General features: G+C 44.1%; 3 protein-coding genes, 3 long non-coding RNA genes and 1 pseudogene across 13 annotated transcripts; 4 read left to right on the top strand and 3 right to left on the bottom strand.

Moving 5' to 3' along the window:
* Window positions 1–26,908: 26,908 nt before the first annotated feature.
* On the top strand, window positions 26,909–27,460 carry LOC309371900. The gene is made up of 2 exons (XR_014169330.1): window positions 26,909–27,114; window positions 27,337–27,460. It is a non-coding gene; the product is annotated as an uncharacterized lncRNA (long non-coding RNA).
* A 7,964-nt stretch (window positions 27,461–35,424) lies between these two features.
* LOC309371890 lies at window positions 35,425–87,434 on the bottom strand. Its single transcript, XR_014169318.1, has 4 exons — window positions 87,348–87,434; window positions 80,553–80,647; window positions 54,366–54,431; window positions 35,425–35,548 (listed from the first exon to the last, which is right to left on the bottom strand). It is a non-coding gene; the product is annotated as an uncharacterized lncRNA (long non-coding RNA).
* Window positions 87,435–96,352: 8,918 nt separating this feature from the next.
* Window positions 96,353–117,605, bottom strand: LOC309371827 (prostaglandin G/H synthase 2-like). Of its 5 annotated transcripts, none has more exons than XM_081914881.1 (10): window positions 117,583–117,605; window positions 109,604–109,720; window positions 108,061–108,204; window positions 106,687–106,830; window positions 105,350–105,531; window positions 101,927–102,010; window positions 100,624–100,870; window positions 99,762–100,048; window positions 98,395–98,542; window positions 96,353–97,400 (listed from the first exon to the last, which is right to left on the bottom strand). In XM_081914881.1, the coding sequence occupies exons 2-10, from the start codon at window positions 109,674–109,676 to the stop codon at window positions 96,997–96,999; spliced, it is 1,713 nt and encodes a 570-aa protein (XP_081771007.1). In that variant the 5' UTR covers window positions 109,677–109,720; window positions 117,583–117,605; the 3' UTR covers window positions 96,353–96,996. The 5 variants fall into 5 exon arrangements, with proteins under 5 accessions (XP_081771007.1, XP_081771008.1, XP_081771005.1 ...); XM_081914882.1 differs by lacking the exon at window positions 117,583–117,605 and adding an exon at window positions 113,435–113,610; XM_081914879.1 differs by lacking the exon at window positions 117,583–117,605 and adding an exon at window positions 110,183–110,293.
* A 5,458-nt stretch (window positions 117,606–123,063) lies between these two features.
* PTGS2 (prostaglandin-endoperoxide synthase 2) lies at window positions 123,064–143,996 on the bottom strand. 2 transcript variants are annotated; one of them, XM_081914889.1, is made up of 10 exons: window positions 143,975–143,996; window positions 129,232–129,348; window positions 128,997–129,140; window positions 128,107–128,250; window positions 127,083–127,264; window positions 126,328–126,411; window positions 125,733–125,979; window positions 124,647–124,933; window positions 124,205–124,352; window positions 123,064–123,823 (listed from the first exon to the last, which is right to left on the bottom strand). In XM_081914889.1, exons 2-10 carry the CDS (start codon window positions 129,302–129,304, stop codon window positions 123,420–123,422), a joined length of 1,713 nt encoding a protein of 570 aa, XP_081771015.1. In that variant the 5' UTR covers window positions 129,305–129,348; window positions 143,975–143,996; the 3' UTR covers window positions 123,064–123,419. The 2 variants fall into 2 exon arrangements, with proteins under 2 accessions (XP_081771015.1, XP_081771014.1); XM_081914888.1 differs by lacking the exon at window positions 143,975–143,996 and adding an exon at window positions 131,171–131,407.
* Window positions 143,997–162,597: 18,601 nt separating this feature from the next.
* LOC309371751 (small nuclear ribonucleoprotein Sm D2 pseudogene) lies at window positions 162,598–162,960 on the top strand (annotated as a pseudogene). The gene has a single exon. The product of its transcript is annotated as a small nuclear ribonucleoprotein Sm D2 pseudogene (transcript).
* A 15,423-nt stretch (window positions 162,961–178,383) lies between these two features.
* Window positions 178,384–259,537, top strand: PLA2G4A (phospholipase A2 group IVA). 2 transcript variants are annotated; one of them, XM_081914864.1, is made up of 18 exons: window positions 178,384–178,501; window positions 211,544–211,673; window positions 222,453–222,534; window positions 227,088–227,236; window positions 231,576–231,689; window positions 235,164–235,201; window positions 236,588–236,717; window positions 237,623–237,759; window positions 238,805–239,027; window positions 241,722–241,836; window positions 243,286–243,423; window positions 244,427–244,519; window positions 247,679–247,747; window positions 249,647–249,889; window positions 252,753–252,937; window positions 254,508–254,703; window positions 254,986–255,143; window positions 257,633–259,536. In XM_081914864.1, exons 2-18 carry the CDS (start codon window positions 211,641–211,643, stop codon window positions 257,759–257,761), a joined length of 2,232 nt encoding a protein of 743 aa, XP_081770990.1. In that variant the 5' UTR covers window positions 178,384–178,501; window positions 211,544–211,640; the 3' UTR covers window positions 257,762–259,536. The 2 variants fall into 2 exon arrangements, with proteins under 2 accessions (XP_081770990.1, XP_081770991.1); XM_081914865.1 differs by lacking the exon at window positions 178,384–178,501 and having other exon boundaries at window positions 211,571–211,673; window positions 257,633–259,537.
* LOC309371892 lies at window positions 208,346–262,675 on the top strand. The gene is made up of 2 exons (XR_014169320.1): window positions 208,346–208,559; window positions 260,700–262,675. It is a non-coding gene; the product is annotated as an uncharacterized lncRNA (long non-coding RNA).
* Window positions 262,676–285,406: the final 22,731 nt, after the last annotated feature.

Below are 285,406 nucleotides of genomic sequence, written 5' to 3'. Positions count from 1 at the left end.
GCACCCAAAAATGAGTATCTTAGGGTCCCGCACAAGACCTAATAATAATAATAATAATAATAATAATAATAATTTATTTATACCCCGCCCATCTGGCTGGGTTTTCCCAGCCACTCTGGGCGGCTTCCAACAAAATATTAAAAACAATACAGCTTCAGACATGAAAAACTTCCCTAAACAGGGCCACCTTCAGTTGTCTTTTAAAAGTAAAATAGTTGTTTATTGCCTTGACATCTGCTGGGAGGGTGTTCCACAGTGCAGGCGCCACTACCCAGAAGGCCCTCTGCCTGGGACATTCCGGGATCCAATCAGAAGCCAGGATGGCATCTGTAATTCCAGGATCTCCCCGTCAAATCGTGACAGTTGGGGATGGGGTATGATACCATGCAATCGCAATGCCACCTCAATTTGTCTCCTCCACTATCGATTTTCATTCCACCTGTAACTAAACAGAGAAGAAACGATAAGGGAGAGGAAATGACAAGGCAGACATACAACAGGAATTTCCCTTATGTGCCAGGAAATGACTGAAGATCCAAAGTCTTCTGGGAAAGCTTGCAGTAGAAGGAGGGAGGGAGGGAGGGATTTGAAACATGCACAGGTGTTTTAAATAGGATCATACGATTGCTTTAGGGACTTAGGAAGGACTCTCCAGTGGCTCCCTAACATCTGTCTCACTTGCATCGTGGAAGAATTTCCTTATCTTCACTCTTCCCCTGCCAACACAATAAACGGAGGCCACCTTCGTCCTTGAATGCCTAGCACAGATTGGCCTGAGCTGGCTCCGTATATGCAGAATATCCTAATGTTGCCTTCTAAAAATGCGCTGAACATATAAAATGAATATTATTTGGGGCAGACATATACCGTACTTGCAAATCATGTTTAAAAGGGGGGAGTGTCATCTAATATATGGGTAGTGCATAGGGTGGACGTTTGATTGGCTGCTACTGTGGCTGTAGGCTGCTATTGTCCGTGTTATTGGTTGCTGTGTCAATGCGTGGTGTTGATTGGGCGATGCTGCGGCAAATGAGCAGTCGATTTGCAGCTTCTGCTGGCGAGGAGACAGATGGGAGGCGTTTTTTGCTCAACAACTCCCCCCCAAAAAGCTTTTTGCCATCTCCCCCCATTTTCTGAAATTTCAGTCCCCCAAAATAGGGGGGCGTGTCTTATAGATGGAAAAGTACGGTAGTTTGTCCTAATAACATTAATTATTTAAATAATATTATTATTATTATTTATATGTCGCCCATTGGATAGGGTTGCCCGTGCCAATCTGGGTAGCGCCCCACAAAATATTCAAAACACAATAAAACATCAGCTATTTTAAAACTTCCCAGTGCCTTCAGAATTAATCGTAATTTGGGTTTAGTCTGATTTGGATTCATAGTTACCTGAGCATAGTAATATCTTTGGCTCAACGTTCATCAGTCTTTGTATGTTTGCTTCTAGGTTTGGAACGTGAAATCTCCATTGAATGTAGAGATATCAGAATTAAATTTGGAACTCATAGTAGGGACAACAGCATACTTTTCAAGTTTAAACATGACACAGAGACCACCACTCTCACCCCAGAGAATGAGAAAGGAAGATATAAATAGTGTGATGTGGTAGTTTCATCGACCCCTTCATTGATCCCTTCATTGAGTTCATTGATGCCTGTGTTAAGAATGAGAAATGATGGAAAGAAGACAAAGTCCCTATCAGAGAAGAATGGCAAACTAAGCTGTTGGATTACGCCAAAATGGCAAAACTGACCGGAACGCTCAGGAACCAAGAAAACCAAAACTTTAAGAAAGAATGCGGGAAATTTCTAACTTATCTGGGAGATCACTGTAAGCAGATGAAAACATTAGCAGGACTACAATAACACTTGTAATGTAGCAAATATTATGGACAAAATGGAGTGACATAAAATATGGATGACAGTAGTACCTCAGGTTACAGATGCTTCAGGTTACAGACGCTTCAGGTTACAGACTCCACTAACCCAGAAATAGTTCCTCGGGTTAAGAACTTTGCTTCAGGATGAGAACAGAAATCATGCTCCAGCAGTTTCAGGTTAAGAATGGACAGGTTAAGAACAGTTTCAGGTTAAGAACGGACCTCCGGAACGAATTAAGTTCTTAACTTGAGGTACCACTGTACTGAATAATATGCAGTTGAAAAAGTTGACAATAGGACCCATAGACTGGAGGTGGAAAGCCCAGAGATTTGGAGGAATCTCTAAATATGGATATGTATTTTGTATTGTTCGAATTTTATACTTGTAAAACCAAATAAAAATTATTTCCAGAGAGAGAGAGAGAGAGAATGAAAAATGAAAGTTGCTATTCGGGGCATTTCACACAGGGTGTGAACTCCACTGCCCCACTCCAGCCCATATCCTTCTTGCTATCTTTAGGTTTTTTGTCGCAGAACTTTTGTTGCAGAACTCAAATTCTTCACAATGCACTCTGCTGCGAAGTTCAAATTGCAAAGTTCAGATTGACCTCGTAGATTAACTCCCTGCTTAGTAACACAATATCAGAAGTGAGGCCTCTTGAATATTGTGTTTTAGTACTTCATTCAATGTATGCCCCATGTTCTCTCCAACGAGTTTGGGTAGCATGCAAGGACTTGCTCCATTTTATCACAACATTCCCTTGAGGTTTGGCTAGACTAGAAGAGATCACCGAGTGCTAGTAGTTTTATGACACAGTAAAGGATTTGATCCCGAGTCTTCCACAGTCCATAAAAACTTTTACTGGTTAACACAGGTTTTCCTTTTGCTATGGAACCGCACTTCATCTGATTATTTGGGATCAGAATTTTATTTCACAAGAAGATGAAAGGGACAAGCCTTGCGATATTGAGAGATGTGCAGTCTTTTCAAAGCTGAAGCTTCTTGCAAAACCGAACCACCGTATCACTTGTGGTTCCCTAAGCCCTCTACAGGAAAGGAGGGAGAGTGTGCAAGTGAAAGATGAGAAGCCCTAAAATGGAAAAGGTCACCCAGTTCAGTTCCCTGCTAAAACCAGACTTGCAAAAGAAAACAAAAGTTTTGTCCAGTCAATGACTCAACAAATGGCAGGCCGGTCAATATGAGGCTGTGATGACGAGTCTTTGATGATAACATTGGCTAGGAATATCTACCCAACTGTATTTTATGCTCAGAGTTCAAATTATTATACAGGGCGTTGGCAACATCTGACAACAAATACGGTTGAGCTTGAAAGCTATTTTATGAAACATTTTATGACTTGCAATATTATGGAAGCAGGCCAAGAAAAAGCAATTACTTTACCCGCTCTGGAGGTTTTTGTAAAAAGCAGAATATACTTTGCTATCTGACGTTCAGCATGTTCATGTCTAGGTCATGCTATCCCTAAGATCATTTTTCTCTTTTTAAAAAAATTAAGATAAAATTTGCTTCTAGTTTCAATGCCGCTACTGTCCATTTACTTCACTTGAAAAACAGCCATTAAATATCTGTTTTATTCTGCTGCTATTTATTTTGGGTGTTTATTGTTTTGCACTTTGGAGAGGCAGAGTTTATGCTCTTTAAAGCCCTATACCTTTAAAGCCCTATACGGCCTAGGACCCTCGTACCTATGGGACCGCCTCTCCTGGTATTCCCCACGGAGGACCTTACGGTCTTCAAACAAAAACATCTTGGAGATCCCGGGCCACAGAGAGGTTAGGCTGGCCTCAACCAGAGCCAGGGCTTTTTTGGCCGTGGCCCCGATCTGGTGGAACGCTCTGTCACAAGTGGCTAGGACCCTGCGGGACTTGACATCTTTCCTCTATTTCTATGGTCAGAGGCAGGATGACTCCAAATGCCAATTACTCAAATCACAAGCAGGGATTAATAATAATAACAATAATAATTTTTTATTTATACCCTGCCCTTCCTGGTTCAGAAAACCGGGCTCAGGGCAGCTAACAGCAAATTTAAAACACTTAATTGACAAAAAACAACAAAAAACAGCATAAAATACAGTATAAAACATGAATAACAATAAATTCAGAATTAAAAAATTAATTTGGGGGGAAATCCATCCAATAAACATTGGATGATCACCAGGGCTAGCTGGCTAAATTAGTCCTATTTGGAACAGCGAGGAGACCAGAGGATTATTCAAACATTCTCTCTAAAAATGTTTTTGGTTTCATTTTGATCGCAAGCATGCAGCCTAGAAATCCAGATTTGTACCCTTGAAAAGTGTTTCTATAGTAGAGCAGCATGAATAATGACCAATCCCCACCCAGATAGGCTTCCTTGTTTTCCATCCTTTCATCATTCTGCAGGTGGCTTTGATAGTTGTCCCCATGCCCTCACACACCAAAGTACATAGTCTTATCGCAATGAATTCTGAAGCTTTTTTTTTACAGTTCAATTTTATTTGCCTATGACTCTGTAATCTGCATCCTTCCTTATTCTGTACGTGCCGTCTCTCCCGTACAACAAAGAGGCTAAGCTGGGAAGGGGTGTGTGTGTTTGTGGAAGAGAAAGGGAGGGAGGGAGGGAGCGAATATGCAGTATTTGTATAAAATGGTACAATTCCCAGACTTCCCTGGGAAGAGGGATCGACTGTTAAACCACTTAGGAAATAGTAGCTGGCGGCGGGAGGGTCTCTTAACAGCCCCTTAACAAACTACAGTTACCAGAATACTCTGTAAGTGTTTAAAGTGGTACGATATGGCTTCCTGTTAATGTATGGTGCAGATGATGTCTAAACCATGTGTGTGGTGAACATTCCCTTACCACTTCATAGAATGACATACAGAGTCCATCAGGATGTCCAAACTGTCCAGTAAGTGACCTCTAACTTTGGAATGGCTTGGGGACCTCTATTTCCCTGCCAAGTGGCGAGATGGGATTTTACATCAGGGAGGAATATGTGACAACCTGGTTCATTAAACAAGAAAGCAGTAGCAAGATATCACATGAGAAATGGACCTCTGTATACCTAGCTATGCATCTGCAGTAGTCGTCCCCCCCCCCATTCTGTGTCGTGTTATATTTAAAGCACAGATGGACAATCTTCAGCTCTAGGTTTCTTGTAATTTACAGCATGTTTTCCTGGAAAACATGCTGGAAAGTTGTTATGTTTTCATAACAACTGGAAAGGGCAGGACTTTATTTTGTAAAAAAAGAAAAGAGGGAAAAAAAAACCACACACAGTTTTGTTGCTTGGGAAAATAAGTTTTTGCCTCAGCTGTCTCAGAACAAATTGGTACATTTCTGCCATATGTGGATGTGTGTGTGAAAATGCAGCACACTAAAGTCAGAAAGGAACTACTTCCATCTGCTTTCCACAACTGCAGATGTATTGGTTTGTTGTACTGAAAAATAATTCTCTGTATATTTATTTGAGCGTAACCCCATCAATCCATGAATGGGGCTTACTTCTGAGTAGACCTGCCTAGAATTGCGGATTCTAATCTGAATTATTTGAATTATGGTGCTGGAGGAGACTTTTGAGAGTCCCGTGGACTGCAAGAAGATCAAACCTATCCATTCTGAAGGAAACGGCCCTGTGTGCTCACTGGAAGGACAGATCCTGAAGCTGAGACTCCAATACTTTGGCCACCTCATGAGAAGAGAAGACTCCCTGGAAAAGATCCTGATGTTGGGAAAGATTGAGGGCACAAGGAGAAGAGGATGAGATGGTTGGACAGTGTTCTTGAAGCGACCAACATGAGTTTGACCAAACTGCGGGAGGCAGTGGAAGACAGGAGTGCCTGACGTGCTCTGGTCCATGGGGACATGAAGAGTCGGACACGACTAAACGACTCAACAACAACAATCTGAATTATCCATTGTGAAAAATTGGAGTGGGAGAGGGCCTTTATTCTGGAATAGTTCATCCCGAACAATTTTATCTCCTGCTTCAACTATCGTCAACTCCCAGCAGTGGCTGGCATTGAGCCTTCGCAAGATATAATCTCAAGCAAATATGGCCTGTGAGGAAAAGTGTTTGTCCAGCTCTTGTTTTAAAGATTAACTTTGCTTGTAATGATTTTCATTGTTTTCACTTCTACATACACAATCCTTGAAAAAAGTTGAAGACGCCCAACCTTCCCCCTAAACTGGTTGCATGCATGTGTGTGTTAATTAAAATAAATATTCTCCCCCTCTCCAATAAAAAATTCTGAGGCTTTTGAAGTCTACTGGGGTTTTTCTGCACGTCAGACGTTTTACAGCCAAATACCATTGGTTCCCACATCAGCCCATTCCCAACTTTCATCTTTAAATGTCAAATATGCGTTGTTTTATTTGCTCCTCTCCTCAGGCTCATTTTTTTAAAGCTTTGTGTCGCTATCTCTCATTTCACTGAGCAAAGAATGTTACTTATGCATGAAGTGGAATGCCTCACCTTAAGTCACTTAGGGGTATATTCATACTGTCTACCAAACTTCCCATCAGTCCAGCAGTAAACCTTCCCTCTAGGAGATATGTGAAGCTTTCTATTTATCTTTCCATGTGTATCCTGCTTGCCCGACCCCAGGGGCCACAAGGGTGACTTTTGATGGATTTAATAAGCTATTGGGGAACTTAAAGTGGAAGACGTTAATTGACATATTCAAGAGAGTGGAACCAAGGGATGGGCATATCTATCAGTTTTGGTTTCTCTTTATTTCCTCATTCTCTCCATCTTAAATTCAGTCCTTCACATTTCCACGTTCTTTTTTGAAAATTCAACCATATTTTAGTGTGAATTTATCCCAATAAACACATTTTTTTTTGTATGCTGGTTTGCCCAATATACCCATTTTTGCAAAGCACTTGTCCCCTAATAGGGTGCATTACTTTTTGTGTTATGTTCACAAATATATGCGTTTTATGCATATTTTGCAGTCTTGTACACATTACTTGGCACTGCAAAATTCAGAGCAGTACAAATTTTGTACGGCTGCCAGTTTTCGGTTCACATAACGTTTCAGAAATTAGGTAAATTTGCCTTTAAATGGAAATGGGCCCCCATATTCTGTTTATCCTGCTATTGGTGGTTTTTAGATTGGCATGTACCCAGAGTTACAGCATCACCCTGGGTGAGTAAGAAAGGACAGGTCCATGCTTCCCTTACCATGAGACAAAGTGAGGGGGTTTCCTCAGGCAGCTGATTTTGAGTACCATTAGTGTACAGGAAGAGGTTTTAAGCGTTTGTTTTGTTTCCTACATGTTTGATTTCTTCCAAATTGCCAAAATGTCTTCGGCTGACCCTGCATGATAGCAATAATACTATTCAAGCTACATACAGTGGTACCTTGGGTTAAGTACTTAATTCGTTCTGGAGGTTCTGTACTTAACCTGAAACTGTTCTTAACCTGAAGCACCACTTTAGCTAATGGGGCCTCCCGCTGCCGCTGCGCCACCACTGCACGGTTTCTGTTCTCATCCTGAAGCAAAGTTCTTAACCCAAAGTAATATTTCTGGGTTAGCGGAGTCTGTAACCTGAAGCGTATGTAACCTGAAGTATATGTAACCTGAGGTACCACTGTATTGGACAAATAAGTCTGTTGTAGCAGAAATGCTTCTACAATGCTTCACTAGTGACTCACCTTGAGCCCCACCCTTCTACCACCCAGGCCATGCCCAGGCCTTGCCCAAACATTACGGTGTGTTTAGATTCTGCATTGGGCTCTTACAAACCCAGACTCTTATTAGCCGTTTGAGTGCTGTGCCTTAGTTATGCTGTCAGGATAAGACTTTGATCTTTGCATTCCATCCCGACCACTTTCTGGTTGATGCAACTATGATTGGACTGTAAGCTCTTGATGCATTATTTTATCACGACACCTCAAATACTTATATACCTGCTCACCATTTCCTTTGTCCATTGGAGCCAAGAAAAAGGAATACAGAGAAACCCAGAGAGCTAATGCAGATTCCTGCCTGCCCCAGAACTGAAGCGTATATATTTCACATTTATTAAACTGTGAAGATTCAGTGGTGCCTCGCAAGACGAAATTAATCCGTTCCGTGAGGCTCTTCGTATAGTGGTTTTTCCGTCTTGCAAAGCAAGCCCATTGACAGCTTAGCGGATTAGTGCTATTAGCGGTTTAGCGGCTTATCAGCGGATCAGCTGATAAGCGGCTTAGCGGCTTAGGAAAAGGGGGGGAAGGGAAAAAAACCCGCAGGAACTTGCAAGACATTTTCGTCTTGCGAAGCAAGCCCATAGGGAAATTCGTTTTGCGAAGCGCCTCCAAAACGTCTAGCGGGTTTTCCGTCTTGCGAGGCGTTCGTCTTGCGGGGCACCACTGTATTGCCATACATTAGCAAACTTGTCTGACAACAAGGAGGAGTAGCTACTCTTTTGGACCACAAATGTCTGCACAGACAGAATAACTGGGTTAAGAACTGTGACTTCAAAAAGTTGGGTTGAACTTTGCTTCTTCCTCCTGCTCATCTTCCTTTGTCCTTATGTGTCATGCCTTTTAAAATGGTGAGACCCAGGGCAGGGACTGGCTTAGCACTAATTGTAGATCTGGCATGTGGCCATGACTGGTGGGTGGGGCAGTGTTGTTCACTTGGTTTTCAAACATAGAGGTCGCTGCTGGTAACCCAGAAGGACAGGTGGCAAGAGATTGGCTCAGTAAGGTAAAGGTAAAGGACCCCTGGATGGTTAAGTCCAGTCAAAGGTGACTATGGGGTTGCGGCGCTCATCTCGCTTTCAGGCCGAGGGAGCCGGCGTTTGTCCACAGACAGCTTTCTGGGTCATGTGGCCAGCAGACTAAACCGCTTCTGGTGCAACGGAACACCGTGACAGAAACCAGAGTGCACGGAAACGCTGTTTACCTTCCCGCTGCAATGATACCTATTTATCTACTTGCACCGGCGTGCTTTCAAACTGCAAGGTTGGCAGGAGCTGGGACAGAGAAATGGGAGCTCACGTCGTCGTGAACCGCTGACCTTCTGATCGGCAAGCCCAAGAGGCTCCGTGGTTTAGATAATCTTGGGTGCAACAATATGTTCTCCTCCTCCCCTCCTTTAAACACTTTCTAAAGACTGTGTAAATTGGCAGAAGTGTACAGTACAAGTGAGCTAAAAACGACATAAAGAAATCGACCTGGTTAGAGCACAGCGCCACCTGCTTCCCATGGTAACCAAGAAGGAGAGGTGGCAGGGAGATGGGGCCAGTATGGGTGCAGCAGGTAGAGCATTGGATTGTCCTTGCTGCTGCCCCCATAATGTGCCAACCTCCCTGATACCTCTCCACTCCCCCTCGGCTCAGCACATGGGCAATGCTGCCCCACCCTGCTGGCTGGTGTTTCTCTAGAGGTGCTCACACAGTCTTCTGCAGACCACAAAACAAGCTCACACCAGAAATGGAAACCAGCAAATCATCTTCAGAACCTGCATGGACTGGCTCAACTAGCACTGCAACCCTGTTCTCTCAAAGGGTGCTTCCCATTTAATGCTGAAGACCTGAAACAAGGCGATGAGAAGCACTATAATATAGTGCTAATTGTGACAAGTAATAAAAATGAGACCTGCTGGACTAATCTGTTAGGATTTCTCCTGCCAGGGTGTTTCTTTGGTGTGCTACTTTTGTTTGATTTATCTCGTCCGGTGTAGCAAAGACTTTGTTCCACGCTCATTCTTTTAAGGTCCTCACTGACATCTTGTCAAAACTGTTTGCGCATTTTTCCATGGCTCTGTCATCACTTTAAAACACACACACACACCTGTTGGTTTTTAACTCTGATCTGTTAATGCTAAATTCACAGAGAAATTGTTGCACACAATGTTCAGATGGAAAAGGACATGGTGTTCGGGAGGAAATATCTCATTAATGGGGCTAATCTACCATACTATTATGGGTTGGTAATACTTCCTGTATGCTAGATAGATGGGGCGAATGCTTCCATTCAAATATTTATGTTATTTATTAAATTAATAGGGCACCATTCCTCTCAAAGGAACCCCGGGCAGTAAACACATCCACATTTTTAGAGGTGTTCTAATATAGTTATAATTAGAAACATCTAAGAATTAGTTTCAGTTAAAAACATTTCATCATCCAGTGATCTCAGGGCTGCCAGGAACAGTATTCTTCAGCCATCAAATTCCTGGATATACAGGAGTGTGTTCAAGTTCTTCCTGAAAGTTAATAAAGATGGAGCCAGATATGCCTCACTAAGGAGGATATTTTAGTTTAACTCTATATTTCCCTGACGTTTCACAATAAAATCTCAATAAAAACAGTAGAAGGTGGTGATCAGCCTAATGACAGCAGGTGGGGGGATACATAAAGTTGTGCATATACCTGTGTATTCTCTTAAGGGTTATTTTTTTTGCTTCTCATGCCCTTCATTCAACCTCTCTTAAACTGTTCCATGACTTCTCACAAATTAGTAATTATAAATGAATCTCCATCTGCTATTGTAGAATAAATTGGGTCCTCCCTTAAAGAGGGCACGTATTGCGGTGAGACCTGGAAAACCGACACCCTGTGTTGTGGGTGGGTACGATTGGATAGCCACAACACCTGATAGGTCCCTCGAAGCTGGGTACAATCTGGCCAATGGGACTCAGTCCAAACGGTTCGAGGGACCTATTTATGCCCATGCACGTGACCCAGAGCTTCCTCTTTCGGCGCATGTATTCGGAACACTTGCCCACCTCTCCCTACTTTTAGGGCTGTGTGCTTGACCTTGCTATGCTGTTGTGTGTCGTCTGTCGTTGGGATAGGGACACGGCAGGAATTTCCCCCACTTGGCTGATTGGCTGTTGCCATTTGGGTTTCGCCTGCCACGTAGCAAATCGTTACCACTTGTAAGGTTGCGGATAGGCACTGGTTCATGTGATAGGGATGGGAGAACGCTCTCGCCATCCCTATGCGAAGGGTATTCTGTTAAAGGAATCCAGGGACTCGATGGTTTGGTCAACCCCTGAGAGGGGGTTGTGCCCATGCCTGAGTCCCTGGATGGGACATTTGGGTGGCGGAGTTAGCCCGTTCCCAGCTTTCCGCATATCCAGGTGTTCACCCTTGGCTGACCTATGATAGAGCTCTGGGTCAGCGCTACCTCCGAGGGTGTAGGGAGCTAGTCAAACCAGAGCCTATGCAACCAACTCACTTTCTGTAATCAATAAAGTTGTACCCTAAATTCTGCCAAAAACCAAACCAGAATTTGAGTCAAGCGTGAATATATTTAGGGGGGAGGTTTCTGGGTCTGAACATGCAAATAAACCATTAATATGTTTGAGTGGAACATTTTCCAGTGGCCTTCTCTGGTTTCTTCTTGTTCTTGGTTTCCTTGAAGGAGAGGGTTAAGAATGTCTGCCATGCAGAATTCCCAGGTTATAGTTTGTATATGTGTATTTGTGCAGGGCTATCGGATATAAATATAGAATGGCAAAGTGGGAAAAGCTCAAAACCAGAACAGAGAGCTTCCTCTTCACTCTGTAAATAACAGAAACCCTAATGAGAACCATGCAGAGTTTAGGTTAAAGCATGTGGGTTGTTTTTTTTTTTTAAAAAATCTAATTACTAGCTAAGTCATAAAATGGGCTGGTGGATTTTGTGCTGAAACTCACATCCTAAGAAAGGCATTGGTCATGTTAGACCTCAAATTCACCAGCAGAAATAAATGCCACCGAACCGCACTTGAACCCTCACTTTTTGTAATGTTAAATACCAAACATGCTTTCCTTTGACTGATGTACACTTTACGTTTGAGGGGAAAGCACAGTTACCTACAGTAGTATATCCTTGTACAGTCATCTCTGTGTGGTTTAACTAGGCCAAGATTATACATCATTTCGCAAGTCTGTAGTAGTCTTGGTCATCTGACCAGTCAAAACGTACTTTGTCAAATATGGTCACATATTTTAACCCATAATTTAGTATAACCGAAGTTAGCATCAGTGAAACTTGCTAATTATAATCTAATTGTCACTTTACCATGAAAGAACGCTGACATTAAATGCTAAACTTTTTGTAGTCAATTAATACAACACTAAAACTATCCTCAAAAATTGATTTTAAAGAAAAGGGAATTGGCTACGCTAAAAAATAATATCAGTGGGAGAATGCTTTCTGTTCAGCAAATAATATTCTAACCATAATATTAAATGTTCTAAACTCTTGTCACCTAGGTTAATAAGGAAAAGGGCCATGTGGAAAATTATGGCAATTAAATTCACAACAGGAAACGAGCTCCATACACCCCAAGAGATTTTATTTTCTGTTTTACTAATATTTACACTTTACTGAAGCTGAAGGAGGCCATAGAGAAATCATGTTATGATTAGAAAACCAAAGCATCCAGGTGATCTCAGAGGAGCAAAGGCTTCAAAAATAAAATAAAAAATCAGCCAGTGTAGAAAAAGAGCCCGTGTAGAAGAGCTCAAGAATGCCATTAAAAATTTCAAGAAATGTAAATATTCAGGCCCTGCTGGGTTTTGCAAAGAATTCTGTAAACAGTATACAGAAGTACTATCTCTTATGAAAAAACTGTTCATTGGGTGGTCAGATGCTAAAGGCTTGAAGACACTCCAAAATAGTCTTCATCCCAAACCTAGTAAAGGCACCAAGCAATTAGACATGTGTAGGTCTCTTGCAGGGCTCAATAATAGAGTATAATATTTCTTTGTTAACAGGCTTAAGGTGCTTATCCTACAATATATCAGTTCAGATCAGGCCCGTTTCCTACTAAGTTGACACACTGCAGATCCATTCAGAAGACTCCTAAATTTAGTGCACCACTCTGAAGAATATAAAGCACCCTCAGGAACTTTAGATGCCTTCAAGGCACTTGATTGTGCAAATTGGAGGTTTCACCTACAGTGGTTTCCAGCTTAAATTTAGGACCTAAATTGACAAGAGCCATTCCTCTTATTTGCCTTCATATCAGTAAGCAAGATGAATGGCTATGACTCTAAAACAACAACAACAACAACAACAGCAACAACCTTATATTTATACCCTGCTCATCTGGCTGGGTTTCCCCAGCCACTCTGCGTGGCTCCCAATAGAATATTAAATACACCACAAAACATCAAACCTTAAAAACTTCCCTAAGCAGGGCTGCCTTCAGATGTCTTCTAAATGTCAGATAGTTGTTTATTTCCTTGGCATCTGGTGGGAGGGTGTTCCACAGGGTGGGTGCCACTATGGAGAAGGCCCTCTGCCTGGTTCACTGTAGCTTTGCTTCTCGCAGTGACGAAACCACCAGAAGGCCCTTGGAGCTGGACTTCAGTGTCTGGGTTGAACAATGGGGGTGAAGACACTCCTTCAGGTATACTGGGCCGAGGCCGTTTAGGGCTTCAAAAGTCAGCACCAACACACTGAATTGTGCTTGGAAACGTATAATGTGAGCCAATGTAGGTCTTTCGAGGCCAGCGTTATGTGGTTTCGGCAGCCACTCCCAGTCACCAGTCTAGCTGCTACATTCTGGATTAGTTGTAGTTTCTGGGTCACCTTCAAAGGTAGCCCCATGTAGAGCGCATTGCAGTAGTCTAAGCGGGAGATAACTAGAGCATGCACCACTCTGGCAAGACATTCTGCAGGCAGGTAGGGTCTGGAGATGGAGATGTTAGACAGCTGCCCTGGACACAGAATTGACCTGTGCCTCCATGTACAGCTGTGAGTCCAAAATGACTCCCAGGCTGCACACCTTGGCCTTTGTGACGGTTCCCTACTTTTTATGTATAGCATTGATGGTGGAAGTTGCATGTGCTGATTTACTTTTCATGAAGTAAAGGCGAGAAAAATCTGCAAAGCTAAGTAGCAGCAACCGAAGAAAGCATATTCTTTCCTCTGGGCAGTATGAAGGAAGAAGAATGGTTAAAACTATCACGTCAGAAAGCCTGGCTGGCTCCAGAACATTTCCAAAGCGTCTAAAAATGTCACAGCTTATTTTAAGGGAAGAAAACCTCTGTGTGAATTGCCTGACTAATAGTCAGCCAACACATCATACATATAGTGTTCCATATATTGATCCATAGTGGCTTCAAATATATGTAATTGTCAAAGCAGTGAATCATAATCTACTGTAGTTTTTTCTCTCTTTCATTCAGCTGATTCATTCATTTGGGAAGTGTTTCCCTCAGTTTCTGGGAAAAAAGTATCAGAGGTGTTAAAAACAACTTTCTCTCTCTCCCCCCCCCCCCGGTGATTTGACTAAAATTTTCTTGGACGAAATGGTTTCCTTCTCTGAAATCTGGAAGCTGGAAACAATTATTGCCAGCCAAACATTTCATGTTATTATTTCCATGCATCATATAAATGTCAGATTTATACAGACCACCTGGGCTACTGAATTGTGTTTTGATTTTATTTTTGCCCTTTAGGAAGTATTTACATGGGAGGGCCAGCTTTCGCAGTTATTTTCCCAATTAGCTTGGACAGTATTTTAATGTACCAATACTGTAATTTCCATTGCTCGGTGGAAACAAAAGAGTACCAGTCATGGGATAAGCTGAGTCAAGAAAGGACACAATTGAATGGGCAAAAAGGCCATGGACCTAGAGTTAGATGCAAGGTATGGGTGGATGAACAAGAGAAGCATGATGAAAATATGGGTCTGCACCAACTGGGGGAAATTTGGAAATGCAAATCTGTGGGTAAAGGTTGAGTGCCCATTCAGTATCCCCACCTTTCATGGTGATACGGGGCATAGCTAAGTGACAGAGCCCAGGATATGCATGCAAATGGACCTCAGGTTCAGTCTTTAGCATTTCTCAAGTTGGGCTTCAGGGCATAGGACCTGCAATTCCATGTCTGCTTACCTGGGAATAGGCCCCACTGAACTGAATGGAAGTTACTGTACTTTTGAAAACACAGCTGCTGCCAGTTTAATAACATTGGGCTAGAAGGCTGTTCCAAGAGTTCATAGATCTATATTCACTTTATAATTACTCTCAGTGGAGAGAAGTGGGGTTTCTCAACAGGTTGAGGAGGTGTTTCCACCTTTTGACAGGGAGAGTGAGACAAGTCCAAGGACTCCAGCAGAGGGTGCCTGGCTGGTTTGGTTCTGGGAACATAGGTTAAAAAAAAAAAAAAGGTAAAGGACCCCTGGACGGTTAAGTCCAGTCAAAGGCGACTAGGGCATAGCTGTCAATGTTTTCCCCTTTTTAAGGGAAATTCCCTTATTCTGAATAGGATTTCTCACAAGAAAAGGGAAAAGTAGGTTGCAGTGCTCATCTCGCTTTCAGGATGAGGGAGCTGGTGTTTGTCCACAGACAGCTTTCCATGCCATGTGCCCAGCAGGACTAAACTGCTTCTGGTGCAATGCGACACCATGACGGTAACCAGAGCGCACGGAAACACTGTTTACCTTCCCGCCGCAGCGGTACCTATTTATCTACTTGTGCTGGCATGCTTTCAAACTGCTAGGTTGGCAGGAGCTGGGACAGAGCAATGGGAGCTCACTCCGTCACGGGGATTTGAACCGCTGACCTTCTGATCGGCAAGCCCAAGAGGCTCCGTGGTTTAGACCATAGCGCCACCTGAATCCCTGGCTGGTATGGTCCAGGGAACATAGGTAGCTCCAGAGCAGGAACAGAGGGGCGCAGCAACCCTCAGGCAAGCAACTTTGCATCGCAAGACCCCCACTGGCTCCTTGAAGGAAAGGCAGTTTCCACAAATTATAATAAACTAAATGTTAGAAATAAGGCTGCAATCTTGAGTTTGCCACTTGAACCTTAACTCCACTGAAATAAGAGAAAATACACTTACGATGTAAGTGCAAATATGGAGATAGAGTATCTCTTTTCAGAAATAAAACATGTGGGATGAAGCCTTCCCTGTCCCTAAAATACACATTGCCCCTTTTGTGCTTCCCTAGAAATATTTTGCCACTTCCTGGAATTAAATGGAGAAACATTGTGGCTACCTGGACCTCAATTGACAATGTTGGATTCAGGAGTCCCCTCAAAGTTATGAACCTGCTTCTTCCAAGAGTGTACAATCCTGTCCAGAAAATGCCGTCTTCATCCACTAGACTCAAGAACTTGGAACCCATAATACAGTGGCACCTTGGGTTACATACTTCAGGTTACATACGCTTCAGGTTACAGACTCCGCTAACCCAGAAATAGTGCTTCAGGTTAAGAACTTTGCTTTAGGATGAGAACAGAAATCGTGCTCTGGCGGCGCGGCAGCAGCAGGACGCCCCATTAGCTAAAGTGGTGCTTCAGGTTAAGAACAGTTTCAGGTTAAGTACGGACCTCCGGAACGAATTAAGTACTTAACCCGAGGTACCACTGTACCTCTATTTTTTAAGGATTTAGTTCAGGGGTCAGCAACCTTTTTCAGCTGTGGGCCAGTCCACTGTCCCTCAGACCATGTGGTGGGCCAGACTATATTTTTTGGGGGGTAATGAACGAATTTCTATGCCCCACAAATAACCCAGGGATGCATTTTAAATAAAATCACACATTCTACTCATGTAAAAGCACCCTTATTCCCAGACTGTCTGTGGGCTGGATTGAGAAGGCGATTGGGCCACATCCGGCCCCTGAGCCTTAGGTTACCTAGCCCTGATTTAGTTGGTTCACATCCAGTCCATCATTGTCTCCAAACACCTGTCTGGCTACCTGTCAGCTACTTTTCCTAATTCAGGTGGAACAGAGAGATAGAACTGGGTGTCATCTGCATATTCGTTACATTTCATGCTGAAACTCCAGCATCTTCGCTAAATTGTTTTGAAGCCGCAAATACTGGCAAAAGGTTGTGCCTTCTTTTCCAACCTAATGCCTGATTTTGAGTGGTATCTTTAATTACATACTTACATGTACTGTGACCATTTAATTAATACCTCTGGGGAATTCCAGCGAGGTGGTGGAAGCTGGAAACCACTGTAACTCATCTTAAATACTTGGTTATGAAATGTATAACGAGTGTAGCCCTGCAACAAAATGAAGGTGGGAAATTGGGGGAAAGATTGATTATAGACACAATGTTCTTTGCGGAAACCTTGAACTTCCCTTCCTAAGACTTTAGCGTAGATGCTTCCAGCTAATTTACCCACACCCTAGACATGTTTTTTAAAATAAAATTTAGCCAGAGGCTTTCTTTTCTCAAATGTTTATCTGTTTTCTCATGTAATGGGGATACCCCAAATTAAGAGAATCTCTTATGCTATTTTTAAATATATACTTTGCATTTATTTATCTGATGTGCTCTGCCAAGCAGGTTCTTTAGCATGAATCACACCGTAGGTATGCATGCATGCGCTCAAAACAAAACAAGTTGGAAATTAATGGTACAATCTCATGCAACATCTGGAACTGTTTTAATGGAAACATGCACAAATATTGAATGACTGATATTCACGCAGTGTTGATAGCACTCAAGCAAATCCAAAAGGGAAGTGTTCACTTGGATTTTCAAACTTCAAAAATGAATGTGCATATCTGAAAGTGGAAAGATTTCAAACCCTCTTTTTTAAGCTAGTTCCTATTTTCATGTACGTTTTCAGCTTTTTTGCTAGCTATCTGACATTGGTGGACTATATGCTAGTGCTCAAGTCTGGAACATCAGTAAACATATATACTGTGTGTGTGTCTATCTATCTATATCTATCTATCTATCTATCTATCTATCTATCTATCTATCTATTCAGATCTAATTATGTATACATGTATAGTACCATTTACCTAAAAGTAACAAATCCAGCCAAAAGTAAGTACTTTTTAGTGCTCCAATTTTAAAATAATGTGTTACGTATGTGTTGAAGGCTGCATGTTCATATGTACAGTTACCTGGGAATAAGTCTCATTTAAAATAATAGGACTTACTTCTGAGAAGACCAATGCTTAGAAGAACTAGTTCAAAAATCTCTGAACTACACCTGAAGATAGTTCCCATAATTGCCAGGTGAACTGAAGGTGAATTAAGTTCAGTGTGCAGTAGGACTTTGAACAATTTCTAGTTTATGTTCATGTTCAGCCCTGCCCTCACCCCCAGAGCAGGAGGCAAGTTTTTTTAGTTTTCTTTTTTTAAATGAACATCTATAATCTGACATCTATTAAGAAAGTTAGATAGCAAACTGTGGAGGCAACAGTTGAAGGTTTATTAGGCAGATGAAAGGTGCTGCTGCTAAGGATGTTGAGTTATTTAAGCACTGTTGCTAAGCAATCACAAGGAAGGAATATAAGGCATTTCCTGTATCTTGCCTGCTGAAGATTTTTGCTGTCTTTCGACAAGAACAGCTTGCAGCAATAAGCACAGGAACAAATCAAATGACGCCTTGTGAGAAATTAAAGAAATTAAAGAGGGCAAATCTATTCTAGTATGGAAATTCAATTATGGGGAAAGCTTCACCTATTGACGTTCTGTCTGTGGCTACTCATCTGCCTTTGGACCCCAAATTCTAGCACAGCAACTTGCCATATTATGAGTGCTGATTCCTCCCCCCCAACGATGAACTTTTTATGAACTCAAGAGTTAATTTGGATGCACTAGAACTGAACTGGTTGGTTTTGTAAAAGAACTTACTAGAACTGGAACTAGTTTCTTTTTGGACAGATGACATTGTATTAGAACCTGATCTATCTCAAACATTCTGTTTTGTGTTATTTGGTCTGTAACCTTCTTTTTTATATTTTCCTTTCAATGTTAGCACAAGCTTTGATGCTTGCTCGCTGTTTTCCTGACTGAACGGGAATATTGCACAGCAAAGAAAAAACTTTGCTCATATTGTGTATAAAATTCTTGCCACTAAGGTGTCTCATATCTATTTTTATGTTTTTCTTTTTAGTTCTGTTTCTATTTCTATTTCAAACTCAACCTAACATTTCAGCAATGTGAGGATTTGGCATGGAAGGAAGGTTTCTTTTAACCTGCAATGGCTGTCAGCACAAATATTTGATACCTTTGCCGTAATGAGAATAGGCAGTTGGTGACACACTTAAGAGCCCAATTCTTTGCTTTGTTTACTTAGAATTAAATCCCAATGAATTCAGCTAAGCTTATTTCCTAGTATGTATGCTTAGGACAGCAGCCACGAAATTAAAAGACGCCTGCTTCTTGGGAGAAGGGCAATGACAGGCCTAGACAGCATCTTGAGAAGTAGAGACGCCACCTTGCCAACAAAGGTCCGTATAGTTAAAGCCATGGTTTTCCCAGTAGTGATGTATGGAAGTGAGAGCTGGACCATAAAGAAGGCTGATCGCCGAAGAATTGATGCTTTTGAATTATGGTGCTGGAGAAGACTCTTGAGAGTCCCATGGACTGCAAGAAGATCAAACACATCCATTCTTAAGGAAATCAGCCCTCAGTGCTCACTGGAAGGACAGATTGTGAAGCTGAGGCTCCAGTACTTTGGCCACCTCATGAGAAGAGAAGACTCCCTGGAGAAGACACTGATGATGGGAAAGATGGAGGGCACAAGGAGAAGGGGGCGACAGAGGTCGAGATGGTTGGATAGTGTTTTCGAGGTTACCAGCATGAGTTTGACCAAACTGTGGGAGGTAGTGGAGGACAGAGGTGCCTGGCGTGCTCTGGTCCATGGGGTCACAAAGAGTCGGACACGACTAAACAACAACAACAACAACAACAACAACAACATGCTTAGGATTGCTTTTGGGCAGGGGGGAGTGTTATATGTGCAACACCACTTTCCATATCAGCAAACCTTTGTTCTGGAGGGAGCTATGAGATCTGGGTTCAAACAGACATGGCCTGGATTAGGAGAAGTAAAACTGGGCTTGCTTGTTCAGTCCCTCCAACCAACCAACCCCATGTTTCTTGAAGGAAGGTTGGAGAAACAACCTTAATAAGAGGGGAAAGCTAGGAGTCCTTTAAAAGGGAAAGGGAAAGAGGAGAGGAAGCAAGAGGAAGCTATCATGTTGGATGCCTCCTCTATTCCATGCCTGTTGGATTGGTGAGGTGTTGTGCAACATGGAGTCTCCCTTCCTTTGACCATCCATGGTGGGAAACTTGGTTCGTCTTTACTGCCTCAGGGCTATGTTACTGCTCCTATATTGTTCGAGGCAAGGAAAGTCTACATTGTATGATACCTGTGGCAAAAGGTAAACTAGCATAGGGATGGGGTGAGATTTTAATACAAAGCTACCTAATTGGCAATGCTCGAACCAATAAACAGACCAAAACACAGCTACCCTTAGAAATTCGCACTTCTCTGAATTTTGCAATGCTGTTCTCTCCAACCGATGTGCACGAAAAGGCATCTGTTGTGTGCATGAAAATGCATATTCTAGTGAAGAAAGCAGATAGAATGTGTCATGTTAGGGAAAAACTGCTTGAAAAACTGTGCACATTAGTCAAAACTGCACACAAAAATGAGTTTATCAGGAGAAATTTGCTGTAAAATGCTGTTGAATTTTAATGATTTTTTTTAAATAAAACAAACTCAAGTTGCTGCAGAAATGTGGAGAGGCAAAATTAAGATGGGAAAAATGAGGCTTGATAGAGTCTTCCATCCTTAAGATAACCTGTCCTAAGGTAAGGGGAGCACAGTCTAGCTTCTTACAAAACACATGTGGATAATTATGCCTCTACATTTGGCCTCATATCTCAGGTTTCAGAATTGCTAAAAATGTGTTCTCTCTCTCCCTCTCTCCCTCTCTCTCTTTCAGAAATCTGAGGATCTGGGGATTATATCTGACGCGCAAAGGCACGTATTAGTGTAGAGTGACATATGCCTGCACCATAGAAAACAAGGTCAACCACCATCCCTGGCTACTATCAAAAGCTGGGGAAACCCTGCGACAAACTGCTTGTCATGAATGACTAAGCTAAAATCAGTAAGCTGCATGAGTCATACCAGATGAAATGAAAATCTGTCCCCAATTTGTATGCAGCCTGGGCCCCAGGAAAAACATTTCATTCAGTGAAATCTTGTGCGTCTTGGCACACTTGCTTTATTATATCCATATTTGCCTTCCAAGTATTCTGACAGCCCACTTCCTGTTTTTCTAACAATTCTGCCAGGGAAAGCCCCAGCTGGGGATGGAGGCAAGTGGACAGAAAATAGCCAATTTAAAAACAACAGATGCAACACGCATTGCCTCAAGCAATTTTTTCCCTACGCAAATCCGGCTCCTTGCGTAGCATAGCTGCATGAGCGATTGTGTCTCCAAGGGAGTCGCTGCTGTACCGTTACTAAACAGCTTCACTTCCAAGATCCGCCAGTTGAGGAGCAATAGGACAACTTCACCACCAGGAAATACCGTATTTTTTGCTCTATAAGACTCACTTTTTCCCTCCTAAAAAGTAAGGGGAAATGTGTGTGCATCTTATGGAGCGAATACAGGCTGTGCAGCTATCCCAGAAGCCAGAACAGCAAGAGGGATTGCTGCTTTCACTGCGCAGCGATCCCTCTTGCTGTTCTGGTTTCTGAGATTCAGAATATATTTTTTTTCTTGTTTTCCTCCTCCAAAAACTAGGTGCGTCTTGTGGTCTGGTGCGTCTTATAGAGCGAAAAATACGGTATATGCTGCCATCATGACAGATATGCCAATGCAACTGGCAGAAAGTCCTGAACGCGGCAGAATTGTGGCCGTGGTGTGGAGAAGACAGACACACAGCCGACCCTCGTTCAGTTACCAGTTACGTCTTGGCTCCTTGACTCAATGCAACTCACTTCTGAGTAGGAATGTGCAGGATTGCAAATGAGGGCTGTGATGAAGATGATGTATAGGTGGTATATGACACCAGTGCAGTTAGGAAAAATGTATAAAACTAGCTCAAATATGTGTTGGAAGTGTAAAAAAAGGAGGGGACATTTTACCATATGTGGTGGGACTGTAACGAAATTAAAACTTTTTGGGAAATGATATACAACGAATTGAAGAAAATGTTCCATCTAACATTTGTTTAAAAACCTGAAGCATTTGTTAGGGATTGTAGGAAAAGACCTGCCAAAGAAGTTGGAAAACATCTTCATGCGTGCGACAACGGCCACGAGAGTCTTAATAGCACAAAGATGGAAGACTGAGGAAATCCCGACTAAATTATGGCAAGAGAAACTGATGGACTATGCAGAATTGGCAAAATTGACACATAAGCTGCGGGACAAGGATAACTGTGATTTTAAAGATGAATGGGAACCTTTTACAAAGTATTTAAAGATGCAACAAAGTGAATTGGACTCCTTGGCAGGTTTTGAATAAACACTCACAATTTTTTAATTGATAATAACCAGTTAGACAAATTAAGGATTTATACAATTTTGTAACATGCAGAGAACAGCATTTATAGATACAGATAGGTAGCCGTGTTGGTCTGCCATAGTCACAACAAAAAAAATTCCTTCCAGTAGCACCTACCTGAAGAAGTGTGCATGCACACGAAAGCTCATACCAAGAACTAACTTAGTTGGTCTTTAAGGTGCTACTGGAAGGAATTTTTTTTTAGCATTTATAGAGAAACCAGAATCCCCATCGTGGGGATTCGAACCACTGACCTTCTGATCAGCAAGCCCTAGGCTCTGTGGTTTAGACCACAGCGCTACCCGCGTCCCTCTTAGCAAGCCTACTCCGAGTTAAATACCATCTGTAAATCATTTTCAGGTAGTTCTCCTTCAAAGAATAACATGCTGTAAACTTCAAGTCACTTTTCCAGAGTTTCCCCCACAGGTGAAAATCTATATTAGGTTAAAATCTATATATTGTATATACAGATATAAACAACCCTCACCCCTCTTAACAAACTGCAGTTGCCAGGATTATTTGGAGGAAACTGTTGAAGTGGTATGATAGCGCTTTAAATTTATAGTGTAGATGATGCCTCAGCCACTCTCTTCAACTAGTTAACTTCATTGTCGGAATGGCACATTAAATTGCTAGCTAGGACTGGGACTAATTCAAGAAATAAGGTCACCTTAGATTTAGGTTTTTGATTAAAAAACATTGTCTTGTTTACCAGAAGTGATATTGGGGAAGTTGAAAGAGGAATGCTTCTCTAGTCACGATATATTTCTCTTTGGACTTTCTTTACTTATGTAAGACCTTGCCTGTTCATTTGAATGATTCAACATGATGAAATGACTTCCGGGGAAGAAGCCAAAAGAGTAGAGTCTTGTGGTGATGCTGATGAATTCAGTACTGCATGCCTTACATCATTTCAATATTACGTATCAGTTAAACAGGGTTTCACTTAACTCTTGTCCTGTATATAGAATGAAAGCTCCTAGTCTCTCCCCCCCCACTATAGGCCACAGGGAAAGCAAAGTTTTGCTTGAAAGATACGAGGCCAAATGGTTTTAATGATTACATTCTAAATAAATCAGGAAAATGTCAAGGAACTCTTTTATAAGCACTAGGAATGGCAGAGAAATCTGCCCTACTTAGATTCCTAAGTGAACTCACCTGATCTAATCTGGATGGGTCATGACACAGATTGGATCAATGGTCCACTTCAGAATATGCAATCTGGATGTTCTCTTGCTGTGGGAGTCTTTTCAGTTAAAGAATGGGATAAAATGCTTTTTCAAAGTCAATACAGTGGTACCTTGGTTCTCAAACTTAATCCTTTCCGGAGGTCCGTTCCAAAACCAAAGCATTCCAAAACCAAGGTACGCTTTCCCATAGAAAGTAATGTAAAATCCATTCCAGACTTTTAAAAACAACCCCTAAAACAGCAATTTAACATGAATTTTGCTATCCAACGAGACCATTGATCCATAAAATGAAAGCAATAAGCAATGTACTGCAGTCACACAATCAATCAATCAATCAATCAATCAGTAGCTGAACTGGGTTCCATACAGTCACGAAAACAAAAACAAAGAGCCACAAAAACAAAAACGCAAAATAAATAGCAAAAATAGACAGACGTCAGTGTAAGACTCAAAACGGAAGTGTGGCACTTAAATCGGAAGCATAATGCACAAAGAGGAGCACGTTCGACTTCCAAAAAAAGTTCACAAACCAGAACACTTACTTCCGGGTTTGCAGTGTTTGGGTTCCAAGTTGTTTGAGTACCAAACGTTTGAGAACCAAGGTACCACTGTAAAGCAATTGAATTAGACTCACTGACATAACTTTGCTCTCCTCCCCCAGCATAAGTGATACATCTTGAATTACACGCCTCAGCAGTGAGGCAGTACTGTATCTAGCTTGATTATAATCCTGTATCCCTCCCCCCCCCCCCGCCCAGCAAAAAAATGGATCAGAAAAATATTGTTGCTGGCAAAATTGCATAGAGCCTTAAACCCTTGGGAATGGCCGCCCTGCAAGTTTTCTGGAGGGCTGCTAGTGGACATTAGTTTCTTAGATCCTTTAATTTTAACGGGTTGATGGTTAGAACATGATGAAATGCTCAGATTTTTAATGAACTATGTAGGACCAATTCAGTACAGTCCAGATGCTTCAGTACAGTTCCAGATGCTTCAGGTTGCGGTTTTTCATGTTATGGACCAGCCAAAACCCGGAAGTACTGGAATGGGTTACTTCCGGGTTTCGGGGGTCCTGCATGCACAGAAGCGCTAAATTGCGCTTTGCGCATGCGCAGAAGCACCAAATCGCAACCCGGACATGTTTCCTTTTTGGAAATGAGGCACAGCTGAGACTGTGGTGTCTTTCTGATATATAATTTATTTACTGTCTCACCAGAGTGGTGCATGTTCTGGTTATCTCCCGCTTGGACAACTACAATGCGCTCTACATGGGGCTACCTTTGAAGGTAACCCGGAAACTACAACTAATCTAGAATGCGGCAGCTAGACTGGTGACTGGGAGCGGCCGCCAGGACCACATAACACCGGTCCTGAAAGACCAACATTGGCTCACAGGTTGTTTCTGAGCACAATTCAAAGTGTTGGTGCTGACCTTTGAAGCCATAAACAGCCTCTGCCCAGTATAGCTGAAGGAGTGTCTCCACCCCCATTGTTCAGCCCAGACGCTGAGGTCCAGCGCCGAGGGTCTTCTGGTGGTTCCCTCACTGCGAGAAGTGAGGTTACAGGGAACCAAACAGAGGGCATTCTTGATAGTGGCGCCCACCCACTACGCTCTCCCATCCGATGTCAAGGAAATAAACAACTATCTGACTTTTAGAAGATATCTGAAGGCAGTCCTATTTAGGGAAGTTTTTAATGTTTGATGTTTTATTGTGTTTTTAATAGTCTGTTGGGAGCTGCCCAGAGTGGCTAGAGAATACACACACACACACACACACACACACACACTCAAAGAGGGTCTTGTTTCTCACATAGCCGTAGCAGTGGATTCAGACAGAAATCTACCGTCATCTTCTGACCCTCTCTCCAGCTTTCTTGCCTTTAACAGCCTGCAACCTATTTTTCCTTTAGGTCACCCCACGACAAACCCTAACTGCCTTTGTCTTCTAACTATGAGTCGAGGAAGGGGCACAGAGCCTCCTCTTCTTGCCTTTCCTAATAGCTCATCACTTCAGGTGATTTTCTCACAATGAAAATTGCCTGGCGTATCTTTTAACATTTGCTGAATCCAGGGGTTCAATGCCTGGCACCCAGAAACTCATAACATTTCACTTCCTTGCAGCCTAAGGAAAGCTGTTTGTTTCTTGGTAGAAGACACTGGCAGAAATTGCTAATGTAGAGTAACGTCTGATAATGGATCAGTGTGGTGTCTGTTTGAAACGCAATTAGTTAAAATGCAGATTTAAAAGTGGTTATAATGTATTTGGATCTTGTATTTTTTAAAGCGCAACGCCTATCTATAGATGTAAAAGAATATAAAGTGTTATGCTATATAGTTATGTTTAGAACTTTATAGTGTTTATAGATTAATAGTATTATAAAGTATATAAGGTATACTTTATGTATTGTGTGTACAATACATGTATATTTGCGTATTTTAAGCAGGAACCCCAAAATACTTTTTACGATTCCTGCCCATTGCTGCATCGAGGCTGGTATATGCAACCTCGCCTACACAATGATTTTTGGGGGTGGGACATGCGACGGAAAAGTTTGTTTAGTGAGCAGGTTGAGTCACCGAAGTGTTTTTTCCCCTGCCAGAAAACCGTTAACTGACAACAGCTCCTGACTGGCCAGAGTTCCAAGGGAGGCAGTTGGAGTGAGAGTCGGTGTTAGAGACCCATGGGGTCTGTGAGGGAGAAATCGGAGGATGGAATGATGGTCATGAAGGATAAGAAGGAAGCATTAGTGAAGATGAGATCACTATATGTTCAACCAAGCGACCAGGGGATGGAGGCCACCACTGCTGATATGGATGGTGTCTGTGGATCTTTCTGACGTGTCCCCCTGCTGAGTCACTTGGCTGAGAACTTTGGGAAGGGCAACTATTTATGGGTCGTTCAAAGAAAAGAGATTGTTGGTGTAAATTGTGTTTTCCGAAAAAATCTTGCCTGTAAGTATATCTCTTCTTCTTTCCGCAGTCTGCTTCTTTTGCTATCCCTTAAGGTTTCGACACATAGGGAACCAGGTCATGGTTAGATTAATTTTTAAAGATTGTCCTCAGGGCCCCCTTAGATTTTTTGAGGGAAATGGCTTGCAGTGCAGGGATAGAGAGTATCGAGGAAATAATTAGAATCCATTTCGTGACCTTCTTCCTTTTCTTCCCTAGATGTTCCGGTCTGCAAAGGTTGAGAGAGCTGCTGGCCTCTTGTTGCCGCTCCATCAAAAACCATCCCCTGGACTGTTTGAGACAAGAAAGTGTCATCGTGGAAGGAAGGAGAACCAAAGTGAGAACCATCTATGTGAGACCGAAGGACCAGGAGATGGATGCCACCAGTGATTCCACCAGTGGTGTGAGTGTTGATCTGTTAGAGACCCATGGGGTCTGTGAGGGAGAAATTGGAGGATGGAATGATGATCATGAAGGATAAGAAGGAAACATTAGTGAAGATGAAATCACTATATGTTCAACCAAGCGACCAGGGGATGGAGGCCACCACTGCTGATATGGATGGTGTCTGTGGATCTTTCTGACACGTCCCCCTATTTATGGATAGTTCAAAGAAAAGAGATCGTTGGTATGAATTGTGTTTTCCGAAAAATGGAAAGTATCTGGAACCCATTTCCTGACTATTTCCCCTCTTCTTCCCTAGATTCGAGAGCTGCTGGCCTCCTGTTGCCATTCCCTCAAAATCCATCCCCTTGTCTGTTTGGAGGAAGAAAGCGTGATGGTTGATGGAAGAAAGATTAAAGAAAGAACGATTTATGTAAGACTGAGAGACCAGGGGATGGATACCACTGGTCTACCAATGGTGAGTGTTGAGGTTGTTCATGAAGAACAGAGAGGCCAGAGAGAATCTGGCTTGCCAGGGCGGGGGGGAGGCAGCTCCCTGGTTTAAGAAGAGTTCAGGGATAGGATGAGGAAGGGAGGAAGGTAAAATAACGTAAGCCACCCGGAGATCCTTCTAGGAAAGATTGGTTATCAAAGCTATAATAGATGCAAAAATTAAGAATCTTTTCTCTTCTTTTCTCTTCCAGGCAGTGACAGCAGTGAGACTAGCAGCTCCAGCACAGCTCTCTCTCCCCTCCAAGACCCAGTTCCCCCGTCCCCCCAAAATTAAATATATATATATATAAATAAATAGTATATATTTCCAAAACACCATGAGTCTCCAGTGTGGTCTCTCGTCACAAGGCAACAGACTTTTTAAAGAGGCTACAAAAGTCACTCATAGAAGTAGAACAACAATTGAAGATATAAGACAGTTTGTTACAGACTGGTTGCAATACCTTCAAGTAAATGATGTGTTTAAAATAGATAAGAAAAATGGATTTAGTACTGAAATCTCAAGGTTTCAAAAGGAATTATTGGAAAATAATGTGAAGCTACGTTCTAAAATGTATAAATTGCTAGAGTGTAAAACTAAGGATGAAGAATTCAAAACATTAATGATAAAATGGGCACAAGACATTAGGCATAATATTCAATTTTCATAATATTATTAGGCATAATATTAAATGTTTGCTGGAAATGTAAGGAGAAGGAAGGCATGTGGTGGATGTGCAAGATAATTAAAACATTTTGGGAAATGATTTACAATGAGTTGAAAAAAATGTTTAAAATAAAAAGAGGCTTTTTTGGGGGTTAGGCATTTTAGGTATAGAGATTCTGAGGGAGCAGAAATGACTATTCATGTACATGATGACAGCACTAAGGATACTACAGGCCCAGAGATGGAAAAAAGATAAAGTTCCATCCAGAGAGGAATGGCTGATGAAGTTGTTGAACTATGCCAAAATGGCGGAACTGACCGGGAAAATCATAAACCAGGAAGAGAAATTTTTTAAGAAAGAATGGGGGGAATTTATATTGCATTTGAGAGAACACTCTTTTAAACAACCAAAAACGTTGGCAGGGTTTGAGTAACGCTTGCAATTTACGAAAACTATGGGAAAATGGATTTCTATTCTATTAGCAAATTAGAGAAAATACGATAAGCAGATGAAAAAGAGAGAGATTGATAATGGTAACCATGGAAGGGGGGAGGGAAGTCAAAGGACTCAGAGAATCCTAAATGAAGGGGTGTTTGAATTTAAATTTGTTATGCAAACTTAATAAAAACATTTTTTTAAAAAAAGATAAATAAACAGATAATTTTTGTGTTATTGCTTTACAAACATGCTAGTCTTTGGGGTTGCTTTTTTCCAACAGTTGTGAGCATGGGTGGAAACCCCGGGTCTCACTGCAGGAGTCTACAGTTTGGCTCCTTCCTTTGTGGATGCTATAATAATATAAATATAAATATAAATATAAATATAAATAATAATAAATAATTTATTTATACGCTGCCCATGTGGCCAGGGCTCCCCAGACACTCTGTGCAGCCTCCAGCAAAATTTTTAAATACAATAATTTATCAAATATTAAAAGCTTCCCTAAACAGGGCTGCCTTCAGGTGTCTTCTAAAAGTCAGACAGTTCTTTATTTCTTTGACATCTGGTGGGAGGGTGTTCCACAGGACAGGCGCCACTACTGAGAAGGCCCTCTGCCTGGTTCCCTGTAACATTGCTTCTCGCAGTGAGGGAACCGCCAGTGCTGGAAGATAGTGTCCGGGAGGAACGATGGGGGTGGAGATGCAGAGAGGAAGGGGGGAGAGCTGGTTAAGATAGATTTAGGCAATTTCTGAGAGGCAGTTGCACAGATTTGTTATTTTCACCATTACAGTGGTACCTCGGGTTACATACACTTCAGGTTACATACACTTCAGGTTACAGACTCCGCTAACCCAGAAATAGTACCTCAGGTTAAGAACTTTGCTTCAGGAAGAGAACAGAAATCGTGCTCCGGCGGCGTGGCGGCAGCGGGAGGTCCTATTAGCTAAAGTGGTGCTTCAGGTTAAGAACAGTTTCAGGTTAAGAACGGACCTCCGGAACGAATTAAATACTTAATCCGAGGTACCACTGTATCTGCTTTAAAATTAGCTTTCCTTTTGCCAGCCAATATCAGCTTTGCGAAAGTAATCTAGCAGACTGCTTTTCTTGTATTCCACCCAGGAAATCAAATACTAAACCTCAGAACATTCTCAAAAGATCCAACATGTTTTGCTGGGCATACTGTATACAAAGAACCAAACTTGCATGTTCTGGAATCTTGGATCTCTTTGAAATAAACCTCAGTACCCCCCACCCCCCTGCAAGGGAGTCCGACCTCACAACAAAGAAAAACAATGTATTTGGGGATGAAAATTGGCCACAACTTTATTAAAATTTCAGACTGTGCGCTTGCGGTTTGAGACTCCCCTCAGGACACCCTTTCTTTTCTTTTTTTATATAAGATATTTATTAAAGTTTTCAATATTAATACAATAAAAAGAAAATCAAGAAGAAAAAAGAAAAATATAACAAAAATACAAAACAGAAAATACTTAAAAACACACAAAATTTCAATAACTTATTTTTCATTAACTTATTTCCCAGACCTCCTCGTACCTCCCTTTTTTGTATTCCAATTCAATTATTAGTTCAGCAAATCCTTATCAATATTTTTTTTAACCTACTTCTGAACCTTTTTTCCGTATTCTCTTATAACATTACAGCTGAAAACCACTTAATTTCTATCCGACATCATTCTAACATTCTCCCCTCAGGACACCCTTTCAAGGTGACCCTGATACCGCCATCGCAGGTGGGGTGCATTGCGACACCACCCCTACTGAATATAAAAGAGAAAATGTGACCATCTGAGTGTGTACATTCTTAGAGCCAAGACAACGGAAACCTCCCAGGTGGGAGGAAAATTCTTTAAAGGGGCACCACCATACCCAGGCCGACAAGCATAGTAAATTGCAGCACCTAAAGATTCCATGCTGGGGCAGCACAGACGAGATGACTGTGAAACAATTCAGATATAAATTGTGCAGGTAGAACTGCAGGAAGGGACCCCAAGGATCATCCAGTCCAACCCCCCCCTGCAATGCGGAAATATTCCACTACCCCACCATAAGGATCAAACATGCAACCGTGGCCCCATCAGCATGATGTTTTAACCAGCTGAGCTGACCAGGCACCGAAGAAGAGAATTCATAAATGCAGACTCCCACATAAAGAGTACCGTAGATCACGTGCAAACTAACCAGACATTGTAACCCTGCATGGGAGCACATGCCTACGACCTCATGACTAATGAATAACTAATTAACAGTATCCTCCCCTCGTGTGACTGAAAATAGGGTTAGAAGGGGCTCTGGGTCATCTAGCCCGGCTTCACATATAAAGGTAAAGGGAACCCTGACCATTAGGTCCAGTTGTGACCGACTCTGGGGTTGCGGCGCTCATCTCACATTATTGGCCGAGGGAGCCAGCGTACAGATTCTGGGTCATGTGGCCAGCATGACTAAGCCGCTTCTGGCGAACCAGAGCAGTGCATGGAAACACTGATTAGCTTCCCACCGGAGCGGTACCTATTTATCTACTTGCACTTTGACATGCTTTTGAACTGCTAGGTTGGCAGGAGCAGGGACCGAGCAACGGGAGCTCACCCCGTTGCGGGGATTCGAACTGCCGACCTTCTGATCGGTAAGCCCTAGGCTCTGTGGTTTAACCCACAGCACCACCCATGTCCCTTCCGCCACCTGCATCCCTTTGGCTCCCCATATACCGATACCTAAAAAGATTAGCCACACACACAGGATTAACTACCACCATACATACAGAAATGTACACCCGAGCCTATTAAGTACGTGCATAGATGCCTATGCCTGTTTGTGCTATAGAATGAATGGCACATGTAGGGATGAGACCATCAGCTGGTGACCAGTATGGCGCATTACTAGCATACTTTGACTATAAAAGAACAATAGTCAGGAGGGAGGACCTCGGGCCCCTCTCCGAGCTGAGGGACTCAAAGGGAATCCTATATAATTACAGGGTTGGAACCCTTAGGGCAATCCTCGGCGATGCAGGACCATGCGCCCATTCCTTAACGGGATACCATACCCCTGCACATCATACCAGAAATCATTGGATTGTAGAGCTGGAGAAGACCCAAATGGTCTTCCAGCTCAGGCTCATGGAGAACACCATACACAATTTGGCCTTCGAATCCCACTGCCTTGTGTAGATAGACTCATAATACAATGATACAAGCAGCTCAGCACATATGCATACCGCAATTATATGCATGCATAAATAAATAAATAAATAAATACATACACACATACGGACCACATTCTATGCATGGAAGGAAGCCCACCAGCCCAGCTCCCTGCCCACCTGGCCTCACCATTAACTGGGCAGCCCCTTATGTGCGGCCACCTACTTCAGGCCCATGGCAGAATGAAACTGGTAGGAAAAATTCTTAAGACTGCAATATGTTACGAGTCAAGTCCCCATACTTCCACCGCTAGGGCCTCGTATACGGTACGCCCCAAAACTTAGAGGGAAAACAGCAGATCTAATGAGGAACAACACCAACAATCTGTTCTTCAAATTAGGCACTAACGCACTGCAATTTGGTTATCCAGTACCGCCATGGAAAGCAATGTGTACCTACCTTACTCCCCATGTGGAAGCACAACTCGTGTGTGGAAAGATGGCGCTGGCCATGTGTATGAAAGAGGGAGGGGTTCGCCCAACAACGAGGTAACTCCAGCGGTTCTCTGCTTCCTCATCTTTGCTACTTCCTTTTCCTACGTTCTACCTCTCTCTAGGTCTTCGTGTCCTGCTGACTTTCCTCCTGGATGCTCCAAGGCCAACTGCACAACTGACATCAGCTCCGGTCTCCTTTAAATCTGAGGAGCAGACCAGAGGGAAGCCTGCGTCGGCACGGTCCGCTCCTCCTAGCTGCGCCCACTGCAGATTGGCCGCTTCAAATGGCTGGGTTCTGGTGGGAACCCAGAGGTCTCTGCGGTGACCCCAGCAATGAGCAATGGCCACAGGAGCAGCATGGCTCTGAGAAGATGGTGGTGCAGTGCGCTGGGCTGCAAACATTGCCCACCACTGTGAAATGATGAGCGGCCATTAATGGTTTCTCAGCCTCCTGGAAAAAAGTGGCAAGTGGGGTGCTGCAAGGTTCTGTCCTGGGCCCGTTGTTGTTCAACTTGGATGAAGGAATTGAGGGGATGCTCCTCAAATTGGCTGATGACACCAAACTGCGAGGGCTAGCTAATGCTGCAGAAAACAGAATCAGAATTCAAAAGGACATTAACAGGTTGGAGAACCGGACGAAAGCCAACAAAATGAATTTCAATAGGGAGAAATGTAAGGTTCTGCACTTAGAACCAGATTCACTAATATAGGATGGGGGACACCTGGCTTCCTAGCAGTACCTGTGAAAAGGATCTAAGGGTCTTGATGGACCACAGACTTCACATGAGTCAACAGTGTGATGCAGAAGCAAAAAAGCTAATGCTATTCTAGGCTGCGTTAACAGAAGTATAGTTTCCAGATCGTGGGAAGTAATAAAGGTAAAGGTACCCCTGCCTGTTCGGGCCAGTCTTGCCAGACTCTAGGGTTGTGCGCTCATCTCACTCTAAAGGCCGGGAGCCAGCGCTGTCCGCAGACACTTCCGGGTCACGTGGCCAGCGTGACAAGCTGCATCTGGTGAGCCAGCGCAGCACACGGAACGCCGTTTACCTTCCCGCTGGTAAGCGGTCCCTATTTATCTACTTGCACCCGGAGGTGCTTTCGAATTGCTAGGTTGGCAGGCGCTGGGACCGAACGACGGGAGCGCACCCCGCCGTGGGGATTCGAACCGCCGACCATGCGATCGGCAAGTCCTAGGCGCTGAGGTTTAACCCACAGCACCACCCGCGTCCCTAGCGCCACCCGCGTAATAGTACCGCTCTATTCTGCCTTGGTCAGACCACACCTGGAATACTGTGTCCAATTCTGGGAGCCACAATTTAAGGAGGATGTTGAAGGAATTGGGTATGTTTAGCCTGGAAAGGGGAGACTGAGAGGAGATCTGATAGCCATCTTCAAATATCTTAAGGGCCGTCACACGGAAGAGGGAGGATGCTTGTTTTCTCCTGTTCTGTAGGGTAGGACTCGAACTCGTGGCTTCAGGTTACAAGAAAGGAGATTCTGATTAAACATTCATAAAAACAAACAGACTCCCTTGGAAGGTGGTGGACTCTGATTCCTTGGAGGTTTTTAAACAAAGACTGGAGGGCCATCTGCCATGGATGCTTTCGCTGAGATTCCTGCATGGCAGGGGGTTGGACTAGATGGCCCTTGGTTCCCTTCCAACTCTTAAGATTCTATGATTCTATGGAATGGATCTGAATTAATGACAGCCGTCCACCAGTTTCCTATTCAAAACTGCTTCCCACCCCAATCTCTAAATGACTACTATATATAAATAATACATTAAAGTAGACAAATAATAAGGATTAATAAGCCTGTTACCCATTGTCTATAAACCCTTATGATAATCACATGTCAGATTTTCTTTTGTGAATGAAATAAAATGGTTTCAATCCGTTTCTAAACAAGGCTTAGATCAACTCCCTAGATGTTCATTGTCCAGGGGTTCAGTGCCTGGCGCTCAGAAACTCATGGCAAAGGGGAGTCCGTCACCCACAAACTCATAACATTTCACTTCCTTGCAACCTAAGGAAAGCTGTTTATTGGCAGAACAGACTGGGCAGAAACTGAAAGAAACAGGGGGATGAGGAGGTCTAAGGGTGAAGTCCTGCTCCTGTTCATCGTAATACTGGACAGATTACTACAGGGTGTTGAGAAGGGGTTTTTTTAACTCTTAAGTGAGAAACAGCAGCCATAGTCAAGGCCAGAAGTGTTTTCCCTTGGTGACCCCGCCATGTTGAAAAGTGTGTGTGTTTGCAAGGTGTTTCTTGTCCTGTCCAGAAGTGCACCGCGCTAGATGAAGCCAGCTCTAGATCTTTCCTAAATAAATTGAATAAAACCACTTAAACCACTGGAAGATATATCTGAAAAATAAATATTAAGGGGAGCAATGCCCATTGTTAAGCAAGGTAGCTAAAGTAACAGAGTCATGTTTTCCATTGTGACACGTCCCCTGCTGACTGGTTGGCCGAGAACTTTGGGCAGAACATCTATTAGAGAGAGAGAGAGAGAGAGAGAGAGAGAGAGAGAGAGAGAGAGAGAAAGAGAAGCAAATTGCGGTTTGAAAAAATAATAATGAAACCATCTCGTCTGTAAGTAGGATCTCTAATTCTTTCCCCTTTCTTTAGCTATTCCTTAAGATTTAGACACATAGGTTACCAGGTCTTCCTTTTCTTCCCTAGATGCTCCGGTCTACGAAGGCTGAGAGAGCTGCTGGCCTCCTGTTGCCGCTCGATAAAAATCCATCCCCTGGACGAAGACACCATTCAGATTAACGGCAAGGAGATAAGAGTTCGAACCATCTATGTGAGGCCAAAGGACCAGGGGATGGATGCCACCAGTGATTCCAGCAGTGGTGAGTTTTGATCTTTGTTCAAGAAGAACAGGGAGGCCAGAGAGAATCTGGCTGGCTGGGGGCGGGGGAGGCAGCTCCCTGATTTAAGAAGAGTTTAGGGATTGGGTGAGGAAGGGAGAATAATGTGGGCCACTTGGAGATCCTTGCAGTAATAATCAATGAAAATATTAAGAATTTTTTCTGTTCTTTTCTCTTCCAGGCAGCGGCAACAGTGAGGCCAGCAGCTCTCTCAACCAAGACCCAGTTTCCCCCTTCCCCGATTAAATATTTTTTTTATTCTAATAAAGCTTTTTAATACAAATATGCTAGTCTTTGGTCATTTTTTTATCCCTGTATGGGTGCATCTACAGCAGCAAGAATGTTTCTTTTCCAAAAATGGAAAGAAGAAGAAGAAGAAGAGGAGGAGGAGGAGGAAGAAGAAAAAGAAGAAGAAGTCCCAGAGAAAGAAGAATGGATACAAAAACAAGAACGATGGGTGTGGAGACGCGGGGGGGGGGGGGGGAGCTGGTTAAAACAGAATAAAATAGCATTTAGGCAATTTCTGAGAGGCAGTTGCACAGATTTGTTATTTTCACCATTATCTGCTTTAAAATTAGCTTTCTTTTTGCCAGCCAATATCAGCTTTGTGAAAGTAATCTGCTTTTCTTGTATTCCGCCCAGGAAATGAAATAGTAAACCTCAGAATATTCTCAAAAGATTCAACATGTTTTGCTGGGCGTACAGTATACAAAGAACTGAACTTGCATGACCTTCTATTCCGGAATCTTGGATCTCTTTGAAATAAAGCCTTGGAATAGATTCAGTTTTAAGCTGAAAAACAAAGATGTTTGTTATTATTTTTCATAAACAAAACCACTGGCATTTTTTTAAAAAATGCCTTTTAAGTTCTAACATGCAACCAAAGCAAGAAGACTTAACTGCATCACTGAAAGCTTTTCCACACTCTTTATATTTTAAGCTGTTGATTCTCAGACATATTCCAGCTAGCAGAAAACGCAAATGATGCTACTGAATTTGTTGTCTCTGATTTTGAAGATTTTAAAAATTTTATACCACTGCACCCCCCTTCCTACGCCCCTGGCTGCAGCCCGCGGCTTTCAGGCTTTCAGCTGTCTGAGAAAAAGGCAAGTCTCCTTCTTCCCCTTCTGCCTAACTGTGCCCCCCTCAGACTGCTCCTCTTGGTTGTGTGCAGTCATGTCTAGGACACAGACTGAAGAAAAGCAATAGCTTTTATCCAGTTTTACTTTTTGCCTGTCGAGGTCCCCAGGGCCACCCCAAATAACTCACACATCACACAGAAATTTTGTTTAAGGTTTTTGGCATAATTTCGGCCGCAACTTTATTAAAATACAAAAAATGTGAGTGGTTGCTTAGGCATTGGTGACGACTATCTGCCCCCCAGTGGGGGACAGACTGACATTCCGCACGCCTGCGAAAGTCAGAAAAGGGGAATACATTTGGGGGTAGCGACGGAGCAGGGAACCTGTCCTCAGCCCTCCCCAAATGCAACCAGGGGCTCTTGCGTGGCCCTAGCCCCTTGACAAGGTTTGGACAAAAGCAATGGTGAGCCCCTGTATTCCTTTAACGGAATCGCTTGCTGCAGCATTAGAGGGGCAGGCACAGCCAATCCATGCCCCTCAACCAACCAAACCATAAACCAGTGCCTAACTGCAACCTTACAAGTTGTGACGATTTGCTACGCAGTAGGCAAAAACCAAATGGCCCCAGCCAATCAGCCAGATGGACAAAATTCCAACCTGGCCCCTGCCCCAAAGCAGACGACCCCATGACAGGCATAGCAAGGTCAAAGCAAACAACCCTAATTCTAGGGAGGGGGGGACGGGCAATCCGATGCACGGGCGAAAAGAGGAAGCCCTAGCCTCGTGCAAAGAGTTTTAGCATTTCTGGCTGTCAATCAACAAATAGCAACATTAACTTCTTCCCAACAACAAGGGAAGCCCAATCACAACAGTGGCCAAAGATCAATTAACCCGCCCCACAACTTTGGAGTGTCCTGGCGGCCCCTACCGCAACACATGCTCTCCATGAAGGAGAACACACTTTGTCGTTAGTCTTAGCTCCCCCCCCCCCAACCCCTCCAAGACCATCTATATTTGGAAGTTGCTTAAGCAACACAAACACCTGCAAAAGCTGTTTTGCCAGGAGCAATGGTGGTATAGATGAGCAAGCACACAGAGCACTCTTTATTTTTATTCTCTCTTCTGACCCCCTTTTGCAGTCTGGGCAAAATCAATACATAGCAACAGAGAAAGGAGGTTCATGATTTCTAGATGTGAAGTGGCGTTACAGAAAAATAAAAAAGACTATCAGCAAAAGCACGAAAAACGTCTCCTGGAAAAGCTTGAAATGCTTTTAAAAAGAAGTCTCAATAAATCCAGCAGGACTTATTCCTGGATACTAGTGCACAAAATGGCCGCCCCTGTCCGTTAGCGACTACGTGACACAACCATGAACATCACGGTGGGTTCTTCCCTCTTGACCTCAGTGGGATCTGGATTACATCTAAAATCGTATTACAACTAAGTGTGTTACTAAAACAAAATCATTTGGGTGGTTTCCCGAGAAGGGAAATGAACAAATGATGATAGCACTTCCTTCAAAACGTTATGTATACCTCTCCTCCTGTGGTATGAATTATGTGTAACGCTTTATCCACTACTATCCCTTTTTGTAGTGAGTCACTGAAAAGAAAAGAAAACTCACCTATGACTTCACATAGCGAGAAAATCCTATTGCAAAAAGAAGGGATATTTTTGTCGTTTCTCCTTAGGCATTTCCTTTAGTTTCCCCAGAAACAAGGATACAATCCAAAGTCAACTAAAGTTGTGGGGTTTTTGGTTTTTTGTTTTAAAAAGTGAGACTGTAATTTGTTTTAAATAGCATTTGAAATACATCCAGGCTGGGATTGAAAATGTGAGCATCAGTTCAAAATATAAAAGTTCAAACTGAAGATCCCCTGCTTATTGGCAAAAATGCACTGGGCATTAATAATATGCATTACTCTTCAGCAGGGACGCGGGTGGCGCTGTGGGTTAAACCACAGAGCCTAGGACTTGCTGATCAGAAGGTTGGCGGTTCAAATCCCCGCAACGGGGTGAGCTCCCGTTGCTTGGTCCCTGCTCCTGACAACCTAGCAGTTTGAAAGCATGTCAAAGTGCAAGTAGATAAATAGGTACCTCTCTGGCGGGAAGGTAAATGGCATTTCTGTGCGCTGCTCTAGTTCTCCAGAAGCGGCTTAGTCATGCTGACCACATGACCCGGAAGCTGTACGCCGGCTCCCTCGGCCAATAAAGCGAGATGAGCGCTGCAACCCCAGAGTCGGCCATGACTGGACCTAATGGTCAGGGGTCCCTTTACTTTTACCTTACTCTTCAGAATCTTAAAGGTTTATTGGAAATAGGCTATCAGCATGGAAGCAAAAGGTTTTTGGGTTTTTTTAACAAGTTCAGCTCCATGTTCAGAATATTTTACTAGGATTTTCACTGATGTGTGTTTCCCTTCTCAGGTACGGTCTACTATGCTTATAGCAAAATCTGGATTGGGGAGGTGTCACACTTGTGAAGAGAAGTTCCTTAGCTCAGTCCTAACACACTGCTCACAAGCACCCAGCCTCAGAACCTAGTCTGCACCAAGAGCAGTAGGAGTCCTGGCATCACAGAGAAGCTCAGAGATTACTGGCAAGGGGTCCCCAGTTTAGATCCAGAAAAGGACTTTTCATTCAAAAAACAGGAGGAGCTCCCCTCCACATGCACTGCTGGGCCAATCAGAGTGCTGCAAGCAGCTGCCACCCATTTGGTCCACCAATCCACCGCCACCCCATCCTGCTAGTTCACCTGGTCGGCCAATCATACCTCATTTGGACGTGTCTAAACCGGGAGCTGTCTGTATTGTGTTTCTATAGTAAGGTAAAAGCTAAAGGACCCCTGGATGGTTCAGTCCAGTCAAAGGCGACTATGGGGTTGCGGCGCTCATCTCGCTTTCAGGCCGAGGGAGCTGGCGTTTGTCCACAGACATATTTTTGGGTCATGTGGCCAGCAGGACTAAACCATTTCTAGTGCAACGGAACACCGTGATGGAAACCAGAGCACACGGAAATGCCATTTACCTTCCCACCGCAGCGGAACCTATTTATCTACTTGCACTGGCATGCTTTCAAAATTCTAGGTTGGCAAGAGATGAGACAGAGCAATGGGAGCTCAACCCATCATGGGGATTCGAACCGCTGACCTTTTGATCAGCAAGCCCAAGAGGCTCAGTAGTTTAGACCACAGCGCCATCGTCATTCTATACTGCCTCCTCCTTTAAGGGGTCCATGGCAGTGTATCATACACCACATACCTCAATCTGGTAATGTCTGGTTTAAATGATCCTAATTAATCAAAAATAAAATTTGATACAGGTTCATCGTGAAAACACACGTTTTGGTATAATTTTTATAAACATTTTAGGGGTGCATTTTAAAAAACCGCAGTCTGAGACAAAGCTGTTAGTCAGCCATACCACAAGGTGGCAGCCCTGAGGCCCGTTAACCTCTATATAGAATTTGACATTGTGCTTAAGCAACCCTTTCATGCAAGCAAGGGCGTTATGTACAGACCGTGCTTTGGTCGCCTGGTACAAGGAAAGTATTTTGTGCCAAGAACAGGGAGTTAAGATAAGACCCCACCAAAAACATTCCAAAGAGGGTGATAAGATCTTTCCTTTGGTTTATGTGTGGTTTGATCAGTTGTTGGACTCAGCAAATTTACAGAGCAATCGTTTGCCTCAATTTAGGGGTGTGGTGTGAATATCCAAGGAATTATGCGAGGTCTGCGCATTCATCATTGCAACCACAAGGGTCGATAATGCAATCAGAGAAGTCTTCACACACAGTCACCAAGGAAAATTTTGGGATAAACTTATCACTATAATTGATGCTGTTATCACTGAACATTGTACGAATGAGCACCAAGTTTGGGACAGCCCCTCTTTCATCCTTATAGGTCCAGTCGTGGTCGACTGGGGTTGCGGCGCTCATCTTGCTTTATTGGCTGAGGGAGCCAGCGTACAACTTCTGGGTCATGTGGCCAGCATGACTAAGCCGCTTCTGGCGAACCAGAGCAGCGCACGGAAACGCCGTTTGCCTTCCTGCCGGAGTGGTACCTATTTATCTACTTCCACTTTGACGTGCTTTCGAACTGCTAGGTTGGCAGGAGCAGGGACCGAGCAATGGGAGCTCACCCCGTCATGGGGATTCGAACCGGCGACCTTCTGATCGGCAAGTTCTAGGCTCTGTGGTTTAACCCACAGCACCACCCGCGTCCCTTTTCATCCTTATACATCAACGTAATAGATGGGAGCATCCCTGAACAAGCTTTGCTGCTCCAATTCTATTCCCTATTCCCTTATAAGCAGTGCTGATGAAAGGGTTTTTTAAGGCACATATGAATTTCTTTGCATGTGGTAAGTTTCACACACACACATACCCGCCATTGGCCCAAAATGTGACACACTATCCCAGCTCAGAGCTGCAAATTTAAGCAAATAAAAATGTGATTTAATAAAAGCCACCATCTTTTGGATAACCAATATAGAATTTGTCATCTTAAAGAGTCTAAAATGTCCACAAATATGAGTAAGTCGGGTCTGATGGCCCAATATTAGGCAGTGATGAATGCGTCCTCTCAGATCAGCTGTTTATAACAAATGAACTGCCCAGGTATGTACACATTACTGACTTAAAGTGCAGCTAGGTTGTCCTCTCACCTTCCAGTTTTTGATCAAAGCTGGTTTGTGGAGAGGGCAAACTCTCAAAGCATAGCTTTTTGTAAAAAGTAACAGGATAGTTAAAGAATAGATGTAAAATTGGTGTGTGCACTTCTTCCCAAACTTGCGGAAGGAGCACCTTGGATGCAGAGTAAGTAAACAACCTCACTTTTTTGTTTGCCTATATAGTTTTTGTGAGGGACGCAGGTGGTGCTGTGGGTTAAACCACAGAGCCTAGGACTTGCCGATCAGAAGGTTGACGGTTCAGTTCCCTGTGACGGAGTGAACTCCCATTGCTCAGTCCCTGCTCCTGCCAACCTAGCAGTTCGAATGCACATCAAAGTGCAAGTAGATAAATAGGTCCCACTCCAGCAGGAAGGTAAACGGCGTTTCTGTGCGCTGCTCTGGTTCGTCAGAAGCAGCTTAGTCATGCTGGTCACATGACCTGGAAGCTGTATGCTGGCTCCCTCAGCCAATAAAGCGAGATGAGCGCCGCAACCCCAGAGTCAGTCACGACTGGACCTAATGGTCAGGGGTCCCTTTACCCCTTTACCTTACTATAGTTTTTGTGTGCTGTCTTTTTACATTTTTATTATAGCTAGGGGCCTCAAAAGTAAGCAGCCCAGGCATCTCTGGACCTCAGAAAAGGTCCGCATGTAAGTGCACTTTTCGTGACTGACACAATGCATCTTCCAAAGTTTTTCCCATTTGCTGGAGTGAAGCATCCCCTCTGCTGGAACTGCATGTTAACAATAATTCAGAACATCTCTGTGCCAAGTGATGATTAAGATAATAATAGCAGCGACCAAGTACAGTGGTACCTCGGGTTACAGACGCTTCAGGTTACAGACTCTGCAAACTCAGAAATAGTACCTCAGGTTAAGAACGTTGCTTCAGAATGAGAACAGAAATCACACGTTGGCGGCGCGGCGGCAGCGAGAGGCCCCATTAACTAAAGTGGTACCTCAGGTTAAGAACAGTTTCAGGTTAAGAATGGACCTCCAGAACTAATTAAGTTCTTAGCCGGAGGTACCTCTATAGTCCAAATGTGCTCTAAACTGAAATGTATTTGTTAAGTTGTGGGTTGACATAGCAGCCGGTACAGCGATTTCTTCAAGTAGCTCTTTATTTTGTAAGCTGGAATAGAACTCACTGCAAACAGCTCAGCCGGCCTGCTTTTATAGGCAGCCGGCTGTCAACATTGTAACAACACCGCCCAGAGTTCCCGCCTAAAATAACTGCCGCGGACCTGAGTGAAAACTATCTACAGACCTGAGTGAAAACTATATACAGTATCCCCCTGTTGGCCCAGGGTGAAACTACACTACATAACACCCCTCCCCACCGAGATAAGGCGTTAGTTACAATCGTAATGGTTTCCTTATATACAGCACTACGCGTAATGGTTCAATTAGGCACAAAAGCATATCGGTTACATTTCTCATACTTAGACCAACAGTGATACATGTCCAACAACATAGTCCTTTAAATAAGTTGGGCGCTTGGAAACTCTGCCAGACCGCCGGGGACTGGTAGCCAAGTCCGGAGGGCCACACAGTTCTCGCTGAGGCTGTGGTGCGACCCTAGGTGGCGTTGGAACCAACTCCCCTGGATCCGCTGCTGTGGGTGGAGCCTCCGCAAGTGGAGTGGTCTGAGTCTGTTCTGAAGCGGCTTGGTTTGGCTCCACGCTGGCAGTTTGCGAGGGAGGTGTAGGTGGGGCCTCGCCATCTGTACGTGTCTCTTCTGGAGCCACAAGCGCAGTTGGGGGCACCTCGGTAGTGTCCAAGTCCCCAACCCTGCGCCTAAGCTGGTCTATGTGTCGTCGCCACAAGCATCCGTCTTCGAGTGCCACCTGGTACGAGCGAGGTCCAGTGACTCCCACTACTGTGGCTGGCACCCAAGGAATGTCCCCCACATAGTTCCGGGCAAAGTCCTGGTTTCCTGGGACAAATGACCGTGGCGCGTTGGCACAGCCTGGTGGTTCAGCCACGGCAAAGTCCGGGTGAAGCCGGTCGAGCGGTGACCTGAGGCGGCGGCCCATAAGCAGTTCAGCAGGACTCCTCCCTGTGGCCGCATGAGGGGTGATGTGTTGCACGAACAAGTATTCGGCGACCCGCTCATGCCAGTCTCCCCGGTCCAGGCGCGCCAGTGCCTCTTTTGCCGAGCGCACCATTCTTTCCACTTGCCCGTTGCTGGATGGATGAAAGGGTCCCGTTAGGGCATGGTGGATGCCCAGTCCCAAAAGATACCGCTCAAACGTGCCTGACGTGAACTGCGGTCCGTTGTCAGAGACAAGGACATCAGGACACCCATGCGTTGCAAACAGGCCTCGCAGCACCCGGATGACAGCTTCGGTAGTGGTGGAGGGCATCAGGGCGAACTCCAGCCATTTGGAATAGGCGTCCACCACTACCATAAAGGTCCGGCCGTGAAAGGGGCCAGCCAGATCGATGTGCACCCTCGACCAGGGTGTCTTTGGCGTCTCCCAGGTGTGTCCCTTAGCTGCCGGTGGTGCAGGCCTCGACTCTTGGCACGCTTGACAGGCGGACACCCAGGCAGTGATGGCATCGTCCATATTAGGCCACCAGACGTAACACCGAGCCAATGCCTTCATTTTGACAATTCCCGGGTGGCCAACGTGCAGAGATTCCAGGACGCGCTGACGGAGTCCCTGGGGAATCACGACGCGGTCTCCCCACAGCAGACAGCCACGATGAGCTGAGAGTTCATGTTGTCTGGTTGCGAAGGGCTGGAACTCCGATGCAAAAGGCCCTTGTGGCCACACCCAGTTGAGCACCCGGCTGATGGTGTGATCCTGGGCAGACGCGGAGGCCACAGTGGCAGCCGATACAGGCGCTGCCGGAAGATCCTCAATCAGAAGGAGCGATGAAGCTGGAGCCGGGTCTTCCACAAATGCTGGAAGAGGGCAACGGCTGAGGGCGTCGGCATGGCCCATCGATTTCCCTGGGCGATGGATGAGCCGGTAGTGGTAGGCAGCCAGGAAAACAGTCCATCGCAGCATGCGTGGCAAGAGGACCGGTGGAGTTGGACGATCACCGGCGAGGAGGCCCAGGAGTGGCTTGTGGTCAGTGATGAGGTCAAAAGTCCTGCCATAGATGTATTCATGGAACCTCTTCACTCCAGCCACAAGTGCCAATGCCTCCTTGTCGAGCTGGCTGTAATTCCGTTCCGTCGGAGATAGTGTCCTGGAAAAGTAGGCGAGCGGTGCTTCTCTTCCATCTGGAAAACGGTGACTAAGGACAGCACCGATGCCAAAAGGTGAGGCGTCGCAGGCAAGGACCAGCGGCCTGGATTCACTGTACTGTACCAGCACACTGTCTGAAGAAAGGAGAGCCTTGACCGCGTTGAAGGCCGCCGTCTCCCGATGACCCCAGGCCCAAGGCGTCTTAGTGCTAAGGAGTCGGTGAAGAGGCTCAGCCACTGTGGCTTTGTGGGGCAGGAACATGTTATAAAAGTTCAGCAGCCCCAGGAATGCCTGCAACTCCGTTTTGTTCTTTGGGGTGGGGGCCTGCTGGATAGCGCGGATCTTGGATGTGGTTGGGTGAAGGCCGGAGGCATCGATAAGATAGCCCAGGAACTCTACCTGTGGAACGGCGATCTGGCACTTCTCCCTCTTTACCTTGAGCCCGGCCTCTTGGAACCTGGTCAGCACGGCACGGAGGCGCTCGAACAGCTGCTGGTGTGAGTCTGCAGACACCAAAGTGTCATCAAAATATGGTACCACGCCCGGAAGCCCTTGCAGGAGACGCACCATAAGGCTTTGGAAGATGCCAGGAGCCACACTCACCCCGAACTGCAACCGACGGCAACGGAATGCCCCCCCGGTGGGTGACGATCGTCTGGGCTTCAGCAGTGGCATCATCGACTGGCAGTTGTTGATAGGCTTGGGCAAGGTCCAGCTTAGCGAAGACCTTACCCTCACCCAGGGAATGCAGCAGGTGTTGGACAACAGGAACCGGATAAGCGTGCTGCTGAAGTGCCTTGTTGATCGTGCACTTGTAGTCAGCGCAGATTCTCACCGACCCATCTGGCTTGACAGGCGTGACGATGGGGGTTTCCCACTTGGCGTGGTCAACCGGCTCCAAAACTCCTTGGGCGATCAGTTTGTCCAGTTGTTCATCCACCTTAGCCTTGAGAGCAAAGGGAACCCGGCGTGGCTTTAGCTTGATGGGGGCGACTTGTGGATCAAGGCTAAAGGAGATGGGCGTACCTGTATATTGCCCCAAGGTGCCATCAAAAACCTCGGCAAAGTCTTTGACCAGACCCTCAGTCTCTGCATTAGAGATGCAGTTGATGCCGGTGACTTCCAGGCCGAGGGCATCAAACCAGTCTAGCCCTAGGAGGCTTGGCCGCTGACCTTCGACCACCACCAACCGGAGCAGGCCCAAAAAATCTTTGAAGGCGATCCGGAACCGGCCAACGCCTACCACGGGAATGTCGTTTCCCTGGTAGTCTCTCAGGTGTACGTGGTGAGAGTCGAGTTGCCTTTTGGACACTCTGGGTACCAGTCTTTTGATGGTGCTCCATGACACGATGGACAGGGCAGACCCGGTGTCGATCTCTATGTCACATGGAGCTCCTTCAATGAGCACCGTGACGTTCAGCTTGCGTCGCGTAGGCGAGTCGGTTTGGCCAATCGTGGTTCCAGATGGGCAGCGGCAGTTGGTGAGAGCGAAACAACTTTCCTTGGCAGACTGGAGTGAAGACTTGGACTTGCGAGTCGATGAAGGGGGGGTGTCAGACGGAGCCGATCGGCAGACCTTAGCGATGTGGCCCCTTCTGGAACACTTCCTACAGATGGCGTCTCTGAATCGACACTTGGCACGGGAATGGTTGCCTCTGCAGCCGGCACATTCTGGTTGGCCCTTGGACTTCTGTTGGAACTTCCTGCGCTCCCGCTTTGTCTGGTGCACGTCATCGTCTTCACTGGAGGATGCCTCATCACTGCTGGCCTCTTCATGATGCACCGGAACTGGCTCCCTAGCAAGACACAGGCTGCTAGACTTGCGGATCTCCTGGGCGGAGCGTTCAGCAGCTTCTGAGGCCACAGCCTCCTCAATGGCTTTCTGTAGCGTGAGGTCTGGCTTGGCTAGGAGACGCCGTTGCAGATGGATGTCCTGGACCCCGCAGACGATTCGATCCATCAGGGCATTGTCTAAGTCTCGGAACTCACAGTGCATTGCAGCCTGTCGCAGGGCGGTGGTGTAGTTGTTGATTGACTCCCCCTCTGCCTGGTTCCGGTGGTAGAACGCATGGCGGGCAGCAATCTTGGATGGCTTTGGTGCGTAGTGGTTGCGGAGCTTCTCTTGGATCGTGTCCCATGGTGTTGCCTGGACTGCTTCAGGCGCAACCAATGCTCGGGCCGTCTCAAACACCTCAGGCCCACAGAGGCTGAGGAATAGGCCCCGCTTCCGATCCATTGATACTGCTGTCAGCTCGTTGGCTTGGAGGTAGCAGTCGAACCGAGCAAGGTAGGAGTCCCATGATTCAGAGGCTGGCGCAAACGGCAGTAGAGGCACAAGTGAAGCCATGATTCCGATGCCGGCGTGAAGGGCGATGGATGGAACACAGTGCTCTAGCCAGAACAGTCAGCTCTGAATTGGTTCTGCCCAGTGATTTCGCTCAGTGATTTCGCTCTGTGATTCAGCTCAGTGATTCAGCTCAGTTCAGAGGCTGGCCGCATCTGGCTGTGCTCTGATGTCTATCCATCCCACCTTCGTCGCCAGTGTTAAGTTGTGGGTTGACATAGCAGCCGGCACAGCGATTTCTTCAAGTAGCTCTTTATTTTGTAAGCTGGAATAGAACTCACTGCAAACAGCTCAGCCGGCCTGCTTTTATAGGCAGCCAGCTGTCAACATTGTAACAACACCGCCCAGAGTTCCCGTCTAAAATAACTGCCGCGGACCTGAGTGAAAACTATCTACAGACCTGAGTGAAAACTATATACAGTATCCCCCTGTTGGCCCAGGGTGAAACTACACTACATAACAGTATTGATGATTAAAAAATGAAATGATATTATACAGAGTCGTTTCTGGTGTCTGTAACAAACCACCCTGAACTGATTCCTATTAAATTTTAAGGTAAAGGTAAAGGGACCCCTGGCCATTAGGTCCAGTCGTGACTGACTCTGGGGTTGCAGTGCTCATCTTGCTTTATTGGCCGAGGGAGCCGGGGTACAGCTTCCAGGTCATGTGGCCAGTATGACTAAGCCATTTCTGACAAACCAGAGCAGTGCACAGAAACACCGTTTACCTTCCCGCCAGACCGGTACCTATTTATCTACTTGCACTTTGACATGCTTTTGAGCTGCTAGGTTGGCAGGAGCTGGGACTGTCGCGGGGATTCGAACCACCAACCTTCATATCGGCAAGTCCTAGGCTCTGAGGTTTAACCCACAGCACCACCTGTGTCCCCTAAATTTTAGAGACCCCTTAAACCTTGCTCATGTCCTTTTCCTTTCAAATGAAAGCTTTCTGGAGGTATGAATTTTTTTAAAAAAATACTGAGTGGTTTAATACATCTGCATTTTAATCGCTCCATCAGTTTAAGAGACCCATTGTGTTGTTAAATGGGTTTGTACTGTGTTGGTGTCTTGTAGACACAAGGTTTCATTCCTCCCATACGCCACACCTTCACTGTAATGAGATTCAACTGCCCCCAATGTTATTTTAATTAAACCCTTCAAATTAATCAATTGATTAATTAACAAAATGAAACCTATGTCTGTGTTGGTGGTGAGAATTGAGGCACTACAGAACAAACAGCAGCTTGACTGCAGGATACAGTGGTACCTCGCAAGACGAAAATAATTCGTTCTGTGAGTTTTTTCGACTTGCGAATTTTTCGTCTTGCAAAGCACGGATTCCCATAGGAATGCACTGAAAATCAATTAATGCGTTCCTATGGTAAAAAAAAAAGTTTAGAAATCCCCAAAGTGTAAAGTACTGTACATACATTTTCTAAGACTCTGGGGGACAACTCGAAGAAGGTTCCTCTTCCACTCTTTGCTTCTTGCTGAAGAACATGTCCACTGTCTGCTGCTTCATCCGCCTTTTCAGCACCTCCCTGAAAGATGACATGACCCTCGTATCAAAAGTGTTCGCAAGGTCATGTGTCAGGTCCTTGTCAGGGTGGTGCCACTGTGCAAAAGCCTGCACATCTTTCCACTTCTGGCAAATATCCCTCAGTTCTTTCTTCTCCTTCTTCAAAAACCTCAAAAAAGGCTACCACACCGCGTGCTATGAGTTGCTCCTCGAAGTCAAGTCGCAACTGCACCTCTTCAAGCAATGTACCCTGGGTATTAACGGTTTTAAGAAAAAGGAAACAAACTTGCAAGACGTTTTCGTCTTGCGAAGCAAGCCCATAGGGAAATTTGTCTTGCGAAGCAACTCAAAAAACGAAAAACTCTTTCGTCTTGCGAGTTTTTCGTCTTACGAGGCATTGCGAGGTACCACTGTACTATTACATGCAGTGTGATGCGACATATATGTGAAACGTTTTTACGGCCCTCTGTGGTCAATTTTAGGGTCTAAAAAGCATGCAAGGGTAAGTCAATTTCATGTTTGAGTGTATCTTCTGCTGCTGACTTGGATCTTGAACATTCTTGGTTACTCTCTCCCCCCCCCCTCTTCCTTCAAAGCAAATTGAATTCTTAGCAAAGGGAAAGGAAGACCAAGACATCCATGATGGAAAAACTGACTGCTGTTGCGCGTCGAGGTCCCCAAGACACCCCAAATAAAAACACAATGACACTTAATTTTTGTTTAAGGTTTTTGGCATAATTTTGGCCACAACTTTATTAAAATTACAGCAATGTGAGTGGTTGCTTAGGCATTGGTTGCAACTATCTGACCCTGCACGGGGACAGCTCTGACATTCGCACCCCCTGCGAAGTCAGAAAGGGTACGTCACCTGGGGAGAGAGACGGGACTGGGAACCATGCCTCACCTCTCCCCAGAATGCTCCCAGGGGTTCTTGCGTGGCCCTAGCCCCTCGCCAGGGGGTTTCGGACAAAAGCATGGTGAACCCCTGGGTTCCTTTAACGGAAAACCCTTGCAGCAGCAGCAGCATTTTGGAGGGGCAGGCACAGCCAAATCCATACCCCTCCACCAACCAATTCCCAAACCAATGCCTAACCGCAACCTTACAAGTTGTGACAATTTGCTACGTAGTAGGCAAAAACTAAATGGCACCAGCCAATCAGCCAAATGGACAAAGTTCCTACCGGGCCCCTGCCCCAAAAGCAGACGACTCCATGACAGGCATAGCAAGGTCAAGCAAACAGCCTAACATTAGGGAAGTGAGGGTGGATGATCCGAAACACACAGCAAAAAGAGGAAGTTTGTCGCTGTGTGCAATGTATTCAACAAATAGGGCTGTCAATCACTAAATGGCAACATATGACTTTCCCCAGTAACAGCCCGTCCCTGGTTAAAAGATGGCCCAACCTTTTGCCTAGCAACAATGAGATGTCTCGTCAGCCCCCACCGCAACACGTGCTCTCCATCAGGGAGAACACGCTTTACATAACCACTTCCTCCCTCCCTTTTACTACAATCATGTGCCTAATTATTTCCTTTACCTAAGATAGTTAAGCAAAAGGGCTGCAATTCGGCAAATGCTAACATTCTTGAATATGGTATGCAAGAAAATGGCAGAAACAGTAGGCCGAAAATCTGCTTAACCCTATTTTTATCCTCTTAAATGTGAATGGAGATTAAATATGAACGGACATCAAGATTTATTGATCTATTAAGTTTCTATCCTATACAATGACAAACCTAGACAGCATCTTAAAAAGTAGAGACATCACCTTGCCAACAAAGGTCCGTATAGTAAAAGCTATGGTTTTCCCAGTAGTGATGTATGGAAGTGAGAGCTGGACCATAAAGAAGGCTGATCGCCGAAGAATTGATGCTTTTGAATTATGGTGCTGGAGGAGACTTTTGAGAGTCCCATGGACTGCAAGAAGATCCAACCTATCCATTCTTAAGGAAATCAGCCCTGAGTGCTCACTGGAAGGACAGATCCTGAAGCTGAGGCTCCAATACTTTGGCCACCTCATGAGAAGAGAAGACTCCCTGGAAAAGACCCTGATGTTGGGAAAGATGGAGGGCACAAGGAGAAGGGGACGACAGAGGACGAGATGGTTGGACAGTGTTCTCGAAGCTACAAACATGAGCCTGACCAAACTGCGGGAGGCAGTGGAAGACAGGAGTGCCTGGCGTGCTCTGGTCCATGGGGTCATGAAGAGTCGGACATGAGTAAACAACTAAACAACAACAATCCTGTACATGATTCCCCCCCCCCTTATTTTATCCTCACGGCTGTGTGTCAGGTTGAGAAACAGTGACACTCCCAAGGTTGCCCTGTAGTGTTCCTGCTTGCAGACAAGAAAGGGCTACAGAAAGTAATTCTGTATTGGGCCCAAAGGCAGCAAAGGGCCAGACTTTGAGCTCCATTTTTTATTTTAAAAATGTAAGTTTCCAGCTCCTATAGAACAAAAATTATACAGCAAAATGTGTTGGCACCATTTGATGGAATTGCTTTATGAAATATGAGCACCTTTCAGTGTGTTTAGCCAACGATTAATGTCGCAGGTATGATTGATGAGTTCTATGGAAAAATTTAGATTTGCACACATTTCAGGGATGGTAATGTCCTTGAAGTCCCTTCTCTAGACAATCAATGTAGACGACCTGCTTCATTTTTCATCTGTTTGGGTCTTCCTTTCTGCATGTGTTTTCTCTAGACTTGGAGTGGAGAAAGAACTGCCTGGTTTGCTTTGAAGGGACTTTGTGGCTCATTCTGAAGCTGTTGTTTGTTTTGTTTTTCTGTTCCCTGTTAGAGATGTGATCATTGCCCAGAGAAAATAAATCGAGCAATCCAAGGTTTTGTTGCCCAGTATACAACCTACAGGGACAGTGGGTGGCGCTGTGGTCTAAACCAGAGAGCCTAGGGCTTGTTGATCAGAAGGTTGGCTGTTCGGATCCCCGTGACAGAGTGAGCTCCTGTTGTTCGGTCCCAGCTCCTGCCCACCTAGCAGTTCGAAAGCACATCCAAGTGCAAGTAGATAAATAGGTACCACTCCAGCGGGAAGGTAAACGGCGCTTCCGTGCGCTGCTCTGGTTCACCAGAAGCGGCTTAGTCATGCTGGCCACATGACCCGGAAGCTGTACGCCGGCTCCCTCAGCCAATAAAGCGAGATGAGTGCCGCAACCCCAGAGTCAGCAAGCAGGAAGGGATATCCACATTATTTGTTGTGCTTTCTATAACACTTCCCCTTTATCTGAACCACGATTCTTGTGCAGCATGCAGCCACCCACAAATACCACAATTTGGAACAACATGTTCATGTAAAACAAAGTGTTTGTTCTGCTCCATTAAAGCACTGCCAATGGGAAGGGAGATCCAGTGTTTTGGTTCCTCGTTAGAGGAAACGAAACATGTGTACTGTGTAAATCTTTCTTTTTTTAAATAGCTCCAAATAGGTCAGGTCAGCAGCTTTTCGGGTGTCTTTTACCGAAACAAACCTTTCCATGACTGACTGCTGTTTTATAATGTTTTGTGTGGCCATTGTCGTTCACCCAGACGTAAGGTGCTTTTAAAAAAATCCCCAGTTTTGCATTTGAGGTAGTAGCAGTTGACTTTCCAGGCAGGTCTGTGTCATTCCTGTGCAGGGAGAGTTTATTCTGAATAGATCTGTCACTACCTGCAAACTGATTCTGTGCATTTTTACTCAGAAGTAAGTCCCGGTTTGTTCAAAGGTGCTGACTCCATGAAGAGAGTGATCCTATCCTAACATGACCAGGAGGGAGCTGCTGGAATGAACGGCCAAACCAGGGGAGAAGTGAAGGCAGAGCAGATTTCTTGTGCATTCCTGATTTTTCCCCACAGACTTTTGTTTGTTTTGTTTGCTTCTTTTAATCGCTATTCTCCAATTATTTGTCATGGGGGGGTAAAAATATTTTCTATGGAAATTTCTGGTCGCCCGGCATGCCACCCGTCAGCCTTTTTTTGTTTGTTTGTTTTTTTGCTTAGGAAGGCGTTCTTTAAGGTGTAACGCAGAAATTTATGAAAAATCAGCTTTATATCAGCTGAAATTGGGTTTTGTTTTGGCTTTTTAAGTTTGTAGAATTTGTAGAATTGATTTTATTGACTCCCAGTACGTTTCCGAGCACAATTCAAAGTGTTGGTGCTGACCTTAAAGCCCTAAACAGCCTTGTCCCAGTATACCTGAAGGAGCATCTCCACCACCATCATTCTGCCTGGATACTGAGGTCCAGCGCCAAGGGCCTTCTGGCGGTTCCCTCGCTGCAAGAATGAAGCTACAGGGAACCAGGCAGAGGGCCTTCTCGGTAGTGGCACCCGCCCTGTGGAGCGCTCTCCCACCAGATGTCAAAGAAATAAACAACTATCTGACTTTAGAAGACAACTGAAGGCAGCCCTGTTTAGGGAAGTTTTTAATGTCTGATGTTTTAATGTATTTTTAATCTTTTGTTAGAAGCCAGCATAAATGGTTGTTGTTGTTGTTGTTTATTCTTTTTAGAACTTGTGTTCTATACTCAGAAACAAACTGGGAAACTGTTATGTACTGAAGTTCTCACCCTGGGCCAGCAGGGGATACTGTAGATAGTTATGCAAATAAGGGATCGAAAGTGATGTTCAGTGATTGGATAGTTTTAGAAAGTTGTTACAGTTACGTTGTACTGGATTTCTATATAAGCAGGCTGACTGAACCCTTCAGTTCAGTTCTGTCCTGGCCTGTGAATAAACAAGAGCTGTTTGAAGAATCGCTGTGTCGTCTGATATGTTCACCCACAACTTAACAGAAACAGGACAGATAATAAAGAATCAATCTTGTTTATATCTTGAGCTTAGTTTCAGAAAGTTGCTGCATCCAGCTGAAGTTTCATAAATTCAGCCCTCCCTCTCGGTGCATTGCAGCAATCAGGTTACCAGAGCATGCAAGAAAACAGCCAAACCTCTGAATGTGGATTTGCATTTATTAAGCATTCATCTTGATTTGTTTGTGCAGTGTATTCAGGGAGGTTGTACAACACTGACTCTTGACTGGGCTTTCATTCTGATTTATTTCCAAGGGTGTTATAGGATGTTGAAACAGGCAGTTGTTATTCCACACTTCCCACTGCATTTCCAAAAAGGCTCATTTGTTTTGAAAATGGGTTTGTTGCGCAAAAGCACCAAAACCACTTCAACTGCATGACCTGAATTTGTTTGTGCTTGAATCCCACCTGCAAAATAGCAACAGCCTATCTGATCGCCGAAGAATTGATGCTTTTGAGTTATGGTGCTGGAGGAGACTCTTGAGAGTCCCATGGACTGCAAGAAGATCAAACGCATCCATTCTTAAGGAAATCAGCCCTGCGTGCTCACTGGAAGGACAGATCGTGAAGCTGAGGCTCCAATACTTTGGCCACCGCATGAGAAGAGAAGACTCCCTGGAAAAGACCCTGATGTTGGGAAAGATCAAGGAGAAGGGGACAACAGAGGACGAGATGGCTGGATAGTGTTCTTGAAGCTACCAGCATGAGTTTGACCAAACTGCAGGAGGCAGTGGAAGACAGGAGTGCCTGGCGTGCTCTGGTCCATGGGGTCACGAAGAGTCGAACACGACTAAACGACTAAACAACAACATCTGACTGGAGCTTTAATTTGTCATGAACATCTTTGCCTTATCAGGATGGTAGCAGTTTTCCCAATTCAGTTCACGACTGATCTCTGGCAGGTCATTCACCCACACAATTGCACAATTGCATAACCTCAGGCTATCCCGAGGCTAAAGAAAAGGCAAAATGAAACTGGGTGTCATCAGACAGAGATGACAGCATGCTCCAAAACTTTGAAGTATGGATAAAAAAGACAGAGGAGTGGAAACCACTTGTGGTAGCCCCAAAATGAAGAATGAGCGAGGTCCCATCTAAAGAAGAATGGCAAGTTAAGCTGACGGAATAGGCTCAACTTGCAGACTTAACATACAGAATAAGAGAACAAGAAGAACGTATGTTTAGAGAAGACTGGAAAATGTTTCTTGAATATATGGGGGGAAATTGTGTACACTTGAAAACGTTGGCAGCATTAAGATAAATTCAACAGTGTAAATACGTTTTGATGAATGTAATAATGGACTACTGAATGGTGTAGTTTATGTAAAATATGCAGGGATTTATGATATGCAAAATGAACCATGGAAAGAGAAGAAAGGAAATCATTATCACTGATATTTGAAGGATGTTTAAATGAGTATTTTAAGTTGTAAAACAGAAAATTTTATATATATATATAATTATTTTCTGTTTTACAATTTAGAATACTCATTTAAACATCCTTCAAATATCAATGATTTCCTTGATTCTAAATTCTAAAGCATAAAAATTATATATATAATGTGTGTGTGTGTGTGTGTGTGTGTGTGTGTGTCTATCTATCTATATTCTGTTTTACCATTTAGAATACTGATTTAAACATATTGTGTGTGTGTGTGTGTGAAACCACTTGTGGTGGAACTATATTTCCTATTTGCAATACAGCAAGCAAGTTCTTGTCTTCTACTACCTCCAAAGTTGAAACTAAGAGGGTTACTGTATGTGGGTTTGAGACTACCTGGTTAAACTAGTTTCATTTTACAGTGGGTGACGTTCCATCTCACTGTGAAAGAATTGAAAGCCACACATGACTCTGATTAGATTTGTCTGTCATACATGACCCATTCCCTTGGAATTTTAAGTACTTGTTGCTTATTGTTCAAGAAAGTTGATAGTGGTTGGCTGCATGTTAGAGATTCAAATAGGACAGAACCGATAGAAGGAACACTCACCTCCGTATAAGGGAAAGCCACAATAGAAGTCCATTGCCTAATTTTGCTTCGGGTCTGCTGTTTTCTCTCTGTTTTCTGACAAAGGAGTAAACAAAGGAACATCATCATGAGTTGTCATTGAATAAAAGGTCAAAGGAAGGCTGGAAACACTAACCATTTAAGGTCACACTGATTTATATTTTTAGTAACCACCAAATTCAAAACTCTTCTTTTTTTAAACCAAGATTCTAGAATTCAAAGGATCTCACAACTTTGAAATCCACCAACATTTTCAAACATGAAATGTAAATGGAGGATTTTACCTCAATATTAGAAATTTGACTTTTGATTGGACATTATGGTTTGATTTTTTAAAAATATTTTGGCTAGTATCAAATGTAAAATGCCATAACTGAAGGCAGTTCTGTTTGAGGAAGTTTTAAGTGTTTGATATTTTATCACTTTTTTATTCTTTTGGGAGCCACCCAGAGTGGCTGGGGAAACCCAGCCAGTTGGGCAGGGTATAAATAAATTATTTATATTATTATATTATATTAATTATATTATATTATATTATATTATATTATATTATATTATTATATTATATTATATTATATTATATTATATTATATTATATTATATTATATATTATATTATATTATATTATATTATTATTATATTATTATTATATTATATTATTATATTGGGCTTTAAATGCTGTTGCATGGAAACAAATGACGTGCATTGCTAAATACTATTTGATGCCAGCTTATCTGCCCTTAAATACTAAATACCATTCCATGCCAACTGATAAATAAATAAAAGTAGTGAATGCTCAGAGTACTTGATATAAAAATCTGTGATAGTGAATTAGGAGGGGAAATTCACCTCAGCTCTCCTCCTGAAGTATATGAGCCAAGCAAGAAGTGTGTGCCTTTATAGTGAAATAGGCTGGCTACTTTTATATCAGACTATTGGGGAGTGCCTGGCACTGCCCAGAATTTGTAGAAACTAAAAAAAAAAAATGTGATTTTTTTTTTCAATAGTGCAATTTGTTATTTTGGACCTGCGACACCAAAAATGGATGAAGCCATTCCAAAGTCATATTTCGGTCGGCTATCTTGAATCACAATGGCACCCGGCACACAAACCTCAATGAAAACAACCATTCCGACCCCAGGAAACCTCAAGCTGAGTTTGGAAACGCTATCTCAAGAGGCAGTCAAACCTACTGTGTGCCAATAAAGTCACACCAAAGTTGCATTTCAGAGCACCATCTTAATTCAAACTGGCACCCAGTGTCTGAGTGGAGGCAAAGTCTGCCACTCCCACCTTAGGAACTCTTGTGCTGAGGTTTTTGTTTTTGTTTTAATGTTATCTCAAGAGATGGTTGAACCTATGCAAAACAAAAAAACCAAGCCAAGTTATGCCAAAGTCTGGCATTCCAATCCAAAACGAGATTTCTCTCTTTCTCTGACTCCTCAGAGAAGGAAATCTGATGTTGCCTATAGGATGCCCTCCTAAGGGACCATAAGGTAAAAAGGTAAAGGACCCCTGGATGGTTAAATCCAGTCAAAGGCGACTGTGGGGTTGTGGCGGTCATTTCACTTTCAGGCAGAGGGAGCCGGCGTTTGTCCACAGACAGTTTTCTGGGTCATGTGTCCAGCAGGACTAAACCGCTTCTGGTGCAGGAGGATCATGATAAATGCCAGAGTGCATGGAAACACCATTTAGCTTCCCACCACAGCGATACCTATTTATCTACTTGCACTGGTGTGCTTTCGAACTGCTAGGTGGGCAGGAGCTGGGACAGAGCAACGGGAGCTCACCCCATCACGGGGATTCGAACCACAGACCTTCCGATCGGCAAGCCCAAGAGGCTCCGTGGTTTAGACCACAGGGCCATAAGATGGCAGGTTAATAGTTAATTTTTGCATGCCATATTATTGCTTCCAAAAACAACATAGGCAGACAAAATCATAATGAAAAGCATATATAAATGGAAGTGTCAGTCCTAGTATGATATAAAATGTAACCAATTTTGCTGCCACAATGTGTGAAATATGTCAACCATTTGCTTGTTGATCTCATTTGTATCTTTAGATGTAATAAAAAAAAAACAAGCTTCCATTCCAGCAGCATCTGGAGCTGTAATTAGTGTTCTCCAAATCTCCCTGAACACGGTTGTAAAGTAATCCATAAATAGCAAGCCTGGTGATTATATCTTTATTAGAAATGCCTCCAGAGAATTTGTTGAATCTGGCAAGGCACGTCCAAGGAATGCAAAATAAACAAAGCAAAAAACAAAATACTACTGGACCAATAAAAATGGCCTGGCTGGTTTGCTCTAATTGCTTTCATAGAAGCCTTTTTTCTTCTTCTTCTTTTTTGGAACTAGGAAGTATTAGAACACCTCAAGCAAGGAATGCTTTTTACCCACACCTATTTTTTATGGCCAAGACCCAAACCTGCTTCAGTTTCGCTTCTTTATGTTCTCTTTGGGTTATCATTTGCGTGGACAGGCGGAGTCCCCAGATCCTGCGCGGTCCCCCCATCATGTGGAATAACGACTCAAGAAAACATGCTATGGGATTAAATTGGCCACACCTTTATTAAATTTCAAATGTGGGTAGACCTTGGCTCAGGCATTGGGCGTTCTCCCTCCCCAATCCCCAGCCGGGGACCTAGGGAGCATCAGGGTTATCCAGTGTGTGTGTGGGGGGATGGGCCGGCTCTGGAGAACATATGTTCAAGCAGAGATAGCCGCCCCCGTAACGCCGCCGCCGCAGGGGAGAGCAATGACGACCTTTCGGCATACAGTCAAAGCCTCCCTTCAGAAAACCCCTTTAACGGGGAACCCTGGTATCGCCGCCACAAAGAGGAAGATGGACAAAAGGATTCCGCCCAAGACCTGATACCGCCAAAGTTGTGACGTTTTGCTACGGGAAAGGCGAAACCTGCCAATGCAGGGAAATTCCTTTCCGGCCCTTTAACAGCAACCTTAACGTAGCAGCGCCCGCATACCTGTGAAGAAAAGTTAACCTGCAAAACCTGTGAAGAAAAGTTAACCTGCAAAATAAGACATTAACTGAGGGTGGGTAGGGTGGGAGAAGCTCTGGAGCCAAGTGAGGATTCCCAGGTAAGATCCTCCCTCTATTGTGTGGGCAGGTAATCCCTCCCCTACCTGGCCTGGTCTCCTTGGCAACTCTTCCCCCAGGTGGGATTGGACAACTGACTGAGGTAGGCGGAGACCTCCAGGTATCCCACCTGAGGGGAGGCAAAGCCAAGCCTATGCTGTTGGAGCTGCTCCAGATCTAGGGGCTGCACGTGTCCACGCAAAGGGCGCCCCCCGTTTTAATCGGGGAGGGGTCATTATCAATAACCAGTCAATATTAAACATTCCAAACTCTGTTGCGTTTCAAAGATATCAGCTTTGCATGGATGATGCTAATGGTTAGCTGCAAACTCTGAAGAATTTAGATGACAATCCTAAAGTTTGCTGTGGTGTGTGTGTGTGTATGTGTTTTACAGCAATTTCACCCATCATTTCCAGTACCCTGCTGGGTACTAAACAGGTGAAGATGAAGGAATGCTCTTCCTCTCTTCCATCTTTCTCTCGCTTTCTAAAAACACGATTTTCCTACCATTGTTCCCAAACCGAATGAAACAAACAGGTGTCATGGGCTGGGCTGAGGAGACATAATGGGAACCAGCGAGTGCCGGATTTACGTATAAGCTAAACAAGCTATAGCTTAGGGCCCCACTCTCTTGGGACCCCAAATGTTTTTTAAATAAAAAAAAACCATTTCCAAAATATAAGAGAAAAAACAAATAAAATAAAACCTACAAACAGCAACAGTGTTTTGTGTTGTGTAGGCTCCTATTTGTAATGTTCAAATGGCTTTAGAGACCTACTAGGTCCATAAATTACCATATAGCAAATATTCAACACAAAAAACAGCGACAATTTGTTGTTGACAAAGGACAGCTGGACATATAAAGGGCCCCATTGCCTTCACTAGCTTAGGACCTCATCAAACCTAAATCTGGCTCTGGAACCGGCCCCCTTCTTCCTGCACCTTCCAGAGAAGAGGAGGACAGTATAGATTTAGAATAGTGGTTTGCAGAAGGTGGGAAATATTGGAAGGGGAGCAGGAGGAAGATGAAGCACTGGGGAGAGACAGCTAACAGTGTTTCTTGAAAGCATTCTTGAACGCGCCCCCTCCCAGAGCCAAGCATGCCTTGAGAGTACAGTGGTACTTCGGGTTAAGTACTTAATTCGTTCCGGAGGTCCGTTCTTAACCTGAAGCACCACTTTAACTAATGGGGCCTCCTGCTGCTGCCACGCCGCCGGAGCACGATTTCTGTTCTCATCCTGAAGCAAAGTTCTTAACCCAAGGTACTATTTCTGAGTTAGCAGAGTCTGTAACCTGAAGCGTATGTAACCTGAAGCGTATGCAACCCGAGGTACCACTGTAATAGAACAAAAAACTCAGAGGCAGAAAGTGTCTTCCATTGCCTCCCACAGTTTGGTCAAACTTATGCTGGTAGCTTCAAGAACACTGTCCAACCATCTCGTCCTTTGTTGTAACCTCCTTGTCCAGTCTAAATTTGGCAGACCTTTTCAGGTCTTAAACAAGAAAGTTTCTTCCGACCCACTAATATTTGTAGAAAGGAAGGCAGGAAAATATACATATTTTTCAGACTTGTTGACAATGGAGTACTCACTTTATATTTATTTTGAAAAAGTGCTTTTCCTATCCTTCACTTCTATGACAGCAATGTTAGGCAAGCATGGGTGGATCTCCAAATATTTTCTCTACAAAGGAGATGGCCTTCAGCTGCTGTATTTTATGGCAAAGCAAAAGGAACATCACCATTTGCATGCATTTTAATGTCTGGGATTACTATATGTTTACAGTTGTAAAAGTCATTTCAATTATCCACCAGTGAACAAGTACTGGTATTTGAGACGAAAGGGAAAATGTTTCTCAGATGGTTCCTGGTGAACATTTGCTCTAAAATTCTTTCCAGTGTGTGTGGGTGACTTTATTCATGCAAACATAGATATAATCCCCTCTCTTCCCTGCCAAACATTGTAGGTCATGGAGCCTTTGCTTCACTTCTGCTCTGTAGCCAGACACCTTTAGGGTAAACTTTCACTAAGCTTGTGTTTTAATTCATGTTCCCTACTTTGGGAATAATTGGAATAATTGGAAAACACGTTATACATATAGCCTGAAAAACTACCCTGCACAGAAATGAATGTGGCTCAATTATACAGCACATGTTTAACTCAGTTGGTTAGAGCGTGATGTTGATAATGTCTTGAGCTCATCCTACACTCGAGTAGGACCCTGGCAGAGAGGCACATGCCCGACTGACATGTTCTCTCCCTCCTGGTCGATTGTTTGGGAGCTTTAAAAGCTTTCTTCCGCCCGAACATCACAGCGACCGATGCCAACAGACATCGGCACACTTAGGGATCCGCAGAGTTTGTGCAGCTTGCGTAACAGCCCTCAGCAACTCAGCATTTTGGCTAATCTACTTTATTTCCATATAAACACACACGGAGCACTGCAACATGGCTCCCTCTCTCTCTAGCATCAGACAGCAAAGACAAAAAGAACAAAGGACAATAGTCCCACTTCACGGAACACAGTAACACAAACATCCTGTCTCCGTCACTTCCCACTCTGTGGAGTCAAAACATATACCGTCATGTGATAGACAACAATCCCATGACTGCAATCATGGAGCAGGAATTCTAACAGATAATGCCAAGGTTGCAGGTTCAATCCGTGTATGGGACAGCTGTATATTCCAACACTGCAAGGAGTTGGAATATATGAACCTCAGGGTCTCTTCCAACTCTACAATTCTATGATTCTATGAACACATGGAAGGTCCAAACTTCAGTCCTTAGCATCTACAGGCCGGGCTGAGAATGATTCCTATTTGAAACTCTGGAGAGCTGCTGGCAATCAGAATAGACTAGGTATAAAACCTGTGGCGCTCCAGATGTTGTCGGACTACAACTCCCATCATCCCAGGCTGTTGGCCATGTTTCTGGAGCTGATGGGGAGTTGGAGACCATTAACATTTGGAGTGCCATAGGTTTCCCAAGCCTAGACAATACTGAACTAGATTGATCTGACTGTATGAAACAGCACGTTTCACTCAGCAATGTCATAGCATGTCAAACCATATGAAACACAGCACCACTAGGGGTGCCATCTTTTCTTTTAGTGGCCCAAATCTCATGCCTTTAGCTTGTCTCGTGGAAAATAAGCAGCTGAATCTTTTCCTTTAAAAAAAACAAATGGGGAACTCTTCACTTGCTAAATTTCAGCATCTTGTTGTTGTTGTTGTTTAGTCGTGTCTGACTCTTCTTGACCCCATGGACCAGAGCACGCCAGGCACTCCTGTCTTCCACTGCCTCCCGCAGTTTGGTCAGACTCATGCTGGTAGCTTCAGGAACACTGTCCAGCCATCTCATCCTCTGTCATCCCCTTCTCCTTGTGCCCTCCATCTTTCCCAACATCAGGGTCTTTTCCAGGGAGTCTTCTCTTCTCATGAGCTGGCCAAAGTATTGGAGCCTCAGCTTCAGGATCTGTCCTTCCAGTGAGCACTCAGGGCTGATTTCCTTCAGAATGGAGAGGTTTGAACTTAGGCTCTTCAAAAGGCACATGGGAATAACTGGTACAATGTGGAGACAGTATGTATCCCCTGATCCTGCTAAGCTGACCTAGGGATGCTTGTGTAACTGTTTGACTTGCACTGTATAGAAAAAGCCAGGTGGGTTTGTCTCAGAGCTACAATGCAGTGCTGCTGCTAAGAAAGCTTTTCTGCAAATCCTACAATGTTTTACATCAGCCAGTGAATGAACCCAAAAGCAAGACCACCCAGGTTGGCAAATACGTTTCCAATCCTTCCAGTCTTATGATAGTTTGCAGAGAGAAATAATTATTATTGTAAGGCTATTTTGGGTCTTGTGTAGTATTTGGGGGTGGGGAGTTGAAGCAACAAATAAACGTACTTTGTTCTTACAGCAGTCACATTTCTGAGCTTAATTGCCCTAAGATAATGATCAATGCAGCTATTTCGGTTGCTTCAGTTAGATAATGTCTTAATAAGGAGCTTTTCCCACTTCAAAAACGAATTCATAATAGCCTACAGCTGGCAATTTAGAAGAAGCCTCCGAGGCCAAAGGGCAGGGGTTTGAAACAGGCTGTAGCCTGTGGTTGTCATCCTAGATATCCATTATTATGTCTAGCAGAAATGCAACGTAATATATTTGCACCATTTGTGGCATGTTACTTGCCCCCATGTTTTTGCCCCCATTTGTGTACATGCACTTGGAGTTCCCACTTTCTAGTTGAGGTTCATTTGCGTCTTGATTATGTTTGTCCACTGTTGTCCACCAGGTCACAGCACTGGTAGGCTAGACTCCATCCCAAACCTACCCATGTGTGCACAACCCTCCCCCCTATTTTCATTTATGGAGGTCAAGGAGGTATACGATTGACTTGTAGGTGGTTGCCTATCCACAGTCTAAAGGTAAAGGTAAAGGTAAAGGGACCTCTGACCATTAGGTCCAGTCGTGGCCAACTCTGGGGTTGTGGCGCTCATCTTGCTTTATTGACCGAGGGAGCCACTATACAGCTTCCGGGTCATGTGGCCAGCATGACATGAATTTAGGGGTGTGGTGTGAATATCCAAGGAATTATGCGAGGTCTGCGCATTCATCATTGCAACCACAAGGGTCGATAATGCAATCAGAGAAATCTTCACACACAGTCACCAAGGAAAATTTTGGGATAAACTTATCACTATAATTGATGCTGTTATCACTGAACATTGGACGAATGAGCAGCAAGTTTGGAACAGCCCCTCTTTCATCCTTATAGGTAAAGGTAAAGGGACCCCTGACCATTAGGTCCAGTCGTGGTCGACTCTGGGGTTGCGGCGCTCATCTCGCTTTATTGGCTGAGGGAGCCAGCGTACAACTTCTGGGTCATGTGGCCAGCATGACTAAGCCGCTTCTGGAGAACCAGAGCAGCGCACGGAAATGCCGTTTATCTTCCCACTGGAGCGGTACCTATTTACCGTATTTTTCGCTCTATAAGACGCACCGGACCACAAGGCGCACCTAGTTTTTGGGGGAGAAAAACAAGAAAATAATAATCTGAATCTCAGAAGCCAGAACAGCAAGAGGGATCGCTGTGCAGTGAAAGCAGCAATCCTTCTTACTGTTCTGGCTTCTGGAATAGCTGTGCAGCCTGCATTCGCTCCATAAGACGCACACACATTTCCCCTTACTTTTTAGGAGGGAAAAAGTGAGTCTTATAGAGCAAAAAATACAGTATCTACTTGCACTTTGACGTGTTTTCGAACTGCTAGGTTGGCAGGAGTAGGGACTCAGCAATGGGAGCTCACCCCGTCGCAGGGATTCAAACCGCCAACCTTCTGATCGGCAAGTCCTAGGCTCTGTGGTTTAACCCACAGCGCCACCCATGTCCCACCTACAGTCTAGGCAAAGGTAAAAGGTAAAGGCCTGCTGGATGGTTAAATCCAGTCAAAGGTAAATATGGGGTTGCGGCATTCATCTCACTTTCAGGCCAAGGGAGATGGCGTTTGTCCACAGACAGCTTTCTGGGTCATGTGGCCAGCATGACTAAACTGCTTCTGGCGCAACGGAAACACCGTGACAGATTAAGCTCTGGGTCAAACCTCAACTTGAAGTGGTAGCCACTCAGGTGTTGCACGTAGTCTTCAATCACAATTTTGATGGTCTCTCCTGTTTCCCCACAGAAAAGAAAAGTCAGTCAGTCTTTTCATTTCCTAAACAATAAAAGGGTAAAGCACCCCTGGATAGTTAAGTCCAGTCAAAGGAGACTATGGGGTGAGGCACTCATCTCTCTTCGGGCCGAGGGAGCTGGTGTTTGTCCACTGACAGCTTTGCAGGTCATGTGGCCAACAGGACTAAACTGCTTCTGGTGCTTGTGATGGAAACCAGAGTGCACGGAAACGCCATTTGCCTTCCCACCACAGTGGTACCTATTTATCTACTTGCACTGGTGTGCTTTCGAACTGCTAGGTTGGCAGAAGCTGGGACAGAGCAACGGGAGCTCACCCTGTTGGGCGGATTCGAACTGCCAACCTTCCGATCAGCAAGCCCAAGAGGCTCAGTGGTTTAGACCACAGCACCACCCGCCAGACCCAGAACTACTTTGCAAGGTTGCTGCATTAAGTGCCCTTAGATTATACCTATTAGATGATAGTACCAGCAACTATAAAAAGCTAACTAATCCAGTGATCGGTAGCTGAAAATAAAACCATATGTCACAGCCACTTGCAGTGTAGAAGAAATAGAAACAGAGTTCAGATTTATTCATCATGCCCCTTCTCACAAGGAAGGAACTTTATAAATGTACACCCATTAGATTAGTATTCATGATCCCCACCTTGGACAGTAGCTCTGACTCCAACCTAATGTGATGGCGCTAGCCAGGTTCAAAGGATCAACACTGAAAGCTGTGGAAGGGCTATATTCAGGTGCAGGCCCTAATCTGGCCCTGCCAAGAGGATCCAGAGAGACTACAACTCTGACACTCCTAAGGAACCAACCACTGCCTCCTCTAGGACCCGTTCCTGGAATATTGCTGGCACAGGCGTGGAGGAAAGAAATAATGGAGAATAGATGCAGGGCTAGACTCCAGATAAGAAGGCTGGCTTTTTAAGCTCACCTTTTTCAAGGGAAGAGAATGAGATGCGGTAATGTGAACTGAGAAGTATAGAAGGTTGCATGTGGGTTTCTTTTTTTTATAATAATATTTATTAAAGTTTTAAAGGTTACAAAAAGAGAAAAGAGAAAACACCAAATTAAGCAAAAACAAGACAATACATCACAATAAGTAAAAAAAGAAAAAAGAAGAAAAAGAAAAAAACAGAAAAAGAAAAACAATTAAAAAACAAATCAAACCTTCTCATAACTTATCTTTCATTTGCTTGTTTCCTTGACCTCCTTACACCTCCCTTTTTTGTATTCTAGTTCAGTTAACTATTTCAGCAAATCCTTTCCATCTTTGTTTTTGTCCTAATAATTTATCTTAATATAATGTAACTTTACATTCTCTCCTTTCACCAATTAACAATCTATTTTTACTTAATCCTTTATAACATTTCTGCTAAAACCACATAACTTCATTCCAGCATCCTTCTAACATTCCTTAATTTTACAATGTTTCTGTAAATAAACTTTAAATTTCTTCCAATCTTCTTCCACCGACTCTTCTCCCTGGTCTCGGATTCTGCCAGTCATTTCCGCTAGTTCCATATAGTCCATCACCTTCATCTGCCATTCATCCAGGGTGGGTAGATCTTGTGTCTTCCAGTACTTTGCAATAAGTATTCTTGCTGCTGTTGTAGCATACATAAAGAAAGTTCTATCCTTCTTTGGCACTGATTGGCCGACCATGCCCAGGAGAAAGGCCTCTGGTTTCTTCAGAAAGGTATATTTAAATACCTTTTTCATTTCATTATAGATCATCTCCCAGAAAGTCTTAATCCTTGGGCATGTCCAGTTGCATGTGGGTTTCAGGCACTGTTGGAGCAAGTTGTGTCCAGGCCAGCTGTCTACCAGCTCCATCTGGTACGCAGGCTGAGACCCTACCTGCCTATGGACTGTCTCACCAGAGTGGTACATGCTCTGGTTATCTCCTGCTTGGACTACTGCAATGTGCTCTACATGTGGCTACCTTTGAAAGTGACCTGGAAACTACAATTAATCCAGAATTCGGCAGCAAGACTGGTAACTGGGAGTGGCCGCTGAGCCATATAATACCAGTCCTGAAAGACTCAATTCAAAGTGTTGGTTCTGACCTTTAAAGCCCTAAACCAGGCTTCCTCAACCTCCAGATGTTTTGAGACTACAATTTCCAGCATCCCTGACCACTGGTCCTGCTAGCTAGGGATCATGGGAGTTGTAGGCCAAAAACATCTGGAGGCCCAAGCTTGAGGAAGCCTGCCCTAAACGGCCTTGGCCCCGTACACCTGAATGTGTTTGCTGTTGTATTGCCCACTGCAAGTGTTGATAACATAAAAACATATGCACAGATCTTGAACTATTCTTCCACGTTTGTATGGACACCCCACGCCAATCCACTTCCCAGATGCTTTTACACTAATGGCATTTTAAGAAGCAGATACATACATGATATGTTACTTGTACTCTATATGTTTGCTGTAGTGGTGTTAAAATAAATGTTTGCTATGTATAGTGTGGAGCTGTGCACAATGTGCTCTTCAATGGCCCATCGGTTTTGCAGTTCTGTCCTTCTGATGGCCTGTGTTTCAGAAGATGCCCAGGACCTCTGCTGACCTCTCATTCACCCCTAGAGAAGGGAAACCCACCTTGGAAAACCCTACCTCCCCAAATGGCTCTTTCACAATCCATGATCTGAGCATTTCACTCCTTTTCCTAATCTTTTTTTTCACTCTTAAAATAAATAAATAGCCTCATTACTGTTTAAAATAACACCGAGATACTGTTATGTAGCAGCAACAGACTCTGGAATGTTTGATTAATGGGGCTTGTATTCAGCATTTAGGCACTTGTGCAAATTACAAACTTGTAACTTGACGAATTAATGATTGGCAATGTTGACGTCAATTGCTGCTTGAGGGGGTGGGGTGGGGGGAATCGAGCCAAAAAATGTAGTGATTCAGGCAGTAATCATGACTTGAGAAAGTAAGGGGAGTTTCTCCTAAGTCTGTAAAGTCTCTAAGAGGTGACATCCTTTCCTTGAGCTGAAACCTATCTAGGGTAGATCTAATTAGTGCACATTCCAATCAGGTGTAATCCAAACAGTCCAATGTAAACAACGAAGCAGTGCTGGTTCTTAAACTGACACGCTATGGAATGTGTGTTGGCTCCTGTTCTTTGTCTTGGGCTCACACTTCCAAGAACTGTTCCAGGGAGAACTCGGTTTTTAATGATCTGCAGGATGACTCCCATGCAACCTTTCACTAGGTCAGCTATATTTGGCTCTGACTTGTACCAAGTTAAACCATTCAACCTCCTAGGTCACTTCCAGGTTCTCAGGGAGAAGCCGTTTTCATCAGAGCCCAGTGACGGAAGCGTGAAGCTGTATTGAGACGGCACCGGGTGTTGAAATCTTGTGCCCCTAACAATTTTGTGGAAGAAGAAGAAGAAGAAGAAGAAGAAGAAGAAGAAGAAGAAGAAGAAGAAGAAGAAGAAGTTGTTATTACTTACACCCTGCCCATCTAGCTGGGCCTCCCCAGCCACTCTGGGCGACTTCCAACAGGATATTAAAATCACAAGAAAAAGTCAACCATTAAAAACTCCCCTAAACTACCCATGTGCCCCCCATGTTATGCCACTGTTTTTCATGACTGTTCTGTAATCATTCCCTTAATAATATGTAAGTTTTAAGAAAACTGTCCCTTTTTCATCCATTTTCTTTTCTTTTTCTTTTCGGTTTGTTGAACGATTGGCACGAAAGGTGGGATGGCGTTAAAGGTACAATTTGAGCTATCGCAAATCAAAATGAGAAGAGTGTCCCTCTTTATGTGTTAAAAGACTGGTGTCAAAAGACAGAGATAATAACCATCAGCTTTCAATATTTCCAGAATTGTTTTATAAAAAAAAATATCTGCAAAGAAGCAGTGGTGCTTCCACTATTACAAAGAATTCTGGAGAAATACACATACACTCAGTAAGAAAAAAAGTTATCTTTCAAGGGTGAAGAATGCAATCACTTGCTAAAACTAAATATGAAGGAGGACTTTGCAGGGCTAAGGCTGTGGTTCTGGAAGGCACCAAAATTTTCTTCCAAACTCCCCCTTCCCTGCTAAACCCTGTACATCTCTTTAAAACAAGTATTGGTTCAGTGCTTCCCTTCTCAGCAAAGAAAGTCAGCATCGCCTCAGGAAATTCAATATGAAATAACCTAGTTAGAAGGTTCAACGGATTTTTTCAGTAAATGAGTAAAAGCTGACCTGCATTCACTCCATGAACACGTTGCCTCCAAAAATAATATTCCGTTACTGAAATCTCAGTTTTGTTTCCTGGCATCTCGCCGCAGCAGTAGTTACCATTGCATCAGTGAGCAAAACACAGGAAACTCCGACAGTGGTTGTAGGAACAGAGTGCCACAGAATATAATGAATGATGCCTTGTTTTGTATGAAGGTGGAAAAGCTATGGTGCTTTTCTTGCTTGTAAAAAACCTGTCCTTTAAGAAATTAACCCATCCAGATAACCTCCTTCGAAAATACTAGCCTTGGTGGGACACACCCTAGACCAGGGGTCAGCAAAGCTTTTCAGCAGGGGGCCGGTCCACTGTCCCTCAGTCCTTGTGGGGGGCCAGACTATATTTTGAAGAGGGTGAAATGAATTCCTATGCCCCACAAATAACCTAGAGATGCATTTTAAATAAAAGCACACGTTCTACTCATGTAGAAACACCAGGCAGGCCCCACAAATAACCCAGAGATGCATTTTAAATAAAAGGACACATTCTATTCATGTAAAAACACACTGATTCCCGAACCATCCGCAGGCCGGATTTAGAAGGCAATTTGGCCAGATCCGGCCTCTGGGCCTTAGTTTGCCTACCTATGCCCAGACCAGCCTTTCACAACCTGTGGGTCCCCAGATGTTGTTGAACTACAACTCCCATCACCCCTAGCTAGCAAGGCCAGAGCTCAGGGATGATGGGAGTTGTAGTCCAACAACATCTGGGGACCCACAGGTTGAGAACCGCTGCTAAACACTTATGAAAGCAGTGTTATTTTTCTAGAAAAAGAGGTGCCAGAACTCACCTTGAAACTTGTTCTCTTATAATAGCAGTGGCGCCCACCTGAGAGGTGCCAGAACTGAGTTTTGGTGTGTCCCGGCTGAGGAAAAAAAAGCCCTGGATGAAAGGTAGCACAGAACTGTTTTGAATAATTAAATTAAAAAAACCAAATGCTTTTGGTTTTGCTGTTTTGTAAAGGCATCCAATTAGGGACGCGGGTGGTGCTGTGGGTTAAAGCACAGAGCCTAGGACTTGCCAATCAGAAGGTCGGCGGTTCGAATCCCCGTGACAAGGTGAGCTCCTGTTGCTCGGTCCCTGCTCCTGCCAACCTAGCAGTTCGAAAGCACATCAAAGTGCAAGTAGATAAATAGGTACCGCTCCGTCGGGAAGGTAAACGGCGTTTCCATGTGCTGCTCTGGTTTGCCAGAAGTGGCTTAGTCGTGCTGGCCACATGACCCGGAAGCTGTACACTGGCTCCCTCGGCCAGTAAAGCGGGATGAGCGCCACAACCCCAGAGTCGGTCACAACTGGACCTAATGGTCAGGGGTCCCTTTACCTTTTTAAAGGCATCCTAAGTCTTTGGGCTTCGTGTGCAGGTAGGTAGACTATCCCTTTTAAAAGCAAAAGCAAGAATGAACAAATTCTTGAGTTTAATGTAGATTTTACAGCGCTTTCTATTCGCTACTTGTATGAATATTTGCCTAAAGTGCATCTTGACTTTTTATTTATGCTGAATATATCAAGCCACTCAGATAATTTAACAGTAGTAGTTGCTGAACAGTTAAGGTCCAAAGAACATGCATTATTACCGAATTACGAAAAGCTAATGTTTCTGGTACTTCCTTTTCAGATATACACCAAGCCCGACAGAACATTTGCCGCTGGAAAATCAGAATGCGAGTGTGAAACGGAGCAATGAAAATATGGCTGAAGTTGGAAGGGGCCACTGACGACATACCTAACATAAAGTGGCAGAGATTTGTGCACTTTATTGAGGAAGACATTCGTCTTTCCATACAGCTGTCTAAATTCCACAGGTGATATTCGTGTCCCTGAGTTACACATTAATAGTTGAGAACTGATCACCTCCCTGATATTTGCAACAGCTACACTATTCTACACATGAGTAGTTTTAATGAATGAAGACTGTAGTGATAAAGGCTTAGCTGACGCAGGCTCGGGCAGCTCCATTAAGTTTCTGTGCAAAAGTCTCCAGCAGCGTTTTCTGGGAGCCCGGCTGCAGGGAGAGAGGGGAAACTGAGCATACCTGTTCTGGTTGGTGCATTCTGGTTTGTTCCCTCCACATATTAAGCCTCCCTGCCAGGCAATGGTTAACAGAGAGGTGCAAGGAAGCCGATGCTGAACTGTAAGTCATTGCTGTCGGCATCCCAGGTGCTGCGGCAACGCTCCTACCTCTTTTAAGGCACTATGGGGTGCCTAGATTTTTTGCACCCATAGGATTATGCTGCACCGACTTGCTCTTAGAGGAGGAGTGGCTGATTGGCTTGGTCTGAGGGCCATATTTGCCCTTGGTCAGACCCATAGCTGTCAACTGTCCCTTATTTAGAGGGAAAGTCCCTTATCCCAGCGCCATGTCCCGCTGCTGTCCCAGATTGATGATGTCCCTTAAATTTCCTGGGTTTCAAAGGAACCAGCTCCTCTCCCTGCCGGCCAGGGAGGAGGGAGGCTCCAACTGTGTTGCTTGGCTGTGTGGCTCACCCAATAAGGAGTCTAAGAACGACTGGGGGCTGGAGCTTGCATGCCTTGTGCCCATCAAATCGGCTGTGTTGCCTGGGGACTCGCCTTTGCTCAGCGCTTCCCAGCGGAGAGGTGACGGTGGTTTTCCTTGCTGCATCCCCTTTGCCGGGTTGCTGCGCTGTGGGAACCACCGCTTGAGGCTTCGTTTGGCTGCTGGCTGGGCTTTCTGCCTTTGGCTGGGAGGGGCTCAGAAGTTGAACATACCTGTGCTCTGAAAATCCCTTATTTTGGCTGCTGATCCCTTATTTTCAAGGCTGCTGGTCCCTTATTTTCAAATCTGTAAGTTGACAGCTATGGTCAGACCTCCAGGGGCCACATACTGGTACTAGGCATGGTCACAGGGACGTGGGTGGCGCTGTGGTCTAAAACACTGAGCCTCTGGGGCTTGCCAATCAGAAGGTCGGCAGTTCGAATCCCTGCAACAGGGTGAGCTCCCGTTGTTCTGTCCCTGCTCCTGCCAATCTAGCTGTTCGAAAGCGCATCAGTGCAAGTAGATAAATAGGTACTGCTATGGCAGGAAGGTAAACGGTGTTTCTGTCCGCTCTGGTTTCTGTCACGGTGTCCCATTGCACCACAAGCGGTTCAGTCCTGCCAGCCACATGACCTGGAAAGCTGTCTGTGGACAAACGCCGGTACCCCTCAGCCTGAAAGCGAGATGAGCGCCGCAACCCCACAGTCGCCTTTGACTGGACTTAACCGTCCAAGGGTCCTTTACCATTTTTTTTAACCAAACCAGCCAGGCACCCTCTGCTGGAGTCCCTGGATTTGTCTAACTCTCCTGTCAAAAGGTGGAAACATCTCCTCAACCTGTTGAGAAACCCCACTTCTCTCCACTGAGAGTAATTATAAAGTGATTAACCATCCAGAGAGACCTTTGGGCATGGTCTCTCTTGCACACAGACTTGCATGTGCACACATGAACACACTAACACACACACACACACACACACACACACACACACAAGACAAACACACATTAAAGGTGCAGTGTGCACACTAGCACCAGATTTAAGGTGGCATGCGTGGCACAGGGAACTGAGACGAGAGGGCATCATCATCATCATCATCATCATCATCATCATCATCATCATCACACCTGGATGAGCCTGGATAGCTCAGGTGGTTAGAGCGTGGTGCTGATAACACCAAAGGCTCAATCATGATATGGGACAGCTGCATATTCCTTCATTGCAAGGAGTTGGACTAATGATCATCAGAGTCCTTTCCAGCTCTGCAGTTCTATGTTTCTATATTTATATGTGTACCTATGGAGAAGATACATTTAAAAAGCAACTGTATCAAAATGAATTATTGTGAACATAAGAAACATTTTTCCTACTGTAATAATTTCCCCTTATATAATGCATTTTTGTATTTTATTTTCACCAACATACGCATTGTTTCTCACAATGTGCACATTTTTAAAAATAATATTTTTTTTTGTTTTCCATTTACAGTGGTACCTCGGGTTAAGTACTTAATTCGTCCTGGAGGTCTGTTCTTAACCTGAAACTGTTCTTAACCTGAAGCACCACTTTAACTAATAGGGCCTCCTGTTGTTGCTGCTACGCCGCAACAACAGGAGGTACCACTGTAAATACATACTTATTGTTATCTTAATTTTTTGCTCATGTGAGCTGAAGGACTTCCCTCCCTCCCGCCTCACGGTTTTCATATTTCATTTCGATGTCATAGCATTTGTACCTCTTCCAATTTTACATTTCACTCATTTCTGTTATCACAATTTTAAATAAATATAAAAAGGCAATACTCATTAACTTTACAAGTCTTTTTAAATCAACCCTGCTAGTGTTGTTAACTGTTTACAATTGTCCTTCACATATTATGTGCGCATTTTTTGGGGGGAGGGTGTGCGTGTTGGAGCACTGATTCGCAACATTCATAAAGTGCAAATTTCAAAGAATAGCTGCATGTCCGCATATTGATTCAGGAAGTACAAATTAGATTGGTTCAATGTAGCTGCATTTCTCCATCATATTTCTATTAGTGTGCTCTGCTAGTCACAACTTAAAGCTAAAGGTAAAGGGACCCCTGACCATTAGGTCCAGTCGTGGCCGACTCTGGGGTTGCGGCACTCATCTCGCTTTATTGACCGAGGGAGCCACTATACAGCTTCTGGGTCATGTGGCCAGCATGACTAAACCGCTTCTGGCGAACCAGAGCAGTGCACGGAAACGCTGTTTACCTTCCCGTCGGAGTGGTACCTATTTATCTACTTGCACTTTGACATGCTTTCAAACTGCTAGGTTGGCAGGAGCAGGGACCGAGCAACGGGAGCTCACCCCGTCGCGGGGATTCAAACCGCCGACCTTCTGATCGGCAAGTCCTAGGCTCTGTGGTTTAACCCACAGCACCACCCACGTACTGCCAATTTAAGGGGTAAATAAGGACTGACATATAGGGCAAAGCAGCATGGAGACACAGGTATAGAGCATCGTCTGTTTGTACCAGGTACCTGCTCCAAAAATTGCTGTTTCAACTGGAAGCCAGAAGAGGGCTAAATGTCATTCTTAGCTCTTTGCGTGCAATTTACTGGCCACAGGGTAAGTCTGTCATGACACCAGCATACAGGAGATTCCTCTGTGGCTACTATGCACCCAGATTACCCTTAGTCATGTTTGATATATCCCCGGTGGTCTAGGAGAAGAGAAATCTCACAGCCATATATAGCAACTAAAGACATTATTTTGTAACGCCGCTAATGCTTGCTCATCCTTTGAAGTTTCATAATCAAAGGTTATCCCCTTGGCTGTTGTTTCAACAGAATACCTGTTCAAATCACCTAGAAAAAGGCTGTGTTAAGTCTTAAGTCCCTATAAAAACCACAAACCACCAATATGACATTTCCCCTCTAATATTGTTAAGTTTTGCACTCTGACACAGATGGGTTAAAGCAGTGGTTGATTGCCCAGAATGTTGATTTTCTGGGGTTTTTTTTTTTTTTTAAGCTGTACAGTAGTACCTCGGGTTACATATGCTTCAGGTTACATACGCATCGGGTTACAGACTCTGCCAACCCAGAAATAGTGCTTCAGGTTAAGAACTTTGCTTCAGGAGAAGAACAGAAATCGGGCTCTGGCGGCGTGGCGGCAGCAGGAGGCCCCATTAGCTAAAGTGGTGCTTCAGGTTAAGAAAGGACCTCCGGAACGAATTAAGTACTTAATCTGAGGTACCACTGTAGTTTATAGCAGAGTTACGTATATGTCTGGAAGTTGGAGCTACCCACCACCCATTTTATCTCGTTCAAACATCACTAGCATTGCTTGAAATGGTTAAAAACAAAACAAAACATGAAGGTACCATTGGTTTACAAGGATGGCTTTGGATTCTAAGCCTGCATGGTGGAAGATTTTTCCATGGCTGCCTCAAGCAGGAGAGTAAGATGAGAGAGCAGGGTTTAGTAGGAAACTGCAAAGTGTATTATTAGTAGTAGTATTTATTAAATCTGTATACCAGGCTTCCTCAAATTCAGCCCTCCAGATATTTTTGAGACTACAATTCCCATCATCCCTGACCACTGGTCCTGCTAGCTAAGGATCATGGGAGTTGTAGGCCAAAAACATCTGAGTTTGAGGAAGCCTGCTGTATGCTATCCAACATCGGGAAATTTCAGGATGTTTCATCACATAAAAATATAAAACACATAATAAAAATAAATTATATTAATGGACTATGCAGAATTAGATAAGATGACAGGAAGGATTTGAAGCCTGCGGGACCAGAGATTCTCAGAAGACTGGAATAAATATGCAAACTATTTGAAAAGCAACTGTAATCAACAGATTACGCTAGCAGGACTGCAAGAAGTTTTGTAAGGCGGAATATATGAAATACTGTGAGGAAGGCTATGATGAGAGAGTCAATAGATAAGATCATTAAAAGCAACCGTGAAATTAAGAAATGTAAATTAAGTGAAAAAAATGGAAAATTTTCAGATGTGGTTGATGGAAGTCCAAAAAAACCCTGTATATGATGTAGCTTATGTTGAATGACTATTGAGAATGATATATTAAAAAATGAATTATTATTATTATTATTATTATTATTATTATTATTATTATTATTATTATTATTATTATTATTATTAATGTTATTAATGTTATTTTCCCCTGACTATCTAGAGATTCCAGGGATTGAACCTGGAACCTTTTGCATACGAAGCAAATTCTCTGCCTCTGAGCTACGGCTCTTCCAATAACAGGCCAGCACAACTTTTGATTCATTAAGCCCAATGCAACCCACTGAACCTGTATGGTGGACCACCAGGATCTCCACCACCTTGTGTGCAGAATCATGGAACTGCCAAGCACTTGGGAAGCTACACTGCATGGCTAGTTGGGTGCACTGTGCTTGGTGAGCAGGCCTGGTCTAGTACAACTTACCTCATGCTCTAACATCACAATTCTGGGTCTTTCCCTGCCTCTACTACCAGTAGTTGGTATTCTCAATGGAGTGATGCCAGTGCATGGGACATGCTGTCCTAGATATTATTAGGGGGATTTGGCATGGGGTTGCTTGCATTATTTACTTATGCTCTAACATAAGATTTAAGGAGCCAGGGTGAATTCATTTTTAGTTTTCAAATATACTAGTTCACGCTATATAGGGTGATTATAAAGCTCCATCTGCTGCACAGGCTGAGACCCTACCTGCCCATGGACTGTCTCACCAGAGTGGTACATGCTCTAGTTATCTCCCACTTGGACTACTGCAATGTGCTCTACATGGGGCTACCTTTGAAAGTGACCCGGAAACTACAACTAATCCAGAATGCAACAGTCACTAGACTGGTGACTGGGAGCGGCCACCAAGACCATATAATACCAGTCCTGAAAGACCTGCATTGGCTCCTAGTATGTTTCTGAGCACAATTCAAAGTGTTGGTGCTGAACTTTAAAGCTCTAAACAGTCTCGGCCCAGTGTATCTGAAGGAGCATCTCCACCCCCATCATTCTGCCCGGACACTGAGGTCCAGCTCTGAGGGCCTCCTGGTGTTTGCCTCACTGTGAGAAGCAAAGTTACAGAGAACCTAGCAGAGGGCCTTCTCAGTAGTGGCACCCGCCCTGTGGAACACTCTCCCATCAGATGTCAAGGAAATAAACAAGTATCTGACTTTTAGAAGACATCTGAAGGCAGCCCTGATTAGGGAAGCTTTTAATATTTGATGAATTATTGTATTTTAATATTTTGTTGTAAGCTGCCCAGAGTGGCTGGCGAAACCCACTCAGATGGGTGGCGTATAAATAAATTATTAATTATTATTATTATTATTATTATTATTATTATTATTATTATTATTTATCATCGTCATCATCATCAGTAACACAAATAACTTGCTACCTCCACAAGGAAAGAAACGCTCTCTTGCGTGGACAGGCGGAGTCCCCAGATCCTGCGCGGTCCCCCCCGTCATGTGGAATAACGATTCAAGACAACGTGCTATGGGATTAAATTGGCCAAAACTTTATTAAATTTCAAATGTGGGTAGACCTTGGCTCAGGCATTGGGCGTTCTCCCTCCCCAGTCCCCAGCCGGGGACCTAGGGAGCATCAGGGTTATCCAGTGTGTGTGTGGGGGATGGGCCGGCTCTGGAGAACATATGGTCAAGCAGAGATGGCCGCCCCCGTAATGCCGCCGCCGCAGGGGAGAGCAATGACGACCTTCCGGTGTACGGTCAAAGCCTCCCTTCAGAAAACCCCTTTAACGGGGAACCCTGGTATCGCCGCCGCAAAGAGGAAGATGGACAAAAGGATTCCGCCCAAGGCCTGATACCGCCAAAGTTGTGATGTTTTGCTACGGGAAAGGCGAAACCTGCCAATGCAGGGAAATTCCTTTCCGGCCCTTTAACAGCGACCTTAACATAGCAGCGCCCGCATACCTGTGAAGAAAAATTAACCTGCAAAACCTGTGAGGAAAATTAACCTGCAACATAAGACATTGACTGAGGGTGGGTAGGGTGGGAGAAGCTCTGGAGCCAAGTGAGAATTCCCAGGTAAGATCCTCCCTCCTTTGTGTGGGCAGGTAATCCCACCCCTACCTGGCCTGGTCTCTTTGGCAACTCTTCCCCCAGGTGGGATTGGACAACTGACTGAGGTAGGTGGAGACCTCCAGGTATCCCACCTGAGGGAAGGCAAAGCCTAGCCTATGCTGTTGGAGCCGCTCCAGGTCTAGGGGCTGCACGCGTCCACGCAAAGGGCGCCCCCCGTTTTAAGCGGGGAGCGGTCATTGCAAAAAGGTGAAAGGCAGGGTGGAGAATACCTGGTGCTAGAGAATAGAGTGAATTTGCCGACCAAAGCATATCTCTCCCACATCTTTCAAGGTGCAGTGGAACAAACAGCAATGGATGAAGGGGGAAATGGGGAATTAAGGATGAAATTCAAAATGAAACCACATAACCTAGCCTGGATTCCCAACATTGTAATTCGGTATATACCTACTTAAAACTTGTGGAGAAGGGCTTTAGATCACAGTAGGGCGTCTCCAGAACTCTACCTGAAGCCCCCAAGAGCTGCTCCCACTACTTTTTTCATAAATCTACGCAGGACCCTTATGGTCCAGCCTGACCATTTCTTGAGAATGTATTCAGATGTTAACCAACACATGTCCTACTTGAAACTCAACATGCAGAATGTTGATGAAACAGGAGAGCCCTTAAAATAGTTGCTAGGAAGAAGACACAGAAAGTAAACAAAGCAGGAACCTTCCTTTGAAGAGAAACATGCTTTGGCAACTAAAGTTAAGCCGGTTATGAAAGGGGACCAGGAAGTGAAAAGGGGCCATTTTGCCACCCTGCCCTGGGATAAGGGGGTGTGATGAACTCTAACTAGATGATATCTAAATCAAGAGATCTGCTGTGAATAAAGGTCTGCTTCCATTTGTTTTGTCATTTCTATCACTCTTAACATTTTCTAAGTACAGTGGTACCTTGGTTTACGAACTTCATCTGTTCCAGAAGTCCGTTCTTAAACCAAAACCGTTCTTAAACCGAGGTGTGCTTTCCATAATGAGGCCTCCCATTGCCAGAGCCCTTCCATCATTCTGATTCCGTTCTTAGACCAAGGTAAAGTTCTCAAACCAAGACACTATTTCCAGTTTTGCGGAGTTTGTAAACCAAATCTTTGTTAAACTGGACTGTTCTTAAACCAAGGTACCACTGTAGTTAGCAGAGCAGTCTTATACATGTCTTACTTCCAAATTGTGCATTCTGCATAGATATACCCTTGTAGATAGCCTGGAGCTCTGACACATATGGAATGTGACACTTGAGTATTAGGCAAATACCTCTTTCCATATGAACCTACCCAGACCCTGAGATCATCTTCTGAGGCCCTTCTTCATGTGCCTCCTCCTTGAGAAGTCCAGAGGGGGGCAACACAAGAACAGGGCCTTCTCTACAGTGGCTCCCCGTCTGTGGAATGCTCTCCCCAGGGAAGTTCACCTGGAACCTTCATTATATACCTTTAGGCACCAGGCAAAAACGTTCCTTTTTAACCAGGCCTTTGGCTGATCTGATCTACACCCTGTGCCCTTTTCAAATGTGTTTTTTTTTGGGGGGGGGCTATTGGGTTGTTGTTTTTATTTTTATTTTTATTATGTATTTTGTGGTTCTATATCTTGATTTTATTCTGTGAACTGCCCTGAGACCTCCGGGTATAGTGCGGTATATATACAGTGGTACCTCGGGTTAAGAACTTAATTCGTTCTGGAGGTCTGTTCTTAACCTGAAACTGTTCTTAACCTGAAGCACCACTTTAGCTAATGGGGCCTCCTGCTGCTGCAGCACCGCTGCTGCACAGTTTCTGTTCTCATCCTGAAGCAAAGTTCTTAACCTGAGGTACTACAGTGGTACCTCGGGTTAAGTACTTAATTTGTTCCGGAGGTCCGTTCTTAACCTGAAACTGTTCTTAACCTGAAGCACCACTTTAGCTAATGGGGCCTCCTGCTGCCGCCGTGCGATTTCTGTTCTCATCCTGAAGCAAAGTTATTAACCTGAGGTACTATTTCTGGGTTAGCGGAGTCTGTAACCTGAAGCGTATGTAACCTGAAGCGTCAGTAACCCAAGGTACCACTGTAAATTCAATAAGACAACAACAACAACAAAACAACAACAACCTGCCCAAGCACTGAAATCTCCTTGAGAGGTCCTTCCCGTAACTGCAGTGACTTGAGACAGGGTGTTTTCTGTAGTGGCACCTCAGAAGCTCTACCATACATGATGGTTTGGCCATGTGGACTAGGAGCTTAATAACAAAATGTTCAAAAGTTAAGATTCCCAGAAAGCTGAATGTCAAGACAAATACAAGTTCTAGTGCAGAAGTGGAGAAATCCAGCATGGTTTTGTTGACTTCTGAAGAAATATAGGTCATCTGGGGCCACTTTATGCCTTACCTTAGTGCAGAAGGCTTACCGTTGTGACTTTTTCCTGTGTCCTCACTGTAACATCTGGAAGCTGACCAAATGACTCCTTCCCACCCAGTTGCCACCTGTATGTATGGGAGGTGCCTAACATGAATGGCTCCACCTACGTGGGTATGGACCTTCAAACATTAGCTTAGTGGTGTGGGACAAACCTACAGGAAAGCAGGTCTTGCACTGCTATGGTGATATATGAAGGGGCCCTTGGGCTGTTAAGAAATAGGAGTGGTTCATTGTAATTAAGAAAGGAGCATTTAGCAGCCATATAAAGGGTTAATGGATGGAGTCATTACATGTTGTTTAGTCATTCAGTCGTGTCCGACTCTTTGTAACCTCATACACCAGAGCACGCCAGGCACTCCTGTCTTCCACTGCCTCCCGCAGTTTGGTCAAATTCATGCTGGTAGCTTTGAGAACACTATCCAGTCATCTTGTCCTCTGTTGTCCCCTTCTCCTTGTGCCCTCCATCTTTCCCAACATCAGGGTCTTTTCCAGGGAGTCTTCTCTTCTCATGAGGTGGCCAAAGTATTGCAGCCTCAGCTTCAGGATCTGTCCTTCCAGTGAGCACTCAGGGCTGATTTCTTTAAGAATGGATAGGTTTGATCTTCTTGCAGTCCATGGGACTTTCAAGAGTCTCCTCCAGCACCATAATTCAAAAGCATCAATTCTTCGGCGATCAGCCTTCTTTATGGTCCAGCTCTCACTTCCACACATCACTACTGGGAAAACCATAGCTTTAACTATACAGACCTTTATCGGCAAGGTGATGTCTCTGCTTTTTAAGATGCTGTCTAGGTTTGCCATTGCTTTTCTCCCAAGAAGCAGGCGTCTTTTAATTTCGTGGCTGCTGTCACCATCTGCAGTGATCATGGAGTCCAAGAAAGTAAAATCTCTCACTGCTTCCATTTCTTTTCTCCATTTAGCAGCCATATAAAGGGTTAATGGACGGAGTCATTACATAGTTGTTGTATTAAAAAAAAAAGTAGTCCTAAGGAAATTTTGTAAGTCCCTTTGTTTGAGTCACATTGTTGCTAGACCGAGCAAACCACTAAGATTATACAAACCGGTATAATCCTGACTCCATGGGAGGATGAAACATATGACACAATCCATCTCTCTTCCTAATTTCTGAACCCACAAATGATTTCAGCACTTCTGTTTGAAAAACAAAGACCTGAAGACTGAGAATATATAACAGGAAGTAAAAATGGCCCCATAAAGTATGAGATAGAATTTGCTTTCAGCACTGTGAATGGGCGGACCTCGTTTGCTCTGCTTTAGAGAGCAGTGCAATTTTGTAGTTCGGATTTTTCCAAGCTTCTGGAATGGACGCCAATCTTTTATTTCAGATGTCGTCTACCTGGCTCATCCTGAGAACGTGCTTAACCAAAGGGATTCTGGTCAGGTTTGGAAGCTTCAGCAATGACGCCAGCATCTGAGCATTTACGCAGAGGTCTGTCCTGATGCAACAATGATAATCGTGACACTCCACGGCCTCCAACATTGGAGATGTTTTCCAGACTGTGGCCAAATTGTGTTGGATACTGGTATCTCCTCTATCTGGCAAGGTTCCACCACGAGAAGAAGACCTGTAAACGTCTCTGAACTTCCTTTATAAAAATATAATTATACAGTGTCTTTCATGAGCACTTAGGCAAATTACATATGATTCCTGACCTGCAGCACTGCTGTTAAAATTATATGTATCATAGTTGTACGCAATTAACCTAACCTATATATAACATAAAAGGTTATTACATAACAAACACAAGTAGATTTGGTGGACTTACAGAGCACTTTACAGAAATTATTGGCCTAAAGCACTAGTTCTCAAACTCCACTCCCCACCTGCCACCATGGACTACTTGAAAATTGCTGCTGGTCTTAGCAGACCAGCTAATATTTTTCTGCTTCTTACAGCAATCGGAATGCAGTGTGCTGCATGCTGTATGATTTACTGTTGTACTTTTGTTGCTTCTTTTCTTTCTTATATTGTATTTTATTTCATCACACTTTGCATTCCCCAGAATCCAAAGAGTAATGCAACATGAGAAAGAAAAAGAGCAAAATACATTTATTTGCCTGTTTTTATTTCATAAAATGTATATGCCACTTGGTAGAGATAAAACAATAAAATCAAGAAAGAGTGACAACAATGCTTCAGAACATACAACAAGTTAAAATACTGAAACAGATTAAAATTCACCTGAATGAAGGTCATAGGATACTGGTGGTCACCTGACCACAGTCTGGGAACCCCTTGGCCTTGTTTTCTCCCGAAGATATCCTGTAAGGCAGAGGAGGCTTAGGATCAGAGTTTTCCTTCTCCTAGATGGGCAAACTTCCCAGGTTGATGAGCCCCAATTGCCCCCTACTTTCCTCTACAGCACATGCAGAAAACACCTTCTCAACCTCTGGCCCACTATTGGTCTTGTGCGCATGGGAAGTAAGTCCCTGTTCTGCCACCACTTTCTCTTTAATTCAGATGAAGTCTGCTCTCCCCCCCCCCCAACTTGCTGGAAGAGCTTCATAGTTTAGGGAGATCATAGGCAGAGATATTCATCTGTGGTCCTTCAGTTGTTGGGACTACAACTCCCATCAACTTTGCTGTTGGCCACTATGTCTGATGGAAGTTGTAGTCCAGAATCTGGAGAGCCACAAATTCACCATCCTATCAAACATATTTTCCCTGAATGAATGTGAAGTATATACAGTGGTACCTTGGGTTAAGTACTTAATTCGTTCCGGAGGTCCGTTCTTAACCTGAAACTGTTCTTAACCTGAGATACCACTTTAGCTAATGGGGCCTCCTGCTGCTGCCGTGATGCCAGAGGCTGATTTCTGTTCTCATCCTGAAGCAAAGTTATTAACCTAGTTATCTCCCATTTCTGGTTGGGTCAGTATACAAAGAACTAACATTTCATAGTTTTATATTTATTTCAAAGACCTCTGAATTGTATTGTTGGATGATTCAGTTTTATTAAAGAACTAGAATTTTATTAGAGGAACATTGTATAATTATGTGTCTTAATTAATTACTCATGTCCAGACTCTTAGCAACTCTCGTTTTCATTGCTAAACAGAGGAAGTTAGTGTTGCCTCAGTAACAGGAAACGCAGTTCTTAATTACATGTTAGAACAAGAAACAAAAGAACTGCTTCTTAACAGGGTGGTTAAAACAGTAAAATGGTAAATGCAACTGCAAAGTGATGCACAATGGGGGGGGGGGGGGAAATTATATTTCACATATATGCTCATGGGGTGGGTTAACTAATACTGGCTGTCCAGGAATGAGACCTTGGGCTTGTAGCGGATAGCTTGATGAAGATGTCAAAAAAGCATGTGGCAGCTGTAAAATAGGTGAATGCCATGCTAGGAATCCTTAGGACATAGGTAGGTTGAGAATAACCCTGCCATAATCACAATGCTATTAATACTGCCTAATGAGGGGACGGATAACTAATGAGGGGACGGATAACTTCTATCCAGAAGAAAAGGCATTAATAAATCAGTTTGGATTGTTGCCTTTCCTTGCCCAATCTGAGATCTTGAGAAGATTGGAGACCCTTAGAAATAAGCTAACAGAGATGAATGCTCAGGAAAAAGTAAGAGAGAAAGAACCGGCAACGGACCAATTAAAGAAAGAGAACCTCTCTGAAAAAGCCAAGACAGACCCCATGAAAGATTACTCTTATAATACCTCTGCAACTGCAGAGATAAACCTGTTAACAACAGATCTAACACAGTGCGCAAGGGATAAACTACCATCTAAGAAGGAAACCATCCCTATGGCAACCATGAAAGACTACCTTTATAATACCTCTGCAGCTGCAGAGATAAACCTGAGATAAACCTGACAGCAACAGATCTAACACAGTGCGTAAGGGACAGCAACAATCTACCATCTAAGAAGGAAACCATCCCTATGACAACCACAACGCGCTCTTGGACCAGCATGAGATACCTGGATGAGGATGAACTTGGTATCAGTCAAATAGAACACCTCAAGGTAGATTCGCCAAAAAAAGGAGTACTGATCACTAATGTTAGCACGCTGCACCCTTCAATTGATTCCATTGAGTACCTGGGCGATAATACATCTATGGACATTGCCAAAATGAACGAAATTCAACCAATAGATAAAAAGATAGGCCCTAAAAATCTTTCAAAGGCAAATTGACCAAGATCAACTTTTGGCAAGACAACGTGCAACCTTACCTTGCTAACTTGGAATATTGCAGGTTGGCAAAAGAGGGTTTCTGACCAATCCTTTGCTAAATATATCCAGAGACATGACATTGTGTTTCTCCAGGAGACCTGGAGCACAAGTGAAGTGGAGTTAAATGGCTTTTCTGCGTTCTCCCTCCCAGGTCTTTTAAGTACTAGAGGGGGGCGAGTTAAAGGTGGGTTAGTTACTTTAATCTCAACAAGGCTAAGGGCCATATTTAAAAAACTAGACCCACTAGACCATCTGGCCACAGCTGTGCAAGTACAGTGGAGAACCCACAGCTTGCTGCTGATTAACGTATACCTACCCCCACAAAGAGAGAAAAGACTGATAAGAAATACTTGGGCTCAGTTAGAACAGTATCTTGACAAACTATCAAATCAATTTCCTGATGCCTCTGTAGTGGTGGCAGGCGACCTAAATGCCAGAACTGGACAATCTGATGAGGCCTTGTATGCCCATTTCCATGAAACAGCCCCCATTATAGAGGAAGCCCACTCAATACCAGCTAGAATCTCAAAGGATAAAGGCTGCAATTATGCCGGCTTATGCCTATTACACTTGGTCAACAAGTTGGACTTGGTTATACTAAATGGCCGTACAGAGGGGGAGAAGGTCGGAGAATTCACATTTATATCTAACAATGGTGCCTCCACAATTGATTATATAATCGTGTCGTATGATTTTCAAAACAAAGTTCTGGAATGCAAAGTGGAGGAGCGCTTAGACAGTGACCATCTGCCATTAAGTGCACTCGTAGCTGCGGGAAAGGATTTATCCTGCGCTGAGAAAATCGAACATTCGAGCCCTACAGCTTTGGAGCTCAGATATTCTCGTATCAGATGGACAGATGAACTGCATAAGGAAATTTCAAGTAGGCTATGCTCAAAGGAATTCCTCACTAAGAGAGAAAACCTTATAACTTCCTCAAGCCATGAATTAAAGATAAATTTATTTCAGGAGTTAATTTCACTCCTTCAAGATTCCCTGAAGGAAAAAAGGAACAGGTCAAGTAGGCAATCCTCAGTATATAAAAACTCCAAACCCTGGTTTGATCAAGAATGTCAGGACATGAAGCTAAACTTACTGAAAAAATACAAGAATTATAGATCTGCCAATTTACCCCAACTCCCCACGGTCTGGTTTGAAGATAAACGAAATTATAAAATCTTGATCAAAAACAAAAAAATCCTGGCACAGAAAAGAGAATGGAAATGCCTAATAGATGCATCCAGAGAGAGAGATTCGGCCACCTTCTGGAGACTGGTAGCAAATGGAGTGCGATCTACCTCCTCAGAAGTGGAGTATACTATACCTGCAGGGACTTGGGAGGCATTTTTCCAATCTTCATATTCAGCTCTGCCTTTGACACAGCCACTAATACAGTGTGCGGCAGGTGATGAGTGGCCTCCGGTGTCGGTTGCGGAGATCAGGAGACTTATTCAGGCACTCAAACACAGAAAAGCCCCGGGAGCAGATAATATCGCTCCTGAGCTTCTCAAAGCCAATATTGACTGGTGGGCCCCAGTCCTTGCCACCCTATTCACCAGCATAGATCAAACAGCAATAATACCAGAGGACTGGGGATTGGCAATTATCGTTCCCATATTCAAGAAAGGCTGTAAACTTGATCCAGCCAATTACAGACCAATCAGTCTCTTAAGCATCATTAGCAAACTTTATGCAACTCACTTACGTGAAAAGTTTGCGGACTGGCTGGAACAGGAGCACATCCTAAAGGAAGCCCAGGCTGGTTTCAGGGCACATAGATCAACTCTAGACCAAGGACTGGTATTGCAACATCTAGTGGAGAAATACACCTCAAAGAAAGGAGGCTCCCTCTATGTAGCCTTTATAGATTTCAAATCAGCTTTCGATTTGATACCCCGGCACAGACTTTGGGAAAAATTAAATGCCACAAACATCGATAGACGTCTTTTGCTTCTTATCCGTAGACTACATGAAAATACTCGGATCCGTGTTAGATGCGACCGTTATGGGAACCTATCAAAGGAAATCCAAAGTTTCCATGGTGTCAAGCAAGGCTGTGTTCTTGCCCCTATTCTATTTAACTTCTATATAAACTCCTTAGTCGGAAAGATGGAGGAAGCAAGTACTCATCCCCCAAACCTAAATAATATACCAATCCCAGTCCTTTTGTACGCAGATGATGCGGCACTTATTTCCTTCTCTTGTGTGGGTCTAAGAAAACTTTTACGAGCTCTTACAGAGTATTGCGAAGCTGAACACCTAATAATAAATTACACTAAATCAAAAATTATGGTGTTCTCCAAGAGAAAACTCCGACATAAATGGAAAATTAATAACCAACCTATTGAGCAAGTAACATCTTTTAGATATCTTGGAATAATTTTTGATGAGAAGGGATCTTGGTGCCATCAGATTAAGAACTCCATTGTAAATGCGCAAAGATCTTCCAGAGCTATCATAAGATTCTTTTACAGAAAAGGAGGTCAATATGTTCCTGCTGCCTCCCAGGTCTTTGTTGCAAAAATACTTCCACAATTGATGTATGGCACCCAGATATTTAATTGTCAAAAACTCAAGTCCCTGGAATCTGTACAAACTAAATTTTACCGCTCCCTACTAGGGTTACCTACCTGTGTCTCCAACACAGCCATCAGGCTGGAGGTAGGTCAACTCCCTATTAATGCCAGGATATGGATCCTGAAGATTCACTTCTGGCTAAAACTCATATTTTTCCCAGTGGGAGTGGCTCCATTGACTCTACTAGACCCGTTCCAGTCTAAATGGAGATTGTCGCTTTATGAAAAATTGAAGGGCCTGGGGCTTTCCCCACAAGAACTTATAGCCTCAGGTTTTGAAAAGGCTAAAAGGATGGTGAGCCAGCGAATAGGAGATGTAGAGCTTCAGGACCATATGAGCAAGATAGATAAACACCCAGCTATCCAAGATTATGGAAAAGGGTTTAATCTAACACCATATTTGCTGGATCTACAAATCGCAAAATACAGGCGGGCGTTTACCCTTACCAGATTTGATGTACTGCCATCTGCCTTACTAAAGGGCAGATACGAGGGCACACCCTATGCTGAACGAGTTTGCCCATGTGGTCTGAAAGAGGTGGAAACGGCTTCACATGTGTTGTTACACTGCGACCTTTACGGGGATATTAGGTCACTGTTTATCTCCCCTATCGTTCAGAAATTTCCAGGTCGATCTGAATCTCAGCGGCTGAAAATCCTACTAGGAGATAAAAACCCAGAAGTAACACTGAAAGTGGCCAAATTTTCTGCGGCTGCGATCAAGCGGAGGGCATTAGCTGTAAAAAAGTAAAAGACTTGACCCCTGGACAAGCCCCCCCATTTTTTTAAGTCTATACATATACTGTAGTGCATATATGTGTGTGTGTGTGGGTGGGTGTGGGTGTGTGTGCATATGTGTATTGCTTTTATGTATAATTTTACAATTTTTAATTGACACCATTATTCCCTTTGTAAACTATTGTTGCTTTTTATGTTTTTTCTGGTCTATGACCGTAATAAATTCATTCATTCATTCATTCAATGCTATTAATACAAACGTATGGTGTGATTATGGGACACTGTGGTCTAAACAACTGAGCCTCTTGGGCTTGCTGATCAAAAGGTCGGTGGTTCAAATTCCCGTGATGGGGTGAGCTCCCGTTGCTCAGTCCCAGCTCCTGCCAACCTAGCAGTTTGAAAGCACGTCAAAGTGCAAGTAGATAAATAGGTAGCACTCTGGCGGGAAGGTAAATGGCGTTTCCGTGCACTGCTCTGGTTTTGCCAGAAGTAGCTTAGTCATGCTGGCCACATGACCCAGAAAACTGTCTGCAGAAGCAGACAAACGCCAGTTCCCTCGGCCAGTAAAGTGAGATGAGCGCTGCAACCCCAGAGTCATTCGCGACTGGACTGAACTCTCAGGGGTCCCTTTACCTTTACCTTATGGTGTGATTACACTTGGAATACTGTACTATAAACTGTTCTGGTATGCTCACCTCAAAAGGGGTATTGTAAGAGCTGGAAAAGGTTCAGAAATGAGGAAGCAAAAAGATTGAGGGGATGAAGCAAGCTGTGAGGAAAGGTTGCAACATTTAGGGCTTTTTGGTTCAGAGAAAAGGCAAGTAAGTGGGGATGTTATAGAGGTGTGTAAAATTACTCATGGTGTGAATAAAGTGAGGAAAAGATTGTGGGCCCAGTCACAAAGCTATCCTCCCCACCCCCAAGCCAGCGACCAGCTGACCTGTGGCAGAAAAGACTCAGGTAGACAACCGATGGGATTGAAAATGGCCACAACCTTATTGATTACAGGTGTCAGTGGGTCTTTGGCTCAGGCATTGTGTGTATATCCATTTCAGCCTCCTGCTGGAGGGCTAGAGGGACTCTGGTGGTGCTGTGGTCTAAACCACTGAGCCTCTTGGGCTTGCCGATCAGAAGGTTGGCAGTTCGAATCCCTGCAAAGGGGTGAACTCCTGTTGCTCTGTCCCAGTTCCTGCCAACATAGCAGTTCGAAAGCGCACCAGTGAAAGTAGATAAATAGGTACAGTACCTTTTCGGTGGGAAAGTAAACAGCATTTCTGTGAGCTCTGGTTTCCGTCACAGTGTCCCGTTGCGCCAGAAGCGGTTTAGTCCTTCTGGCCACATGACCCAGAAAGCTGTCTCTGGACAAACGCCGGCTCCCTCAGCCTGAAAGCGAGATGAGTGCCACAACCCCATAGTCGCCTTTGACTGGACTGAACTGTCCAGGGGTCCTTTACCTTTTGGGGGGGCTGAAACCACTGCAGGTCGAGCCAGGATTTTAGCACAACTGGCCCTTTTAGGTGTTGCTGCTCAGCTAGTCTTGGCTGTGAACAGTAAAGGAATTCTCAAAGCCCTGGGTCCTGATTGGCTCATTTGAACCCAGCTACTGGTCGGGAGGTAACACCCCTATGGTTGTAACGGCATTTCCACTCAGCCGGTGACTGGGCTGGCTGGGAAGGAGGTGGAGAGCGAAGGTTTGCAACTGATGCCCATCAGGGAAGCGGTGAGCATCCATTTTCACCCTCTCCCATAACATTAAGACTTTGGGACATCCAATCAAGCTGAAGGTTCGATGATTCCTGCCAGACAAAAGAAAGTGATCTTTCCGTGCAGAATTCATTGCTTGTCGAGGTCCCCAAGGCAACCCCAAATTAATTCACACTTCACACAGGAATAATCATAGAACTGTAGGATTGAAGAGTTGCAATGCAGGAATTTTTTTTGCCCAAAGTGGGGCTTGAAGTCACAACCCTGAGATCAAGAGTCTCATTCTCTATCCACAGAGCAATTCCAGCAGAGGAAGACCCAGGGGCGTCTTACCCATAGAGGGTAGTGGCGCGGGGCACCAGGGCGCCACGTTCTGGAGGGCGCCAGGGAAGAGGCAGAGGCTGGACGTGGTGCTTCCCGGCATCAGCTCGCCACCTTTGCCCGCCTCTGCCATGCCGCGCTGAAGCAGTGCTGTGCCCAGAGGCTCCATCTGCCATGGCCAACGTAGCACAAAGCCACCAGTTGAGCCAGGAGGCGCCACGTCCTGTCCCCGCCTCTTCCCCGCAGGAGAAGCTGCCCTCCAGCCACTGCCCGCCTCCTCCAGCCCCACCAGCAGTCCCGTCCTCCCTAAAAAAATATGGGAAATGGGGGTGTGGGGGGTGCTGGAGGGAACTTTGCACCATGGCACTGGATAATAATAATAATATAATAATAGTAATTTATTATTTATACCCCGCTCATCTGGCTGAGTTTCCCCAGCCACTCTGGGCGGCTTTAAAAACAATACAGCATTAAATTTTAAAAACTTCCCTAAACAGGGCTGCCTTCATATGCCTTTTAAAGATAAGATAGCTGCTTATTTCCTTTACATCTGAAGGGGGGGGGCGTTCCACAGTGCGGGCGCCACTACCGAGAAGGACCTTTGCCTGGTTCCCTGTAACTTTACTTCTCGCAATGAGGGAACCACCAGAAGGTCCTCGGCGCTGGATCTTAGTGATGGGGGTGGAGACGCTCCTTCAGGTGTACAGGACCGAGGCTGTTTAAGGCTTTAAAGGTCAGCACCAACACTTTGAATTGTGCTCAGAAACGTAGTGGGAGCCAATGCAGATCTCTCAGGACCAGTGTTATGCATTCTCAGTCACCAGTCTAGCTGCCGCATTCTGGATTAATTCTGGATATGCTTAAGATGGCCCTGGGCAGACCTTAAAAAGAACAGCTGCATTCAGAGAAGGGGGGGCACCACTTCTTAGCTGTGTCTCCCGCCCCCAATGGCTGTTCACTTAAATGCTTGTTCCCTAAGAGGCAAACACACTGTTGTCCTGGGAATGTTAAAATGCATTTCATTTCAACGGCTGCCTCCCTGTGCATGATTCAGTCTCTAGAGGGCCAAGCATGTTGGTTGACTGCAAGAGACAAGCCTGAGGTGGAACAGCAAATGCCACTGCCCGCCTGTCCCATCCAACGTGGAATTGTGGCGAGACGAGGGCTCCATAAATCGCTGAGAGGTAAGGTTTCAGGCTGAAGTCACCTTTCACTTTCGCAAGTCGCCGCTCGGAGCGCTGATTGCCCTGCAGTGGTGATGAAAGGGTGGAGCATTCACTCAAAGGAATGCGAAAAAAGAAACCCACAATAAAATGAAAATGAATGGGTGTTAAAAAATGATTAGCTAGCAGGACAGGTCTGAACAAAGAAGGCACACCTATGATTCCTGTCTCCTGATGTCCAAAATAAAGGTATACACCTGGTTACCAGGAGAACGCACAAGAAAAACAAAGAGAAAACACCTCTGGGCTCGGCTGGATGGTGATTTCCCTCTATTCAAATAAGGAGGGTTTTTGGAGGAGTTGTAGCTTCTTGGTGGGGGTGCACAGAGGAGGTTCCCGATTCAGCTTCCAGTTAAAAGGATCTCATAGAGATTCTTCAAAATATGTCTACCTGACCCTGCTTACTACCAGTGGCATAGCGTGGGTTGTCAGCACCCGGGGCAAGGCAAGTAAATTGCGCCCCCTAACCTGTGGATTTGCACCCCCTAACCCTAACCCCCAGATGTTGCGCCCGGTGCGGCCGGCCCCCCCTGCACCCCCACACTACGCCACTGCTTACTACAACGCTCTGCAGCAGGTTTGAGGATGACACAGGGTGTGGTGGGAAGAGAAGTCCAGTTGCACAAGCCAACGTCATTCCGCCTGCACATTCATTTCGTTGAATACCACCCAAAATGTTATTTTGCATACAAGTTACCTCATCAAGGATCATACCTCCTCACTGGTTGCTAAGCAATGCTCCCAAATAACCCTCTTGGTTGGCTGTCTTTAACACCAACAGGGTTAACTCTTAAATTGTAAACTGAATGGTTGCTGCTGTTGCACTTCCACAAAAATTGCATCCTTCCCTCTGTGTCCTGCATGGCAAACAAGACAACAACAGCTTCAAGGGGAAATGGAGGTAGTGAGAAGGATTAAAGCTTCTTTCTCCCAGATCTGTATGTGTCTGTCTGTCTGTCTGTCTGTCCATCCATCCATCCATGGCCAATCTCTCCAAAAACTTCCATACCAAATATATCCAGACTCTGGCTTGGCCTTTAGGAGTCCCTGAATTGAACAGTAAAGCAGCAATCATGACTTCCATTGTCACAATTCCCAGCCAGATGTTGGGGAATAAACAGAACTGATCACATGAATAATGGTAAATGCCAGCCTCACTTTAACTGCTGTACCCAGGGATAAAATCTAAATCTCCAATTCATCATCTTGCACTGGCCAAAAGAGAGACAGGTGAGCTACATGAGTCAGTAGATCAGATATGATCCAGTATGACAGTTCTTATTGAATGGGAAAGTTGGGGTGCAATGCACAATTATGCACTTGAGTTTACAGTCTGGCTCCCAATGTTTGGCTTTGAAGTCCTGCATTACCCTCATTACCCATGATAAATCACTTTCTTGCAGTACAATAGATTTTATTGCATCAAACCATGGCCTGACCCTCATGTTGACACAACGTCTGAGTTGTAATCATAACTGGTGCATAATATATGTTTCTCGGGCATGCAACGGGCACATTCTTGCCCCAGTGCATCATCCCAGGCCTGCCTATGCCCAAAGGGGAGGCGGGTCCCTTCAATAGCATCTCCATTCATCATTCTGAGATGCACCAGAAATGCAAGGCAGTGAACCCCTCTCATCCCCAAGCCTCCTTCTCAATTACCCAGATCTGAGTTTTTAAGCAGCATCTGTTATGGCTACAGAGAATTGTTGTGATTCCAGCAACTGTGGCTTGTGTGGACCATAATCATTCTTTAGGAGAGCAGCCCCGAAATTAAAAGACGCCTGCTTGTTGGGAGAAAAGCAATGACAAACCTAGACAGCATCTTAAAAAGCAGAGACATCACCTTGCCAACAAAGGTCCATATAGTAAAAGCTATGGTTTTCCCAGTAGTGATGTATGGAAGTGAGAGCTGGTCGGCTCTGGATCCATTCCAGTCTGGCTTCCACGCTGGTCATGGGACCAAGACTGCTCTGGTTGCCCTAACAGATTATCTTCGTAGACAGCTGGATCGAGGCGGGTCGGGGCTGCTGATTCTTCTAGATCTCTCAGCAGCTTTCGACATGGTCGATCATGAACTTCTGGACCACCGCCTTGCCGACGTGGGGATCCAGGGTACAGTCCTTCAATGGCTGTGCTCGTTTCTCTCTGGTCGGGGACAGAGGGTGGCGCTTGGGGGGGGAATTGTCATCGCGCCACTCCTTGGTGTGTGGAGTACCTCAGGATGCGATACTCTCCCCGATGCTTTTCAACATCTTTATGCACCCCCTCGCCTAGCTTGTTCGGAGTTTTGGGCTGGGTTCCCATCAGTATGCCGATGACACCCAACTCTATCTGTTGATGGATGGCCATCCTGACTCGGCCCCAGACACACTGACCAGATGTTTGGAAGCTGTGGCTGGATGGTTACATGGGAGCCGGTTGAAGCTAAATCCTTCGAAGAGAGAGGTCCTCTGGCTGGGGCGGGACGATATGGGATTGGGGGGGGCAACTCCCATCTCTTGCGGGGGCGCAATTAGTGCCAGCACCGTCCGTTAAGAGTTTGGGTGTAATCTTCAACACCTCCCTTTCCATGGAGGCGCAGATTGCAGCTATAACAAAGGCGGCATTTTTCCATCTCTGCCAAGCTAAGCTGTTGGCTCCTTACCTCTCTTGCCCTGACCTAGGCACTGTGATCCACACGACGGTCACCTCCAGACTGGATTATTGTAACTCGCTTAACGTGGGGCTGCCCTTGAGACTGACCCAGAAACTTCAGCGGGTGCAGAATGCTGCAGCGAGACTCCTTACGGGGTCTTCGCTGCGAGATCACATTCACCCGGTGCTATACCAGCTGCACTGGCTCCCGGTGGAGTACAGGATCAGGTTTAAGGTGCTGGTTTTAACATTTAAAGCCCTATACGGCCTAGGACCCTCGTACCTACGGGACCTGGTATGCCCCACAGAGAAACTTACGGTCTTAAAATAAAAACATCTTGAAGGTCCCAGGCCACAGAGAAGTTAGGCTGGCCTCAACTAGAGCCAGGGCTTTTTCGGCTGTGGCTCCGATCTGGTGGAAGACTCTGTTACAAGAGACCAGGGCCCTGCGGGACTTGACATCTTTCCACAGGGCCTGCAAGACAGAGCTGTTCCACGAGGCCTTTGGCCAGGGCACAGCCTGACTCCCTCCCTCGGCAATCTTTGCGGAGCTCTGCCAGTGGCTTGAATTAATTAATTTTATAATGAATGATTTTAGAGTGTTGTTTATGCTGTACTTTTGTACTGTTTTATTGTTGTTAGCTGCCCTGAGCCCGGCTTCGGCTGGGGAGGGTGGGATATAAATAAAATTTATTATTATTATTATTATTATTATTATTATTATTATTAAGGCTGATCGCTGAAGAATTGATGCTTTTGAATTATGGTGTTGGAGGAGACTCTTGAGAGTCCCATGGACTGCAAGAAGATCAAACCTATCCATTCTGAAGGAAATCAGCCCTGAGTGCTCACTGGGAGAACAGATCCTGAAGCTGAGGCTCCAATACTTTGGCCACCTCATGAGAAGAGAAGACTCCCTGGAAAAGACCCTGATGTTGGGAAAGATGGAGGGCACAAGGAGAAGGGGACGACAGAGGATGAGATGGTTGGACAGTGTTCTCGAAGCCACCAGCATGAGTTTGACCAAACTGCGGGAGGCAGTGGAAGACAGGAGTGCCTGGCGTGCTCTGGTCCAGGGGGTCACGAAGAGTCGGACACGACTAAATGACTAAACAACAACAACAACAGTTGCTGGGGTTATCTCTCTCTTTTTCTGAAGTGGGGGATTTCAAAGAATCATAGAGTTGGAAGGGACAGCGAGGGTCATCTAGTCAAACATTGCGCAATACAGTAATCTTTCACCCAACGTGTGGCTCGAACCCACAACCCTGAAATTAAAAGTTCTATGCTCTATCAACCAAGCTGTTCAGGTTTTTTCATTTCCCCAATGCTGCCTTGCTGCTCTAAAAAAAAATAATGTTATGTTAATTGGAGGTTTTAGAAAGATCAACAATGCTCTCCATGACACACCTTCTAATACAAATGAAAGTCTTTGTGTTGTTGAAGAGCATTTATTTTAACGATCTTCTGGAAAAATTACCACATGTGAAAAGAGGGAAGTAAACATCAAGCAAGGTACATGGCGTGCCTTTTGCAATTTACCTTCCTGAATCAACAATGCATGCACTATCGTCACCTCCCACACTGTTCTGCATCCATTCATCATGCGTTCAGTGTGAGGTTTCTGGTCAGCTTCCTACCAATGCACACAGGACCGCCTCTCCTGGTATGTTCCACAGAGGAACTTACGGTCTTCAAACAAAAACATCCTGAAGGTCCCAGGCCACAGAGAGGTTATGCTGGCCTCAACTAGAGCCAGGGCTTTTTTGGCTGTGGCTCCGATCTGGTGGAATGCTCTGTCACAATAGACTAGAGCACTGCGGGACTTGACATCTTTCCGCAGGGCCTGCAAGACAGAGCTGTTCCACCAGGCCTTTGGCCAGGGCACAGCCTGACTCCCTCCTTTGGCACTCTTCACAGAACTTTAGCCTAATGGTTGCCATCAATTTGAGTTGAATTCATTTTATAATGAAATGATTTTAGAATGTTGTACTATTTTATTGTTGTTAGCCACTCTGAGCCTGGCTTTGGCTGGGGAGGGTGGGATATAAATAAAATTTTTTATTATTATTATTATTAGAAGAAGAAGAGTTTGGATTTGATATCCCGCCTTTCACTCCCCTTCAGGAGTCTCAAAGCGGCTAACATTCTCCTTTCCCTTCCTCCCCCACAACAAACACTCTGTGAGGTGAGTGGGGCTAAGAGACTTCACAGAAGTGTGACTGGCCCAAGGTCACCCAGCAGCTGCATGTGGAGGAGCGGAGACGCGAACCCGGTTCCCCAGATTAGACGACTACCGCTCTTAACCACTACACCACACTGGCTCCCTTATTATTATTATTATTATTATTAGATGTAGAGGAAAATGAACAGAGGTTCTGTTGGTGTGAAGCTGGGAGGAATCAGGCAATAAAAGGCAAATGGGGGGGAGTGGGTTTGGGAGTGAGCTGGAGAATGGATGGATTGTTGAATGAACACCAACCATCTGCTGAGCCAGGTCATAGGGCTGGAGCACACAGGTGGCCACTTAGATCAGCAGTGGGGAACCTCGGGTATCCAGGACCATTCCCATTCATAGGGTTACTGCAGACAGGTCAAGAAGGTGGTTTCTGCATGTTCTGAAGAGGGAAGTGAAGGGCAGGTGGTCAACCTGGGAAGGCTTCTAGGAGAAGGAAAACTCTGATCCAAAATCTCCTTTGCCTTGTAGGATATCTTCAGGAGAAGAAAAGGCTAAGGAGTAAACCCTACAGAAATCCAGAGTGGAGTCCCTAAGATCACTGGAAGGACCTGAAGCTGAGGCTCCAATACTTTGGCCACCTCATGAGAAGAGAAGACTCCCTGGAAAAGACCCTGATGTTGGGAAAGATGGAGGGCACAAGGAGAAGGGGACGACAGAGGATGAGATGATTGGACAGTGTTCTCAAAGCTACCAGCATGAGTTTGACCAAACTGCGGGAGGCAGTGGAAGACAGGAGTGCCTGGCGTGCTCTGGTCCGTGGGGTCATGAAGAGTCGGACACGACTAAATGACTAAACAACAACGCCTCCTTCCAGCAACTCCTGCAGCCAAGCTGGTGGCAAACATATTGCTCTGCTTTCCTTTGGACCACATCAAGGAGGCCAAGAGGGGGGTCTTGTTGTCTGGGCAGCCCAAGATCTCCAGACACACTGTGAGAAGAGGATGCTGGAGTAGATGGGCCATTGGACTTATATCCAGAAGGCTCTTCTGGTATCTCATGCCTCTCTTTAGTGTTTTTTTGCTTGGCTGGAAGGTGTCATGGAACTGTAATAAAGTCTCTTCTTTGCCTGGATGGAGAAAGGAGATATGTGTGTGTGTAGAAACCTCTAAGTTTTGTAAGACTGGACCATTGCTCCATGCTACAGGGTAGCAACCCCACTAGAGAGTCGTGACTGCAGCTATGATAGGAATTGGCCCAGATGCAGGAACATGAATGTCTGTAGAAAGGGGGTGATTGCCTCCTCAGATGAGTTACGGTACCCAGATTCCCAGTTTGCGTCATCATCTTTTTTACAAAACTAAATTTATGGCATTTGTAGAACCTAAAATCTGAGGCAGAACACAAAAGGGGCTCTAGTCTGCTCAGCTTTGTGAGGAACTACCTGGGGATTCACAGTGTTTCTAGCCAATGGATAAAGTCATAACAACGTTTGATATTAAGAAAGCAGATCTAGTCGGTTAGACAAAGAAAGGCTAGAATGAAACACCAATTTTCTAGTCTCCAGAGAAGGATTTTTTTATTTTTATGCTGGTCTTGCCTTGTGGGGAAAAATGATTGCTGCACCATAGAAAACCATTCGGGTATCCAAGACTTTAAGGTAGTTGTGACTCAAAAGCATTCATGACCTTTCCAACTTATTTCATGCAAATAATGTATTTTTTCCTGTTAATTTTGTAAACATTTTTAAAATTACTCTGGTAATGCAGAAGAAGTCCATTGTCCAGGATGTGACAGGGCTCTGGTATCCTGGTATCAAAGGGGAAGAGAACTTAAAAGGGAGAAGTGAGGCACCAGAAAGAGATGAAAAACCTCTAGGTATGAACTAATCAAAAGAACCAAGAGAAATGGAATAGAGAGTTCTCAAAACAAAGAGGACAATTACCCCTATAGTCTGTGGGCACAACCCACCAGAAGTTCTCCTGAGCAACCTCCATTGAGGGCTACAAAAGCCCAAACAGCAGACCTCATAGAGCTCTCTCAAGAGTTTCCTGGTGACTTTTGTCCATATTTCCTTGGGTTACACCAATATTTCCTTTTCCAGCAATATTTTCTCCATTATCATTTCGGTTTAACAGATAATCATTATATCAATTGCCAGAGGACAAATAACAGAGGGTTTTTCAACCAATAGGGCCAGTAATGTATGGGCTTCAGAACCATAGTATTAAACATGCATTTCTTAAGCAACATGAAAATTTTAATACCTACAGTACGAGAATAAGGTTACATTTCCCAAGTTACCAATCGATTAGAGAAATTATGGTCTGATTCAAGGGCCTTGAATTTGCAAAACTGGCAATAACCAAGCTATTAATCAGAATGCATATTTAGTATATTTCTGGTTTATTTTTTACGAATTATGTTTATAGTTCTTTTTCGTAAGTGTTTATCAGCCAACTTGAAAAGTGTCAGTATCCAAAAGTTGAAATGACCAGATCTAAGCGGCTGTGTTATAAAGAAGCTCTGGAACATACAGTGCTATATCTCAAATCACATTTGTGAGGCCTAGATGGGATCTGGAACTCCACTTCTCACAGCTGAAAAGAGGAAGCATAAGCCCCTCACCACTTGCAACAGCTGAATGCAATTTATGGGTTTAGAAAGCGGCCATTTGGCTGTTAGATCTCATTTCAAACTGCATAGCTAATAAGGAATGGTTTTAGCATGATTTAATAACAGGATTTATTGTTCCATGAAATATCACTTCTAGACACCTAAAATGGTTTCATATTTAGGGTCCTTCTTGTCAAGTTTAAGAGGCAGAGTTATCATTTCTGTTCAAGTTTAAGCAGCATATCTCATGCCCTGATCCATTTTGGAATTCATCTTTCTAGTACAGTAGATATTCTTAAAAACCAAAAGGTTCGGTCCTGCAGATCTAAGATGAACATGCCTTTAAAGTGGTTTTTGTTAGCAGCAGCAGCAGCAGCAGCAGCAGCAACAATGATATAAATAAATAAATATGCAAAACACTGTTCCCTATAGTTCAGCAAACTGTTCTTTTGATCGTAATGGTGGGCCAATCTCGTCTCTTGCTGTGCTGGAGGTGCTGAAGATATTTGCTGCTGCTGTTGCAGGGTTTATGACATGGAAAGCCACGAGAGGACAGCCCTCCACATTGTTGCAGATAAGGTTTTGGATGGAGGCTGTGTTCACTATGTCAAAGCCAACTTTGCCTCCAAAGGTACTGGGCTTCCAGTACTCTGGCGAGCAAATAGCGTTCCCAAAGAGACCTTTCAAAGAGAACGGTGCCCCAATTTCTATCATGGTCTCACCAAATATACCTCCAGGATATGGTTTCTCTACAAGAAGAGCTGGGTAGAACTCCATAGCATCAATATCCCCATAGAGTTCTTCAAGTTCTGCAGCCATTTCTTTTTCTCCTGTGATAACAAGAGGCAAAAATCATGGTTAAGAAGGGAATCTCCAACAGTTGGGGGGATGGTTTTGTATATGATTGTAAATCATTAGCAGGTTCTTCTATGAGGTTCTGAGAATAAGAAAGGAAGTTGCCTTACAAAGGAGGACAGGGAGAGACCCTGACTCATTAGTGTTGCAAAAGCTGCCATGAAATAGAAATAGTATGGTGGGGAAGTCAAGCTCTGCAATCCTGAATAAATTTTGCATCAACAGGGAGAAAGTCAATGCAGCGAGAGAAGAATGAATGAATCATATAAAAATGTTTGCAAGGAAAGTTATGGTTGACACAGAATAGTCTTATGGAAAACAATCCCCTAGAAAGACTTCCCACAACCTCTGCTTTCTTCCTTTCCATCCTTAGAACATGCAGTTTCCCTTTTGAGCATCTCTCCTTATAGGTGGCGCTGTGGGTTAAACCACAGAGCCTAGGACTTGCCGATCAGACGGTCAGCGGTTCGAATCCCCGTGACGTGGTGAGCTCCCGTTGCTCGGTCCCTGCTCCTGCCAAGCTAGCAGTTCAAAAGCATGTCAAGTGCAAGTAGATAAATAGGTAACGCTCTGGCGGGAAGGTGAACGGCGTTTCCGTGCACTGCTCTGGTTTGCCAGAAGCAGCTTAGCCATGCTGGCCACATGACCCAGAAGCTGTACGCCGGCTCCCTCGGCCAATAAAGCGAGATGAGCGCTGCAGTGGAAGACAGGAGTGCCTGGCGTGCTCTGGTCCATGGGGTCACGAAGAGGTGGACACGACTGAACGACTAAACCACAACCCAACCCATTGGAGCATCTAGCCTTTAGCTGCCTACACAATCCTGGACCTGCTAATTGCTAACTAATTGGAGATGACAAAAATTGGACCCAAAACATCCTCATACAAAGCAGCGGTTTGATCTCTAAGCTGTGCAGCCTTGCCCATAAAGAGCAGCTCCTGTTTTTCTCTAAGTAGAGGACAAGTCTTACCTGTGAGCTCTTCAAATGACTGAAAGGGTTTCAGCATAAAGTGCTTCCGATACTCATTCATGGAGCGGTATCTCATGTGCCTGCTTCGATCAATGGAGGCCTTAGCTACTTTCTGCATTGCAGCAGGGACATTCCGCCCACCAGCTACCTGTTATCAAAGAAATGGAGTAATGTGAGTACCAAAAAGGTAAAGGTAAAGGGACCCCTGACCATTAGGTCCAGTCGTGACCGACTCTGGGTTTGCGACACTCATCTCGCTTTATTGGCCGAGGGAGCTGGCGTACAGCTTCCGGGTCATGTGGCCAGCATGACTAAGCCGCTTCTGGCGAACCAGAGCAGTGCACGGAAACGCTGTTTACCTTCCCGCTGGAGCGGTACCTATTTATCTACTTGCACTTTGACCTGCTTTCGAACTGCTAGGTTGGCAGGAGCAGGGACCGGGCAACAGGAGCTCACCCGGTCGCGGGGATTTGAATTGTCAACCTTCTGATCGGCAAGTATTAGGCTTTGTGGTTTAACCCACAGCGCCACCCGCGTCCCTTTTGTGAGTAACAAAATGGAGCTTAAATGCTGCATATGTTGGAACAAGTATGGCATGGCGTAGCATAATACCTACAAGCCTTGCCATATGGTTCCAAAAATAGGAATGTGAGCTTTTGGAGTTGGCCTTCTTTTGGGTAGAATGGAGAAGTAGAGAAAACACAGAAGACTGCATTAAACTTGGTTACTTCAGACAGAGCTGTATGTTCTCACTGAGACTAAACTCAGAGTCCAGTTCTCACACAGGAAAAAAAAAAACCCAGGGAAAATACTAGACTTGAATTCTTCTCCACAACTTCCAGTTTTGTATACAGAAGGAAAATTTTTTAGAAGAGAAAACTGAGGAACATTCCATCATGCAAGTTCCTTCAAGCAGAATAGTGAACAGGTTTGCCACTTCAGTGATAAAAGCTACTTTTCTATAAGTATATGTAGAGAAACTAATCATGTCTATTGTGCATCTGTTGCAATATAAACTGATCAAATGGAATAGTAGGTCATAGGAACTTCTGGCCCCTTTGAAATCAACCAGACTTCAAGTGTAAAAGATTGGACGCTCATCTCCTGATTTACAATGTAAAACTGCTTGTGGTATTGAGCCTTCTGTCAGAAAATGCAACAACGGGAAATCAATAAAAGCTGCTGCCACAGAGAAAGCTGCAGATACTGCAAAACTGTCCCCCAAATCTCAGAAGGCCCCATTGATGATCATTCTGTGTTTAAAGGCCTTTCAGACACGAGGGTGACTTACAATACAGGAGGACACTTGTATCATGTTGCCTCGAGATGAAGGCTATGCAATTTCTTAGTAGAAAATACATTCTTACCCTTCCAGCCCTTTGCCTGGAGAAGGATTCCACCATATGGGAAAGACCATGTTCTAACATGATGGAGTTGTTATGGATGAACTGCTGGTATGTGTACTCTTGGTCATGGATCTGGAAGGTATCAGGGAGGAGAGGGTGCCAGTGGTAAAGGGTGTTGAATTCTGCCGCTATTCTGTTCTGATACTGGAATCTCTGGTTGAAGAGCAGCTCTGGGTCAAACTTCAACTTGAAGTTGTAGCCACTCAGGTGCTGCACGTAGTCTTCAATCACAATCTTGATGGTCTCTCCTGTTTCCCCACAGAAAACAAAAGTCAGTCAGTCTTTTCATTTCCTAAACAATAAAAGGGTAAAGGATCCCTGGGTGGTTAAGTCCAGAAAAAGGCAATTATGGGGTGCGGCACTCATCTCGCTTTCAGGCTGTAGTCTTCTATCACAATCTTGATGGTCGCTCCTGTTGTCCCACAATAAAGTCAAATCTTTTAGTTTTGTTTCCAGAGCAATGTCAAGTCCCTAACCAAATCTGCAGCAGGCCAACCAAAATCCAGCAGGCAAACAGAAAGTTTGCTATGAAATGCCATGCTCCCAGTTAAAAGTCACAGCAACATTAAATAATGGAAGAACAGTCCTCTTGGATCAATCCAAGTGTCCATCTTGTCTGGCACTACATTTCCAACGACGGCCCACAAAATGTCCCTGAGATGCTCAGAATCAACAATAGTCAACAAACGGTGATAGAGCTATCTCCCATGAAATTGTCTCGGCCATTTTAAAGACATCTTAGATGATGGCCATCGCCACATCTAGCAGCAGCAAAAATTCATCAAGTAATTGTGTGTTAACCATGAGCAATTGTAAGAATTACCTGTTAAGATCAGCCGGGCAGTTTGGAACAGCTGCTCATCATCCCATTCTGGATGCTCGCCCTTCAGAATGTCACAGACCCGGTTGTGTTCCCGGAGCCATAATGTGGCGTACATCATCAGCCCTGGAACCAAACCAAAGACCTCTTGCCCTACAGAAAATTTCAGGTGCTCAGGGACATGTGGTGGGTAGATCATTTCTGCCTGAGTTTCTTTGACCGTAGGTGGGTAGATCTCTCCATCAATCATCTGTAATTAAAAAAACAAATAAATGAGCATGGCAACATATAGAATCTTCTATCATACTGAATTTCAGCCAAGAATACTAAAATCCCAAGATCTACCCACCTTGGAAGAATGGCAGATGAAGGTGATAGACTATATGGGACTGGCAGAAATGACTGGCAGAATCCGAGACCAGGGGAGAGAGACAGCGGAAGAAGATTGGAAGAAATTTAAGGACTATCTTAAGAAACATTGTAAAATTAATGAATGTTAGAATGACATTCTAGAAATTTAGAAATTACATGGTTTCCAGCGGTAATGGATAAGTAAAATGAAAAGAAAGGTTAAAAATTAAATGAAAAACAAGGGAAAGGATTTGCTGAATTAACAAACTAGAAATTGGAATACAGAAAGGGGAGGTATGAGGAAGTCGGGGAAGTAAGTTATAAGAAAATAAGGGATTGAAATTATACCTGTTCTTTTTTGTTTGTGTATTGTTTGTTTGTATTTTTGTTTTGTTTTGTTTCTTATATAAATCTCTGAAACTTCAATAAAAATCTTTTTTTTAAAAAAAAAAAATACTAAAATCCAGTTCAGATATAATATGGTTATATGGTACCTCGGGTCAAGAACTTAATTCGTTCTGGAGGTCTGTTCTTAACCTGAAACTGTTAACCTGAGGTACCATTTTAGCTAATGGGGCCTCCTGCCGCCGCACAATTTCTGTTCTCATCCTGAAGCAAAGTTCTTAACCTGAGGTACTATTTTTGGGTTAGCGGAGTCTGTAACCTGAAGCGTCTGTAACCTGAAGTGTCTGTAACCCGAGGTACCACTGTACTTGTCAATTTCCAGTGGATTTCAAGTACAGAGATTTTTGTGAGATTGTGGCATTGTGATATTCTATACTCCTTAAATAGTTATCTAGGGGGAAAATGGTTGCTGGTGCAGTTACTAAAATGTCTGTGGGGCTTCTATGCATCAGAGGGAACACACCATTCTTCCAAGTAAATACTTTAACATAAATACAATCTCTCTTTTTCTCAACACACTGCAGCATTTTCAGAAAAAGTCCAAACCAACCTGAAATTTCAGCTTCCCATCCTTAAATAGTCTGAGTTTCAGCTGCCTATCCAAATTCTCTCCGTAGATATGATTTAGATCGACCTGTTGAAATGATAGGAACATGAACGTCCGATTTTTAATTTGACAGATGAGACAGAGAAACAAATAGATTCAGGGTGAAGCCCTTACAAAATAGACAGAATAAGCTCAGCAGAGTAAAAGGGATTTTTAAGTTGGTTATTGTTTTGATGGAAAAGCTGTTTATAAGAAAATAATAAAAAATTATATATATATATATAAACAGACAGAATATTACTTAAATGTACTAGTTGTCGCCCAAAGAAAGTTGAACACTTCGTAAATGTCCAGTAAAATTAGTTATCTCCCTCTAAAAGTTTCAGAACAATATATGCTGCAGTGAGGGTACAACGGAGGAGAGAGTTTGGTCAGTCCTCAAAATACGTCATGATTTGAATATTCTTAATTTATAGAAAAATTGTGTTGCTATTGCATGCCTGTATTTGGGTTAAATATAGAATGAGCCATGGCATATAAAACTGATTTTTTTCTGATACACAACACAGGGTGGTGGTGATACATATCATTGTAAACAAGGTTGTTAAGAAGGGTTCCTGCTTTCTGAAGGAACTAATAGAAATTGTGTTGCATGCCACCCCAATCTCCAGCGGTACAAAAGATTCCAGGCACTTATCCAGGGTCCATATTTTCTTTTGGAAATGAGGCAGAGCGGAGACTGTGGCATCTTTATGATATAAGGCTTATTTACAAATATATACAACCTGAGCCTACGATGGAGGGTCTCACAGGATTAACAGGCCAAAAGGGTCTTGCTTCTCCCATAGCCGTAGCTTTCAATTCAGACAGATGTCAGACACCATGCTCTGCCTTCTGCTTTGTGTCTTGGTCACACAGTTCCTCTCACCATTCTAACCTACACTTTGAGCCTTCTTTTCTTAATGACACATCTCCCAGGCTTTTACCTCGACCCAGGAGGCTAGCTTGGCATAATAATAATAATAATAATAATAATAATAATAATAATAATAATAATAATAATAATAATAATATATTTATACCCTGCCCATCTGGCTGGGTTTCCCCAGCCACTCTGGGCAGCTTCCAACAGAACACTAAAATACAATTATCTTTTAACACTTGCTGATTCCAGGGGATTAAAAGTGTCTAGCACATGGAGATGCAATGAGGCTGAGGGTACGTTCTAGCATATGTGGTGGACCTGTAAAAGCGTAAAAGAGTATTGGGAAATAATTCATAATGAATTGAAAGAAATGCTTAAAAGTACTTTTCCAAAAACAAAAAAAAAACAAAAAAACAAACAAACAGAGTCCTCTTTGTTGGGGATAATTCAGCCTGAAATTCCCAGGTGTCATAAAAGGTTATTTATGTATGCCACTACTGAGTCCTGTGTTTTGTTAGCAGCAAAATGGGAAAACGAGCGAGGTCCCAACTAAAAAAGAATGGCAACTTGAACTGATGGAATGTGTGCAGCTTGCGGACCTAACACAGAATAAGAGAACAAAAAGAACATAGGTTTAGAGAAGATTGGAAAATGTTTATTGAATATATGGAGGAAATTGTGTATATTTGGAAATGTGGGCAGCATTAAGATAAATTCAACAGTGTAAATAAGCTTTGATTGATGTAATAATGGGATACTGAATGGTGTAGTTTATATAAAATACATAGGGATTTAATAATAATAATAATAATAATAATAATAATAATAATAATAATAATAATAATTTATTATTTATACCCCGGCCATCTGGCTGGGCCTCCCCAGCCACTCTGGGCGGCTTCCATAAAAACCAAAAATACAGTAAAATATCACACGTTAAAAACTTCCCTGAACAGGGCTGCCTTAAGATGTCTTCTGAATGTCAGGTAGTTGTTTATCGCTTTGACATCTGCTGGAAGGGCGTTCCACAGGGCAGGCGCTACTACCGAGAAGGCCCTCTGCCTGGTTCCTTGTAGCTTTGCTTCTCGCAATGAGGGAACCGCCAGAAGGCCCTCGGCGCTGGACCTCAGCGTCCGGGCAGAATGATGGGGGTGGAGACGCTCCTTCAGGTATACTGGACCGAGGCCGTTTAGGGCTTTAAAGGTCAGCACCAACACTTTGAATTGTGCTCGGAAATGTACTGGGAGCCAATGTAGGTCTTTCAAGACCGGTGTTATATGGTCTTGGCGGCCGCTCCCAGTCACCAGTCTAGCTGCCGCATTCTGGATTAGTTGTAGTTTCCAAGTCACCTTCAAAGGTAGCCCCATGTAGAGCGCATTGCAGTAGTCCAAGCGGGAGATAACCAGAGCATGCACCACTCTGGCGAGACAGTCCGCAGGCAGATAGGGTCTCAGCCTACGTACCAGATGGAGCTGGTACCAGCAACATCCCCAGCCCCAAGGGATCATAAGAAAGGAATAAAGACTCTGGAATTAAAAATTAGGCCACAACTTTATTAAACTTCCAAATGTAGGAAGACCTTGGCGTAGGCCTTAGGCGTGTATCCCTCCCAGCCCCCCAGCTGGAGGGAACTGGAGCTCATCAGGGTAAACGGGATATGAGGGTGCTCTGTGAGATGTAAGTGTAGCAGGCAGCCAAGCCCATATCCCCGCATGCAGGGTAGTTCACTGACAACTTTTCAGTGTGTGGCCAGTGACACCCAATATATATCACCCCTTTAAGAGGGGACCCTGGAATTGCCACCGCAGGGGGGTGAGTCACCCCTTCACGCCCCCCCCAAGGCCATAACCGCCAAAGTTGTGACGAACTGCTATGGGGAAGACAAAATGCAGGAAAAATTCCTCCCCGTCCTTCAACATCAAGCAGTCAAAGACCATAGCAGCACCCGCTAAACAGGAATAAAAAGTTAACCTGTAAACAAGAAAACATTAAACAGAGGGAGAGGAGGGAGGGTGAATCTCCGGGGCCGACTGCCTGGCTATTGTCGGCTCCACCCCCTATTTATAAATGGGGATGGCCCCACATCCCAGCAAGAAACTTGATAACTGAGGCTGGGCGTGAACCTCCAAATAATACACTGAGAAGCAAGCCACCCCCCTTTTATTAATAAGTTCCCTGGGAACCGTAGCACCGCGCGCGATCCCATAAAGGGCACCCACATTATCAAGAATGAGTGCGCATTATGCAAAAGGAACCATGGGAAGAGAAGGGAAGTCGATGATATTTTAAGGTTGATTAAGTGAAAAATGTAAAACAGGAAATTTAATAAAAATTATGAAAAAGAAAGAAAAGTGTCTAGCACATAGCTCGGCACCTCTAAGCCTTAGTTGAATTCTAACATTTATAAGGTCTACAGATTGTATTTGTCCAACACCCTCAAATGCATAACAGTTCTACTTTGTAATAGCTAACCAGTCGAAGTCATGACTCTTTCAGCTTACCCCATGCCCAAAGGCCTTTGTGAAGGCTGGTCCTTTGTCCTTTTCTGTACGGAGGTATTGGTGGCTGAAGTGTTGAGCGAAGAACGCAAACATGATATTTGTGCCTTGAGGGCTGGGAATAAATTTTCTCCTAAGTAGAACTTTCTCCACAACGAGTTTAGACTCTGGAAGTTCCTTCTTGCCTGGGATGTAAAATAATCATTTATTTTTCTGACACTTGTAAGTACTGGAAACAGAATAGCTGTTGCAGTTTCCTTTTTTCCTACAGGTAAGATTCACCTTCTGTTGTGTGGGCAGGGCGGTCCCTCCCCCTACCTGGCTGATCCCTTGGCAACGCTTCCCCAGGTGGGATTGGGCAATTGGCTGAGGTAGGCAGAGAACTATCCAGCGAGGGGAAGGTAAAACCAGCCCAAACTACCAGGAGCCGCACTGGGATCCAGGGGGCTGGGCACGACCAAGCAAAAGGCACCCCCCATTTGATGTGGGGAGCAGTCCTTCCTACAGGAATTTGACAGGGAAAATGTAAATATGCAAAACGCCAAATGTACAGTACAGTATGTTAAACTCCAAATGTACAATGTTGATAACTTCTTTGTGTTTTGGAACTAGTCTAATTCTAAAGTAGTACGCTGAATATAGTTCTGGTTTAAACCAGTTTGTTATTAGTTTGGTTCCCAATATATGCCCAAATTGGGATGCGGGTGGCGCTGTGGGTTAAACTACAGAGCCTAGGACTTGCCGATCAGAAGGTCTGCGGTTCGAATCCCCGCGACGGGGTGAGCTCTCGTCGCTCGGTCCCTGCTCCTGCCAACCTAGCAGTTTGAAAGCACGTCAAAGTGCAAGTAGATAAATAGGTACCACTCTGGCGGGAAAGTAAACGGCGTTTCCGTGCGCTGCTCTGGTTCGCCAGAAGCGGCTTAGTCATGCTGGCCACATGACCCGGAAGCTGTACACTGGCTCCCTCAGCCAATAAAGCGAGATGAGCGTGCAACCCCAGAGTCGGTCACGACTGGACCTAGTGGTCAGGGGTCCCTTTACATGCCCAAATGCATCACTTGCTAGCATCCTCTAAAAGCCTACCGTCTTCTTATTTGACAAAGTAAGACAAAACCTTTCAATGTGAAGATTTATGATGTAGCAAATGCTTGACATCTTGTGTTTCTCTTTCTGACACATTTTCTAATGTTTCAGCCCTTCTGAGGTATTCCCTGGACATGATTGACCACTGCATTGAGGGGGGAGACCAGGGTTGCCCCCACTGGCCTTGTGTACATAGAGGAGGAATAATATTTCATCTTCTCTTATCTTCACGTATTCAGATTTTTGCCCCTTCTTACCTTTCACACCCATAGGGGTTGGGCAGCTGCGTTCTACCGGCGGAAGTGCTCTGGTATAGTAAGAAAGGTTTGAATAGGCTTCCCAGCTTTTGTAACCATAACGGCTGTTATACGTTGGTGGGCTTTCTATTAAATTGGACCTTGCTAGATGGCCAAGGGATGAATAAAAGAAATTATGTTCAGGGCAAGCAATTAATGACTGTGTGACCTAAGAAGTGATAATTAATATACAGTCTGCTTTCACAGAGGATCTAAACCAGGCATAGGCAATCTCTGGCCCTCCAGATGTTTGGGACTACAATTCCCATCATCTCTAGCTAATAGGGCCAGTGGTCAAGGATGATGGGAATTGAAGTCCCAAACATCTGGAGGGCCAGAATTTGCCTATGCCTGATCTAAACCTCACCAATTAAAGATCTGACCACAGCAAGGCAAATTTCAGAAGTGATGTGAGATGATAAGCCCATTCTCAATTTTATACTCTTTGCATTTTTGCATCTTTGGGGCCATAGCAACTCTAAAAAATTATGACACCAAAAACCTCTTGTCAAGGCAGGGGAGTCTGCTGGGCAGGCCACAATTAAACCACCCCTGGGAGTGGACCCAACTGTCCCCATTGGTCAGGTGGGCCCACCACCAGGCGAATGTCCATCCAAGGTCTGCTGGCATTGGCCAATAGTCAGCAGCCAGGTGATTGGGCCTGTCATTTGCTGGATCACTTGTGTGGCCTGGCCATGATACTGCCCACTGAGGAAAGTGGGAGGACATACCACTGTCAAACCCCATGGAGAATCCTGAAATTTGTAATCAGATGAGGGTGCTCAAAACCCTTTGAGAAAGATCCCCAACTTCCCTCGCAGAAGTACAGGCAGCTATACAGACCACAAAGCTCATTTTAAATGTGTGTTGTACAAAAACCTCTCAAGAGGAGTTTTCACTTTTGCTGTCATCTTCTACAAGAAGCAAATTGCACCTAAGGTATGAAAAGGAAGACTATTGACTCAGCTATTGCTTTCCATAATGCCATTTATTAGAAAGCTTAGAGGGTAGAATTCAGTTACTGCATTAGGTCAATATGTATGGAAATGACAACTATTGTAGTCAACATATGGTACCTCAAAGAGCTCAGATATATATAGCTGACCTCCTGTTCCAAGCCTATATTCGTTCACCTGGAAATAAGGCCCATGGAACTCAATGAGACTTCTCAAGGAGTAGACATGTATAGGTAAATACCTGTCCCCACTATTAAGCCTCTAATCCAATACTCATTGACCTGGCAGCAAGCTCCATTGAACTCGGTGAGACTTACTTCTGAGTAGATGCGTATAGGACTATTCTGTAAGAACAGCATTGAAAGGTAGGGTTACTTACACATCAATATGTATGTCATGATGGTGTTGCGGAGGAAAGGGGTGTTGTTGATTACATCCCATACTGCTTTGAAGTGAGTGAGCAGATAGTAGACTGTGGCTGGAGCAGGTTTCAGCATCGCTCTCAGCCAAGTCAAGAATTCGGCTGCAAGGAATGAAGTGCAATGAAAATTAGGGAAAACATTCATGAAAAATTGCAAATAAGAACTGAAGTAAACTGGACCGCCATATGTCCAGGGAGAATCTGCGAAAGGTGGGTCTCCAGCTGTTTTTGGACTATATTTCCCATAAATCCTGACCACTGGTCCTGCTATCTAAATCAGTAATAACTTCACTGACTAGTGGCCTTTCTCCTTGGCGTCAAACAGGAGTCTTTCCCCACCTTACCTGGTGCCACCAGAAATTGAACCTGGAACCAGCTATTTGTGGGATAAAGCTAAAGGTAAAGGGACCCCTGACCATTAGGTCCAGTCGTGACCGACTCTAGGGTTGCACGCTCATTTCGCTCTATAGGCCGAGGGAGCTGGCGTTTGTCCGCAGACAGCTTCCGGGTCATGTGGCCAGCATGATTAAGCCACTTCTGGCGAACCAGAGCAGCACACGGAAACACTTTACCTTCCCGCCGGAGCGGTACCTATTTATCTACTTGCACTTTGACATGCTTTCGAACTGCTAGGTTGGCAGGAGCAGGGACCGAACAACGGGAGCTCACCCCGTTGCGGGGATTCGAACCACCGACCTTCTGATCGGCAAGCCCTAGGCTCTGTGGTTTAACCCACAGCACCACCTGCATCCCATTTGTGGGATACCCAGCCTCATATAACTGACATGCTTAAGTCTAATTAATGCATGAAGGGGTTAATACCATAGAGCAAGCTGTCCTGCCAGCCTTAAATATGTCCACTTCCCCTCATTTTGAGAGGAACGAGGTAATCAAGCCTTTGTCTATTTGAGAAGTTCAACATGTGAGAATGTCTGAGCTGGTTGCTCCTGTTTAGACCACATGACTCAGAGAAACCGCTACTGAGTTCTTATACCAATTAGTTCAACTGGTTAGCTACTACAAAGCTGAACTGTTATGAGTTTGAGGGTGCCAGACCACTACAATAATTTAGGAACCTTCATCACTTTGTAATTAAGCCAAGTTTTATTGCCTGTGCAATTTTCTGAAGCTCATGAATCTGACCTTTGGAGAGTTTGTAAGTAAACCATTTTTAACTTACCAAAAAACGTGTGGTCTTTTCCCATGCTGCAGGGAAAGTGGAACTTTTGAAGGAACTTGAAAGGGCACATTTTAAAGGTCCGATAGCCTATATTGCCATGCTTACTTTGCTACATATGTTGTGATTTTAAATCTCTACAGGAGTTCCCTCACCAAAGAGTACTTGGTACTTGCCCCAAACTTGCCCCAGAATTTCTCCTTTTATACCCATTTTTAACTTGAACCAACACTGCAAAATGATGTGCTCTTTACATCACTGGACTATGGCTTTTCTCCCAAATGTTAATTGTGCAAGTGTAACTTTCTGGAATACAGTACGTACGTGTAGTGCAGTTTTCCCCATGATAACCAGTCCGCGTACAGTCACATTCATAATGGTCAAATCCTGTTGTCATGCAGATTCCTCTGTTTTGGCATGGATTTGAGCAGCAAGGATTAACTGAAAAGGAATCGAGAGGTGTGCAATTAAGTGACATCTAGAGCAGTGGTGCCCAACTTTTTTCAAAGAGGGCCAAATTTGATGAAGTGAAGAGCCGCGAGGGCCAACCAAAGGGCCGACCAAAGTTGTTGAGCTTTTTTAAGGATTGAAGTTGTTGAGGGTTTTTTAGGATTTTACCCCAGGAAAAAATGAACTGTCACAGGGGCCAGATTAAACCAACCGGTGGGCCGGATTAGGCCCCCAAAACAGATTTTGGACATGGCTGATCTAGAGTCTTATAAAAATCCATGAACTAGTGCTAATGAATTAGATCCCAATAGATTCACTGCTGCTTGATATTATTAGATTATATTTGCTCTCACATTACATTCAGCCTTTTTTACTTTGATACTGCATCCTTCACATGTTATGGTATGGCTGTAGAAGGATGAGGAGGCAGCAGTAGGCAAGCCCTTTACCTACAAGATCCCAGCAGCTGCAAGTAGTGCCCTGAACAGTCTTTATTTTTTGTGCCTTCCCTTCTTTTCCATTTTTTGCTGCGCTTCAGCATTGTTGTTGTTTAGTCGTGTCTGACTCCAGAGCACTCCTGTCTTCCACTGCCTCCCACAATTTGGTCAAACTCATGTTTGTAGCTTCGACAACACTGTCCAACCATCTCGTCCTCTGTCGTCCCCTTCTCCTTGTGCCCTCAATCTTTCCCAACACCAGGGTCTTTTCCAGGGAGTCTTCTCTTCTCATGAGGTGGCCAAAGTACAGGAGTCTCAGCTTCAGGATTTGAGCGAGTGTGGTGTAGTGGTTAAGAGCGGTAGACTCGTAATCTGGTGAACTGGGTTCGCATCTCCGCTCCTCCACATGCAGCTGTTGGGTGACCTTGGGCTAGTCACACTTCTCTGAAGTCTCTCAGCCCCACTCACCTCACAGAGTGTTTGCTGTGGGGGAGGAAGGGAAAGGATAATGTTAGCGGCTTTGAGACTCCTTTGGGTAGTGATGAAGTGGGATATCAAATCCAAACTCTTCTTGCTCCTCCTCCTCCTCCTCCTCCTCCTCTTCTTCTCCTTCTTCCTTCCAGTGAGCACTCAGGGCTGATTTCCTTCAGAATGGAGAGGTTTGATCTTCTTGCAGTCCATGGGACTCTCAAGAGTCTCCTCCAGCACTATAATTCAAAAGCATCAATTCTTCGGCGATCAGCCTTCTTTATGGTCCAGTTCTCACTTCCATACATCACTACTGGGAAAACCATAGCTTTAACTATACAGACTTTTGTTGGCAAGGTGATGTCTCTACTTTTTAAGATGCTGTCTAGGTTTGTCATTGCTTTTCTCCCAAGAAGCAGGCATCTTTTAATTTCGCGGCTGCTGTCACCATCTGCGATGATCATGGAACCCAAGAAAGTAAAATCACTGCCTCCATTTCTTTATTTTTTATTAATATTTATTAAAGTTTCAAATGATACATATAAACACACAGAGACATACAAACACACACAAACAAAAAACAAGTATAATTTCAATATTTTTTTTCTTAAACCTTATTTCCCCGACCTCCTCACATCTCCCCCTTCTGTATTATAATTTCATTATTCTCCGCTCAGCAAGTTCTTAACTTATTTCTCAACCTTAATAGTTTAATTAGATCATGCTATTATTTTCCTTCTCTTCCCTTCGTTCCTCAATTTATTTTTAAAACCTTATATCTACTTAATTTAAAAGACCCAATTTTAACTTAATCTTAAACCTTTTTCCTAAAGTCGACCCAACCTTCCCTTCCACGATTTTTCCACATTCCATAAAAATTACAAAAAGAAAAAAAATGAAAAAAATGTACATATAAAAAAGGACTTAACAAATTATGTTTTAACACCCTTTAAATTCCCAAATCCCACCCACCCTTTCCCGGCTTTGATCCCCAAACCAATGTCCATCAGTCCATCTATTCTCAACCTGGATCCCAGAGTTCTGAGGCTTTTAAGCCTCTCTCAGTTTCTCTCTGCCGGTTTTTTTGACAATCCTTTGTTTTCAACACCCACTCTCGAAGAAGCTCTATCCCAATAATGTCCAATTTTCTTCCAGGCAGGCCTCTGTATTTAAGGGTGGAGCTCAGATTATATTTCTTAAATCTTTTAAATCTATATGTCCCAAAAGCTCCAGCCTCCATCTTGATCAAGTTTGTGCTACCAGGCCTCTGGTCTAGCTTGGTCTTCCGCAACATTGTGGCTTCACCTTCATTTTCCAGAAAGTCCTCATATGTCTCTTGGATTTTATCAAATTTCATTTCCCCAGCTGCAGCAGATTCTGTTCCAACTTCAAGAGCTTTTGGTTCAGTAACAGTAACTTGTGTCAAATCTCTTCCTGTTCCCATAAGATTTTTTACTGTTTCATTCAACGTTGTTATCTTTGTAGTCAAAATATCACTCTGGTCCTGGAGCTTTTGCAGGAGATAGAAAGTCCTATTCAGCTCAGTGAGTATTTTTCCACTTACAGCCATTTCTTGCAATATCTCAAAGTTCCCTCTAGAGGGATTCTGTTTACTTAGTGTCTTTCCAGTATCAATCCAAAAGTCCAATGTAACTTATTTTCCTTTCTTCCCGACAGTTTGTATCCAAATTAAAGAAAGTCTAGCCAGCAGAGTACCAAAAACAAAGTTTCCTTTTGTTCCCCAACTTTGACTGCTAATTTGACAGCTGTCAAAGCCTTCTGAATCTTTTGACGGTCTCTCTCCGGATCACTCCCAGATCTCGGGGGGTTACACTTTAGCCTAAACCGATTCTTATCCTCCAGCAAAATTAATTGTACTGTCCAATCGCAAAAATAATGATTTTTCTTCCAAAAAGACAAAGATGTTTCTCTCAACTTTAGTTATCTGGTCCTTGCTTTAGATTATCTACAAGACGGGGGGCGGACTTCCTTTTTACACCACCCCCGATCGTACCGAATTTAAAAGTCCTAATTTAAAAGTCCAGTTTACTTGTTACTCACGGGTTGTTGCTTTTTAGTCCGAATGTTTAAAGGAAAAAGTCAGCGCTCTCCATCCATGGCATGCGGCTTCACTCAGCAGGGGAAGCAGAAGACTCTCAGCACCGCGCCGCTCCCCGTCCCCCGTTCCGAAGCCTTTAAAAAGGCTCCTTTGTGGGTCGGGGGCGCTAATGGTGCCCGCCGAGTCGCCACGTCCACAGGCATCCGCGCCTGTGGTTTTTAAGGGTCTCCGCATCGCCGGTGCGGTAGAACCCGATCCCTACTGAGCCGATCCCCTCCGGAGCTCGGAGGGAATCCGCCATTAGATGTTGGCGCTAACCCAGAAGTCCCCATTTCTTCCCCTTCTATTTATTAAGACAGATGTGGCCGTTTCTGGACAGAAAAGCTTGACCACAGCCATCTGTGCACTGGTAACTTCCAGACTGGATTGCTGCAGTTCTCTGTATGTGGGGATGCCTTTAAGACTGATCCGGAAGCGGCAGTTGGTGTATAATATGGCAGCTGCTCAGTAGGGCAGGCTATTCCTGAAAGAATTGCCCATTGCTGAAAGAATTGCACTGAGTGCCAGGCTAAGGGCTCATCAACACTTCTGATTGTCCCACAGAATTGTAACTGGGAAGGGACCCAAAGGATTGACGCGCAGCGTAAATTAATAATGCAGAGTCTTAAAGAGCTTTACTGAGTTAAAATAAACTTCTTCATAAACAACATGGTTCCAAACAGTTTGACTGAGATTACATACTGCTCACATCTGAGGCAGACAGACTCTGACTGAAATCTTACAGAGAACACACAGAGAAAATGGCTGCTAAATCACATGGCAGAGTGATTCAACAGTTAGCAGTTAGGCCTGAATAACTTTAGTAGGCCCAAATGATTGTGCAGTTCCAGCACTTCCCAGCCTGCTTTGCTGCTTCTGCTCTCGTGTCTTTGTCACATGACAAGGATCACCTGGTCCACCCCCTGCATTGCTGGAAACCTGCCCACAGTTATCCCTGGGTGGACTTGAACCACCAACCTTCTGGTTAATAGCCGGACCCAGGGTTTTGCCTTGATCCTGCTACTTTCCCCCAGAAAACCCACTCTTTAGTGATAAATCAAAACAAACAGCCTTGTATAAGAAACTCGATTGCTCTTTGTTCTGATTCAGCACTAAAGATTGGGTTTCCCCAAGAGGAAGCAATGGGGCAAATGGAGGTGTGGGAAACCCCTAGGTTCAAGGTGCTGGTTTTGCTGTTGAAAGCACTATATGGTTTGGAACCAGGATACCTGAAAGATGGGTTCGCCCCTTATTTGCCCAGTCAGTACCTGAGCTCTGCAGCTGAGGGCCTCCAGCAGCTAACATCTTATAACAAGGTTCATTCTGTACAATATAAGAACTGAGCCTTTCGTGACACATACCCTGTAGAATTACCTCCTGTCACAACGGGTGACACTGTGGTCTAAACCACTGAGCCTAGGGCTTGCCGATCAGAAGGTTGGCAGTCCAAATCCCCACGACGGGGTGAGCTCCCATTGCTCAGTCCCAGCTCCTGCCAACCTAGCATTTTGAAAGCACGTCAAAGTGCAAGTAGATAAATAGGTACTGCTCCGTCAGGAAGGTAAATGCTGTTTCCGTGCGCTGCTCTGGTTTGCCAGAAGCGGCTTAGTCATGTGGGCCACATGGCCCGGAAGCTGTACACTGGCTCCCTCAGGCAGTAAAGTGAGATGAGCGCCGCAACCCCAGAGTCGTCCGCGACTGGACCTAATGGTCAGGGGTCTCTTTACCTTTACCTAAATATTAGACAGGTGCCACCTCTGTTGTGTTTTTGACACCTACTGAAGACCTTCCTTTGAAACAAGCCTTTGAAGTAGACTTTGTCCCAGTGTGCACCAGTATTGGAATTGTTCTTAAGAACATCTGCTGAACATCTATACCTTCAGCTAATGTTCTTAAGATGTTTTTGTTGTTCTGTTGCTTGTTGTTTGCTGCCCTGGGCTCCTTGGGGAGGGAAGGTGGGAGATAAATGCAATAATAATAAAGAAACTTCATTCAGCGTCATTATTAGCAACCTGGCAATGTTACTTTCTTCCATTGGTGCTACGGTAGTAAGACACACTAACACCGAAAGGTCTTTCTAGTTGAACTTTTAGTTGTAGAAAAACTCTGGATGAAATTAAGGGGAGTCTACTATTGGCAAAATGGAGGAAAATGTGATGGCTTTCTCCATGCAAATCTTACACAATGGATTTCATTAGTCCAAATATTCGAATCCTTGAATAAGAGTCATTCTGTATGATTTACCGTATTTTTCCGTGTATAAGACTAGGTTTTTATACCAAAAAATTAGGTTTAAAATTAGGGCTTGTCTTATACATGGGTAGTGTTGAGGGGTGTTTTCTTAATTTGGAGTCCCCAAATATAGGGGGTGTCTTATACATGGGGGTGTCTTATACACCGAAAAATATGGTATAATCTTAACTAAAACCTACAGGTAGAAATTACCGGTACTCTCATTTGCAGGAGTAAATGTAATGCAAGATCTAAATGGTTTTCATTCAGCTATTCATCTTTATGCTACTTGCTTGCCAAAATCATTTCCAGGAGGTTTGAAACTATAAAACAAATTATAAAAGCTATGCAAAAATAAAACAGATCCACCAAAGCATTAAAACATTCTTAATTAAAATACACACTGAAACAAGCCACTTCAAAAGCATAGCGATTTAAACAGTTAACGGCAATTAAAACAAGAAGATCAGAAAGTCAAGTTTATCCTGCTCTGTCGAATCCCATTCCATCGTAACCAAAGCAGGCCCCATTGGGTCGGCATGTATAATCTTGTGCACCTGGAAGAGAATTTAATTATTTCAGCAGGTTTTAATCTGATCCTATCACTTCCTATATCTTCACTGCCCCAGAATGGCATTTGATGTGTGGTCTCAGAGACTCAAAGTATAAGTGACATTGCAGTTTCTAAACCACACCCCCCTGCCCCCGAACGTGGCTCTAAAAGTTTATTATCATCTCTTAAAAGGATAATTAGCAATAAGCGCTTCCAGAACCACTGGGAATCATTTACCAGCTTTAGCCTCTGCAGCACAGACTGTTCACATATAAATGAGTAGATGTAAAAAAAGAGACAAAGCATACAGTGGTTTAAAAACAGAAGTCCCAATGCCTCTCCCCATTTTTCAGGCTACACAAATGATATAGAGGGGGAAAGGCACAAGATGTTGGACATAATATAATGTTTGCTGACTGGGAACAGTTGTGGACCACAGGTATGAAATTCACGGCATATAATGTCTTAAGAGAGAATATTATGAAAATGATAAACAGGTGGTACATGACACCAGTCAAGCTTGCAAAAATATATCATTTGCCCGATAATAAGTGTTGGAAATGTAAAGAGAATGAAGGTACATTCTTTCACCTTTGGTGGACGTGCCCAAGGATTAAGGCTTTCTGGGAGATGATCTATAATGAAATGAAAAAGGTATTTAAATATACCTTCCTGAAGAAACCAGAGGCTTTTCTCCTGGGCATGGTCGGCCAATTGGTGCCAAAGAAGGATAGAACTTTCTTTATGTACGCTACAACAGCAGCAAGAACACTCATTGCAAAGTATTGGAAGACACAAGATCTACCCACCCTGGAAGAATGGCAGATGAAAGTGATAGACTATATGGAACTGGCGGAAATGACTGGCAGAATCCGGGACCAGGGAGAAGAGTTGGTGGAAGAAGATTGGAAGAAATTCAAAGACTATTTGCAGAAACATTGTAAAATTATAAAGCTATAATATGTTAAGATATAGAATTAAGACAAAAACAAAGAGGGAAAGGATTTGCTGAATTAGCCATGCGAACTGGAATACAAAAAAGGGAGGTGTGAGGAGGTCAGGGAAACAAGTAAACGAAATATAAGATATGAAAAGATTGATTTGTTTTTAATTGTTTTCTATTTACTTTTTCTGTATTTTGTATTTTTTCTATGTATTTTTGTACTTTTTATTTTTCTCCTTTTTTTCTTTTTTATTCTGTAACTTTTTTCTTTTTGTAAAAATTTAAAAAATATCTTTTTTAAAAAAATAGAGGGGGGAAGGCTGTTATTAGCTCCAAGATCAAACACTTTTAAAGCTTCCTGCCCCTTGCTCTCCCTTATATATCATTTCCTTCCCAATGAGAAAATCAGCCAGAGATATTGAGGAAAGGATATGAATGGGGGCATAATATTTAGTTAGTGTTTCATTAATCTTTTCAGAATGAGTGTACAGAAGGCAGAATACAGGCATTTTTCTCTACATTTGACTTTTGTTAAAGGAAATTAAGCCTAATTCAGACAACACAGGTATCGAGGAGACAAAGCCAGAAATAATTATATTCAGTTAAATTGCATTCATAGATACAAGGATAAAACCACTCATGCTCTTACAGTCCAAACAGAGAGCTCTAAACTCTGATCTGTAGAGCTCCTGCTAAGTTTTCTTCTCCCCTTCAACTTCATCGTCCACCTAACCTGTCCATAAAATGCCTCTTAGGGACAGCTGTGTGAAACTTTCAGGAAACTTAGAAGTTAACCTCTTATTTCAGGATGACTTAAACATTTCCAAACACCACCCATTGTTTTCAGTTAAGAGCCACTTTGATCCATAACTGTAACCCCAAATCATTCTTAAATACCGAAGGAACTCCAGGAAGAGACTACCATGAGAAACATCTTGGGAGTACATTTTAACAGCCCAATCCCATCCTTACTCAGAAGTAAGTCCTGTTGCACTCAGCGGGACTTAGGTTGAAGCAAGAGGGCACACAACTGCAGCACAACAAAGCACTGGCTTTTGTAAATGGTTATAACTAATTTAAATGGGTCAACAGAGGAGGAGAAAAAGGAGTCACGATGCTCACCTGCTTGGCTGATGGCAGAGAGAGAAAACAGAGCAATGCAGGTTAAAAACATTTCCTAACTTTGAGGAGAAAGTAGCAGACTCAGCTTCTGTTATTTAGTATATAATATGATGATATGATATGATAAATATTAATATAAATATAATATTATAATAAAGATAAATTCCTGAGGAGTTGTGGCACAATGACTCCTACTCGTTGTTTACCCCTGCAGGATTAGCAATTTCTGCTCTTGGTGCTAATTTTGTGTCTGGAGTAGGTCCAGCAGATGATCTGCCTTTATGGACCAGTTAGTGATGGCTTATAAACCTGAAGCAAGCAAACTCCACCCCTTATTCATAACAAACTAAGGGTGGCAGAGTGTGTGTGGGGGTGATCAATTAAAGTTGGAACAGATTATCCTCGTGTTCCCTTTCAACTCTGTTATTCTTTCTCCATAAACAATTGTATCAGCCCCGTGGTTTTCCATGGATCTGGGGGCAATGAAACAATCGCTGAGATGGCTAGAGCACCGGTGGTGGATAACTCATTCTGTAGCTGACCGGACACGGGTTAGAGCTCAACGTCGAGCCTACCAAGTGGCGGTAGCGACGGCAAAGAAGACTTTCTTCACTGGCTCTATTGCATCTGCAGAAAACAGCAGCAGGAGACTTTTTCAGGTGGCTCCCAATTTAGCGGAACCACCTGCTACATCGGGGCCCAGAACGGGCCACATGATCTCCTGCAATGATTTTGCAATTTTTTTTGCGGATAAAGTCGCTCAGATTCAGGAAGAGGTAGACTCCACCGTGGGAGCAGGGCCGGGGCGGGAGAGTGCTAGAGTCCTGTCTAGTCAAGTTGCGTGGGATCAGTTTCAATCTGTTACCTCCAAGGATGTGGACAGGCTGCTTGGATGAGTGAAACCAACCACCTGTCTCCTTGATCCTTGCCCATCCTGGTTTATAAAAGCTAGCCGGGAAGGGCTGGGCGATGGGCTTCGCAGGGTGGTGAATGCTTCTCTCTGTGAGGGAGTCTTCCCAGACCCGCTGAAAGAGGCAGTTATCAAACTGCTTCTTAAAAAACCATTTTTAGATGCTGCCAATATGGCCAACTATCGCCCAGTCTCAAATCTTCCATTCTTGGGCAAGGTGATTGAGTGAGTGGTTGCTGAACAACTCCAGGCACACCTGGAAGAAGTGGACCATTTGGATCCCTTCCAGTCAGGATTCAGGCCTCATCATGGGACTGAAACTGCCTTGTTCGCACTGGTTGATGATCTCCGGGAGGCTAGGGACAAAGGTGAGAGCCGTTTCCTAGTTCTGCTGGATCCCTCAGCAGCATTTGACACCATCGACCATAACATCCTTCTGGACCGTCTAGAGGGGCTGGGAGCTGGGGGCACTGTTATACAGTGGTTCCGCTCCTTCCTCCTGGGCCGTGGTCAGAAAGTGGTGGTGGGGGATGAGTGTTGCGACTCCTGGGCTCTCACTTGTGGGGTGCCTCAGGGTTCTGTCCTCTCCCCCATGCTTTTCAACATCTGCATGCAACAGCTGGAAGAGATAATCAAGGGGTTTGGGCTGGGTGTTCATCAGTATGCGGGTGATACCCAGCTCTACCTCTCTTTCAAATCGGAACCAGTGAAAGCGGCGAAGGTCCTGTGTGAGTGTCTGGAGGCGGTTGGAGGATTGATGGCAGCTAACAGATTGAGGTTGAATCCTGACAAGACAGAAGTACTGTTTTGGGGGGACAGGAGGCGGGCGGTTGTGGAGGACTCCCTGGTCCTGAATGGGGTAACTGTGCCCCTGAAGGATCAGGTGCACAGCCTGGGAGTCATTCTGGACTCACAGCTGTCCATGGAGGCACAGGTCAATTCTGTGTCCAGGGCAGCTGTTTATCAGCTGCATCTGGTACGCAGGCTGAGACCCTACCTGCCCGTAGATTGTCTTGCCAGAGTGGTGCATGCTCTGGATCTCTCTGCTTGGACTACTGCAATGTGCTCTATATGGGGCTACCTTTGAAGGTGACCCAGAAACTACAACTAATCCAGAATGCGGCAGCTAGACTGGTGACTGGGAGCGGCCGCCAAGACCATATGACACTGGTCTTGAAAGACCTACACTGGCTCCCAGTACATTTCCGAGCACAATTCAAAGTATTGGTGCTGACCTTTAAAGTCCTAAACGGCCTCGGTCCAGTATACCTGAAGGAGCGTCTCCACCTCCATCGTTCTGCCCGGAGACCGAGGTCCAGCGCCAAGGGCCTTCTGGCGGTTCCCTCGCTGTGAGAAGCAAAGCTACAGGGAACAAGGCAGAGGGCCCTCTCAGGAGTGGCACCCGCCCTGTGAAACGCCCTCCCACCAGATGTCAAAAAGAAAAATAACTACCAAACTTTTAGAAGACATCTGAAGGCAGCCCTGTTTAGGGAATCTTTTAATGTTTAATAGGTTATTGTATTTTAGTGTTTTGTTAGAAGCCGCCCAGAGTGGCTGGGGAAACCCAGCCAGATGGGCGAGGTATAAGTAATAAATTATTATTATTGAAGCTTTTCTTATTTATCCATCCTTTTTGTGACCTCCACTTCACTGCGTTTTTCGAAGTCTACCTAGCCTAGAGATGGTAGACCTGTTCAAGCTGGACTGTGTCCACCCCACTCCCCCAGGTGTGTTTCACATCACTTTCAAACCTTGGCTAGAGATAAATGAGGAACAGCTTAAGGATTCCAACAGGTGTGATGCCTGTTTGAGAATCAGACAGTAGGACTGACCACCAAAGTGTAGGATACAGATATCTTTTGGATAACTCTCGTGTAAAAACCCGACACTGGAAATGCATTGAGTACACATAAATGGGAATGGTAACAAAGCCTTAGTCAATGGGAATCTTGGGTACATGCACCCATGTTGGAGATGTTGAGGGCCTGTAGTTGAATGTGGTACTCCAGGATAATGTTGGCCTCAGGATTCTCTCATCAGATCCTTCTCCCAGACCACATCCCTGAGTAGTCCTGCCTGGGGAGAATGTGCCCTTGAATTGCAGCAACAACTTTTGCCTTCCTGAACACAGGATGCGTGTGTGTGTGTGTGTGTGTGTGTGTGTGCGCGCGCGCAGAAACCCGACTTCTGCATAGCTACAAAAACGCCCCACCTCCTTGCACTAGTGTTCATTGCGATGGGATTTGAAAAATGCAGAAGACACCAAATAATTAGCTTCCAAATAATTTATTTGTAGAAGTACACTTTGCACATCATGGAACGTTAAAAAAACAACACCACCAAACAGTTTTAAAACTATAGTAATAAATAAGGCCACAATCCAGAGAATATGCTTAAATCCCATTGATGTTAACAACAACACAAATGTGACTTGACTTTACCTGGATTGCGGTCACTACAAAATTCTTCCCTGTGCATAATCTGGCATCATTCTAAACACCCAACCAAGACCAGCAGGCTGGGATAAATAATACTTTGGTTTTGTTTTTTTTAAAAAAGGAAATATTACAGGAAGAAAATGAAGCTGTGTGATGCATATCCAGTGAACTTAATGCAGAGGAAGACAGAATTCCATAAAACTGGCACCATATAGTGAACTACAGCTATTTAGAACACACACACGGCACTTGCAAGTAATGTACAAAAATGGTTTTGGGGTTTTTTTTTAAAGAAAGGTTCCAAGAAAAACAGGGTCACAATCTAAAAATTACAAGAGACATAGAAGAGGAGACAGCACTGAGTAGGTTGTAAAAGCTTGTGGGGAAAGAACAGTGAACACGAAGTTCAGGAACTGGCAGGACTAGTGTCCTAATTTCAAAGAGAAAGAGAACTTAAATGGGAGAAGTGATAGACATCAGAAAGAGATGAAGTAACTTCTAGGCCTGAACTAATCAAAAGAACAAAGAGGAATGGAATAGTGTGTTCTCAAAAAGGACAATTAGCTCTATAATCTGTGGGCACAACCCACCAGAAGTTCTCCTCAGCAACCTCCACTGAGTGCTACAAAAGCACAAACAGCAGATATCATGGAGTTTTCTCAAGTTTCCCGGTGACTTTTGTCCATATTTCCTTGGGTTACACCAATATTTCCTTTTCCAGTGATATTTTTTTCCTTTAGCACTTTGCTTTAACAGATAATCATTATATCAATTTCCAGAGTACAAATAACAGAGGGTTTTTCAACCAAGAGGGCCAGTAACGTACGGGCTTCAGAACCATACTATTAAACATGCATTTCTTAAGCAATATGAAAGGTTTAATACCTACAATATGAGAATAAGGTTGCATTTCCCAAGTTACCAGTCCATTAATTAGCATCTAATTGAATGTGTAAAATTGACAATACCCAAGTTATTAATTGACATGCCTGTTGGTTTACTTGAGGAATTATGTTTATTAGCCAACTTGAAAAGTGGAATAGATTTTTTTTTTTTTAAAAAAAATAGAAACTGAAGTATAATAATATTAACAGAAATGCAGTGTCAGTATCTAAAAATTGAAATGGCTTTTGTATACATAAAGTGCTGTGTTAAAGCAGGGTTTGGGAACCTACAGTACTGGTCTGTATCTCAAGTCATATTGATTTGAGTCCTAAATGACATCTGAAACTCCAGTTCTTACTTATGGGAGAGATATATATCACCCATCACATTACATAAGCATCTCAAAAGAGGCAGCACAACTATCTCACTGGCTCCTCTATGGAGTTTCAAACACCTGAAGGCACTTTAGGGTTCAGAAAGAATGAGTTTAGTGTTATATTCTACAACAGAGGTCGTCCACCCTTGTTCTGTATAGAGCCTTTGAGTCTCTGCGAGGACATTAAAATGATACGGATCCACTCTTTATAATTGAAAACTATTAATTTGGGAGGAAAAAGAAAGGACTGGTTTTTGGCTGTTGTTTTTGTGTTGGTTTTTTACATATTCTTAATTATAATGAAAGAGAAACCTACAGTTCCAAGCCTTTTTTGGAGCATTAAACCAAAAAGTAAAATTTCATCTTCCAGTCACAATTACATAGAGCTAGGGGGGAACTTTCCATTAAAAAGCAATTGAGATTCTGCAGAGACTGCAAGCTCCTATACATTTCAAGAGGAGTTACATGTGAATGGTTTCACTGAGTTGCGTCCTACACATTTGTGGTTTTACTCTTAGAAGAGGAAGGAACTGTGTGTGCAATAAAAGGGAAGTGCAGTTATAGACACACACAAAATGATGATCAGTCCATTATCAAAACCTATTGCTGTGTCACATGGGAGAGGTAGTGAAAATAAATTTTCCTTTTCCCCAAATTTGCATCCGTGCTCCCTCTCAGTTTAAGTGTTTGTGCACCCTACCGAGTTTACTATAAACAGGGGGTAAAAATCCTTAACTCTGGCTAAACCATAAGGATTCTTTTTGTCCTACATTCATTTTGTAAAGTACAAAGATTTCTGTAAAAGGACAGTATTCATGAGCACAGATTTCCAGAATTGTTCTGGATTTTTGTTGTGGTTTTTTTTTCCTTCAAAAAAACCAGAGCACTTCCAGACTCTCAGATAACAGCACGTAACATGGTTTTGTATTTAGGATCATACCTGTCAAGTTTAAGAGGCAGAACTATTGTTTATGTTCAAGTTTAAGCAGCAGATCTAATGCCCTGATCCATTTTGGAATACATCTTTCTGGTACAGAAGATAGTCTTAAAAACCAAGGGATCCAGTCCTACAAATCTAAGCAGAACTCCCCCTTTAAGTCTGGCATCGTGAGTTAGATGCCAAGGCACAGGGAAAAAAATCCATGGTGTTTGGCCTGAACTATAAATAACAACAAAAACAACAATATAATAGATATCATAAATAAATAAATATACAAATAGCTGTTCCCTATAGTTCAGCAGAGCGCTCTTTTAGTAGCACAGCTCGGCCGATCTCGTCTCTTGCTGTGGTGGAGGTGCTGACGTTATTCGTTGCTGCTGTTTCTGGGTTTAGGACGTGGAAAGCCACGAGGGGACAACCTTCCACATTGTTGCAGATAAGGTTTTGGATGGAGGCTGTGTTCACTATGTCAAAGCCAACTTTGCCCCCAAAGGTGCTGGGCTTCCAGTACTCTGGTGAGCAGATGACATTTCCCATGAGACCTTTCAGGGAGAACGGTGCCCCAAGTTCTATCATGGTCTCACCAAAGATGGCTCCAGGACGTGGTTTTTCGACAAGGAGGGCTGGATAGAGCTCCATAGCATCAATATCCCCATAGAGTTCTTCAAGTTCTGCAGCCATTTCTTTTTCTCCTGGAATAGGGAGACAAAAAAAACAACAACCACATAGTAGTAAAACTTTAGCCTTTTTCTCCACAGTTTTGTATTCAGTTCTAAATCACTAAGTAATTATTCTAGAAGATTCTGAAAAGGAGAATGGGAATTGCCTTATGGAGGACAGGGAGAGGCTTCTAGCTGTTGCAAAAGCTGCCATGGTATGAGCTTTCGTGTGCATGCACACTTCTTCAGATACACACGAAAAAGATGCACACGAAAGCTCATCTTTTGCACACGAAAGCTCATACCAAGAACTAACTTAGTTGTTCTTTAAGGTGCTACTGGAAGGAGTTTTTTTTGTTTTGACTATGGCAGACCAACACGGCTACCTATCTGTAACTAGAGGAGAAGTCTTACCTGTGAGCTCTTCAAATGACTGAAAGGGTTTCAGCATAAAGTGCTTCCGGTACTCATTCAAGGAGCGGTATCTCATCTGTCGGCTTTGATCAATGGAGGCTTTTGCTACTTTCTGCACCGCAGCAGGGACGTTCCGCCCACCAGCTACCTGTTTTCAAAGAAATGGAGTCATATGAGAAACCACATGCAGATCAGAACTTCAAGCCCCTTTGAAATCAGATGGACCTCAAACTTTTATCCATCTCTTGGATTTACAGTGAGAAATACGACAGAGAAAGCTGAAGGCAGTCTAAAACTGTGCCACAAATTCCCCCTTCCCCTAATCATTCTTCCCGTGCTCAAAACATTTTCAGATATTGGAGTGACTTAACAGGAGGACAGTTGTATCATGTTGCCTCGAGATGAAGGCTATGCAATTTCTTAGTAGAAAATACATTCTTACCCTTCCAGCCCTTTGCCTGGAGAAGGATTCCACCATATGGGAAAGACCATGTTCTAACATGATGGAGTTGTTATAGATGAACTGCTGGTATGTGTATTCTTGGTCATGGATCTGGAAGGTATCAGGGAGGAGAGGGTGCCAGTGGTAAAGGGTGTTGAATTCTGCCGCTATTCTGTTCTGATACTGGAATCTCTGGTTGAAGAGCAGCTCTGGGTCAAACTTCAACTTGAAGTGGTAGCCACTCAGGTGCTGCACGTAGTCTTCAATCACAATCTTGATGGTCTCTCCTGTTTCCCCACAGAAAACAAAAGTCAGTCAGTCAGTCTTTTCATTTCCTAAACAATAAAAGGGTAAAGGATTCCTGGACGGTTAAGTCCAGGCGAAGGTGATTATGGGTTGCGGCCCTCATCTCTCTTCAGGCCAAGGGAGCTGGCATTTGTCTACAAACAGCTTTCTGGGTCATGTGGCCAGCAGGACTAAACAGCTTCTGGCGCAAAGGGAAAACCGTGATGGAAACCAGAGCGCACAGAAATGCCATTTGCCTTCCTGCCACAGCGGTACCTATTTATCTACTTGCACTGGCGTGCTTTTGAACTGCTAGGTTGGCAGGAGCTGGACAGAGCAAAGGGATCTCACCCTGTTGCGCGGATTCAAAACGCCAACCTTCCGATCGGCAAGCCCAAGAGGCTCAGTGGTTTAGGCCACAGCACCTCCTATTCCCTTATATTTCGTAAACAATGTTGAATGCTGAAGAATACAAGAATGGCCTTCCTGATTCAGACCAAAAATGCATTTTGACTGGCAACACATTTCAAACGGTGGCCAACAAAATGTCCCTGGGAAACTCAGAATCAAGGCAAAAGGGTAATAAGCCATTCTTTCATGTTCCTATTCAGTATTCATACAACCTATTGCCTCTATACATGGACATTCTGCTTAGACAACATAAGGCAACAGATGATGTTGGGCCATAAATTTGTCTCAACCCATTTAAAGCCATCTTAGGTCATGGCCATCACCACATCTAGCAGCAGCAAAATTCCATCGAGTAGTTGTATGTTAACCATGAGCATTTGTAAGAATTACCTGTTAAGATCAGCCGGGCAGTTTGGAACAGCTGCTCATCATCCCATTCTGGATGCTCGCCCTTCAGAATGTCACAGACCCGGTTGTGTTCCCGGAGCCATAACGTGGCATACATCATCAGCCCTGGAACCAAACCAAAGACCTCTTGCCCTACAGAAAATTTCAGGTGCTCAGGGACATGTGGTGGGTAGATCATTTCTGCCTGAGTTTCTTTGACCGTAGGTGGGTACATCTCTCCATCAATCATCTGTAATTAAAAAAACAAATAAATGAGCATGGCACCATATAGAATCTTCTATCATACTGAATTTGAGCCAAGAATACTAAAATCCAGTGAAAATATAATATGTTTATACTGGTCAATTTCCAGTGGTTTTCAAGTACAGATGTTTATTGTAAATTGTAGCATTGATCTAGATGCACATAGTTATCTAGTAAGAATAGGGTATCTAATGCAGTTATTGAAATGCCTGTGGACCTTCTCTGCATCAGAGGAAACACAAAAGCTCCTCTCTTCCTGGTTAAGATGTTAACATAAGTGATGCTCTCGTTTTCTCAGCACACTGCAGGATTTTCAGAAGGAATCCAAACTAACCTGAAATTTCAGCTTCCCGTCCTTAAACAGTCTGAGTTTCATCTGCCTGTCCAAAGTTTCTCCATAGATGTGATTTAGATCAACCTGTTGAAATAATAGGAACATCAAAGTCTAATTTTAATTTGTCAGATGAGACAGAAAAACAATTAGATTCTCCCTCTAAATGTTTCAGAACATAGTATGTTGCAGTGACGTTCCAATGGAAGTGAGAGTTCTATCCACTCATTATAAGTGTTGGAAAACAATGTTATTTCTCAAATGTCATTACTGATAAAATTTCAGAAGCGCAGCTCTTTCAAGTTTTTGCGCTGTCCTCAATGACAACTTCAAAAAGCAGGAGCCCTTGTAAACAACCACTATTACAACAGTATAAATCACCACCACCCTTGCTTAAAGTATTATCTTAGAAAGTTGTGTTACAGACAAAACCTGTTTATAAACAGACACACCGACTGCATTTTTCACCCCAAATTCAGGGATGCAATAGTTATTTTTCCATAAATTGAGGAGAACCTAATTGCTATTTTAGAGACTGACCAAATAAAGTCAAATGGTTCTCCCACACAGTGGGCACATAAGATTGTGGGAACAAGCTATTCTGAGGTTATGCAAGAAAGATTTGCTGTACATTGTGCCTATCACAATATTGATGCAACTCCTTTGTGGACGGCAAGATATCCCTCTCACCGCAGGAGTTGATAAAAAGGTTTGTTTGCAATAACTCATCAGTCCAAGTCACAGTTCTGCCATCTTACCCCATGTCCAAGAGCTTTGGTGAAGGCTGGTCCTTTGTGATGATCTGTTTTGAAGAACTGGTGTGTGAAATGTTGGGCAAAGAATGTGAACATGATATTTGTGCCTTGTGGATCGGGAATAAATTTTCTCCGCAGTAGAAATTTCTCTACAATGAGCTTGGAATCGGGAAGCTCCTTCTTACCTGCAATCAAAGCAATCATTTATTTTTCTGACACCCAAAGGGACTAGAGCAGCAGTCAGCAAACATTTTCAGCAGGGGACTGGTCCACTGTCCCTCAGACATTTGTGAACAAATTCCTATGCCCCACAAATAACCCAGAGATGCAATTTAAATAAAAGCACACATTCTACTCATTTAAAAACACCAGGCAGGCCCCACAAATAACCCAGAGATGCATTTTAAATAAAAGGACACATTTGACTCATGTAAAGACACGCTGATTCTCAGACTGTCCACGGGCCGGATTGAGAAGCCGATTGGGCCGGATCCAGCCCCCGGGCCTTAGTTTGCCTACCCATGCACTAGAGACTGAATAACTGCAGCTGTTTCCTGTCTGTTCTACAGGAGTTTGACAGGAAGAATTAAAAATGTCAAACCCCAGCTTAATGCATGTTGATAGCTTCTTTGCAGTTTGGAAACCTGTCCAATTGTTAATTATCATATTAAATATACCGGTAGTTGTCTTGGTTTAAACCTGTTAGTTATTCATTTGGTTGCCAATATACACACAACTTGTTGGCTGATTAACAACCACAGCAAGTTTTCTGTTTCTTTGACAAAGGAAGACAAAACGTTTCGCTGGGAAAATATGTGCTGTAACGCACACTCAATATCGTGTGTTTCTCCTTCAGACATATTCTCTAAGATTTAAGCCGTTTTCAGGCAGTCACTGAACATAATTAACTATTGCATTGAGAAAGGAGGTCAACGTTGCCCCCACTGGCCTTGTGTACATACAGGAGGAATAATATTTCATTTTGTCTTACATTCACATGCACAGATTCCGCCCCCCCCCTTCTTACCTTTCACACCCATAGGGGTTGGGCAGTTGTGGTCTACCGGCGGAAGAGTTCTAGTATAGTAAGAAAGGTTCGAATAGGCTTCCCAGCTTTTGTAACCATAATGGCTGTTATATGTTGGTGGGCTCTCTATTAAATGGGATCTTGCTGGAAGGGGAGAGAAAGAACCAGGAAAATTATGACGATGCTTAAATGACCACAGTATGGAGACAGAGAACCTTCCTCACAAAACTTCCCACACAGTCTAATTTCACAGTCTGAGCCCCACGGGGGGTAAGCATCTGACCTTGAAAAGTCCATTTTCAGAAGTGACGTGGAATGTAAAAATCCATTTTCAATTTTACTCTCTCCGCATTTTTGTCTCTTGGGTCACAACTACGCCGAAAGATTCTTACACTTAAAATGTCCATCAATGGTTTCTCTCAGATTCCCAAGAACTGGAGTTTGGCAAGGGTGCTCAAAACTCTTTGACAGAGATTCCCCACCCCTGTCACAGAACTACAGTAACCCATAGAGAGGAAATTACCGCTAAACCTATTTTCAGTGTGTACCATACATGGACTTTGAAGAAAGGTTTGGACTTCTGCTCTTATCTTCAAAAAGAGGCAGATGGCACCTAAAGAAGCAGCTTGACTTAGCCATTGTTTTGCCTAATGTCATTTATTAGAAGGCTGAGTGGCTAGTGTGAGGCTACTGCATTAGATCAAAATAAATTGTAACCAACATATAACACTTCAAAGTGCTTGGGTAAATATCTACCCCCAAGATTAAGCCTCCAGTCCAATGCTCATTTACCCAAGAGCAAGTGCCAATGAACTCAACGAGACTTACTTCTGAGTAGACGCGTACGGGACTGTGCTGTAAAAGTAGCATCAAGAGATACGGATACTTACACATCAATACGTATCTCATGATGGCATTGTGGAGGAAAGGGAAGTTGTTGATGACATCCCAGACTGCTTTGAAATGAGTGAGAAGGTAGTGGACTGTGGACGGTGTGGGTTTCAGCGTCACTTTCAGCCAAGTAAAAAATTCCGCTGCAAGGAACAAAACGCAATGAACATTAGCAAAATCCGTTAAATGCTCCTAAATGCTAATTGTGCAAGCGTAACTTTCTGGAATACGTACGTGTAGTGCAGTTTTCCCCGTAATAACCAGTCCGCGTACAGTCACATTCATAGCGGTCAAATCCTGTTGTCATGCAGACTCCTCTGTTTTGGCATGGATTTGAGCAGCAAGGATTAACTGGAAGGGAATCAAGAGGTGTGCTGTCAAAGCGAGATCTAGAGTCTTATAAAGGCCCTTGGACCAGTGCTAATTGATTAGTTCCCTAGAGAACAACTGCCACTTGATACCATCATATTATATTTCCCCACAGAATGCATCCAGCCTTTCTAGTTTGTTAGTGCATCACGCACATGACGTTACGGTATAGCTGTTGGGAGCATGAAGAAGCAGCAGGAGGCAGATCTAACTATCTTGGGTGGAAAAGACCCCAATTTTGGAAAATAGTTCTAAATGCAGCTGCCTACAGAATCATCACTAGCACCCCTGTATTGTTGCTGGGGAAATGATTTCTGCCGTAGCTGCTGCTTCTGCAGACACACTAACACCGAAGAGTCATTTCATAGGAACTTTCAGCTGGAGAAAAACTCTTCTCGAAATTGATGGGGAGTCCGCTCTGGGCAAAGATGGAAGAGAAGGCGATTGCCTACAAACCCCGAAGAATGGATTTCACTAGTCGTGATACTTAAATTCTTGGGCAATAGTCTTTCTTATGAAACATGTACAACTTTTACTAGATCATGTTAGCAGAAATTAGTACCACTGGCAGGAACAAAGGCAGGCAAATATAACACGCATCCCTGAAATATAATAAAGCATTCATCTAGGATATTGTATTGTGTATCTAAGGCTACAACCCCTATATCTGAGAACAAGCTCCAATTAGGCTTCCTCCTCTGGTTAGACATTTATAGGTTTGTGCTCTAAGAAACTTAAGTTCACTTTCCAGTGAACATAATGATGCCAGCAGCTTCTAATAAAGTCTCAGAGTACTACCGGCGCTGATGTCTAATCCTTCCTCTATGCCACCGTGCCCCCCCCCCCAAGCGATTCTAAAAGTTTCTGGCCGTCTCCTAAGAAGATACTTAGCAAGATGCACTTCCAAAAATCACTGGTAACCGTTTACATACATTTGACTCTGCATCATGGTTTATCCACACTTAAATAAAAGAATGTAAAAAAGAAAAGGCATACACTAGTTTGAAAACAGAAGTTACGATGCCTCTCCCCATTTTACAGGCTAGGCAAACGACGTACAGAAAAAGGCTGCCCTTAGCACCAGCATCAAACACTTTTGATGCTTTCAGCTCCTTGCCCTCCTTTACATAACTTTTCCTGGCCAAGGAAGAAGAAAGAGTATGAATGGGCATAATATTGAGTTACTGCTTCATTAATCTTTTCAGAATGAGTGCACAGAAGGCTGGAGGAAAAGCACCAGGAGATACTGGTTTTTCCCTCTACATTTGCCTTTTATTAAAGGAAATTAACCCTAATTCAGACAACATAGGTGCCGAGGAGACAAAGCCAGAAATAATTATATTCAGTTAAAATACATTCATAGATACAAGAATAAAACCACTCATGTTCTTACAGTCCAAAACGAGTCCTCTAAATACTTTTATCTATAGTCCCTGACTAAGACCCTACATGATATTTTTCCCCTAACCTAACCTGACCCAAAAAAATACTTTTTGGGGGACTGTCAGCACTTTTACAAGTTAACCTCTCATTTCAAGGTTACTTAAACATTTCCAGGCTCCTTCAAAGTTCAAGCCTGCATATATTGCAACAAAACAGCATCGGTGCTCTGAATGGTAAGTGTACCATTCTTAAAAACCCGAAGAGCGCCAGGAAAAGGACAAAATGAGATAGCAATGCGCAACCCTAGGAAGCCAATAGGATTTGCACCGAAGGTAAGTGCCCCCCCATCCCAGCTCAACACAGCGCTGGATTTTTTTGTAGCTAGCACAGACTTAATTTTAAAAAGATCAGCAGCACTTACCTGCTTGGCTAATGGCCAAGATAGAAAACAAGACAACGCAGGGTGCAATCATTTTTGGCGCACAAAGTAGCAGGCTCAGCTTCCGAAATCGCGGATATGATAAAATAAATAATAATATATATATTATTATATAAATAGATATTCCCGAGGAGCTTTCACTAGCTGCCCAGCGCCGTTCAGGATCCGCAGCTGGTGCTCTTGAAGAGATCTCCGAGTCTGGAGCAGCTGGCGCGGACCTGCTTGCCTTTATGCGCAGCCGGAGTGACTCACGATTGCGCGCAGGAAGCGAGCAGGATCCGCCCCCGGAGACGCAAGTGGGGGTGGCGCGGAGACGAGGAACGTTTGGCACTCGCTTTTCCCCCGCAGGTTTGCACGGATTCTCACCGCCCCAAAGCTGGGCGATCCCTTTCGTTCCGCTTTGAAATCAAAGCCAAGTGGGCTTGTGCGTTGAACTCCCCTGCATTTGCCACGGGAAAGGGAGAGAGAGGTGGGGACGGAGAGGGATATTGCGCGATGGGGTTTGTGGAAATGTGGGAGAACGCCAGCCCCCAACATTTCTCTGATCTTTTTCTTGCCCGACATGGGACTCGAACCCACGACCCTCATATTCAAGAGTCTCCTGCTGCTCTCTGAGCGATCTCAGAGGCGGAGCCAGCGCGTAAAGAGTCGCCAGGTGGGGCCGTGAAGTTAGAGCCAGAAGCAGATCCGCAAATGCCGATTCTTGCTAGGGTTAAGTTGGTCGTTACTTCTTGCTGTGGATCCCAAGCCTGCGGAGGATCACTGTGAGGGAGGCCAGTGCCTTCCGGCAAGATCTTGCTCACCTGCTACAGGTGTTGAAGAAATGATTCTTCCGGCAGGCAATGTCTGGGTTGGCTTCCAACGCAGACGCTTCCTCGCCACCGCGCTCCTTTCTGACATTCTTAATTCGGATCTTGAAATAACGGCATGCTCCGGGTTGACTGGCAGCTCCAAAATCTTTCCAAAGCCTCCTATAAGTCCGTGCCTTCCCCAAATATCTCTCTCTCTCTCTCTCTCTCTCTCTCTCTCTCTCTCTCTCTCTCTCTCTCTCTCACACACACACACACACACACACACACACACACACACACACACACACACACTTTATTGGTGACCCAGCCCCCACTTCCGATTCACAAACTGGATCCCTGGGAGTGAGGCTCAGTCAGAAAAGTTCAGATATCATGAAAGAACAGCAAATGGTTAGAATAGATTACTATGGTTGCATTTTTGTTGCCCCAGCTATATAGCCTTGGATGCCACATGATTTGGGTTGGATAGCATTTGTTACACAATGTACAGTGGTACCTTGGGTTAAGTACTTAATTCGTTCCGGAGGTCTGTTCTTAACCTGAAACTGTTCTTAACCTGAAGACCACTTTAGCTAATGGGGTCTCCTGCTGCCGCCACGCCTCCGGAGCGCGATTTCTGTTCTCATCCTGAAGCAAAGTTCTTAACCTGAGGTACTATTTCTGGGTTAGCAGAGTGTGTAACCTGAAGCGTATGTAACCTGAAGCATATGTAACCCGAGGTACCACTGTATTGTTTTCTGGGTCCTATGGAAGAATAAGAATAAGGGTGATGTTGATAACCGCCTGACTGCAGCTGCCAATCGCACACCTCACAGAAGGCACCAATCCATAGCTGTCAAGTTTCCCCTTTTCTTGCGAGGAATCCTATTCTGAATAAGGGAATTTCCCTTTAAAAAAAGGGAAATGTTGACAGCTCTGCACCAATCGTCTGACCGAACACAGCCACAAATCGCCCGTCCAAAAGCCACAACAACAAATCCCAACCACACCTGGCCGCATACACCAATCACACGCCCAATCACCGCTGTGTAGCGCCTACCCTCTGCACCACCTGTGTATAAGTCGACCCCCAATTTTTTATATTATTTTTGGACTCATCTTATACACAGAAAAATACGGTATTAAATTCACCTGCCTTACCACTGCAAGAACCTTGTAAGGTTGACCTTACAGTAGGTAAAGCTAAAGGGACCCCTGAACATTAGGTCCAGTCGTGACCAACTCTGGGGTTGCGGCGCTCATCTCGCTTTACTGGCCGAGGGAGCCGGAGTACAGCTTCCGGGTCATGTGGGCAGCATGACTAAGCTGCTTCTGGCAAACCAGAGCAGCGCACGGAAACGCCGTTTACCTTCCCGCCGGAGCGGTATCCATTTATCTAATTGCACTTTGACATGCTTTCGAACTGCTAGGTTGGCAGGAGCAGGGACCGAGCAACGGGAGCTCACCCCGTCACGGGGATTTGAACCACCGACCTTCTGATCGGCAAGCCCTAGGCTCTGTGGTTTAACCCACAGTGCCACCCGCGTCCCTTAACAGTAGGTATCTTCCCTTTATTTGATCTTCCCTTTCTTTGTTTTGCTTGCTTACTTATTTATTAGAGAACTAGATGCAGTGAGCAGCAGTTTGCCCTGTTCACATGGGGGAAAAGGGAAGAGCATCACACAGCTTAGTGGCCAAACATTTGCCTTCTGTGTGGAAGGGCCTGGGTTTCACCTCCACTTAAAAGGGGCAGCACGTTGGCAGAGGCTGGCAGAAGTTAGATCTGGCTATGCTAACAGATCTCTGGGGATCAGCAAGGATCACCAATTGCTTAACAATCCCAACATCAAAATGGCTTTCCTCCAACCAGAGTGGATTTGATTTAAAACAAATCAATTTAAATCACTAGTCAGTAAGACTTGATTTAAATCACTAGTCAGTAAAGCTTGATTTAAATTATTTTTACAGAAAGCTTCAACCTTGCTGGCATCCTCTTAGTATTTACAACCAGAGGAAGGTTTCGTTCTTGAAATAATAAATTTTCAGAGTAGTTTTCACAGTTACATCAAAAATTACTGATTTGGTTATTCTATCAGAAATGCGTAGTCAGATAATTATGAAATTCTTGTTTATATTTGGACAACTTTTCTGCTGTGCTTTATTGGAAGGAGGAAAAATAATCATTTCCTTAAGAACAATTTAGACAATTTATTTAACTAAAACAATAACATTATAGCATATGTATCCATGTTTGTTAGCCGATGTGGTTAAACGTGTTTTTTTAAAAAAACTTACACTGTGTTTTAGTACACATGAAAAACTTAGAACAAATCCTTATTTGCTGATGAATAGCCCTTGGACTATAATGTAACTTAAATAGAAAACTATCTTTAGAAAGATTTTTCCTCCAAAAGCATTTCATTTTTAAATTCCGATTTAAATTTTTAAAAAATCTGAATTATTATTATTATTATTATTATTATTATTATTTTAAAAATCATTGATTTTTATCCACCCTGCCCCCAACTACATTCGGCTGCTGAAATGAAAAAAAGTTAGGAGCAGGCCTTTGTGCGAAAGGTCTGTGGTCTCAGTTCAGTACTGATGCTGCGCTGAAAAGAAATTCCTACTCTCAAAATGTGCTCCCTCATTTTTGCACTCGGCTCTGGTTAGCAGATCTAAACAATACTGGGCAAAATGGACGAATACCCTGGCATGCCAGCTACTTCCTTCCTTTCCCTCTCTCATCTCCTCAAAAAGGAGGAGCACATAAGCCAGGAACAAACCCTGTCCCTGTCAGATTGCTGTTCCTTTAAAGGACTTTTCTCCCAGCCCAGCTCCAATAACTTAAAGGAGTCAAGGTGAAGAAAATGTTTTTGAAGCAATGGAATGCAGCCAGGTAAGGTGAGAGCAGGTAAGAAGGGAGCTGAGATTAGCTTCTCTTAGCTGCTTGTATCTTTGGTGTGCTTAAAAAGGGAGCTACTGCCTAATATCTGTATTTCATTTTCCTCCGGACTCATGATTAACATTTTCTCTCTCTCTCCTTTAGATGTTATCCTCCTTTCACCTACCTATCTAACGTATGTGATGGAATGGAGTCCAGTCCATGAAAGTTTATGCTGTAGCAATACGTTAGCCTTTAAGATGCTTTTAAAAGTAATAACTTTTTTTTTTTTAAGTGCTCACTGTAGTAAATCCATAGTAGGATTCCTTCATGCAGCTCACTCTGCAGCTGAGGAATTTTCTTGTGCAATAATTTTTATTAGTTTTCAATTACAATAACCCAATAAAAGCCTCATTGTCACAATACCAAATTATAATACAATCAATAATGCCAATTGTTCGAATGCCAAATTATATTATTTTGTTGTCTGTCTTTCTAGTGCATGCTAGAATTGATGATTCGATAATTTACTTTAACTCTGCATTCCAGAAACTTATAAATTCCAATTACACACCAGTCAGAATAACCAGTTGAGGAATTTTCAAGACATGCTTGAACTTTCCGAAATGGGAGCGAGGGCAGAGTTAAACTGTGCTGTCCTGAATTTACAGGGAGGGTTTGCTCCCATGGTTTGGGGGAAATTTGAGAAAGTGCATACACATCCTTTTGATTATAGTGTGTCTCCAGTTTGAATCCAGGAAGGGAAAAAAGTGGATAAAAATAATAATAGGAAATAATCATAATAGTAATAGTAGGAAAATACTGGAGACTGAGTTGCCTCAATAAGGGTAACCTGTAAAGCAGAGGTCAGCAACCGTTTTCAGCCATGGGCCGCTCCACTGTCCCTCAGACCTTGTGAGGGGCCGGACTATTTTTTGGGGGGGGGATGAACGACTTCCTATGCCCCTCAAATAACCCAGAGATGCATTTTAAATAAAAGGACACATTCTACTCATGTAAAAACACGCTGATTCTTGGACCGTCCATGGGCCGGATTGAGAAAGTGATTGTCCCATGGGCCTTAGGTTGTCTACCCCTGCTGTATAAGGCATCCGGGGTGTGGATCCTGTCCGAAGCCTGGACGTGGTCTAGGGCCATGTCACAGCCCCTACGAAGACCCCTCGGGGTGCCACTATCTGATGTAAGTCATAGGGCGCCCCCTATCGGTGGTTTGCCCTTAAGTGGACTCCCTGCAGACAGGCAAGACACAGCCTGGCTTCACCCCAATGCCTAAGCCAAACCGCTCACATCTGTAACCAATAAAGTTGTGGCCTGCTTGAACCCATAAACCAAAATCCTTTGTGTCAGTGTGTTTTATTGTTCTGCTAGGAACTTTGTGGTTAGGATGCCTTGGCACACAATCTTTTGAGGGGAAAGAATGTGCTCCAAATGAGCTTTAAGGGTAGAGTGTATGTACACAATTTGTTTTGTCCGAACTGGGTATCCACTCTCCTCTGTTCCTACAGAAGAGAAAACCATGTCTGCCTCACTCATCCTCACATGCAGCTAAATTCTCTGTTGGCATGCAGGGGATCAGACATCTACTGCAGAGTGTTTCAGTACAGCCCCCCTCCTGAGGTAGATGCATTGTTATGTACTGAGCTGAATCCTAGAACAATAGGATCCAGAATGCGGCAGTCTGATTGGTCCGCAGGAGCCACCCAATCCAGCTCCAGGTGGAAGTGAATCAGCGACCTGATTGTCCTGCAGAAACAGCCAATTAGGCTTCTGGAGGAAGTGAATCTGCAACCTGATTGGCCTACAGGAGCAGCCCCGGAATTAGCCAATCACGTGGGGCCCATTGTGTGAATAATGTATATATAGCTAGATGTTTTGGGGAAAGTTTGATTCATTGCTACTACGAGATGAATAAAGAGCATGAAATTCAAACTCAGCTGCAAGTATATTTCATGCATACTTCCATGTCCTATAGTCTCCCCTTTCCTGTCAAACATTAAATAGCCATGACTACTGACCAATGGCCAGAAGGAGAGAACCCTCTCTCCCCCTCCCTGGGGAGAGCATTCCACAAATGAGGAGCCACCGCAGAACAGGCTCATTCTCACGTTCCCACCCTCCTGACAAAAGCATGAGGAGGCACCAATCGCAATTCTCCCAAACCTCTTCGCAAAAACCCATTGTACCAGGGACAATGTGCCTCAGTGACTAGCTATTGCTTCTTTATTCTCTCTCTAGCACAGCCTTTCTCAACCTGTGGGTCCCCAGATGCTGTTGAACTACAACTCCCATCACCCCTAGCTAGCAAAGCCAGAGCTCAGGGATGATGGGGGTTGTAGTCTAACAACATCTGGGGACCCACAGGTTGAGAACAGCTGCAAGTCTAGCGGGACGCGGGTGGCACTGTGGTCTAAACCACTGTGCCTCTTGGGCAGGCCTAGGCAAACTGGGCTCTCCAGATGTTTGGGGACTACTATTCCCATCATCCCTGACCACTGGTCCTGCTAGCTAGGGATCATGGGAGGTCAGAGGTTCAAATACCCGCAATGGTGTGAGCTCCCGTTGCTCTGTCCCAGCTCCTGCCAACCTAGCAGTTCGACAGCATGCCAGTGCAAGTAGATAAATAGGTACTGCTGTAGAAGGAAGGTAAACGGTGTTTCCGGGTGCTCTGGCACTTGTCACAGTCCTCCATGCACCAGTAGCAGTTTAGTCCTGCTGGCCACATGACCTGGAAAGCTGTGGACAAACACCATCTCCCTCAGCCTGAAACCAAGATGAACGCTGCAACCCCATGTGGACTAGACCTAACTGGACCTAACCTAACTATCCAGGGATCCTTTACCCCTACCTTCACCTACTCTCTCTATTGTACCTCTTCTTGCTCTCTGGAAGGTATTTGTTATATACTGAAGTTCTCACCCTGGGCCAGCGGGGGGGTACTGTAGATAGTTTTCACTCAGGTCCACATATGCAAATAAGGAATTGAAAGTGACGTTCAGCGATTGGATAGCTACAGAAAGTTGTTACAGTTGCGTTGTTGTTGAGCTCTATATAAGCAGGTTGGCTCAACCCTTCAGTTCACCCCCCACAAGGTCTGAGGGACAGTGGATTGGCCCCCTGCTGAAAACGTTTGCTGACCCCTGGAATAAACCTATTGTACAACTAGTTTCTCACAATACAACTGAGAATGGTGCTTGGACAGTTTCCTTCATATTTCAGGTTCTATAAATGCTAGAAACATACTTTTTAAAAAAATAAATAAATAATAAAGCTAGGAATCTGGAGATTACGGTTCATTAGGTGGGAAGCAATTCCCAACAGGGATCAGCACCAGGTTTAGGCAGTTGAGGCAGTCCCCCTACCCCTCAGGGTGATGAGCCGAGGACGTGCAAAAATTGAGAAGATCCATAATTGAGAAGATCCATAACTGGGGGGTACCAAGATAGATAGATAGATTTATTTATTGCGGCCATTGGCCCATATCGAAAACAATACATCAAAATTTATCCATAAACAATGCAATTTAAACAGTTCCAAGTTAAAACAATTTTACTTCAGTTAAGTAAACACTATACACAATAAGCTCCCTCTATGTAAACCGCAATTCAAATCCATCAGATTTTGGGGGGTATGCGTCTTGGTTCTGGCACTTATTGATGGTTCTTAAGTTTAGCTAAGCTGTCAGAGTCATACAGTGATCCATTTCTCCTCTTTTGAAATAAAACATTAATCAGGTATCTAGCGACTGCAAGGGATCTACACTTGTATCTTCGTCGTTTAATAAGTATATTATTTCGGCTTCCTGAGGTCCGTCAGCAATTCTCGATAAATATGGGGCCAGAAACTTGGACCGTGAAGCCGAATGTAATGGACAACAGAAGATTATATGATATAACGATTCTAACTGGGGGGTACCAAATTTTGGCCTCGCACAGGGCGCCATATTGGGGATCCACAGATGCAGAGAGCTTTCTGAGCTCATGTTCCTCTAGTTCCCAGACCAGGCTTTCTCAGCCTTGGGTCCCCAGATGTTCTTGAACCACATCTCCAACCATCCCTAACAGCTGGCTAGCGATGATGGGAGCTGTAATTCAGCAACATCTCGGGACCCAAAGTTGAGAAAGTCCCAGACTACGACAGGAGCAAAGCTTTCAGGGTGCACAAGGTAGGGTGGGTACTACCCCCAGGAACTGTCAGTGGGCAGCCAAGCCCATGAAGCCTGCAGAGATATTGCTTCTCCATACCAAGGCTGGCCTATGACAGTAAACCACATCATCCTAATTAAAGGTAAAGGACCCCTGGATGGTTAAGCCCGGTCAAATGCGACTTTAGCATTGCAGCGTTCATCTCGCTTTCAGGCTGAGGGAGCCGGCATTTGTCCACAGGCAGCTTTCTGGGTCATGTGGCCAGCATGACTAAACCGTTTCTGGTGCAACAGGACACAGTGATGGAAACCAGAGCGCATGGAAATGCCATTTACCTTCCCGTCAGAGTGGTACCTATTTATCTACTTGCGCCAGTGTGCTTTCGAACTGCTAGGTTGGCAGGAGCTGGAACAGAGCAACGGGAACTCACCCCGTCACGGGGATTCGAACTGCCGACCTTCCGATCGGCAAGCCCAAGAGGCTTAGTGGTTTAGACCACAGCGCCTCCCGTGTCCAGCATCCTAATTATAACACGTTGCAAGGGGAAAACAGTGACAGACAGCATCCACTGGCAATAAGCAGTTTGAAAAGGAACGTAAAGGATTTTAAAACCGCATAGCTGACCTTTCCAAAACCGGATGAGCATGTTCTTGAAATTTAAAAACAAAAAGAAAAAACAGCTGAAGTAAAGATGTTTTCATTGCATGCTTTCAGAGCCAATCTACACATCAAGATGAAGCTACAGCCTGCTGAGGCTAACATTTTAGAATGCAGGTGGAGACATGTATGTATATGGAGAACATTTCTATACTATCCTTTCATTCAGAAAAAAATATATATATTGGGGCAGTTCACAATATATGGTGAAATCAAAATTATCAGATCTTCAATAACAAACACTTTAAACATGTTCAGTGGCAAATTTTAAAAAGCCTGCAAAAATCAAAATCTTGTGAATTATTAGTATGCTTCATTATTCACCTGGTGTTGACACAGAAAAGCATCTCCATAACCTGTGGAAAAACTTTTTTGTGAAAAAATCTCAAATCCCTAACCAAAAATCTGAAATATCCAATTCATTCAAAAATGGTGCCAAACTGCTGCAAATACTCCCCTGCAAGGTTTGGCGGTGCAAAAAGCACGCTTTATCATAGATCAAACAGAATAGCCCTCGGTGCCTGAACCCGCAGAAAGACATTTTTTCGGGGGAAAATCCCTAACCCGCGGGGTCACAATTTCACAAAAAAAATCTGACGTTACCCAATTCACTCAAAAATGGTGCTAAACAGTTACAAATTCTCCCCTGGAATGTTTGAAAGTGTAAAAGGAACATTTTATCATAGGGGGGGGGGGAATCAGGCCACAGAAAATCTTTTTCCAAAAAAATCCCTAACCCGCGGAGTCACAATTTCACCAAAAATCTGACATCCAATTCACTCAAAAATGGTGCCTGGCAAACTGTTGCAATTTCTCCCCTGGAAAGTTTGGTGGTGTAAAATGTACATTTTATCATAGACAAAAAAAAATCAGCCCTCGACGCCTCAACCCGCACGCTCACAATTTTTTTTTGGAAAAAATCCCTAACCTGCGGGGTCACAATTTCACCAAAATTCCCTCAGCGCCTCACAATTACAGGGTTCCCCCCTTTCTTTTCTTTCATTTTACTTCCCCATTGAAGTCTCTGTCTGTCTATCATCTATCTATCTATCTATCTATCTATCTATCTATCTATCTATCTATCTGATCTGCAAGTTGGAGACCACAATAACAATATTCTTTCCCTAGTTTCCACCTGGTTCTGCCTCTTCCCCATCTCTATTTTAAGGTAAGTATTGCATGTCTGGGCTGGCCATGCATACAGATTTCCATCTAACTCTACATTCTAAAGCAATACACTTTCTCTGTGGAGACTATTCTCTGTAACCAAAAAAACCACCATGGGAATACATTTTGCTGATTACAGAAGAAATAATACTTTCATCATTTTCTCTAGAAATGTTTCACTTCTGTAGAAAACCAGGAAGCAGACTTACTTCCAGGCAAATGAACTTTTTAGATTTGATGCTATGAATTTTTTGACACATTTCTGTGTGTCTGTAATCTGTCACAAAATCTGCAGAGTCTAATAACACACATAGCATCGCTATGCGCTAGAGGCACAGTTCAGTAATTTTAGACTCTGGGCTTGATGGACTTACCAGAGGTGTGCTGTTTTTTCAATATTGTGTATTGCTTTCCTTGTTTCAAAGTGTGTTAAGAGAGCATTGCTGCCTTGGGTGACCTTCATTCTCATTCTGGTTTTTTTTAATAGAATATTTATTAAGATTTTACAAAAACATAAATACAAAAATGCATAAAAAAGAAGAAAGAAAAATAAAAATACAAAAGACAAAAGACAAAAAGATAAGAAAAAAATTAAAAATTAAAAACAAATCCATATTTTATAACTTTAAACTCATTAGCTTGTTTCCTTGACCTCCTCACACCTCCCCTTTTTGTAATCCCATTTACATAATCAAATCAGCAAATCCTTGCCCTCTTTCATTTATCTTAACTCTATATCTTAACATATTATAACTCTATATTTCCATCCATTATCAATTCCTTTTTGCATATTCTTATTAACTTTGTTGCTAATGCCACTTATTTTTAATCCAACATCATTTTAACATTCATTAATTTTACAGTGTTTCTGCAAGTAGTCTTTAAATTTCTTCCAGTCCTCTTCCACCAACTCTTCTCCCTGGTCTCGGATTCTGCCAGTCATTTCCGCCAGTTCCATATAGTCCATCACCTTCATCTGCCGCTCTTCCAGGGTGGGTAGATCTTGTGTCTTCCAATACTTTGCAATAAGTATTCTTGCTGCTGTTGTTGCATACATGAAGAGACCTTCATTCTCATTCTGGTGACTGAGGCCCTTGCCTTCTCTGTCCTTATATTCTTTCAGGTGGACCTTCACCTGTGTCAGTGCCAGATATTGGGTGGTGTGGGCAGTTCCACTGCACAAGGCATTGAGCCAAAGGGGTATAAGATTGAGAAGATCCAAAACTGTGATGATCCATTTTGTGGTGCCAAATTTTGGCCTCGTACTTGGTACTGTATTCCAAAAGATTACCAAAGTCCAGCCCTGCCTTTCTGCATATAGTCGTACCTTGGCTCCCTAACGCCTTGGGAGTCGAACGTTCTAGCTCCCGAACGATCAAAAACCAGAAGTGAGTGTTCCGGTTTTCAAATGTTCTTTTGGAAGCCGAATGTCCGACAGGGCTTCTGATTGGCTACAGGAGCTTCCTGCAGCCAATCAGAAGCTGCGCTTGGGTTTCTGGACATTTTAGAAGTCGAATGGACTTCTGGAACGGGTTCCGTGTGACTTCTGAAGTACCGGTACTTATGTATCTCTCTGCATTGTGATGGTTTTGGAGAAAGTCTCAAAAGTTCCATGATTCCAGTTAGGTATCCAATCTCCCTTTACACTGAATTTATGGATAAACTTGATATAGCTTTAATCTTATGTATTTTGTTACTAGGGATGTAGGTGGCGCTGTGGGTTAAACCACAGAGCCTAGGATTTGCCAATCAGAAGGTTGGCGGTTCGAATCCCTGCGACCGGGTGAGCTCCTGTTCTTCAGTCCCTGCTACTGCCAACCTAGCAGTTTGAAAGCATGTCAAAGTGCAAGTAGATAAATAGGTACAGCTCCGGCGGGAAGGTAAATGGCATTTCCGTATGCTGCTCTGGTTCGCCAGAAGCGGCTTAGTCATGCTGGCCACATGACCCGGAAGCTGTACACCGGCTCCCTCAGCCGCAACCCCAGAGTCGGTCACAACTGGACCTAATGGTCAGGGGTCCCTTTACCTTTACCTTATTTTGTTACTAGTTCCAATGGCAGTGGACCGTTAGGCCATTAAGCATTTTCTGAGAAACATTATGTATGTGTGAATGAACGGTAAACTTTGACGGACCAGAACATAGATCTGGGGAATATTGAGGGGACCCGGCTCCCACCATGAAAATTTGGGGCCCCTTGGCTCACCCCTAGATGGCACCTCTGGTTAGGAAAGAAAAGACCTGCTACTTTTTCTTCAATACACAAAGGACCTGGCTCTTCAGCCTAAGCGACTGCTCTTCCTGCAGTGCCTTCTGAGTTTTTCTGGACGCGCCACAAGAAATGAATTTTCTAAATACCTGCAAAATCCATTGAAATATAATCGGGGTCCTGTAGTGATTCCATGCTCTTTATTGCAGCTTGTAAAACAGTGGTTGAATTGCCCCCCATATCTCAGGCTTTTATATACATTATTTACGCAATGAGTCCCGTTTGACTGGCTGATTCTGCTTCCCTCCTGGAGCCTGATTGGTCTTTTCCTGCAGGCCAATCAGTTGTTGCATTCTATGATCCTACCAGCCTAATAGGCTGATTAACTTCTTCCTGGAGCCTGATTGGTTTTCTCCTGCAAGCCAATCAGTTGACTATTGTTCTAAGATCCAAGATTACTACATAACATCCATCTTTATAACTGGATTGACCTCTGGAGAGAACCAGTGGACCAGCCCTGGAAACTACCAAATAGCTTACATTTCAGTAGCTGTGGTCTAAACCACTGAGCCTCTTGGGCTTGCCAATCAGAAGGTCGGCAGTTCGAATCCCTGCAATGCGGTGAGCTCCCATTGCTCTGTCCCAGCTCCTGCCAACCTTGCAGTTCGAAAGCACACCAGTGCAAGTAGATAAATAGGTAGTGCTGTGGCGGGAAGGTAAACAGTGTTTCAGTGCCCTCTGGTTTCTGTCACAGTGTCCCATTGCACCAGAAGCGGTTTAGTCCTGCTGGCCACATGACCCAGAAAACTGTCTGTGGACAAACGCCGACTCCCTCAGCCTGAAAGTGAGATGAGCGCTGCAACCCCATAGTTGCCTTTGACGGAACTAAACCGTCCAAGAGTCCTTTACCTTTTTACCTTTTCTTGCATAACCATTTAGTTCCACAAGACTTCAGTTGGAAAAGTTTGATGCAGTAGTTGGCAAAGTTCATTAGGACATTCCCTGAAATGAACTAGAGTTCTGGAGAACAATGGCAGGTAGGTGTGTTCTGTCCATCAGAAGCGGAATTAAGTGACAGGTCACAAAGTAGCAAGAAAGCTTTTGAACTCATTAGCACCCATTCACTCTGGCTATTAAAAAAACGTGGGTGGGGATGAGAAAACAGAGACCGTTGATGGGTGTGATGGGAAAAAACACTGGTATGAACTGCAAAATCTGACATCACATCAAATAACATTGTTTCTTCACGCCCACTTCTTTTCTTATGTAAGTAACGTCCAGTCTGAATAAGAATTCTGGTGAACTTGAAAGCTTAGCTCTAATAAAGGCTTTTCAATCAGTTTATGTGGTAGTCTTAGCTATCTCACCTCCCCGGGAGTAAGCCCCACTGAGCTCAGTGGGACTTCCTTCTGAGTAGACATGCCTGAGATTGTGCTGTAAAGAATGCTAATCTTCACCAGAGTCTTTAGTTGTTGGTGAAATACCCACATAATTCAGAGGCTGCTGTAAGTTTGTCATTTCCAGAAGAGATGTGTCTGATTTGCAGTTGTTTAGAAGAAGAAGAGTTTGGATTTGATATCCTACTTTATCACGACCCGAAGGAGACTCAAAGCAGCTAACATTCTCCTTTCCCTTCCTCCCCCACAACAAACAATCTGTGAGGTGAGTGGGGCTGAGAGACTTCAAAGAAGTGTGACTAGCCCAAGGTCACCCAGCAGCTGCATGTGGAGGAGCGGGGAAGTGAACCCGGTTCACCAGATTACGAGTCTACCGCTCTTAACCACTACACCACACTGGCTCAGATCCTGAAGCTGAGGCTCCAGTACTTTGGCCACCTCATGAGAAGAGAAGACTCCCTGGAAAAGACCCTGATGTTGGGAAAGATTGAGGGCACAAGGAGAAGGGGACGACAGAGGACGAGATGGTTGGACAGTGTTCTCGAAGCTCCCAGCATGAGTTTGACCAAACTGCGGGAGGCAGTGGAAGACAGGAGTGCTCTGGAGTCGGACACGACTAAACGACGACAATGCTGAAGCGCAGCAAAAAATGGAAAAGAAGGGAAGGCACCAAAAATAAAGACTGTTCAGGGCACTACTATGCTACTGATCTTCTACTTCAGGCATATTCAGGAGCAGCCCATCCTGTTTCGCAGCCTGAGGCGAATTGGGAAAGGGTTGCCCTGTGTGTGCAGCCCCTTGCCACCCCTGCCAAATCCTCGCTTGCCAGGGCTCCAGCAATATCTTGTGGGTTCTCATGAGACTTGCCAGTTCTTGGAAGCCACTTTTCCTCACTTCTCTGGTGGCAGATGCCCACAGAGGCACCCCTTGAATTCCACCGCCTGAGGCAGCTGCCTCAGTCTGCCTCATAGACAGCCAGGCCCTGGTTATGTTACACTACAGTGCACTTGAATAAGTTCATTAACTTCAGTGAGTTACATTGCTGTATTAAAGGTAAAAAGGTAAAGGACACCCATGGTGTATAATAAGGTTACCAGATTTTTTTTTCAATGAATCCGGAGACACTTTTCAACTTCAATGGATTTTGTAAGGGGACTGATTTGTAAATCCTGGGACCATCCCCGGGAAACGGGGACGTCTGGGAACCTTAGCATATAATCCAGTCAAAGGCGACTATGGGTTGCGGCGCTCATCTCGCTTTCAGGCCGAGGGAGCTGGCGTTTGTCCACAGACAGCTTTCCAGGTCATGTGGCCAGCAGGACTAAAGCACTTCTGGTGCAACGGAACACCGTGATGGAAACCAGAGCACATGGAAATGCCATTCACCTTCCTGTGATAGTGGTACCGATTTATCTACTTGCGCTGGCGTGCTTTTGAACAGCTAGGTTGGCAGGAGCTGGGACAGAGCAATGGGAGCTCACCCCGTCGTGGGGATTTGAATCGCTGACCTTCTGATCGGCAAGCCCAAGAGGCTCAGTGGTTTAGACCACATCGCCACCTGCTCCCATTTACCATTGCTCCCTTTACCATTGCTATATTATCCACAGAAGGCACTTCTGATGCAATCTTAATTCAGTAATTCTCTTTCTGCACTATGCCAGAACTTCCCGCTCTCTCAAACTTCCTGTATTTTCACAGCATGCTCACACTCTCTGCATTCATTTCAATATTTCTTCTTTGCAGCACAAGGCAAATATATGGCGAAGGAGTCTCATATGCGAGCAGGTCATGCAGTTGTGTGGGGTTTCCTGTGAGAAGGAGGTTGGGGGTGGGATGGCTGCTAGCTTTACCAGGCACATCTCAAAAGACCGAGGAGAAGCAATGCAAATATAAGAATCTCACACATATTCCAGTATTTACTTCCAGTATTGATAGGTCCGTGTGGGCTGCAGATATTCTGATAAATAAATGGGAATGGTCTGCAAACAATTGGAATTTCTCTCAAGGGTCCCACTTGTCTGGGAGATGCCTGCAGTAGGTCTGCAGCCCTTTTCTACATTTACCTTCCATTTCTTTGCTGCATTCAGAGTTGTTGTTTTTGACAAAATCACAGTGGACAGGCAAGATAATTTAAGCATTCTGGGAAATGATTTATGATGAGTTAAGGTAAATGTATCTGAAGAAGTGTGCATGCACACGAAAGCTTATACCCAGAACAAACTTAGTTATTCTCTAAGATGCTACTGGACTATTTTTTTTTTTAATTTAAAATAACATTTGCGGGGAAAAACCAGAGGCTTTTTTGTTAGGCGTTTTAGGCACAGAGATTCCAAGAGAGCAGAAAAGATTTATGTACCCGACGACAGCAGTGAGGATACTACTGGCTCAAAGATAGAAAGAAGACAAAGGTCCAACCAGGGGAGAATGGATGATGAAGATGATGGACTATACCAAAATGGCAAAACTGACTGAGAAAATCAGAGACCAGGAGGAGAAGAACTTTACGAAGGAATGGAAAAAAATTATAATATATCTAAGAGAACACTGTAAACAACTAAAAACTTTGGCATGATTAGAGTAATGCTTGTAATGTACAAAATACAATGGGAAAATGGCATTTTTTTAAAAAACAAAACAAATTATAACAAAATAACATAAGCAGAGCGAAAAAAGGATTGATAATGGTAACTGTGGAAGGGCGGAGGGAAGTCAAGGGATTCTGAGAATCCTAAATGTGAAGGGGAATGATATGTTCGAATTAAAATTTGTTATGTAAAACATAATAAAAAATATTTTATACAAAAAGATTGCGTGGGGAGCGGTACTTTTTCAGTTACCTGACTTAAATAAAAACAGCGCACAGGTACCATGATAAAATCTATTGGGAACATAGGGTGATATTCAACGTAGAGATGAATTTTGGACCTTCTGAGTGCCAAGCAGGGACATTCTCACAGCTGCCTAATTTGCCTAAATCTCTAAGTGCTTCCATTGGTAGGAATGTTTTGCAGGCATCCACTTGTTTGAGGAGACTTTAAAATGCTCCTGCTCATTTCTGAAAGATGCAACTCTCAAGCTCCTTTGAAATGTTGAGAAACCAAACCAAACCCAAAGACACAAGTTTGAATAATAGCTATAATTAAACACTTTTTTAAAAAATGAAGAAAATCCAATAAATATCAGAAAAAAGAGAGAAGATGATTACACACTATATCTTTGAATCACAATTGAAGCACACGCCCCCCCTTGAAATTCTAGCCACACTCGTGTGTTAACAGTTGGTGAGAATTGTAAGTCCTGGGTATAAGATGGTATATAAATTCAAATAAGAGGAGGAAGAAGAAGAAGTCATCTGTGAGGGGTATACTGCAGCACCCAAAAGTCTTTGAAAGTGCTTCGCATGCTTTCAAGTTGTAAGAAAGGAGATTCTGACTAAACATTCAGAAAAACATTCTGACAGGGAGAGCTGTTCGGCAGTGGAACAGACTCCAACGAGAGGTGGTGGACTCTCTTTCCATGGAGCTTTTTAAACAGAGCTTGGATCGCTGAGATTCCTGCATTGCAGAGGGTTGGACCAGATGACTCTTGGAGTCCCTTCCAGCACTAAGATTCTATAATTCTCTGTGACGAATTACATGTTGCATTAACTATCTAGCTGTATCTTTAAGTTCAGGCTGCTTAAACAAAACAAAACACAAAACAAAACAAAACAAAACGCAAATTTCTAGTAGGAAGGACTCATGGCCATTTTTTAAGAGTCCTTTAGCCCTTTAGCCCCTGCTGTGGTCCTGGTCTGGGCCCAGGCAACAGCTCCCTCCCAGGTTTTCTGAGGCAAGGGATTGGGACTGAAGTCCATGATGAAAGCAGTCTTCCTTCCCACACCTGCCCTTGTTCTGCTGCTTTCGTCACCCTCCTGGAAAAAAACTGCTCTTTGGTGCTCAGTTGGAGCCAACAGGAATCTGGGTTTCCCCCAGATTGCCTTTTGTTCTGATGTATCACTAAAGAGCGGGTTTTCCCTTGGAAAGGAGCAGGGCAAGCGGAAAACTCCTTGGACCCATGCTTAGAAAGCGTGGGTCAAGTAGGAAACTGCCAGGACTTGTGCTTTCTAGGCACAGCACATGTGGAAGTGTGTATGAGCCCTGTATTATCTATCTATCTATCTATAATCTGTAATTGCAGTCACCTGTGTATGACAGCTATGTACATTTTACAATTTTTAACGTGCTGTAAGCCACCTAGAGTGGCTGGGGAAAACCAGCCAGATGGGCGGGGTAAAAATAATAAAATCTTCTTCATCATCATCATTCTGGCAGGGAAGGAATTCAGGATCAAAGAGCTAGCTTAAACGTGCTTGGCTGATGGCAAAGTGAGAAAACAGCATAGACTGGATGCTCCACATTCAGATCATAGCATTTGGCCAAAATGCTGACAATGTCCATTTCATTTTATTCATCTCCGTCTCTGTCTGCACGCACCAACAGTTCCTCTTCTTGATGTGACCAAGTCCCAGTTAGACTGCTGTCTCTTCAGCTGCGATGACTCAGCTTTGTTTTTTATCTGGAAATGCAATACTCTACCTCAGATAAACTCAATCATGGGTGAAGGTTGTGACCAAAGTTTTTAGAAACACACGAAGAATTGAACCATAAAAATAGAAGGCAGTATCATTTGAAATTTTAAAATGAAAGCAGTCCATCCACTCAGAAACCAGGGGGACCAAGAATTCAACTAAGTATATCATTGGTTTTTCTTCAGAAACATCCCTTTTTGTCAATTGCATCACGTCACAAAGAGATTTTGTGGAGTTTTCTATTCTCTGTGTGACATTTTAGACCTTCTGCTACCTACTCCTTGTTCTCCGTTTAGGGTTAAAACTGCAGTTGAAGAGCAGTCCAAAGATTGTTACTGCCCCCTTCTGATTAAGGTAGTTTATTTTATTCTTTTTGAATTGGACAAGGCATTAAGTGATGGCAACAAAAACCAAGCAGTTGCTGCTTTTGACTCATTTCCCATTGTGCCTGCAGTTCAATCGTCTACATTTATTTGTCTATATAACTCACATTTCTTATAAGGTTGAAGCATACTTTTCCTTTGTACACTATAGAACCTGGCTCTTTTCGATTTGACATTTGTGTTAGAGACCATAATAAATGCCAGACCATTAGTTGTACTATCTAAATGCCAAGCTGGGGTAACAGGAATGGTAGCAGCAACAGACCAAAGTCTATTGGTTCAAGAACCCAAATAATTATATTATATTTTTTCCAGATGTTTGGTAAAACAATCTGCCTACTTCAAGCTACTTCCCTCCCTTTATGTATCTGAACTACTTCATTTATTTTATACTTGCCATTTACCTATTTCATGCTGATTTTCACCTTGCCTTGCTCTGTAGATTCAGAGTTCTTACAAAACTTTAAAGTTTTCTCCCCTGGGTCTTCCCTGGTCTAATAATCTTTCCTTCATTAGCCTCACCACAGTCCAAACAACTAGCCCATCAAGATTAAATCTCATCTAAAGGTAAAGGGACCCCTGACAGTTACGTCCAGTCACGAATGGCGCTCATCTCGCTTTATTGGCCAAGGAAGCCGGCATACAGCTTCCAGGTCATGTGACCAACATGACTAAACCGCTTCTGGCGAACCAGAGCAGCGCACGGAAACACCGTTTACCTTCCCGCCGGAGCGGCACCTATTTATCTGCTTGCACTTTGACGTGCTTTCAAACTGCTAGGCTGGCAGGAGCTAGGACCGAGCAACGGGAGCTCACCCCGTCACGGGGATTCGAACCGCCGACCTTCTGATTGGCAAGCCCTAGGCTCTGTGGTTTAGACCACAGCGCCACTTGCGTCTGACATTAAATCCATGCTGGCAACGTGTAGCTTTTCTCTTGCCCCTCCATATTCTCATTATTTAAATTTAATTAAATTAGGGAATGCTGAGGGGGAAATCTCATGGTTTGTCCTAACGTAGACCAGAAACACTTCTGGACCATGTAATGAGGTCCCTTCACATGCCACTAGGGAACTGAGTGGTAAAGATGTGGCAAGTAATTGTGGAAAGCCACTTTTTCTATTTCCTGGTCCAGATTTTGTTATGTCTCCTACGTAGGCTGAAGCGGACCCAGACAATTACTCATACGCAATCTGTTGAGTTCAATGAAATGAGAGTAACTCAGTAATTACTAATTTGCCCTATTGATTTCCATCGGACTGAAATGTGTCTAGCCTAGTCTGGATTCACTTGTCGCCAGCGATGCATACTTAAATTCATGTCTCTGTTCTTCGTCTTCATGAGCGATACCCGGCAGTTAGTTTTTTCATGCAGAACTTATTTTCTGTGTTTTAGCCACATCGTTGTTCTTCAGATGACTCAGCTACTGAAAAGTCCAATAATCCCCTGCTTATATAACAAACTTAATGATGGTCATTGAAAGGAATGCCTGGTTTTAACTATCCTTTGAGCTAAAATGGGACTGAATTTAACATTTTTTCATTGTTTCCATGCAGTCATAGACAACATATAACTAAACAAGGTTGCACCCCCCCCCCCAACGCAGCTGATAAACTTTGCTGAAATACAACTCTACAGTTCTGGTGGTTGTCTGAATTCTGTACATTTCCACTACAGCATTCATGTGGAACAGATTAGAAGTTTATGGGGACCATAAATACAGTCCTATTCAAAGCACCTGTTAATACTTAATTGGAAGCAGTCATGGAAGAGAAGGCAAGGGCGAAGACAGTGAAGTTAGGTAGCAGAAGTGTTGGCTTCCTAGCACAGGACTTAATTTTCATGCCAAAGGTCCTATTAACAGAGGATCCCAAGTAGGCTAGGAAAAATCTTGGTGAATACAGTGCTAGGCTATACAGCAGGGACAAAGGACTCAGGATATAGGCCCATGACACAAATTTGCAGAAGTTTACATGCACTTAATACTGTATATAAAGGTAAAGGTACCCCTGACCATTAGGTCCAGTCGTGGACGACTCTGACGTTGTAGTCCTCATCTTTACTGGCCGAGGGAGCTGACATTTGTCTGCAGACAGTTTTTCCCGGTCAAGTGGCCAAAATGACTGAGCCGTTTCTGGTGAACCAGAACAGCGCACGGAAAGGCTGTTTACCTTCCCTCTGGAGTGGTACCTATTTATCTACTTGCACTTTGATGTGATTTTGAACAGCGCCACCCACGTCCCTATTCTGTTTACTATAGGGGTGCTATTTAAAATATCAGGTGGTGTTACAGAATGGGAAGGATAAGCTGTTTGTCTAGGTTATTTGTTGCTGTTACAATCAGGGCAATGGACATTTTTCACAAATAAAAAAGGTGGTTCCCAACCCTGCATGTAATCAAACAAAGGAAGAGTGGGGATGGAAAATGGAGTTTAACAGCATCTGGAAGGTTTAATTTGTGGAGAAACAGGTGAAAAAGAAAGCTGGGCTCCTGCAATTTTAACAGGTGAGAAGCAAAAGGAATTGTCATGAAGCTACAGCCGCAGAAATTCTCTATTCTACACATCTATTAAAGGTCCTGGAGCCTCTTTTGCTACCTTAATTAGTGATGAAGCCTTTTTCTGTTTCGGAAGAAGTGACTTTGAATTTGAAGGAAGATGATATGACCGATATCATTACAAGGGAGAATCAGCAGAAGTCCTGAGTCGAAGCCCTGAGAGGATTTATTTAGATTTAAGTGGCGCAAAGGAATGGAGAATTTCACCAGAAGCATTTGTTTCCCAGCTGCAGATACATGACTGAATTTGTCTTCAGTTTAGCTCTTAAGTCTCCCTCACAGGCTGGAACTGGAAATGCTAGCTTGTTGTGTGAGATACCACGGGAACGATAACATTGAATTTTGTATCATCATTTTTCTGCTACTTTCCCCAAATACGTTGCCGTCTTCATCTTGGCTGTCCTCACGACAGCTCTGCAAATGTGGCGTTAAAAAATTCCACAGGTTTACATAAGTCTTCCATTGTTTCTCATTTCCTTCTTACTGTAGTGGGAGACTCGTCATCTTTTAATGTTACGGGCATTTTGGGGCATGACCAGATATATTTCTTCAGCCTGTACTTTTCCATCCCTTTGTTGCAATACATAAATGTGTAAGAACCCTTTGAGGTGTAGCTAGAGCCCAAGGTGTGACTTTCACAATCTGAACAGAAGTCAGAATACAGTAGATTCTCAAATATGGTTTGCTTGACTTACCTGAACAAACAATCTGCTTTTCCCCCCCTAATGCATTCTCAGCAATGCCACAAGGCGGTGGAGTCCTTTCTTAAGGTACTAACTGTGATTCCAAATTTAGAAAGAAAACATTAAAGCAGAATGTAATATTCTTGCTAAGATATTGCGCCAGGCTTTTCGGCCCATCATTTATCCACTATCGAAATTCACTATAGGATTAGGCAGTATAATACGTGAATAATTAAGAATAACAAAGTGTGATTTTTGCAGCTGTTGTAAAAGTTGCAAAACAGTGAATCACGGGATGGAGCAATGGAGAATTTCTGAAACAACAATGGTATATTAGCTCCACCCAAGGCATGATGGAGAACAGCAACAACTGGGAAAAGATAGACATAATATTTTAAAAGGACATGAAGAACCGTCACAGACAGAATAACTACCACACAGAGGAAGAACAAGGATATAGTTTGAGTGCCTCACCTGTAGATTTAGAAATCATTTAATGTGTCAACACAAATGGAAGTTGTTAATATTGCAGTTGTTGTATAAGGGATTGTTATTTTGCCAGGAATGTAATTGAAATTAATCAGATTTGGGAAGGCGGAAATAAAATAATTGACAAACCATCAATTATGGCATTTTCCTTGGCCTCTACTTTTCTGGCTTTGTAGAGCTTGAACCAATATGAGATAGCTTTAACTCTGGTCTTAAACTGTCAAGTTGTTGTTTTTTTAATCATTTGTGTTTGTTACCTTTCGGGGCCTGGCGGGGAAAAATTAGGTCAGAAAAGATTAATGCTAAGGTTTCCAGCTTCACTTACCTGCTTTCTTTGCGAATTCCTATTTTTACTGCAATAATTATCTAAAAGCAGAGGACAAGGTTGTGAGCGCTATATTCAAACTCTTCCTTTGTTCTCATACAGAATTTCTTTTGCAAATGATCACGAACCAAATTCTCTCTCTCTCTCTCTCTCTCTCTCTCTCTCTCTCTCTCTCTCTCTCTCTCTCTCTTTTAAGCAAATGCAAGCAAATATAGCTGAAAGAAAAACAATCCATTCTTGTATTCGTTCTCTCTTACACTTTGCATTTCATTATTATATGGTCCCATGCACTTGCGATCAAGGCCCACTAAATGCAGTGAGGCTTACTCCTGAGTAAGCGTAGAATTTCACTTGTCAACTTTTTCGTGGCTCCTCACCTTGCTCGACACATAGAAATTGAGCAAAGGAAGCCTTTCCTGATGTTTATTTATTTCATAAACTTTATACAGTCATACCTTGGGTGACAAATGCTTCAGGTTGCGTTTTTTGGGGTGAGGATCGCCAAAACCCAGAAGTACCAGAGCAGGTTACTTCCAGGTTTGGGCGGTCGCGCATGCGCAGAAGTACTAAATCGCGCTTTGCGGATGCGCAGAATTGCAACCCGCACGTGTGCAGACGCGCGCTGCAGGTTGCGGACGCTGAGGGTTTTAAACATGCATCCCACACGGATCATGTTCGCAATTTGAGCGTCCACTGCTGGGTTGTTTTAAAAAACCGAAGAGTTGTTTGCTCAAAGAATAAAATCACGCCTAAAAATAGTTAGAAACAACCATTTAAAACATTCAAAAAGGAAATAAAATGAACAATAAAATGCTGTACAAACAAATTAAACACGTGCCAGCATTCTACATATATTTTAAAAAATCCCCTGAACTTTTATTTATGGAGAAAGTGTCATCTACTTAATTGCTAAGTGAACGTGTGTGCCCATCTCCTATTAAAGGTGCGATAGCAAGGCATATGAACTCTCTGGATCTGCTAAGATGTGCTGTGGTAGCATCTCTCCATGACTCCTGGAGCTACTGTCTAGAAAGCTGGAGGGTCTGCCTTCCTTTCTTTAGGGCAACTAAATACAATAAAGTACAATAAAATGCAAAAATCCATTCCTTATTTCCCTCCAGACTTCCTTCATTTCCGCAGCCTATTTCCGTGCCCTCCAACATTTCTCTGATGAAAATAGGGGCGCCCTAATGAAAAAATGGGACATTCCGGGATCAGAATCTGGGGTTGCTTCTGTAATTCCGGGACTCTCCCTGGAAAATTGGGGCACTTGGGGGGGAGGTCCTGTATTTCTTCTGGGGTGGGGAGAGTTGTAGGGCGGTTTCGTTAACCAGATGAGAGACAGAAATCTTTCGTGATCTACTGTAAATGATCCACAGCAGATTTCAGTATATCTCCTGCCCATACCTGCCTGCCCTAAGAGTTTGGATTTGCAGCTTAGGGTGCATCACAACAGATGGTGTTGGTGGTGAGGGGTGTCTTTTCCGAGCTTTGACTGGTATATAGGGTTGCCCTTGAATGCATTCAGAAACTTGAATTGTTGCTACCGGGTTGCTGGTTAATAATAATAATAATAATAATAATAATAATAATAATAATAATTTATTTATTTATATCCCGCCCTCCCCAGCCAAAGTTGGGATCAGAGCATCTAACAACAGTAAAAATATTTTTCTAAAAAATAAAAAATAAAAATAAAGGACAATGAAGATTAATTTTGTTTACGGAGGTGTCGAACAGGGCTGTCCTGGGCTAAACCCACACAGAGAAGCCAACTTTCAGCCTGCTTGTGAGAATCATCAGAGATTGCAAAGAAAGGAATGTACGATAACAACAAGATGAAGAAAAATAATAAAGAACTATCTGGACTGAACTGGATAGAACTGATTAATTAATGCAGTAAAATAAGTGAAGTCTGGACTTATCCGGAATTTTGGACTCGTGCGGAGCTGGATATATGGGTACCCCCCAAAAAAATTAAAATTTGGCTGTATAATTTGGAACCAATGTGATATGAATAATGTGGTGTGATTGGCTTGCTAATAAAAATTATTTAAAACAACAGTAAAAATAGCAGTTTACATAAAATCACAGTCAATTAATTGAAATACATTCTAAAATCAATTCAGAATCAAATTAATGGCAACCATTGGGCTAGAGTCCTATGAGGATTACAGAAGGAGTCTGTCTTGCAGGCCCTGTGGAAAGATGTCAAGTCCACAGGGTCCTAGTGTCTTGTGACAGAGCGTTCCACCAGATTGGGGCCACAGCCGAAAAAGCCCTGGCTCTGGTTGAGGCCAGCCTAACCTCTCTGTGGCCCAGGATCTCCAGGATGTTTTTAATTAAAGACCGTAAGGTCCTCCGTGGGACATACCAGGAGAGGCGGTCCCTTAGGTACGAGGGTCCTAGGCCTTATAGCACCTTAAATCTGATCCTGTACTCCACCGGAAGTCAATGCAGCTGGTATAGCACCGGGTGAATGTGATCCCATGGCGAGGACCCCATAAGGAGTCTCACAGCGGCATTCTGCACACACTGGAGTTTCTGGGTCGGTCTCAAGGGCATCCCCACGTAGAGTGAGTTACAATAATCAAGCCTGGAAGTGACCGTCGCGTGGGTCACAGTGGTTAGGTCAGGGCGAGAGAGGTAAGGAGCCAACTGCTTAGCTTGGCAGAGATGAAAAAATGCCACCTTTGTTATAGCTGCAATCTGCGCCTCCATAGAAAGGGAGGAGTCGAAGATTACACCCAAACTCTTAACGGACGGTGCTGGCACTAATTGCGCCCCCGCAAGAGATGGGAGTGGCCTCCCCAATCCCATATCATCCCGACCCAGCCAAAGGACCTCTGTCTTTGAAAAATTTAACTTCAACCGGTTCCCACATAACCATCCAGCCACAGCTTCCAAACTTCTGGTTGTAGCGGCGGAGCTAGCTGCTCTGGCTAGCCACTCTGGCGCCCAGGGGGGCAGGGCGTTGGTGTGGCGATTGGCGCTCACTGGGGTGATTGGTGTGGTGATTGGCACCCAGGGGGGCAGTGCAGCGATCCGCCCAGGGGGGGTTTTGTCACCCACCCCAGGGATGACACCTGGGGCAGACTGCCCCAACCTTCCTACACCCCTGGCTCTTCAGGCTTCAGGAAGCTATCCGCAAGCCTTCCTACACCGACCCCTCTCGCTCTCCAAGCTTCAGGAAGCTATCCGCAAGCCTTGGGAGCCCACGGGAGTTCCCACTGGGCTCCCAAGGCTGTGGACAGCAGCCTGCAGCCCGAAACCTGGGGAGCACTGAGCAGCGCGCCCTGGGCTTCGGGCAGATATCTGCAAGCCTTGGGAGCCCGGTGGGAGTTCCCGCCGGGCTCCCGAGGCTTGCGGATAGCAGCCTGTTCTGGGGGCTGTGGTCGGGGGAAGCTTGGGCGGGGGAAGCCCCGCGCCTGGGGGGGAAATAATTTTTTCCCCTTTATTTCCCCTCCAAAAGAAAAAAAACTAGGTGCGCCCTATGGGCTGGTGCACCCTATAGGGCGAAAAATACGGTATTTTTGTAATTTTATAGTGGGTATATTTTTATTTAGGGTGTTGCGCTCTTATGCTGTAAGCTACTTTGTAAGTTCACTCGTGTGGGGAAACGCAGGCCATGGATTTCAGTAGCAAGGAAGAGTTATTTTCCTTTTCCTTAATGCATATTTCAGAAGGTGCACTTCAAATGTCCTGTGTGGTTTCTGGTAGAATGGAATCTGTTGTGTAACGCATTTTGTGATTCACTTTCTTACCTATCAGGATATTGTTGATCATGGAAGAGTTTTTTTCTCTCGTCAGAAGGAAATTGCGATGGGTTACTACACTGATCTAAAGAATGTTATTCAAATATGCCTTACCCTGTTGCAAGAGGAAATTCATTTCAATGGATTCTTATATCTGTTTTGTGTGCTTTCTTTTTCTTGTTATAGCTTGTTAATCAGCAGACCGTCACCATTATATCATATTTCTTCAAGGGGGGAGGAATCAACCATACCTTGGAAAACTTTTATGATGGCATCTATGTTTCATATCATGCCCCTTTACCTACATCTCTGCCCCATTACGCAACAGTGGACTTTCTCCGCTAAGTCCTATAAATGCATTTGATTCCCGGCCACCTGCCCACTTTCTGGCAAAACTCATAGCGCAGCCGTTATTTATCGTTTCCGACAGTTTTGGCTCCCAGCTATTTACATTCGTTATGTGCTAAATACCACCGGAGACTGAAACATGAATAATAGAGCTAATTGTCCTTTACTAATCCAGTGGAACGACAAAATGTTAGACAAGGAATCTTTTCCGCAGGAAGCCCATAAAGATTTAGAATTTCCATGAGTGCAGTTGTGTTTTGTGTAGTTATGGCACACTTCAGTCAAACAGGATTGCACGATTCCGATAGAATAAGAATGTGGGGCCATTCTTCTGCTGGTTTAACCTTTGTCACTTCTGTAATGGCTTTCCATGAAGATGGATGTCAGGGAAGGAAAACAAAGCCGAGGCGTTATAATGGGGAAACTTTAAATGCCCACTTGGAAGAGATAGCTATTGCAAATGTTTCCCAGGTTGGGCTAGAGTGTTGTATCCAGTGCTAGTCCTGCTCCAAATAGACCCACTAAAGTTACAGAGCATGACTAAACTAGGCCCATTAACTCTGACTTGTAGTGCATGATACTCTAGGTCTCTAGGGTCATGGGTTGAGTCCCACTGTGCTGGTCCCAAGGGCTAACCATGCGGCGTGGTCCGAGTCCAGTCCGAGGTCGAGGATGCAGTATGGAGGCTGTCCGTCAAAGCTGAAATGGGGTCCAAGGCAGGGAGTCGGGTGCGGTCAGGAACTCTGGCAGAAGAGCAGGACAGGGTGCAGGCAGGAACAGGCTACCAACAATGTTGCTCCCGCAACCTGGGATTGGGGCTGGCCAGCTTTTATCTGCCCCGAGGCATAGGGCGGCCCCGGCCCACAGGTGACTCTCCTCTCCTGGCCTGCAAGCGAGCACTCCTCCTGCGAGAACTTAGTTCCCTCGGCCTCTCTGCCCTGAGCCTCTGCAGCTCAGGAGAGGCTGGAGGGTCACCGGACCCAGAGGCAACCTCCTCTTCCCCTGACGAGGCTGAGAGTGGAGCACCTGCAGGCAATGGGTCCTCCATCACCTCAGGGGCCAGAGCAGCCTCAGCTGGTGCCTGCACCTGAGGATCCAGCACAGATGAGGACCCTTCAGGCTCAAGCCCCAGTCCTGGCTCAGCTGGTTCTGGAGGCGGGGAGTCCTGTGCAGGCTGGGATTCCTCAGGTTCAGCCTCTGAGTCCGAATCCCAGGCCATCACACCCACATTAGGCAAAAGATTCCTACATTGTGGTCCCTGCCAACTCTACAATTCTTCCGTTCATTCTACTTACAATAGGAGTTAGACTGGCAAAAATGTATAAAAACTGTAGTGATGTCTGTTGGAGATGCAACAATGGGGCAGGAACCTTTCTACACATGTGGTGGGAGTACAAAGAGATAGTGGGATTCTGGGAAAATATTTATGACGAATTGAAAAAGATGTTTAGATTTTCATTTGGGAAAAAACCAGAATCCTTTCTCCTATGTATCATGTCAGAGGAAATAAAAAGAACGGTCAGACCAATATTTATGTATGCGACTATGGTGGCAAGGTTATTAATTGCCCAAAATTGGAAAAGCAGCAGTGTCCCAACTAAAACAGACTGGCTATCTAAAATGATGGAATACTTCCATATTGCCGAATTAACAGGGAGGATAAGAGGAGATATGGTACAAAAATTGAATAAGGAGTGGGCTATCTTTAAGGAATACATCAAAATCTATGTGGGGGAAATTGAATTTTCGACAGATATTGAGTGAATCCAAAAAATGATTAGAGTAATAATAAATTTTATTTATACCCTGCCCTCCCCCAGCCAAGACTGGGCTCAAGGCGGCTAACACCAGATATAAAAACTATTGATTGAAATACAACTTTAAAAACAAAATTAAAATACAACATTAAAACATTAAAATGCAGCCTCATTTTAGTGGAAACTCAAATCAAAAACTTTTTATATTATTATTATTATTATCATCATCATTATTATTAATTCCCCACCCATCTGGCTGGGTTTCCCCAGCCACTCTGGGTGGCTCAAACATTAAAAACATCAAACATTAAAAGCTTCCCAGGAGTTCCCTAAAGGAGTAGTTTTCTACAAAAACTCCTGGGTAATGTGGCCATTCTACAGCAATAGAAATTCTACATTTTCTTCCATTGCTTAACATCCTCAGGTTTTTTTCTCACCAAAGGGATGTCGGCGGCTTGATACAATTTATTAAGCTTTTGGGGTGCTATTACCCCCAGATATTGAAACTGTATAAAAGGGGTGTATAGTAAAACTAATTCTTGCTTAACATAAGGAGGGAGCGCTGCCAGTGGGTCAATTAACACGATTGCCATGTTGTTGGTAAAGAGAATCAAGTTATGCTCCCTTCTCTTGTCAGATATCTCTTTGCTATTAGGATTTACTTATCCATACATATCAACAAAAGTGAACAACGTTTTCAGAGGGCTCTTGAGATCTCTAGCCCAAATCAAAACATTAGCTGTATTAAACAGGAAGTTGCAAAAACCAGCAACAGATGTTTTCTAAGTGATGTCAGTTATCAGAGAAGCCAATTTCCAGGTGCTTAGCATGTTACAGTGGTACCTCGGGTTAAGTACTTAATTCGTTCCGGAGGTCCGTTCTTAACCTGAAACTGTTCTTAACCTGAAGTACCACTTTAGCTAATGGAGCCTCCCGCTGCTGCCACACTGCCAGAGCACGATTTCTGTTCTCATCCTGAAGCAAAGTTTTAACCTGAAGCACTATTTCTGGGTTAGCAGAGTGTGTAACCTGAAGCATATGTAACCTGAAGCGTATTTAACCCGATGTACTTTGTAGTTTGAGAACCACAGGCTTAGCAAATTCTCCGCTGAAATAATAATAATAATAATAATAATAATAATAATAATAATAATAATAATAATAATTAACAACAACAACCCTGTCCATCTGTCTGGGTTTCCCCAGCCACTCTGGGTGGCTCCCAACATAATATTAAAAACAAGATAAAACATCAAACATTAAAAACTTCCCTAAAGTTCCCAAAAGGAGTAGTTTTGTACAAAATCTCCTGGGTAATGTGGCCATTCTACAGCAATAGAAATTCTACATTTTCTTCCATGGACAATCCACATGTTTATTTTTTATTTTTTTATTTTTAAAATGTCCGTAAACAGGAATTGGAAGAGATGTGAGAGATTTTTTGCATTCCAATATATGGTTATAGATTTGGGAGGAGAACCCCCCCCCCATACTAGAAATTAATAAATGGCAGGATTTTGATGATGTGAAGGGAGAAATACAAACTGCAGACTGGGCTAGCCTATGCAGAGAATGACCTGGCCAAGCTAGCATTATTAAGAAAAAATTGAGGGTCATTGGCAATGCAGGAGAACTGTCCTTCTCCCTGCCCTGGGGTATGAACCAAGACTGGGGGTTTGGAAGGTTCCCAAGTTGTGAGGTGACAGGAAAGGAATGTTTTTAGTGGGGTAGATAAAAATCAATGATTTTTAAAAAATAAAATAAAAAATTGGATTTTTTAAAATTTAAATCAGATTTTTTTTTTATTAGAATTGGATTTTTAAAACAAAATGCTTTTGGAGGAAAAATCTTTCTAATGATAGTTTTCTATTTACCGGTAAGTTGCATTATAGTGCAAAGGTTATTTATCAGGAGATAAGGATTTGTTTTAAGTTTTTCATGTGTGCTAAAACTCAGTCTAAGGTTGCTGTTGTTTTGGGGAAATTGTTTAACCACATCAGTTAACAAACATGGATACATATGCTATAATGTTACTGTTTTAGTTAAATAAATTGTTTAAATTGTTCTTCAGGAAATGATCATTTTTATCCTTCCAATGAAGTACAGCAGAAAAGTCATCCGAATATAAACAGTTAACTTATTAAACCTCACCATAATTTCATAATTATCTGTCTATGTATTTCTAAGAGTATAACCAAATCAGTAATTTTTGATATAACTGTAAAAACTACTCTGAAATTGTATTATTCCAAAAATGAAACCTTCATCTGGTTGCAAAGATTAAGATTATACCAGCAAGAATGAGTCTTTTGGTAAAATACTAATAAAAATCAAGTCTTAATGACTAGTGATTTAAATCACTTCGATTTAAATCAAATCCACCCTGGTTTTTAGCAACATGTTCTTGGAGGATGAAGGCGGAAGAATACAGACTGGGGTCCACCTTGGGAAGGCTGGCTGGGAGAGATGCCTTGAGCTTCAGGGCTGCACTACCATGAGGTGAAAGCCCCTCTGGAAATGACCATGCTCTATGCAGACTGAAGCCATAAATAGGTGAATAAACCATATTTCTTAAAGCTACGACAGGATTTGCAAACCCGTGACGCAGCAGTTCGCCGCGCGAGTCGACGGCTAGGAAGAAGAGAAGGGCCCAGCAATGAGCCTCTTAGAATCATAGAATAGAATCATAGAATCATAGAGTTGGAAGAGACCACAAGGGCCATCGAGTCCAACCCCCTGCCAAGCAGGAAACACCATCAGAGCACTCCTGACATATGGTTGTCAAGCCTCTGCTTAAAGACCTCCAAAGAAGGAGACTCCACCACACACCTTGGCAGCAAATTCCACTGTCGAACAGCTCTTACTGTCAGGAAGTTCTTCCTAATGTTTAGGTGGAATCTTCTTTCTTGTAGTTTGGATCCATTGCTCCGTGTCCGCTTCTCTGGAGCAGCAGAAAACAACCTTTTTCCCTCCTCTATGTGACATCCTTTTATATATTTGAACATGGCTATAATATCACCCCTTAACCTCCTCTTCTCCAGGCTAAACATGCCCAGCTCCCTTAGCCGTTCCTCATAAGGCATCATTTCCAGGCCTTTGACCATTTTGGTTGTCCTCCTCTGGACACGCTCCAGTTTGTCAGTGTCCTTCTTGAACTGTGGTGCCCAGAACTGGACACAGTACTCCAGGTGAGGTCTGACCAGAGCAGAATACAGTGGCACTATTACTTCCCTTGATCTAGATGCTATACTCCTATTGATGCAGCCCAGAATTGATCCAGCCCAAGAGTGAGATGGCCCCAGAGGAGCTGCAAAACAGGGAGGAGGAAGAATTCAACACGGGGCCCCTTTCTGTTCTCACCCAGTCTGTAAAAAACAATACTCAGGTGCTGATCAACTGTCAAAACAACAAGAAGCTGCTTGGCCGGGTCAAAGCCTTTGACAGGCACTGCAACATGGTGTTGGAAAACGCTAAGGAGATGTGGACAGAGGTGCCCAAGAGTGGGAAAGGCAAGAAGACATCGAAACCTGTCAAAAAGGACCGCTACATCTCCAAGATGTTCCTGCGTGGAGATTCAGTCATTGTGGTGCTGAGGTACCCCCTAATCGCTGGGAAATAATAGTATGTCAGCAGGCTGTAGGTGCTTATAATAATAATAATAAATTTTATTTGTATCCCGCTCTCCCCAGCCAAAGCCAGGCTCAGAGCGGCTAACATCATATAAATAAGACAATGTGCATAATACAATATACAATATGCAAATAAAATAACATTCAACATTCATTAAAATAATATAGAATAATATTAAATATCAGCATTTCAAAATGAAACAGAAATCCACTCAACAATTACAATACGTAATTTCTAAACTCCAATCAATAAAACAACAGCAAACCACAGAGCACAACATAATACAATACAAAATGAGAAGCAGAGACTGGAGGGTGGGGCAAGGCAGGTGGAAAGAGGCCTTGCCTGATGGAGTCTCTCCCCTCACAGCTCTTCCTCTAGGCATAGCTTCCTTATGAAGAATCCCAGGACCAGGGGGTGGGGCAAGGCAAGTGGAAGGAGGCCTTGCCTGATGGTTGAGAGCCTAGTCCAGCAAAGAGCTGTCTTCAGGGTAACTACCAAGAGGCTGCTATGGTCTGCTGATGGCTTTAGCCAATAGCATCTTCTTAGCAGCTGCCTGCTCTTCGAGTCATTTTTGTGCCCACGAATGTACCCCAATGAAGGAAAGTGCAAGGCTTCTTGCTATTCATAGAGTTGGCTGATGAATTTTCCAATCCCCAGACACCTGGTTATGTTCATATATGTTGCCTGATGACCTTTTCTTTTGTAATAAACATTTTGTTAAAATCCTAAAAAAAAAAAAAAGAGCTACGACAGCATGTGTCATATCTCAGTTACGAAAGGATCACAGACCCTGGGTGAGTGCCTGGAACGCTATGAGCTCTGGCCACCATTCAGCAGTGGAGTTTCTAGCAGGTGTTCCTCTATCAAAGAAAAAGCAGTTGTCTTGCAAAAGGCCCTGGATAGATGTTGACCTCAACATAAAGATTTTCCTTTGAGTTAGCACTAGAGGGTGCACTATGTTTAGGACATAAATGCCAAACCCTACCTCTCTCTTCTCTTTCTTTGCCGCCAGCTAAGATCTACTCCAGGAACTCTGGTCTAAGGTAAAGCATGTTTGGTGCCTTCTGCCAATATGGTTACAGAAGCTGGCTTCTGCAAATTTGCTCCCAAAATATTGGTAAGAACAAAATGATCCATACGTATAGTTTGGCTTCCCCAAAGCCAACTTGTAGTACAAGTTGGGACATGGGTGGTGCTGTGGTCTAAACCACTGAGCCTCTTGGGCTTGCTGATCAGAAGGTTGGCGGTTCAAATCCCCGTGACGGAGGGAGCTCCCGTTGCTCTGTCCCAGCTCCTGCCAACATAGCAGTTTGAAAGCATGCCAGTGCAAGTAGATAAATAGGTACCTCTGTGGCAGGAAGGTAAACAGTGTTTCCGTTTGCTCTGGTTTCTGGCACGGTGTTCCGTTGCGCCAGAAGTAGTTATGTCCTGCTGGCCACATGACCCAGAAAGCTGTCTGTGGACAAACGCTGGCTCCCTCGGCCTGAAATTGTTTTAGCCATCAGAAGCGTGTCTGCTTACAGATCAGAGAACACCAATGGAATATTAGGAGCACGGAGAAGGATAATATGTCAGAGCATGACTGCTAAGGGAGGAAAATTCAATGTCAATGTCATAAGTAGTTGGAATTGGTAAGCAATAGATGTGGAAGGTGACTATCAGAGTGGTACAAGCCCCGAATTATTGACATTTCTTCCTATATACATAAAAACGTAAGGCTGTTGTCACGCTGTAGTTGGCATGGCCACTGATAGGCAACCACTCCAACATGACAACAGAATGGCAGGCAGGTAAGTGAGCAAGCAGGGGGCTATGGCATGGGGAGGGCATTTTAGAAATCAGTTTAGACCTCACAGAATTGGAATTACCAAAGGTGCCATGGGCTCTGAAGACGCTCAAACTCAGGACGAAAGGGAGAAATGTGCTAAGAGGAAGGAATGTTGGGCAAACCCTCACCATGATCAACTCCCACCTGGAAACCTATGTCCCCACTGTGGAAGGATGTGTGGATCCAGAATTGGCCTCCACAGTCACTTATGGAAGACAATCTTACTCGGCTATGAGTGTTCGCCAAAGAAGAAGAAGACCCTGCCCACCCGCCCAACTGCTTCCACCACCACTGGAACATTCCCCTCTCACTGAGTTTCGGAGAGAGGGTGGCATTCTGGTGGGGTGGGCAGGGTGTGGTAGAAGGCAGCATATCCACATTAGCTTCTGATGGCAAAAGGAGCTGGGCCACTCCTGCTTGCAGCTAGCAACCAGCTGAAGGAAAATTTGAAAGGCTGGATACATACATCCTGGAAATGTGTCCATTTTTCAAGTAGAAAAGCTCACTTAGGGATTATCTGCAGGTGTAAACTTATTTAAGCCATTTCCTCTCTCCGGGGAACCCTAGGAACTGTATTGCTGCTGGAGAAGGCTGGACCTCCCTAACAGAATTCTTCACATTCATAACAAACTACAGGTTCCAGGAATCTTTTATTCCATGGCACTTAAACTAGTGTCAAAATCATACCCTCCAGCATTTCTCCAATAAAAACAGAGGCATCCCATCATGCTATAACTTTAATAAACTTACAGAACCAATTTCTTTCTTGTTCACCTGTTACCTGCATTCTAAGAAATTCTGAAGTAATATACCCAGGAAATGTGTGTTTTTAACAGCTAATGGTCTGACTGAACTGTTTCCAGCCTAGGGCAAAGCTTAAGGATCTTTCTTTCTTTCTTTCTTTCTTTCTTTCTTTCTTTCTTTCTTTCTTTCTTTCTTTCTTTCTTTCTTTCAAAAAACCTCTGGAAATGACTAGTTTGTTTCAAAGTAGTGTTGGGAATGGTATCTATAGCTTGCAACTCTGAGCATATTCCTTCTGCTGCGTCCATTAATCTTTTAATGCCCTTCAAAATGTATTGGGTAGAAGCAACCTTGCCTGTCTCCCGTCGGCAGAGGGCAGGGTTGAGACTAACAGATAGTCTGGACTCTGGAGAAAATACACTTCAAGGTTTTCCATTAAATTTCCACGTTCTCTCCAATCGCCTTTCTCTCTCTCTCCCCTCTCTCCTGTAGGAGGCGGCCATGAAAGTATCTTCTGGCATGTGGGCTTAGGATCTGAAGCTGTGCTTGTAAATATGTAAGGAAATAACATTTTCCTCTTTACTAATGGAACCTTTATTTATTCTTTTTAAACAATGAGACAGAACGGGTGGTGGTGGGATTGAGTAGCTCCAGCTTCTAAGTTTTTTAAAAAACCTCTGCTATAAGCTATACTGTTTTGTTGTTGTTTAGCTATACTATATATTAGCCAATTAAAAAAACAACTGAGGAGAGGAAGGGGATTACCGTATTTTTTGCTCTATAAGACGCACCAGACCACAAGACACACCTAGTTTTTGGAGGAGGAAAACAAGAAAAAAAATATTCTGAATCTCAGAAGCCAGAACAGCAAGAGGGAACGCTGCGCAGTGAAAGCAGCAATCCCTCTTGTTGTTTTGGCTTCTGTGACAGCTGCGCAGCCTGCATTCACTCCATAAGACGCACCCACATTTCCCCTTACTTTTTAGGAGGGAAAAAGTGAGTCTTATAGAGCAAAAAATACGGTGTTTCCTCCTCCCCACCCATCAGTTGATCAGTCTGATGAGTGTGGAGAGTCAATGCACATCTGCACCAGAGCGCTGACGTGGGTGGAGGGTTTAAAATCTCTTTGCCTAGTCCAGGAACATGTTTAGGATGGAAAATGCCCTGGCTCTGCTTGTCTTCTTCGGTTCCCCATCCTCTACACCAGGGGTCAGCAAACTTTTTCAGCAAGGGGCCAGTCCACTGTCCTTCCGACCTTGTGGGGGGCCGGACTATTTTTTTTTGGGGGGGGATGAACAAATTCCTTTCCCCCATAAATAACCCAGAGATGTATTTTAGATAAAAGGACACATTCTACTCATGTAAAAACATGCTGATTCCTGGACCGTCCGCAGGCCAGATTTAAAAGACGATTGGGCCGGATCCAGCCCCTGGGCCTTAGTTTGCCTACCTATGCTGTACCCCAACCCCTGTGCCATTGCTAATGGAAAATTGATTGGGGGAGCTGGGGGAACTTAGTGGGTCAAATCATCCCTGCAGACTGGCAATTTGCTTTCTTTACATTAAGTGTTGAACTCGCTGCAGAAAGCTAAGCAGACACTCCGGTATAATACTTAAATGTAGAAGCAGCTCCAATAAAGAATAATATCCCCTGAGCAGAGGTGCCAACAGGACTTTCAGGGTCCAGTGCACTGTATGTGGATTTGGGGATGCGGGTGGCGCTGTGGTCCAAACCATTGAGCCTCTTGGGCTTTCCGATCAGAAGGTCGGCAGTTCAAATCCCTGTGACGGGGTGAGCTCTGTCCCAGCTCCTGCCAACCTAGCAGTTCGAAAGCACACCAGTGCAAGTAGATAAATAGATACCACTGCAGCAGGAAGGTAAACAGTGTTTCCTTGTGCTCTGGTTTCTGTTACAGTGTCCTGTTGCACCAGAAGCGGTTTAGTCCTGCTGGCCACATGACCCAGAAAGCTGTCTATGGACAAACATTGGCTCCCTTGTTCTGAAAAGCGAGATGAGCGCTGCAACCCCATAGTCACTTTTGACAGAACTTAACCATTCAGGAGTTCTTTGACTCTTTCACTGACCTCAAATATTCCTCTTCAGTGAGGAAGGAAATAGGGAAGTCTCCCCATTGCTCACAAATCCTGACTTAAGGGCATATTTGTGTATGAATCAGGACCCGCGCACGCACAGACACATGGACACGGGTTGCATTCGCTTCTGGTTGCGAATGGGGCTCCGGAACGGATCCCATTCGCATCCAGAGGTACCACTATATTTAGCATCTCAAAATGAATGGTCAGGGTGCCCAGGTAATGCAATCAGTGTCCATTGTCAGGTATCCTGACAAACAGGATTCTGTTATAGACCGCCCCCCGTGATGTATTTCTGTTGTGGACCACCTCCTTCAGTGATGTATGCATGATGTTTTGGGGGGTGGTCTTGAGCCACAGGGTGGGCAATTTCAAAAGTCTATATAAGGGCTGGCACACCATTGTTCTGGGTGCCTCCTCGCACCTGCATATGTTAAGTGCGGACCATGTTGCAACAGTTTAATAAAGATCAGGCTTACTAGCCGCTTTGCTTCTCAATATTCTCAATATTCTCTGGTTGGCCTCTGTTATTTTCTCCTTACCTACGTAAGGACTCTATATGGGCTCTTGGATACCCCATAAGGGAAAAGGAGAAGAATTTTCTTATAACAGATGTAACAAACTAACTTGGGCCCAGCATACCTTAAGGACCACCTGAGACCAATATGACACCCGGGTCATGAAGTTGATCCAGAGGCATAGGAGCCACCCAATAAAATATTTGAGGGGAACCAGACCCCCCAAAGTTGATGGACATTGCAATTCAAATAGAGAGTCCCTTGAGTAGTGTTGCAGGAATTTATGTATAGGTTGCGGGGGGGGGGTTTGCCCCTCCAGCAGATATCATGCACTTGCAGCCCACTACAAAAATCAGCACAATCACTTTTGTGGCTTTTGTGATTTGTCCCCACAAAACACTTCATCACAGTTTCTTCCTATCTATTCAAAGGACCTCTGCTGCACAATACCAAACGTAACAATTCACTGATCAATGTATCTATGTGCTGACTCACTGGGAAAACTTCAGAAATTCATATAGACATGTGAGCTCAGCTACTCAGCAGCCCCTCTGCCTGAGTGATAATTCCTGGCATCTTGATACCTGAGTGCCAGAAAAGCAGCTGAAATATGCTCAGATTCGCAAGGTGATTTCATGCTCTTTATTCAGCTCATAGTGGTGAGGAGGAATGAATGAAAGTCCCCTCAAAGTATCTGCTTTATATACATTATTTACACAGTGGGCTGCACATGATTGGCTAATTCCAGAATTCTACTGTAAGCCAATCAGGTTGTGGATTCACTTCTATCTGGAGCATGATTGGGTGGTTCCTGCCAACCAATCATATTGCTGCATTGTTCTAGGACCAATCAGACTGCTGCATTCTGAATCCTATTGTTCTAGGACCAATCAGACTGCTGCCTTTTGGATCCTATTGTTCTAGGACCAATCGGACTGCTGCAGTTTGGATCCTATTCAGTTCAGTACATAACAGCAGCCATTCCAGAAACTAACCCAGATGAAGACAAAAGGGTGTGATTAACTTGGCTGGGAAACAGGGAAATGTAGATATCTTTTTTGTTACACTTGACAGGTATTTTGTGGAGGGCAAGGGGAACCATGGGGCAGGGTCCAGGATGCTCAAATTACTGCCACCAGACCTCCTCTTTCATGATGTAACCATGATGTGTTAGTGATGTAGTTTTTTGGGGGTGTAACATGGGGATTAGCAGCTAATAAAAGTTTGGGTTCTCTTTTGTTCGGGGCTTCCATCTTGTTCCACCTTATGGCAGGTGGGAGTCCTGTCACGACAGTCTTCAGTAAAGACCAAGCCTACTGGCTGCTGTTTTGCTCTGATATTCCTGGCTGGTGTCCTTGTTTTTTGTTCAAGGGAGCCCTCAGATTTCTCCGTTAACAGTTGCTAGCCATTTTTATGATTGCTTCATACTGCTTTTAAAGTTTTGGGGGATTTTTTACATTGTGGAAAACCACCCTGATGTTGTAGAAAAGGGCAATACAGAACTGATTTTATAAATAACTAAAAAAAATTCTTCTGTTCTTTAGATGGAGGCCCGTGGCAGTGAGATAAAGGATGGCAAGGCCATCCTTGTCCAGAAACATTTTAATTTTTCCTCACATGTGGTTATCTCAGTGCACTTTGCTCTGGTTGAGTAGTTGAAAATGGTGTTATCTGAAAGCAAGGATTTTATATAACCTTCGTCTCTAGCTTTTGCTAGTCCAGAGATTAAAATGCTGAGCAAATGAGACCCTCGGGGCATTATGACCTTTTTGTCTCCCTTGTCAGTGTTAGTTGAAAATTTACAGAGCAAAAGCCATATTTCCTATTTGTATTTTGCCTTTTTTCCTAATGTGCAAAAGATGCTTGTGTAAGGATCTGCCTCAGGGTTTTGTGGACACTTACTGCATTCCAAGAGAGATTTTTTTTTTTTAAAAAAGTTCAGATTGGATAGGAAATTGAGACAAAAAGAGGAAATCACTTCATCATCTGTTGAAATAAAACATTTTGGCTGCTGGAAATATTTACAGGCAGGGAACACACAAACATAGAAAGAGAAAGGGGGAATGTATGCAACAACAGCAGCAAGAGTCTTGATAGCACAAAGATGGAAGAATGAGGAAATCCTGACAAAAGAACAGTGGCAAGAGAAATGGATGAATTATGCAGAACTGGCTAAATTGACATACAAATTGCGAGACAACTGTGACTTCAAGGAGGAATGGGAATGTTATACAAATTATTTAAAAACCCAACAAAATGAATTGGACTCCTTGGCAGGTTTTGAATAAACATACACAAATTTATTGATTGATAACACGGTAGATAGATAATGTAAGGATTTGCATAATTTTATAACATGCGGAGAATAATATGTGCTGAGAAATCAGAGAGAGGAGCTGAGGGAAGTCTCTGGGGGGAGGGGAGGGAGGGTTTGAGGGGGGTGGGAAAAAGCGGGGAAATAATGAATATGATATGTGTTGATAAGTTGTTATGGTGAAATTGAAGTTGGAAGTTTAACTAAATAATTAAGTTTTATTGTATTTGTGTATGTGGTCGTATTCTTAGTTAATATTTGTTAAAGGTAAAGGGACCCCTGACCATTAGGTCCAGTCGTGACCGACTCTGGGGTTGCGGTGCTCATCTCGCCGTATAGGCCGAGGGAGCCGGCGTACAGCTTCCGGGTCATGTGGCCAACATGACTAAGCCGCTTCTGGCGAACCAGAGCAGCACACAGAAACGGTGTTTACCTTTCTGCCACAACGGTACCTACTTATCTACTTGTACTTTGATGTGCTTTCGAACTGCTAGGTTGGCAGGAGCAGGGACTGAGCAACGGGAGCTCACCCCGTCGCGGGGATTCAAACTGCCGACCTTCTGATTGGCAAGTCCTAGGCTCTGTGGTTTAGCCCACAGCGCCACCCGCGCTGTTAGGTTTGTATTATTTCACTTTTTTCTTTTGCTATTTTTTTTCTTATTATTGTTTTATTGAAGTAATGTGTCTGTATGAAATTCAATAAATATTATTGTGGGGGGGAAATGAAATTGCTAATAAAAATATTTTTAAGAAAGAAAGAAAGAAAGAGAGAGAGAGAGAGAAGGGGGGGGGGAATCAAATTGGGAGCTGAAGTTGATGGTGAGCAGAGCCACAGCTGACAATGGGCAGTTTGCAGGAGCATGCATAGCATTCTCTGTGCTGTTATGGTAGTTCAGAGGGACATAGTACGAAAGGGAAGGAGAGGCCAAACGTAGTGCAAGGAGCTGTCAGCAGCCCTGGGAAGGGGAACTCAAAAGATGTGCAGAACAGATCACTCAAAAACACAATCCAAGCCAAAAAGCACAGGTCAGCTTCCATACTGCAGATCAGCTGATTCAATTATTTGCATCTGTCTCCACAATGGAAAATATTGAGCAGAGCTTAGTGCCTGAATGAACTTTGGCAGGGAGGGAGCCTGAGGAACTGAGGCAGATAGGGGTGACGAGAGATGAAGTTCTAAGCCTTATAGGCAAAATAAAAACTGAAAAATGGATGGGCGCAGAGGGCTCTGAGAGTTCTCAAGGAACTCAAATGATAAATTCTTGATCTACTCACAGTACTCAGTTCTCATAAGGATATTTGTCCTCTTGGTTTATTTTAAAATACGTATTGTATTCCTTTGAGGGTGCTGATACTAACTTCTTATTTCTGTTTGTGCAACTAACCTGACATCACTACAGTGGTACCTCGGGTTACAGACGCTTCAGGTTACAGACTCCGCTAACCCAGAAATAGTACCTCGGGTTAAGAACTTTGCTTCAGGATGAGAACAGAAATCGCGCGGCAGCGGCAGCAGGAGGCCCCATTAGCTAAAGTGGTGCTTCAGGTTAAGAACAGTTTCAGGTTAAGAAGGGACCTCTGGAACGAATTAAGTACTTAACCCGAGGTACCACTGTAATTGGGTTTAATGGGGCGGGGTAACTGGAATCAGCAAAATAGAAACGCGAGCCACTTATTCAGTGCTTAAAAAAATGTTTAGGGGTACTCTCATTTTCCTACTCATATTTAAATACTAAGGCCAAACTTAGATTCACAAATTGTTTAGGGTTATGTGTACCCCCGCGTCCCCCCAGAAAAAAGCACTGCTCTTATTTGAGAATATATTGGCAGGCCACAATATATTGCTACACGCCACCTCAATGTAAACATCAGGAAGAATTTTCAGACAGTAAGACCTGTTCAACATAGGAATGAACTCCCTCGGGAGCTCGTGGACTCTCCATCAATGGAAGTTTTTGAGCGGTGGATTGTTTTGAGCGGTGGATTGGCCAAAACAATTTGGCTGGCAACCCTGCCCTTAAATGTGATGCAATGCAGACTTGTTGAACTAGCAACACATGAAGGCAAAAGCAGACTATCTGCAGCTCACCAGGGGACTCAGTCTATAGGTTTCACTGTCTGCCTGAGACTATAAAAATGGAAATGGAGGTGGGGGGACTGTTGTCAACTGGGCAGCCCACGATATATTGTTACATGCCAGGGACGCAGGTGGCGCTGTGGTCTAAACCACTGAGCCTCTTGGGCTTGCCAATCAGAAGGTTGGCGGTTCAAATCCCCGCGACAGGGTGAGCTCCTGTTGCTCTGTCCCAGCTCCTGCCACCCTTGCAGTTTGAAAGCACACCAGTGCAAGTAGATAAATAGGTAACACTGTGGTGGAAAGGTAAACGGCATTTCCATGCACTCTGGTTTCCATCACGGTGTCTGGTTGCACCAGAAGCTGTTTAGTCCTGCTGGCCACACGACCCGGAAAGCTGTCTGCAGACAAACATCGGCTCCCTTGACCTGAAAGCGAGATGAGCGCCACAACACCATAGTCGCCTTTGACTGGACTTAACCATCCAGGGGTACTTTACCTTTATTATTATTATTGTTATACACCATCTCAAAGAAGTGCAAGATTTCAGGGGTACCAGGGTCTGTGTTTTCTTTTGGAACAATGAGACGCAGCAGAGTCTGTGGCGTCTTTATGATATATGGTTTATTTACAAATATATTTAACCTGCATTTCAGTGGAGCTGTCCCCAAAAGATCCTGTTCCTCGCATTGCTGCAGCCTCGGATTCCAAGAGACTCCAAGAGACTTTCCCCGTTTTCTGTTTGGCCCAGAGAGTCTCTGTTAATGGCCTTCTTAATGAGTTAATGGCTCGGCCAATCCGGTGATTTGTTGATCATCTGCCAGGCCGTTTCCTGGATATGGAAAAACTGGTTTAAACTCTAGCCCCCACTAGAACAGGGAACTTAGGGGTTTGCTTAAATTCGAACCCTTTGCCGAATCCAGATGTTTTAGGGGAGTCTTGCCGCCCCACAAACTTATAACAATATTTGTGGCCTGCATCTGGCATGGTTTGCCACATGTTGTGCAGGCATTGTGAAGAGTGTCTTGATCTAGGTAATGGTGCATGCTCTAAGGGGAAAACATGCTTCTGGTCATTTTAATTTAAATGCATCTTTTTAGGAAGTAAAATAAGTGTGCTGTTATTCTTTAACTGTAATACATGCATCAGGAAAGCCAAACAGTATTTTGAAAACTAATGACCTGTGTTGCAATTAATAAAGTGCTAAGAGGCTACCAAATGTCATACAAGGTTATTCATACAATTCATTGAAGTAAATATCCAATAATAGAAACTGCAACCGGCATCAGCTGGAGAAATTTATACAACACTGGGGCCCAAGTGGTGGTTTTCAGCAGCCCAGGCTTTGATGAATGAAATCTCTGCCCATAGCAATGTGTGAAATGTGCATTTGAAAGTTTCACTTCAAATCAGGGAAGTTATAGAATATATTTCAAACGTGGAGGAAGCTGAATGCGTATGTGTTTTGCTCTAGCTTAATTTTAAAATAAAATTTTAGTCAGTATAAATGCAGCTGACACTGTGATGCCATGCAATTGTTTCAAAACACTAACAGAAAGAGAATTAATCTAAATAATCCTGTCAACCAATAGGGATTATTCTCACTTTCTCACTAGAAAATTTAGATTAATTCTTTTTATGTTAGTGCCTACAGTTGGGTTTTCCACTCTCTTTTCTGCCCACTTTTTCTTCACTTGACACCACCACAAAATCTGGTCAGGCCCTTAAGGAAGATGAGGGCTCTGTGCCTCTCAGGCCTCCTTCCCTTTGCTATTGATCTATTGCCACAAAGTAGGCCATGGAAGACTGGGAATTAATCCAGGGCCTGCAACAGGTGGAGAAACAAAATAATAGCGCCCCAATTAAATTCTGTACCCTGGAATTAAACGGTACCCTTCCAAACAAGAATATTTATGGCAGGCTAAAATATTGACAGAAATGATGTTGTCTTAATAATATTTGTAAGTATTACACAAGTCTTTCAAAAACTCCATCCAGTATGTAAGAGACCATTTCATACGGAATGACGTTTTTGAAAAGAATTATACCCAAACAAAAGTCCTGCAGAGATGCAAACAGTCTTTAGGGCATGTGATGGTTTTCTGATCATGGTTTGCAGACTGGTAGATTTAGGACAGGAAGTTGATGTTATCTGCCCACAAATTTCACAGATGACAGAAACCGATCTGTGAGTCTAGCGAGAAAGAAAGAGCTAAGTTAGTCCAACAGCAAATGACAGAAAACCACAAGCTAAAGGCCACCTTTGTGACTACTTCTTGTTCAGCAGGATAATTAAATTTTACATTTGCATTCCTACTACTGAAGAACTTCTTGTTATCCCCCCCCCCAAGATGTTCCCACAGGGATACCTGCACCATTAGTTTCACATTTTCATAAACTCAAAACTCTCAGGCTACAATGGCCATTGTCTAAGGATGGAAAGGGTTCAGAAAGACAATGTTATATTGCCAGGAGGATATGGCAACAATTCTCCAGCATCTTATTTTCCTTCCAAAAAAGGTTACTTGTTTAATTGAGCTCTGATTTCAGCGAATGCAGCTTTGGTTCTCTACATAACATCACAGACACCTCCTTTTCAGCTGGCAATTTCTAGAGACAGCCTCTTTCATTTTGTACTCACATACAGAGAGGAACGTACAAAATACCATAGCACAATCTTCGATGTGAAGGACACCCACATGCAGATAGCGCTGCTGGTTCCTTAAAACGCACACACAAACACACACAGAAAAGAATCACGAGTACCTCTTAAGTGAATCATTCCAAAATAATCCCCCTATGAGAAAGTAGACAATATAGCCCCCAAAATAATTGTCACAAAGATGCATCTTCACAGTATGAAACCTAGGTGTGACTGTTACCTGTTTCTTCCTTTGGGCTGATCCTGACTATAACATCACAGATGGCGTCAGAAGGTCATGTTTGCGTTCAGCCTAGGGTGTCCTCATGCCAAGAATAGTTGGCATTCAGCTTGATTCTCCAGCAAGTTTGATCTCAATCTATGACATGTAAGCAGCAAGGATTTTAGAGTCAGGTGACACCTCTGTTTCTAGGGAGAAAAAAAAACCCACTAGCTAAACCCAAGCAGGCCTGTCTAGTACCTCTTTGGGGCGCTAACTGAAGCACCCTAAAACGTGGATTACCCTGCCTCCCTCCCTACAGGGGCAGACTTTGGTAATATGTTGTTGTTTTGTTGTTTAGTCGTTTAGTCGTGTCCGACTCTTCGTGACCCATGGACCAGAGCACGCCAGGCACTTCTGTCTTCTACTGCCTCCCGCAGACTGGTCAAATCCATGTTGGTATCCTCGAGAACACCATCCAACCATCTCGTCCTCTGTTGTCCCCTTCTCCTTGTGCCCTCCATCTTTCCCAACATCAGGGTCTTTTCCAGGAGTCTTCTCTTCTCATGAGGTGGCCAAAGTATTGGAGCCTCAGCTTCAGGATCTGTCCTTCCAGTGACCACTCAGGGCTGATTTCCTTAAGAATGGAGAGGTTTGATCTTCTTGCAGTCCATGGGACTCTAAAGAGTCTCCTCCAGCACCATAATTCAAAAGCATTATGTATCATAGAACTATATCACAGCAGTCTACAACAATATGGAAACAAACGTTCACATAGAAAAAAAAACAAGTTTAAGGCAAAAAGAAACAAAGCGTGCATCAAATAGACCATTGTGGTGAGTGAAGATCTACATCAGAGCAAGAGAGGACTAATGGCAGGAATAAAGATTTCCACTGGGATCTTCTGCCCTTGTGGATCCTGCCACCTTAGACGGAAGCTGCATGGACCGGTAACTCATAATTGCTGCTTTCATTTTGTTTTTGCTGTGTTAGCAGCACCAAAGTGATCTCTCCAGGGCACATGCCTGAGCAGTATGTAAAGGACCCCTGGATGGTTAAGTCCAGCCAAAGACAACTATGGGGTTGTGGTGCTTATCTCGCTTTCAGACCGAGGGAGCCGGTGTTTGTCCCCAGATAGCTTTCTGGGTCATGTGGCCAGCAGGACTAAACTGCTTCTGGCGCAACAGAACACCGTGATGGAAACCAGAACGCACAGAAACACCGTTTATTATCCCGCCGCATCAATACCTATTTATCTACTTGTGCTGGTGTGCTTTCGAACTGCTAGGGTGGCAGGAGCTGGGACAGAGCAATGGGAGCTCACCCTGTCTTGGGGATTCGAACTACTGGCCTTCTGATCGGCAAGCCCAAGAGACTCAGTGGTTTAGAGCACAGTGCCACCTGCGTCCCCTCTTGAGCAGTATGTATGGAGGTCCAGGGCCACGCAGACGACAAGAAGCCCCTCTTGGCCTTGTTGATGTGGGCCAAAGGAAAGCAGAGCAAGGCGTTTGGCAGCAGCTTAGGGACTCCACTCGGGATTTGTGTCGGGTTTACTCCTTAGCCTTTTCCTCCCCCAAAGAGATCCCGCAAGGCGGCGGGTACAGATTTTTCCTTGAGGTTTACTCCCAAAGCCTTTCTCACATAGCAGCACAGTAGAGTTTCTCTTCTCCTAGATGGGCTCCCTCTGCAGCTTGACAAGCTCCACCTGCCCCTCACTTCCCTCCAGAGTGCATGTAGAAACTGCCTTCTTGACCATTGGACCCAAGTGCCAAGTGTCAACAAAAATAAATGTATAAAAGAGAACCTACCCACAGGATACTGACACCCAAACCTCGCACACACACTATGTAAAAGAATGAAAGTTTACGTCCTTCTCTCTCTCCCCACCTCTCTTCTCCCCAGCTTTACACTATACAGTGGTACCTCGGGTTACAGACGCTTCAAGTTACAGACTCCGCTAACCCAGAAATAGTACCTCGGCTTAAGAAATTTGCTTCAGGATGAGAACAGATATTGCGTGGCGGCGGCACAGCAGCAGCAGGAGGCCCCATTAGCTAAAGTGGTGCTTCAGGTTAAGAACAGTTTCAGGTTAAGAACGGACCTCCGGAACAAATTAAGTACTTAACCCGAGGTATCACTGTATATAACATTAAAGTCTTATGTTGCATGTAACTGATCTGTAAAAAGGACTCTTCTAATATGAAAACAAAGACAATGTATGTGCTTTTGTAACCAAAGGGAATCTTTAATAAAAGCAATAAACAAAACAAAAAAGACAGAAAAGAGGGGCGGGAAACAGTAACATAGAAAATCTATAAACAGAAAAGAAAATACAATACATTCATTCATCAGCTTTGAGTGGCAGCTTAGGTTCAGGTGAGCAGGGGGGGCAATTTGAATAAAATATTGGGGGGCTGTTAAGTCCAAGCTGGCATAATGAATTGCATGATGCAGCACATGCACACTATTTGAATGGCAATGTCCATCAACTTTGGGGGTTCTCGGTGCTCTCAAATATTTTTTTGGGGGGGGCAAAGGGACCTCGGCCCCTAGGAGTTGGCTCCTATGAAAGTGAGCCTGGAGCAAGGATGATAATGAATGAAGCTTAAACGTTGGCAGCATTAAGATAAATTCAACAGTGTAAATAAGTTTTGATGGATGTAATAATGGAATACTGAATGGTTTGGTTTATATAAAATATGCAGGGATTTATGTTATGCAAAACGAACCATGGAAAGGAGGAAGTCAAGGATATTTTAAGATTAGATGTGTTTGGAGCTGCCCCCCCCCCCCGTTTTAAGAAGGATTTCCTTTGTCTTTTTCAGAAGCCCAAAGCTGGGCTGCCGGGGCTTCTTCTCTCCGCAGCCTGAGCGCCTTCTCGCGCCGCCTTAAAGTTGGAGGCAGCGGCCAGCTGACTTGGCCGGGGACTCCGCCCGCCCCCGCTCGGCTCGCGAATGGCAATTCTTCCCGGGCAGCCCGCCTGAGAAGGGGAGGAGAGAGACCTCGAAAGAAAAAGAGAGCCACAGAGACGCAGTGCATGCGTGTGCGCGCGGCTCGCAAAGCGGAGATCTGCGCGCCACCGGAGGATCCCTGAGCGCTCCGAGACGGCGCTGCAACTGTAAGCAGGGCGACTTTGGAGAGGAAGGAGGCGCGCGGGGGCGCACGGGGCTTCCTTACTGAGGTTTGGGTTGGCTTGGGTTCGGGGTGGTTCGTTCGCAAGAAGCTGGGACGGGAAGGAAATAAGGAAGCGCATCGCCCGGTCCCTTAAAAATAACTTGAGAGGAAGGAATGCAAAAATGAAACACGAATTCTGCGGTTCTGTCAGTTATTTTTTGCAAACAGCTGGTCAGATTGCGATTGGCACGGGCTAGATGAGATGTTTGGGTCGCCTGGGCAGTTGCAAACGGGATAGGCTCTCATGCCTTGGGTATTACGGAGCTTTGATTTGATGTGTTTCTTTGCGTGGGTCAAGGATGGGGGGGGGGTGAAGTTGCATGTTATTTACCTGTCTAGGGACCAGAGAAAAGTAAGGAGCCTGTCATTATGGAGCTAATAATCATCGATTTGTAGAGTTGGGAGGGACCACGAAGTCATCTATTGCAGCCTCCCTTTACTGCAGGAATCTTTTGCCCAACGTGGGGCTCGAACCCACGAGCCTAAGTCTCATGCGCTAACCACTGAGCTATCCCAGGTGCATCCCAGCACGTGATGCTGTTCTCACGTGCTTTCGTGGGGATGGCGATCAAGCGCGCAAAGTATCCACAGCCTTCCTTTCTACGCGAGTGCAAGCCTCTGTAGGGTGGCCTCAGCTTCTCCGCCTGCAAAATGGGAAGAAGCGATTCGATTAAAAGCCGCCCTTAACTGATGCGAGGCAAGCGCACGCATGCCTTGGCTGAAGCAACTGCTCAGCAGGGAGACTTCAGGCCAGGAGGCAAAAGGTTTCGCAACGGCCACGGAGATGTTTTAGCAAACGAGCTGGCAGTTTCTTCATTCGCTCTGCGCAGCTTCCTAATGCAAAAGGAGGGGGGCGGGGGGAAGCCAGGATTTTTGAGCGTGAAATTGAAAATATGCCCAGTGCCCAGAGAGCATTTCTGTCACTGAGACTGCAACTCTGCACACACCAAGAGGAAGTTAACTCCGTGGAATACAGCAAGCAGTTCTGAATGAACTCACAAGGGGCTGAAGTATGAAGGATTTTTTTTGTGTGTGTGCGCACACACACGTGCAAATATTGTTTATTATCTGCCTCTGCTTACTCTAGCATCCACATAATTTGTAGATTGCTTGTGTGTTCTTTCCCTCAGTTTATCTGGTGACCCTGATGTTTCACATTCCAAGCGTGATTTCATTCTCCTTTGATAAAAAACAGCATGCAATCTAATATTAATATTTGCATTTCTAGGTGCTGCAGGAAAGACTCAGGAATAGTGTGCAAAAGTGTTTTGATGCCTGAGATCTCTGTGTGGAACGTAGAATTTGAAAAGTGTTTTCAGTGCAGAGCTAAACCCAAGCCAATGTGTGCAGCCTTATAACCTAAGGAGCTCTAGTCTCTGTGGCAGGGCCATCTGAAATAATTGTGCATTTTTAAATTTATTTATTTTAATTTTGACTTTACTCCACCTGTCCTCCCTGACCTACATTGTTCCTTCCTCCACCCACTTGTTCCCCTCACAACAATCCTGTGAGGTAGGTTAGGCTGAGAGAAAAAGAGTCCCTCCGAGTGGGCTGTTTGACAGCTGAGTGAGGATTTGAAACCAGGCCTCCCTGATTCTAGTCAGACAGTCTAACCCAGGGATTGGGAGCAGGTAGATCTGCTGATCTCCAGGCATTTGGCAGTAGATCAGCAAGAGTTTCTGACTCCCATTAATTTAATACAGTGGTACCTCGGGGTACAGACACTTCAGGTTATAGATGCTTCAGGTTACAGACTCTGCTAACCCAGAAATAGTACCTCGGGTTAAGAACTTTGCTTCAGGATGAGAACAGAAATTGCGTGGCCGCAGCAGGAGGCCCCATTAGCTAAAGTTAAGGTTAAGAACGGACCTCCAGAACGAATTAAGTTCTTAACCCAAGGTACCACTATACCAAGTGAAATGGCAAGTGAAAACAAAAACCTGTGGCTTAGCCTTGTGCTAATTGCTTGTCAACCTTTCTGTACCTCTCCTTACTGCAATTTTAGGAATGTAACTTGGTTTGCCTTTGATCAGTTATTTTTGCACTTCCACTGGCCTGTTGGGGAGTTTGGTTCTCAAATCCCTGATCTGTTGCAACTCTGTAGTCAATTCGTACAAATACACACAGGTTGTTTTGCTGTATGCCTTCTGGCAGTTGTAGGCAGACTCGGCCTTCCAGATGTTTTGAGACTACAATTCCCATCACCCCGACCACTGGTCCTGTTAGCTAGGGATGATGGGAGTTGTAGTCCCAAAACATCTGGAGGGCTGAGTTTGCCTATGACTGCCTTCTGGGATGCAGGAGAGGAGTGGCTCCGCCCCCTTTTTGGTTTTGCAGCTGGCTCTGATTGGTAGATATTGGTAGTTTAAGCAGAAATGCAAACTAGGTCGCATAACCCGAAAACCTGCCCACCCTGCTCTAACCACAGCACCACATTGGCATAGGTACCACCTCTAAGCTTATGCCAGTTGCACATTTAAAGGCACAGCTGCTGCCAATTCATAGAGTGATGCTGGGATAATAAACAGAATCAACAACTGCATCCTTAACTCAGGGATGGGAAATCAGACATCCTTGGACCACAGCTTCCATCATTCAAGACCATTGGCTTTGTTGGCTGGGGCCAACAAAGAACATCTGGAGTGCCACAGGTTCGCTACTCCAGGGATGCGGGTGGTGCTGTGGTCTAAACCACTGAGCCTCTTGGGCTTGTCGATTGGAAGGTCGGCGGTTCAAATCCCCGCGACGGAGTGAGCTCCTTTTGCTCGGTCCCAGCTCCTGCCAACCTAGCAGTTTGAAAGCACACCAGTGCAAGTAGATAAATAGGTAGCGCTGTGGTGGGAAGGTAAACGGCGTTTCTGTGCCCTCTGGTTTCCGTCACGGTGTTCTGTTGTACCAGAAGCTGTTTAGTCCTGCTGGCCACACGACCCGGAAAGCTGTCTGTGGACAAATGCTAGCTCCCTTGGCCTGAAAGCGAGATGAGCACCGCAACCCCATAGTCACCTTTGACTGGACTTAACTGTCCAGGTGTCCTTTACCCTTATCTTTTTTAAAAAAGCTCCAGCTCACTTTTTCTGTTTTACACAGTTTATAAAACCTCTCTTTGGTGTGCTTGAGACTAACTTATAAATAAAAAGGAGAAGGCTATGGTCTTTGGTAGTCTTGCTTCTTTACTTCTAACAGTTGTTGCTGGCATAGTATTAATGACATTCTCCAGATCATCATTGGCATTTTGCCTTTGTTGTCGTCTGTCTCAAGAGACAATGCAGTGCGCCTCTGGGAGTGAAGTCAAACCAAGGTGACCTCTTCAGGGCGCAAGCCTGGACAGTGTGCGTGGAGGTCCTGGGCTGCGCCCTCACTGATGTGGTCTAAAATAAAGCAAAGCAAGACATATGAACAGCAGCTAAATCAATTAGATCAGGCTTCCTCAACCTTGACCCTCCAGATGTTTTGGACCAGTGGTCAGGGATGCTGGGAATTGTAGTCTTAAACATCTGGAGGGCCGAGGTTGAGGAAGCCTGAATTAGAAGGTGTGGAAGGATATGAAAGACCTACATTGGCTCCCAGTACGTTTCTGAGCACAATTCAAAGTGTTGGTGCTGACCTTTAAAGCCCTAAACGGCCTTGGTCCAGTATACCTGAAGGAGCGTCTCCACCTCCATTGTTCTGTCCAGACACTGAGGTCCAGCCCCGAGGGCCTTCTGGCGGTTCCCTCACTGCGAGAAGCCAAGTTACAGGGAACCAGGCAGAGGGCCTTCTCGGTAGTGGCGCCCTCCCTGCAGAACGCCACTTTTCTACATGTATAGAATCATAGAATTGCAGAGTTGCAAGGGCTCACAAGGGTCGACTAGTTCAACTCCCTGCAATGCAGGAATCTTTTGAACCCACAACTCTGATATCACATTTATCATCTTCTAATAATAATAATAGTAATAAATTTTATTTATACCCTGCCCTCCCCAGCCAAGACTGGGCTCAGGGTGGCTAACAACCGATATAAAAACAAATTGATTGAAATTGTTGCTGTTGTTTAGTCGTTTAGTCGTGTCCGACTCTTTGTGACCCCATGGACCAGAGCACGCCAGGCACTCCTGTCTTCCACTGCCTCCCGCAGTTTGGTCAAACTCATGCTGGTAGCTTCGAGAACACTGTCCCACCATCTCGTCCTCTGTCGTCCCCTTGTCCTTGTGCCCTCCATCTTTCCCAACATCAGGGTCTTTTCCAGGGAGTCTTCTCTGCTCATGAGGTGGCCAAAGTATTGGAGCCTCAGCTTCAGGATCTGTCCTTCCAGTGAGCACTCAGGGCTGATTTCCTTAAGAATGGATAGGTTTGATCTTCTTGCAGTCCATGGGACTCTCAAGAGTCTCCTCCAGCACCATAATTCAAAAGCATCAATTCTTCGGCGATCAGCCTTCTTTATGGCCCAGCTCTCACTTCCATACATCACTGCAGTGGTACCTCGGGTTATATCAAAACATTAAAATGCAGCCTCATTTCAATGGAAACTCAAATCAAAACCCTTTTTGGGGATGAAAACATCAGGTCTTCACCAAGGCCTCACTAAGGATCTCAATGTGGTGTACAAGTTCATCCTCAGAACAACCTTGCGAGGTAGGTTAGGCTAAGAGATGCTGACTGGCTCAAGGTCACCCAGTTAGCTTCCTGGCTGGGTGGAGATTCAAACCCTGCTCTCCCAGGGTTCTGCTCTCCCAGACTAAGTTTCACATGCTATGTTAGATGTGCAGTTTGCAGCCATGCCTGGTTGTTTTTTCTTTTTTCCCCTTTAATTAATTAGAGGAAGAGGAGGTGGGTTGTCATTGGACCACCACCAGCATGCAGGAGACAGAGGTGTAAGCCTCAAACCCGTTTGAGGGGGTGGAATTTTGTCCTGGATCTGTTGGAATGGGATAAACCACCTCTTCTGCCAGTCTCTGTGGTCCCAACGATTGTTGGCTCCAGTGCCTGTAATTAAATAAAGTAAAACACAGATGTTTCTGCTTACTGCACAAATTAAAGTTAGCACCTCGTTTGGCCTTTAGCGTCAGCTGTTCAGCAATGTTCAATTTATGTGGGTCAGTAATAATCTTATCCCCCCTCCTGCCCCAACCCCATCTCATCTCTTTTGAGGACAGTACAGCAATTCAGCAGCGGAGTGGACTAGACAAAACAAAACATTATAATATTTAACATGCATTTTGCTTCATTCAATAAGATGGTCTTCATTAAAATTGACAGATTCAATGGGTCGGGAGTACTTTTTTAAAAAAGTACTCTACGTTGTGTTGATCTGTAAAAAAGAAATATTGATAACTACATTTTTTTAAAAAAGCTTCTTTTCAGTGGTCTGATTCAGCTCTTTCACCACTGACGTGAAACAGTTTATTGTGAAATATGAAGAGAAGCAGCAGGGTGATTCAATGAAGAAAGAGTCTTACAAAATTTCCTGCTGCGTAAATTATTTGTGAGGGAGAGAAAGATCTCGACAGCTGCTGCTGATGGCTTCTCAAAGATATCTTGTAGTTTAAAGTAAGCTCACAAGTTAGGTGGGAATTATGTTTTCAGATCACCTCTAAACATAGCTGTCGACGTTTTCCTTTTTTTATTTTTTTATTTTTTTTAAAAAACATTTATTGAGAACTTATACAAAAACATTACAATTAATGTGTATTCATGAGTACATAGTGTCAATATTGCAAGCTCAACACAACATACTGTAAAGCATTTGATTTACCTCACGTCCAAGCTGCATGTCCCTAAGATACTTCCCATCACAGTAGCCTTTAAAAGACAATCTTTACACGGGTAGTTTCTGTAGCACTATCTTAGGACGAAAATGCATCTTGCGTTTTCCTTTTTTTAAGGGAAATTCCCTCATTCCGAATAGGATTCCTCGCAAGAAAAGGGAAAAGTTGACAGCTATGGCCCTAAAGCCCAAATGGTGTATAGTAAAAACACATTGGGTGCAATGGTGTCTGGGATTACCAAAGTTTCTTTTCTTGGAAGCCTGCCCCTTTCTATTTATTATTATTTCTTCTTTTCCTTCTCCTCCTCCTCCTCATCCTTCGCATATAAAGCTGAATATGCACAGGTTAAAATCACAAAAGTTGCAAACTAAAGCAGTGCTTCTAAAAAAAATTGAACTACCTCCACCAGGTTGCACTCTCTTCTGGAATTGCCTCCTAAGACTCTGATGAAATTGGGAGAGCACTACAGTCAAACCTCGGTTGTCAAACTTCATCCGTTCCGGAAGCCCATTTGGCTTCCGAAATGTTTGACAACCGAGGCACAGCTTCCGATTGGCTGCAGGAGCTTCCTGCACTCAAGCGGAAGCCGCGTCCGGCACCCAAGCGGCTAGCAACGCTGCTGGTTGGGGTTTGACTGTACTTTACAGTGGTACCTCAGGTTACAGACACTTCAGGTTACATACGCTTCAGGTTACAGACTCCAGTAACCCAGAAATAGTACCTCGGGTTAAGAACTTTGCTTTGGGATGAGAACAGAAATTGCACAGCAGTGGCGTGGCGGCAGGGGGAGGCCCCATTAGCTAAAGTGATACCTCAGGTTAAGAACAGTTTCAGTTTAAGAACGGACCTCTGGAACGAATTAAGTTTTTAACCCGAGGTACCACTGTATTACAGAATCAAACTGGTTCAGCAGTCATTCCTCTTCTAGGGATTCCAGTTTTGGGTGTATGTTGGGATCTATAATACAGTGGTACCTCAGGTTAAGTACTTAATTCGTTCCAGAGGTTCGTACTTAACCTGAAACTGTTCTTAACCTGAAGCACCACTTTGGCTAATGGGGCCTCCCGCTGCTGCCGTGCCGCCGGAGCACGATTTCTGTTCTCATCCTGAAGCAAAATTCTTAACCCGAGGTACTATTTCTGGGTTAGTGGAGTCTGTAACCTGAAGCGTATATAACCTGAGGTACCACTGTACAGGCTTCCCTCAACCTCAACCCTCCAGATGTTTTTTGGCCTACAACTCCCATGATCCCTAGCTAGCAGGATCAATGGTCAGGGATGATGGGAATTGTAGTCTAGAGGGCTGAGGTTGAGGAAGCCTGCTCTAAAAGATCATTCTTAATAACCGTGCCAAACTACAGATCCCGGGACACTGTGGCAGAAGCCGTGGCTAAAATTGGTATGAAGTTGATACAAGTTTGTCATGTAGATATACGGAGGGAGATCTTCCAGTTCTTTCTCCAAGAGGAATTGCCCCATAGTTTTAGAAACTAGGCATTAAAGAAGAGATGTCTTTTTTAAAAAATAAGATAAAATCTCCAACTCAAGGAGTTCTTAAATTTCTAAAGAAATGTTGTACAGTGGTACCTCGGGTTAAGTACTTAATTCGTTCCGGAGGTCCGTTCTTAACCTGAAACTGTTCTTAATCTGAGGTACCACTTTAGCTAAAGGGGGCTCCTGCTGCCGCTGCACCGCCGGAGCACGATTTCTGTTCTCATCCTGAAGCAAAGTTCTTAACCCGAGGTACTATTTCTGGGTTAGCGGAGTCTGTAACCTGAAGCCTATGTAACCTGAAGCGTATGTAACCTGAGGTGCCACTGTAAAAGGAAAAACAGCCCACCTATCATTCATCTCCTGTCATACCGCTGTCAGGTGATTGACAGGTGGACAGGACCACCCGCCTGTCAAAGATGGTCAGTGTGGGTAGGATTAAAACCCTGCCCATCAGCGGATGGGTGAGAGACCAGTTCTGCTTTCTTCAGAAACAGAGTTTTGTATGGGGAGCAAGTGTGCACAGCAGAACCAAGCAGGGCTGAACCCTCTGACCCTCAGGTGATGTCACCTGATTGATAGGTGGTTAAAAAAATGGCTGCAAGGACCAAACTGGAAACTTGGGCAGGCCAAGATTAGCATGTATACTGAGGATTCCTCACCGGTGTTCTAGCCTTTGAAATGCATTCCACTTCATTCTGCAAATTCCTCTACATTTATACTGCCGGACTAGATCCTTTTGGAGCACAAAACTTTGTTTTAGCTTTGCCTAAGCTGTGCTAAAATTTATTCAAAATGACTAGTATCGGTCTTTGCCTTGCACAGATACTGAGTGCTTATCATCTAAAAAATAGCACTTGAAAAAATTGAGTCCTTTATTTGTCTCAGTCGCTATCAAAAGCAGAACATACCTGTCAGCCAGGTATGTGGTGCAATCCTGTACATGTTTACTGAGAAATAAGTCTTCCTGTGTACAGTGGTGCTTATTTCTAGGTAAGTGTGTATAAAATTCCAGCCTAAGAGTTTCTGGAAATGCCCTTGTCAATTGGCACTGTGCCACTAGGTACCCCTGGTAAGCAAAATAAATAAACTGTTGTGTTCATGTGATGCTAACCTCAGCTCTTACTATTTAAGGAAAAGGAGTCTGTATAAAGGAGTAGCAGCTGATTTGATCTTTAGTAATAAATTGTGGAATGATTGCTTTGTAGTAGCCCTAGGTTACAACAACGTGTTTCAACAGAGCTGCATCACTTTCTTCACATATCTTATTATCACTCTTCTTTTATTATTTTACTGATCAATTGAATTCTTTTTTTATCCAGATGCGCTGTGCTAATAAGGAATGAAAAGCATCTGTTTAAGAGGCAGAGGTCTGGTGTGCCAGTTCACTCGTGAAAGATCCTATTGAAAGCTTTATTAATTTTTAGACAATCGTATAATTCTATAAATACCAGGTACACGATAATTCCCCATCTCCAAACTAAGCTATGATTGGTTCCCCTCTCTGTCCCTCTCTAGTTATTGTTGGACTCCAATGCCCATCATCCCTAGCTAGCAAGATCAGTGGTCAGGGATTATGAGAATTGTAGTTTGACAATAGCAGTTGGAGACCCAAGTTTGAGAAACGTGACTCTACGGCCATTTACAAACTCACAAAGTTACCATGTAGGTGAGAGTCCTAGCTCCATGCTGTTGCATCACTAGTTCAGACCCATTCCAACTCTTTGAAGGAGACTTATATGCAGAATCCATCATGCGAAAGGCTGGGCTGGATGAATCCCTAGCCGGAATTAAGATAGACGGAAGAAATATCAACAACCTCAGATATGCAGATGATACAACATAGATGGCAGAAAGTGAGGAGGAATTAAAGAACCTTTTAATGAGGGTGAAAGAGGAGAGCGCAAAATATGGTTTGAAGCTCAACATCAAAAAAAACAAAGATCATGGCCACTGGTTCCCATCACCTCCTGGCAAACAGAAGGGGAAGAAATGGAGGCAGTGAGAGATTTTACTTTCTTGGGCTCCATGATCACTGCAGATGGTGACAGCACCAATGAAATTAAAAGATGCCTGCTTCTTGGGTGAAAAGCAATGACACACCTAGACAGCATCTTAAAAAGCAGAGACATCACCTTGCCAACAAAGGTCCGTATAGTTAAAGCTATGGTTTTCCCAGTAGTGATGTATGGAAGTGAGAGCTGGACCATAAAGAAGGCTGATCGCCAAAGAATTGATGCTTTTGAATTATGGTGCTGGAGGAGACACTTGAAAGTCCCATGGACTGCAAGAAGATCAAACCTCTCCATTTTGAAGGAAATCAGCCCTTAGTGCTCACTGGAAGGACAGATCCTGAAGCTGAGGCTCCAATCCTTTGGCCACCTCATGAGAAGACTCCTTGGAAAAGACCCTGATGTTGGGAAAGATGGAGGGCACAAGGAGAAGGGGACGACAGAGGACGAGATGGTTGAACAGTGTTCTCGAAGCTACCAGCATGAGTTTGACCAAACTACAGGAGGCAGTGGAAGACAGGAGTGCCTGGCGTGCTCTGGTCCATGGGGTCACGAAGAGTCGGACACGACTAAACGACTAAACAACAACTACAACATGGGATGCGGGGAACTCTTATTTATCTGTGGAGGCTACCCACACATTCGGAAACTTGATACTCAAATTTTAAAAAGGTTCTAAAATGTACACAGAGTCGGTGTGTTTAGAAAAGGGGCTCCAAGTCACACAGTTGCCTTTTGTGAATGGAAAGACAACCGAACTGGGCCTTGGTGGGGCGGCAGAACTAACTGCACCCTCGCTGTACCCCTTGCATAATAATTTTGCCGGAGAGTGAATGCCTGATGCAGCCAAATTTTGGGAGAGAAATGTGAGGTGCAAGTAGTGTACAGAAGTCCTCATTTCTCTCAGGAAGTTGCCTCGTACCAAGTTGGGTCATTTGGTCACTAGCTCTGTAACATGTGCACTATTTTAGCAGCGACTCTCCCAAGATTTCGGATGAAGCTTTTCCCAGCCCTATTTGGCAATCTCAGGGGTTGAACCTGGAGTCTTTGGCGTTCAAATCGTGTGTTTTGCCCCTGTGCTGCATCTCTTCTCATCGAGCCATGTTGACGCATTTAAAATATTTTCATATCACCATTGTGTAGTGGCTTCCATGTTACGTTATGGAGAGCCTGAGAAACTCAAGTTCTAGACGGGCTGAAACCTTTTGATATAGTTCCACTTTCCTAACTGGTTTGGTTATGATGACTAGCTTTATGTTGGAGATACTTCTCTTTTTCTGAAGCATTGATTAGCTGCAGTTTAAAGGCATCTGGATACAGGAGTGTGAACATGAGCCTCATGCATGCTCAAGGTTTTGTTTGAATTGCTGTGTTCTGAGGCAGGGATGAGGAAATGAACATGTGAACCAGATCTGCGTCACATTTTACGCTGGCTGCTTTGTTTCCCAAAACAACATAAACAGCCTTGGTTCAGTATATCTGAAGGAGCGTCTCCACCCCCATCATTCTACCTGGACGCTGAGGTCCAGCGCCGAGGGCCTTCTGGTGGTTCCCTCACTGCAAGAAGCCAAGTTACAGGGAACCAGGCAGAGGGCCTTCTCGGTAGTGGCACCCTCCCTGTGGAACGCCCTCCCACCAGATATCAAAGAGAACAACAACCAGACTTTTAGAAGACATCTGAAGGCAGCCCTGTTTAGGGAACCTTTTAATGTTTGATGTATTACAGTATTTTAATATTTTTTTGGAAGCCGCCCAGAGTGGCTGGGGAAGCCCAGCCAGATGGGTGGGGTATAAATAAATTATTATTATTATATTGTTATTATTTTTTATGGAGGAGATTCATTTGCCTCTTCACAGCAGGGGTGGGTGCTCCCCAGATATTGCTAGACTACAACTCCTATCATCCTTGACCATTGGGCATAATGGTTGGGGCTCATGGGAGTTGAAGTCCAGCAGTATATAGAGAGCCACAGGTTAGTCACCCCTGTTTCAAGCAGAAAAAGCTTATTGTACTTGTTTTGAAAAAGTTGCACCCTTTGATACATTTTTTTAAATAATAATTTTTATTAAGTTTTCCATTTAACTATCCAATCATATCACATTGATTATTTCAAATTATACCAATACATATCATAAAGTCCAAATATTTTACCAAATTATAAATTTTTGTTGGGGGTTCCCATGCTTCGAGTAGTTGACAGCTACTCATATCCAATCATACTCCAATCATCTCATATTTCTGCTGCTCTTAGTGTTCACCAGTCCCATTTTCCAATCTTCTTGTTATCCTTTTTCTTCTTAATAGCCTCTGAGTTGTTTCCACAGGCGAGTTAAAGTAAGCAATATTATGCTTCTGTGTGAACTTTGTAAGGCTCTCCCCCCCTTTTTTTTTAAAAAAGCTGTCTTTTGTTTGCAATAAATCCTCACACGCTGATCCAAAAGTCCTCTTTGAGTGGCAGACGCCATATTTCTCAGTTCCAATGAAATAAAATCTAGGTGTTTGCTCATTAATTTCCCCAGGCAAGCCTTTGATATATTTTAAGGTGCCAATACTCTTTGGTCCTTCTTTGTGAAGTTGATTACATGTACAAAATATATTTAGGCTTTTTCAGAGAGACAGGTCTTGCAGGAAAAGAGGAAACACAATTCGACATATCCCTCTTGTGTGCTAGTGAATGGTATATTTGGCTTGGATTGGTGTTCAGATTTTAATTATGGGCTGATGCACAGATTTTATGGAGGTAAACCTGAGTTTGCTACTTGGGGATTTCTAACGACTTTTTATTGCTGCTGTTGAGTTATTTCTCGCTGCCGTTTTAACATTAGATTGTGGGGGATATTTTAGAGGGTTTCATCTTCTTGCTAGCTGCCTCGAGCTCTCTGAAAGCAAGGCTGGGTTTAAGTGTTTTAAATAAGTATGTTGTTCTCTGACTTAAGTTGTACTTAGACCAGATCCATTGAAACCTGTGGTTTCAGTTGGTCATGATTAACTTTAATCCATTGGTTTATTCTGCGTATGACTTGGGTGGATTCTGCCCATAATATAAAAACATCTGCTCAGCTCAGAGCTGTAGCTACTGCAAGGAGACTAATGTTACATTGTGCTCCTCTGTTTTTTCTTTTTGTTGGATATGTTAAGTTTAGCCCTTTGTTCTTTGTTTGCAAATATTTGCATCCATATACAAACGAAGTATATGGGACGTGGGTGGCGCTGTGGGTTAAACCACAGAGCCTAGGACTTGCTGATCAGAAGCTTGGCAGTTCGAATCACCGTGACGGGGTGAGCTCCTGTTGCTCGGTCCCAGCTCCTGCCAACCTAGCAGTTCGAAAGCACATCAAAGTGCAAGTAGATAAATAGGTACCGCTCTGGCGGGAAGGTAAACGGCGTTTCCGTGTGCTGCTCTGATTTGCCAGAAGCGGCTTAGTCATGCTGGCCACATGACCTTGAAGCTGTACGCCGGCTCCCTCGGCCAATAAAGCGAGATGAGCGCCGCAACCCCAGAGTCGGTCACGACTGGACCTAATGGTCAGGGGTCCCTTTACCTTTACTACAAAAGAAGTAGCTCAAATGTGTCACTGTAGCTCCATTTCCCAGAGCCAGAATACTGGAAGTTTCGTCCAAGTTGTTGATTCCTTATGGAATCGACAAAATAAATTACAGGTGGTGACCATTTTAGGCGTGTCCAATTGAAGTGTGATCGCCAGTGAGCGGGTCCTTTTGGACTTGGAAGAAGGCAGATCAGGGACGGAGTGGGGTGGAGCAGAACAGAATAGGGGCACAACAGGGTGTGGTTGGTCACTGCCTGTATTCAGACTATTAATATGGACACATTTATAGGCTGGCATGAAAAATGTACATTTTTTGGAAATTTATTTATTTGGTTTTTCAGATTAAAATTTTACAGTCGTATATTGAACATAGGTAATAAAAACAAGATTCCAAGGAATCTCTTAGACTTAATCCTCCCCTTTATGGGCCCTATTTATTACTCATTTCCTCCTGCATCTTTTATGATGATCCAAATCTTTTACATCTCCATTATATCCAAATTTCACTATTAAATTACAAGTGATATTCCAATCCTACTAACAAATCTAACTGTTTACAATGGTCTTTAAGATAAGTTAATTTTTTCCCCCCATTCGTTATTACAATTTTGGTCTTCCTGGTTTCTGATTCTTCCGGTCATTTTTGCCATTTGGGCATAGTCCATCAACTTCATCTGCCATTCTTCTCTGGTAGGGACTTTATCTTCTTTCCATCTCTGGGCCAATAACATCCGTGTAGCCATGGTCACGTACATAAATAGTCTTTTTTGCTACCTTGGGATTTTGGCACCTAGGGTTCCTAAAAGGAAGGCTTCAGGTTTTTTAGAAAAGGTTATTTTTTATTTTTTTAAAAACCCAACTCATTATACAGTGGTACCTCGGGTTAAGAACTTAATTCGTTCTTAACCTGAAACTGTCCTTAACCTGAGGTACCACTTTATCTAATGGGGCCTCCCACTGCCACTGCGCCACTACCACGCAATTTCTGTTCTCACCCTGAAGCAAAGTTCTTAACCTGAGGTACTATTTCTGGGTTAGCGAAGTCTGTAACCTGAAGTGTCTGTAACCCGAGGTACCACTGTATATCATTTCCTAAAATGGGAAAAAAATTACATTTTGGGGAAAATGTACAAGAACAAAGTACAGTGGTGCCTCAGGTTAAGAACTTAATTCATTCTGGAGGTCTGTTCTTAACCTGAAACTGTTCTTAACCTGAAGCACCACTTTAGCTAATGGGGCCTCCTGCTGCCACTGCGCCGCCGGAGCACGATTTCTGTTCTCATCCTGAAGCAAACTTCTTAACCTGAGGTACTATTTCTGGGTTAGCAGAGTCTGTAACCTGAAGCGCATGTAACCCGAGGTACCACTGTAGTATTGTTCCTGGGGCAGTGTGCAGAAGGAAACATGACAGCCTCCACTGGCAATCTCTACTACTTCTTCCCACAATGCTTCAAGACCATTGGCAATGTTGCGTTATTCCCAGTGAACATGAGGTGGCGAAGAAGTTGCAGAAGTCTAGTTAGCACCTACTCTGCTACCCAGTAGTGATGTATGGAAGTGAAAGCGGGACCATAAAGAAGGCTGATTGCCGAAGAATTGAATTATGGTGCTGGAGGAGACTCTTAAGAGTCCCATGGACTGCAAGAAGATCAAACCTCTCCATTCTGAAGGAAATCAGCCCTGAGTGCTCACTGGAAGGACAGATCCTGAAGCTGAGGCTCCAATACTTTGGCCACCTCATGAGAAGAGAAGACTCCCTGGAAAAGACCCTGATGTTGGGAAAGATGGAGGGCACAAGGAGAAGGGGACGACAGAGGACAAGATGGTTGGACAGTGTTCTCGAAGCTACCAGCATGAGTGTGACCAAACTGCGGGAGGCAGTGGAAGACAGGAGTGCCTGGCGTGCTCTGGTCCATGGGGTCACAAAGAGTCGGACATGACTAAACGACTAAACAACAACTGCTACCACTGCTTTTGGGGAAGGTCACTAAAAAGAAATGAAACTGGTACAGCTGACGATATATTTTGCATTGAAGAGCACATGAGGGGGTTGTAGAGGCCTATCTTTCACTACTACATGTGCCTCAGAAAAGCCCCACTGGCCAGCATATTCAAGGGCCATGTTCGGAGGCCCTAGGCATATCCATTTGTGTGTGTGTGTGTAACTCCTTGACACAGTTACTGAATGAGTGTGGCCCCTTTGTGCCTGTGATGACTGTGGGGGTTGTGTGTACCTGTGAATAGCACTCAAGAAAGTTCTAGTTTGGCTTCCTCTCTGTGACATGAGGGCAGCTGGGCCAGTCGCTAGCATACAGTTTTATCGTAATCAGCACCACAGAACTGCACACTCCTTTCTCCATTATGGTATAGAATGATTTTACAGTGGTACCTTAGTTGTTGAACTGCTACTTAGATCAAGCATAGCATCTTGCAATCAGATGTGAGCTTTTTACCTACTTAGGTTTATTGCATTCTCTCGCTTTCATTTTTTCAAACATTTGCGCAATAACCTCAAATATTTATCAAATATCAACCTCAGAAATCAAATACTTTGTTTCATAAGTTGACTTCCCACCCTCATTTCCACAGTGTTTTTATCCAAACCTTTTCTACTGCATTAAATCTTTATCTATTACAAAAAAATTATCTATTGCAATTATGTTGTCATTCTCCTTCTGCTTTTATCTCAAACCCTGCCTGTGATTTCATTTGGCTGTAATATTTTTTAATTACTTCATCATTTTGCTCTCTTAATTTTCACTTTCAAAAGCCACACTTTGTTGAAACCTGCTCACCTTTATTTCTGTGCATATAATATTCTAGCTGATAGGTTTAGTGCAGTTCTTTACTGCATTTTAAGACATTTATCTACCTGCTTAATTATTCACATTTCAACATGGTGGTTGCCTAATTGGTTTCTTAGCCAACAAGCTAGGCAGGTCTTAGTTGAACCCAAATACCTCGAGCAGAACAAAATTTAAAGATGCTCTGCATCTTAAAGCATCTGAAGAAACCTCCTCAGACTTTCTTGTTTCCAGCACATATTTTTAGGTGGATAAACAAGGTGTATAAATGCCAGCAATCTCTATTTTCCAAGATTTTCAAAAATTGGCAGGTATTGTGTGTTTAAACGTGCCAGGGATCTAAGTGTCTCTGTGTACAAGGTGCATATTGAGTTGCATTTTAAGATTTTGCCTAGGGTGCCAAAATACTACCAGTTGCCCCTGGGAATTTAATAACAGGTCTGGGCCCATGCCAAGGGCTGGAATTTATTGCCCTGTGGCTCCTCAGTTCCTGTTGCTGCAGTCAGTAATAAACACTACATAGTGCTGATGGTAGAAGCAGCCAAGAGCAAGTTGAAGCCAGCCCTCCCGTATTTCTTGGGAGATTTTTGCAGCAGCAATAAGCTCTTGTTATCTTCCTCTGTGGGTTAAACCACAGAGCCTAGGACTTGCCGATCAGAAGGTCGGCGGTTCGAATCCCCGTGACAGGGTGAGCTCCCGTTGCTCAGTCCCAGCTCCTGCCAACCTAGCAGTTCGAAAGCATGTCAAAGTGCAAGTAGATAAATAGGTACCGCTCCGGCGGGAAGGTAAACGGCGTTTCCGTGCGCTGCTCTGGTTCGCCAGAAGCGGCTTAGTCATGCTGGCCACATGACCCAAAAGCTGTACGCCGGCTCCCTCCACCAATAAAGCGAGATGAGCGCCACAACCCCAGAGTGGGTCACGACTGGACCTAATGGTCAGGGGTCACTTTACCTTTACCTAGCTTCCTCTTCTAACTAAAGAATGAAAAAGTGAATGCTGGATTGCTCATCATTTGCCAGATTTAAAGGTGGCAGCCTTATTCTAGCTGTCAGCCCCTTTTAAGCTGCAGTAGCTGGGGCTCTTCTCATCCCAGAGGTATGTGTCATTCTTGGATTACACAATTTATGGACTATTTCCCTACAAAACGTAACCATGATTCAGCCTTGAGGTTAAAGCTTGTGTCTGTTGGGTAGGGTGGGGGAAACCCCCCGTCACCATTTGTAGTAGATTTCCCTGCAGATGTGATTCCTAGCACGATGCGTCTTTTGGAGAGGAGTCAGCAAGTCAGCCTTTTACAGGTTTTAAAAACAAGGCAGCAGATTAACTTCCACATGTTACCGATTTCTTCCGGTTCTCTTTTTGCGGGGGAGGAAAGCGAGAGGAATCTGGATCAAGTTTTTACGTGTTTCGTGAAGCTAACCGTTGCGGACTTTGAGGAAACAGAATGCTGTCGTTTGTAGAGCAGAGACAAAAGTGAAATTAGCATTAACAAAACGTTGGGCCAAAGCCTGAATTTTAGCGTTTTTGATTTGTCCTGTGTGATAAGAATTTTAAAGTCTTAGATATATAATAAATGTTCATAAACGTACCAACCAAGCACGTACATAGATCAGCACAGGAAGACCGACCTGAAACCATTTTTGATTCCCAAACTGACCAAATATTTTCTCTGCAAGGTCAAAGGAAAATGGAAAAGCCTCCCCACTGTCTTTTCCTTCACAAATCCTGCCTTAAGGGTATGTCTGTCTGTGTTTGAATAGGGTGAGCCTGTGACTTGGCTCAGGAACTAAGTATTTATCATTACAAAAGACTGGCCAGGCTCCCCAGGGTATCCAATCAAGTGAGCATTAATAGGTAACCTGTCAGACGAGATAAACAACAAACTCAGATTTCTGCTGTAGACCGCCTTTTCTGTGATGTAGGTATGATGTATCTGGGGGTGGGTGGTCTTGGGTTACACCCCTTCTATGATGTATGTATGATGTATGGAGGGATGGTCTGGAGCTCCAGGGCAGGGAATTTAAAATGTCTATATAAGGCCTTGCGCACCGTTGTTCGAGGTCCTCCTCCTTTCCTGCGTGTGAGGGGAGCTCTCTGTTGCAACAGATCCATAAAGATCAGGCTTACTAGCTGCTTTGCTTCTCAATATTCTCTGGTTGGCCTCTGTTATTTTCTCCTACGGGCTCTATACGGACTCTATACAGGCTCTTGGATACCCCATAAGGGGAAAAGGGCAGATTGATTTTGTTTACAACACCTGTCCCGAGGATAAGCATGCAGATGTGATGATATGTGAACCTGGAAGAGAAAAAGGCCGGGACGCAAATCACCTTGCAAGTTGTGTCCAAGGAAATTAGTGAAATGTTTTGCTCCCTCCCAACTCCCTTGAACCGCCAACTCCCGTGTTGTATCATAAACTGATTTTGGAAAGCCGTCAAATAGTTTCAAAACAGTTTGCCATGTGGCTGTGGGGAGCTGCTGTCTTAGAATCATAGGATTTAAAGCCCTAATCCACCCAGAGGAAGCAATAATAGCAGTTGATTAGGTTATATGCATCATTTTGTTGTCCAGATTTAGCATAGGTACCCCTCTCAAGTACCTTTGGGAAGACTTCCTCTTTCTTCTCTTTTCTCTTTTTAAAGAAGCACTGCTCTACTTTCCTGTAGGACTTTTGGATACTCTGGGCTTATAGGCATTTGTGAAGCAGTAAAGGTAAAGGGGGCCCTGACCATTAGGTCCATTTGTGGCCGACTCTGGGGTTGCGGTGCAAATCTTGCTTTATTGGCCAAGGGAGCCGGCGTACAGCTTCTGGATCATGTGGCCAGCATGACTAAGCCACTTCTGACGAACCAGAGCAGCACACGGAAACGCCGTTTTCCTTCCCGCTGGAGCAGTACCTATTTATCTACTTGCGCTTTGACGTGCTTTCAAACTGCTAGGTTGGCAGGAGCTGGGACTGAGCAACCGGAGCTCACCCCATCGTGGGGATTCGAACCGCCGACCTTCTGGTAGCAGGACTTATATTACTATTGGGAAGCAGTCGTAGGTCTTAAGAAGAGCTTTGCAGGATCACACCAAAGGGCCGCCCAGCGGTTCTCAACCTGTGGGTGCCCAGATGATGTTGGACTACAACTCCCATAACCCCTGAGCTCTGGCCTTGCTAGCATTTAGAATTGTAGAGTTGGAAGTGATCCCAAGGGTCATCTAGAGTTCTAGACCAACCCCCTGGAATGCAGGAATCTCTGCTAAAGCATCCATAACAGATCGCCAAGAAACACACGCCCAAAGAACCTCTTGGGTATGGGGAACTAGTTGCACAGATCTTGGTTTCCTAGCTGGAATCACACACTGTTCCATTACTCTACTCAATAGGCTTGCTCATGTGTCATTTCTGTGTAGAAAAATGGAAGAAATATTCTGAAAGCCAATTTGGACTGATCGCCACGCTACCCTGGAAGGTGCAGAAACCTTTCCCAGCCTGGAGGTGGCATTCACTTCTGGCCAGCCTGCCAGGGACAGAGGCAGAATTAGTTGGAGCAATTTACACAAATCTTCCCTTCCATACACGAGGCTAGTTTTTGTGCACACTCGCATGCCCTGCTCTATTATCGATGAAGCGGTTTGTACATTGTTTTCAAATTATTTTAAAAATGTAACTTTAAGGCAACATTCCTAAACGCTGGGTTGAAGTGTTCTGGAGCTGAAATGAAGTGTTTGTGCAAAATAGATTAAATGCTGGCCAAGAAAGCTAAATCCCGATTGTAAAGCAGTTCATGAATTGTGTGAGCTGCTAGCGCCATCCAGTGGTCAAAACAAAATGGCTGCCACAGGTTCCCTGCCTGTACCCGTGCAATTCTAGTAGGTTTTCTGTCCAAATTGTGCAGAGATGCTTGCCATCCTTTCCTTCGCTCTTGGCGCTGTTACTTTGCCCTTCCTTACAAAAGCGATTCAAGGATTTCTTCACTGATTAGTTAGGTTAGTTTGTGCCCATTGCTGACTCCAAAGCATACATTACTTGGACCAAAAAACCCCATACTATTCTGATTCATTCAATCTTAAATTTGATGTATGGCATTGTGTGGTAATGCAGATTCTAAAATACAAAGGAATACAGTACATCCTATGCCCTTTGAAAATGTGTTTTTTTGGGGGTGGCGCTGTGGTCTAAACCACTGAGCCTAGGACTTGCCGATCAGAAGTTCAGCGGTTCAAATCCCCGTGACGGGGTGAGCTCCCGTTGCTCGGTCCCTGCTCTTGGCAACCTAGCAGTTCGAAAGCACGTCCAAGTGCAAGTAGATAAATAGTTACCACTCCAGCGGGAAGGTAAACGGCGTTTCCGTGCGCTGCTTTGGTTCGCCAGAAGCAGCTTAGTCATGCTGGCCACATGACCCAGAAGCTGTATGCCGGCTCCCTCGGCCAATAAAGCGAGATGAGTGCCGCAACCCCAGAGTCGTCCACGACTGGACCTAACGGTCAGGGGTCTCTTTACCTTTATTGGGTTAGTGTTTTTATTTTTATGATGTATTTTGTGGTTTTATATCTTGATTTTATTCTGTGAACCACCCTGAGACCCCCCCTTGGGTTTAGGGCATTATATAAATTCTATAAGTAGATAAAATAAATATTATCCAACCAGGAAGTGAAGGCGTTCCAAGGACACGTTTCCAGCCAAGCAAAAACACTTGGGGTGTGGAGCAGGGCTGGTGAGAGGATGTAGCTAGGGAGAGGGTGTGGCTTGGGGACAGTTTCAGGGGCCAGGTTGAGGGGTCTGGAGGGCCACCCCTGAGGTTCCCATCACTGCCATAGTGTGGCCATATGCAAAGGGAGGCAGAGATTACATGCCTTCAAGAGCTCTGTAGAAAGAAAGAATTTCGGCACGTTCCGCTTGTGTTCATGTGGAGGTTAGAAAAACTGCAGCTGCCAGAAATTCTCTGTCTGTTACTTACTTAGATGCCTTTCCACAGTTCAAACCATGCTCAAGGCTGCTTGCAAGATGAAATGAATGCATAACTACAGCATAACCAAAGTACAGTGGTAGCTTGGTTCTCAAACTCAATCCGCTCTGGAAGTCCGTTCGACTTCCAAATCATTCAAAAACCAAGGTACGGCTTCCGATTGGCTGATTGGCCCCAGAAACAATGCCGACAGCCGAAACGGACGTTTGGCTTCCAAAAAACGTTTGCGAACTGGGACACTTCTGGGTTTGCGGCATCTGGGAGCCGATTTGTTCATCAGCTAAGCCGTTTGGAAACCAAGGTACCACTGTAGTCATAAACAATATGTAATAAACAAAAATCTGCCCTTATTCTCTTATGGGGGACACAAGAGCCCTTATTAGAGTATTTTGCAGGTTCTCCATCGGTCGGAGAAAGTAACAGAGAATATTGAGAAGCAAAGTAGCTAGTAAGCCTGATCTTTATTGAACTGTTGCAACAGGGTGCCCCCTTCACACGCAGGAGAGAGGAGGAGGACCCCAAACCAAGGTGTGCCCACCCTTATATAGACATTTTAAATTGTCCGCTCTGGAATCCATGACCACCCCCAGAAACATCATACATACATCACAGAAGGGGTGTAGCTCAAGACCACCCCCTATCATACCTACATCACAGAAAGGGCGATCTACAACAGAAATCTGAGTGCGTTGTTTACCTCCTGTCTGGCAGGTTACCTATTAATGCTTACTTGATTGGATACCCTGGGGAGCCTGGCCCATCTTTTGTAATGATAAATACTTAGTTCCTGAGCCAGGTCACAGGCTCACCCTATTCATACACAGATATACCCTTAAGACAGGATTTGTGAACGAAAAGACAATGGGGAGGCTTTTCCATTTCCCTTCAACCTTGCAGAGAAAACATTTGGTCAGTTTGGGAGTCAAAATGGTTTCAGGGCTGTTTTCCTATCCTGCTTCAGACATGTGGTTTATATATTTATGTACGTGTTTGCTTGGTACATTTATTTTATATATATATATATGACCTTAAGTTTTTGATTTCAAATAAATGAACCATTAAACAAAAATACAAAACCCAACTGAACAATTTCCACATATATCACAACAAAATCTAAAATAAAGATACAACAAACCACCACCAGCAACAACTCTCACCCATCAACAACCCCCCCTCCCCATTGTGTCACTTTGCTTTGTCATTAGTGTCTCTTGGGAAGGCATAGATAGTTTGAGAAAGCAAGGAAGGACATGGCTGGCATATCTAGTCAGGGGATCTGTTTCATAATAATAATAATAATAATAATAATAAATTTTATTTATATCCCGCCCTCCCCAGCCGAAGCCGGGCTCAGGGCGGCTAACAACACCAAAATAGTGCGACATTATAAAAACATTATAAAAATTAATTAAAATCAAGATTGATGGCAGCCATAAAGTTTTGTAAAGGTTGCCAGAGGAGGGAGTCAGGCTGCGCCCTAACCAAAGGCCTGGCGGAACAGCTCTGTCTTGCAGGCCCTACGGAAAGATGTCAAGTCCTGCAGGGCCCTTGTCTCTTGTGACAGAGCATTCCACCAGGTTGGAGCCGCAGCCGAAAAGGCCCTGGCTCTAGTTGAGGCCAGCCTAACCTCTCTGTGGCCTGGGACCTTCAAGGTGTTTTTGTTTGAAGACCGTAGGTTCCTCTGTGGGGCATACCAGGAGAGGCGGTCCCGTAGGTACGAGGGTCCTAGGCCGTATAGGGCTTTGAAGGTTAAAACCAGCACCTTAAACCTGATCCTGTACTCCACCGGGAGCCAGTGCAGCTGGTATAGCACCGGATGAATGTGATCTCGCAGCGAAGACCCCGTAAGGAGTCTCGCTGCGGCATTCTGCACCCGCTGGAGTTTTTGGGTCAGTCTCAAGGGCAGCCCCACATAGAGCGAGTTACAATAATCCAGTCTGGAGGTGACCGTCGCGTGGATCACAGTAGCTAGGTCAGGGCGAGAGAGGTAAGGAGCCAACTGCTTAGCTTGGCGGAGATGAAAAAATGCCGCCTTTGTAATAGCTGCAATCTGCGCCTCCATGGAGAGGGAGGTATCGAAGATTACACCCAAACTCTTAACGGACGGTGCTGGCACTAATTGCACCCCCGCAAGAGATGGGAGCTGCCCCCTCAGTCCCATATCATCCCGTCCCAGCCAGAGGACCTCTGTCTTCGAAGGATTTAACTTCAACCGGCTCCCACGCAACCATCCAGCCACAGCTTCCAAGCATCTGATCAGTGTGTCTGGGGCCGAGTCAGCATACTGATGGCAGCCCAGCCCAAAACTCCTGACAAGCTGGGCGAGGGGGCGCATAAAGATGTTAAAAAGCATCGGGGAGAGAATCGCACCCTGAGGCACTCCACACACCAAGGAGTGGCGCGATGACAATTCCCCCCCAAGCGCCACCCTCTGTCCCCGACCAGAGAGAAACGAGCGCAGCCATTGAAGGACTGTGCCCTGGATCCCCACGTCGGCAAGGCGGTGGTCCAGAAGTTCATGATCGACCATGTCAAAAGCTGCTGACAAATCTAGAAGAATCAGCAGCCCCGACCCGCCTCGATCCAGCTGTCTACGAAGATCATCTGTTAGGGCAACCAGAGCCGTCTCGGTCCCATGGCCAGCGCGGAAGCCGGACTGGAATGGATCCAGAGCCGATGTTTCATCCAGAAACCCACCAAGCTGTTCAGCAACCGCTCTCTCAATCACCTTACCCAGGAACGGAAGATTCGAAACCGGGCGGTAATTGGATAGATCTAAAGGATCTAATGATGTTTTCTTTAAGAGCGGGCGCACCACTGCCTCCTTCAGTTCCCCTGGGAATGTCCCCGTGCCAAGGGACAAATTGATGATATCCCCCAGGAGGGCCCGCACCTCGTCTGGACACGCTCTAATCAGCCAAGACGGGCACGGGTCAAGAGGACAGGTGGTGGGCTTTCCAGCTCGGAGGAGTCTGTCCACATCGGCTGGGGATATCCGGTCGAAGTGGTCCAATACTGGACCCGAGGACAGTCGAGGGGCCTCCAGTTCCTTTATTGTATCCAAATTGGCAGGGAGGTCATGGCGGAGCGACAAGACCTTCTCCGCAAAAAAGCTCGCAAATGCCTCACAGCTGTGTGTCAATTTGTTATTTAAATTTGGCTGTCCTTCGAGGGACGTTAAAGACCGAATTATACTAAATAATTGCGCCGGGCGAGAGCTAGCGGATGCAATGGAGGCCGAGAAGTAGGACTTCTTAGTGGCCTTCACAGCCATCTCGTAGGTTTTCATAAAAACCCTATAAGATGTTCTTGAAGCTCCGTCACGGGCACGCCGCCATACTCGCTCTAGCCGTCTGAGGTCCCGCTTCATTTTCCGGAGCTCCTCGGTAAACCAGGGAGCCCGGTTTCTGCGGGGTCGCAGAGGGCGCTTAGGTGCGATCTCATTGATGGCTGCCAGGAGATGGGTATTCCAGCCCTCAACAAGCTCAGTCAATGAGTCGCCAGGGGGAGAAAAGTCCCGCAAGGCTTGACGGAATCTATCAGGATCCATCAGCCTCTGCGGGCGAGCCCAAATCGGCTCGCCACCTAAGCAGGGTGGGGGTGGAACGTCAATCCTGGCTTTCAGAGCGTAGTGATCAGACCATGGCACCTTCATCGAAGGAAGCATGATCACATCTATACCAGCGCCAAAGATCAAATCCAGCGTGTGGCCTGCTTGATGTGTGGGGCCCGAAACAAACTGGGAGAGCCCTAGTGTCGCCATGGAAGACACCAGGTCCAGAGCCTGTGAGGAGGGAGTGGCATCAGCATGGATGTTGAAGTCCCCCAATACCAATAGGTTAGGGAACTCCAAGGCCCAGCCGGCCACCGCCTCCAGCAGGCCTGGCAGGGTGGCTGCTGGTGCGCTAGGTGGCCGGTACACCAGCCAGACAGCCAAGCTCACCTCGGAGCCCCACACTAGGCCAACACATTCAATGCCGGGGATTGATGGCGATGGTAGAGCCCTGAAAGAACAATCTTCCCGGATTAATAATGCCACCCCTCCCCCCCGGCCCACAGTCCGCGACTGGTGGAGGACGGAGAAACCTGGGGGCGCCATCTCTCGTAAAGTAACAGTATCCCCTTCGCGCACCCAGGTCTCCGTCACACAAGCCAGGTCGACCTCCTGCGAGATGAAGAAATCTCGCAGGGTGGCGGTTTTGTTGCCTATAGACCTGGCATTGCACAACACCAGTGACGGAGGTGAGTAATCTTTGCTCACCCTACCCTCGTCTCTCGGGATGGGGCGCAGATTGGAAGGGGTACGAGCATATCCGTATCTCGATCCCCTTCGCCTATGACATCTGCCCCCACCGCCATACCTCCCTCGCCCCTCCACAGTAGGAATCCCAAGCCTCATATTTGCCTCCATTTACAGAATATAAAAGCAAACAAACAAACAAACAAAATTACACTGAAACAAACCAATCCCCACCCCACTCCACAATCACCCCACCCCAACCCAAAATAAACCAAAACAAAATAAAAATACATAGATAAAAACCACAGCTTATGGTGGTACAACAAATCAAAAAATAAAAACAGTTTAAAACATATAAAAACACTTCAAACAACCGCTGCAGCAGCACTAGTGTCCTCAAAAGCTGCGGCAGTGGTGAGCGTGGGCCCCGCCCCCTGGCCTGATGGAGAGTGGGCCTGCAGGGGGAGGAGTCCTCCCCCCAAACGCACGGCAAAGCGGCAGCAGCAATGTTCCGAGGCCTCCTGAGGTGGAGTCTGAGGCCCGCCCCCAGGCCCAAGATGGAGAATGGGCTTGCAGGGGGAGCGGTCCTCCCCAAGACTCACCGGCAGAGCGGCAGCAGCAGTGTCCCGGGCCTCCTTGGAGTCTTTTATGGATGCAGCAGCCGCGATGTCCCTGGCCTCAATGAGGCCTCTTAAAGCCGTGGCGAAGGCTTTAAGTCTTGGTCACTCTTCATAGAGTGACCAAGGTTGGATAAATTAGGGGAAAGCACTTTAAAACCTTCAAGTACTTAATTGTGCAATACCCTATGCAGCAGAATGTGAGAAAGCAGGGTTTATTATCGAACCTCTTCAAGAGTTATCAGTTAGTCATTAGCTGTGGCTGCATGAGCCAGTCGGACTGGTTTGATTGCATTCCCAAAGGATGATGAAGACAAGTAGCCTTTAAGGATCATTGGAGTTCATTTTTAAAGAAGATTTTCAACAGGACTGGACAACCTCTGGCTAAGCCAAGTGCAGCCCACCAGTTGTATTTTGTGGCCTGTTAGGTGTTTGGTACTCCCGTTTTGTTGGTCCAAGGTAAAGGAATAGGTATAACATGAGAATTCCTGGATGCCAAGAACCAGGGTTGATGCAAGCACCCTTTGGTGAGAGAATTTCAGCAGAGGTTTAAAATCACAAGAGATGCAGAAAAGTAAAGCGTGGAAATATAAGCTGTTAGACCTTTAAACTATACCATTCAAAGCTCCTCCCAAAATTTCCCAGTCCCCCAGCATACAAAAAGACCGTGTTTGGTGAGTTAAAAATGGTTTACTTACAAAGGTCTCCAAAGGTCAGTTTCATGTGCGACAGAAAAGTTGCACAGCAGTAAAACTTAGGCTAGTTACAAAGTGGTGAAAGTTCCTAAATTTCTGATATAGGAACTCAAGAGTGGCTTATGGTTGCCATATGGTCTGAGCTGGAGCAACCAGCTCAAATCTCTTTATATGTTCAGCTTCTCAGGTAGACAGAGGGTGAACAAAGGCTTGATTACTTAGTTCCTCCCAAGGTGAGGGGAAGCGGACATTGCTAAGCCTGACAGGACAGTTTACTCTATTGTATTAACCCCTTCATGCATTGGTTAAAGTTAAGCATGCTGATTATATGAAGCTGTTTATCCAACACATTTAACTGCTAAGTGTGGAAGGAGATATTCCCTAAGATAGTCAGAACCCGGGGAGATGAGAGCTTTAAGACTGAAAGCAGTACTTGGTCTGGAAACCTGGTAACCAGTGCATATTTTTCAGAATACAGAAGATACGGGTACAATATGCTGACTCTAACCTGCCAATAATCAAGCATTTTGTGCTAGCAGGACTTTTCAAACAATTTTCAAAGGCATTCTTATGTTGAGGACAGAGCTGTGCTGCAACCTGGGAAACTTATTTGTTTGTTTGTTTTTGTTATTATATGTATAGTATAGTATTATATGTATATTATATGTATTAATTTCGTGACAGCAGCCACGAAATTAAGAGACGCCTGCTTCTTGGGAGGAAAGCAATGACAAACCTAGACAGCATCTTAAAAAGTAGAGACATCACCTTGCCAACAAAGGTCCGTATAGTAAAAGCTATGGTTTTCCCAGTAGTGATGTATGGAAGTGAGAGCTGGACCATAAAGAAGGCTGATTGTCGAAGAATTGATGCTTTTGAATTATGGTGCTGGAGGAGACTCTTGAGAGTCCCATGGACTGCAAGAAGAACAAACCAATCCATTCTTAAGGAAATCAGCCCTGAGTTCTCACTGGAAGGACAGATCGTGAAGCTGAGGCTCCAATACTTTGGCCACCTCATGAGAAGAGAAGACTCCCTGGAAAAGACCCTGATGTTGGGAAAGATTGAGGGCACAAGAAGAAGGGGACGACAGAGGACGAGATGGTTGGATAGTGTCTTCGAAGCTGCAAACATGAGTCTGACCAAACTGTGTGAGGCAGTGGAAGACAGGAGTGCCTGGCGTGCTCTGGTCCATGGGGTCACGAAGAGTCGGACACGACTAAACGACTAAACAACAACAATGTATAGCTCACCTATGCTCCAATTTGCTAGACTGAGGGGCAATGACTGGCTCACCGTCACCCAGGGATCTTCACCGCTGAGTGGGGATTGGAACCTGGGTTTCCCAAGTCCAGTGCTCCTAACCACTATACCACACTGGATCTCACCACAGAATGAACAATGCTTTTTTAAAAAAATGTATTTTTATTAAAGATTTTCTTGATTTACAAAGGTATGTGCTATGCCTCTCTCTCGTATCCCCCCCATGTAACATTTTTTTTAAACAAATCGGTTTCATTTGTTGAGACATTAGGAAGAATAGGGGGAAAGAGGTGGGGGAAGATGAGTGGGGTTGGGGTCGGGTGGTGATATTTCTATTTTACTTAATATATGTGGGGTTTTGTGTCAGCGTTGCTTGTGCAGGTTCTCTGCTGTTCACTTGTGTTCCTTTGGTGGTGAGAGAGGTTGGGGTTGGCCTAGGTGTGGATGTTCATTTGTGGTTGGCTGTGATGGTCTTTGTTTCCATGTCTGAGTGGGGTGGGCGGGTGTTTTGGATCAGGTTAGCCATATTGATTTGTATGCTGTTGGTGGCTTTTTGTCATTGTCTTGTTGGGGCTGTGTATGTGATAAAGGGGAGCCATACCGGGGTGAAGGCATCTTCCTCTATTTGTCCCAGTGTCAGTTTCAGTTTACAGTGGTACCTCGGGTTAAGTACTTAATTCGTTCCAGAGATCTGTTCTTAACCTGAAATTGTTCTTAACCTGAAGCACCACTTTAGCTAATGGGGCCTCCTGCTGCTGCCGCGCCGCCGGAGCACGATTTCAGTTCTCATCCTGAAGCAAAGTTCTTAACCTGAAGCACTATTTCTGGGTTAGCGGAGTCTGTAACCTGAAGCGTATGTAACCTGAAGCATATGTAACCCGAGGTACCACTGTATTGGTTACCGTATTTTTCGCCCTATAGGGCGCACTGGCCCATAGGGCGCACCTCGGTTTTTTTGGGGGGAAATATATTATTCCCCCCCCCCAGTCGCGGGGCGGAAGGTCAAGCTTCCCCCGACCCCAGCCCCCAGAACAGGCTTCTATCCGCAAGCCTTGCGAGCCCGGTGGCAACTCCCGCCAGGTTCGCAAGCCTTGCGGATAGCTTCCTGAAGCCTGGAGAGTGAGAGGGGTCGGTGCCTCTCGCTCTCCAGGCTTCAGCGAAAGCCTGCATTCGCCCCATAGGACGTACACACATTTCCCCTTCATTTTTGGAGGGGGGAAAGTGCGTCCTATGGGGCGAAAAATACGGCAATTTTTCTAGTAAGGCTGTTTCCCATACTATTTGGTACAGCATGAACAATGTTGGCCGAGTTTCTGTTTACCTGAAGCAGCTGTAGCTGGCACAGGTAGCCCGGGTTACAATAGGAGCAGTGTGGAATCCAGCAGTTGAAGCCACCAACCTGAATCTTACAGGCGAGTCTGACCCCAACCCATACCAGTCATATCGCCAGCCAACGGGTCTACTGAGTAAAGTTCAATCCAGATAAATCAGAACTGATAGCAAAGCACTCATTAGACCAGTTGGCTGGGGATATGTCTAGTCTGGGTGGAGTCATACTCCCTTGAATGGTTCACCCATATCCAGTCCCAGGATTTCAGCTTATTCTTGAGAAGATGCCAGCAAGTTGCAATAATACTTCATAATAAATGACTACTATAAAGGGCATAGCCTTTGTTACTTTCCTTTTCCACTTATTTAAGGAACAGACATTTAGAGCTACCTAATGGAAATGACACAAGCTTATTTTTTTTAAAAAAATTGCACTCTGACCAAGGGTATCACATCATACTTCAATAAAAGCAAATATACAACTTCAAAGTAATGCCATTGTTGAGTCACAATGAACGGAAGTTCTGAACGTTGCCTGACGTACGGAGCCCTTTCTTCCATTGTTGAGTTTTACTGTTATGAGAAAAGTATTTAACCTTCTTGTGGCTAATTATCGCTGACTTCACACCTTTGAACTGCAGAGTTTTACAACTTTTGTTTTCATTCTCATGGCAACCCTGTGAGATAAGTCACCGACAGAGGTCAATCCTAGGTGGAAATTTGAACTGGGGCTTGCACCACATACTATACTGTACAGCCCATTGGTTCTGCACAATTGAAGAAAGTCATCCGGTGTCTGTTAATTGTCATTTAGTTTGGTCTCCCGAGGTGACAATGTATAAGTGTGAAACATATGATTAGCCAGTTCTTTAAGAATTCATTGTGATGGTGTAGTTCTTTCGAAACACCCTTATAGGGGGTGGCATACAGGGGATGAATAGCTCAGTTGGTAGAGCTTGAGACTTTTAATCTCAAGGTTGTGGGTTCTAGCCCCCTGTTGGGCAAAAGATTCCCTCATTGTTTGACTAGATAACCCTTATGGGCCATTCCAACTAAACAATTCGATGATTCTAGGGAGGTCTGTATACAGTGGTACCTCAGGTTAAGAACTTAATTCGTTCCGGAGGTCCGTTCTTAACCTGAAACTGTTCTTAACCTGAAGCACCACTTTAGCTGATGGGGCCTCCTGCTGCCGCCGTGCCGCCAGAGCACGATTTCTGTTCTCATCCTGAAGCAAAGTTCTTAACCCGAGGTAATATTTCTGGGTTAGCGGAGTCTGTAACCTGAAGCGTATGTAACCTGAGGTACCACTGTATTTTATACAGCTTGCCTAATGCTTTTTCTCAGCTTTATGAGTGAAGCTGTGGGAAACTTTTTTAGCATGTTGTAACAGCACAATCCTGTGCATGTTTACTTGGAGCGAAGTTCTTCAGTGTTCAGTGGCACTTGTGTATCAGCTGTAATTAAATATTGGTAGTGCTATCAGAATCTAGGTAAAATGACTGGGATGTGATATGATGATATGATATGATATGATATGTGGGGCACAGGTCATTATCTCCAGCTCCCAGAAATGTGTGTAGAAATGGCATAATATAAATATAATGGTCTGTTTTGTATAGCTCTTGATATTTCCTGAAATGTATGTGTAATGGTTCTAGGGGTTGCTCGTGCGTAAGTTGCCGCCACTCCTGGCTAAGTTACCTGGTTGAACCCTTTCTGTCTGGACAGCCCTTCACTTCGTGGCTGTCTCAGTCGCTGGCAGAATCCGTCAGTGGGCGTTTCTTGAACTTCTTCCAGCAAAGATGTTCTTTGACGCCAAGTCTCCTCCTACTCTCCCTGCGCGGAAGTCTTCTGCGCAGGGAGGGTGTGGGCAGCGGAGGACCCGTGCTCTCCCCGCTGGTCTCCGGTGAAGAGTCTTGGAGCCTCCTCTCCGATTCCCCCATCTGCCCCCCTTCTCCACTGGTGTTACGCTGATTTCCTTCCCCAGCAGATGGGCTGCCTCTCTCCCTACTGGGACCCTCTCCGGCATCCCTCTGGAGCCTTCCCTCCGCCTCTAGCTCCGATGGCAGTTCCCTGACAGTATGTTTGCACAATTTTGCATCTTGCCTTACTGTTTACACGGAAGATGTCTCCTTCTTTCCCCTTAATCTTTCCATTATTGTTTTGAGTGATGACTCTTTGCAACACCTCTAAACAAAGCATTTGCTGTTCAGATACCAGGAAGTAAAGCTGCATACATGGTGTACCACTTCAATTTGGTTGTGCTTTAACAATAAAAGTTTTAGAAGTATGGAAATACCAAAGCTACGTCAAGGACTGTTCAAAAGCACTGACAATTGGTATGGGGTTGTCCTAAGAACACAAGAAGGTGCCCTCTGTGGGTTAGACCAGGGTTTTTGGAAAGGAAAATTTAGAACTGCCCAGTGGTTATAATTCATGTGCAAAGTGTGTGATGATACAACACCTACGGATTTTCCTTGTGCGCATATACAGTGGTACCTTGGTTCCTGAACGGCTTAGTTGTCGGAACAAATCGGCTCCCGAACGCCACAGACCCAGAAGTAAGTGTTCCAGTTTGAGAATGTTTTTCAGAAGCTGAACGACGCAGCTTTCACTTGAGTGCAGGAAGCTCCTGCAGCCAATCAGCAGCCTTGGTTTTCGAACTCTTTCGGGAGTCAAATGGACTCCTGGAACAGATTAAGTTTGAGAACCAAGGTACCACTGTACATGCTATCTTGCTTAGAGTTGCATTCCATGATCATTTAGAAGCCTACAAAGAGTGGGAGGAAATCCTCAAAAATGGGTCTGTGTGTCTCTGTGGGCTCTAGGACCAGCCTGACTTTCGACGGGTAAGAAGTGATAAATCTAGATCTCCATTTTTCTTTTTGAAGCTCAAATTCAATAATTTTATGCTGTGGTGATACTTTCAGACATAAATGTTTCATGTAGCTTTGCCCCCGAAAGATTCCTCTTAAAAATGCCATGTTGGAGATTTCTGACAATGCTGTCCTTATCATGACATCCTAGGAAAAGGCAGTCTGTGTTCTACAGTATAATTATTTGCTTCATATTATAAATATTGGTGAATGCTCTGTGGAGAATAGCAGTGGAGTCTGTGGGGAGTGCCTCTGGCAGGAAGAAGGAAAAATGGATATGCTTGTTCATGGTCTTTTTCCACATTTGTTCCCAACAGCTTTTTTGCATCACTTAATACAATATTTGCATGGCTTGAATTATGGAACTGTCCTACTGTTCTTTTTGAACTGCTCATAAATATGGCCAGCACATCACCCTAGTTGCTGACATCACCATATGATTTCAGGCTCCCTCAGCCTGAAAGCGAGCTGAGCACCGCAACCCCATAGTCGCCTTTGATTGGACTTAACCGTCCAGGGGTCCTTTACCTTTACCTTTTACACATAGATCTGTCACTGCTGTTGGAGATACTGTAGTTGGCAACATGCCTCACTGGACAATGAAAACCTTGCAATAGTTATCTCAGTTAATTCTGAAAGACAAGTTAGAAATATTTTTAAATATATAAGCGAAATACTTGCAGGTATAGTGACTACCTTTGAAAAATGGACAGCTGAATTTTCTGCATTTTATTCAGAGTAAGCCCCAATCAAATACAGTGATACCTCAGGTTAAGTACCGGTACTTAATTCATTCTGGAGGTCCGTTCTTAACCTGAAACTGTTCTTAACCTGAAGCACCACTTTAGCTAATGGGGTCTCCTGCTGCTGCCGCACCATCGGAGCACGATTTCTGTTATCATCCTGAAGCAAAGTTCTTAACCCGAGGTACTATTTCTGGGTTAGCGGAGTCTGTAACCTGAAGTGTATGTAACCTGAAGTGTATGTAACCCAAGGTACCACTGTACACTGGGGCTTCCTTCCATCCCACTATGCCTGCTTAATTTTACACGTGGAATTCCATAAATTTGAGGCACTGGAAAGAAATGCTGGAAGGCTCTTTCCACCTTAGTTGAACTGAACTTTGCAAAGCCCCCTCTCAACGAAGAGAGAAAAATGAGGTGCTGGAACACAAACCTGCCACCGGGACTTTTAAACTAGCAGCCCGAAAGATGGCAGGTAAGGTTTCAGTCTGTAAGCCCAAACGATTGTTTTTGCTTGTCTTCCCTTAAAGCCAGCAGGAAGTTGGTTTGGCACAAGAGAGGTTTTCTTTGGTGGGTGGTGCATTAGGGGCACGGTATTATGTCTGGAGATTGGCTGCAGAAATAAAGAGAGTTAAAACTTTTTTTCTGGCTTTTTTAATTGTACAGCCCTTAAAAGACTGTGTGAGTCCAGTGTGAAACGAACATTACATCAGCAGGTGATAACATCGTCCACCGCCTGTTTCAGACAGTTACCGAAACCAAAATGTCTTCTACAGATCCTTATCAGCAAATTATGGTGAGTTGATTAGACTTTCTATTCCCAGTGCTCAGGATAAACTGCGGCTAATAACAATTGCATTAACTACCACAAATTATTTTAACGAGGCTTGCAATTTTAGGGATTGTTGTGTATAAGCACTGTAAGTTTGGGCGAGCCGGGAAAAATGTGAAAAAAACTTGACGTGAAAATATTTTAAGTGCACTGAGTAAGGGAAAAAATATTCCAGCTGGCCTCAATTCATGTATTTCTGAAGATAAGGGGATATAAACTCTGTAAAAAAACAACCGTAAACGCGTAAGCTGATATGTTTAGTAAGATAAATTCTGTACTAGCGTGTAACTAGGTAACTAAAACTTTAATTACAGATTAAACTGATTAGCTGAGGGGCTGAAAATAAGCAAAGACTTCAGGATTTTGGCTTGCCGTTCGCTTTTCAAGAAGACAGTCAGTGGCGTAGCGTGGGTTGTCAGCACCCGGGGCAAGGCAAGTAATTTGCGCCCCCTAACCCGTGGAGCCAGGTAGGGGCAGAGAGCTGCGAGTGCGAGCGTGTCCCCCCCAGATGTTGCGCCCGGTGCTGCCGGCCCCCCCTGCACCCCCCACGCTACGCCACTGAAGACAGTTTCCCCTCTGACAAATTACGCAAACTAGACGTGGAAGGCTTGAATTAAAAACTTGCGAATGACCTTCCTTCAAGCAAGAAGAACCAAAGGCAGAGGAAGTTGAAGGAGCTCAACTGCAAGAAATAGTTGATTTCAGGTTTTAGAGGTGTAAAATTTGTTGAAGCCGTGGAAAAGTACCTGTGCCTCAACTATGGGCGTAGCCAGGAGATTTGTTAGGGAGGGGGCAGGCCTTTCATTAGCTATGTATTTTTATTAATTTAGGGCGGGGACAATTGCCCCTCCCTGTCCCCCTTTGGCTATGCCCATGGCCTCAACACAGGGGTGGGGGAGAGGATGACATTTTTGGGAAAAACCAAAATATCCACTAAACTTAGAATCATAGAATCATAGAGTTGGAAGAGACCACAAGGGCCATCGAGTCCATAACTTACTTATGAACCCTGCACCATAGCTGTCATCTTACAGATTTGAAAATAAGGGACCAGCAGCCTCGAAAATAAGGGATTAGCAGCCAAAATAAGGGATTTTGCTTAGCTTATACAGAAATCCAGCACTGATGGATCCATGCTGCTTTTGCTGCCACTGACAGTGTTTTGCAGAGGGTTGGAATAGATGATCCTAAGGGTCTACAACTCTGACCAAAGAAGAGGGGCAGACAAAACTGATGAACGACGTCGAGATGGCAAAGCTTACAGGCAGAATTATAAACCAGGAAGAGGACCTCTTTCATAAAGAATGGGGAAAGTTAAAATTTTAGTTGAAAAGCTATTGTAAAGAGTAACATACATTGGTAGGATTGACAGAAAACTTGTAGTAAAAATTTGAACTATGGATGGACAAATGATTTATAAAAAATAGAGTTATGAAGGGATGCAGAGGGGGAAATCACTCCATTAAGATGCTGCTCTGGTTGGAGGGTATGCTAAGCGGCACGTCGGGGCTGCCGTCGTTCTGGCGCGAGGAGTTCCATCGGCCCTTCCCTGCCGGAGAGAGAGGGAGGGAGGGAGAGAGACTCTCGCCCACGCCACCTGCGAGCCTGGCATGAGGTGGTTGCAGCGCCACAGCTGCCGCTGAAGCACTGCCCTTCTGCATCCCTCCCCATCTCCTCCTCTTCCTCCTCCCTCAGGCAGCCTCCTCAGCCGCCGCCGCTGCCGCTGCCACCTCCGGCTTCCCCTGGCATCACGGCGGAAGTCTCGCAAGTGAGGGGCTGCCTGCCTGCCCGCCGCCACCTGTCTCCTCATGACGCGCCCTTGAGGGGGAAAAGGGAGAGACGGAGACGTGGCAGCTCTTGCACTCTCTCTCTTTCTTTCTTTCTTTCTCTCTCTCTCTCGGCGGAGGACCCTGAGCCGCTGCTTCCCTCCCAAGCCGGGCGAGCATGAAACCCGGGAAATTTAAGGGACATCATCAATAAGGGACAGCAGCGGGAAACGGCACTGGGATAAGGGAGTTTCCCGCCAAATAAGGGCCGGTTGACAGCTATGTCCTGCACCATTTTACTGTTTTAACTACTTAAGTGGGTTATTTTATTACTTGTTTGGAATATAAAATTGTACTACTTGGTATACAGTGGTACCTCGGATTAAGTACTTAATTCGTTCCGGAGGTCCTGAAACTGTTCTTAACCTGAAGCACCACTTTAGCTAATGGGGCCACGCCGCTGGAGCCCGATTTCTGTTCTTATCCTGAAGCAAAGTTCTTAACTTGAAGCACTATTTCTGGGTTAGCGGAGTCTGTAACCTGAAGCATATGTAACCTGAAGCGTATGTAACCCGAGGTACCACTGTACAGGCAAAATCGCACAAAGATAGAACACCCCCAGAATGACCACAGCCAGTGCTGAGTGGGACTTGCTCCCCTCATGCAAGGTGGGTAGCTTTTTAAGCCCCCTTTGCCTTGCTTACCGGCTCTGGGAAGGTCATGCGAGGCCTCAGGAGAACCTCTCACAAGATCTTATAAGATTGCAGAAATCTTGTGAAATCTTGCAGGAGGTTCTTGCAGGAGCCCCGTCTAGCTTACAGGGCTCTGGGAATATTACCAGAGCCCTGTAAGCTAGACAGGGGCTTAAAAATGTTCTTTCTGCACGTCACAGAAAGAGCTTTTTTTCTGGAAAATGTCTCTTCCCCCACCCCCTAATTTTTCTGCGGCCTTTACAACTCTATATCGTTCAGACGTCATTTTACAGACTTGATCAGGAAACTCTGCTTAAGATTGGGAGGGAGGCCAGCTGAGTAAATTAGTCAAAAACCAATAAATAATTAGAAATTTAGCGGACAGTCCTTGAGTATCTAAGGCTCTCCCTCTGTCCTTTACTCAATGGGCTGAACAAGAGTAGTGCAAATCAACTATTGTTTATGGATTATTAATTTTTAGTTAAGGCAAAATGGTTCAGTTTGAGTTCTGTTTGCTTCGGTTCAAATCATTATGGACAAATGCATTTTAACTTTTTTTACTGTGAAAATTAGTAATTGCACCCTTAAATGCAGGTGTACTTTTGCTGAAATCAACACGTGGGTTCTTATTCTCCGCAGAACTGTATGAAAATATTAGCTGTAGTATATCCAGATTCTCTGGAAATAGCTGGTAGCAGGAAAAGAAAGCAGCGTCTGTTCGGAGGTAGCTGCCGGATTATTCATCATAATGCTAAACTACTGGGGTGCTAAAAATACCTTTCTGTGCTTCCTTGAAGTGATCCTTTTATCATCTCTGTGGCTTTGGGTTTCCCTCCACATACAGTCACATCCTTTTTGGTGAGTCTGCTGCAAAGAGGCTGTAAAAGCGCGTATTTCACCACTCTGTGGCTTTACCAATGGCAGTCTAATGTGCGCATGTTTGTTTGTGAGTGAGGAATGGAGGACGAACATGATCATATTAGAGGGTTATCCTGTTGCAGGTTGTCACGTAGTAGTAAACCTGCGCATTGGCTTGCATCTTTTCTGTAAGAGGATGAGGTTAGCTACTTCTGCCACCTCCTGGATGAATAGGGTCACTTGGCATATTTGAATATCTGAAAGATTTACAGTGTGCTCAAACATTTCCAACGACTTCCAGATCCAGCACTGTCTACTGTGCTGCAGAAGCAGCTTATTGTCTTATTCTTTTCTGAGGTTTTCTTTCAATCGAGTGGTAAATAAATGTTGTGAAATGAAACAAATAAGCAAATGACTGACACCAGGTAGCCAGAGTCAGGTAAAATTAAAGGGACCCCTGACCATTAGGTCCAGTCGCAGATGACTCGGATTGCGGCGCTCATCTCGCTTTACTGGCCGAGGGGGCCGACGTACAGCTTCCGGGTCATGCGGCCAGCATGACTAAGCCGCTTCTGGCGAACCAGAGCAGCGCATGGAAACGCCGTTTACCTTCCCGCCGGAGCAGTACCTATTTATCTACTGGCACTTTGATGTGCTTTTGAACTGCTAGGTTGGCAGGAGCTGGGACCGAGCAACGGGAGCTCACCTCGTCACGGGGATTCGAACCGCCAACCTTCTGATTGGCAAGCCCTAGGCTCTGTGGTTTAGACCACAGCGCCACCCGCGTCAGAATACCAAATACATAATACCAAACAGCTAAAGCTTTACATGGTAACAACAACCAACTACTATGAAGTACAGTCCTGGTCACCACCATCAAATAGCTATAAAAAGGCAGAAATTTCAGTGAGTTCTGTTTTCGTTATGGTCCCTCGCAGCTACTTAGGCCTGCACTTTGCTGCAATAGGACACACCTTGTTTTAGAGGGGGAGAACAAGGAAAAAAAATTCTCCCCCTCTCTGCTCAGTGCCCCTTCAGTGAAGTGGCAGGAGAAATGGAGCCCCTTCTATTTCTCCTCCCGCTTCGCTGAAGGGGCGCTGCACAGCTCTCCCTCTCTGCTGAAGCCAGGAGAGGCTTCAGTGAAAGGAACCCGAAGCCTTCGGAGCGCAGCGTGAGTTCCCGCTGCGCTCCAAAGGCTTCAGACGGCTACCCTTGAAGCCTGGAGAGCGAGAGGGGTCGGTGTCCACCGACTTCTCTCGCTCTCCAGGCTTCAGCGAAAGCAACACAGTGAAAGGAGCTCTCCATCTGCACTTCAGAGGCTTCGTGTTCTTCGTGTTGCTATCGCTGAAGCCAAGGAGCCTGCATTCTCTCCACAGGACGCACACACATTTCCCCTTAATTTTTGGAGGGGGAAAAGTGCGTCCTATAAAGCGAAAAACACGGTAGGTTAGTGTGAGTAGAGAACCAGGATGGTGTATGGATAAATGAATGCAGGCTGGAAGAAAATGATGTTGTTTATGCACACTCAAACACTCCCCTTTCCTTTTGTGCAACAACTGCTATCTGGAAAGACTGGGGAGAAGCTATTTTCAGTTCCAGAGTAATGTTGAGGTCTCTGAGTTTATCCTCTCTGAGTTTAATTATGTAGTATAGCTGGAGTAAAATTGACAGTTACCATTCAGCAGAACCTGTATTTATCTAAATCTTATTTGCAACAGAAGCATAAGCCTGTAGGACACATGCCACCTTTTATACTCACTGTAGGGGTGAATGGTTGCATTTTCCTCTGCCTAACCCTGGCATAAATGTGTGTGTGTTGGGTTTTTGTGTGTGATAGGATTGTGCTCTAACTCTGTCTTTTAAAAAAACCACACACATGTTTTTGAGTTCCTAAGACAATAAACGGGAGCAACAGGATTAAATATTTATAGTAGACCAAAAGAATAAGCTTAAGATAAACAGGCTGAGAAAAAGGAAGCCTGTGCAGAAGGAAAAGTGATATGATTAAAACGAGAAGTAGAATGTTCATGGAAGGTTTGGATGACATATAAACATAGAAAGCTTATTCGGAGTGAGATGATTGATCCCTGTTGCGTTCTTCTACTGAGCTATAGCCCTTCCCCTCATGAGTACACCCCAGTCAGGAAGCTAGACAAGAACTTTGAATCTTGAAGTCTTCCTGAAGTCTAGATTGAGTGATGATCTTCCATTGTTGTCAGTCAAGCGAAGTCTTGAGTACAAAAGACTTCATAGATGAACTTATCAAATAGTACTGCATTTGATAAGTGAATGTTTTCAGAAGAAGGGAGAAGTAGTCATCAGCATCTCTTACACATTCCCATGTTCGGTCTCAACGGAATACATTCTGGGTGATTTGTATTACCTTTGTATGGTACCTGAAGTATGCAATGTCTTTTCTTCATCAAATTTAATATATAAACTGTCTCCTGTGGTAGTTCACACCGAATTCTGCCCGTTATAGAAATGTTTATAGCTTCTGTTAGCTTGGTAATCTGACGTAGCAACACTTTCCAGGCAGTCCATTTTGCAACGAGTTCCTTCTTTAGGATTTGAATGTGTTGTGATTTCTCACCCTATTAGCAGTTCTGTTGAGCTATAGTCAGCAGCTATTGATTGTATTGAGTTGTCACTTAAAATAGCAATATGTGGGCATCTCTCTCCGCCTTACAGTTAGTGCTTAGTGAGGGCTAGTGGTAATGTGGCAAAAAGTTGTAAGATGCACAGAATGGCTGAAATTCTACGGCCATAAGCTGGGTTGCATGGTTGGTGCAAGCTCTTCTGAAAAGCCGAAGTAATCAAATATATTCTTCAGTTATGCAACAATGCTATGGCAGGTAATGTCAGGCAAGGGGGGTATCTCAGTACTTGAATAGTACATAATCCACAAAAACCCAATAGTGCTGGGCTCCCAGCTGCTAGCCTTTTCCAAAATTTATTGGTAAGGTGCAGTGATGAATGGTTCCTTTTCTTCTGATGTGTCAGCAAAATTGTTTCTATCTTAATCATTGAAAAACAAGCAAACGTGAGAGCCTGGCGATCAGACCAAAGGCCCATCTACACAGGGTCAACCAGATGGCCTCTGATATCTACTGTATATGCTGTTTAACACTGTCGGAAAACTCTCAGCAGTTAGTGAGACAGGACTTGCCCTCACAGAGGCCATGTTGATTCTCCCTCAGCAAGACTTGTGCTTATATGTGCTTGGTATTTCCACCTTCTACAATGCTTCCCACCAGTTCTTCCAGAACGGGCGTTAAGTTAACCGGCCTATAGTTTGCAGGACCCCCCCTACCCCGGATCCCTTTTTAATAATTGGTGTTACATTGGCTGCCTTTCCCTGACAAATGACTCAGTAGTTTCTCTAGGCTTTTGAGCAATATGATAGAAGTAGGGCCCACTCATAAACCGCATTCTTCTTGGGAGTTGTGTCAGAATTGGCCAGAACAGTCTCGCCTTACAGCTGTGCTTTTGGCCCTCTGCTCCTCTCTCCTGTTGGTCTTCAATATAAGGATAATAATCATAATGGCCTACCTTGGAAATTAGTTATAAGGAATGTATGTGAAGTGTTCTGAATGGTCTATAAAGTGCTATTCGTGCATGCTAAGTAATTATTATACTTAATATATGCCAGTAAATAACTACCATAAGTGTTTCTGAGGAGAGCCCAAAGAGAAGGGAGCACATAACCACCAGTGCCTGAAGGAGCCCATCAGTGGCCTGAGAAGACAGTTGGAGAAACCCCAGCCGCCATTTTCCCTGGGGCCATTCAAGACCTGGGTGCCTTGAGGGAAAGCAGTAGCCAGGGAGCTAGTGTCATAAGCCGCTGAAGGGCCAGCTTGAGAAAAAATTGTGCCTTTTTTTGCTTGTGTTAATGCTTCGCATTGTAAACTGCCCTTGGTTGCCTTTGGTGTAGAAAGGCAATACTGTATATAAATGCCCTTAATAACCAATTAATAAGTAATTGGGAGGGACGCGGGTGGCGCTGTGGGTTAAACCACAGAGCCTAGGGCTTGCCGATCAGAAGGTCGAATCCCCGCGACGGGGTGAGCTCCCATTGCTCGGTCCCTGCTCCTGCCAACCTAGCAGTTTGAAAGCACGTCAAAGTGCAAGTAGATCAATAGGTACCGCTCTGGTGGGAAGGTAAACGGCGTTTCTGTGTGCTGCTCTGGTTCGCCAGAAGCGGCTTAGTCATGCTGGCCACATGGAAGCTATATGCCGGCCCCCTTAGCCAATAAAGCGAGATGAGTGCCGCAACCCCAGAGTCGGCCACGACTGGACCTAATGGTCAGGGGTCCCTTTACCTTTAATAAGTAATTATTTTATCCTTAGTTCTCTCTGTCCCTGTGCAAAGAAGGAAATGTGCTTTTTTGAAGGGAGCTGTTGAAACAAAGCTTTCCCCCTTTCTTAAACGTCTCCTTAAGCTTCCTTGCTGCTCCCAAGGAAGTAGAAGGAAAATGCGGGTGCGGACATGATGCGTTCAGTTTCAGCACCATGACTTAGAATTCCTGTCACAGACACTGTAGGAACGGTCAGGGCGAACTCTGGGCTTTCCCAGTAGGCCTAGAAAGCTTTGGTTGGCTTTTACTAGGGAACGCTCTATCAATAGAGGTTTGGGAGGAATCATCCCTCCCTTCTTGGAAACTTTTTGTTTTGTTTTGCAAAGCACATTGTTTAGACAGGCCTTTGAGGTATGAATCTTCTCTTTTTAACCAAACAGTATTTATTGATCTGTTTAAAGACGTTTTCATGAATGAATGGTTATTCACTGGCTTTATACTCACATGCTGTTTGTTTGTTTTTTTGGAGCTTTTCTCCTGTCCTTCCTCCCCAAGGATACATTTAAACAAAAGTGCTGATTATATAAAGAGAAGCAAGATCAGCGTGATTTCCCTAAGGAAGCTTGCTGGCACCTTGTTAGCCACCCAGTACCTGCTGGTTAGAAGCAGAGGACCCTACACCCTGCCAGATATTTTTCGCTTCTGTTGATGGCATGAAGGAAGAAGAACCAACTTTCACTCCATGAAACAGGAGTGGGGACCTTTTCAGCCTTGAAGTTGTGTTCCCTCATGTTCCCACCTAGTTCTGGGTGGACTCTTGAGGGCCAGATACAAAGACCTGGGGGTTGTTTTTGGCCTGAGGTCTCCCCTCCCTGTTATAAAAAGTTCTCTGCCTACTTCCTGAAGAGGATCCTTATTTGCCCCAGGCAACGAAGCTAGTTAATAAACTAATATTCTGACAATAATGTCAAGTTAACCCTGCCATTGTATTGTTAAAACCCAGCCTTGTTTATGGTGTTTGAGGTGTGTCAGCTGGGCAGATACCATCGGAAAACAGGAATTCCCAAGCAGCATTTCTTTTACTTTATTTGTTTTTTACCCTCATTATGTTTTCCTCTTATCAACCAGCTCCCCACCTCAATAAATCTGTTCCTAGACTAGCTGTTGAAAGGACAATAAAGTTGAGTGTCCTCAGTACGTTGGGGACAGCTACTCCACAAATGTGTAGGGTCTCCTAATTGCAGATTCAGTATGGTTCTACACAGTGCTGGATTTACGTATAAGCTAACAAGCTATAGCTTAGGGCCCCACTCTCTTGGGCCCCCCCAAAAAAATTAAAGAAAAAAATAACAACTGGATTACATTTCCAAAATGTAAGATAAAAAACAAATAAAATAAAACCTACATACAGCAACAGTGTTTTGTGTTGTGTAGGCTCCTATGATGTAAGTAATGGGCCCCACCTGACAGCCTGCTCCCTAAAATATCACTGGTAATTATTTCACTATTAATAAACTTCTTTTTAATTGTATTTCAGTTCAACAATTACTTTGATAAAATACATATTTTGTTATGTGCAAATGGCTTTAGATACCTATTATGTCCATAAGTTACCATATAGCATATATTCAACACAAAAAACAGCGGCAATTTGTTGTTGACAAAGGACAGCTGGACATATAAAGGGCCCCATTACCTTCAGTAGCTTAAAGGTAAAGGGACCCCTGACCATTAGGTCAAGTCGTGGCTGACTCTGGGGTTGCGGCACTCATCTCGCTTTATTGGCCGAGGGAGCCGGCGTCCAGCTTCCGGGTCATGCGGCCAGCATGACTAAGCCACTTCTGGCGAACCAGAGTAGCGCACGGAAATGCCGTTTACCTTCCCGCCAGAGCGGTACTTATTTATCTACTTGCCCTCTGATGTGCTTTTGAACTGCTAGGGTGGCAGGAGCAGGGACCGAGCAACAGGAGCTCACCCCGTCGTGGGGATTCGAACCGCCGACCTTCTGATTGGCAAGTCCTAGGCTCAGTGGTTTAGACCACAGTGCCACCTGTGTCCCTTCAGTAGCTTAATCAAACTTAAATCCAGCCCTGGTCCTACAAAATTGCAGAATATATCTTGCCAGGGTCCAAGGAGGAACCTGGGGCTATTAGAAAGGAACCTAGTTGTTAAAGAACGCTGATGGCACAATACTGAACTTCACCCTCAGCTAAAACTCATAGTTGGGCTGATACAAGAATGCAACTCACTGTGTCAAAAGCCACTGAGAGAGGAGACCTGGAAGAGGCAACAGAAGTCAATTTCCCTTCCAGCCAATTTCCCTTCCAGCTGATGTCAAAAGCTGCCTTGATTGCGCAGCCAAACTGGAAGGTGATTTGGGGTAAAGCAGAGAGTCTGGCCTAACAGGTTAGGGCAAAACGTTGGGGTACTACATCACAGAACACAGTGTTACTGGTGGCGTCAATAAAGCTGCCTGTCTTGATAGCAAAGGACATTTGCATGGTCCTGGCAAGCCGTTGTGTGGCTTAGCATGGGGTCTGAGCCAGGCCATTGTGGAAAGGATCCTGTGAAGTTAGAAAGTTGGAAAACAACTGCTCTAGTATATGTAAGTATCCTGAATGTAAACCCATTTCCACATGCACATAGGCATACGGTATGCCTTCTGCAATGTAGTATTTAGGTATAATTGTACCTTTCCCGTAGGAGGGAATTACAAGGACAGGGTAAAGTTAAAGGCATCTATAAAACAACTTTTGGCTTCCTCAGCCCCTGCTGTGTTTTTTGATGACTAACGAAATGTCTGTGCAATACCAGTGCTTGGAGGGGAGGAGTGTTGAATTCATTGACGCTAAAAATTAAAAACACAAAGGTGTGGTGGTGAGGGGAACGAGCAGTTGTGTAGGAGTAGTTCTAGTTGGTTACGCTCAATGTAGTCTCAATGTTCAGTAAAGCTGAAGACTTCTGATTCAGGATGCTGTGTCTTCCAGTGGGTGCTTCATTTGCTTTTGGGAAAACAAACTCGGGGAGTGTCTTAGACAAGTTGAAAATGGGTTGGAGAGGGTTGTTTGATTTATGCGCTCTGTGGCCTTTCATTTCCTTCCTAATATCAGCTGTTGTTTTGGTATGCAGGTGGAACACCAGTATTCGCACATCTTTAGCGTGACAATTAAGCAAGCCAAGAATGTCACCAAAGGGTCTTTTGGCGACATGCGTAAGTATCACTTCAGCTTTGTTCCTATTGCTCTGTGGGATATTTTGGTGTGTGCATGCGCTCCAAGTTACACGTGCTGGGTTCTTCCCGTATGAGAGGGGTCTAATCTTAAACTTGCTATTTTTATCTGGCTTTTAAATTGTAATCAGCCAGTTAGAATCAATGACTAAGGTAATGCGGGTTCCTTAAACAGCATTTTTGTTGACTGTATTTTTTTTTTTAATGATAGGCTTACTTGTTATTTTACACTTCCCAGTACAGTGGTATCTCGGGTTAAGAACTTAATTCGTTCTGGAGGTCTGTACTTAACCTGAAACTGTTCTTAACCTGAAGCACCACTTTAGCTAATGGGGCCTCCTGCTGCCGCTGTGCCGCCGCTGCACGATTTCTGTTCTCATCCTGAAGCAAAGTTCTTAACCCGAGGTAGTATTTCTGGGTTAGCAGAGTCTGTAACCTGAAGCGTATGTAACCTGAAGCGTATGTAACCCGAGGTATCACTGTAGCAGCAAAGTCAATGAGTGTGTTTGCTTCCTTTACTCTTCTTAGACTGACTTAGAATTCAGCAATTCACTTACTGAAACTTAGAGGTTAGCTGTGGTCAAGAAAGGGGTGTGTGCAAATTCTGCTGAGTCCTTATGGCAAAACAGAAAGTAAAGCCAAAAGTGTGCTTTTTGTTTGAAAGGCAATCTAGTATGAGCTCTTAGAATAGGGGTGACCACTGCTCACCCTCTCGGATGTTTCAGGCTACAATTCCCATCACCCCTGACTATTGGCCATACTGACTTGGACTGGTGACAGTTGTGGCCAACGACATCTGCCTTTAGAAATTAATGTGTGATCATTTAATGCATCAATGTGCTTCTCTGTCCTGTGCATTCTCACCCTTGCTCAACAATACCGGGGGCTGAAGTTTTGAAATTTCGGCACGTGTTGCTTAACTTTACTACTGATGAATTTTCACAGTAATTGTGTGCATAGGAAACCGGTGGGTAGGCAGTTATATCCCATCCAGAACCCTGTGCGTGTGTTTGTTGTTGTTAGTTTCTGAACTATTTTTCCTTCCTTCCCTGCATATGTGAATATATGTTTTTTTGGAATTGGCAGAGCCAGAGGTTTATGCAATACTTGTGGATATCAGTGGCAAATGCTGTCTCATATTCCTTCGAATGAAACTAATTGCTTGTGAATGGTAACATATTCATATGTCACAAAGCACTGTGGGGCAGTCTAACGTGGTGAGAGGGTCTCTTGCCCTACAGATTGCACAGAGGGGCAAGTTTGTTTCCCATATTGGTAGTTCATAATCTCAGGACTTTATTGATGATTGTGAAGGAGGCCAGTGATACTGTTCCAAGGAAGTGTTGAGGGCAACCTTTGATGACACATTTTGCAAAAAAAAAAAAAATTCTGCAAAGCGAAAAAAGTAGTCATCTAAAGATCCTTGAGAGTTGCCATTACGTCTTGGCTACTTGCTGAAGTGAAGTTGCTGCTCACCTACAAATATTTGCAGTTGTAATTGGAGTCTCACCAACCTCAAAAGCTGGATTAGTAAATTTTGTGCAAGATGATAACTATGATGAAAAGTGATATCTTTATAAGTTCTGTAGGTACTTATTATAAAGGTAAGAAACTAGGGTGGGTATGTTTGAAAGCTTCTCCCTGGCAACTCTTTTGCCTTGACTGGTTACTGATATCACCTGCTGGTGATGGGATGTGGGTGGCGCTGTGGTCTAAAGCACTGAGCTTGGGCTTGCCAATCAGAAGGTTGGCGGTTCGAATCCCTGTGACAGGGTGAGCTTCCGTTGCTCTGTCCCAGCTCCTGCCAACCTAGCAGTGCAAAAGCACACCAGTGCAAGTAGATAAATAGGTACTGCTGTGGCGGGAAGGTAAATGGCATTTCTGTGAGCTCTGGTTTCTGACATGGTGTTCTGTTGCACCAGAAGCAGTTTAGTCATGCTGGCCACATGACCAGCAAAGCTGTCTGTAGACAAAAACCAGCTCCTTCAGCCTGAAAGCGAGATGAGCGCTGCAATCTCATAGTCATCTTTGACTGGACTTAACTGTCCAGGGTTCGTTTACCTTTACCATTACCTATCACCTGCTGGAAAACCCTGGGAAGAAGGAGGTGGAGAATGCTGGAAACATTTGGCTCCTTGTTCTCTAGCCTTATATACTACCAAGGCCTGTTGGACTGCCCTGACAGGGTGACCTCAGAGGGTGGACATTTTGGGGTCACTGCTTTTGCCATTTTTGGGAGAATGGTTCACTCCTGAGTGGGAAACAGGAATGGCAGACTGTCAGGTGTGTATTTCCAACTCAGTGAGAGGGGGAGTCCTGAGGGGGCCGTCACTTGGTTGAGATCATAGATGTGGTTACACACTTGAATAAGTGGAAAGCCATCGATTCCCCTGTTGCCTGGGGGATCCCAGCCATGTCAGAGCCCGGCCAGCCAATCCACTGGCCGGGGGGTGCATGGCCGGGACCATTTAATTGGAGGCGCGAGCTGGAGGGCTTCCTCTTTGGCTCACTTCCTCAATCACACTCCCTCTCTCCATATTTTGCAGGTTTAGGCACTGGCTTTGCTATGGACCTTGGTTGGTCGCCGTTGAGGGGCCTGGCAGGAATTTTTCCACTTGGCAAATTGGCACTGGCCATTTGGTTTTCGCCTACCGCGTAGCAATCCTCACAACTTTCTTAGGGTTGTGGTGGGGGAGGGAAGGTGTGGCCATCACCTGTCCCTCCAAGCTTAAAGGTATTCCGTTAAAGGAATCCGGGGGTGTTGATCTTGTCCAAAGCCCGGGTTGGGGGCTAGGGCCATGGCACGACCCCGATGGGAATACCAGTGGGAGCTCGAGTTGGTATGCATTGACAGGGCTTCCCCTTCCTGTAGTTTACCCTTACCAGACTTCCTGCGCATTGGGCAGGAGTCAGATATAGTCGGGTCCATTCAGTGCCTAAGCCAATACCGCTCACATTCTGCAATCAATAAAGCTGTGGCCAAATTTGCCCAATAACATTAACCTAATATCTGTGTCTTTGTGTGTGTTATTTCTCAACGAGGGGGTGGCTTCGGGGTCTTGACACGCAACTCCTGCAGCCAAGCTGGTTGCTCTATTTCACTCCTGGAGGCAACATTCCATTGTCTATCGAGACAGATGAATACCAACAACAACTACTGTTGTGAAATGGTCTGCCTGCTAAAATATGCATTGACATTCTACCAGCTTCTCAGATGAGCATTCCTTTGATCTCCTGACCTGAACCTCCTGCTTTAATTGCCGTATTAGCAATTATGATTTTTGAACTCTTTTAATAGGCTTGTTTTATTGGAGGTTTAGCTTAATGTTTTGATGGACTTGTTTTATTGCGTATTTTAATTATGTGTGTTTATATATATATATTTAGGTAATTGGTTTTATACTTCTAAATCACTTAGAAGACACGTTGGCAATTAAGAGGTATATTAAGTAAATAACACCTGTTATTAAAAGGCCAGTGTGGCTGTGCCCTCAGGAAGGTTCTGGCTGGGGAAGAAAAGGCTGGAGCAGATCTGGAATCAAGGGAGCCAGGTTTCTTCTTCCTCTGGCAGTGGAGATGCAGGGAGGTCCTCCATGTGGGGTTTCCCCAGCTTTCCGATGGCAGCTTTTATCTGTGCACCATTTTGCATATACATGCTGCCCCTGGAGTGGAACCTTTGCATGAAAGGTGCCTGTACAGCAGGTGACGCTGTGGTCTAAACCACTGAGCCTCTTGGGTTTGACGATCAGAAGATCAGCGGTTTGAATCCCCGCGACGGGGTGAGCTCCTGTTGCTCTGTCCCAGCTCCTGCCAACCTTGCAGTTTGAAAGCACGCCAGTGCAAGTAGATAAATAGGTACCACTGTGGTGGGAAGGTAAATGGCACTTCCATGTGCTCTGGTTTCCATCACGGTGTCCCGTTGTGCTAGAAGCGGTTCAGTCCTGCTGGCCACATGACCTGGAAAGCTGTCTGTGGACAAATGCTGGCTCCCTCGGCCTGAAAGCGAAATGAGCGCCACAACCCCATATTCGCCTTTGACTGGACATAACCGTCCAGGGGTCCTTTACCTTTACTGCACTTGTTTCACATATTTTATTAATGTGATGTGCTACTGTAGGAGCAAGGTGAGGGCTCTGAGCAAGCAAAATATTTGACATTAAGTCTACTCTTTCCGTGCCAGCGTGTTCTGGCCCTTTCACTGGCAGTGGTGATCAGGCAACACTGCATTCTATGCTTCAAATCCTGTTAGTGTAGGGCCATTGTGGGAGGTGTATTGAAGATGCACCAATGTAAGGACTTCTGCCAAATTTTAGCTCTCCCTAGCCAGCACACCTTGGGCACAGGGCTGTGGCCTTAACTCGATTTGTGCAAAATAGCATCTGTTCAGCCCAGGGTTTCATATGTCTGTGCAGAAGAAACACACAAACAGAAGTGCAGTTGGTGAAGATTCCGTGGAGTGCAATTGGCTGTTCGATTTACCTCCATGTTTTTGAAGAGTCTGTTACTGATTCCTGCGTGTCTTTGTTTTATTTCAGTGGACACTCCTGACCCCTATGTGGAACTGTTCATCCCAACAGCCCCAGATAGCAGAAAGAGAACGACACACATCAACAACAACGTGAACCCCGAGTGGAACGAAACCTTCGAAATAATTTTGGACCCCAAGCAGGAAAATGTTTTGGAGGTACCGGCACACGTTATATTGGCCCCGGGGGTCATATGTGCAGGGCTGCTTATATCTTTTGCTGGTTTGTTCCAAAGATATTTAAACTTACCTCAGGAAAACTGTAGTATTCAGAATAATTTATACAAGTTTGCATTCTTTTAAGTCTATTCATCTTTCTTGCTGAATTTGCAAAATGGTGTCCGGAAGCATGGTTTGACAAAGGGAGGAAGAATGTAGCATTGGCAACGTGTTTGCAGAACCCTCAAGCTTCCAGTCCACAGTGTTCTAGGTATGAATTTCCTGAGTTTACAAGGGACTGAAGAAGGACATTGGTACAGGCTGGGGAGTTCAGCAAAAAGTGAGCAAAAATATTACTAGACTAAGGCATTTCCTACAGAGACGGTACACCTATGTTTGCAGTGTAGTGGGTGATGCTGTGGTCTAAAGCACAGAGCCTCTTGGGCTTGCCGATCAGAAGGTCAGCAGTTCAAATCCCTGCGGCTGGGTGAGCTCCCGTTGCTCTGTCCCAGCTCCTGCCAACCTAGCAGTCCAAAAGCACACCAGTACAAGTAGATAAATAGGTACCACTGTGGCGGGAAAGTAAACGGCACTTCGGTGTGCTCTGGTTTCCATCACGGTGTCCTGTTGTGCCAGAAGTGGTTCAGTCATGCTGGCCTCATGACCCAGAAAGCTGTCTGTGGACAAACACTGGCTCCCTCGCCCTGAAAGCGAGATGAGTGCCGCAACTCCATAGTTGCTTTTGGCAGAACTTAACCATCCAGGAGTCCTTCACCTTTTTACATCAGGTTACAGGTGAGAGCTCACATAATGGAACTCTTCCCCCAAAAGATAGCTTCATGTGGGAAATGAATACATCAAGCTAGGCTTGAACTCTTCCCCTTTACATTGAGTTTTCTATGGTCAGGGAGTTAATTTGTTTGGAGGAACATGTGAATCCCGACCGGCAGTCTGAAGTGATATAGCCCAGCCAGGAGTCCCCCACCTCGGTGAGATCTGGCTCACTCAGTATGAGAAGAGAGAGCAACCTGTGGGCTTCTTGAGAGGTTTGGAGAAGAGAAGGTCATTTGAGGACCTGCCCTGCGCAACTAAGTCTCTCACGACCTTTTTCCCCATTTGTAGAATGGCTTTAATGGCGAGGTTAATAAGATAAGATAAGAGGGACGTGGGTGGCGTTGTGGGTAAAACTTCAGCGTCTAGGACTTGCCGATCGTCAGGTCAGCGGATCGAATCCCCGCGGCGCGGTGCGCTCCTGTTGCTCGGTCCCAGCGCCTGCCAACCTAGCAGTTCGAAAGCACCCTCGGGTGCAAGTAGATAAATAGGGATCGCTTGCTAGCGGGAAGGTAAACGGCATTTCCGTGTGCTGCGTTGGCTCGCCAGATGCAGCTTGTCACGCTGGCCACGTGACCCGGAAGTGTCTCCGGACAGCGCTGGCCCCCGGCCTCTTAAGCGAGATGGGCGCGCAACCCCAGAGTCGGACACAACTGGCCCGTATGGGCAGGGGTACCTTTACCTTTAAATAAGATAAGGAAACTTTGTGAGGCAAAGCTTTCATATCTCAACAGAACTGAGCCTTTGAATTTTTTTTTAATGCTGCAACTGGAACAAACAAAACAAGAGTAAAGAAATGAGCAACTCTGAGATCATAATTGAGTGTTGTTCTCTTCACTCAACGCTGTGTAACCACATCCATTCACCACATTATCTAGGACATTATGAGTAGTAGCAAGGGGCCTACTGGTGTTTGTGATAGAAGGAAATCCAATACTCTCATGCATGGTATATGTGTGCTGAGCTTAAATGAGTATATCTGTTCCAAATTGGGGCTTTCATTCCAGCAACATCCTCTTTTACTTCTCTTTATGCTGTTCTTAGTACGCATTATGTGAACTTCCCTTATTCTCGGAGGCAGAAAAAAATATCGAAAGGAATTTTCTTAAGGGGCTAGCTAGTTCGCTCATTTCTGTTGCTATAACTAGGGTGAATTGAAATAATTTCCCACTGGGCAGCTTTAAAAAGGAACATTGAGAAACCTGCTTTTATTGTAATAGATTTAATAATTTAAATTGACATGCTCAGCTGCTTGTGGAAACACATGACGAAAATTCTGAAAGCTAACACTAAAGAACCAATAATGTTGTGTAGGCTGGATAAGAGTGTTTATCTGACAGTAATGCAGTGGCATTTGCAAAAGTGTTTTCCCTTTACATTTCTATAATGTACACAGTATTAAATTTAGTTTGTAATTCAGTCCTTAGAAATGTATCATTGTGGAGGCCTACCCTTCTCTGCTTAAATTCTATTTTTCAAGTAAATTTGTTAACCAATGTTGTTAGTTTGACAAATGAAAGAATGACACCCATGAACTAGCTAGTAATGGGGGAAATGCAAAGCTGGGGAAATTTGAAATAAGGATTCAAAAAGATGGAAAAGCTCCATTCTGAGCTGGGCCCAGACCCTTCTGAATTTGGTCCAGCTGGAAATGGGCTTTGCCAGCCATTCCTACTGGTCTCATTCTCTCCCTAGCCCTATTCCCAAGCAAATAAACCTGGCCTTTGAGAAGAAGAGGGGGAAATCTAACAGCAAGAAGAGCTTAAAAGTGGCAGGCAAAACCTTGTAGTTGGAAATGATATTTCTGAGCATACTTACCAGAGTTCATGAAATTCAAAGTTTCCTTTACCTCTTGAATTTAATTGCCATTTACTTTCTCCTGCCTCTGGTGTATGGGGCTAGACCGAAGTGGAGATTAAGTGTTCGCTTCAGTTGGTGTTAACTACAAAATAATAACACAAAATTCTGCAAAATTATATGGTCATTAGAGTAATGTATATGTTTAGCATCTCCTTTTACATTCCCCTGCCTTTGGGGCCACTTACTGATGATCTCCTGAAGCTGGGGCTCCAATACTTTGGCCACCTCATGAGAAGACTCCCTGGAAAAGACGCTGATGTTGGGAAAGATGGAGGGCACAAGGAGAAGGGGACGACAGAGGACGAGATGGTTGGATAGTGTTCTCGAAGCTACCAGCAGGAGTTTGGCCAAACTGCGGGAGGCAGTGGAAGACAGGAGTGCCTGGCGTGCTCTGGTCCATGGGGTCACAAAGTCGGACACAACTAAACAACAACAACAACAACAACTGATGATGATCTCCATTCTACACTATGAGAATGAGCATAGGAGGGAAAAGTAAAGAAATGGCTATAGATCAACATCTTTATGATGTTGGAATGTCATACTCCGTGCAACCATTGGCACACATCTGCGAGTTAATTATTTTAATAGCTGCAGCACCAAGCACAGTGGCACCTTGGTAGTTGAACGGCTTAGTTGTCGAACAAATTGGCTCCCAAAAGTCGCAAACTCGGAAGTGAGTGTTTGCGAACGTTTTTGGGAAGCCGAACGTCGGACATGGCTTCCGATTGAGGGCAGGAAGCCTTGGTTTTCAAACCATTGCGGGAGTAGAACGGACTTCTGGAATGAATTAAATTCGAGAACCAAGGTATCACTGTATGCATGAATGGACTATTACAGATAAGATTCACATATCACCTCAGACTACAACACTGTTTCAAGGGAATCAATTCCCACAAGTCTCAAGTAATACACTAAATACCCAACTGATTAAAAATCATATCATAATATTGCTTTTTTGAACTGGCCCCCAGATGCATGTCTTGATCTCAGAATACTTTCCATGCCTCATTCTAGTATGTGGTTGCTCTGATGTTAGAATATTATGTGTCTTTGGGCACATTTTGCCCACTATTTCAAAATGTTTTTGTCTACTGGTGGTGCATATTTCTGCCAGATTTTAATATTTTATTTTCCTCATTCATGCTCTGTTTGTTGTACACCAATGTATACCAATGTACACAAATGCTTGAATTTTCCTTTTTCCTGCTTAATTTCTGTTGTTTTTTTTCTACATTAGTATTTTTAAATAACCCATCATGGCTTAGGAATGAGGTGGGCAAATTTGCAGCTGTCCTAGACTCCTGGCAAGACATACTGAAAAATAGGTGGTTGGTGCATTATCAGAGTCTGCCCATTCATACTGAGGAACAGGAAGCTACCCTGTAACCAGATATCTATACTAGTAGTCTAGATAGAGAATGGGACCAAAAAATGTACATCAGAAATGGCAGTAGAGAAAGGCGATTGGATGACAAAAGAAAAAGAAAATGCTTAGATATATCAAGTTTGGTCCCTCTGCTTTGCCATATCTGACAAAGGTGTACTAATAATTGCTTGGCAAATATGTTGCCTTTAATGAATGTTATCATAAAGGCAAATATGTGGTTTTTTAAAATAATAAAATAATAATGTTTATCTTTTGCAGGTCACTCTTATGGATGCAAATTACGTGATGGATGAGACAATTGGTACAGCAACGTTCCCCATATCTTCTTTGAAAGTGGGAGAGAAGAAAGAGGTCTCACTCATCATCAATAAAGTAGGTTTCAAAATTCCGCTGGTAGAAGATCAGTTCCATTGATGTCGGTGGCAAAACTGGTGTTGTGCAGTATTATGGAGGGCTAAGAGTGTTTCTAGTCATTAAAGTATTACAAATCTGCTCCGCACTTGAATGTCCCAGTGTGGAAGTTCATAAGCTTCAAAATCAAACTTTCAGTAGGACTAACAGCAGCCTACTATAAAATGAAACAAATGTAAAATACAAGTTAAAAGACAGCAGTAGAACCCAAAACATATAAATACATTGATTCAATGAGTGTATAGAAGCAGTTCTTTTATATAATGTATCCCAAGTAGCCATGTCCAACAGTGATATCCTTTCTTAATCATGGTGGAATTTAGTGTGATGTGAAGAATGCTATAAAGCAGGGCCCTTTCAAACAATAGTAACTTGGCTTACAAGGCTGTTGTGATTTACTTGTATAATGAGACAACGTTATTAACTGTGCTGGTCATAGGAAAAGGGCATGATGTGCATTTAAAAAATGATTAAAACTAGATCCTTATTGCTGTTGGATTAGCTTGGTAATGCTTTCTCAGGAGAGAAAGAGCTTGGGGAAATGGCAAGCCAATTGCAACACTTTTTATACTATTAGTAATATTACCATTTTCCTTGGTGAAGACTTTATTTCCTGCGCATCTGGCTGGGTTTCCCCAGTCAGTCTGGGCGGCTTCCAACAATATATATATATATAAACATCAGTCATTAAAAACTTCCCTAAACGTCAGATAGTTGGTAATTTCTTTGACACCTGATGGGAGGGTGTTCCACAGGGCAGGTGCCAAAACCGAGAAGGCCCTCTGCCTGGTTCCCTGTAACCTCACTTCTTGCCGTGAGAGAACCGCCAGAAGGCCCTCGGCACTGGACCTCAGTGTTCGGGCTGAATGATGGGGGTGGAGACACTCCCTCAGGTATACTGGGCCGAGGCCATTTAGGGCTTCAAAGGTCAGCACCAATGCTTTGAATTGTGATCGGAAACGTACTGGGAGCCAGTGAAGATCCTTTATATATATAGTCCCGACGGCCCCTTCCAGTCACCAGTCTAGCTGCCACATTCTGGATTAGTTGTAGTTTCCAAGTCATCTTCAATGGTAGTCCCACGTAGAGGGCATTGTAGTAGTCCAAGCGGGAGATAACTAGAGCATGCACCACTCCTGCGAGACAGTCTGCGGGCAGGTATGGTCTCAGCCGGTGTATCAGACAGAGCTGGTAGGCAGCTGCTCTGGACACAGAATTGACCTGCGCCTCCATGAACAGCTGTGAGTCCAAAATGGCTCCCAGGCTGAGCATGTGGTCCTTCAGGGGCACAGTTACCCCATTCAGGACCAGGGGGACCCCCATATCCGCCTGCCCCTGTCCCCCCAAACAGTACTTCTGTCTTGTCAGGATTCAACCTCAATCTGTTAGCCGCCATCCTAATAACCACCACTGAGAAGGTTGATATGGGGGAAGGCACACTTCTAAAATGTCCGTGGAAGAGAGAAGGGCGATATTTATTTTTATGATCAGCACCATCAATATATATGGTGCTTTCAGGAGCTGGGCAGACCAAAAGAAGAAAAAAGACTTTATCCATGCCACCCAGGGAGAAACAATTGACCTGGAGCCAGGCTGCTTATTTGGCACACAACTTGGCAAAGAGAGCTGGAGGGGAATCTAAGTTAAGCACACAGGAAGGGAGGAGCTGTCGGCTGGCTTTTCGTTTGTGGTTTGCCTCTAATTATGTCTCCTTAGTGCTAAATATTTTTAAGGAGTTGGGAGCAGATGGAGCTGGGGAAGATTATCCACAAAGGGAAGAGGGCTGTGGACGGAGACAGAGGTGGAAGAAGTCAACCTTTTCTTCTGTAAACTGCCTTGGAGGTGTCTTGTTTTAAGGCACCAAACAAGCAAATGACCCAACAAGAGCAGAGAAGGTGGTGCTGTATTTACAGTATCAATCAATCAATCAGTTTATTACAGTCATAGACCAGCAGTCAGAGAATAGAATATCAAGTGGATAAAAAACAAAATTGATAATTAAAACAGATAAAAACTAAAAACAAAGAAAAAAACATTCAGTTACTATTTACTATGGATACAGTGGTGCCTTGGTTCTCAAACGCCTTGGTACTCAAACAACTTGCAACCCAAACACTGCAAACCCGGAAGTAAGTGTTCCGGTTTGCAAACTTTTTTCAGGAGCCAAACGTGCTCCATTTTGAGTGCCACACTTCCGTTTTGAGTATTACGCTTAGGTCTGTCTGTTTTTGCGGCTGTTTTTGTGACTGTGTGGAACCCAGTTCAGCTACTGGTGGATTGATTGTGCGACTGCAGTACACTGTTTATTGCTTTCATTTTATGGATCAATGGTCTGGTTAGATAGTAAAATTCATGTTAAATTGCTGTTTTAAGGTTTGTTTTTAAAAGTCTGGAATGGATTAATCCATTTTGCATTACTTTCTATGGGAAAGTGCACCTTGGTTTTGGAACACTTTGGTTTTGGAACGGACTTCCGGAACGGATTAAGTTTGAGAACCAAGGTACCACTGTATAGTGAAAGTCAGGTGAATTGTAGAAGTTAAAGGGGGTATTTTGCAGCAGCTTAGGATTAAAGCACTGTCCTGAAAGTTGGATGGCCGCTACACCAGGTGATGGTTTTAGGAACAGGTGACAGGAAAGGTCAGCAGCACAAAGCCACTAGGGCAGGAAAGATGAAGAGCAGTAGGGAGTTCAGCATGACATGCACTGCCACCCCTTTTCTCTGGCCACTCCTGCATTGTCATAATAATAATAATAATAATAATAATAATAATAATAATAATAATAATAATAATAATAATAAAAAATAAATAAATAAATAAATAAATAAATAAATTTATTGTTTATACCCCTCTCATCTGCCGGGGTTTATACTAATACTAATAACATGACAAAACATCAAAACATCAGATACTAATAACATGACAAAACATCAAACCTTAAAAACTTCCCTAAACAGGGCTGCCTTCAGATGCCTTCTAAAAGTCGGATAGTTGTTTATTTCCTTGGCATCTGATGGGAGGGCATTCCACAGGGCAGGCGCCACCACCGAGAAGGCTTTCTGCCTTGTTCCCTGTAACCTCACTTCTCACAGTGAGGGAACCACCAGAAGGCCCTCGGAGCTGGACCAGGCTGAACGATGGGGGTGAAGTAACCTACAAGCTTTGGTCTGTTTCTTTAAACTTGCTGGAATTCTCTGTCTAGCCACTGTGAGAAACAGGATGGACTTTTGGGTCTGATCCTATGAGGGTTTTATTTTTAATCTTACTTAGTAGCCCTCTTAAGTTCTGTACTTTCTAAAAGTTTCTGTCATTCCATAGCTTAATTAATTGCATTGTTGAGTAAACTACATTTTGTTGTTATCATTTAACTGCAAAGACAGACCATGATCTTTCCCCACAAGAATCTAATCCTATTGTAACTTGTCTTGTTTAGGTCATTACCGTTAGTTTGGAGGTATCTCTGGAAGTTTGGTAAGTCATCTTGATACAATAAAAACAGAAATTTAGAGATTTCAGAAGCAGTGTGGTTTTGAGAGTAGGTTTTGGTTGTTGTTGCTTTGCTATGTTTTGTAAATTTAAGTGTGAAGCTGTAAAATTAACTGTGTAGAGCTAACTGTTAGAATAACTTAGCACTGAAAATATCAGGTAGGAAGTTCGTATTATCCAGCAAGCCCCATTAATCTTTAGAGGAGGTATTTGACATGTACTTAATTATCCCACTTATTTAAACTGATGGGATTCAAATGTACCATACTAGAGTCTAAGCAATGTTTGCAATATTCTAAAAATGTTGCTGATTTTGGGTACATAAAACTAGAAAGCCTAGAAATCTGCTGGACTATAACCTTTCTGCAGAACACAGAATATGACATCAAACGTACAGTTCAAGTTTAAAGGGCAAATGTCCAGTTTTCATGCTGGTTGCTGTTTTTTCTTCTTCTAAAACACAGAGGGAACAATTAAACACAGTTAAATATGCTTGACCCATTGATTTTAATAGGATTAAAGATGGTGAACTGTCTTTGTGTTGAGAAAATAAAGTCTAAATGAAGTCTCTTGGTGGTCGCAGAGTAGAGTATCAGCAACTATCAGCCACTCCCATGTAAAAATTTACAACAGCACTGACATATAATTGCCATTAGTTATCATAGTCAGTTCCACATTGCAAGTGTCATTACAACCCTGCCAATGATTTTAACTGTTTACAGTGGGGTTTTAAAAAAATAAATTAAGAATTTTACTCCGATCTTTAAAAAATCCTTGATCTTCCTGGTTTTTGATCTTCCCTGCCAGTTTCACCATCTCTGCGTTTTCCATCAGTTTCGTCTGCCATTCTTCTTTTGTTGGTACTTTTCCTTCTTTCCTTCTCTGGGCTAGTAGCATTCTTGCTGCTGTCATTGCATACATAAAAACTCTTTTATCCTCTCTTGGTAACTCTTCACCTATTATACCTCCCGAAAGGGCTTCTGGTTTCTTAACAAATGTATTATTAAACATTTTCTTTAATTCATTATATATCATTTCCCATAAAGCCTTTACCTGTATACATGTCCACCACACATGATAAAAATTACCCTCATTCTCTTTGCATTTCCAACACAAATTTGAACTTGTTTCATACATTTTTGCAATTTTACTTGGTGTTAAACAGGCATAGGCAAACTCCGGACCTCCAGGTGTTTGGGACTACAATTCCCATCATCCCTAGCTAACAGGACCAGTGGTCAAGGATGATGGGAATTGTAGTCCCAAACATCTGGAGGGCCGGAATTTGCCTATGCCTGGTGTTAAATATCATTGGTACATCATTTTCATATAATTCCATGCTGTAAAACTTGTCTGTTTTTTGCCCGGCAGCTCATCAACAGACCTCCGTTTCAGCATGGCACTGTGTGATGAGGAAAAGGCTTTCCGAGAGCAGCGGAAAACTAAAGTAATGCACCATCTGAACAGTTTCCTGGGGACAGACCTCACCTCTACGCGTGATGTAAGTTTGGAAGGCTCATGTCAGTAGCTAATAATAATAATAATAATAATAATAATAATAATAATAATAATAATAATAATAATAAATTTTATTTATATCCTGCCCTCCCCAGCCGAAGCCGGGCTCAGGGCGGCTAACAACACTAAAACAGTACAACATTATAAAACATTATAAAAATGAATTAAAATCAAAATTGATGGCAACCATAAACTAAAGTTTTGTAAAGATTGCCAAAGGAGGGAGTCAGGCTGCGCCCTGACCAAAGGCCAGGTGGAACAGCTCTGTCTTGCAGGCCCTGCGGAAAGATGTCAAGTCCTGGAGGGCCCTTGTCTCTTGTGACAGAGCGTTCCACCAGGTTGGAGCCGCAGCCGAAAAAGCCCTGGCTCTAGTTGAGGCCAGCCTAACCTCTCTGTGGCTTGGGACCTTCAAGGTGTTTTTATTTGAAGACCGTAAGTTCCTCTGTGGGGCATACCAGGAGAGGCGGTCCCGTAGCTAAGATGGCTGTTGCTGTCAGAATCTCAGTAGTGAGTTTTTTAAATGCAAATACTCATAAAACAACAAAGTTACTGAATAGGTGTGTCTGTAGTCCAGACTGTTAAAATACCAGCAGCATATCTGGTGCTGAGCATATTTACTCAGTTGGCTTTGTTAATGCTTGACTTTGAAATTTATTCTCTATTCCTGCTATCTATAGTCCTGCAGTTTCTTGTTTTAAAGTTCAACACACTCATTTTCTAGCTTCTGCTGGCAAAATCTTTATGCTAGGATTTGTTTTCTGGAAATTGTCGCATGTCTGGGACTTTATTTTAATCTTAATTTTAAACAATTAGACCAGTCTCTCCCTCCCACCCTAAGCCACACACATTGAATGTTAAAAAACCCATCTTTATTGTATGCTTATCCAGGTACCGGTGATTGCAATATTGGGATCTGGTGGTGGATTCCGTGCCACAGTGGGGTTTGCTGGGGTGATGAAAGCACTGTATGAATCTGGAATTCTGGACTGTGCAACGTATATCGCTGGCTTATCTGGATCCACATGGTATGCTTCCCTGTCCTCATCTCAACTTTCTCATATAATAATAACTTCCTTCAAATCTCTTTCTTTCTAGATGTAGGTCAATGCATGAAAAGTTGAAATGGTTTTGAATAGGAACATCCTGAGTTCCTTATCTGCTGATCCTTTTAACCAGGTTGCAGGAATGGAAACCAATGCAGAAGCAAATCCCTTTTCAGTTAATAGTTGATGGAGCATCTGGCTTGTGCCTCTAGGCCAGTGATGCCCGAACGTGGCCCTCCAGCTGTTTTGGGACTACAGTTCCCATCATTCCTGACCACTGGTCCTGTTAGCTAGGGATGATGGGAGTTGTATTCATGTTTGGCCCTCACTGCTCTAGGCTCTTCTGGTGCTTTGATTCTGTGATTTTAAAATGCTTTCTGAATGAATGAAATTGAAAAAAGGGACCCCTGGATGATTAAGTCCAATTAAAGGCAACTATGGGGTTGTGGCGGTCATCTTGCTTTTCAGGCCAATGGAGCCAGTGTTTGCCCACAGACAGCTTTCCAAGTCATGTGACCAGCAGGACTAAACTGCCACTGGTGCATGGGGGAGTCACAATGAGTGCCAGAGTGCATGGAAACGCCATTTACTTTCCCACTGCAGTGGTACCTATTTTTCTACTTGCCATGGTGTGCTTTCAAACTGCTAGGTTGGCAGGAGCTGGGACAGAGCAACGGGAGCTCCCCCCTTTGCATGGATTCAAACTGCCGACCTTCTGATCGGCAAGCCCAAGAGGCTCAGTGGTTTAGGCCACAGCACCAGCGGCCTCCCTACATGAATGAAATATTGCAATGTAGGAAATTTTGTAATTGCATCTTCAGATGTAACTGAACCCCCCCCCCAATAAGTTTGCTCCTGATTCATGTATTTTACAGTACATCGTTTCTCTGGCTATCTTAAATCATCCAGAGGGTGGAGTTAAGGGATCATTATTTTTACCTTGGTACTGAAACATCTTCAGCTGCTGCTGGAAATGATTTTAGATGTTCTGCGCAGTAACTCTAAACTTGGTTGTGGCCATTTGCAGGTATATGTCAGCCTTGTACTCTCACCCAGATTTCCCAGTAAAAGGACCAAAGGAAATAAATGAGGAGCTGAAGAATTGTGTCAGTCACAACCCATTAAAACTGCTCACTCCTCAGAAAGTAAAGCGATATATTGAAGCGTTATGGAAAAAGAAGAGGTCTGGGCAGCCTGTTACATTTACAGATATCTTTGGAATGTTGATTGGAGAAACTCTGATCCAAAATGTAAGTTTGCAAATAAAACTTGGAGGCAGGCGCAGGTTTTACTGTAGCACGGTCAAAAATCTTTTGGGCCGATCAGTTTACTTTTTGCTTTGCAAATCAGTATATCTATCTGTGGTTTGGTATGTGTGATGTCAAGTTTTGTATTCTGAGCTTATTTCTCTCTCAGCCTTCCAGAAGAATTCACAAAGTCCACATATTTATTTATCGAGACTCTCCCACAGTGTTTTATGCCGTATAATAATGTTACAATTGATGAACAATTTGTGTAACTTCAGTGTCCATTGAGGCAGTGTCTGCTGTTCAAGCCCACAAGTATGGCATAAAATTCTATTACGTTGCAGTTCTAAAATAATATTTGTTTATGATGCAAAAATTTCTGTGGAGATGGAAAAAGGTGCCCCAGCAGCTCAAGTCTGCTTTGTGCAAAATCTGTTCGCTCTTTGACACTGCTGAAATATTTTTAAATTTGCCTTGGTCTTGTAGTTTTATTTATGGAATGTTTTATGATGATCTGGTGTATAATTGGTGCTTTAATGTGCTCTACGTGGGGCTACCTTTGAAGGTGACCCGGAAACTGCAATTAATCCAGAATGCGGCAGCTAGACTGGTGACTGGGAGTGGCCACCGGGACCACATAACACCAGTCCTGAGAGATCTGCATTGGCTCTCAGTACGTTTCCGAGCACAATTCAAAGTGTTGGTGCTGACCTTTAAAGCCCTAAACGGCCTCGGTCCTGTATACCTGAAGGAGCGTCTCCACCCCCATCGTTCAGCCCGGACACTGAGATCCAGCACTGAGGGCCTTCCGGCGGTTCCCTCGTTGCGAGAAGTGAACTTACAGGGAACCAGACAGAGGGCCTTTTCAGTAGTGGCACCGCCTTGTGGAATGCCCTCCCTTCAGATGTGAAGGAAATAAGTACAGTGGTGCCCCGCAAGACGAATGCCTCGCTAAACGGAAAACCCGCAAGACGAAAGGGTTTTCCGATTTTTAGCGGCTTCGCAAGACGAATTTCCCTATGGGCTTGCTTCGCAAGACGAAAGCCCATAGGGAAATCTCCGGGGACAGCGGGGAAGCGCAGCGCGCCTTCTCCTCTGTTCCTGGACCTGTCCTGAAGGCTTGCGGTGGGAGGTCTGGGAACAGAGGAGAAGGCGCGCAGCGCTTCTCCTCTGTTCCCAGACCTGTCTTGAAGACTTGCGGTGGGAGGAAGGTTTTCCTCCCCACCACCAACATTCAGAAGGCTGTTCTGAAGGCTGGCGGTGGGAAGAAAAGCCCTTCTCCCCCGCCAGCCTTCAGAAGAGGTCCGGGGACAGACTGTCCCCGGACCTGGTCTGAAGGCGGTCTCCATAGGAACGCATTAATTGATTTTCAGTGCATTCCTATGGGAAACCATGCTTCACAAGACGAAAAACTCACAAGAAGAAAAAACTTGCGGAATGAATTAATTTCGTCTTGCGAGGCACCACTGTAGCTATCTTATCTTTAAAAGACATCTGAAGGCAACCCTGTTCAGGGAAGTTTTTAATATTTAATTCTGTATTGTTTTTAACACTTGATTGGAAGCCGCCCAGAGTGGCTGGGAAAACTCAGCCAGATGGGCGGGGTATAAATAACAAATTATTATTTAATGCAGATATAGGATACCTGTGGCCTTCTAGATGACGTTCAGCTCCAATTCCCATCATTCTCAAGTAGCCACTGGTTTTAGTTGCCATCATTCTTAATCCAGTAACATCTGGAGGACCACAGGTTCTCCATTCCTGCTTTAATTACTGTCTTGTTGTTTTAATTAATTAAAACGTTAATTAAAATGAGCACTATAATTAAAATCAGCACAATAGTTAATTAAAAAGCCAATTGAAAGTATCTATTTCCTGTTGGACTGAATTGCACATATGCTGTTTTGTAGTTTTATTACTGCTTTAATCTTTGTATATTGTTCAATAATTGATTCTGGGCAAGGCTTTTGAGAATAGGGTGGGCTTGCTTGGCTTATTATTATTATTAATCAAATCTCTATAGCGCTCTTCATCTGAAGATCACAGGGTGGTTTGCAATCTAAAAACACAAAAACTCATACCACAGTAACAAACAAAAACACTCTCCACCCCAGTGTAGAAGGCAATATAGTTAGCCTGGGGGAAGGGGAATTTTTTGCATGGCGCTATGTAATGAAGATGCAAGGTGAGCCACTACAGAAACGGCCCATTCTTGTGTCGCCACCCTCCAGAACTTTCGTGGAGAAGGCACACAAAGAAGGGACTTGGATGATGACTACAGTGTCCCTATTGGTTCATACGGGATGGGGCAGTTTTTGAGGTATTGCAGTCCTGAGCCATTAAAGATTTTATAGGTCTTAAACCACCACTTTGAGTTGGGCCTGGAAACTAATTGGCAGACAGTGTAAATTGAGCCAGGATTGACGTTATATGCTTAGCAACCTGGTCGCTGAATTCTGCAATGGCTGAAGTTTCCAAATCATCTTCAGAGACGGCCCGATGTACAATGCGTTGCACTAATCTAACTTAAGAGGATGGGGTATAAATAATAAATTATTATTATTAGTAGTAGTAGTTTTCTGTGAGTAGTTCTGTTGTCCTTTGCCTTCTTGAACGATTTCACAAAAGCGACCAGATACTAGCTGGATTGCTAACTCTATTCTTTAAATTATTTCTGCTCTCTTTTTTCCCCTGTAGAGAATGAACAACACTTTGTCTGATATGAAAGAGAAAATCAACAAAGCGCAGTCTGCTTTGCCGCTCTTTACATGCCTCCACGTTAAACCTGATGTATCAGAACTGATGTTTGCAGGTAGTCAAATCACACCGTTATATATATATGTGTGTATCTGAATATAGGCCAGATAGAAGGATCAAAACAGCCTTATTTAAGCCCCCTTCAACTTGATTATTTCTTTCTGCATGTGTCATTTGGCATATCTGATTTAAGCACGTCTGTGGTATTGGCTACTCTTGCCTTCTGGCCCCTCTCATTTTTTTGCCACTGTCCCTGCCAAAACCTGGCATGCGTCTCCCAAAACTTGCCCACAAAGAAGGTTCCTTCCCCTGAACTTAAATAATCCTCCCTGACCCACTTAGACTAAAAGGTGTGTTTAGAAGAGCAATAATTAGTTCTCCTTTCATGAGCTGGTCTGTGAATTCTTAAGATTAATCTTGCATTCCTTCTTGGTACTTTTACTATTCTGTTTAAAAGAACGTTGCTTAGAAAAGCAACGGATCAAGGTATTTGCCAGCTGAGAAGAGTTTTCACAATTTTGGTTGAGTTCCCATTATCCATAATATTTTTATTCTGAGTGAGCGCTGATCACACCTATGACTGCTCGTAATTACGATGACTCAGACATAATTTAGACCTATTTCTGGAAAGCTGTTGTGAAATTTCAGAGTTTAAAATGGAAACTCATGAACTGTATAGGCGGGAACAAAATAGAGTCTATCGCGGCACCTGTTGCAGCAATGGGTTTTGTGGGGACTTGTTCACAGACCTATTTTCACCTATTAATCTGTAAATATCTCCTCTCCCGCCCCAATTTCTCTCTCACTCTGTGTGGGTGTCATGTATAATTTGCTGAAGGGCATACCATAATAACACAGTAAAGTTCCTGGAAGAACGCAGAAAAAGATGAAAAGGGAGGTGCAAGTAGGTGCAAAATGAGCTGAGGAAAATAGCAGTGTCTGCTTGCCGTAGTGCAAGCAAGAATCTGGCTGAATATAGAGGGTGGCATGCAGTTCAAAAGCACACCAGTTCAAGTAGATAAATAGGTACCACTGCGGTGGGAAAGTAAACAGCACTTCCATGCACTCTGGCTTCCCCTTGCGCCAGAAGCGGTTTAGTCCTGCTGGCCACATGACCCGGAAAGCTGTCTGTGGACAAACACCGGCTCCCTCAGCCTGAAAGTGAGATGAGCGCCACAACCCCATTGTCACCTTTGACTGGACTTAAGCGTCCAGGGGTCCTTTACCTCCCCCCTCTTTTTTTTCACTTTACCACATGGGCTAGTAGTTGTTGGCATATATGCAGTTTGGCAATGAAAGATAGCAGATGGAAGTCAAGATTTTGTTGAGCCTTAAGAATCTTTTGCACACCACTTCTGTTCCTGTGCTGTATTAAAGCAATTCTTCTTCTTCTTCTTCTTCTTCTTCTTCTTCTTCTTCTTCTTCTTCTTCTTCTTCTTCTTCTTCTTCTTCTTCTTCTGTTGTTGTTTGTTAACCAGTGCCCTTTTTATATTTTTCTTTACAGATTGGGTGGAATTCAGTCCCTATGAAATCGGGATGGCTAAATATGGTACCTTTATGGCTCCTAATTTGTTCGGCAGCAAATTTTTTATGGGAACAGTAGTGGATAAATATAAAGAAAACCCTTTGCATTTTTTAATGGGTAAGTAATTGAGGGGATATGTGAGCATTTCCAGAAAGTGAACAATACCTAAGCATCTACCAATATCTACCAACAGGAGGGGAGACAGGAGGCGGGCAGGTGGTGGTTATTATGTTGACGGCTAACAGATTGAGGTTAAATCCTGACAAGACAGAAGTACTGTTTTGGAGGGACAGGGGGCGGGCGGGTATGGGGGACTCCCAGGTCCTGAATGGGGCAACTGTGCCCCTGAAGGACCAGGTGTGCAGCCTGGGAGTCATTGTGGACTCACAACTGTCCATGGAGGCACAGGTCAATTCTGTGTCCAGGGCAGCTGTCTACCAGCTCCGTCTGGTACACAGGCTGAGACCCTACCTCCCCACGGACTGTCTCGCCATGCTGTAGTTATCACCCACTTGGACTACTACAATGTGCTCTATGTAGGGGTACCTTTGAAGGTGACTTGGAAACTACAACTAATCCAGAATGTGGCAGCCAAATTGGTGACTGGAAGTGGCCGCCGGGACTATATAACACCAGTTCTAAAGCATCTTCACTGAATCCCAGTACGTTTCTGAGCACAATTCAAAGTGTTGGTGCTGACCTTTGAAACCCTAAACGGCCTCGGCCCAGTATACCTGAAGGAGCGTCTCCACCCCCATTGTTCAGCCCAGACACTGAGGTCCAGCGCCGAGGGCCTTCTGGTGGTTCCCTCACTGCGAAAAGCCAAGTTGCAGGGAACCAGGCAGAGGGCCTTCTCGGTAGTGGCACCCGCCCCATGGAAGGCCCTCTCACCGGATGTCAAAGAGAAGAAAAACTGCCAGACTTTTAGAAGACATCTGAAGGCAGTCCTGTTTAGGGAAGCTTTTAATGTTTAATAGACTATTGTATATTAATATTTTGTTGGAAGCCGCCCAGGGCGGGATATAAAAAAATTATTATTATTATTATTATTATTATTATTATTATTATTATTAATTATAACAACATCAACAACAACATTGTTATATTTCATTTTTTTCAGGTGTCTGGGGAAGTGCATTTGCTATATTATTCAACAGAGTCCTTGGAGTTTCTAATTCTCAAAATAAAGGGCCTACAATGGAAGAAGAACTAGGTAATGTTACAACAATAAATCTACAAAGACATTAAACAATAGGCCCAGGACAGAACCCCATTTGCGTGTTCAGACCCAGAAACCTTGGCTCAAATTTTGGTTTTGGTTTTTTGGCAGAATTTAGGCTAGAATTTTATTGATTACAGAAAGTGACTGGTTGCATAGGCTCTGGTTCGACTAGCTCCCTGCCATGCAGGTAGCACTGACCCAGGGTTTGAGCATAGGTCAGCCAAGGGTGAACACCTGGATAAGCAGAAAGCCGGGAACAGGCTATCTCCACCACCCAAATGTCTCCCTGGACTCGGGCATGGGCACAACCCCCTCTCAGGGGTTGACCAAACCATCGAGTCCCTGGATTCCCCTAACGGAATACCCTTCACATAGGGATGGCGAGAGCGTTCTCCCATCCCTATCATCTGAACCAGTGCCTATCCGCAACCCTACAAGTTGTGACCATTTGCTACGCGGCAGGCGAAACCCAGATGGCAACAGCCAATCAGCCAAGTAGGGAAAATTCCTGCCGTGCCCCTGTCCCAATGACAGATGACACACAACGGCATAGCAAGGTCAAGCGCAAAGCCCTAAAAGTAGGGAGAGGTGGCGTGTGTTCTGAATGCATGCGCCGAAAGAGGAGGCTCTGGGTCATGTGCATGGGCTTAAATAGGTCCCTCGAACCGAACCGTTTGGACTGCGTCCCATTGGCCAGAGTGTACCCAGCTTCGAGGGACCTACCAATCGGGTGTTGTGGCTGACCAATCGTACCCACCCACAACACAGGGTGTCGGTTTCCAGGTCTCACTGCAATACATGCCCTCTTTAAGGGAGGACCCCATTTGTCACTTTTTTCCAGGATGACCTGGGACTGTTCATAAGCACTATTTTGGTTCGGTCAATCAACCAGCTACAAATCCACCTCACGTTACCTCATTCAGCCCACATTTTACTAACTTCTCTGCTATAATATCATGGGGGACTTTGTCAGAAGCCATACTGAAATCAATATTCACTAAATCCATAACATTCCCCTGATGTTCCAAGTTTGTAACTCTGTCATCTCCCTTAAATGTCTGTTGCTTTTTCTTTAGGTATTAGCTTTTAGAATGGCTTGAGTAGTGTGAGTAATTGTGAAGCTGGGAAGATTACATGAAAATATGTAAATCTGTCATTGATGTTGATCTACACAGATGTAAATTGCTTGAGGGCGTGACTTTCATAAAAAGTCATTGTAATCAAATATACTTGCAAGGAATCTACCTGGGCTTTTTTTGGTGCAGATCTAGTTGAGTTAAACATTCCTTTGTGAGTTAATAGAACCATTTAATATTCAGCCTACCCAGTCTGAGACTGTTTCATAAGGATCTTTTGAGATAATGTAGGAAGAGCTTCTGAGACAAGCTAAGATTTTTCTAGGGTCAGTAAAAAGCAACGGTCTGTTTCAGACATTCGTTCTTGGTTTCAGAATGAATGTTTTTGGAGCTGGGAACGAGAGTCAGGGCCGCACATACCTTACTTAACTCCTCCCCTCTTTAATTCCTTCAGACTGGCTTGTTTTAAACCACAGTTTCCAGTTGTATAGAAAACGAGAAACCCTGGCTTAATGTCTTTTAACCTGGCTTAATATCCTAGTTATCAGATGCCAGTAAAGGTAAAGGGTAAAGGGACCCCTGACCATTAGGTCCAGTTGTGGCTGACTCTGGGGTTGCGGTGCTCATCTCGCTTTATTGGCCGAGGGAGCCGGTGTACAGCCTCCGGGTTATGTGGCCAGCATGACTAAGCCGCTTCTGGCGAACCAGACTATTCCCGCCGGAGTGGTACCTATTTATCTACTTGCACTTTGACGTGCTTTCAAACTGCTAGGTTGGCAGGAGCAGGGACTGAACAACGGGAGCTCACCTCATCACGGGGATTCAAACCGCCGACCTTCTGATCAGCAAGTCCTAAGCTCTGTGGTTTAACCCACAGCGCCACCCGCGTCCCTTATCAGATGCCAGTACAAATACACTATTTCATCTTTATCAAAGGGGATGCTGCTGTGGGAAAGACCCAAACCAGAGGCAGCGTTTAGGAAGCACTTCCCTCTCCTGATGCTTTTTGAGCTTGGTCCATTTGTTACCTCAGCTAGGTGGTTCCTTCCCATGGCTGGCTTCTCTGTTACCAAGGTGAGATACAGACATTTCTTGTTTCGTGGTCCACATTGTGTAGGTTGCTTCTCCTATCAGCAGCCCCCATGGAAGGGAGAAGGACTGATAGGACGCGGCCTACTCACATGTGAAGATGCTTTTATTTGATACAGAGGGTAATGTGGGAGCCAGACATGGGGCAGTGGTTTTGTGGCAGGAACCACAACGCCAAGGTAATGTAGAAACTCGACCTTGATGTGGTTCTGAGAGGCAAGTTTGAAGAGTTCAGCAATAGTGTGAAGTCAAGAAGAGGCTGAGAGGGGAGTCTTTGCCCACTAGCACTTTTGTAAGAGTTCTTTTTATGGCTCATAATATGATATTTTGGCATCATATGCTTCAGGAAGCGCTCGTCTCCTTGGGTACCTTGGGTTAAGAACTTTGCTTCAGGATGAGAACAGAAATCAACGTGGCGGCAGCACAGCACCAGCGGGAGGCCCCATTAGCTAAAGTGGTGCTTCAGGTTAAGAACAGTTTCAGGTTAAGAATGGACCTCTGGAACGAATTAAGTACTTAACCTGAGGTACCACTGTAGTCTAGAAAGCCAACATGTTGTGCATTAGGCTGGCGACTGTCATATAATTCAAGTTAGCCGTGTTTCTCTGCTCAAGCTTAAATTAGTGTTCTTCTCTGCTTGTATGTTTTGAATTTGGTAGTGGGAGAAGAAAAATGGAGTTCTCGTCAGTTGGTCAGAAAAAAAAAGTAGTTTTGAAACATATTAATCTCCTGTTTAAGTTCCTTCAAAAGACAGTGCTCTGTATTGTAGTTTTAACCGTAGAGATCTCCAAGTGTCCTTTAGCTTGGCGATCTGCTGGTTTTATGGATGTGGAAAATCCTTTTGTCATAAAGTTAGCTTCAGATTGTTTATTGTTTTATACCAGCGTTACTCTCTCCTTCCAAGAACTTGTGGAGCTCCTTTGATTGCCATTTTGCCAACCCAGCCATTTAAGGTACCCAAATCTTCCTTTGTTTATTTCCACAGAAAATATCAGGATGCGGCACCTAGTGAGCAATGATTCAGACAGCGATGATGAGTCACAGGGACCAAAAGGTAAGAAAGGTCACCAGACATGATACTTCATACAACTATTTTTACTGGTGTGTCCCAATAAAGCAAGACATAATGAAAAGGAGAAAATTCAGGTACTATTTAGGACCCGAGAAAGGAATACTCAGCTTTTTGATGAACTGTTTCCTGGTGCTTCATAAAGTTAGGTAAGGTGGAGGTGGTTGGGTGGTGTGTGTGTTAAGATGAAATGTGAGACCTTTTTTGGTGGCAGAGCAGAGCACAGTGGCACCTTGGTTCTCAAACTTAATCCGTTCTAGAAGTCCGTTCCATAACCAAAGTGTTCCAAAACCAAGTCACGCTTTCCCACAGAAAGTAATGCAAAACGGATTAATCCGTTCCGGACTTGTAAAAACAACCTCTGAAACATCAATTTAACATGAATTTTTCTATCTAACGAGACCATTGTTCTGATCCATATAATGAAAGCAATAAACAATGTACTGCAGTCGCACAGTCAGTCAATCAGTAGCTGAACTGCGTTTCACACAGTCACAGAAACAAAACAAAAAAGAGCTGCAAAATCGCAAAATAAATAGCAAAAACAGACAGACCCTCAGCCTAACACTCAAAACGGAAGTGTGGCACTCAATCGGAAGCATAACACTCAAAATGGAGCATGTTTGGCTTCCGAAAAAAGCTCATAAACTGGAACACTTACTTCCAGGTTTGCAGTGTTTGGGTTCCAAGTTGGTTGAGTACCAAGGCATTTGAGAACCAAGGTACCACTGTACTGCTGATGGAGCTGTTCTTCTGTGGAGGAGACCTGACCTCTGCCCAATTTCCTGGGGTTTCAGGGGTGCAGTAACTATTGACCAACCAAGGCTCTCCATGTTCCTAAGCCAGTCCATTGCCGTGTGAAGCCTGGAGCTTGTGCAGCCAAAATAGGTCTCCTCACTTTCCGTCTTGCAGGACTTTGGATGCAACAGTGACTCCAACTAATTTTTGAAATAGTCGAAATAGTTGAAGTCACTTTGTGAATCACATGTTCTTATTGACGAACCAGGCTGCGGTTCATTAGAAACGTCTGGGGTATTTATGGAACCTGGAATGAGAGTTCTCTTTACGGTCAAAGGAGAGCCCACCCTTCTGAACAATGTTGGGCAGGGACAGTATGGCTCTGAGCGTGTCATGCCTTCCAGGGGAACATTAAGACTTGCGTGTGCCTCTCTCAATTACATCAGTAACAAAAAAGCTCAGCTGGGCAGATAAGATCTTCCTTTTGGCCAGACAGTTTCCCCTTTCACTTTTCCACATGCAAATCAGTTCCATTTTCTCATATCTACTCTGGTCATGGAAGATTTTTCCTTATGGCGTATCAGTAAAGTGAGGAAAAGGAGTGTTCCTTCCTTCCCTCCTTCCTTTTAAGATGGAAGCAGATTAGTATGTCCTTTTTTGATTTGCTACACAAGAAAATATTCAATACTTTAATACTTATATTTAGTACTTATTGCTAGAAGCCCTTTGGGTTTGTTTGTTTTATTGTTTGCTTTCTTTCTTGTTAGTTCAGGTATGCATTTGTATTTTGCTGCACCGAGGGACTTTTCAGAGTCACTCACAATAGAAAATAATAAACATTAAACGCTTCCCTGAACAGGGCTGCCTTCAGACGTCTTCTAAAAGTATGGTAGTTGTTCCTCTCTTTGACATCTGGTGGGAGGGCCTTCCACAGGGAGGGCACCACTACCGAGAAGGCCCTCTGCCTGGTTCCCTGTAACTTGGCTTCTCGCAGTGAGGGAACTACCAGAAGGGCCTCAGTGTCCGGGCTGAACGATGGGGGTATACTGGACGCTCCTTCAGGTATACTGGACCGTTTCCTTCAGATCACTTTTCCAGAGTTTCCTCCATATGCTGAAGTTCTTTCTGCTCCTACTCGGTCTACAGGCTCAGAAAACCCTGATGCTGAGAAAGAACGTGAACAGAGCAACCAGGAGAGCTGGGTTCAGCGGATGTTTATGGCTCTCGTGGGCGACAGCGCCCTTTTCACCACCCGGGAAGGACGCGCAGGCAAAGTACACAACTTCATGCTGGGCCTGAATCTCAATACTTGCTACCCGTATTCTCCTTTGGCCAGCTATGGTGCTCAAGAATCTGTGGACGAGGATGAAATGGATACTGCTGTCGCAGGTAAGTGCATACACTTTCATTTATTCTTCCTCTCTCATGAAAGCGTCCAAGTATGTGAACAGCAAATGCGACTTGCTTCCCAATAGGTAAAGGTAAGGGACCCCTGGATGGTTAAGTCCAGTCAAAGGTGACTATGGGGTTGCGGCACTCATCTCGCTTTCAGGCCAAGGGAGCCGGCGTTTGTTCACAGACAGCTTTCTGGGTCATGTGGCCAGCAGGACTAAACCGCTTCTGGTGCAACGAAACACCATGACAGAAACCAAAGTGCACGGAAATGCCGTTTACCTCCCCACTGCAGTGATACCTATTTATCTACTTGCACTGGCATGCTTTCCAGCTGCTAGGTTGGCAGGAGTTGGGACAGAGCAATGGGAGCTCACCCCGTCGCGGGGATTCAAACCAACAACCTTCTGATTGGCAAGCCCAAGAGGCTCAGTGGTTTAGACCACAGCACCACCCACGTCCCTGGAAAGGCACTGGAAAGGCCTTCTGCATGGCTGGTTGGCAAGCCAATGTGTTTGGTGGAGGAGCAGCAGCCTTCTGCTTTGTCATCCTGGTTAGCTGTCTATTCTGTGCTGCATGCAGAGATAGGGAGCCACTTTCTCATCTCATACCGTGGATGCAACAAGGTGAATTTCCTGTGTGTGTTTGGGTATGTGTGAAAGAGAGAGATCAGTGTTTTGTCTAGGTCTTGGACCTGCCCATTTTGGGCCATGTCTCCACTTACCAACAGAATGCAACTCTGAACATTTTTTCTGTGGGAATGCAGCCCTTTGAGAGGGGATATTCCCCACCCTGGTCTAGGGATATAATTCTCACTTCAGCTGGCGCAACTCCCAAGCAACCCCCTGCAATTGGAGAAAGAGTGCCTGGCTTTTCTATCAATAGCTGTTATCCATTGTAAATACAGTGGTACCTCAGGTTAAGTACTTAATTCATTCCTAACCTGAAACTGTTCTTAACCTGAAGCACCACTTTAGCTAATGGGGCCTCCCGCTGCTGCCGTGCCACTGGAGCCTGATTTCTGTTCTCATCCTGAAGCAAAGTTCTTAAACTGAGGTACTGGTTCTGGGTTAGCAGAGTCTGTAACCTGAAGCGTCTGTAACCTGAAGCGTCTGTAACTCGAGGTACCACAGTACATGGAGCCAGTGTGGTGTAGTTGTAATCTGGTGAACCGGGTTCACTTCCCCGCTCCTCCACATGCAGCTGCTGGGTGACCTTGGGCCAGTCACACTTCTCTGAAGTTTCTCAGCCCCACTGACCTCACAGAGTGTTTGTTGTGGGGGAGGAAGGGAAAGGAGATTGTTAGCCGCTTTGAGACTCCTTCAGGTTGTGATGAAGCGGGGTATCAAATCCAAACTCTTCTTCTTCACAGGGAGTATGCCTAATCGAGACATGAGAGAGTGGTCACTGCTTCTGAGCTCCGCAAAATAGTCAAAAAATATTGCTCTCTTTTAAATGGTCTATTTTCATTGAATATACTAACTGCCCTAAGGTCACTGGAAATAGAACTAGACATTCTGTGGCACAGTGTTTACCAGTTTTCACCGCTAAGACTTACCACATTAAGATAATTGAAGTCTGAATGGGGAACGAAGCCATTTAGGTGCATAACTTAGGAAGTTTGTAGTCATGGATCTCCATATTACACCATTCATGCTCAGAGCCACATCACTGCAGAGTATCTCAAAATAACAACAATTACGCCTTGTTTTAAAAGTCATTAGGTAAGATGGAATTTCCCTCCATCATGCAATTGTGCTCAGGTTTTGCAATAGTGCAACCTTTTATATCTCTGTTCAGTGGGACATTCGCCCAAGTGAGCCTAAACATTCAAATAACTCAGGAACATGCAGAAGAGCACATGCTTCTCTTAAGTGGCTGTCTCATCATTTCCATCTGTGCTTTGCTAAATATTTTTTTAACTTATTATAGATGTTTATAACTATCTAATCCTAATATTTGAAGAAAGAGTAAAAGTGGACATCCATCTTAAACAGTGGAATGCGGAAAAATAGTAGGGAAAATAGATTGGATGGCAGCTTTAGGCTTTGAGTAGATCTTTACACAATTTTCTAACTACACACATGAGGTCAGTATGTGTTTTTGGGTGGCCTGTTGACTGTGGCCTTGTTCAGAAGATCTTTCAAGGCTCTATAAACCTATTAGAAATGAAAACGTGATGGTCTGTTTCAGACAATTACCCAAAGCTTCATAAACCATATTTGGCTGAATAATTCCCCCATAGAGGGTTTTACAATATTTGCTTAACATTAGAAAATAGCTCATACCATGCATTTAATATAGTTAAATTATTTTAAATTAGCATTTCAAATATTTTGAGATGTGAGATATAGATATAGATATAGATGAGAATTCTGTTTTGAGATTGGAAGAAATTTAAAGACTATTTGAATAAATGTTGTAATGTTAAAGATATGTAATCACTTGAAAGAACTAATTAGGCCTAGGATTAAATTAGGATTAAATAAATAATAAAGAAAATGTACGATAAGAAAAGTCAGGAAATTTGATCATGACCAGAATATTGTTATATGAAATAATGATATTGGAAACTGCTACATTTAATTACAAGGAAATTCAGATGGAAGAGATTAGAGGAAGTCAAGTAATATGTTTATGAAGATGGATCTTAATTAACTAAGTTTTAGTGTATGTGGTAGTATATGGGATGTGGGAAGTATTTTATGTTCTTTACTTTTTCTTTTATTATTGTTTATTCTCTTTTTTGTTATGTTATGCTTTTGTATGAAAATTAATAAAGATTATTGTGAAAATAACAATAATTCTGTTTTGAATTGTGTTTGTCAACAAATGGCATCGTTTGTCTCATTCTGCCCAGATCCTGATGAGTTTGACAGGATAATGGAGCCATTGGATGTGAAGAGCAAAAAGATTCACATTGTGGATAGCGGGCTTACATTTAATCTGCCATACCCAATTATCTTAAGACCACAACGAGGGGTTGACCTTATCATCTCATTTGATTTTTCGGCACGTCCCAGTGATTCTAGCCCTCCTTTCAAGGTGAGAAATCCAGGGTATTGCAATTCATGCAGAGGAAGCGCTAAATAAGAATTTTTTTCCTCTCACACAAATGATGATAGGTTGTTTTACACGAAGTTCATGTGCAAATGGAACAACTTCTGCTCAACCAATGGAATTTTCTCTCCCTCTACTCCCCCTCCCACCTTGCGCCCCCCCACCAACTGCACACATCCAAATATGCTCTACAGCATGGGTAGGCAAACTAAGGCCCAGGGGCTGGATCCGCCCCAATCGCCTTCTAAATCCTGCCCATGGATGGTCCAGGAATCAGGGTGTTTTAACATGAGTTTAACATGAATGCATCTCTGGGTTATTTGTGGGGCCTGTCTGGTGTTTTTACATGAGTAGAATGTGTCCTTTTATTTCAAATGCATCTCTGGGTTATTTGTGGGGCCTGCCTGGTGTTTTTACACGAGTAGAATGTGTGCTTTTATTTAAAATGCATCTCTGGGTTATTTGTGGGGCATAGGAATTCGTTCATTCCCCCCCCCCCAAAAAAAAAATATAGTCTGGCCCTCCACAAGAACTGAGGGACAGTGGACCGGCCCCCTGCTGAAAAAGTTTGCTGACCCCTACTCTACAGATTAGGGAGGAGTTGAGGGAGGAGCAGTCCTGTTGCACAATCAGGTCACCCCCCCCCCCTTGTGCAAAGACATATAGAATCATAGATTTGTAGAGTTGGACGGGACCACAAGGGTAATCTAGTCCAACCCCCTGCAATGCCGAAACCTTTTGCCCAATCAGGGGCTTGAACCCACGAACCTGAGATTGAGAGTCCCATGCTCTACCATTATCCTTGAACTCAACCCAATATGTGAACATGGAACTGCCATTTTTGGTGTCTCCGTTCAACAACGCCATGAGTCTACCAGGCAAACATGGGAACTGGTCCGTTATCTGCTGCCAGCATGCTTACATGGTATTTTTGTATAAATATAAATGGCAACTCTAAATTTGTGTGCATTTGATGTATGCAGAACCATGCATGCATGTGTCATGCTTGGCACTGGAAGGGAGCAGAACCGACTGAAGGAGCGTCTCCACCGCCATCATTCTGCCCGGATGCTGAGGTCTAGTGCCGAGGGCCTTCTGGCGGTTCCCTCAATGCAAGAAGCAAAGCTACAGGGAACCAGGCAGAGGGCCTTCTCGGTAGTGGCACCCGCCCTGTGGAACGCCCTCCCATCAGATGTCAAAGAGATAAATAACTACCTGACATTTAGAAAACATCTGAAGGCAGCCCTGTTCAGGGAAGTTTTTAATGTGTGACATTTTGATGTATTTTTAATCTTTGTTGGAAGCCGCCCAGAGTGGCTGGGGAAACCCAGCCTGTCAGGCGGGGTACAAATAATAAATTATTATTATTATTATTATTATAAAGCACACTCCGATGCGCAGTGACCTGGAACATAACCCTCCACCTAAATGGAGGTTTGCCTGTATTCTCTTTCCATTATTTATAACTAAGGTGTCCACATATAATGTCATTTCTGCTTGTCCCAGCCTTCCTTTTCTCATTGCTTCTTTTTTTTTTTTTTTTGCTTTCTTCTAGGAAATTTTACTTGCTGAAAAATGGGCGAAAATGAACAACCTTCCTTTCCCCAAAATAGACCCAAATGTTTTCGATCGCGAAGGTTTAAAGGAGTGCTACGTCTTCAAACCCAAGAATCCTTCTTCTGACATAGACTGCCCAACAATTATCCACTTTGTTTTAGCCAATATAAATTTTAGAGAATACAAAGCGCCAGGTCAGTAGGCTAAAACGACAACACAAAATTAATCCTTTGTTATCTAAAGATACGGTTACAGTACAGTTTAATCTTTCTGTGTGTCTTTTCTCTTAATTATGTGCATGGTTTTTTTCTCACCTCTTCATCATCATCAACAACATCAATATTTCTCATTTTCCCCAGACTGGTACTCAAGGTGGCTTATTAACTTACTTTTACTGAATAAATATTATACTGTGGTATAGCAACTGAACACTTTGCCCTTTAAAATGCCTACCTTCGTTGTGGTCTACTTAACAGGTGTTCCAAGGGAAACTCAAGAAGAGAAAGATTTTGCTGAGTTTGATATTTTTGATGATCCTGATACACCGTTCTCCACCTTCAACTTCCAGTACTCAAATGAGGCCTTCTGCAGACTGCACGATCTAATGGAGTTTAATACCCTGAACAACTTAAATGTATGTTTAATGCACAACGTGCTTCAATTCAAAGATGCTTCGGTTGCTTTGTGGAAGTGAAGTGGTAGTTCTTAATGACTTTTCCACCCTCTGCGTGCAGATTTTTACGGGTGTGGTGCCACAACCCTTTGATTACTATTTATTCTTAAGAGGGCTGCTTATCGCTTTCAAGAGCTGTTTTTTATTATTACAGTGGTACCTCGGGTTAAGTACTTAATTTGTTCCGCAGGTCAGTTTTTAACCTGAGGTACCACTTTAGCTAATGGGGCCTCCCGCTGCTGCCGTGCCACCGGAGCACAATTTCTGTTCTCATCCTGAAGCAAAGTTCTTAACCCGAGGTACTATTTCTTGGTTAGCGGAGTCTGTAACCTGAAGCGTATGTAACCCGAGGTACCACTGTATTTGTATTTCACAAAGAAAACATGGCCAATTAATGTGATACAAAGGAATTGCTGTAAAAGAAAAGTCAGAATACTTTTAAAAGCGGGGTTATGCCTTAGCTGTGTTCAAAGGGTTCCTGGAATTTGCTCTGTACACCGGGGTATGTTCTGCAGGCAGATTTGGGCGTAGAAGACTCAAATGATGGGTTTCTATTTGGCATCACTGTGTAAAGTACCTCATGTGAATTTTTATTTTTATTTTTTTGCCAAATTTGGTTCGAAAGGCTTCTTCCTTCTTACAGTAAAATGTGTGATCTGATGGAGTATGGCAGCACAATGGGACTGTTGTGAAAGAAAAGGGTTTTTTTTGATCCTATGAAAGAAGCTCTGCCCTACGAAAAAGCGCCGAGAGACAAAACTAAATCAGAATCTGAGGACTGTACATACTCCCTACTTTTGTGATGCCATGAAGCTCTCTTGGCAGAAAGTGGAGGCACCGTGTGTTGGGCAGTTTGTTACGCTGATAGAAATATGTTTGCTGCAGTCCTAATTAATCCCGCACAGTGTAGCAATCACACTATAGATCCTGTGATCCTAATATGAAGGGCAGCAATACAAAATTAATAAAGAAAGTAGATAAATAAAAATAAATAGAGCTTCCCTTCAGCCGTGTTTATGGGGTAGGAAAAAATATTTAAGCACTCCTTAATAATATTTAAGTATAATATCACAACTTAAATGATTGCTGTACTTCTGGTATTATGTTAAAGACTGAATGGTTATTACAATGCAGAAGACTAGAGTTTAATATTAGATGTATGGTTTGTTTTTTTGTTTTTGCTAACAACTTACCGGTAATTAAATGAAAGTAGTAGTGTTTTTTCTGCTGTAGATGCCCAAATGGACAGTTAGAATGTGATCAAAATTTGCCACCTGCTGGCTAAATTTCATTCTGTATTTCTTCTGTGAAAATACAAATAAGGATCAAAATTGCTTGGTTGCATTAAGAGCAAGAGATCCATTCCAAGTTTAAATGGATAACATTTTCATCAGAAACATCAACATAGTTTGCTTATGCTGGTGCAAATATTTTTTTCCCTATTGTATACAATCAGGTATACAATCTACCTGTATGTAGGTACGCATGCTCACGTGTGTATGTGTGTGTGTAAATTGCTATCCTGAGAATACTTATTTCCAGTGGTGAAACCCTCACATAGGCTCAGCTTACTTTCAGAACCTAATTATTAGTGAGTCTTGTGCAGCTGCTGTCTGGAGAATAAATCTCTCCCATGAGTTCACCAGCTCTGCTGCAGGACGGTAATTTCAGGCTAATAATAATTATTTATATGCCACCCATCTGACTGGGTTGTCACAGCCACTCTGGGTGGCTTCCAGCATATACAGAAACATAATAAAATATCAAACATTAAAAACTGAAGGGCTGCCTTCAGATGTCTTTTAAAAGTCAGATAGTTGTTTATTTCTTTGACATCGGATAGGAGGGCATTCCACAGGGCAGGCACCACTACTGAGAAGACCCTCTGCCTGGTTCCCTGTAACTTCACTTCTTGCAATGAGGGAACCACCTGAAGGCCCTCGGAGCTGGACCTCCGTGTCCAAGCTGAATGATGGGGGTGGAGACGCTCCTTCAGGTATACAGGACCAGGCTGTTTAGGGCTTTAAAGGTCACCACCAACACTTTGAATTATGTTTGGAAACGTACTGGGAGCCCATGCAGGTCTTTCAGGACCAGTGGTATATGGTCTTGGCAGCCACTCCCAGTCACCAGTTTGGAGAAGACTTGCTTTAAAACATTTAAACAGTTTTCATGGATAAAAATGTACCCAAGGCATGCAAATCCACCTGCCATTTGAAGAAAGGGGAGGGACTGCATGTTTATTACCTGGTTTTCCAGGTTATGCAAAGAAGACAAATAGCATCTGCATCTGATGACCTTTGGTTGTTAGTTAGTTTCTTCTGCGGCATGTTTACACACTCTGAAAAATCGTCCGTGTAAACAAGCACTTCACATCCACTTAGCATGCGGTGACTTGCGGAAGAAGTGGCTACTAATGAGTTCAATGTTGTTTTGCTTCTGTTTTGCAGATAGTCAAGCAAGCGATAGCGGACAGTATTGAGTACAGAAGACAGAACCCATCGCGCTGCTCTGTGTCCCTCAGCAGCGTCGAGGCGAGGAGATACTTCAACAAGACACAAAGCAACAACCATACATAGGGATAACACATTGCAGGCTTATCACCCAGAGCAGAATCTTCCTGGATTGGTTGGACAGACATCATGATGAAGAAAATTGCTTCTGGTAGAAACAGTGTAGAAACACAATGTGGGCGTTTTATAGACTTTAAAATGGCACTGAGTTATCTTACAGTCAAAACAATATCCTAAGCTACCTGTCAAGGTAGCTCATGCTACTACACAAATGTGCAGCATAATTTTGATACCATTGTCTGATGCTGAGTTCATGCTAACGTGCTCTGTGTACAAAACGCCAGTTCACTCGTACGTTAGCACCAGTGGGAATATAATTGGATTCTTTAAAATGTTACTGTTTATTTTTTATTACATATACATATATATAGATATGGCTGAATATTGTTTCTTGTTACTCTTTAACTTGGTTGGTAAACGGGCTAGACTTTTTCTTTTCTTTTTTCAAGCAAGGTTGAAAATTCTGGGATGGGGTCTGAAATGTCACTCAGGTGGGGGCGCAGAAAGCACTTTATCTACAACCCTTTCACTTGTCTTCTGCGGTAATATTGCAGTGTGCCAAAGAGCAACGAAAAGAAAATCTCCATAAAGTGATTTCTTGCTACTTGCTAACTGTCTCAATTTGCTACATGAAACCATTTCGTGCATCCTTCCTTCGTGGGATTAGAACAGGCATGGGCAAACTCAGCCCTCCAGATGTTTTGGGACTACAGCTCCCATCATCCCTAGCTAACAGGACCAGTGGTTAGGGGTGATGGGAATTGTAGTCCCAAAACATCTGGAGGGCCGAGTTTGCCCATGCCTGGATTAGAATCACATGAGGGGGAAACCTGGGCCCAGATGACTGGCCCCACTCTATCTCATTGCACCCTTGCCACTCCTGTAACTGTCCACAGGTTTTAGGGGATAGTCTGCAGTGGGGAGCCTGTTCCATTCGTGCTGGCTTCTGACATAATTTTGAACTTTGGTCACAAAGGGTTCTAAATCTTAGAGGGATCGTACATATGTGGAGCAGGCTGGTCACTTCAGACCTTCTCCTCAATGTGTGGACAGGATGGAGGAATGCAGATGGGGCCAGTAATCATGACCCCCATTCCTCCTCTCACACTGGGGCATAACATCTGAATGGTGCTATAGCTATCATACTGGTGCTGTGGTCTAAACCACTGAGCCTCTTGGGCTTGCCGATCAGAAGGTCGGCGGTTCGAATCCCCATGACGGGGTGAGCCGCCATTGCTCTCTCCCAGCTCCTGCCAACCTAGCAGTTCGAAAGCACACTGGCACAAGTAGATAAATAGGTACTGCTGTGGCAGGAAGGTAAACGGTGTTTCCGTGCACTGTGGTTTCCGTTTTACCAGAAGCGGTTTAGTCCTGGCCACATGACCCAGAAAGCTGTCTGTGGACAAATGCCGGCTCCCTCGGCCTGAAAGTGAGATGAGCGCCGCAACCCCATAGTCGCCTTTGACTGGACTTAACCGTCCAGGGGTCCTTTATACTAACATTTCTATGTAGCCCTATGCCACTGTTGGGATATGCAAGTCTTTTATTTGTATCTGATTGGTTGGATGTTTAGATTGTTCTAAGGCTGTGTGGTTAAGACCCTGCTCATGCACACCTAGAATGAGACACTTGCTGCTGAAAGCTTCTCTCTTTTTTCACTACCTGAAATTTGAAGAGTTAACTACATGGTTCTACCATTAGCAGCTGGGATGTTGTGAGGCAATGTGATGCTAGTATTTGCCTGGAGCTGGATGATACACATTGTGATTCAAGGACCCGATCCCCGCTTGGGTATAAAGACATGTGGACACAGTATATTAGGTTAATGGGCTTGAAAAAGGCCACAACTTTATCGATTACAGCATGTGAGAAGGTATTGGCTTAGGCATTGGACCACAGAAAAATTGACTCCACCCACTCGGAGAGGGGTGAGTCTGATGAGGGGTTAACCACCAGTAGGGGGAACCTGTTGATGCAGGAGCGCAGTGGCGGGGAGAGCTGGCAGTGGCGGGGAGAGCTGGCATGGCCGCATTTGAGCGGCTAAACAATGCCCCTGCGGTGTCACTCGATTGGGTGCCCAACCGGGAGGCGTGGCGCGCCAGCGATGGTGACAGAGCAGGGGGCAGGAATCGGCTCCCGCTCACAACCCCTCCCCTCCGGAAGGAGGAGAGGCTTTCTGGAAGGGCCGCAGAGCCCTTTGGCATGCTGAAGATGTTTTCAGTATCAACGGCAGGTACATTGGGCAGCAATAAGGTTATACTGCAAGCAAAAGAAATGTTCCTTCCTGGTTACTTACAAAGCCTTGTTTCAAACCTTGGAAAACAAAGAAACAGTGCCTTTGAGAAATAGACTAAGGGCTAATGAAAGTGTCATATTTTAGAAGTTTGTTTTCAGGATAGGTTGAAATATGGTGGACCAGTTCTCTGCAGTTGACCACGAGTCCTCTTCACCAGAGAGCTCACAGTGATCTATGAGCAAAATGATCTAGCTGATTTGCTCTTCGCAGTGGGCTGACTTTCCCAGACATTCCCATAACTGCTGTAAATAAGGTTTTTCATTATGCTTTTGTTGGATATTTTATGTCTAGCTGCCTCCTTTGCTTTCCCACAAAAATGCATAAAAATCCATAAGCATCAATCACTAGCACTGCACCCCAGTTCTGCAAAACGAGGGTGAATTCATATACACTTTTTCCCTCATTTGATGATTGTACAGTGGTACCTCGGTTAAGTACTTAATTCGTTTCGGAGGTCTGTTCTTAACCTGAAACTGTTCTTAACCTGAAGCACCACTTTAGCTAATGGGGCCTCCTGTGGCTGCCGTGCCACCGGAGCACGATTTCTATTCTCATCCTGAAGCAAAGTTCTTAACCCGAGGTAATATTTCTGGGTTAGCGGAGTCTGTAACCTGAAGCGTATGTAACCTGAAGGGCATGTAACCCGAGGTACCACTGTAGTTATTTCACGCAAGCCTGATTGTTGGCGATAAAACAACACATTCAAGAAATTCTGTCAGTAAAGGTAAATTTTACCCATGATGACTTTATCACCATATCCATAGCTTCTTAATTGTTTGTCTGAATTCAACCGTGGTCTTTTGTGTTAATTTGCTTTTACTGTCAGAATTTCAGCTAATGGATAATGATTCTGGTTCGTCTCCCAAGGTGCCACTGGGCTGTTGAATCTCAGCCGAACAATGTTAATGGTTCATAAGCTTTCATGGCTAGATCCCACTTTTTGCATAGGTACCCGGAGTTTGGAGAGGCGGCACTTTATCGAAGCCAAAAGGCCAAGCAATCAAAGAGACAAAAGGCTTGTCATCGAGCGGAACATATTTAAATTGCCCTGTCGTGTTCCTTGTTTTTATTTATTTATTTAAGACTGTAAGCTGCTTTGTGGAAGTCAATCAAATGAATCCAGAATCCAGTCCAAATGAATGCAAGATCCAAACGTCTGGGTGCGACCCACTCCTGATGTCAGCCACATTGATGTGGTCTTCCATTGAGACCCCCTAGACCAAGTCTCTCACCAGCAACCCTGCTCTGCATTCTCTTTGAGTGCTACCTGGAATTTAACTTTCAACCGTGATAATGGCTACTGTTAGCTTGTGAGAGTCCTTTGGTAACAACTACCTGCTAATTTCAAGCATTGATCCTGAAAAACAAATGACTTAAGCCTTGCATGGTGAGAAGTCTAATATAACCCCTTTCTACGATTTAGAAGAAGAAGAAGAGTTTGGATTTGATACCCTGCTTTATCACTACCCTAAGGAGTCTCAAAGCGGCTAACATTCTCCTTTCCCTTCCTCCCCCACAACAAACACTGTGTGAGGTGAGTGAGGCTGAGAGACTTCAGAGAAGTGTGACTGGCCCAAGGTCACCCAGCAGCTGCATGTGGAGGAGCGGAGACACGAACCCGGTTCCCCAGATTACGAGTCTACTGCTCTTAACCACTACACCACACTGGCTTAGTTAGGGATGGATGCTTTCTGATCTGGCAGATGTACTGGATAGCTCAGTTGGTAGAGCATGAGACACTTAATCTCAGGGACGTGGGTTTGAGCCCCACACTGGGTGAAAGATTCCTGCATTGCAGGGCGTTGAGCTAAATGACCTTCCTGGTCCCTTCCAACTCTGCGATTCTTTTGAGAATCGTTTCGATAGCCAAACTTTCTGTGCTTAGGTGCCATATTGGGATTTCTTCTTGCATCTGCTGGGTCAGAAATTTTGAAGCATCTAGTCTCTTGAATTCTCAACTCTGTTCCGAACTTTCTAATTGCTTGCCTTGTTTCTGTCAAAACTATAAATAACAATCATTGCTATAATGAGCTAAAGCAGTTTTCACAGTGAATTAGTAGCAGCTAAACTAAATTTGTATATGATTCTGCCTGCAGTAATTTTTTTTCAACAGCTTTTCGTTTATCAGAGAGATTACTTATCCAATGGTGGCTGCATCTATTATAAACAATTCCATTTTTCAATTGTCTACAATTTGTGACACCTACAACTAAGAACCTGGTAGAGCTGCTTTCTTTCTTAATAGCTACTTCACCACCCACCTTCAAATGTTTGTATAATACTAAGGGATTACTAAAAACCCCTATCCTTGATTAATCAAGTTTTATGTTAGTTTTAATTAGTACTTGTTTAAAACTGCGAGAGTAAAATAAGCACAATGTATTTTAAAAGTATTTACAGTGAAACAAAAAGAAGCCGGTACTATATTTTTAGATATATCTTTTTAAATATTTTGTTCATAAATACAATAGCACTGGCTTATTCAGTTTTATACAGAAAGCAATTTTGTATGCATCTTTTCTGATACTTGGAGAATTTCCTCTGGATCTGTGTTGTAATATGAAAATATTTGTTATTGTCTTGTTACTGGGTACTTAAAACAATAAAATATGAACTTCAGTATATTACTTCCATTTCTCTCAATTTTGTGGTTTGTTTCGCCCGTGGTCTGCAAATCAGGAGATGGCCCTGGCTACGTCTGTCTTGGTCCCTTCTCATCTCCCAGAGGCATTGCCTCACTGCCTTTCCTTCTGGTGGCTTTATATTACACGTGAGCTGATGCAAACTAAACTAGGTTCCCTTGTGACTATGGCTCAACCACATTTCCACTTGCCCCACTGCTTTCCCCCAGAGAAAACCTGCTCTTTACCCCTTTCTTGCAGAGGTTCACGGTAGTGGAGTTGCACATGTCTTGTTCCCAAAACTGCAAGAGGAGGCTGTGGAGGTACGTCTCTCATTGAATTCTACTCAGTATTGATCCAGAGTAGATTCCAACGTAGAGTTAGCAGAGTAATAACTTAAACACATTGCAGGATTCCCAAAAAATAGACCAGAGGCTATTATATTCCATCCAGCAGAGCTTTACTGCTACTGAAGGCAAATGAGCATCATGGTCACAAACCCAATACATTCAGGATTGGCCCTGTCCCTAAGAAATCCAGTTACAGCCATCTTAACTTAAACTTACAATAACTTATAATAAGACTAAACCTTAACACTAAGCGTACGATATACAGAACACCACACCAGAAGGAAAAGAGAAAGGGAAACCCAGGCGCCTTCTGGCCTTATTATTATAGTCAGTATGACCTTGACAAGAGATAACAGAAGCAGTTTAATCCAGCTGTACTCAGCTTCTCTGAATGAATAACCCAAACATCATGAAGCTTCTGCTTGTTTCTTTCACACAGAGAAGCTTCCAGGACCCTCTTGAATTAATTAGAATAGGAACGATCTCTACACATCAGATCAACACTTTCTGCACTAATAAACACAAACTGACAACATTATGAGGGAGGAGTTGAGGCTGACTTTCAGCACTTTTGTTGGGATTCCATCCTGTCCTGGGGTTTTCTCATGCCTGCGAGTTGATGCCATTCTTCGACTCATCAAGGGAGGAAGGCTCTTTCAGCTCTTCCAAGACAGGCAGTCTGGAGGCTGTCAAGTGCTGTGTTGACCATGTTTTCCCTTGAGTACAGTTCTTGATAGTGTTCATTGGGTGAATATGTAGTTAATAAATTTTTACCAGTTGATCTAATTATTTAGTCATTAAAAATGCTATTAATCTACACAGTATATATATATATATATATATATATATATATATATATATATATATATATATAGCAATTGTACATCATGGTTAACAGATGGATACGGCAGCATAAATGTCAAATTCCACAGGCAGTGGATGGTGGCTGTTGGTTCATCCGGGAAAAGAGAGTTTTAGATCTGACCTGGGTTACGTAAACAAGTTTCCCCTCTTGCTTACTCACGGTAGACGCAAGTAGACATTTCCTAAAGCTCTTAAAAGTCATTCCCTTGCACTTTATAGTTTTATTTGTTATGTTGCATAATAGCCAGATCTCTTTATCTGTTGCTTCAGCAGGTAGAATTTAGGCCTTTCTCACGCTAGGGAGTAGGAAAGACCATAAATCATAGAAGTTGCATCAAACATTAGAAAACGAAGTGTAACTATGCGACTGATTCACTGTTGGAGTTTGGGAATGACGTTGAATATTGTGGCGTGCATTCCAGATGAGGCGAAGTGAGGCAACTCAGAGAACACAGTTCTGGCCTTGGTTCACTTCCAATTTTGCTGTGGCATGTAAGGTCTCACCAATTCTGACTGCTTCTGGGTTAGATTGGCATCTTGAAAATACCACTGGAGTTCCCACTTGCCTCTGTGACATGGGGCACCAAACTTTTGGGACCTGTGGGCTTAGTTGCAAACTGAAGAAACCATGCACTACAGCCATACACATTTGCATAAATGGCACCCTTACGTATGCTAACTCTCTGCCCCAGCAACTAGGCTTGGAGTTTTCCATTTTCTCCTAAGCCTTACGGAGGAGTGGTCAGTTGGGGCATGGACCAGATGTGGCTGAAGAGTGCAACTGGAGAGGCAAGCAATCTTCCTTCCCTAGTTGTAATTTTTAGGAGGATCAATCCTGCCCCTGCAAGAATTATAAGAAGAAGAATTTTATTATTTATATGCCACCCATCTGACTGGGTTTCCCCAGCCACTCTGGGCAGCTCCCAACAAAATATTAAAAACACAATAAAACATCAGACATCAAAAACTTCCCTATACAGTGGTACCTCAGGTTACATACGCTTCAGGTTACAGACTCCGCTAACCCAGAAATAGTACCTTGGGTTAAGAACTTTGCTTCAGGATGAGAACAGAAATCGTGCTCCGGCGGCGCGGCAGCAGCTGAAAGCTCCATTAGCTAAAGTGGTGCTTCAGGTTAAGAACAGTTTCAGGTTAAGAACGGACCTCCGGAATGAATTAAGTACTTAACCGGAGGTACCACTGTACAGGGCTGCTGTCAGATGTCTTCTAAAAGTCAGATAGTTGTTTATTTCCTTGGCATCTGATGGGAGGGCACCACTACCAAGAAGGCCCTCTGCCTGGTTTCCTGTAGCTTCACTAATGACAGAGATGGAACCGCCAGAAGGCCCTCAGAGCTGACTTGAAAAAAGCTCCAGCTAGGGTGGTTACTGAAGATACAGCTACTTGCCAGAGTGGTTTTAACAGGGGCGCTGTGGTGACATTCTGAGAGGGTTTCTTGCACTTTGTCTCCAACTGGGACTTTCTTAGTTCTGGTTCTTCGTCCCTGCCCCCTCCTGGACTCTCTCCAGCTAAGTGCTCTGGGGTCAGATATTGAGACACTAATTCATCTATTCCTTTGGCTTGACTTTCTTTATTTCCAGTTGTCAGGACTGCAAGGAGGGAGAGAACGAGCTACTCCACAAGGTCAAAGATTGTTTAGGCTTCCCTCCGGCTGTTATTTATGTATCCCCCCTTCCAAATGCTGCACTGAGGTTGGTTTTCTGATATGTAAGGCACATAATGAGTTGTCATGAAGCCTTGTCACTTTGCCTCAATGTGAGGCACCATATATCTCTCTAAATAATCCCCAAATAGGTTAAGTCCACTGCATGTTTGGTGTTAAAGGAAAATATGAAAATGATGTCTAGATGGTACTTAACTCCTGTAAAATTAGCAAAGATTTATCACAATAATGATAATCTATGTTGGAAATGTAAAGAAAAAGAAGGTACCTTTTATCATATGTGGTGGACCTGCCCCAAGGTGAAAGACTTCTGGGAGATTTATAATGAATTGAAAAAAATGTTGAAATATACATTTATTAAGAAACCAGAGGCCTTTCTTCTTGGAATAATAGGTCCGGAATTGCCCAAGAAAGAGGTTAGATTGTTTTTGTATGCCACAACTGCTTCAAGGATTTTTTTAGCCAAGAATTGGAAAACACAAGAAGTGCCAACAGTGGAGGAATGGCAGATGAAGATGATGAACAGAGCTCATCTTCCTTTCTCATCAAAGTCTATTCCCGGCTGGCTGGCTTCATTTCAGAAGCCTAACTGACGTGGGAGAAGCTGCTCTATTGTTGCTATTGTAAAACAAACAGGGAGCTAGAAACCCTTTCAAAAGTACTGTAAATCCTCTCAAGAACTAACAGTAGTTTCCCATCTACTGTATGTGTGGCCCACCCATGAATTAAAGAGAAAAAAAGAGCAGCTGTTGGCTATGTTTGCAGACCCAGAATCAGTTTGGATGTATAAAACTGGAAAGGATGCAGGAAGTATAGTGGAAATTTGCCCAGGTTTCGTCACTCTGTTTTCACCTGCTTCACTCAGTATCATTTGCTTTGCAGTGGTGCACCTGTAGGGCTTCTCCAGGTGAAAAGAATTCCAAATCTCTGATCCAGCCAACAGAAAGCTATCAGGTGTAACTCAGAAACAACAGCAATAGGAGTCCGTAGATGCTGCTAGCTATGATCATGGTTTTCAGATGGCCCATGAAGAAGGGACAATAAAATCAGAAGAGTTATCTATCTACCTGAAATGAGTTGGTGGGACTAATTCTGGGCTATAATAACATGTGTGAGGCTGGGCAAAAAGTACATACAAGGAGCACTGCTGGATCAGACCCAAGGTCCCTGTAGCCCACCCAATGCCTGTTTCCCCCAGAAGTCAACCTGTTGTCTCTCAGATGCCCACAGAAGAAAGTGGCTGTTGGTGAGTGTTGAACCAAGGGACTTCTGAGCTACCAGTCTTAGCTATTACAATTTGTGAGTTCATGTACCCAAAGAACTGGTAATGACTCAACACCAAGGCTTTGGTGCCCCATAGAAAGTGAAGAACACTTCCTAAGATGTTGCGGTCCATATAAACAAAGCTGTGGGTGAGAAAGAGTGGGTAGCACATGTTGCAATTCCCCCAGAGGGGAGGAAAAAATGCTTAATAAATATCATGTTCATCAGCTGACCCTTGTGCGTCATAATCCCGTCCTTACAATGACATGCTTAGAATTTGCGGGACGAAATCAAAGAAATAGATTAGTCTAGCCTCAGGTCATGTGACCTCAGTGTTGGTCACCATGGTGAGCAAGTCTGGATTTAACTGTTTTGTATTAAGTTGCGTGCATGAGAGCAGTTGACAAGAGCTTTAAAACAGAACAGGAACCTGATATGAGAAACCACAGGACAGGAATAAGCCAGCCCCCCCCCCCAATGGCCTTAGTAAAGTAATTGGAATATTTACATTTATGTTGCGTGGTAGCAGGGGCTATGTGGCGTCTGTTTAGCATCAACAGTCAGTCCGCAGGCTTGGAATACTCTGCCCAATGTACCCCAGTGTTCTCGGTTTCTGTTCCATTAGTTGTGGAACAGCCTGGCTGTGGGAAAGTGGGGGTTAAAAATAAGGGGGGAGAGAGAGGGGGAAAGAAATGGCAAGCCTCGGGGGGCGGGAGCAACCAGTAACCCCAAACTGCAAGGCAGAAACATTTACTATGCTGTTGCAATGATTCATTCTGCTCTGACATAGGTTTTCCAGGTCTCAGAGTCTGTAATTCAAGTTTCAGGAGATTAGACGGTAATTTTGCACCCACATATCTAAGGTGAAGGGACGCGGGTGGCGCTGTGGGTTAAACCACAGAGCCTAGGGCTTGTCGACCAGAAGGTCGGCGGTTCGAATCCCCACGACAGGGTGAGTTCCCGTTGCTCGGTCCCTGCTCCTGCCAACCTAGCAGTTCAAAAGCACGTCAAAGTGCAAGTAGATGAATAGGTACCGCTCTGGCGGGAAGGTAAACAGTGTTTCTGTGCGCTGCTCTGGTTCGCCAGAAGCGGCTTAGTCCTGCTGGCCACATGACCCGGAAGCTGTACGCCAACTCCCTCGGCCAATAAAGCGAGATAAGTGCCGCAACCCCAGAGTCGGCCATGACTGGACCTAATGGTCAGGGGTCCTTTACCTTTACTATCTAAGGTGAAATCACCACTGAAGTCTGTTGGGCTTACTTCTGAGTAGACATGTACAAGATTTACACTTTTAGCCTCCTTCCCTCTCCAAGGTCAGCAGCTGATGCCAAAACCAAGTGGCAGAATATTATCTGCTCCACTGGGAGCTGGGACAGAGCAACCAGAGCTCACCCCGTGGCGGAATTTTGAACTGCCAGCCTTCTGGTCGGCAAGCTCAAGAGGCTCAGTGGTTTAGACCACATATCCAGAAGTGACTTTTATGTCATCTGAAAGCTCAACTATACAGTGGTACCTCTGGTTACCTACTTAATTCATTCCAGAGGTCCGTTCTTAACCTGAAACAGTTCTTCACCTGAAGCATCACTTTAGCTAATGGGGCCTCCCGCTGCCGCCGCACAATTTCTGTTCTCATCCTGAAACAAAGTTCTTAACCCGAGGTACTATTTCTGGGTGGGCGGAGTCTGTAACCTGAAGTGTATGTAAGCTGAAGTGTATGTAACCCGAGGTACCACTGTAATGCAGAACTTAACAGTTAGGGAAGAGTCATGGAAGCTGCCATGTGAATGCAGTTACTAATTTTAAACTTGAATGTTTCTGACATTTCTGACAGTGGAAGCTAATCAAAATCAAAATTGTAGAGTTGGAAGTCAAGCCCACTTCAGTGAAGGAATCCTGCCCACAGCCATCCCTGGTTGAATCAGCACCCACCTTGGCCAACAACCGTACCCGATCGCGGGCGCCACGCGGAAGAAATAATAACCCCAAGCCTATTTCACATTTTCTGAATGCTTTCAGATCATTCATTGATGACTATGATCAACGCTTTTCGGATCAACCCCCCAGTCCCACCCCCTCCCCCGACGCCATTCCGGATACGCTTCCGGATAGCCCAGCTTACTTGCAGGTTGTTCCGGAGAGCCCACTGCTTACCCAGGTTGAGGAGCTCCTGGGCACCTCTGCCGCCCTCTTTAACGACTCTTAATTGGCAAGGGCAGGTGCCAGCTCTCGGAAGACGGTACAGACTAGGTCCCAGGCTTGCTCCTCAACAACTGATCCTCAGAGCCGAACTGGGGCTATTTGGCGGTTAGGCATTGGAATGTGTTGTTGGTGTGTGGAAGGGCAAAGTGTGGCCATCACTTACCCCTTTAATTTTGGGTATTCCGTTAAAGGAATCCGGCGGTTGTGGATCCTGTCCAATGCCTGTGTGGCCGGGGGGCCATGGCATGACCCTTGGTGACATCAGGGGACAGCTTATAGTTCTATTAGCATCAACAGGCTTCCCTGACTGGTGGTTAACCCCTCGTCAGGCTCACTCCTCTCCGAGTGGGTGGAGTCAAATATTCCGTGGTCCAATGCCTAAGCCAATACCTTCTCACATGCTGTAATCAATAAAGTTGTGGCCTTTTCTTGCCCATTAACCTTATATACCGTGTCCACGTGTCTTTATTCCCCAAGCGGGGATCGGGTCCTCGAATCACAACTAATTTTAAACTTGAATGTTTCTGACATTTCTGACAGTGGAAGCTAATCAAAATCAAAATTGTAGAGTTGGAAGTCCAGTCCACTGCAATGCAGGAATCGTGCCCACAGCCATCCCTGCTTGGTCTTTTGCCATCAACCTTCTGGTTAACATCCAGATGCACTAACCCATTGCACCACCTGAGGCCTAATATGCACTGCCCTTGGTCTCTGAAATAAGGCAGCATTTCTTCAGTTGATTGAAGAACCATTATCATTACTGTCAGGGGCTCAGGAGCAGAGGCACAGGAGAGGGAGGCAATGGAGAGCGAGGGGGAGGAATCCGAGGGGAGCGTAGGCGATGACAGTGACCCGAGGAATTCCCTGAGTCTCTCCAGCGAATCAGAAGATTCGCAGAAGGGGGCGCCCATGGCCAGGGCAAGGGGGGTGCCAAGGGGGACACCCTAGAAGGAAGGGGCCAGCGGGAGCTCAGAGAGCAGCAGTTGGAAATCAGGACCAGCTTCCCCACCAGAGCGCAGTGGGGGGGAGGAGTCCCAGGTATCGGGACCAGGGTGTTCACCACCAGCGAGAGGAGATGAGTCAGGATGGACCACGCCTCCATCGGAGAGCGCGGAAATGGTCAAGAGGAAGGTTGGCGGTTGGGCGCGCCCGCCAAGTTCAAATGTACAGGCGAGCGGCACAGCAGGTAGCCCGGATAGGGAACCAGGTCCTAAAGCACGCCGAAAGGAGGGACAAGAGTCAGGGGGGTCAGCGTCAGAAGAGTCCAGAAAGGAGGAGACCCCGGGGGGCAGAAGGACCCAGAGGAGGAAAGAGCAACGGAAGAGGTGGAGTAAGGCTAGAGTCTTAAACTGGTGTATAGGGGGCGGAGACTCAGAAGGAGCTTCGCCGGTCTAGGTTCTAAGACGTAGAGCTGCACGCTGCGGCTTGTAAATGGAAACTGAACTTCAATAAAGACTTTTGTACATTACCACCGGCTAGCGTTGGTCCTCTGTGAGCTGGGACCTGGAGGCAGCTCTGACAATTACCTTGAACAGCGCTGGTTCCTTGAGGGACCTTAAAAGATAACATCTGATTGAGCATAATTTTATAGTGGCTTAAAAAATCCCCTCTCCCCTTCCGTCCCCCAACAATCTTAGCTCAGCATCATTCTCAACAATAATTGCTGTTTCTGACAGGAAAATGTCAACTTTCCTGTCTCTTAAAGGCAGGCATCCTGTTGCCTTCATCCTGGGAGGAGGCCCTACTGAATTCAGTGGGATTTATTTGCAAATAAACTTGTGCACGATTGTGCTGTTCGCCGGCTCTCTGCTAGACCCTTCACAAGACCCGACTTGCTTCTCCAAATCAGGACTGTCAGCTTTGCAGCCAATTAGGTGCTCCCTCATGGAACCTTTTTTTGTTTTGCCGTTTCCCCAATTACAGAAGTCTTTCTCTTCCCCAGAGCAAAGGTCTGTGTGGCACTTTCACAGAACAGACAGTTTTGACAAAGCAGATAAGCAAATCATTCCTCGCTGGCTATCAGCAGGCAAGCAAAGACAGCTCAACAAACCCTTCAGGTAAGCGAGAGGGGTTGCGGAGAAGCTGTTTCAGTTGTGATACAACCCAACATGGAATATGCTATGAAAAGAAGCTGTCGCCATTCGCTGCTGAGGAATAATTAGCTAAAGTTGGTAAAACTCTTCGGATTCTCTGAAATTTTCTACACACCCAAACACTGATACATGTAAGTGTTGTTCAGAAATGCAAAAGGTAACAGAGAAGATAAACACAACTGTACAGAACAAAAAAATTTTTCCTTCCAGTAGCACCTTAAAGACCAACTAAGTTAGTTCTTGGTATGAGCTTTCGTGTGCATGCACACTTTTTCAGATACAGTGTATCTGAAAAAGTGTGCATGCACACGAAAGCTCATACCAAGAACTAACTTAGTTGGTCTTTAAGGTGCTACTGGAAGGAAAAAAAAATTTGTTTTGACTATGGCAGACCAACACGGCTACCTATCTGTAACTACAACTGTACAGAATATTCTTAAATTTGCAGAGGAATATAGCCTTTTGAATTATTTACCCAATACATAGAATCTAAGGAAGGGACAATATGAATGGACTCTCCATGCCTTTACTATGGCAAAAAGACAGGTATTGATGAACTGGAAAAATTAAAATGCAGTGCCCTTCCCTGATTGGATTGAAAATATGTACAAACTCGCTACACACAAACAATTTTATGGGTAGGCAAACTAAGGCCCAGGGGCTAGATCTAGCCTAATCGCCTTCTAAATCTGGCCTGCGGACGGTCCAGGAATCAGGGTGTTTTTACATGAGTAAAATGTGTGCTTTTATTTAAAATGCCAACTAACCAATCTCTGGGTTATCTGTGGGGCATAGAAATTCGTTCATCCCCCTCCTACAAGGTCTGAGGGACAGTGGACCAGCCCCCTGCTGAAAAAGTTTGCTGACCCCTGATACAAGTTGCATAGAAATGTAAACTTGCCATGGACGAATTCAATGATATTTGGAATTAGTTTTTATAAACACCATATTAGGTTACAGTCTGATTAACTACAATAACATTTTTTTTGTAACGTATACAATTTTTTTGGTTGTTTTGTTTTCTACATGGGTACTATTTTCTTTTCTTCTTCTTTGTCTTCTCTTACTCTGTGCACTTGTAATTATGTAAAGAATATAAAATAAAAAAGTGTTCTTCAGAAATGACAACTGTAAATGCATGCATCAGTCTTGCTTCTCCATTAGCTACTGTAATAATGCAAAATGCAAAGTGTGAAGCGGTTGTGAGAAGATCAAGCAATTCATAACGATAGCTGGAGGTGACTTCAAACATCAAGGTTTGTTCTAAAAGGCCAAGAAGAGAGACATCATAATTGGCTCTGATGCACCAAGAGCTTTCTTTCGAAGCTGCATAATTCAGCTTGGCTGTAAAATGTCACATTGGGGGAAGCTGAATTTATTTTCCTCTTTGCTGCATTTTGTGATAGATCAGAATTATCGCTGCCAAATAGATCAATCTAACCTTCAAATTTTTAGAATTGCTATCGTGTTAAATTTAGCAGAGCAGTTTATGACTAGTTTGTGAAAAGATCACCCTTCTCACAAAGCCGAAGGACCAGATTGGAAAATGTATGGTTTACTAGCTTCTTCTGGCGTTCCTCAAGAAGTAGGCCAAGAACATATGTTGTTGGGGGAAAGGGCAAATGTTTTCAGGATCCTGGGGAATCAAGAGGTGGGCATCTGGATGAATGATTACTTGTGACAAAGGGAGATGGAAATATGGTAGTACGCTAATAGTGCAACTGAGACCTTGAATGGGAGTTTCTCATAGGAGGCTCTTCTGTAGGAATTCCCATCCAAGGCAGTTCCCAGGCCAGGAGTAAGTGTCCAATGGAGGAAAAGACAGAGGGGTGTGTGCAGCTCAGCCTCATGATGGAAAGACACTGACAGGGATCAGTGTAATGGTCAGGTGTGGCACGTGAAATGGCCTGCGATGAATTGCCTCCAGGTAGGCTATGTCAGGAGCTCATCCTACACTTGAGTTGGACCCTGGCAGAGACACATGCCCGACTGGCATGTTCCCTCCCTCCTGGTCGATCATTCGGGAGCTTCATAAGCTTTCTTCAGCCCGAACATCACAGCGACCGATGCCAACAGACATTGGCACATTTAGGGATCCGCAGAGTTTGCACATCATGCGTAACAGACCTCAGCAAACTCAGCATTGTGGCTAATCTACTTTATTTACATATAAACACACACTGAGCACTGCAATATGGCTCCCTCTCTCTCTAGCATCAGACAGCAAAGAGAAAGAACAAAGGACAATAGTCCCACTTCATGGAACACAGTAACACAAACATCCTGTCTCCGTCACTTCCCACTTTGTGGAGTCAAAACATACCACGTCCTGTGATAGACAACAATCCCATGACTGCAATCATGGAGCCAGGAATTCTAACAGGCTAAAGTAAATAAAGTGGTATTTCTTTTGAGGGAAGGGAAGGGAGATCCACATCCAGCTTTGTTTAGTGGACTGAAACACCTAGACTTGTAGAACTGTAGGGGTCATAATCCTCCCTTCTTTGATGATCACTCATAGCCGAGAAAGACCATCTTCCATAAACATGGTCTTAACAGTGAGTTGGTAAGTGACTGTGGAGGCCAATTCTGGATCCACACGTCCTTCCACAGCGGGGACATAGGTTTCCAGGAGGGAGTTGATCACGGTGATGGTTTGGAAGTGTGCCTTCCTCTTAGCTCGTTTCTCCCTTTCATCCTGAGTTTGAGCGTCTTCAAAGTCCACGACACCTTTGGTAAAGGCTGTTCTCCAATTGGAGTACTCACAGGCCAGTGTTTCCCAGTTGTCTGTGTTTATACTACATTTTTAAAGATTTGCCTTGAGTTTTTGAACCTCTTTTGTTGACCACCAGCATTACGCTTTCCATTTTTAAGTTCAGAATAGGGTAGTTGGTTTGGAAGATGATAATCAGGGATCTACACGACATAACCAGTCCAACGTAGTTGATATTGAAGAATCTTTGCTTCAACACTGGGGGTCTTTGCTTCTTCCAGTACACTGGCATTAGTTTGCCTGCCTTCCCAAGTGATGTGTAATTTTTTCTGGAGACACTGTTGATCGAATCTTTTGAGGAGTTGGTGTTTATAAGAGGTCCATGTTTCACAAGTATACAATAAGGTTGGTAGGAGAAGAGCTTTGTAAACAAGCATTTTGGGTTCCCTAACCTTCACTGGCTGACCCACTGGCTGTTGTAAGGCATAGATGTATCAAGAGATCCCAGTGTAAGAGAAACCTAATTCCCACACTCGCAAGTGTGGAGACCCTGCATCATGGCAATGACTAGGAGGAGAAAGACCCATTGTTCTATAGACTTATCTATAACAAGCACGTGTATGTGTGTGTGTGTGTGTGTGTTTACCAGCTTCTGGGCTCTTATGTTTATACTTTTCTTCATCCCCATCATTCTGAGGGCCAGCTCTGAGGGCCTTCTGGCAGTTCCATCCCTGCGAGAAGTGATGTTACAAAGAACCAGCCAGAGGGCCTTCTTGGTGGTGGCGCCTGCCCTGTGGAACACCCTCCAATCAGATGTCAAGGAAATAAACAACTACCTGACTTTTAGAAGACATCTGAAGGCAGCCCTGTTTAGGGAAGTTTTTAATATTTGATGTTTTATTCTGTTATTAATCTGTTGAGAGCCGTCCCGAGTGGCTGAGGAAACCCAGCCAGATGGGTGGGGTATAAATAATAAATCATTATTATTGTTATTATTATTATTTAGAAAACCTTGTGCTGCATGTAACAGAAGACCAGTTATGGGACTCTGTGATAGGCTACTTCAGGAAGCAAACTTGCAGTATGGCATGTGGGAAGGGGAAATCTTAGAATCCATCCCTACAACAACTGCAGGAGACAAGGGCTCTTCATGGTTACTGTTCTGACATGGGGTTGAAAGCCTCCTTGTACACTAATAGAAATAGCACACTGTTTAATAATTTTGGTGTAAATCAAGGCTCATAGGAGACTTATAAGGCAGCCTTTCAGTGACTGGCTGCCAATCTCTGGTCCCACACTCTGAAAATTCCTCTTCTACCTCTCACGAGGCTTTGAAATAAACAACAGCAGAGCTGAATATTTGCAGGAAACTTCATATCCCTCAGCTGGTCCAAATCTCGATACAATGTCCTCTCTAATTTTGCACACATCACAAGTGATGCTCTCAAGGGAGCCTAGCTGAACAAAATAGCTAGCTGAGCCGGTCCAAAAGCAAAACGCCTGAAGGAAATTGCTGCAGGAGACAAAAGAAAAACATGGCCATTCACATTTGTTGTTGGCAGACACTAACATGAAGATGCATGGAGGACAAGATCATAATGAAGTGAGACAAAGTAATCTAGGAGATGTCTAGATTGGGAGAAGATATAAACTTGTAAAGTCTATTGAACCCTTTTAAAAAAGTGGATATTTGCAAACTGGAAGGCTTGTTTTCTTTAGGAAGTAAACATTTTGGGCAAGGTTTTCCTGTTGACAAATCTAATTATAACATAGTCAGAACTAAATCAATGTTCTTCACCATCCCTTCCTCCTTCTAAACACAGCTATGACGTTGGTGTCTTGCAGTAATTTCCCTATGGGTCAGGAATTTTTTCTGCATTATCTGCAGAGTTTTGCTAACTTTATGCGGTTGCTGAGGGGTAATCCCCCCCTTCTTTTGCTCTTGAAAAGTATTGTGGTTGTTTGTGGCAGCCATGTGACTCTCTGTAGCATTTTCTAGAATGTCCGAAGAAAGGACACTATATCATGACTTTGCCTACCCTCCTGAAAGCAGCTGAAAATCCTTCCCTCGTGTGTGTGTGTGTGTGTGTTTGTGTGTGTGTGTGTGTGTAGTGAGTTGAATTATGGTGCTGGAGGAGACGCTTGAGAGTCCCATGGACTGCAAGAAGATCAAACCTCTCCATTCTGAAGGAAATCAGCCCTGAGTGCTCACTGGAAGGACAGATCCTGAAGCTGAGGCTCCAATACTTTGGCCACCTCATGAGAAGAGAAGACTCCATGGAAAAGACCCTGATGTTGGGAAAGATGGAGGGCACAAGGAGAAGGGGACGACAGAGGACGAGATGGTTGGACAGTGTTCTGGAAGCTACCAGCATGAGTTTGACCAAACTGCGGGAGGCAGTGGAAGACAAGAGTGCCTGGTGTGCTCTGGTCCATGGGGTCATGAAGAGTCGGACACGACTAAACGACAACAGCGAGCAGTCTTGAAAATGGAAGAGGGTTGTTTCCCGATCCCTGATTACAACTACCAATATTGCAGAAACAAGGTGGCATGAATCAAATTACCTGTTCTGGTCCAGCTTCTCATCTGAGCAATGCCAGTCAGGAGTGCATACCTGTCTGCACATCCTGATACAAGGAACTCTTTCCCCATTTTTAGGGAACTGTAGAGAATTCTGTTTGTGCATTGGTTCACATGTGAAGTGGGTAAGGTGGGGTTCACTGTTACCTCATGCATACAGAGTCTGTGCTGAGTAGAATACCCAGTTCTACCACAGCACTGCACCAAATTTGTTAGAAGTGGGCAAACTCTCTCTTGGGAAAGAATATCTCAGACGCCCAAATGTCCCTATTTACGTGTCAAGGTCCCCAAGTCACCCTTAAAGGTAAAGGGACCCCTGACCATCAGGTCCAGTCATGACCGACTCTGGGGTTGCACGCTCATCTCGCTCTATAGGCCGAGGGAGGTGGTGTTTGTCTGCAGACAGCTTCTGGGTCATGTGGCCAGCATGACTAAGCCGCTTCTGGTTAGCCAGAGCAGCACACAGAAATGCCATTTACCTTCCTGGCAGATTGGTACCTATTTATCTACTTGCACTTTGACGTGCTTTCGAACTGCTAGGTTGGCAGGAGCAGGGACCGAACAACGGGAGCTCACCCTGTCGCAGGGATTCGAACCGCCGACCTTCTGATCGGCAAGTCCAATTCACACAGAATTTTTTATTTAAGGTTTTTGGCATAATTTTGGCCACAACTTTATTAAAATACAAAATGTGAGTGGTTGCTTAGGCATTGGTTGCGACTATCTGCCCCCGCCCAGGAACAGAACTGACATCTGCCAGCCTCCGAAAGTCAGGAAGGGAAAACATTTTGGGGAGAGAGGTGGAGCTGGGTACCATGCCCTCACCTCTCCCCAAATGCTCCCAGGGGCTCTTGCGTGGCCCTAGCCCCTTGACAGGGGTTCAGACAAGAGCATGGCGAGCCCCTGGATTCCTTTAATGGAATACCCTTGCAGCAGCAGCATTGGAGGGGCAGGCACAGCCAATCCATACCCCTCCACCAACCAATTCAATAAAACCAATGCCTAACTGCAAACCTTACAAGTTGTGACAATTTGCTACGTAGTAGGCAAAAACCAAATGGCAGCAGCCAACCAGCCAAATGGACAAAATTCCTACCAGGCCCCTGCCCCAAAAGCAGACGACTCCATGACAGGCATAGCATAGAATAACCCTAAATAGGGAGGGTGGGCAGGTGATGTGCACAGCGAAAAGAGGAAGCTCAACACTGCATGCAGGGAATGTAAAGCTTCTAGGCTGTGAATCTAAATTAGCAACATTAAAATCTCCCCAGCAACATAGAGGAGCCCAATCACATTCGTGGCCATCTAAACTTACCTGCCCAGCAACAGAGGAATGACTTGTTAAACCCCACTGCAACACGTGCTCTCCATGAAGGAGAACACGCCTTCCCAGGGACAGTCCTGGATTTACGGAAGCTGCCCTGGTTTCTGATTTGATCCTAGAATGCCCCGCTTTTCCATAGGACATCTCCCTATTTTCGTTGCAGAAATGTTTCCGGGTATGATATCTGCCCTTATTGACTTGCTCATGGAAGCTTCCAAGTGGCACTAGGGTTCAGGCCCAAGGTCAGCAAGATGCCCACCATTTTGCATTCCCCCACAGTGCTCCGGAACAACACTTCCTTAGGAACTGCAGGAAATTTAAAATGGTGGCTGGGCTTGCAGCCTTCTGCTGCAGATCCTAACACTACTGTTGCTCCTTGTGCCACAATGGCTGGTGAAGACTTTGGAAAGCGACAGCAAGTAACACCTTTTGAGAGGTAAGGTAAAAAGGCAAAGGACCTCTGGACGGTTAAGTCCAGTCAAAGGCAACTATGGGGTGCGATACTCATTTTGCTTTCAGGCCGAGAGAGCTGGCATTTGTCTACAGACAGCTTTCCGGGTCATGTGGCCAGCATGACTAAACTGCTTCTGGCGCAACGGAACACTATGACGGAAACCAGAGCACATGGTAACACTGTTTATTTTCCCACCACAGCGGTACCTATTTATCTACTTTCACTGGTGTGCTTTCGAACTGCTAGGTTCGCAGGAACTGGGAGAGAGCAACGGGAGCTCACCCTGTCGTGGGGATTTGAACTGCCAACCTTCTGATCGGCAAACCCAAGAGGCTCAGTGGTTTAGACCACAGCGTCACCTGCATTCCATCTTTTACTTTTTACCTTTTGAGAGGAGGGGTTTTAAACCCTGATCCAGCCCTGCTAGGGTTCACCAGAATGCAGCTGATTATATAGGTTTTATGAAACCGTGCCTTTAAAATACAGTGGTACCTCAGGTTACATACGCTTCAGGTTACATACGCTTCAGGTTACAGACTCCGCTAACCCAGAAATAGTGCTTCAGGTTAAGAACTTTGCTTCAGGATGAGAACAGAAATCGTGCTCTGGGGGCGCGGCAGCAGCAGGAGGCCCCATTAGCTAAAGTGGTGCTACAGGTTAAGAACAGTTTCAGGTTAACTACGGACCTCCGGAACGAATTAAGTGCTTAACCTGAGGTACCACTGTAATACAATAGTGGGTCTCCATTTGTGCCAGAGCTTGCCAGTGATCAGTTCCAGTGCATGTTTTCATTACTAAGAATTAATCCTGACATGTATGAAGTAAGAGGGCAGATGCAAAGTATTCCCTTCTCTACTGAGTCACACCGTAGAAAATTCACATACACCAGGGATTTGAGGGAAGAACTTTTCAGTGAAATCATGCTGGTTTCAGACAAACTTGATCTCCATCATCTCTTCTTTCTAGAAATAAAATACTGTGCATGAGTAGGAAGATTAAAAGTACAATCCTCTCCATATCTGCTCAACAGTGAGTCTCTGATTTCAACGAGGCTTAGTCTTTAGTAAGTGGATTGCAGGTTATACCGTATGATGGATAGTTGATGTAATGATGTTCCTCCCTGCAGCGAACTTTTCAGCTAGTTTATATTCCTGCTTTTAATACAGGCTTGCCATTAAAATGAAAATCTTAAGGATTTAAGCCTAAGCTGTGACTGGTCAAACAGAAAATGAGAGGGAAATCTCCATTTCTTGGAGGTATTACAGAATTTATTTTGTATTCTCTTCAAGCGGTAAACTAAGAAGACACATGAGAACTAGTCAGTGGTTTTTGAAAGGATGCCACAGGAGAATTTCAACCTATTCTTAATAACCCAATAAATGAATAGTTGGCAGAGGAGATAAATGGTGGGCAACTTACACCCTTCACGATCGAGACCTCAATGCCTTCCATATTTGCCGCTTCAGGAAGATTTTGGGCAGAGTCTCAAACAAAGATTTGCTCGTCCAAACCCATATTCCCAGCATGTTCACACTTCTGTCCCAGTGACGTCTTAACTGGCTTGGTCATGTACATAAAAAGGAAGATACCAGGATCTCAAAGGATATTGCTCTATGGGGAACTGGCTTCAGGAACTTAGCAAAAACCTCTTATGTTTCATAAGTTGTATTTCCAGTCTACATTAAATATTGAGGTGGGCTGGGGGAGAGCTTGGAAACTGGAATGAATTTTGCTTTTTAAAGATGCCCCTCCCCCCCATACAATTTGTCCTGTTCACAAATGCAATTTATTTCAAATTTAAGTTATTTTAAGAGATGTTGTCAGGGAACTGCCATCGGAGAGTCAGGTGGTGGAAGGGCTCAAGGAGGCTAGGAGACCTTCGGATGCGGAGGAAGGAACCAGTAGGGGTAGAGGGAGAGTTCCTGCAGAAACTCAATCGGAGGAATGGCTCCAAGATGTTTCCAGTGAGAATGTCCTGAGCGGGGAGGGCTCAGGACCTCCGCTGGGGACACCCACTCCGCGCAGGAAACTGTCACGCAGAGAATCCAGAAGGAGAGTTTCCGTCAAGGAACTCTTATGTTGGCGTAAATTCCGGAAGCGCCCACTGACGGATTCTGCCAGCGATTGAGGTAGCCATGCACCCATGGCTCCGCGGACTGGGAGAGTTTAGGAACTGATGGCAAAGCTTGGAGGGCTTAAACGCTTACGCACGAGCAGCCCCATTTTCCAATTACAATAAGATATTTATTGGCATTTCAAAAATTTTACAAAAAAGACAACAATAAAAACAAAAAAAATCAAATATGAAAAAATACAAAATTAAAAACAATTTAAGAAAAACAAGTAAAATTTCATTCCCTTATTTTCTTATACCTTACTTCCCAGACCTCCTCATACCTCCCCTTTGTGTATTCCAATTCTAATTATTAATTCAGCACATCCTCACCCTTAATTTCCATTTAATTTTCAACCTTTCTTTTCTTTTTACTTAATCATTACAGCTGTAGACCACTTAATTTCTAATCCAGCATCATTCTAACACTCATTAATTTTACAATATTTCCCAAGATAGTCCTTAAATTTCTTCCAATCTTCTTCCACCGTCTCTCTTCCCTGGTCTCGGATTCTGCCAGTCATTTCTGCCAGACCCATATAGTCCATCATCTTCATTTGCCATTCTTCCAAAGTGGGTAGATCTTGTGTCTCCCAGTACTTTGCGATGAGTATTCTTGCTGCTGTTGTTGCATACATAAAAAATGTTCTATCCTTCTTTGACACCAATTGGCCGACCATGCCCAGGAGAAAGGCCTCTGGTTTCTTCAGGAAGGTATATTTAAATACCTTTTTCATTTCATTATATATCATTTCCCAGAAAGCCTTAATCCTTGGGCACGTCCACCAAAGGTGAAAGAATGTACCTTCATTTTCTTTACATTTCCAACATTTATTATCGGGCAGATGATAGATTTTTGCAAGCTTGACTGGGGTCATGTACCACCTATAAATCATTTTCATAATATTCTCTCTTAAGGCATTGCATGCCGTAAATTTCATGCCGGTGGTCCACAACTGTTCCCAGTCAGCAAACATAATGTTATGACCAACATCTTGTGCCCATTTAATCATAGCTGATTTAACCGTTTCATCCTGCGTATTCCATTTCAACAGCAAGTTATACATCTTTGACAAATTCTTAGTTTTTGGTTCTAACAATTCTGTTTCCGATTTTGATTTTTCCACCTGGAAGCCAATTTTCCTGTCCAACTTATAAACCTCCATTATTTGATAATAATGAAGCCAGTCTCGCACTTTATCTTTTAATTTCTCAAAACTCTGCAATTTCAATTTGTCTCCTTCTTGTTCCAATATTTCCCAATATTTCGGCCATTTGGACTCCATATTAAGTCTTTTCACAGCCTTTGCCTCCATTGGCGACAACCACCTTGAGGTTTTATTTTCCAACAAGCCTTTGTATTTAACCCAAACATTATACAATGCTTTCCTGACAATATGGTTTTTAAATGCTTTGTGAGCTTTAACCTTGTCATACCACAAATATGCATGCCACCCAAAAATATTGTTAAAACCAAAATGTCTGTATTCTCGAGAAGCAGCCAGTCTTTCAACCAGCAGAATGCTGCTGATTCATAGTAAAGTTTGAAGTCTGGCAGGGCAAATCCACCCCTTTCCTTTGCATCAGTTAATATCTTAAATTTTATTCTGGGCTTCTTGCCCTGCCAGACAAATCTAGAAATATCTTTCTGCCACTTCTTGAAACAGTCCAATTTGTCCACAATTTGCAATGTTTGGAACAAAAACAGCATTCTAGGCAATACATTCATCTTTATAACCGCAATTCGACCAGACAAGGAAAGCTTCAAGTTTGACCAGATTTCTAAATCTTTTTTCACTTCTATCCAACATTTCTCATAATTATCTTTAAACAAATTAACATTTTTGGCTGTCATATTAATCCCCAAATATTTCACCTTCTTAACCACATTTAAACCTGTCTCATTCTGAAACCTCTCTTTTTCAATAGCTGTTAAGTTTTTCTCTAAAACCTTAGTTTTTGACTTATTCAGTTTAAATCCTGCTACTTGACCAAACTCTTGAATTAATTCTAAAACCCTTTTAGTACTAGATTCTGGCTCTTGTAATGTTAGTACTAGGTCATCTGCAAATGCTCTCAATTTGCACTGTTTAGCTCTGACCTGTATACCTTTAACCAACCGGTCCCTTCTGATCATGTTCGACAAAACCTCCAGGACTGATATAAAAAGTAATGGGGAAATTGGGCACCCCCTGACGTGTCCCTTTTTCTATCTTGAATTCTTCCATAACCACATTATTTACGATTAATTTAGCTTTTTGCTCAGAATATATTGCACCTATACCGTTTTCAAATCCTTGGCCTACCCCCATCCCCTGAAGATTCTTCTTCATAAAACTCCAAGAAATATTGTCAAAGGCTTTCTCCGCATCCATAAGTATCAAAACTGCTTTAGTGTTTATGTTCACTTCCAATTTTTCCAAAATGTCAATTATATTCCTCACGTTATCTGAGAAGTGACTTCCCGGGAGAAAGCCCGCTTGGTCTCCATGAATCTCCTCCATCAACACTTTTTTCAATCTCTTAACCAAAATGTCAGCAAAAATTTTGTAATCCACATTTAATAGTGAAATGGGGCGGTAGTTCTTAAGTTGAGTCTTTTCAGTCTCTGTTTTCGGTATAAGTGTAATATAAGCCTCTTTCCACATTTCTGGTGCCCTTTTCCCCTCCAGAATTTCATTGCAGACTTCCTTCAAAGGTTGTAGTAGCCACTCCTTCAAAGCTTTATAATATCTGGAAGTCAGCCCATCCGGTCCCGAATACTTGCCCAATTGCATGTTTGGAATGGCACCTTCTATTTCCTGTTCAGTTATTTTATGATTCAACAGTATTTTACTTTCATGGGAAATTTTTTGTAATCCATTTGTCTCAAGAAATCGGTCTATGTCCATTTCTTTCTGTGGCCCTTGTGAGTATAATTGTTTAAAGTACCTCTGGAAACAATTTCTGATCTCAATTGGGTTATAAATGTTTTTTTCTTCCACTTCTAAGTTTGTAACCATATTTAATTTTTGTCTTTTCCTCATTTGCCAAGCCAATAGTTTACCACATTTATCTGCGGATTCAAATGTCTTTTGTCTCATTTGTTTAATCTTCCATTCTATTTCTTGATTCATCAATTCCATATATTGTGTTTGATATAACTTGATTTCTCTCAAAATCTCTTGAGACTTTGGTTTCGCTCTTAGTTTCTTTCCCCCCTCTCTTATCTTCTCCAAGATTTTATCTTTTTTCTCATTTTGGGTTCTATTCTTTATTGCATTTTGTTGTATAAAAAACCCTCTCATAACAGCTTTGCTTGCGTCCCAGATTACTCTTTTTTCCACATTGGTCTTCATATTTATTTCAAAATAGTCTCTCAGATTTTTTTGGGCCTTTTTATACACTTCTTCATCTCTAAATAAAGTGTCATTCATCCTCCATCTGAAAGAACCAGTTGTTATTTGCTTCATATCCATTCTTACAGCATTGTGGACGGAACAGGTTTTTGAGCAGATTTCAAGTTTTGATAAAAAAAGCCTTCTGTTTCCAAGGAAAAACCTTTCAGGGGAGCATTTGCAATAGCTGGGCACCATTTTTGAGTGAATTGCAGAACGTCAGATTTTTGCTGAAATTGTGACCGCGCAGCTTAGGGATTTTTTCTTAAAATTTTTTCCCGCAGGTTAAATTGTGGAGGGCACCATTTTTGACTGAATTGCAGAACGCCAGATTTTTGCTGAAATTGTGACCGCGCGGCTTAGGGATTTTTTCAAAAAACGTTTTTCCACAAGTTCAGTGTCGAGGGCTAATTCTTTGTCCGATGATAAAAAAGCCTTGTGTTTCCACCGAAAAACATTTCAAGCGAGCATTTGCAAAAGCTGGGCACCATTTTTAAATGAATTGCCGAACGTCAGATTTTTGCTGGAATTGTGACTGCGTGCCTTAGGGATTTTTTTCAAAAAATAGTTTTTCCGCAAGTTCAGTCGTCGAGGGCTAATTCTGTTTCCGATGATAAACACCCTTCTGTTTCCACCGAAAAACCTTTCAGGGGAGCATTTGTAACAGCTGGGCACCATTTTCGAGTGAATTGCAGAACGTCAGATTTTTGCTGAAATTGTGACCGCGCGCTTAGGGATTTTTTCAAAAAAAAGTTTTCCCACAAGTTCAGTCGTCGAGGGCGAATTCTTTTTCCGAGATAAAAAGCCTTCTGCTTCCACTGAAAAACCTTCCAGGGGAGCATTTGCAAGAGCTGGGCACCATTTTTGACTGAATTGCAAAATGTCAGATTTTTGCTGAAATTGTGACCGCATTGCTTAGGGATTTTTTCAAAAAAGGTTTTTCCACAAGTTCAGTCGTCGAGGGCTAATTCTTTTTCCGAGATAAAAAGCCTTCTGTTTCCACCGGAAAACATTTCAAGGGAGCATTTGCAACAGCTGGGCACCATTTTAGAGTGAATTGCAGTACCTCAGATTATTGCGGAAATTGTGACCGCGCGGCTTAGGGATTTTTTTTAAAAAAAGTTTTTCCACAAGTTCAGTCGTCGAGGGCTAATTCTGTTTCCGATGAGAAAGAACCTTCTGTTTCCACCGAAAAACCTTTCAGGGGAGCATTTGCAACAGCTGCGCACCATTTTTGACTGAATTGCAGAACGTCAGATTTTTGCTGGAATTGCGACCGCGCGGCTTAGGGATTTCTTTTAAAAAAAGTTTCCCCTCAGGTTAAATTGTGGAGGGCAGATTTCTGGTCCTGTGATAAAAAGCCTTCTGTTTCCACCGAAAAACGTCTCTGGGGAGCATTTGCAAGAGCTGGGCACCATTTTTGAGTGAATTGCAGAACGTCAGATGTTTTTCTGAAATTTTGACCGCATTGCTTAGGGATTTTTTCAAAAAAAGGTTTTTTCCGCAAGTTCAGTCGTCGAGGGCTAATTCTGTTTCCGATGATAAAGAGCCTTCTGTTTCCACCGGAAAACATTTCAAGGGAGCATTTGCAACAGCTGGGCAACATTTTTGAGTGAATTGCAGAATGTCAGATTTTTGCTGGAATTGTGACCGTGAGGCTTAGGATTTTCTTTTCAAAAAACATTTTCCCGCAGGTTAAATTGTGGAGGGCAAATTTCT

Source organism: Podarcis melisellensis (assembly GCF_964234715.1).
Source record: "Podarcis melisellensis genome assembly, chromosome: 6".
NCBI classification, from domain to species: Eukaryota; Metazoa; Chordata; class Lepidosauria; order Squamata; family Lacertidae; genus Podarcis; species Podarcis melisellensis.
This window is presented reverse-complemented; position numbering and strand designations above follow the sequence as displayed.

What these genes read in the sequence shown, in the direction of transcription:
- LOC309371827 (XM_081914879.1), bottom strand. Translation starts at nt 110,270, where the DNA reads ATGCTGAAGCGCAGCAAAAAATGGAAAAGAAGGGAAGGCACAAAAAAT. An exon ending in CATGACATACATATTGATGT is followed by an intron (nt 106,831 to 108,060) that starts GTAAGTAACCCT and finishes TTGGCCATCTAG; the next exon opens with CAAGGTCCAATTTAATAGAA. An exon ending in CCAGGCAAAGGGCTGGAAGG is followed by an intron (nt 98,543 to 99,761) that starts GTAAGAATGTAT and finishes CTTTGATAACAG; the next exon opens with GTAGCTGGTGGGCGGAATGT.
- PLA2G4A (XM_081914865.1), top strand. Translation starts at nt 211,641, where the DNA reads ATGTCTTCTACAGATCCTTATCAGCAAATTATG. An exon ending in ATCAGAACTGATGTTTGCAG is followed by an intron (nt 241,837 to 243,285) that starts GTAGTCAAATCA and finishes TTTTCTTTACAG; the next exon opens with ATTGGGTGGAATTCAGTCCC. An exon ending in ATTCTAGCCCTCCTTTCAAG is followed by an intron (nt 252,938 to 254,507) that starts GTGAGAAATCCA and finishes GCTTTCTTCTAG; the next exon opens with GAAATTTTACTTGCTGAAAA.
- PTGS2 (XM_081914888.1), bottom strand. Translation starts at nt 131,222, where the DNA reads ATGATTGCACCCTGCGTTGTCTTGTTTTCTATCTTGGCCATTAGCCAA. An exon ending in CTTGGCCATTAGCCAAGCAG is followed by an intron (nt 129,349 to 131,170) that starts GTAAGTGCTGCT and finishes ATTCCCTTCCAG; the next exon opens with TTAATCCTTGCTGCTCAAAT. An exon ending in GTCATTTGAAGAGCTCACAG is followed by an intron (nt 123,824 to 124,204) that starts GTAAGACTTCTC and finishes TCCCTATTCCAG; the next exon opens with GAGAAAAAGAAATGGCTGCA.